The 288,358-nt window shown below is 31.0% G+C and overlaps 2 protein-coding genes across 2 annotated transcripts; both read left to right on the top strand.

Annotated features, from left to right (window-relative positions):
• Window positions 1-30,539: 30,539 nt before the first annotated feature.
• On the top strand, window positions 30,540-48,042 carry LOC129959027 (leucine-rich repeat-containing G-protein coupled receptor 4-like). The gene is made up of 4 exons (XM_056071798.1): window positions 30,540-30,648; window positions 35,494-36,116; window positions 36,949-37,117; window positions 47,786-48,042. The coding sequence occupies exons 1-4, from the start codon at window positions 30,645-30,647 to the stop codon at window positions 47,926-47,928; spliced, it is 939 nt and encodes a 312-aa protein (XP_055927773.1). The 5' UTR covers window positions 30,540-30,644; the 3' UTR covers window positions 47,929-48,042.
• A 55,811-nt stretch (window positions 48,043-103,853) lies between these two features.
• Window positions 103,854-254,273, top strand: LOC129959026 (nucleolar protein 4-like). The gene is made up of 10 exons (XM_056071795.1): window positions 103,854-104,532; window positions 196,217-196,360; window positions 220,779-221,072; window positions 234,037-234,133; window positions 243,076-243,263; window positions 243,447-243,599; window positions 244,483-244,686; window positions 246,873-246,989; window positions 249,514-249,700; window positions 253,819-254,273. Exons 1-10 carry the CDS (start codon window positions 104,119-104,121, stop codon window positions 253,998-254,000), a joined length of 1,980 nt encoding a protein of 659 aa, XP_055927770.1. The 5' UTR covers window positions 103,854-104,118; the 3' UTR covers window positions 254,001-254,273.
• Window positions 254,274-288,358: the final 34,085 nt, after the last annotated feature.

Genomic DNA, 288,358 nt, shown 5'->3' with positions numbered 1-288,358 from the left:
ACATGAAAAATAGCCTTTAAGAATGTGCTTTCACTTAAAAAAATTCATAGTTGAAACACCATTTGTTATTTTTTTATTTATTTTTTACAGTTTCCAATAGTTCTCCGACTCCCTGTATTTTTGCGATTTTCAGCCACTAAACATCTTTTGTAACCCCCTGTTGTATGGTGATTCTTTATCCTCTTGATGCCTACTATCACCCCTCTGAATTTGTCGGTCGAATTCGGCATATATATATACTGGGTGCGGCATAAATTCGTGCAAACTTCAAAAAATCATAATAAAAAAAAGTAATGCTCGAAAAAAATTGCGGTTTGCGGGAATATGTTCAGAGAGCCTTTGGATTTCGTTATTTCCATTAAAAAAATGTATTTAAAAATAATCGATAGATGGCGCTCACACGGTCACACCGAGACGGTTTATGCAAATCAGAAAAACAGAGCACAGTAACATTATAGTGCATTTTATTTTAAAGCAAAAGATGCTCAAAATGACCGACACCACAAGGAATTAAGCAAGTGAGGCGCGTAACTACGCCTATTACAGCTGCGTGTAACATGTCGGCAAAGATGTAACTAACGGCCAATTGAATGGCATCTTTCAGTTCGATCAAAGTGGCAGGAGAGCCCCGTTAGACACGAGACTTCAGATATCCCCACAACCAAAAGTCCGCTGGAGAAAGATCTTACGATCGTGAGGGCCACTCATTCTTACATCCTCTGCTTATCACTCTGTCCTCAATAAATGTGTCTAGGTGGAACGTCTTAACGGAACTAGCAACGTGGGGCGGGGCACCATCCTGCATAAAGATGACGGAAGATAACGCACGTCTTTGCTGCAAAGCAGCATAACGTGGTATATATAACGTGGTACATATAACGTGGTAAGCATAACAAAAGCCTAAGATAGAGTTCTGCAGTGATGGAACAGGTTTTTCAACCAGATACAGGACAACGCTCTTCAAAAAAGAAAGGGCCTAGAATGAAGGACGCAGTGAAACCGCACCAAACAGTCACATGTGGAGAATGTAGTTGTTTGGTCGTGTACGCACGAGGGTTTAATGCTGTCCAGACACGACTATTTTGCGTATTGACGTCACCATACAATGAAAAGTAGGCTTCATCTGTCCACATGTGTTCAGTAACCATTGTGAGTCACATTCCATTTGCGCGAGCACCCATGTTGCAAAGGCTTGTCTTTTCCCACAATCTGCTGGCAACAACTAGTGAAATGCCTCTATCTTGTACGGATGCAGCTTCAAGATTTCGGGCAGAATGCCTCGGATCGACCTTTCCGGAATTCCTGTTATTTTACCTTCTTCACGTGCACTGGAACTCCCCGTCGAAGTCTCGGCTGCCACATTTCTCATGACCCTTTGGACAACAGGGACGCGGTCAGCGCTGATGGATGGTCTGCCACTTTGTGGATGATCCTCTAATCTTCCCGTTTCCTCAAAACGGTGAACTTAATTCAATATCCCATTCTATGAAATTGGGGTTTTCTTCACCTTAATTCCTTTCACGTCCGTAACTGTCGCAATGTTTTAGTCGCGGATTCACCGTTCTTATAGAACAGTTTCACAACTAATGCTCGATCCGGTAGCGATAGCATGCTACTGACGTCGAATGACAGATCCATTTCCAGCCTTGTGTTTTATAGCTATATTGATTTGCATAAACAGTCCCGGTATGACGTGTGAGCGCCATCTATCGGTCATTTTTAAATACATTTTTTTAATGGAAATAACAAAATTCAAAGGCTCTCTGAACATATTCCAGCAAACCGCAATTTTTTTGGATTATTACTTTTTTGATTATGATTTTTTGAAGTTTGCACGAATTTATGCCGCACCCGGTATATATATATATATATATATATATATATATATATATATATATATATATATATATATATATATATATATATATATATATATATATATATATATATATATATATAAACAAAGGGTCATCAGTGAAGTCCTTTTTAAGCATTTTAAATTAAAAAAGGCGTATAGCCGAAGATGTAACGTGTGCCTATAGTAAGGTGATAATGCTGAATTTATTGGACAAGTTACAACAACCCAAGTAGCGAAATAAAGAAGTTATAAAAATAACTCAAAAAATAAAGAAAACTCTTTAAAAGGTCCGATTATAAAAAATTTGCGCTATATCATAATGAATACACTGGAAAAAGTTTCATTGAGTTATCTGTAAAATTAGCAAAAATATTTGCAATTAAAATTATGAAATTTCCATCACTTGAAGTAGGGTTCATCTTAAAACCACAAACTGCATAATCCACGATACTCCCCCCTACCCCATCCCAAATGTGTTTTTGAGATTTTTTTAATTATTATTTTTGTTTACTTTTTCGTTGCTTAGATTTCACTTTTCCGCTGTTAAGACGAAAAACTATATGATAATACAGATAATTTGACTGGTATCATTAACGTTCTTATTTTGATAATCCAGAATATGTTTCAGTTGTTTTTAATTTATTTTTCTTTTATTTTATACTGACCGCCTTTGGCGACCAGCCGGTTCACCAATCTTATTTCTTGTTAAAATTTTAATAATTAAATATTTTATAGAACCATTTTAATTGCTTCTTCATTGAAATATTTCAAAACTTCAAATTTTGATAGTCATATAATTCACTCATAATATTATAAAGGCCTTCAGTCATAACGTAATATGTATCTCTCTAATTCTCTGTTAGGTTCCATAGAATTTATGCTTTAAATTAAAGTGGAAATGATTAATCTGCAATTAATATAATAACATTTTTCACTGAAACAAAGAATTTTTTTAATAATATGATTACTGAAAACAGAGTCACTGAGTATTTAAACCTTATGGGCAATAAAGAATATTTTTCTTAATTTATATAATATCTCAAGAAGTTTTCAGCAAAATTTTCTCAGATTCATCCTGAACAGATCGATTAATTAGCAATGTTTAGTTTTAAATGCATCAAACACTAAAAAATTAAACAAAATCGTTTGAAATAATCTGTCGAAAACATATTAAGCCTGCAAAACCAAGTCCGTATGCGTTGAAAATACTTGTCAACAATCAGAACACAATGTGCATGCGTGACTTTTCAACGCCAATTATGGTAACGCAAATGCGTGAATTTTCTACTCCAGTTGGGGTAACGCTATGCAGATTAGAAATTTTTAATTTCTTTTATTCTTTTATATTTTAATTCAAAAGTACTTCAGAAGGAATCTGAAAGATCAATTAATTAACAATGTTTAATTTTAAATGCATCAAACATTAAGAAAATAAACAGAATCCTTTAAAATAATATGCCGAAAATTTCTTAAGCCTATCCTCTTTAGCGTGGGGAAAAAAAAACTGAAGCCTTACTCATTTAGAGGTGAGGAAATGAAAAGATTTTTCTGGCGGGAAAGTTAGTTTTTAATTAATAATTAAAATTCTAATTAAAAATTCAAAAAAAGGGACCCCAGGTGCACATTCCCGATCTCCAAGGTATTCATGTGCCAAATTTGGTAGCTGTAGGTCGAACAATCTGGCCTGTAGAGCGCCAACACACACACACACGCACATGCACACACATTGAGCTTTATATAAGTATAGATAATCGATATCAATGATAATTTTTGGTGCAAATGTATTAAATATAAAATTAATTTCTTAGGTATCAGTTTTGCAATTTTTAAATCATAATATATTTGGAGGAAGTAAATAAATTTATTAATTATGATGTCAAATTATTGTATCCGTCTGGCAACACTTTTCTTTTTATATGTGTTTTTTTGGCAACTATATTCTGTCAAATTGTATAGCTCTATCGCGAACTTTGTAAACGTTTCGTTTTACGATAGTCGCGGCTCTCTATCCAGTTCACTTCGTAGTTCTGGAACCACGGAACCGTTTTGCTATCCGGATCCGAGATTCAAGTATAATTACTGCTTATAATAACGTTTCTAATATTAAAATTTTAATAATTATTGGATGAATAATTTCCATCAGATTAATTATATTAACATTTCTGTTAATCAGTTCCATTTGTTTATTTTAAATAAAAATTTATAAAAACAATATTAATTAAAAAATTTTTAAAAAATTGACATTCTGTTCTTCCTGTATTTGTTACTTATAAATATATGTTACTTGATACAGCTTTCAGTGTTTTGATGAAGACATGCGACACTTTTACAAGATTGGTCTTCTCAAGAGGTACGAAGTCTAATAATTTTCGATCGCAACTGCTTCCCAATTAACTTTTGTCCAAATATAAAATAAATTTGATAAAAAAATAATTGAAAAAAGCATATTCATTAGTGAACAAAGAAATCCATTTTTTTTTTTTTTTTTTACTTTTATGTTATTAACTATTATTATAAACGTTATGGAAACAGTTTGAATTTTTTTCTCAAATTCATTGTCAATTGATAATACTAAAATGGAATTAAAATCTAAGTAAAATGAAAGATCAATTTATGTGTAAATTCCTAAAAATAAAATTGTACGTAGTCATAAAGAATATAAAAGCGTGTACAATTTCAAAGTTTTACCACATTAAGAAATGAGTGAAAAATCTCATTACATTAAACGGTGTCAATTTTAAATTTTCAAGCGAAAAATTTTTTAATGCCATTTCCAGGAAATTGAAATTACTAATTAATATGACATTTTTTTCTTTATTCAAAATTTGAGAATTCTTAGTTCCTTTTTGTAGCATTTTTTTCAGTTTTTTATGGTTTTGAAAAGGTAATAATTAATAATTTAATAAAAGAAATGACCAGTCAAATCAGCTGCGCTCTTATTTTGCTCCTGCGTTTTTCATCAAAATCAAATGAATATATATATATATATATATATATATATATATATATATATTATATGGAACGAAACGTGAATCACTGCATAAAATATTTGCAATGGAAACTTGCAAATTGTTTTTTTCCCCCATTTGATATCGTATTTACAGTGTTGACGAAGAACCTGTATCAAATGAACATGACAAAGTAAATGATATGTTATACTAATTTTAGTTAATTGTCAAAAAAGTAAGATGTTTTGGGTTGAAGGGGGGACGGCCAGATTTCTCGCAAGATATGGTAATTTTGCAACACTGAAAGAAAAAAAAAGTATACATAACAAGAGCTATTGGATGGTGACATGTTTATTCAAGAAAATTTATTTGAAAGAAAGGTGTTTCAATGACTCACTGTTCTTTTAATTCGATTTAGTGAGCGTTATTAACCTCGGATATCAACGAGGTAGAGTTTTCAGTTCAACAAAGATGACTTCGTAACACACTATTAAGCTTTTTCTCTCCCATAGTGAGCTGCTTCACTATACGTAACAATACACTGTTTTGGAATTCTCGACAGATTTCAAATTTTATAAAAAACACGGAATATCAAAACGCTTCCAATTAGTTTCAAAGCATTAACTCAATTCTCAGTTGAAGTCTTTGAAGCTGTAAATCAAGTCATTATGTTTTCATACATATAACAACACAAATATAATTATTTTTTAGAGTATAAAATTCTGTGTAAAGGAATGCGAGTACTAATTGCTTAAGTTTTCCTCGGCAAATAAAAAAATTGGTGAAAGGAGAAATTTAATTCGGAAATTTCTATGAATTGTAATATACAGAGAATCTGAACTAAAGGCGTTCAGGAATAGTGTTTGATGCAATGAATCACGCAGGAGTATTTAGTGCAAGTTTTGCGTCGTTAAAAGATTTCTCCATATCTTCTACAAAGCTCAAGCATGCATTCTATCAACAGTTATTTATGGCCCTTTTCTCAGAGCTGACTGCTTGTAAAGGAGTTAATGCTATTGATTAACATCCTACATGTCTTTTGTATATTGCAATTATAGTAGTGCATGCTTCACCATATCTTTGGCCAATAGAATACAATGCTATAAAGGGAATGATGTTGGACTTTTTGCTTTCACTAAAATGATTGTATACTATCAAAAAGATATATTTGAATGAGTTGAAACAGTGCATCTCTACAGTAACTGTTTAACACAGAAATGATACTAAACAACTGAGAAAGGTCGAATGCTATTGCGAAAACCAAGAGTCATTAATTGTGTCACATTGGAGACTCACACTGAATATAGAAATAATTATTGGTTCACACTGAATATATTAAATGTAAAGCAATTTGGAGACGTTTTTTTTTTCTTCTTATTGCAATTGAAATTCGCAGCTAATTATGTATTATTCTCTCATTATTGACTTTTACTTCGGATTAATTTTACCTCAGCCCCCCTGTAAACAATGAACGTAACGCTTTATTTATTACTTAATTTTTTTTTTTTAAAAAAAAGGTAAACTGTGCAAATACTTATGATAGAAATTAGGAAGGAAATAAGAATTATAGCTGATAGACAAGTGCAATTTTTGCATTTTTTTTCCTCCTGTTGAATTTCCATGTTTATTTCAAAATGTTAAATTTTTGAGTGTCATTGCTATTAATTTTGTCGACAATAAAAGAAACAATAATCAATAGACAAGTGCAAAGAGATAGCATAAATGAAAATCGGATTATTTTTGGGGAAATTGAACAACATGCGTATGAATAAAATATAATGCCAATTTATGTATCTTTATTTTCAGATAGATTTCCAATTAAGAGAAGTCCGTTATTATAAAATGGAGTTTTTAAATAGCAGAGCATTCAGACCGGAAATAAAGTATTATCGTAGTGCTTAAAGGCATATTATTTCTGAATCCTTTGCTATCCATTGTACTCGCTAGTCAATTAGATTTAATTTTAAAACTATTATTCATTTTTCAATCGTTGAGTTTTCTTGTTTCTAAATGTCATTTTTTTTATTCGCTTTTACTTGCTACCTTAACTTGAATTTTTGATAACATAAATAGAAATGGAAAGAAGGCGCAGAAATAATTATCCTGTTAATTTGATTCTATGACTTAGTTTCAATTCGGGATTCTTTTCTGACGAACAAATAACTTCATTAAAGTGATTTATATATTATAAAAGAGCGCCCTACAGATAAAATTCCAATTACGAGATGCACAAAAATCATAGCTAAGAACATTATAAAACATGTTAGGTATTTAATATGAGTGTAAAAATCTAAAACCTTTAAAAAACACTCTGAAGACAACTGATCTGATAGCACACCGAAGTCTAAACCCTAAAAACATTAAAAGAAGCACAGGAGATTTAAAAGATACATCCATTCATTTTCAGAATCATTGAATTTAAAAATTGGAGTCAATCCTTCTTAAAATCATAAGAACACAAGGAATTCAACAGCCTCATATAACTAATCATACAAAAATTAAAAAGAACTTTCAATTTGAAAATCTATTTAAAAACTATTTATTAGTTTAAAAATTGTAGTTGATATTTAAGAATCAAAATAATAATAATACAAATCAAAATTTACCGATGATTTTAAAAACATCAAAAGGCATGACAAAAATAACATGTTTTTCAGAAAATTTGAATATTTTATAAAATTTATATAATGATTTAGGTTGCACTGCAAGACCTCTTTTTCGTGCTGCCATCTAGTATGTAAATGGAATAACTTTATTTTATCTATTTTTGATCGAGTATTGATAAATTTGTCGATAAAAAAAATCGAATACTTACAATTAAACTTTAAAAATTTTAATTAAATTATTGGAATATTTTTTGAAAAGCACATAGTCATGCAAAAGTCATTACTGACTTTTAATTTTCCATTTTTTTTTTAAATGAAAGCATTCTGATTTTTTTTTACTTGTTATGGAAGTTTGACACTTCGTGAAACATTAGAAGGAAGCAAATTGTGGTAAAAGTAATGAATCTTCTATAAACAAAAAGCAGTAAGTATTTCATGAATCTTTTAATAATATTCTTTGAGATAGTTTTAATAAAACTTGGATGTTCGTTTGATGTTACATTGCAATTTTTATTTTATGTCTATAATACATTTTAGCAGATCAAATTACTGCAAAATAAAAAAAAAATAAATAGAAAAATAAAAAATAAATAAAAAATCAAAACATTTACTCAATAGTCTACTTTACTAGTAAATTCTGCGCTATCCTTGATACATATTTAAACGTACATAACTCGAATATAAAAATAGTGCTTCAACTTTTCTATATATTGTGGTACTTTTCTAGAAGAAACCAGAAAACCATTTTTCAAGATGTTTTATCAATCCTAAGTCATAGGCAGTGGTAAGTTTGATATACCTAAAATTCAAAATTTTTACAGCTATCTAGCAGAATCGTGTTTATGTCTACCTATAAATCCTTACCGGCTGTTCAGTGAAATTAGGCAAAGTTCCAAACGAGAAAGGCATCGTTTTTATATTAAAAGCGAGATCTGCGATTTGAATATCAAGAGGAAGCTCAAGACAGGCGATGTTCTCAACAATTCTTATAATTTCTGTTTTTAAAATAAGAGTTTCTAGATGCAAAGGGACATCTTGTTAGTTTTAGAATTCATTTGCAAACACGGTGTCCGAATTGTGAACTAAATACAAGTCTAAATTCATTATTCTGGCATCATTACAATGTCCTGATAAATAATGGTGCTAATTTAGAAATTTCTTTTCAAAATATAACTCGAATATAAAACACTTTTAACTAAATATGGCTACGAAATTTGAAATCTAGCAGCAATTTGGGCATACATTTGAGGCGATCGATATAAACAGATTGCTCAACCCCAAAGCTGTTTCGATTTCACAAGAGAGAAATCTTTATGTTGCATAGAGGTTTTTAATGTCTTCTGAAATTTCAACTGGGATATTAACTTTATATTTTGATAAGGTTAGAGAGAATATATCATATTTTTAAGCTTTAGTCAGAGAATGTCAAAATCGCTCTCCTGAAATTTCCAAGCCGCATGAATGTAATGGTTTTGAATCGAGGGGACAGTCGGAATAAACCAGGTTCATTGGCAAGGAGGTCTTTTGTAGAATTGGATATCGAACTTGCGGTTCTCCAGTCCTGTGATTCTTCTTCCACTAGGGCACTGCTGCAATATGATAAACTGGAAAAATAAAATACATCAAGGAAATATTGAAAGGAAACATGATAAGATAAGTATCTATAAAAAGAGCTTGTTATTGTTTGATACCACAAGGATGTCGAGTATTTTATGCAATTGAAAATATCCTGCATTTCAAATCATAACAATAGAAAAAGAAATAAGGAATAATCATCGAAGTCTCATTTCTATGAATCCATAACATTATTTTCCCTTTTGATGAATAAAAATTTTATATATATTTGGTATTTTTATAAAGAATTCATTAATGATACTATATGAACAGCCGTTAAATTTTAGAAATTAATTTGAAAAATAAGACGGAAAAAAAATACGAATAAAAGAAAGCAATTGCCAGAAATATGTTGCACAATGCTTTTACATTATGTTCAATCTTTACGATATTGTAGAATACCCGCGTAGCAAATAAATCAGATGGTAACGATCCTAATGATGGTAACGAGGGCATATTAAGGTTTTTGCCTCTCCAAATTTCTCTTACGTGATCACATTTGGAATTATTATTTGTTAGGAAATTTGAATGTAAGTTTTATAAATAATTTGCAATATGATGCAGTACATGTTACTGCATTTAGCAATTTCAGAGTTACGGAGTTTTAAATTATGAATGAATGCTAAAAGAATTACTTTCGTAAGTTAGAACATTTTCGTGTAAAACTTTTTCGAATATGAATTCTTTTAATAAACTGCACATAATATTTAAATGTTCTTTAAAAAATTTCAAAGCATGCCAAATGCTAAACAAAAATAATGAAACATTTTAGAATAGGGTACAAAATAGAGAGATAAAATCACTGGCCTCAAGAATGCATTCTTTGAAAATTTCTTAGTATACCGTTAGATCGCATATCAAAATTTATTTTTTCTTTAAGTAGCATTTTTAAGCACTAATAATGCTTTTATCTAAGTAACTGATTTATAAAATTTGCTGATTGAACATTTAGGATCTCAACTTCCTTCAGTTTAAGTTGGAATGATTTGGTCATTATACAAACGTATCCCAACTTCCTACCTGCATCATTTCTAAACAATTGGGATTCCTGCAGAATAAAGCGTGTGACGCACCTTCAGCACGGGTGAAGTAATACCACTCTAAGGTGCAAAACACTGCGACCGGCCCTCCAAAAGACTGGCTCTCTGAGGGCGGGCCTGCATATCAAAGTGGGTCGATAACAAGAGACAAGCAGGGAGGAATATGATTTCCCTCTGCTTCAACTCTGAGGTATGAAAGCATAAAATTTAAAAAAGTATCTGATGATAAAATAACTTTGTTAATTTGAACTTACAAATTTTCCTAATTAGTTCGAAAATCTGAATTCAATCACTAATGAAGCGAATAATGTACTGTAATTCATGAAAACCAAGAAAAAAAGGAACACTTTTTAAAAAGTAAATATGCAATATTCACATACACACTACCCCGTTCGAATCAGATTATTAAAGAAACATCACTTTATATATATATATTCATTGTAAGTTGAATTATTATCTTTTCATTAGATTATGAGTAGGGATTGCAATATCGGACAAAAATTTCAATACCGGTATTCGGTATTTCTTAGATCTTAATACCGGGATACAGGTTTTAATACCGGTATTAGAAATTTTAGAAAAAGAAAGAAAACGCATATGTTTCTTTGTTTTATTTGCCAGTTTTATTAGAGAGTGTAAATATATCAAAAAATAATTTGTAGCCTATAAATTATAACAGTATATAAATGAATCATAAAAAAGTAAAAGAACATATTATTTATTTAAATCACAAAAAAGTGTAAATATCACTATTCAGTTTGTGGTACTATTACACATTTTTGAAATGTGATCTTAAAAAAACATAATGCATCCATTGTACTGTCATTAAGCCTGAAAAGTAATTTTGTGTAAAAATTACCAGCTGTCGAAAACGCTCTTTCGGCATCTACGATAGTTGGTGGTACTGTTAGCAATGCGCGATGTACTTTTTCCGAGTATTTACCTCTAAATCCCTCATCTTCAATGAATGGTTCGTCGGATGGTTTTGGATATAGCTAATTTCTGTATTGTATTTTAGTTCCTTGACATTTTTTTTATTTATCGCTAATTCTAATTTTTGTTCAAGAGACAATTCCTTTTCACTATCGACATTAGTATCATCATAATTTTTCGATAATTGAACCGAATTCTTCTGATTGTGGATAGATTTGTGGGTAAAAAAATTTAAGAAAATTTACTATAAACTTAATCAGAATTGAATTGGTTATTTTCTTTTCCTCTTTTTCATTTTCATTTTTAAAATCATTATTATTATGTAAATACTATAAGACATTTTCTATTTCGGTATGCCTTTCTTCTGTGCAATTTTCAATGTAATATATAATTCTTCAGTGATGTGTGCTGTTCTTTTAGTGACTGCAACATGAAATTTATAGTTGCATTAGCTGTTAATAAATTAGAATCTCTGTGATATAATGCCTCAATAGTCAGTTTTATTGGAAGTAGAACTGATACAGTTCTGGATATTAAGTCGAATTCACTATCTGAAAAATTAATTTATAGGTTTAAGTCGATTATTGCTATTTGGATTGGATTTCTCAGTTTCAAAAATCGTTCCATCATTAGGCGTAAACTGTTCCAACGTGTTTTAGAATATAATATTAACATATATTCTGTTTTATTTTCAGTTAGTATATATTTTAGTAATATATCATTTTTTATAGGCTAACGTTTAAATATACCTTAACAATTTTTCGAACTTTATAAATTATAGGGAGCATATTTTAGAATATAATATTAACATATATTCTGTTTTATTTTCAGTTAGTATATATTTTAGTAATATATCGTTTTTTATAGGGGAACGTTTAAATATACCTTAACAATTTTTCGAACTTTATAAATTATAAGGAGCAATTCTTGATGTATTAATATTTCATCCTCATTAGCAATATCTTTTTCAACAATTACATTGTCATTATCTTCATTGTCAATATTACTCATACTCTTACGCTCTTCAAAGTTGGAATCCGAAGTTTCTATATCCACAGTATTTGAATTCTTCTGTTCTTTATTTTTTTAGTATAATACATCTATTACTCCTTACTGAATTCCATCAGCATAGCACAATTGCTGATTTGCACCAATCAACTTTCCAACTTTTTTCATAACTGTTGCTCCATCAGTCGTTATAGATACAATATCTTCTTTCAGGGATAATCCATGTTTTGCTAATTTATATTTAAGCAATTAATTAGTTAATTTATTTCGCTCGTTAGGGAGACATAAAAACAAAAACGTATACTATTTTGCTATGTTGGCGATCCCTGAACATATAATTGAGACAATTTTAAAAATTTCTAATAAATACTGAAAAACCGGTATTTAAACTTGTGAATACCGGTATTACAAAATTGTACAAATGGCTCAAAATACCGGTATTCGGTATACCGGTATTGCATTCCCTAATTATGCGTATTAATATCTTTTCATTCGAGTTTTACATCAAATTCAGTTTTATGGTGTAAAAAAAACACAGATTTTAATTTTCTTAAATTTTTGCTCTTAAATATTGTTTTCTTTCAATTTTAGATAAGTGCTCATTAAAATCATAATTGTGCATAACTAATAAAATATATTTGAATAAATAATGTTGTGTCAATCACAAATTAAAAAAAAATGTGCATCAATTATTTTACTTCAGAAAATCACTCTTTTTCAGATTTAATGCAGAGTGATTATAATTAAAGTTGCGCTTTCAAAAGCTTTTAAAAAGGAACCACTGATCAGAATGACCTGATATTTAATCTGAGAATTACTTGAAGTAATCGGAATTTGTTTTGCGATTTAAAAAAATGTTGAAAAACTGATCGATAGATGGTGCTGTCATAAGATGCTAAAAACGATTGCTTTAAAAGATATGTTAATTTTAAAATGCTAATTAAACTTGACATGCGCATCGCTCATTGCGAAAGAAGGGGGGGGGGCGTAGTTCCTGTTATCCTGCGTTAGAGAAGATAGCCATGATTCTATGAATTGTGATTGGCTGTACTTATGAAGCTCTTTTACAAGAACATTGATTGTACCACAGTTGTATCGAAGAATTGTATTATAGATAAGAAACGACCCCTGTCCGATGACTGCAAATAGTCTGAAGAAGATGATTCCTAAATTCGGAAAGACAGCTTCATTTGACGTGGAATGTGACAGACAGAAAGGAAAGCAATTGCTTCAGTGTTATCGGAGGATGTAGCTACAGCATTGCAGGAAGCAAGAAGCAATGCTTTGGGAACGTCCAGTACAGGGAAATTTCTCGAACTTTAGAAATACCTGTCAGCGCGGTACGTAAAATTGTATGAGACACGCTGCAATGCTATCTTTTCAAAATTAGGCATGTTCAGGAATTACTTCCTGCTGGCCTGTCAGAGCGAAAAACTTTCACCCTGCAATTTCTTGCTTGAATGGAAGTGAAAAATGCATGGCCATGGAGAATTTTGTGGACAGAGGAAGCTTATTTCTATCTCCAAGGAATGAAGAAGGCATCTGAAGCTCATTTCCATTGCATTTATCGTTCGCTTTGGTCCTTCGAGTCCTGTAACCTACACACAGTAACCTATAATAGCGCATGTTATGAATCTCCTTTGTGCAACCAGCCCATTCCAGCATTGCAACTGCAAGGATATGTGGATAACAAAATTTTAATGCAAGATGGTGCTTCTACGCACATTGCAATATAAGTGAAGCAGCTGTTGAATCTGCATTTTGGAAATGATAAAATTAATAGTCACCATTTCCCAACAGCCTGGCCACCATGATCCCCTGATATGAACACTTGCGACTTCTGGATGGGGGGGGGGCACTTAAAAGATGTGTACAGAGGTTTAATTGCGAATTTAGGCTAAATGAAAACAGGTAAGACACACACAATATCATCATTGAGACACACCAACCTGTTGAGGAACATGTTGCTTTGTTCTTTCAGCTCATAGGAGAAAACAATGGACAGCATATTGAACATTTCTTATGTAAGTCGTCGCCGATATTCTTTCCTAGATGGTTACTTCAGTTTTTTGCCTTTTCTACGGTTTCTGGCCTAGGAACAGTTAAAGACAGATCTAATTTTTGCTTTTTCTATGGTTCTTGGTCTAAGAACAATTATAATCCAATTTAAATTCTTGTTTTTACATAATTTTTAGCCTAGGGACAATCAAAAACAAATTTTTCCTATCCATTGTGACACCACCTTGTCTTGCTGGATGGGCTTTGAACTAAAAATGTCGCTAAATCTCAAGTGTTTTACGAGGAAAAGTCAAAAAGTAAAGGGACTTTTGCAATTTATCTTTCCAGGGTATAGTAACACTGCCAAGTGCTGAATTAGTGTGGTTGGCAACACTTCTATGCAACGTGTCACTCTTATTCCCGAGTTAGTCATTGGAGTGTAGCAGATCGTTAAACTCCATTGTCGATCAGCACCAAGGAGGAAATGAGAGCAGATTTGCTTTTTATTTGTGGAAGGTGTTATGGTGTGATAATTAAGGAAAAGGGGATGCAGCGTGTTCAACTGAGAGAAAAGCCAAACTTTTAAGAAGTTTGTTAATAAAACCTTAAAAATCCACCTTAATAAAAACAAGAATGCTCTAGGAGCCTGACGCTGCGGAGGGCCGTGAAAATGTTGGTGCGAGCTTTTACAATAGCAAAAGGTGATGTTACCAGAAGTTTAACAAATGCGTTAAAACAATAAAACAAATAACCACCCTGTGGCACCACAGTGTTAAACCTGCTGAAATTATTCGTCGAATACAAGCGCAGTATGGTGACAACTGTTTATCGCGAAGCAAGATCTATGAATGGATAGAGCGCTTTAAATAGGGAAGAACTTCTTTATATACGAAAAATCGGGCAGACGTCAACCACTGAGAACAATTTCAAAGTCGTTGATGGTATGGTGATGGAAAACAGACCAATCAATACGTCGTGGAAAACTGCGAAAAGTTGTCATCCTGAAGTAAGTCACATTCTGTCAACGACACATTCTGCCCAACGACAGGCTGAAACAATAAAGGAGTTGGGATTCGAAGTGCTGTAACATCCGCCATACAGTCCAGATCTGGTTCCAAGCGTTTTTCATTTGTTTGGGCTACTGAAGAAAGAGCCAAGGGTAAGAAGATTTGCAACCGTTGAAAAAGTCATTGCTGCGGAGCAAAATTGGTTACAGATAAAACCGAAACACTTTTTTTCTACGGAATCAAAATGCTTGTGAAGCGTTGGAAAAAGCGCTTTGAAGTCCAGGGTGATATGTAGAAAAGTAATGTATGTTTCATCTTTATATTATTAAAATAAATGCACCTTTTCTTAAATGTCCATTTACTTTTTGACTTTCCCTCGTAATTAGCATCTTATAACGGATACAACGTTATCTATCTATCACATTTTGTACCATATTTTTTTCTCAAAAGAAATTCCCACTGCTTCACGTATACTGAGAGGAAATATTAGGTTATTCTGACTAGTTGTTTTTTTATAACCTTTTGAAAGCGCGGATTTAATTATAATTAATCTGCATACTCTTAAATATGTGCATCTTTTCACACTTACTCAGTGAAAATGATTTCAATAACTACTTTCATACACAACAGATTACCAATACCGCATGTGTATACATTACTCTGATTACTGTCTTATTTTCGTTTTGACTTGTTTAATATTCCTTTTTATATGATATATTAAGCCAATATTTTTTCCCTACACATAGTTTTAACATAGGATTATGTCTCTTTAGCTATGGACAGCTTTTGAAACTCTTTTTAAAGTTTTTTCAAGGCATTTTGGCTATATGAGATTTCGTACTAGTATCTAGACATGGTATTTTACTTTACGACAGGTACATAGTCAGCATTATTGAAAATACTTCTATGTAATTCCGGATGCAATATTTTTCCTTTTCGTATTACTCCATGATAATCCCACAAAAATTTATTTTATCATTTTATTTTGAGGCAAGTGTACACATTTGCTATTTTCTTTCCCTTGTATATCTGACATTCCTTGTTTTCTTGGAATTATTTGATAATAAATCAGGTCTAATAATTTTATTAATTTTTTTACTTGATAAATTACTTTTTAGCCTGAGTATTGTTAAGTGGAGTTAAGTTTGTCTCCTGTCGGGAAATTTCTGCCGTCGCCTCTGATTGTTTGTATTCATTCTTCTTATGTGATACTACACTTAACGTCATAGAAATGTACTGCGATGTATTCATCTTTTATATTATGAGACGTTACTGTTCAAAAATATTTAATATGGAAAATTGCAGTCATTTTGTCTTGTGAGGTTATGATGAATGTTGCAGTAAAGGAAAAATATTTATTTACTATATCATATGTTGTTCACAACAATGACCTTTTTCTGTTTATGGAATAACAAAAAAGTCCCAGTGCTAGAAGATTGGAAATGAATAATAAATCTACAGTTTGCAAACATAGTGATGAAATGAAAGAATATTTTCCAAAATCAGTTCAATAATGCAAAATATTTGCAAATCTTTAAGTATAGGCCTAAATAAATGTTCTTTTGCTTCCTATTCCTTTGTTCAGCATATCACTTTCCGTTTTGTGCACGATAAACTCTTCACAACGGAATGTCATCTGAATCAGAAGCTGCAATAATGTGCAGACGTAGAGATAAACGGGATTCTTTATCTATGGTGATAAGGCGAGCATTTTCTTTGCACTTTGATTTGAATTTGTTTTCTTTTATAACCTTCTAGAAAATTAAAAATACAAAATGTTTCTAATGATTCATTATCGATCAATATAAGATGTATGAGAACGTTACACAAACATATGACTGTTTAAATTAAATAGAAGGAAATTAGCATATGATTATGTTTTAACGGCAAATCAGTTTTTACTAATATAAGATTTTGAATCTGAACTAGAATTTCAGAATATGTATCTATAATGAGAAACCTTTGATTATACGATGAAGGTGAAATATCATTTATGCAAAGTGGCAAGGTTCCAAAAGTAAGAGCATTTACTAAGAGAGCGGCACATGATTGATTGCATTGCTCAAAGAAAAAAAATTAGTTGCCATTTAAATTTTAACAACCATTGGGGATCTGGCTTCAAAACTCGTTACTTTTATCAAATTAAGTTTCTAGTGTTTTAGTTTTTGAGATAAAATATTTTCTCAACAGTTCAATAGTATCTTCAGCTAGTAAGCTGCAGATTTTAATTTATATATATTTTTATGCACCTATTTCATTTATTTTATTAATCTGAAATACAAAATTTCTTCTTTGAAGTAAAGCTCGATGATTTGATAAGAGAATTAGAAATGTTTAAGTTAAGAAATTTTCAGCATCTAGATGAACTCCTTGACTGGTTATTTTTATTATTTAATTTGACAACACTTTCTGTTTTGAGAATATGCTGCCTTACTGATTCAACAAACGCTCTATAAAGTAGTTGAGGCATTTGTGACTGATGTGTAATTTTGTTTTGAATTATGACGTCTTAGAATGATTTAATTTCAGCTTATATTTGAGAAGCGGTAATTCAAAGTTCGTATTACGCACGTTGCGACGATTAAAGAGTTAACGGAAGAAAAAATTGTCTAAAGCCTGATATTGAAATAACAGTTGACAGAATTATGGAGAAGAAAATTCTACCTTTATTTAGCCATGTTCGAGAATTTGTTTATTGCAATAATATTCTTAGCTTTCTTTTCACTTGGGAATTGAGAACGGAATTGAGAAATTTTAAGTTTTGAAGACTTTTTAAAGACTTTTGAATTAGACCAAAAATTTGAAATATGTTATTGTTTAAGGGCAAAGACTATCCTTCCCTTCAGAATGCAATTTTTATAAAGAGTTTGTAAATGTTAAAATTTCCTTCAGAAGATCTGCTATCAGGAATATCTGTGGTCTGTTGATGTTGATTTTAAGATGGTCGGTTTCCAACTAGAACAGCAAAGCGGATATACGAAGAATCCCTGCTGCATTTGCTCTTAGGATAATTGGGCCAATGGAGATCATTGAAAAGAAAAAGAGAAATGCTGATTGTGGGTATTGTGAGTTTTAACTGGGAATCATTGTTTGATAGAAATAAGAAGATTCTCTCATTACATATGATACGAAACGCAATGAAATAATTCAATAGGGCATCTAATAAATGCGACGATTGCTTGCTATTTATAAAATGGTTTTTGGACTGAGCAATAAAGAGCACGGAATTATATGGACTATAAGCATAAAATTTTGATGGCATTCAAATTTAAATCCTCTTTGAAGAATCGAGATTTTCAATATTTATGATTGATATTAATTATTCTGCTTGGTTATGTTACATCTTAGTTATTATGGAATTTTTGAGCAACCACAAAGAAGGAAGCTATGAATAATCGGTGTAAAATATGATTAAAAGTTTTTAAAAGTGAAAGTTAGCATGAGTAGAAAGTTGTATTTTCTGTATAAACAAATTTTCAGATAATCTGAATCCTTTTAATAATAAAAGAGAGAAGTTTCAACAGGTTATCAAAATAAAGGAGCAAATGTTTCAAGGCAGGTGGCACATATCAATGAATACAATTCAGTGATATATTCCCCAACGTGGAATTTCCACTGCATATAAAATGAATTATATAAGAATATTTTCCCATAAATTAATTCAACCATCTTATTTCATTTTAATTTCTTTGGACCTGATTCAACATTCACCGTGCATTTTTAACATAATATTACTATTCACAAATTCTTTTGATCTATTTTGATTTATGGAATATATTTCTTTATTTCATTCATTAATAATGCTTTAAATTTTATTCTTTAATTTCGATAAAAAATTTATGTGATTTTTCACTGAATTATCTCCTGATTTATACAGGGTGACCATAAAATAACTTTCAATGTTTGGCGGCATCTACAGCTAAAACGAATGAACGAAATGAAACCAAATTTCATATGCAGAATTTGGAAAACATGGGAAAATAAATTCCGTAGAAAAAAAAAATCGCACCAAAAGTTGCCGATAGGGGAAATACTGGCTCTGCTGGAGCAAAATTATCGATGAATTCATGAAGCTCACAGATAATAATCTTTTATTCATCAATATTAAGGTCCCTGTACTTTGTGCAACATTTTCAATATTCTGACTTTCTCTGTGTACCACCTATTGCATACGGTGTATGACATTTTCCACAGCTGCGTGTAAGCTGTCGGTTTCGATGTTCATAACAGCCCGTCTCATTTTCTGTTTCCAGATATGCAGGTTTGCTTACGAGTACCACGACATTACACTCTCTAGTGTAGAACAGTTTTTACCAGTAAAGCATGCTGTGGTAAGGTAGGACCCATATTAAGCACACATCAACAGTCAATCACGAACACCAGTCAAGAACACATCAATAGTCAAGAATGAATTGCTAACAGGTCGTTTTCTCTTCTCTTTTTACAAGGAATGCACGCGCTACTGTCACGTATGCACTAGGAATTTTACATAATCCATTTCGATACGTAAATTTCCTCATTCCTACGGAACAGCAGCGCCAATATTTCTCCTATCGATAACTACTGGTACTAATTTTTTTTTCTGCGGAATTTATGTTCTGATGCTTTCCACAATCTGTATATGAATGTAATTTCATTTCGTTCATTCGTTTTAGCTGTAGAAGCCACCTAACAGGGAAAGTTATTTTATGGTCACCCTGTACATTGATTACTCCTTAAGATTAAGCTGATTTTTTTGCATTGATCTAAGCTGATTATTTTTGCATAGATCTAAGCTGATTTCTTTTTCATTTTTAAAAAAAAAAGTTAAAAAAATCTCAAAAAATAAGGTTAATATTTCAAAAACAATGTCAGATTAGGAATCAGCATCACGAAATTACCCTAAATTCATTGGATATCATAGCAATAAAATTAGTGTTGAGTAGTGGTATTAATTTCAGTTTTAGTAAAGTTGGCAACTTTTTGTTTATTGACAGTTCAATGGAGTTAAATACACTCATGTCCATAAATTAAGGATAATTCAGAGTCACGGGGAAATCGAACTAAAATAAATATATCACCCTTAAAATGACTTCGTACTTCTTCAAAAATCATATGCAAATTGCAGGAAGCCACTAAATGACACCGATAGTATGTCACAATGACGAGAGTATAAGAGAGTGATGTATAAGGAATACAGCCAAGAAGTAAAATTGTTCGCAAGCGATTTATAAGCCTTTCAGTGTAATAACCGCATAGTTATGACACAAAGGACGCATTTGGATGAATTTTTACGTGGTAGAATTATCGGCCCTCTGGAATGTGGGCGTACCCAGCTGAAAGTATCCGAGGAACTTGGAATCGCCCAGATTGTCATCTCCAGGCTTTGGCAACGATTCTAAGATGATGGTAATGTGAGTAGACGTTACAGCAGGTCGCCCCTAAGTTATAACGCCGAATGAGGACCGGTATTTGGCAGTTACTGCCAAAAGAAACAGACGGAGCACAGCATCAGACCTGTATCGTCAGCCACTGGTACGACAGTTTCAAGGCAGACCGTGTACAGACGCTTAGGGCATATAGGTCTATATGCTCGTAAGCCTGTCAGATGTGTTCCACTTACTGCAACTCACTGTCGCCTACGGTTAGCCTGGAATAGAGAGAATGCATTGTGGACACCGCAACAGTGGGCTTGTGTGATGTTTTCCGACGAGTCCAGGTTTAGCTTGCAGTCTGATTCTCGACGGACTTTCATATGGAGAGAGCCAGGTACCCGTTACCACCAAGAGAACATCACTGAACGATACCGTTACGGTGGTGCAGGATTGCTGCTTTGGGGAGAATTATTATGGGTTCCAGTACTGACCTGCATGTTCAAATTGGAATCATGACAGGCCAAATCAATCGAGACGTCATTCTGGAACAACATGTGCGTTTGTTTCGGGGCGCCTTGGGAGTCGGAAATGCTTACCAGACATGGCAGATGGGATTTCGCTTGCTCGGGATTCTCGAATGTTTGCCAAGAAAATCTTCATTTCAACATCGCATAGCAAGATTCAATGATCATAACAAATGGCATAATAGTTGCCTATATTGAACAGAGAGGGATCATTGCAGATGACAATGCAATGATGTCAGCAGAACGGAAATACATAATTCATGTCGAAATTGTGGAAAATGCTTTTACAGTTGACTTAACACAGCGATTCTCAACCTGTGGGGAGCGCCCCCTAGGGGGGCGCGAGCACACTAGAGGGGGGCGCGAGAATATCCAAGAGAAAATATTATTTTAAAAAATTTATTAACTGACTGAAAGGAAAGCACACATACACATAGAAAGCGAAATACATTTCGACACATTTAATAACTTATTAAAGTAAAACAACTTACTAAATCAAAACTTACTTAATCAAAACATAATAAATTAAAACAAACTTAATAATTATAAGTGATATTGCCTGTCTTGCAGAGCAAAGTTTTTCGAAGGAAAGCTTAATATTAGAAATAGCCACTTTCAGTTCTGCCGAGATCTGTATTTTGTCTTCAAAGAAGCCACAGCAGAAAATCCAGTTTCAAACAGGTGGGATGTTGAAAATGGTAATAGAATGCGAAATGCCGTTGTTTTCAGTGTAGAAAAATCATCCTCTATTCCTGCCCAAAATTCAAATAGTGAATTATTGCTAAATTGTCTTTTAGTTTCGCCACTTGTCGTGAAGTCTATGAATTTTTTCTTCCTCATCAATTGAGAGTCCTTCAGGAGTCTTATGAAATGGATCCCTAACTCACTCGTAACTAGCTATCACTTTGTCGTCAGCAAGAAAATACTTTTTAAAATTCTTTGCTAGCATGGCTAAATGATTTTCAGTGGTTACAAAAACAACTTTTGCATGTTCTTCTTCAGTCTTGTATGTTTTAGTACAATCATCCACATTTGCAAACATTGTTAGATTTCTTTGCTTTAAATTTCTGCTCCACAATTCCAATTTTCTACAAAAAGCATTAACTTTATCACTCATATCCAACATATGTGCATTTGCTCCTTGAAGATTCAAGTTATTTAATTTCTCGAATATGTAGACCAAGTAGCACAATTTCATCACAAATAAACCATCGCGAAAATTCTCGGCCTCCGGTCTTTTTTCTTCTTCTAGGAAAATGCGATTTCTTCTCTTAATTCATAAGCACGTTGCAAAAATTTCTCACGTGATAACCATCTTGCCCCGCAATAAAATAGTAACGCTGAATGTACTGAACCCATGTCTTTACAAAGTTCGGAAAAGAAAAGCACCATGTCTTTTCAAAGTGCGGAAAAGAAAAGCACCATGTCTTTACAAAGTGCGGAAAAGAAAAGCACCATGTCTTTACAAAGTGCGATTTCAGGGGTCTCATTTTTATATAATTTACTACGGTTACTTCCAGACATTGAACGAGCACCATTGAAGCAATTTTTCCATTCTAAGTTTGCCTCGTTCATAAAATCATTTAAAACAGCAAATAATGCGAATGTCGTTGTTTTGAGTTCTATTGCTGTGCAGAAAAGTAGTTCTTCTGCTACTGATATATCATCACAAAATCGAACATAGGAATTAAATGAGCATCTTTATTACTATCTGTTGCTTCATCAAGCTGTATTGAAAACAATTTGTCACGCAACTTCGAGAAAAGCTGACACTGTACATCTTCAGCTATATCACCAATTCGACGAGCAACAGTATCATTTGAAACAGGTACGGACTGCAATTGTTTTGAAAAATTATCTCAAAACATAGTTTCTACAATCTCAATTGCTGTTGGCAAAATAAGCTCTTCCCCAATGGTGCGAGGTTTTTTACATCTGGCTATTTTATGTGAAACTTTGTACGATGCAATTAAAGCCTTTTTATTCACAGACAAAGTTTCTTTAAAAAATGATTTTTGCTTTTTATATGATTTTAATTTTATTACGAAGGATTCTCTGGGTTTGTTGACGTACTCACTATGAAGCGTTTCCAAATGTCGTTTAAGTTTATTAGGTTTCATGCTGCCTGCGGCCAACATTTTTGAGCAAATGATACACAGAGGCCTTTCTTCTTCATTTTCTTCAGTACTGGTAAACCCAAAATTTAAGTACTCGTGAAAATATTTTCTTAATTTTATTTTGCGGATCCACGCTCGTCTGTGAACTTGTTGATGCTTTACATGTTGCCAAATGCTCGTTTACATCCGCTTAAAAATTTATTCATGAGTCTGCATAAATCTGCTGCCTGCTTAATATGGTGAATTGCAATTAACACGAAAACATATATAACATACACATTCACGATATATTCGATAGTGACAGAAAGCTCGACTCGAATGAGACTGGTTGGAATTGAAACTTGTGTTATCGAACATTTTTCTTCTTCCCTATGAGAAAATATTGCGCATGCTCGAGACGGCATCGGTCTTGTGGATTCTCTTCTACAAACATTACTTATTTTTTTTCTCTTTTGTTTAGTCATTTAGTTAGGTTTATTGCTTTTATTATTCGAAAAAATGTATTTCCAGTTTATAAATTTAGCTCACCCCGTCTAGGTTAACTTTCATATTCTTTTAACGTTATCTCCCTGTTTGGCTTTCATTTCAAATATAATATTTAAATTTTCCCGCTTTCATTCGCTTCATCTGTTCACCGTCCGCTTAACAAAATGACAGATGTGGTTTCTCGCCAATAATGGATCGCTTTTACTCTTTTTTTGGCAGTTAAATAAAAATAATTTAAAAACAGAATACAAAATACTCAATATATATTATTGTTGTATACATTTTATTGTAAGCGGCGGAGGGGGGGGGGCGAGATGAAAATTATGATTGAAAACTGGGCCGCGAATACTGCAAGGTTGAGAAACGCTGACTTAACACGTAACACATACTTTGGGACGACAGTGAAAATCCTGCATGGACAGATTCACTCAACACATAATTTTCCCGCAATCAATCAATAATAATAAAAAAAAAGAACAAGCAAGTGAATGTCAAAGAAATCAATTTTTTCTTTTAATTTAGAAAAATTCTAATAAATAAAAAAAGGAAAATAAAAAATTTCTTGATGACGTTATCAATTGAAATACTGATATAAAAATGCAGGAGAGTTAAAAGGTTTTCTCAACAGATGAACTATGCATAATGGCAGATCAAAGGATCGAGAAATTCTTTCACCATTTGAACTAAGTCAGAAATTACTATTATATTGCATATAAATTAAATAATTATAATATAAGAAATAAATAAGTATAGGGTGCGGATGAAAAACCCGGACAAACAATTTTTAATATAATTTATTACAAATAAATAAATTAACAAAATAAAACAAATAATAATAAGAGTAGACTTTTACTTATAAAGAAATTTAATTGGTTTCAAAGTGGTCGCCTTTTGCATCCATGCAGAGGCGCAAACACTTATTGAAATTCTTAACAATAAGCCCAAGTCTTCTGCCTTTAATTCCATTTCCGCCGAGGCGATTGCTTTAGAGATCCAAACTTCTGTGTGGTTTAGTTCAAGCCCTAGACTCCAAAACTGACCATAAACCGTAATCTATGGGATTGAGATTCGGCTAGTATTGTGTCCAATTTCCACATGATATCACGTGCAGAAAATGTGCCTTGCATCACTCTTGTGTCTTTTTAACCTTGTGAGGTGGTGCGGGGTCTTGTTGAGACTTCCAGTTTACATTGTCGAAGTACTTTTTGGCCCATAGAAGTACAACAACTTCTAAACTGTATCTCTGGTTCATTTTTTTTTTATTTTAACGCCCCCATTCACAAAAACCAGAGGTGTTTTGCCGCTTCCGCAAATTCCGCTCCAGACCATGATCGACTTTGGATAGTGCCAATGTTCTACAATTGCTGAAGTACTTGGAGCGTCTACAGACCAGATACTATCACTCTGGGCTTGTTGGACGGTACATAGCTTCTCATTAGTGAAAAAGAATCTCTTCCAGTTCTGACTTGCGGCCAGTCTCAAAAGTTTTCGGCATCTTTGGAGCCGAACGAGTTCGTTTTCTTCACTGAGAAGCTGAACTTTCTGAAACTAGTAATGCTTTAATTTAAACTCCGTGTTTGCCGCCCTGATCGTCCACTTATTCCCCCTTCACGAGCGATCTTTCTCATGGAAACCCTGGAATTTCTTTGAACTCAATTTTTGATGGTATTACGGTTATTGAAAGTGTTCACTGTGCGTTTTCGTTCACTTCCTGGACTTTAATCGTCATTGCCAAGTTCCTTGAAACGACAGAATGCGTCAGACACCATTTGCCTAGAACGATTTCACACTGTCGTTTCCCTTACTCAACAACTCTAAAATGGCACATCTTTTGTTTGGCATTGTAAAAAAGCGAAGAAAAAACAATAAGTAAACTAAAAGATGCACTTTAAATTATTTTATAATTGAAGTAGTAGGCAAAAAGAAATGAACACAAATTAAAAACGAAATTAGTTAACTTCTGTAATGTGATGCAATAACTTTGTCCGAGTTTTTTTGCCGCACCCTGTAATTATCAACAAGAAATAATTGTTTTTAAACTTTCTCATAAAATTATGAAAAATCATTACTAAGAAATTGTATATTTTTTTAGTCTCCTAACGAATTAAAAAAATTTCCATAAAAATTCATTATTGGAGTGAGAAAAGTTATTGAATGAATTTATCATTTCTTTCTCATCAGACACTGTATTAACAAATTAAAAGAGAAAACCGATTTCCAAAGACGCTAATAGCTCTTATCTATCGCTATCGGGATAAATATAAAAACACGAGGTGCTTCCACTCTTAAAAAATCCAAACTGCATGCGAAATGAGTCCAGTTGTATAGTACAGAAACATTTGTACAAAAGGTATATGTACATTTACACAAAACATTTGTACAAAAGGCAAAATATTCATTTTGTGGATGAAGAACAGCTAACATTTTAATAGCTTCTTTTGTATCAAAAATTAGCTGACACGGAATTCCCATTATTTTATTTTCTATAAGAAATTTTTTAAATCATATATCCTCTCTTGGTGTTTTTTCGAGTAAATTGTATATGCACGAATGAAGCACATTCATTTCCCCCTTTTTCTCACTTCAAATCTTAAAAAAATACCTTCATTTTTTTTTTTACTTCAACAACTGTAAAATCCGTTCTACTACATTTTCTTCATAATTTTATTTTTGAAGTGTGAATCCCAAGAAGATATATTTTTCTTCAGCTTTTTATGGAATGGGAATAATTACAAATGCAAAATGACTCTTTAAAATTTCCTCGACTTCATTTTTTTTGTAATTCTGACTATTACATTCCTATAAAAGTAATATATACTTATTCTCAGCTTGAAAATATTATTATCGGTTTTAAATTTTTGAAGACACAAAACTCTTAAACTAAATGAACTCTAACATTTTTGTTTTTCCATGATCTCACCTTAGCATTAAACTTCGTGAGATCTGCAATTCCATTAAGAATCTAATAGGGATTAAGTTGATCAGTTCTGATGTAGAAAGAAAGTTGTAGAGAAAAAGAAATGCCAATAGGGATATGTATTCATGAATAAGACGGATAATTTGTACAAGCTCACTCTCTATCCAAATTAATGTATAACCCTTTTTTACTCTCTTTCAATTGACTCTCTTTCATTTTGACTCTCTTTCAATTGATTTCCTTCAAAGTTCTGAGCAGATTTCTGAGCAGAAGGAATGAAAAAAAAAGCCAGACGAATTTCCATCATTCTGTTTTGCATTCTTGTTTTGACCTTCTTTGCGGGCATTTAATTTTGCAGCGAATTCATCAAATGAAAAGAAAGGGATTACTTAAGAAAGATAAAAGCATAAACAGAAAGATTTGCGAGTTACAAAAGAAACAATCAAAATATATCTTCATGCCGAAAAAATAAAATTCGATTGCTTCTGAACGAGAAAGAGAGTTGAATTCGTCTTTCCTTCATTAAATTTTAAGCACATTCATAACAAATAATGATGCTAATGTAATTGAAGGAAATGTACAAGAAGTAAATAAATACTTCTCATATTAATATTTTGATAACAGAACATTAATGCATCTAAAAGTTATTTAATTATATTAAAATAAGACGAATTTATTTAATACTAGCTAATACCCAGAGCGTTGCTGCCACAGAAGAAATAATTTTGGAAACATCGTTTGAAATTTGACATAGCTATCTTGTTTAATTAGGAATGATAAAAAGAATGATATTATTTTCTTGTCGACAATGAATACATTCATTGAAATTGAATGATATATAATGGAGAAGTAAAAATAATATTTATTTTACTTTTTTTCACTTTATTATTCAAGTATACTTTAGGGTAGATAATATTTTTTGTTTATCCGTCTTCAGCAAAAACAAATCAATTTCTTGGCTGTTCGACTCATGAGCATCCAACATAGAACTAACCATGTGAAAAGCATGGATGTTCTAGGTTCAAAACAATAAGTTGGCAAAGTTTTATCGATATCGGATGAACAGTACGGTAGTGCATAAAATACGAAAAAAAAAAAAACAAAAAAAAAACAACTTTATGTATTAGAAATAATTATTGTTCTGTACCTACAACCTTTGCCCAAGTGTAAGCAATAATTTGGCAAAGTTTTATCGCAATCGGATGAACGGTACGGCAGCACTTAAAATACGAACAATTAAAAATTCATTTTTATATATTAGATTTTAAAACGTCTCTGTTGATAATTAGAGCTAAAAATATAATATTAGCAGCTTCATAAGCATGCAAGACAATGTGTTTCTATATATTTATTAAATAATTATGAAGAATTTAAGTACTGATGAATTAATAGACTAATCATTATCAGGAACTGAAGTGTTAATAGCATTATACATCCAATTCACAAGAGATTTAATGGCCCATGCGTTAGTTATAATGTATTTTAAGTAATATAAAAAGGCTTTCCTATGTCCATTTCATTTAATTGCAAGGACTATAAATAAACGGAGATAAGGAAATTCTGATAATATTACAAACCTCAAAATTATAACGTACCATTTTTTCTACATTTTAAGTTGAAGGCATATGCATTCGACTCTAATGAACTGTATGTATCTGAAATGATGGCATTACTTTAAACATTTCTGAAAGTATCTCTAAGGTGACAATTTTAGAAAGGGAATAGACCAAAGCCGCATACGACCTAGTTTTCTAAAAGAGGTTAAAATTAAGGCAGGATTTGAAATCAACATCTCGAATTGCAGGCATCTCTACCTAAAAAATCTATCTTAAATTTATATATTAAATTTTGACATTTTAGTTAGAGAGCAGGGTTAATAAAGTAGAAAAAACACTTGAAATAAGATTTTTTGGCAAATGTTATTATATATTAAGTAGAAAATGAGTTCAAGACGAATTTAACATAGTAACAGATCTGAAGAATGCTTACTATTTTTTCCTGACATTATGATTAATAAGCAATGTTACCCGATGAATTGGATGCGTATTTCTCGCGCCTCCATGAATGTATTAATAGCAGAATAAACTCATTGCACTTATGGTAAGAACTTTAAGAGTTGCAAACTATCTTATTATTCCAGCTTAATTGATTAAAATATTCACGCTGCTTCACTCTGTGGTGTATGAGCTTTTGGAGGAGGAGGGTAGAATGCTAATTGACGAATGAGAAGCATACAGCAGTGGAAAACTAGAAATGTCCCTCTCTGCTTTTTATTGTGTCAAGGAGCGAGCACACTTGTTTTTTTTAAAATAAGAATTGGTACATTTGGAAAATACGCAAATGTGACATAAGCTGATCACCAGTTACTGTACATGTCTGACATCGTCAGCAGGTTCGGAAGATTCTTGGTAGTTATTGCATGGTCGTGGGTCTGAATATTGTCCATGGGAATGCCAAAACATCAAAGCATTCGAAAGAAAATATTTAAGGCTTGTCAAACTCAGTAATAGTGTAGAATATCCACTGTTGTCAGATGTCAAAAAGTACATAATTTGCTGGATCTGTTGTTCATCGTAAAGTTGCGACTGTACTCCATTAATATTTAATGACCCCATATGCCAATGCATTCAAGCATAAATTGGCTCATAAGGTGATCCTGCAAAAAATATTTACAACAAATATTCTTGTAGAATAAGGATTTCTTTTACTGTGGATTTCATAGTCTTAGGTAAAAAAACTCAGCAATTTTTCAGATTTAAACGTTGCCCTTCGATGGATCCATTTTATTGCATTGATGCAGTTGATACAAAGGATTGTCTAAGTGATACAGTTCTTGATGTTGTGCAGTATGCAGGGGTATAAGACACTTGTCAAATTTGCGCGATTTCATATCTTTAAATATCTTTTTTCAAATTAATTCAACGCAAATTCTGAATATGTACTATCATGCTCAAATTAAAAATAATAAAAGTTTCCCATAAAAAACATTTGATTTCCTTCATTTTTTGTTTTTATGCATTAAAGGGAATTCTTTGTTTTATAGCTGTGGTCGATTTTTTTAGTAACAAAAACAACAGGAAATGTAATTTTTTTATTGAGCCTATTTAGACGAAGCATTAAATTATGAATGCACTAAATTTTACAACGGTCACTTTTTTGAAAAAGAAAAGTCCGAAATTATTGTATATTTAAGGCTGTCAACAGTATACTGAATAACCTACATACGTAACTATTACAACAGATAAAACAGAAACGTAAAAAAGGTTTAATATTATATAAACTAGAAATATATTTTGCAGGATATACCGAGAGAAAAATGTTGATTACTTATTATATTTTATTCTTGGTTTTTCAGAAAAGAACTGTGCATATAATCTATTGAGAATTATATGCCTTTAAATTAAGAAAAAAAATCTATTAACATTTAAATAACTCCAAGCATTTATTTCTCCACCTCAGTTTCCCTCCATATATTTGCATGGGAATGAAATCTCCATGAAAAAGGTTTAAATGTAAGATTTGCATTATCAATTTTTATGATGAAATAGTTCTGCATGAAGGCTCAATCTATTTTCTCAGCTGTCAACAGACTTAGATAAAATATCATCGAATTGAACTATTTTCACCATATAAGTATTCATAAATAATTATTTAATTGCTTAGAAACATAAAAAAGACTTTTGGAATTTTCTAAAAGAATTCCTTAAAAGATTGAGTTTTGCAAATATTTATAGTTAATTATTTAATTATTCTGAAAAATATCAAAATATATCTAGAACATTCTAAAAGGCTTCATAGTCTTTTCGAAGTACTTCTAAGTTTCCTTCAAGTTTGAAATACGCTCTGAATGTGATAGATTAAATTTATTTTAAACAGCTTTCTTCCATCAGAATTTTTTTTCTTTTATAAAAAATGTGAATGACTTGCTGTTTATTTGGAAAATTAAGTTCATTTGATTCCCAGTGTTAATCAGAGTTATTGTTTTTTATTACTCGAAGAGTTGAAAATGAGAGAAAAGAACAAAACTTTTTATGTAAAAACATCATCTGTATGCGTAAATAGTTTTGTCCCATCCGTGAATCTGGACTATCAGACGCTTCTTTTCAGCGCAGTTTGTTGTTTCCCACATCCCGGTGTGAGTTTTCCCACCTTATCAGACGAATGCTATTAAATGAAGAAAGTATTTAAAAAAAGATGACAACGAATCGTAATCGAGAATCCAAAGTAGGCAGTCATGGGTAAGTACATTCATCCATCAAGCGTTCAAATAAAATACCTTAGGAAGCAAATTCGAATAAATGAGCCATAATAAAATGACATGGATATATACCTAAAGTGAATTTTACTCATTTTTCACATTTGCTTTAAATAGCTTCCTGAATAACATAAAGGAGTAGTTTTATTATATTAAGTATTATTACTCAGTTCCTGAATTGGTCGACCTGGCCAGAAGACATTGTTAAAGATTCTCAGAACTCTGATTTTAGCGCAATATCTTATCAAAATTCGTGTCATAGGATATTGTAAAAATTTTAATTTTAAAAATTAATTTCAAATAACATAAGAGATGTAATTTAACTCAATAAAGATTGGAAGTTGACCTATTTTTTCGTTAAAATTATTTAAAAAATTAAACATTGGAAAATTGATGATAGTAGTATCATTATGAAAGCATTGTAATGATTTCAAGTAACATTTTTTAAAAATGGTAGTTGGGTTTAATGCCACAAGAGGCAAATTTTCCAAAGCTGCATCATACATTTTTTAAGAAGACGAATGTATCATTATCTAAATATTATTTTATTGCAAAAGTGAATTATAAAAAAACAATAATTAATGTTTAGACAACTTTTCATTTTTTCTTTGTCGATTCGAATGAATATGCTCATAATAGTTTCAGTCTGTTGTGATATTTTACTTTGAGATTATCTGCTATTAGGAGAGCGATATAATAGATTTACAGTCTATTTAAAATTTTCGAAGGATTCAAATAATTGCAAGCTATTAAGATAGATTTCTAATAAGCTGAAATTATTCCAAGAAGAAAGAGCCCGGAGATTATAAAAGTGAATCTATCGAAGTTTAAAGCTCATTCCTCGTGACCCCAAAACTCGTTTTCTTTCTTTCTTTCTTTTTTTTGACTTTCCTTTTGATTCAGTTACATCATTTTAATGAGACAAAAAATTAGCTAACTATAAACCTGTCAAATTTATTAATTAAATTTTATGAATTAATTTAAAGCATCAGCGCTTTCACTTTTTTATAGCAAAGTCATTTTTTTAAATTGAAATTTTAGTTCATTATTATGTAATGCTGAGATGATGCGCAATACCTCTCTGCGACGTTTAAAAGTTTTTCTTAGTGATTTAAAAAAAACGCATTCATACTTAAAATTATTTTTCGTCTAAAAATTAAATTATAATCCAAGAAATGGGAGAATAAATATTTATTTTTTATTAAAAATAAAAAACATGTTAATTAAATCTTTTTTTGTAACTTTTAAAATTAATTTGAAATAATTAAAAAAGACAAAAAGCAAATTTATATAAGCAAAGGACCGTACACGGGTCTCGCGAATGCTATGCCAGCTCTTTATCCACTCAGGTCTCGGCAACGGTGATATTTTATTAGTATATAAACTATGCTGAAAACTTGAGGACCATTTCCTCAAAATTGGTTAGCTATTGTGCTTTAATATTTTGTTGATTGAACATTCTACATGTATACTAAATGTCATTCCGAACTCAATATTCAACCTCGTGCCCTCCCCTTGTTAGACAAAAAGATACAAAAAATGCTCCCATTGAGATAAGATTGCTTCCAGCTTTTGAAAGCAAGTATGCCCGTTTAATGTTGATTCTGGTATAACCATTTGATGGGAATTTATATGTAACGAAAAAGAGATAAAAATATTTTTTGATTGTGCGCGAAGGGTTTGATTCTCTTTTCATCGGTGCCTTTTTATTTAAATTCTGATTTCTTACAAGAAATTGATTTAAGTACTTCAACTTTTGATGAAGATTTAAAACAAGTAGCGATGTCAGAAAACTGTCCCTTCTTCAAGCACCTTTTAAAATAATAGTTTGAATCAGTAGAGGAAAAAGGTAATCGGATCATTACATCGGGAGTAAATGCAAACTTAATTGAGTCGTTACAATGAAAGGGTCTTATTTGCGTCATTTGAGGAGTCTGCCGATTGAATGAAAAAAAATCTCTATAGTTGATGTCGATCCATTCACAAAATTAATAATATGTTTAGTTAACAGGATCTGCTTTTAAAGTTGGATTCTCAGGCAAAATGAAATCTAATTGTTTAGTAAAAGAGAGGTGCTTTACATTTTTTCTTCCTAGACTGAATTATTGAGCTTTGTTCTATTGAACATTCAATGTAATCAGAAAGATAGTGTTGCTAATTCATTTTTTGCTCTAATTATATCATTCATAATAATCAACTGGTTTATTTTATCTGATTTAATTGAACGACATCTTCTATTTAGAAATTTTTTGTGGATTTATTTTAGAATGTATAGAATATTTGAAATATTAATAGTGAACGTTTTAGCTTTTTCGACCAGATTCCTTTTGAACCTTCCAAAGTATTTTTACTCTTATTTCTACATTTCAAATCTGGTTTTAAGTTATTTCATTTATAATTCATGCCTAGCTGCTATACACTACCAATATTTTGATACTGCTTCAAAATGCATTGTGGAATTTACACATTATTAATATGTTTAAAAATGAAAAGTTCCTTGAAATTTTTTAAGGCAAGAAACAGTTGAATTTATTAGTGAGAAATTTCTTTTACTTAAAATTATGAAAATTCTTCAGAAAAGTTACTTTTCCTTAATAGTCTCATAAAGAGTATTGTGTAATTATGTTTGTAGAAATCGCAGAATTTTGTGTTTCTTTCACTAACACAAACTTTAAAATGAATTCAATGCTGTACCTTAAAACTAAATTCAAAATATTGATATTCAAACTTTAATAGTTTTAATTTGAAACTTTCATTTCGTTTGCCTGAATTACTAAATTATGAAATTCATCAAAATCACCTTTGCTAGCTAAGCAAGTGACTAGAATTTAAAGCCTTGTATGTACAGAATTGAGATAAATTTATCGAAACGTTGCATACATCAGTCCAGAATTTCAATATTTTATGCTTAGAGAAGACGTAATATTATTTGCCTCGAAAGGATTTTGAATCTACATTCTCCAATATATTATTGAAAAAAGGGGTGTTTGATATAAATAAGTCTTTATGCCTTTGATAATCTTTTTTTAAATAACTTTTAAATCGGAGTCTCAGGGTGTAGTCACAGAGAGTTGAATATATACGAAAGAAAGTTATATCATCCGGATAATTTGGATAGGAAATATAGAAAGTGAGTCATCAATATGCAAAATCAGGTTCGTGTATGGATTGGTTATACACACGACACAAATGGAAGAAATAAAATACACAGCAAACATTTATTTTCTTTAGTAATTTGAACGAAGCTAAAGATGAAAGAGGAACTTATTCTGTGGAACGTATTTCAATTAAGAAAAAGAAACGCCCTCACTTTTTTCATATGATTATCTTATATAAAAGCAATTTCAAACAAAAAAGATTTGACCATTTATTAAATTTAATTAACTTTTTAATTAAATTTGTTCGCCAGTGCTCTTTATTCCATAAAAACCACTTTTCACGCTTTTGCAGCAAAATCTAACAATCTCTCGTTGGTCGCCGGCTAATCATTATAAATTCAGTCTTGAAATGAGTATGGTTATGTTTTATGATTATTCTCAATACTATCATGGATTGCGGTGGCCTTTTGACATAATTTCATTTCGTGATTGGAGCGACGCGAGTTCATTTCCCTATCCCTTGCACACATTACCATGTAGACGAACCTGGTTCACACTAATTCTTTGAGAGTCGAATTTCCTATCACTGGGGTAGAGCGGAAGTTTAGAGAGAGAGAGGGTGGGGTGGGGTGGGGTGGGGTAAGTGTTGTCCTCGTCATCTGGCCACAGATCAAGCTGATGAGGTCCTTCCCAAAATAGCCTACAAGTTGATTTAAAACGAAACATTAATACTATTGACAGCGACACTTCACTGGTGCATTGAAACGACTATTGGAGAACGGTCACTTGGGTCACGGTACCTTTAGTTTTAATATTACTAAATTAAATTAAATTATTTGATGCATTGTAGCTCTTTTGTAATTGCACACAAATGGATGCCAATCATCTTATTCCTTTTTCGTTCAAAATTGATTTCCATTCTCTTTTCGGCTTTTTGCTCCAAGATTTCTGGCTTAGTCACCATTCCTTGAAGACTCATGTCACGATTTCACAAGGAAAAAAAAAGTGTTTTCAGAAATAATTGGAACTACTTCTTCTGGCTTTCGCAGTTATATCGTGTTTTCCAATTCAATTAAAATCTTTCCTATAAACAGGCGAATGCAACTTTCACTGGCGTTTACACTACTACTATAACACCCGGATCACAGTTTTTACAGTCGACTAACTCCCATCCGGTTTGAAGGATGGAGGTGAATTTTATTTTTTTAAATTAAAAATAGGAAACAAACATAAACAAGTTAAAATACATCAAAGATAAAAACAAACAAACAAAAAAAAAAAGACAGGAAAGCTTCCATGGGCTTAAGCTAAATTTATATGTCAATTCGAAGAGATTCATATTCAATGATGTTTCTCTACTAGGAAATTGTACTCATCACAAATGAAACGTATAAAAATGTCGAAATCTGGTTCTTAACAATTATTTGTGAGGGTAATTTTTGATCATTGTAGTTTATACTGTAATGTTTGTTGGAGCTTGGAAATACCAAGAAATTGGCGCTTCTAACTTGAAGAAAGCGCTTGAATTATAAATACTGTTTAAATATTTCATTAGCGAATATTGTTTAAAACCTTTTCCACAAGGACAAGCCAAAATTTGAGTGAAGAGTTTTTCTAATATTATGGTCTTTCATTGTATACTTGATTAATATATTTTATTCACTCATAAATATAAGCCATTTCCGATATTAAATGCTTTATGTTACAAAGAATATCCTTTTTTCCTATAGCACTCCATTGGATCTGTGTGATCGCCCTTCTTGGCGTAGTAGTGTCTGGAGACGATAGTTGTCCAACTCCAGCAGAGCTTGCTCCTTGCACTTGCGATGGCGAAGGACTCAACTGCATGGGGGCTCGTACTTTGGATGAAATTAAAAAGGCATTCCAAGCCAAATTCAAATATGGCGGTGTCCGATCCGTTTGGGTTCAGGGTACACCCATAACCAATTTGCCAGCTAACCTTTTCGGTAATGTCAAGAGTCAACAATTCTATGTTGAAGTGAACAGCATCACTACAGTGGATGTCAGAGCTTTCAGTGCATCGAACAAGACTCTCCACACTCTGAGTCTTTTTGGAAACAAAATCAAGGATTTCGATTTCAGTGGTCTTAGCATGTACGAAAACCTAGGTACCCTGAATCTTGGCAGAAACGAGATAGAAACCATTCCTGATAATGCTTTCAACAGCAGAAGTTTGTACGCTATCATCTTGGCACAAAACAAGATTTCTCACATCGGCATGAATGCCTTTAGCAATCTGCCTAGCCTGGGAAGACTTGAAATGGCTTTAAATCAAATTACTACACTTGGACCCATGTCACTGGCTTTCAAGTCCCATTCTTCAGGATTGCAGGTAAAGTACGAAGTCATTTGATGACTTCTAAAAATTCCCTACTCTTAACCTGTTAATATCAAGAAAGGTTTACAATCTTCCCATTTTTGATCCATATATAATTTTTAAAATTCCTTCTCATGAATATAATTTATATATTAAAAGAAGATTTTTTTTTCCATCAGGGAGGGAGCGAGATTTGCTTATTTCTACTTATAAATTTAAAATCTTGCCTTTCTATTGGGTAATAGGTTTGCAAGAAAAATGCATTTTTAAAGTTGATTGCTATATCGTTTTTTTAATTATCAAAGATCAAGATAGAACTCCCACTATTATTCTGTATAATTTTCTGATACGAACTGAAAAAAAAGTTATCGAAACTTACCGAATGTTTTCAAACTTTATTTGATTCTCTTTTGAAATTCCAACTAATAGTTTCAAAAGCTTAAAGTTTTGGTGTAACCTTAGCTTAAGGATTCATTATGCATTAGTATAATGATAACTCGAACAGGAAAGAATTAAAAGAACAATTAAGAATCTAGAAAAATCTATTCCTCCCTATGTTTGAATGCTGTGACATTAATTAGGAAATTTCGGCCTCATTTTTAGACTTTTTCATTTATCGGATCTTTCTTTGGCAGCTGCAAATTGTCATTTATAAATATTTATATTATGCATTATTGTCATTTATATGTATCATTTATAAAATTTGTATATTATTTTATAAAACATATAATATTTGTATATAACAGTGAAATGAAGATAATGATCTGTGAAATAATGTTAAAATAAAGCATATTTTTAATTTGTGGAATTAAACAAACACTATAATAAGAATAATTTTCTTTTGTAGATAAATCTTTCAGCTAACAGAATTTCTGACGTCTCCAGCTCCGCCTTCACTGGTTTGGATCCATACGCTATCTTCTTTTCCCAGAATCAACTGAGCTCTCTGAAGAAGGATGCTTTTGCTAATTTGGTTACTAAAGTCGCTCAGAAAGGCGGATTTCTTGAAGTTTCTGGTTTGTAAATTTGCCCTCATTTGTAGATCATTAAATATCAGACTGCGTTTTTACTTCAGGAGATGGGCCGCGGTGGCTTGGTTGTAAGGTCTCGTCTTCGGAGCTGGAGGGTTTCAGGTTCGAGACCCAATTTCACCTAAGAACCGTCGTGTAAGGTGGCCTGTTGCACGTTAAATCCATCAGAGCTGAACGTCCTCCCACTGGTGTGGTGTGGAGAGGGGGCACCAGCTCAGGAATCATCTTCGTCATCTGAAGGCGGTTCAAAATAACGAGTTCCATCCCAAAATAGCCTTAGTGTTACTTTAAAACGGGACATTAATGTAACTAATCTAAACTGCTTTTGGAGAAAAGAAATCTATGAATCCACGCCAGAAGGGTTCGGTTTCAATATAAAGGAATAGAAAGTGTACAAATCCTTGTATAGTAATTTCTCAAAGTACACTTTTGAATTATTTGCTTTTTTAAAGGAACATGCACATTCCAGTAAATGTGGTAAGGACTCAAGGATTTTAAAAATTAGTTTCTTCGAATTGCCTTAGTTATAAAATTACGTACCTCTCCCCTCCCCAGTATAAAATTGGTATTACTCTAAAATTTCTTACAAAAGAATGGGCCATTACGGTAGCAATATGCAACCGGTAATCACCTAACAAAATTCATTTCGAGTTAATACACTTACTGGCATTCTTACTAGCCTCAATAGCCCAAATCATAATTTTCTATTGATATGATCATTACAACAACATTTTCTAAATAATAATGCAATAACTTTAATAATCTTTCAAAAATTTGCATTATAAATTCTTGCTTCAAAGAAATTTTGACATAATGGGGAGGAGGGTCTCCTCTGAACAGATATCTCCTAGTTTTACATAGATATGTTTCACGTTTGTAATTAGTTAAATACGATTGTGAAAAAAATATTTAAAAATTTTGAAATATACATTTTCTTAGAGTTTCCTGTCATAATATCATGCTATATTCATAAAAAGGTGAAAAGTATCCCAATGAATTTCATGATCATTAAGAAATGAACCTCGCCCTGCCTTGGTAACCTAGGTGAACTAAACGCGAATAATAATTTTGGGTATTATGGGTGATGCATAATAACCCTCCGTTACGAGCTGCAAATGTGACAGAGGTAGGACCGTTATCGTTGGGTATATTACCTAGGCAAACCACCATTGGTATACCCTCCAAGGAGGCCTGCATTATTTGAATATTAATGGAATAGTTCTACAACCAAGTGAAAGCCTCCAAGAATGTCTATTATGCGGAAACTTCTCATCTCTTGTTTAAGGCGCTCTCAGGAGGGATCAGTGAGACTCATGATTTGGAGAACTACTTAATATTATGACAAGAGCTGAACTTTAATACATAGAGAATTCATAGATTATGAATAAGATGAATATTCTTAAAGAGATGGAAATGTATTAAACCATAACAATAAAGTTAGATTATTGTTATTAACATTTTAATTGCATTTTAAACATGCGTCCAATCCAACAGAATCATCAAAAATATTGCCTTTGAAATTCTTATAAAATATTTTCATATGATACTTTTCTCAGCATGAATTTATTGTAACTCACTCTAACATACATCATTTTGAAAGTGTACGAAATGAGATGATTTGCAACTAAATAAATATCCATGACAATCATTATCCATTATGATATTTCCCAAATCCCTAAAAAGAGATCCGAAATCTCGAACAATTTTTTTTTCTTCTAAAAGAACCATGAAATGATAACTTTTTAGAACAATTTACTTTTCAGAAAATAAGGTATTTACAGTATACAGAAAGTGATTTCGTGAATCGCGACGAAGAATGCAACAGTTCTTTTCAAAATGGATGAATATGGTTTCATGAGAGATCTTGAGAAATTGACAGTGATTTATTTTTGATGGAACAACTTTAACTAATCATCAAATGACGTGAAGAGATTGATTAAACATTTAAAGAAATGGCATGATTTTGATTTTAAAATTATTTTTGTATCTTTTTACTTTACTCATTGTTAGTAGGAAGTTTTTTGATTTGTATTATATTTGAAACAGTGGTTAAAAAATAGCAATCCAACAAAAAATAATGAGTTAAATTCCTTATAGCTATATATTAAAAAATGTTGTAGATTAGAAGGTCGGATTACCTTTGAAAAAAATTGTATTTTTTTTTTCTGAAAAAGAATAATGATATAATAATAGCTTTTATAAAATCCCAATCATTGTGTTTGAAATGATATTTTTTAATTACATAGTATGAATATAACTCGTTCATTTGCTATTCACAAATTACTCAAATTCACTGTGCGAGTAGTAAGATGAAAGCAATAGTTTTGTGGAAAAAAGTTGATTCTTCATTTAATGAAACTTATGGAATAATGAGCTTCAAGTAGCTTCCGGAACAATAGCACATCAAATACGTTTCTAAAATAAAACGGAAAGTTCAAAATTTTACTATCATTGGTAACCAACATAACTAAAAGGGCCAAAAATAGTTAACACTTTTAGTTTCAGATTTTTAAATAAGACAATTACTTTCGTTTGTTTTGGAGGTATGATGCCCTAAAAGTAAATTAGACTGTTTTCCAAAAATTGTCAAAATTTGAAGTCAAGGTTTAATATATCTTATTTATATCATTTTAAATGATATCTCAAAAGTCCCCGACATTCTGCTGTACGCGTTTTTACTGGGATTTATATCTTAGCTATGTGGGCGTCGTCGAATGAAATTTTAAATCAGGACAAAGCTATGGTTAAAATGCTTTATCATTTCAGTAAAGGTTTAGTATGACTGTCCCAAGTTTCCTCCCTACTGACAGATGAACTTTGGCTGCTAAGTAGAAAAAGTGAAATGAAATGAGGTGATTTTTCACTTTTACACTAGTCATGGACAAAAGTTTTTCTTACATTGAAAATAATGATGACTATCAATTAATCCTTTTTGAATTGTAAAAATGTAATTGATGATTTCGATATACAGCCTAATCAAAAAACTATTAGGAGTACGGTTACATACAGTGATTGTTAACAAAGTAATATATTCACCCTTCTTTGCTTTCGGGGGACAAGATATAAGGTTCTAGCCAAATCATGGTACAAAAATAAAAGATTTGATTCTGAAAAAGAGTAGCACAGAAAACAGCTGAAATTATTCGTCAAGATATATGTTCTGTAATTTACAAGGTGGAAAATTATTCTTCCAATACTCAACTGTTCTCCAATTTCAACACCAGTTTGTCCGATTCGTTTGCTTCTCTACTAGACGAAATCATCTCGAAAAACAGAAAGGGTTCGGTGTAGCTATTAAAGATAATGTCAATTACGCTTTGTCATCCCATCATGTCATCAGTTAGTATGTGATCCTTTATATTACTATTACTCCTCGGAATATCCATTACTTTTCATAGATATTTTTGCTCCAGGTGTTTAATGTATATTTTATTTTCCTTGGGATTGCCTGCTTATAACGAAGCGGTTTTAAAAAGAAACTTCGAATGGATGTTATCAGCAACTTTCAGTTTCCTGTCCTGATTATAGTTGTTTCGTTCAGTATGTTGGAGACAATGTAGATTCAAAAATAGATATTCTCCATGAATATACTCCATTCAATGTGAATATTCAGAATTGATGCACCTCAAGATAAAGTAAATGACATAATGTACCAATGATCTAACCAAAAACATGCAAATATTGATCAAAATTTACCACAATCGGGCTTCAAGGACAGAAACAGTTCGATTGTAACCCAACACTAGTTTGCAATCTCTGGTCTGCAAAATTCAGATGTTATGGATTTGTGCCAAGACATACTCCGATGAAACGGATTCGAGGAGCTATTTACATGTAATATTTAGCGCAGCAAAATATCTTGTATGGAAACTTCACATACTGCCTTTTTTTTGTTCAAACTAAAGAACAATAGAAATAAAAAGTGTTACGGGTTTAGGATAGTTAAAGTCCCATTTAGAAGCTGTTTCGGTATGAGTTTCATAATTTCTAATAGTGGTTAATTAAACTGGGCGCAAATTAACAGGAACTCCTTCTCTAAATTTCTACACCAAGCATATCGCACTAGTTTTATTAAACCGATATATTTTTAAATGCATATAAAATACATATGTTTATGTAGAATCCGACTTTATTGACTGTATGGGATTTCTTTCGGAAGAATAATGATTTTTTTTTTTGAAAACTGGAAGAATCAATCAGAATTTTAATAAGAGCAAGTACTCATACTTCTGTAGCAAAATATATAATGTTGGTTTTCTATTTGCGTAGATTTTTATGTTCAACAGCTTTAAGATTGATTGTGTAATTTTGGATTAATTTAGGGAAAAGATAAACTTATTTCACGTCATTTTTTCCCTCCTTCTTGCCAAGGTTCACCTCTCAGCAGGGTAAAACTTGAAACAGTCATTCTGGACCCTGCCTGAAGTGATTGAAGTAATAAAAGCTTTACTGTAGTTTTTCTCCGATTTAAAATCCTAGTTTCTACCTAAATTGTTAGGATACAAATTTCTTGCCCTCCCAAAACGGAAGAAGGATGATGACTTTAAAGATATTATTTAAAATAACATATACAAGATCTCTTTGAAAAAACTCTTGTCATAAAATTTTTCAGAAGAAACACTCATTTTTTGTTTGAAGGTACTGGGCTTAATAGCTCAAGAGATTTGATCACAATGCAGTAACAGGACTATCAGGTGACTTGTTTGAGAAAATTGTGAGAAGCATGAGAACTTTTTCCGTTTAATAGCTTTTTAAAACTTAGAAATCAATCTTAGTGTTTCTAATTAATATCGGAAAAAAGAATAATTTCATACAATGAAAGAACATAAAAAATGGTATTTTACAAAATCCAATTAGGAAAAGTCCTAATGCGACTTACATATAGATGCCAATATCTTTAAATTAATGTAATTGTGATGCAAATATCTTCTATAATTTATGTATTTCAAAGCTGGAGAATAAGTAAATACTTTTTGACTGAAACTAAATGAAGCATTTAAGATGTTATTTTAATCTTGTTCTTCTCTTAGAGCTTAGGTTAAGTAGTTTAATTTTACATATTGAATTGTTATTTATTTTAATTGTTTTATACAAAAAATGAAAATAAAAGTTTTATCAGCAAGTTTTTATAAATTTCGAACAAAAGAAAGGGACGATATTCAATTTTGAAGCCATCTGAAGATTCTTGCTTTCTAACATTATTTTATCTAAATCAAATGAAAGTAAAAAAACTTTTAAAATTCAGTCTTTGATGCTGTTAATTCTTTTTTACGAAAAAATATGTCAATCGGATTTTTTTTCACTAAACTGACCACATAACAATGACTTGCAATTAAAAAAAGAGTGATTGTTAAACATTCTCTAACGCCCTGATCATGGATCCCTTCCATCAACATAACACTGGCTTTAAATTTCAAGTTGGAAAATAATACAGAGCAATTAAAAGACTCTTTTGCTTTACATTCTTTACTGAGCCATAAATTGCTTACAATAATCAATATTTGTTAGAGCAGATATCAGTGCTTGAATTTTCAAAAGGAATTAAATAATTTTCTACAAAGTAGATATTTTCAGAAAATTTTTTTTCCGAGTCATTCAGTTTTATTGAAGTTCCACTGAATTTTTGTGCATTTACACCATAGAAATCTTAAGAAATCATCATCTGGAAAACAACACACAGTTGTTGTAGACCTCTTCTATTGAACCGCAATACCTCCCCCACTCAATTCTTTTGCAGGCACCTCTGGGGAGGGATGGCCTCCCCTTTATCGATCGGAAAGTAGGGCCCCAAAGCGTCCCCCTCCCACGTCACTTTATTGAAGCAGCAGGCCTTAGGAGCCTGCGGGGCCTTCATTGCAGATGACACGGACTATGCCAAAGAGCCCCAAATCGAGACTCGCAGCCCCTCCCAGGCCAAGGAGGAAACGGGATCAATTTCGTTTCAGAGAGGGGCGCTCCCCAATCTCGCTTTTCCCCCCTTCTTTCGAAGGGGTTGATCAGGAAGGTATTAGAATAAAAGCCGCCGATGCAGAAGCATTCATTTGGGGCCGAAGCATGCTTTTGAAATTTTTTATGAGAGTTTAGGAATATTTTTTCGTTGAATTTCTTTTAAAAAAATATTTTCTTCTAAGAAACAAGACCTTTTTTGGTAACTTCTAACTTTATTGATAGAAATTTGTTTTAAATACGATTCTCGGCAAAAGCGTCTGAATACGTTTTGATATTTCCCCGACAAATACCAAAATAAGTAACTTCGGTGGCATGTGAAAAAGCTAGGTAAAAGTGCGATTTTCTTAAAAAAAAATGACTCAACTGTTAGTATTTTCGAACTGTAAAATTTTTTCTGAAGCGCCTTCGAAGCATCATGGATCACATTAGTCTCCAAAATAGTATATTTTGTATACCATGGTTTTTAAATCTTAGAGTTATTGATAAAATGCAGTTAAGAAATTTTAAAATGTTTTCTGAAAATGTATGAAACTTAAAATTATTCGATGGGAAGAAGGGCCTAGTTATCACACTTTTTTTAAAGAATCAAGTGCTTTTACGAAACACTCTTTAAAACTTATTCTTATTATTGAAAATCCATAAAATATTTTTTGGACGATAGAAAATGATAATTTAGTAGTATTAATAGTTATATAAGCATATGTTTATCCTAACTTGTTGTTATAATTGATAGGGTTATTTGTTTTATATAATATGTTAGCAAACAAATATAATATCATTGCTTTTATTATTTTATGAAATAATAATAATTCTATACATTTTATTTATAATTCATTTGATTTCATTAGATATTCTGACAACCATCATAACTGTTGTCTGAATTGCAGTTTTGACAAATATGAGATTTGTGTAGCTTAGCATTATGATTGTGAGTCCATTCCAAATTACGATATTGAAACCAGCTTATATCTGACAAAGATTCAGAAAACTTTATGTAGTAAGAGTCGTCGTCTTCTTCATCCAAAGATACATTTTTCTCCTTTTATTTGCTTGAGTTGATGCTTGTTTTCGTACAGTATATGGTAGTTTTTCTCCCCTTCATTTGTCATTTTCGGTTTCTTTCGGTTTGAAAAGTCTTTTTTACCAGTGAAGTTAAAAGGAAACGCACAGTTTGATTCCGCTTTGACAACTTTCCTATCGTAAGCCTCTTTAAAAGACTTTATTTCTTGTAGGTTAACATGAACCTATCCTCACTTTTTTTGTTGGAGTGGATGAAGCTATTTCTATTGAAAGATTTGTTAATGATTAGGAAGGTTTTTTTTTCTGATATGAAAAGAGTGCTTCCTGTTTTTGCACCACTGATTCGTTTAGCCCATCAGAGCGCTCATCCATGGTCGATGGCAAGGGGTTTTCATCACCAAAATGGACCTCCTCAAATGGTCATATTCTAGTGAGGAGGAATAACATTCTTCGGCATTATAGCATTTGGTAGAGTCTATTTCACTTTAGAAGAAAAGTCATACGCAACCATAGTTTTTCAAGTGATATTTATTATCCCTGAATCAATGATACAACTGACGCATTTTTTGAAAGGCTCCAATCAGATTTATCTAATAGTTGCAAATTCTGTCATATGTGGAGTGACGAAGACGAAAAAATCCCTTCGTATTTTTCAACAAAATTCAATGTTGGTCACAGATGATTTTCCTGAAAAAGTTGGTCACGTATCTCAAGAAGCTTTAAATATCTTATTTCTATCATCTACACAAATTTATTTTCTGAGCCTTCATTTCTTTTGGGTTGGGAAGTAATGGCAAAAACTTTCCTTAGGAAAAGAGGAGGAATTGCGTTGCTATTAGCCATAACAGCAAGAACCATTCTTAACACCAGTATTGTAACAAAGTATTAAGGGTTTGAGCCTTTTAGGGAAATGATCCTTCTTTGCTTCTGAATCTTTGTCAACCCAGTCTCTTCAACGTTATAAATATCTTGACATTGGAATTTAAATCTACCAAAGACATTTGAAGGATTGCAGTCTATAGTGTTCCTATTAAAATTCATAGTTCTATTCAAACTAGCTATCTGCAAAGTATGTAAAAGGATTTAACCCATTAGAAAAGCTGACAGTTCAGTCACTTGAAGAATTGTCGCATTCAGTTCAAGGCACTGAGCTTTTTATTTGGTAATGATGTGCCAACGTTTATTACTTCTTTATTAGAAAGGCCATAACTTATTTTTGAAGTACTGACTATGTATTGTTGAAACTGCTATTTATCCTTGAAAATCAGAGGAGGTATTTTATTATAGACGAAGTTAATAACAATAGATTCTGGATGTGAAATAAAAAACAATTCATAAATGTAATTTATATGCATTATCCTCCCCAAAATATGTTTACAAATTAATAAAACATCATTATTGTTTACTTATTTAATTAACTAAATTTGATTATCTTTAGAGCAGTTAAATTAGAAAATGATATTGATTAGAATTACGGCCTACCATTATAGCAGTATTCGTTTTACTGCAGAATTTTTGGAATACCATGAAATGAATTCTACATTAACTCGCCGCCTTTCGCAATAGGCAGTAGTGATTTCTAACGCTGCCTCCAGAAATATTTCTTATGTGCATGTATACACTCATGCATCCTTCTTTTATAATTTCTATTATAAACTTTAAAATAAATTGTAAAATTATAATAATTAAACTATAAAAATATTTCAATATATACATAAAATTAAAACTTACTCGTATAAGTTGTTAACAATTAGCCCCTCGTGGAGCCATTTTATATCTTGATATGTGTGAGTGGAATGATATTGCTGTACAGAACTTTTAAATGGGAATCACTTAACTAACGCTTTGTCGTGGTATAGACCTTACACATATATCTTCAAGAGTTCCGACCCCCGAAAAAAGTAAAATTTAAAAAAATTAGAAATAACTACATAATTAATGTCTTCTCAAGCACCCTTTTTGCTATTAACTGCAGGCCAAGAATCGTCGAAAAGGCCGCATGAAGAAAAGTTACCAACTATCAAGAGAAAAGTGTATGTCAACCGCGATTAATGTAAAATTCGAATATAACAACTTACCACGCGAAACAAATAGCGCACGTGTCCCCTATTCAATTTTTTCAATTTTCATAGAAATTAATATAAGTCTTCTGAAAGGGAAGCTCCATTCATTCGCTTATAAAAGTTCTTATAATATGAATATTTAATGCATTTCTTATTAGTGTTGCCGCTGCATACACAAAACTTGCTTTGAGATTTAACTGTTACTTATATTAATCTCTTTTTCTGCCTTTTGAGTATTAAGAAATACATCCACAAGCCAAAGACACGGGAATGAGAAGATCACATTCTTAAAGAGCATTCATAATTATATCATCATTCTGAGAAATCCGTCCCTTCGATTGTTGCTAAGAGTTTGCTGTTTCAACGCATTAAATTTTGCAGTCGTTCTGACATAACTACGATCGAAACCTCTGTTACTGCTGCTGAATAAAATAATAAGTACTACTCAGAATGGTTGCAACAAACATCAAAAGATTCGCTGCATAACAAAACAAATATTTAAAAATTAACTGGTTTTTGGGAAATATTTTTATCTTTGATTTATTTACTTTTTAAACACGAATATAATTTTTTAAACATGCAAAAATGAAAAAAAAATGTTAAATTTACTAGTTTATTTCGTGCAAAAATAAATTAAGGAAAGCTATTTTATTCACCTACAGTAAAAACTCTTTCCAGTTCTTTAGAAAAATGATGTCTTGAATAAAAAAAGGTTAGCTCAGTGCATAGACTGCGTAACATTTATTTGAAAATTAAGGCCTTGTAATAAAATTGCGGTGAAGCTGCTGTAACAAATTAATAATAATTTTATAAGAAAATGTTTTCAGTTGAGGTGTGAATAACTTTTCTACTTAGTAAATATTTTCTAATAGCCATTTTAATGTTAATTTTTTTTTTTGAAATAGCTTTTCTTTTGCTGAAAATGAAAGGTTTTGTTTCTTTGCAGATGTATCCTTTAAATCTTATCCTCTGTGGCAAATCTTTTCAAATCAGCAATGGAATTTTTCTTTCCAAAATGAATAAAAACCTCTCTCTTTATTTCGCATTCTAAGCAAACAAATGTGCATTCTTTTCTACCATGTCTATATTTAATTTTGTTTCATACCCTAAATCTTAAAATTTTATTTAGGGAAAAAAAATGCCAGATAATGTTCGAAAAAATTACTCCCTCATCCCACACCCTTAAATATTGTATAAATTGTTTATTAAATCAAAATGCCGTATGTCAAAAATCAGAGACACAGATTACTCTCTGAGACAATGACAAAGCATTTGCATCTTTTGTTGTACAAAAATGCTACTTTTATGATGCCGCAATTTATCATGATTCTATATTACAAGATACGGTTTCGATAACATATGTTACGATTCGCCGCCATTTTGTCCCCAATTCATTATTTGAACCCTTTACATATGCTGAATTTTTCTTGCTTGTTTTCTATTTTTCATATTATATCAATCAAATCTCGAATTTTCCCAATGGTACATTATTTTACCTCATTGAATTAAATATATTTTTTTTTCGAATTTTCTCTTTTTCATTCCGTTCTATTTATTTATCCTAAGTTCATTCGCCGAATGCCTAATCTGTCTATCACTCAATTATATTCCATTTTTCCAGCTAATCCTTTCAGTTGCCGAGGCTGCGATTTCTCCTGGATAGTGGCGAACAAGGACATTCTAGCCAGCAGGCTCATTGGATTCTCTTGCACTGACCGCAGAGCTATTACCGATCTCACCACATCGAACATTGGATGCAACTGAGAATGTATTGTCGGAATATGCTGTCGAACAGAATGTAAATAAAATATCTGGAAAATATCGTGTATGAAAAATATTTTTTTGAATTTATTCTGTTATAAAAATGATTTTAACTTATTCAGTATTCATGGAACATATTTATTCCACTTCACTTTCAAGGTGTTGAATCAAATCTATGGCAACAAGCATATAACATATCTCGATTGAAGAATAGGCCTTTAGTGTGAGAAGATAATAAACTAACTGGTTTACCAAGATGTGTATCTCTTAATGATGTGAAAGCATCTGTGTCCCTTCCCCGAAAAAAAAAACCCTTATCGCAAATGACTTTTAAGTACAGTAGAAAGAATATATTCAAAGAAAGTTCATTTAACTTACTTCAAGCATTTCATGAAGTATCACTGTAGAAAGCGAAGCAAATTTGCTTGCGAATCCAGTTACAATTCAAATAGTTTGGTAATTTTCAATGGAACTGTCGGAAGTTGAAGGCATCACTACTTTCACGAATTAAGAAAATTAGCATTAAAAATTGCTTTTATTTGCCATATTTTAATTTTTCTGTGAGATAGCTTTAGTGAATTCAACTAAATGTACGAAAATTAGATTCAGAGGGACAAGTTTTATATCCTGAGCAAGAAAAGTATGAAATAGTAATCGTATATAAATTGCAAATAGAAGCTTAATCTTTTAACACAATATCTATATGTGATGCTTTACTTAAATAATTATAGACATATATAGAAGGCTAGAATGTTGAAAGAAAAATTTGCCTACAATAATGTAATTTGAAACTCAATTTAAGGCTCGTGTTGGCTAATTCTGAAGTAAAAAATTTTATTTCAAAACTATATTTGATAGCAAAAGAATTCTGTTACAAAAGTGGTAAGAATTACCGATTTAGAAAAAAAAGCAGTTCTGCATACAGCTGTAGCCTGAAAATCTTAAATGCTTATACTTCGATAATTGTAAAGGATCGTGAGGTCTCGTTTCAAAACTAGATATGAAAAAGCCGAGCATACCAAAAGATACGCCATGTATATGGGCCAAGTACACTTTTAATATGACACCAAGGATATAAAGATTTCCCGCTACTATGGTGTGGATTTTACAAACCAAACTGATACAACTAAAGCAGTCTTGGATTTCTATCGAAATCTGATTGCTGCTGTCTGATCTAGAAGAGGCTGATAGGAGAATTTCCAGACTGACATAATCACTAATAAATTGCGCTGGGAGATGACCGAACTTCATCATCGCAATATAAATCAATATTTCTCAATATATCGCGATTTTATTATTTATTTGCTGCAATGATAAATTATAAACAGCTCTTCTTAACATATTAAATTATCAAAACTTTTCTAAAAAAGAAAAAAAAAATCAGTTATCTTGCTCATTCTCATTTATATGATAAAAATATTCGTGTTTTTTTTGTCGAATAAAATAATTAATTTATAATTATAATATAATGAGTTCAATAGAGAATACTGTAATAGCATTTCGTTTTAGCTATATCTATATTACTCAATATTTTATTTCTTCAATATTGGGTTAATCTAGTGTATTTCTAACTTGTTATACGCTGCGATGCAAAAGCACAGACAATGAATAAATTCAAAAAGATTTTTATTCGGTTTTCCTAAGTGACTTCAGTCTAATTTGCACCAGACAGATATAAAATATCGCAATGTAAGTTCACCTGAACACATTGTAGGTTGTTAAGAAATTAAAAAACACATTGTCTTAAAGGTCTATATTTAGGTTACGTTAGTTATATTAACGTCCCGTTTTAAAGCAAAACTAGGGCTATTTCGGGGCAGACTTCCTAGTTTTGAATCCCGATCAGATAACGACGACGGCACCTGAGCTGGCACCCCCTCTTCAAGTTTCCACACAAACAGGAGGAAGTTTGGCCCCGACTGATTTAGCATGCACCAGGCCCGCTTAAACGACGGTTCTTCAGTGGAATCGGGTTTCGAGCTAGTGCCCTCCGGTTCCTTATCTTATCACCAGGTCATCGCGGCCCTTAAGAAGTTAGGAAAAAAAAAAAAAAAAAACGAAATGGAATTAAAGTAAACAGGATTTTAAAACCTGATTGTTTATCCATTCTTGTTCATAAATATGAGTTTCCATTGAAGTAACTAAAACTAGCATGATTTGGGACCTGATTTCGAACCTTACAACTTGATATGAGTTCATTTACAGGAAAATATTACCTATCATTACAATAAACTTTGCGGTATATGATTCCCAAAGATTCTCTATTTAGTTAAGATTTGAGAATAATCTGAGACTTAAATCAGATTGTGGGTTAGATTGCAGTGTGAATTGAAGCATTATCCCTGTGAGGGCCCCTAAGCCAGCAACAAGTTATCTCCTTTGTATAACGTTGTGATGTACAGTGACACTGGTTTATCGTAGCAAAAGGCCATCACCTTCAACTAAAAATAGAGCTCTATTACATATAATTAAACACAATTAAGAAATATTGTTTAATCCAGAGCAACAAAATCTGACACCTCTTAAATAGTTTAGTTTAGTTATATTAACGTCCCGTTTTAAAGCAACACTGGGACTATTTCGGGACGGACCTCGCACTTTTTAACCGCGGTCAGGTGACAAGAACGACATCTGAGATTGAACTCCCCTCGCCAAGATTCCACACCACACCAGTGGGCCATTTGGCCCCGACGGATTAAAAGTGCACCAGATCCACTTACACGATGGTTCTTCGGTGGAATCGGGTCACGAACCTGAAACCCTCTGGTACCGAAGCCGAGACCTTACCACCAGGACACCTAGACCCAATGCACCTTTTAAGTAATAAGTGCTTCTTAAGAAAGATTTTTTCAAAATTTTTATTAGATTTCTAATTAATAATTAATCGAAATTTTAACATTTTTCTTCAATAATTTTGGAGAATATTATAATACAAAAATATTTTGACACCATCTTAGATTTCAAAAGAAATTAGCTTTTCAGTAACACCAATTTCATATCCTTACAATTTCTTTCTAAAATTTTGTGGAATTTTCCAAAATCAATTTTTTACGCAATTTGTAACGATCCTTTTTATATTTTGTAATGAAACTTCAACTAATTTCATTCTTTCATCATATCTTTCCCTCGCTTGTTAAATGTATGTAAAAGAAATTGCTGACATTAAAAGAATAATTTTCGTTTCTAACTTGATAATGATATATTAAAACATACATTTTTTTTTTCTGCAAATTGTTTTATATAAAAGTATTCATGCACAGAATGTAAAGGATGATACAATCAAATCAAATGTAGACAAGAAATACAAATAAATCTTAAATATTATCATGCTATGGTTTTTCGAACTGGAAGTTCGAAATTCAAATAATTCTTTTTGTTTCGATAGCTGTAGTTTTTTTGATTATTACATCTGATCACAAATCTTTACCGATATTTCAGTCATCTTGTGAAATTAGGGATAAAAATGATTTTTATAATATCTGAAGAGTTATGAGAAACATATAGCCCGTACTGAAACCTCTAATCAAGTCAAAAGAATGTTCAGAAGAACATTTCAGCCGCAGCTGAAAATAGCTAGAAAATTCAGCTAGTTCGAGTAGCCAAATAAAGTATAAATGAGAAAACGAAAGGAAAGAATGATGTTATTGGAGTTACAAAAGTACACATCCTTCCGCAATCATAAAGAAATTAAAAAATTTATGGTCCTTCAATACCTGTCTTTTTGTTTTTCCTCCTTTTTTATACATAGTTCTTTGTTTGCATTTGCTCTCAAACATTTTACCTTAATATTCGTGCTAATTTCCATTTACCAGGTATCATTTCCTTATTATAAACACAATTATAGATATGGATGATAGTTCTCCAGAGTGAAAAATAAGTCTACTTATGGGTATACTTTTAAACTGATCCTTGTGAGGGTAATTGGGTACTGAAAAACAGGTATGAAAACATGTTCATTTAATACTGATGAAATGAAAAAAAAAAAAAAAATTAAGTCTGAAAAATATGAAAATGCTGAGAAAGTAGAAGACATTTTTTAAAATATTGAGGCGCCACTATACGTTATTTCTGCATCTAAATTTCAAAATTTCCTTTTGATTCATTTATAAAAGCGACTAATGCACAAAAATAATTTTTAGTAAGAAAAAGGAAAGTTTTGCTTGATTATTTCTCTATGTGACTTTCCTTAGTTACACAAGCAACATTCTGTGCATTTTCATTGTGAAGCAGCCATTAATGTCTGCCATCAAAATCTTCTAAAATGACTTTTTGCGATTTTTTTTCACTAGGATATGTCATGTTTTAGCACCTGTTTAGAATGCAGTAGTGTAGTGAACGGCGAAAAGAGTAGTGAAATGGATAGTCTTTGTGTAAGCAAGAACAGTCACAACGAGCAATTATTATTGACGTCATGAAGATTTTGTTTTCGGTTCTATAAGGTTCACTTGTTTCTTTCTATCGTTGGTTAGAATCAAGTGACAGTCATTTGTAATCGATGCAATTATTTTGAAAAACTCTGAATATCAAGCATTTTAAAGAATGGAATTTAATCTGCTTTTCCTGTTAGAGATACAGAGAGGCATTGTGTATTTTTGCTCGTAATTCACCTTTTGTACTGAGATAAAGAACATACTACCGTATTGAGACATTTATACATATTTAGTACTGCTTGATCTAAGAGAAAAAAAATACATACTTTTATGTATTTGTGCTTTAACTTCATGCTAAAAGAGCAATTTTAATTGTAAGCCACCGTTTGTTTTTTAAAATGCTCCTTCATTAAAACGGCTGAAAATATTTTCACAACAGTTTTATTCCAAACACATATATAATGCATTTGTATTTTTATTAATTTATGTTGAATTCCACATTATATTTATGGTAATTTTTTCTGTCATTTCCTTTTCTAGGAAAATAACAAGCTGTTAAATTTTTTTCTTTATTTATTTAACCTTTTGATTTTCTTCTTCGTAACTTTCTTATATTAATGAGCTTATGTTTAACTGGATGTTGTTGAAAAGTTTTGGTGCTTTTGTTTTTGTATTTTTTACTTGTTTAATAATATTTCACGCATTTGAAAAGTCGCATTCCGTTATCCCGGCGAAATCAAATATCGCGTTATTCGCTATGCCCGAGGAGTAGGATGACGTCAGAGATGGGCTTTACGCTCTAAGGCAACGATGGATCACTGTTAAGTCTCGGAGCACTAGTAGGGAGAGATGGTTGGATCATTTTCCTACCACATGACAGAAAATTAACAATTTATATTTTCTTTTTAGATATTCATAATAAAATAAAGATAATAAATAAAAAGGAATAACTAAAAACATAAAAAAAATATTGTAGGCAAAGTGATCTACGTATGGTAAAAGGTAATTCTGTTCCTTGGAGTATATACCTTATGCGCTATCTGTGCTTCAACCTGATTAAAGATGTGATGAAGTGGAAAAGGGCCTTATTTCAGATGTGTTTAAAAATTGGTAAGGTTGAAAGCTGTCGCATTTGATAAACTTGTCTTTTCAAGCTTTCTTTCAGATAATTTAAATGCTTAAAAGTCTCATTTATTCTTCTTCGGCTACTTTCCTCTCCTTCCACTTGACAGGTAGAATTCGATTATTAATCAGTGCAAACTTATAAGCCAGATATCCTTTTCATCGTCCATTCATACTTTATCACTTTATTTGCATATTTTTCTAAAAACAGCTCTTCTTTTTTAGGAAATGATTTTCTATTGTCATAGCGGACATCAGGTTTGAATTTCTTTTCCACAGAATTCCTAGAAGTGGTCAAACGCAAAATGACTTCATGCTGCTTCAAAATGACTGCCAAACACTTCATATGTATCCTTAATTGATATTTTTTTCTTCTACAACACGCTTAGAAACAATTACATATTTTAAAGCTTCAGAAACAATCATTTCAGATATTTCTCAGTGGTATGACCTGAAAAGGGTCGTGATAATTAAGATCATATATATTCAATGAGTAGTTCAGGCTACAGGATGCGTTAGGTGAAGTTTTACATTTCGAATATATGGTCATGTAATAACTTTATATTCAAATTTATAAATGATATATAATTTTACATACCAAATTATACTGTAGAAATTGGAATATACAAGACTGAAATTTGAAAATAAAGAAACATAATTCTTCCCAATTTTTACATAAAAAAGAAAACAATTTCATTGCTGCACTCATAAACAAGAGCTGAATGGTAAACTACAACATGCTTCTATTAATTTGCTAATGAGTATTATTTGAGTTAGCACAACTGCTTGCTAGAAAATGGCAGCCCATACCGAGATAAGGTCAGGTGACCAAAGAATACTATGACAGTCTCTCCATGTCTTAAAATATAACGAAATCATTATACGAAGTATTTCAGCTTGGTTATAGGGACTGCCTAACGAGGATACCCCAATGCCTAATTAGCATTCATTAATTCTGATTACTTATTATATGGCATTGTTACATTGTTACGGAATTAAAGAAACGAATTTGTGATTGAGTTGATTATTACTGAGATAAAGTTACATTAGTTTTGTTCAAATAAAATGCACAATAATTGATATTGGCTTTTCTGAATGAATTGTTTCTTTTTTTTTTCACTATGTATCGGATGTTTAAACAGATCTTTAAAGCAGTGAACTGATGATTCAGCAGATATCTACTGCGATCCTCTGCATCGAGTTGAAATAGTTATTGATAAGTTGTTTACATTTCATTAGAATAAAAAAAGGGACGATTTTTATTCATCTTTTTGAAAAAAATCATATTTTACGATATGATGAGCGTGGCATGGTTTCGATTTGAGTTTTAGATCCAATGATACTGCAGATCCTTAATTCTGTAGTCCTGGATTCAATCGATGTTGTATGAAAGATTGGACAGAGGAAGAAGTCGCCACTTTTCAAAATTACGACCAAAAACAGCATGCGCATAGCTTCGAAATGGGACGATAATCTAAGTAAAAATTCTGCTTCAATTTCGAGCCCCCGTCCAAGACCTTGTACCGTGATAATGTTTTGTCTTCGCCTAAGTTCATTGTACTAGTCGTTGCATTAACAATGGTTACATCAGAAAATTTACAGAAAGAATGCCAGCCTAGATACACTATCATGTTGATAAAAATGAAATTTCTGCTTCAGGATGAAAACTGTTGTTTTTATCATGCGAAAGAAATAATGGATGAAACGATACATTTTATTGGAATGACATTACACGAACAAAAAACATTCTTTAAACATTGTTAAAAATTGCGTTAAAAGTAACTTGGGGGAAAAACATTTATTTCAGTTAAAGAAAAATTTTCCAAAATAAAATCGGTATCAATAAAAATATAATATTTTTAAAAATTTTTAAGTGATGTCAAAGTGACTTTTGGGCAGTGCTATGCTTCGAAGTTTATGAGGAAAATCTTTAAAGTTTCAATTAACTTCGAATTTATTAAAAATCTAGATAAAATTTTGAGAAATATTTTTAGTGAGTCTTTACTAACCCGAAAATAATTACTTGCTCCAGGAAAACGTTGCATATCACAACACGCCATTCACAAATCAGCTAAAAATGGCTGTCATGTTCAAATTCTATGTCGTGTTATGAGTTTGAACTATCAGAAAAAGTTAAGGTACTAAAACGAAAATGTAAGTCAAATAGGGTGGGAAAAGAAGACTGTAAAATTCAGCCAGTGTACAATTCCCGATGAATAAAATCAATACAAACATTTTCCACTTTTAAAATTTTTACTTTTAAATAAAAAATAAAACAGTTATTTCAATTATCAAAAATAACAAAACTAGTAACTTGCTTTTAAAGAAAAAAGTTGTTTGATGGGAATAGTTTTTTTAAAACTCCATTACGGAGATGACTTTTAAGGATTTATAAAAATGATTGTGTTGTTTTAATAAAGCTTTGATATGAAATGGATGACGGAAATGTTATTCTAACTAAACCATGTAAACCAAAAGGCGTTATTCGTAAAATTGCATTTAACAAAGAATACCTTATCATTTTTATATATTATCAGATATATATATGCAATAAAAGGGAAAAAAAATGACGTGAACTTGTCAAACGATTAATACATTTCAAAGGAAATAAATGACTACGATGAAATAATATTCATGGATTTGGAATGCTCTCCATTTCTTCAGGCATTTCTTTCAGTCTATTTAATTGAATGGAGTCTAGTTGCAGCTCATTTTTTTTGTCTGAATTAGGCATTCTTTTTCTTTACTTTTCCTCCCAATATTTGATATATTTGGAGATTTTGATTTGCAGCTCAAAGGGTATCAAAATGTGCAGAGTGATGTTGACTCAGGGGACAACAGCTCCAGCTGAAATCTAAAGTGAAAGTTCCAACCGAGAAGATAATAGAAAAAAATAAGATATATTTAGTATACACCTAAAAAATTTCTTCCAGTAGTTTCTAATATGTAGTAAAAACTGACTTCGAATGTAAGCCTTTGTATTATTACAATTGTTAATTCTTTGCATTATTTAAAACTATCCCATATTGAGAGAAAAATACTTTGCAATTTTTGCTTTAAAAGTTTTTATAATTTATTCCAATGACCATGATATGGAATATTCATCATGTAAAATGTGAAGCTAATAATTAAAAATTTTGTAGGTAAAGAAAATATTATGTATCCCACGAGAGGTTTGATGTAAAACTGTTAAGGTAGATAATATGACCTATGAAACATTTTTCTCGTTATGTCATTTTCGGTGACTCATTTAATAGTATTCCATTTTTTAAATACTATTTATTACACTGTACAAATGTATGTACTATTTTAGATTCAAAGGAAACAATGCAAGATTAAATTTAGAATAGAGGGAAAATAATCTAATTTTTAAAAATCATATTTATATATGTATATATAATATAGTCATTAAAATGTGATAAAATTTGTTAAATATCAACAGATATTTTTTAAGAAACTGAGTGTATGTCTGATTGTTGATTGAGAAGGACTATTGGATAAATCAATTTTTATTAAATAATTAATAAACTATATTTATGCGAATTTAACTCCAATATCCCCTTTAGAAATTCATTATGTGCTTTGAAAAATGTGCTGGACACAACTTACACATATGTTATTAAATCTACTATTGATGGTAAAGGATTAACACTTGTCACTCTATCGTAAATAATTGATGATTAATAAAAAAATCAAATCAATAAACAGGAATTTAACTGAGCTCTCTAACTGAAAAGCTCTTAATCTCCAGCCATTATTTTTACTAAAAGGTAAGTGACATTACTATTAGAAATTTTATATCTTGTATCGTTCCAGAATATTTTCTAAGTAAATAATCAGTATAAAACTTAAAGACACATTATTATTAATCACTATCATGTCCATCAGAAGAGTCCAATGACTTCAGCCTTTGTCACGCCAAGTTTTTTTTTTTTTTTTTTGTTACGTAGACTTTATTTTTGTCAATTGAACTGATATCTCAGAAATCCCCTATATTTACACGTCCCCGTTGTTTACTTTTTTTGGTGGAGGGGGGGAGAGGTGTAAAAACATGATATCTAAGCAATCTGAGGATATTGATAGGACCGGGGATTTTAAACCGGGAAAAAAACTGTGGCTAAAGTTTTATTGCTTTAATTATTTTAGCAAGGGTTGAGTATGATTGTCTTAAGTTTTCCTTCTGCTGCTGAGAGGTAAAAATTGGCTACTAAGTGGAAAAAATTGCGGTGAAATGATTGTATTTTTCATTTTTTTGTTTGTTACTTGAAAATGACACATTTATTCCAGGAAATACCCTACAAAAAGGAGCATAAAAATCTATTTAAAATGAATATCAGCATTATAAATTTTGATGCTAAGTTCCGATATAAATTTGTTTGGATATATTCATTATACATTTTGCTTTAATCAGTTCTGATTGGCGTTTCCAAATTTCAAAAAAAAAAAAAAAAAAAAAAAAAAAAAAAAAAAAAAAAAAACGTTTATTTTATTTTATTTTTTTTTCAACAAAAATGTTTTTATTTTTTGGTTGTTTTTTCCCCCCAAAAAACGTTGTATATGATCAAATGAGTTGTCTAAAAATTTTCTACACAAAAATATTTACTTGTGTATGCTTATGTATGTTATTGCACCAAAATCAGAGCGCTAGTGAGGTATGGAAGTTTGAAGAAGCAATTCCATCTAGTTTACGTCCCATTCAATTGCACCAGCAAAATGAATGGACACTCCCAGGAGAAAGGAAAATATAAAAGATCGAAGACGAACAGCAGACATAATGGCATAACAAAATCGCTGTTGACTCTCCTTTTTAACGATTATACCGAGTCCTTTCTGCTTCAAGATTATTTCTTCCATCAGAAAATTCAATGAATCGGCCAATATATTAAATTTCTCTCTAATATTGACATTAGAGAGAAATTTAATATAATTATCCATCTTATAAAATACGGAACGTATATCCTGATTATTAATTTCAACTGCCTCTTCTTTCATTCTTAATCTGGATCAGATCTTTTATTTTCATACAATGATTTGGCTAAACATTATAGCTTGTGTCTCGAAAGCAGAGCAAATTTAATCTTTTTATTTACTGCTATTTGATTTTCGTAATATTTAAGCCACATGCCCTCTGAAATAGGCAAAATCCAGATTCGCTTAAGCTCTTTTCGTTAAAATTAAAACAAAACTACAATCAGTGATAGAACTCAACAATTAAAAAAAATTAAAATGCTTATGAATGCGTTATAGTTCGTATCCCGCATATTTTGTTCTATTTAATAGTTAGAATGTTTTATTAATAAATGAAGAAATGAAAAATATACTTCGAATTAAAATAAAGTGAGATAATCATTATTTCTATAATGTTAACTACTAGCAATAAAGGAAGTGCAGTAAGTAATTCAGTAAGCAAATACCTGTAATTGCTTGCTGAATTAAAAAAAAAAGAAAAAAAAAACTCTTTGCTTACCTTTTATGAATGTTGAGCTAGAAATAAAAAGCAAAGGATATTCAGAAAAGCATCATTATATTTTCTGACGAAAGAAATTTCCTTTAAAAAGAGTGAAAATTCAAAGAATCCGGTCTGTTCAATTTTTTGATTCAATTTGTTATCTTTCAACAGATACTTACAAGAATTGAAAGTTATTCTTAATGGTTGTCTCTTTCATAGATTTGTGAGACACATGGTAAAAATAAATTAGATCACAATTTTCAAAAGAAATCTATTGAATTAGGATGGATTTATCACGTCATATTTCAAAATGTAGTTAAAATTTTTGTTTTAACAAAGAGAGAAGTATCAACTGCATGCAGAAGTTTCATTTGGAAACTTCTTTTGCTGACAAATCGTATTTTTAACAGAAATATCATTCATTAATACAAAGAGTGAAGAGAAAACATTTATCAAATTACAAAAGCTTTGATTTTTAATAACAATTGAGCAATGCGAATGAAAATGAATCATCATATAATTGATAATAAAAATTGTCAATTTTAATAATTTGTTAGATGAAAAGCTAACATAAATGGCAGGGATGATACTGATTCTCACTAAGAGAACGAACTCAATTTGGCAGGTGAGTCACGAATATATGCTTCTAAGAAGCGTTCTGAGATGGAACTCACAATTGAACTTTTGCTGTATGTTTTAAGACCAATGAATGTGAATTCTTTTTTGCTGAGATGGTCAATCGAATATTTTGATAATTTTATGAAATGGTATTTTCCGATTTTTCTCTCAAATGTCTAATATTTCAACTGCTCAAGCCCATTGACGATGGAGCGAATCACATTTACATGAGAAATCTAACATCAATGACGAGAGTCATCCAGAGAACATGTTATTGACTATGATGGGGGATACATATGGGATTTGGATACTAAAGGAAATACTGTAAGACTCCATTCAAAACATTTGATACCATTGACTACATTTTGCTGAGTGATGGTATAAAATAAAGCTGTCATGCTTTTGAACGATGAAAAATTTTCGGGAGCTCTGCAAGCTAAATTTTTGCTGAATTCAACCTTTAAAATTTTCATATCTTAGCCATTTAAAAAGGCATCAAACTATTCGAAGAGTTCTGAAGAAAAGAGATTACGGACAAGAAAATAGAGATGTTACATTAGATTAAATATGCTACCAAGGTCTACAATGTAAAATTTACTAAAATTATTGAATTTAATACAGCAACTTTGACTAAATGTACGTAATTTAAAGCGCCCTAATTGCTAGGATAGGCTGCAAATAGAACTTGATTACAATTTCTTCTCAGGGTGAGTTCTGGATCATTTTATTAAAAAAAATTATGAAATCTGTCAACAGCTACAAAATGATGCACTTTTATATCAAAATCACATATTAGAGAATCCTCCAGAATGATGAGAGTTTATAATTTCGAATACTATAGTGCATCTGTTTGTAAAATAATTTTTTTATCTCAATTCTTCAACTTTAGGCCTTTTGTGCAAATTCAAAACATAGTGCATAATTTATAAATTTAATTTTTCTGTTATTATACAACTAAAACGAGTCCTTAGAAGCTCTAATGAGCAAGAAAAAAAAATCTGCATAATTTTAGGGTAAATTTTGTCACATTTTCTAAACTTAAGGCCCTTTAAGCGAACTGAAGATATAATTTTTTATATATTTTTCCTCTGATTAGCATGCCAAGACATGATTTTTCAGAATCTCTTTCAATTCCTTGTTTTTTCCTCCACCCAACTGGGCAGCCTTAACATACCTCAACTATTTTTACTATGCATTTATTCTCCTAAGACCGCGAACTTCAGCTGAACAATGCCAATATTCATCTATTATTATTATTATCCATACAGACTTTAGAAATGCGATTGAGAATGGAACAGTTATTATAAATGGGTTTTTTATATGTAAAATGTGCAAGAGAATTATGTTTCGAATGCATTTTGCCTGTATATATTTATGTGAATAATTGTTGTTGCTTTTCTTTCTCTCTTAATCTAAATATTTTTTCATTATGTTTTTTTGTTAATACTTTTTCCTTATTATTCTTTTCTTTTTATCTTTATATTTTTTCTTTACTTTTTAATTTGTTGTTTTATTTTCAATGCAAAGATTCCCATGCTTTTGGAGGCTTCTTCACTCTTTCTAATAATTTCACAAACCTTCGATTTAAGTCCTCTCCATTCTAACTTTTAGTTAGATTTATGCTCTCTGGTATAAGAAAACAGCCATGTCGAATCTCTTTCGTTTTCAAAGAATTGTCACTTGTGGTTCCGTTTGTTAATTTACAATTTTGTATGTTTCGATGAGTATGACTTTTGAAATAAGACATTTAGATTTGAGAAAGTATCCTATTTTTCCCTTCTGTTACAGAGAAAATACTCTTAATTTATAACCAGTGAAGTTGTAAATAATTATATTATATTTAAAGGAGACTCAAACTCAAAATCTAAACACCACCATACAAAGGAAAAATGTATACAGAATACGAAATCATATATAATATTGAGAGTTGAGACCTTTTCATATTCTAAACTTCAACGAAACTACTGATTTTCTTAAAATATTTTTTGTATTACCGCTAAATTCAGAGCATTTAATATGTCAAGCATCACAATTCTATCTGTTTAAGGGTTTCAAAGGGTGATAAATGAAATGATCAAAATAGAAATATATATCATAAACGAATGGAATTGAAACTGACTGGCATTCTTAGAAACAGTAATGCTAAAAATGAATGATCTCTTTTATTGTAGTTTCCACATATTTTTAAAAATATACCCATTGAATTAAATATTTTAGATTCATTTAAATTGATTTTAGTTCGACGAACACTTAGGAAATAGTTATACTCATATAATGTGCTGTAGAATAACTTGAATTCGTATAAAAAGCAGATGTCTACATAGACTTACTGGTGTTTCTACATGTATACTTTCTACATGTACATGTATACTGAATTGCTTAATAAAAGTAGCATCTGCAGGTATAAACAAACGCGATTCATTTATTATACAACACGCATTCTCTGCGAAGGCTCACTGAACTAGATGCAACATTATATGTTCTACTTATAAATGTGATATCATAGAAAAAGCCTGTATATATATATATATATATATATATATATATATATATATATATATATATATATATATATATATATATATATATATATATATATATATATATATATATATATATATACAGGGTTTTGCCGAATTCGACAATTTCAGAGGAGTGAGAGTTGGCATCTAGAGGATAAAGAATCATCATACAACAAGGGGTCCCAAATGACGTTTAGTAGGTGAAAATCGCAAAAATATAGGGAGTCGTAGAACTTTTGGGAACTGTAAAAAAATAACAAATGCTGTTGCACTATGAATTTTTTAAGTGAAAATACATTCTTAAAAGTTTTTTTCATGCTGGCAAGATATGGATTTGATGATTTAGGGGGTCGTAAATGACTGAAACCGAAAAAGTACTTTAGAACCCATATTTGCAAAAATATTAAAACTTGAAGAAAAATAAAAACTAGAAAATGTAAGGAATTTTACATTCTATAATTTGATATAAGCGTGTAGTGTGAGAACAGGGGAGCTTTAAAGATATTCAAGAAAAACTAAAATGGGAACCAGAAAACATCGCTGCAATATCAGTACCGCTGTTCCCATAGAGCGTTGTCAAATTCGAAAGACAAATTCAGACCAAGGATAATAGGCCTAAATAGATAAAAAATTACCAAAAAACATAGGGTCGCAGTTAACGTTTAACAATAAAAATCGCAAATTGAATGGAGTTCTCACGCTGGATGCTTGATGTCACACAAGAAGATGCACATTTTTCTGCTAGAGTTTTATTCTCAGATGAAGCCTGCTTTGCGAGAGAAGGTGTCTTCAACACGCACAATTCGAATATTTGGTGATTCGAAAATCCTCACATTATTATCTCATTGAATGTACAGCACAAGTTTGATAGCAAAATCAGGGCAGTCATCTATTTGGACCGTATCTTCTGCACGGACACCTCAGCGGCACAAAGTACCTTGTTTTCTCCCACCACGTTCCTCTGGATTTGCTGCAGAGAACACCGACAATTGTACGCCAGAACATTTTTTTAATGCATGATGGAAGACCAGCAGATTTTAGTTGCATTCATGAAATCTGACTTGTTGTTTGCGAATGAAGTTTAACGACCATCCATTCTGCAAATGCTCATTAATGAATATTTGCTCGCTGCTTTTATTTTTTTTCGAACGCATGAAAAATTTATATACGAGAAGGCTTCTTCTCGATTACCTTGTTCCTAATCCTCGCATTCATAGATCCATTCTCTTTGCCAGTCTCATTGTCTTTTCGACATCTGTTTTTGCTATTTTCACTGAATAAACGTTGCCTAAGACCCTAGGTTTTCTGGTAATTTTTCATCTACTTAACGCTCATTATCCTTGCTCTGAATTTGTCTTTCGAATTTGACAACGCCCTCTGCGAACATCGGTACTGATGTTGCAGCGATGTTTTCTGGTTCCCATTTTAGTTTTTCTAGAGTATGTTTAAGACTCCCCTGTTCTCACCCTACCCGCTTATATCAAATTATAGAATATAAAATTCCTTACATTTTCTAGCTTTTAGTTTTCTTCAAGTTTTAATGTTTTTGAAATATAATTTCTAGAGAACTTTTTCGGTTTCAGTTATTTACGACCCCCTAAATCATCAAATCCGGATTTACCAGCATGAAAAGAAACTTTTAAAAATGTACTTTCACTTAAAAAAAATTCTTAGTTGAAACAGCATTTACTATTTTTTTATTAATTTTTTACAGTTTCCAAAAGTTCTCCGACTCCCTATATTTTGCGATTTTCACCTACTAAATGTCGTTTGGGACCCCATGTTGTATGATGATTCTTTATCCTCTAGACGCCTACTATCACCCCTCTGAATTTGTCGGTCGAATTCGGCAACACCCTGTATATATATATATACATAAAGCATGATGAATAAAGTCTTTTTAAGTTCTTTAAATTAAAAACGGCGTCTCGTATAGCCTGGAAGATTAGAGCGTCCTTAACAGCGAGAAAAGAAATTTTCAAAAAATTACACAAAAAATAAAGGTGACTGGTCAAGAAGTCCTATAAGAAAAATGTACGTATGTACGTTATACCGTAATAAAAAACAAAACAGGGAAAAATTTCATAAAGTTATTTATTTGTAAAATTGGCGGATTGAATGAATTTTCCACGACTTGATAAATGGCTCGTTCTAAAGTTGAAAAATATATTCTCCGGTATTATCATACAGTGTTTCCGAATCAAGCAATGGTTTCCGAGTCAAGCAAGTGGAATTTAAGCAATGAAGAAAATAAATAAAAATAATAAGAAAATATCTGAAAAACGCACCCGGGGGGTTATTTGAGTTGAAAAATTCACTATCTACGTGCACCAATCAAAATACCTAATTAAAACCTTGCGACCATACAGCCACCAAAGGCGATTCACAATTTCAACACTTCATCCTGATATATTTTGTGCAGACTGGAAAAAGCAAAAGCAAAGGGGCATTATTCAATACACATTGTAGTCGATCGAGTACGCCGGCACTTTTGAGTCGATTTCTTTATTTTTTAAAAATTAATTTTCATAATTTCTTTATTTCGCCACTGGGAGCATTGTAACCTGTTTCTATAAATTCAGAATAGTCACTTTATTATAGGTATACGTTATTCCCTGTCTGTGCGAGTCGTCGTTTTGGATTGAAAGTTCTTAGAAGGACCTTATCGATTACTGTGTAAATACAGTGTGATTATAATTAAAGATGCACTGCGCAATGTTTCGTAGAGTTAGTAATCTGGAAAATTTGCTGAGATATTTGCTTATTATACAATTGGTTTCATAGTATATATTGCGTCTTCCCCAAGTCCAGATTCGATTCCTGGTTCGGACATGGTTTTTCTTTACCCTATGTACGATCTGTGAGGAGTATGAAAGAGCTCCCCTGTAAAAAAGGGGCAAGCGAGTGTGTGAGTGCCATCATCATATGAGCTGAAGTCAGACTTGTACCCTCGGGTGCTCAGGGGTCTTTATCCTCACAAGATCTCTTGGACTTGGTTTGAATTGGTGTTCAATCCAAGGGAGATAAGCAATAACATTATATGTATAGTATAAAATGGGGGATTCGGAAAAGAACCTGATTCCATAGAATATATAAACGAATGGTTGCTATAAGACCTCGTCAATATCACATAGTCTCTTATTTTGTGTTCAAAACAAAATTGTCCAACTGTGATTGTATTATATCCTTATTTACAATTTTCTGTTTACTATAAGATATTGCACAAAAACTTCATTTTATTTGACATTTATTAGAATAACTCATTTATAAAATATACTCGTAATAAGCAATATTTTGTCTGTTTCTTCAGCCTAAATTCCTAAACGTCTTTTAACATGTACTTTACATCAATTTGATTTTCTTACGATAGCACATGGAATAGACCCATAAAAATAATATCTGTAAACTTCTGAAAAGGTTTTGCTCTCTTGTGTAAGAAGTATGAAATGTGAAAGTATTGGAATCGTCACAAAATTCAACCTCGCAATCTTGACGAATCGCCGTGTTTAAAAGTCAGAAGAAACTGTTTATGGTATTACATCTGTTTGTCTTACTAGACGCAGCTATCACGAAATTCCGTCTTCCTACAAAAGACTCATTTTTTTCGAAATCCACCTATCCTCGTGCATGGGAACAAAACGTAAAGAAGTAAGTGAATGGAATCGGGATGTAGTTTTATGGTAAGAACAAATCTATCCAACTTTTGGCTAAATACATCAAAGAATCGACTGTTTTTTTGTTGATATGAAAGCGCAACGATACAAAAACTCAATAGACAAGGAAAATGAAATTTGGCACGTAGTCACGAAATCAAAATTATTAATTTGTATCAGATATTGGAGGTCAAAGGAAAGTGTTCTTCCCACAAAACTTAACACCAAACGTTTTGAATACGAGAAAGTCGAAGAGAGAAGATTTACCAATTTCTGAGACAAGTTTCCGATTTCTGAGAGCTATTGAAGTGTTTTTGATATCAAATCTGCCACTTTAGAAGTTCAATAATTACACTGAGTCGAAACAGAATTTCATTCTATAAAAGGAAATATGGTCGGAATGCATTAACAATGCTTTCTTTCAGAGGAAAAAAATGAATGCGTCGAGTAATTCTGAAATTTAATTACTGGACAAGTTCAATTTCACGAATGGAAACTATTTTCTTCCTTTATTATGCAGGACTGCAAAAAGGCGTTTCTTCAAATGCTTTAAGTTGCAAGAAGGTTTAATATTCTTGGTTGAGAGGTAGTTAAATCTTGGTTAATAGATAATGATACCACTTTTAGGCGCAAATTTCTATTAAGAACTGGCAGAGACAAATGTTATAAACTCCAAAAAAAGCAGATGAATATTATCTTGAGTTTTCAATCAATTTCTTAAATATTTTTTATTTGAATGTCAATGATTATAATCTGTGATTGTAGAGCAAAATAAGTTAAAAGTTGCAATGTTAAAATAAAGCACGGAGTTGAAAGGAATGAATTGAACATTTAAGATATCTTAGAGAAGTAGTGAAATACCGAACAAGAAAATGAAATTATTTGCTTACATTTCTATGCTTAATATTAAACTTTCCCCCAACAATGACATAAGAGACATTTTGAAAGGCTGTAAGTGATCATAATGAGTCCAGTTGCATATGAAAACAAACGCTGGCTTCTGAATGTCCGCTATCCTACTGAGAAGTGTAATTATAGAACAGTTTACAAAGTTGATACACAAATTTACATTTGAATCAGTTTTTCAAGTTATTCTCCGTCTAATCCGTATATATATACAGGTATATCAAGTTATTCTCCGTCTAGTTTATATACAGGTATGAGAAGCTTCCGTTGTGATGTTAGTTTTCCACACCTTGATAGATATAAAAACAATGTTGTGTTTAGCTATCGATGACAAGACGTGCCACTTACAGGAGAGATGGTACCGTGGCCAATGATGGCTTAGAACTCAACCATCGTTCCTACCAATGATGCTGCTGCGTCCCGATCGTTCAGTGTTACCATACATCTAAGAGCAGGCGAAAATAACCAGTTTATGGAATGCTGTAATAAGATAATATAATAATGCTGTAATAGATAACAGAATTAAGAGCACAATATTGCAAAACGACAGTGCAGAAAGCACTTCAGTGTATGAACTGACATTCATATAGCATTCGTTGACTCCATGAATAGCTATAATCAAATCATGACCGACGTTTAGAATTTTGCATTCGATCCTAATTTCAGATAGTATCAAATCTTTATTTCCTGAGAAATAATTGGATAATTGAATGAATAATTTGGATAGTCAAATGACGCAGTAATCTAGAACGGAAGTATCGATTGCCAAAATGATTCTTTTTGAAACCATGGAAGCCTATTTACTAGAAGAGAATAATCATGAATGGCAATAATGTGTGACGTAACATATTCAGAAATTTCATATTTTATGCAGCAGTTTGCTGAACGGTGTTAAATAAAATTCGGTTAATTTTGAATAATTTACATTCTCCTATGCATGATACATTTTTTCAAACTTCACAGATCTTTGTTGATGACATCAAGAAGACCGTCATCATGTTTCTTGTGATGAACTGAATCACATGTATGCAGTATTATTAAAAGTAAGTAACTTTGTTTTGGAGTCGAAGGTATTCATTTTGTTTAAACACTTCAATTAACTTATTATCGTATCAAGTGTAAATAAATACATTATTTTCTCATTCCGTTGTTTTAATAACTTTCTGTAATTTGTGTACTATCGCTGAAATGTACAATGAAAGGTACTTTGCATGCACTAAACCTTAGTCTAAGGCATGAAAAAGTGGTTGTAATCAATAAATTTGTCTTTTAACATCGTAGCAAATTTTGTAAATAGGAATATTAAATTATGTGCACTTATAGAGGACTATAAGAAAATTATCTTACTGAATGACATTTTTTTCTCTATGGGGGCTTATAAGAATGTAATTTTTGTAATGTTTTTACTATCAGCCTCTGTGGAAGTCGAAGTGTTTGCAAATAGTTGCCTACCTTAATTAACAAATCTTTATTATTTAAATTATGTATCTAATTGTATAATTATGCATCTAATTTAAGAAAATAAAAGCTTGTTTCACTTTTTGGACACACTCTGTATGTAACGGTGAATAAATTTAATGAAAACCATTTAAAACATTTTTGTTATTGTGTTAAAATCTGATTTTCTTATTTCATTTATATTCTATGTCCTATAAATTTTAAAATCAATATTATAAACCATATAGTATCTAAAGCATAAAACCTCACATGTTCACTTCGAGAGAACAACAGTCGTTTCGAGTATTATTATTTTCATTTTTCATAACTGATATATGATATTAGACATGGATTGGTTTTCATGTACAAACCAGACACCCATTCTGTTACCATTTTTTCATTCCATCTTCATTTACATCATAATTCAAAGAATTTCATTGAAAAAATCCAATGCCATAATTCGACCATTTGTAAAATTTTGTTACTCTTAGCGAAAGTCTCTTTTTTTTAATCCTTTAATCCAAGTTTTTTTTTCACTCTATTTATTGAGAATTATCCATGGGCAAACATTTTTTTATAAATTTTCTAATTAGTCATTTAGTAAGAATTTTTTAAAGTAGTTATTCAATAAAATCGTTTCTATTTAAATAATGTAAAGCTCCAAGTATACAAACTGACAACCATGATACGTTAATACGTTAATACTTTTCTTTTAATAATCAGTTAGAAGCAAAAATCTTTGGTTGTTATTATTTTTAAAAAAAATAGCCATACTTTAGCATTCATTAAAATCCATAATCTTTCATATAAGCTTTAAAAATTGTCATCTACTTGTTTCCCAGATTTAAAAAAATAATTCTCTCCTGTCTTTTCAGGTAAAAATAAAAAAATAGTTTGAAGTAACGAAAAAGTTGACAGAACCATGAACAGAATGACGAAATATATAGGCAGAACAATGAAACCCATGATGCATGATTTGGTGTCAAACAGTTTTTTTCATATTAAATCAGTGATTGAAGCATTTTTCTGTAAATCTGTACAAACAATTAGTATTCTTGGCACGTAAAACATTGAATGAATAATTATCGTTATGAAATGTTGCAATAACTGAACTATAAACAAAACATATTTTTTAACTAAATTTCTTTCAGAAGCACTTTTTTATCACCACATGGTTGATGTAATGTGCATTTACAACCATGATGTGCATTTATATTCCCGTTTTCGGGAGCTTTGATATAAAATAATGAGGTGTATTTTGCATACTTCTGTAATAACGCCTTATTTATTTTTTTTTCCGTTAATACAGATTCATAAATACAGATTCTTCAACATAAGGTACATTGAAAATCTTTGAGAATGCACACTTTTAAGTACTGCGAATAATAGAAACCATAAGAATAGCTCTTCTTTATTTAGAAAATGCTGGTATCTCTTGAAATAAAAGCACAGTTTTCGGGAAACGCTTTCTTCGTATTTTTATTTAAAAGGCCATCACTTGTGCTGAAAATCAATACACCAATATTCTGTTGCCTTTCATATCAATGGAAAATTGTGCTATAACTCATTTAGCTTGCAAAAGCAAAATGTTGCTTTAGTAATTATTTTGATGAACATTTATTCTAGTAAATATTAAATATTAAAATTTTAATTGCGTTTCATTTTATTTTTTGCTGAACTTTGGCGAGTAAACAGAATCAATCAATAATTAAAATCGTTTTGATTTAACACCATTATTTTCTATTTCAGAATAAAGGTAAAATTTTATCTAAATCCATAATTTTCAATTCTGAAAACTTTTTTATGACAAAATACGCACATCTGAATTGAAAATATAATCTACTTATAATATGGATAAAAATAAATCCCGCTTTAGGTGATTCATCTAAACTGAGCGAAGCTTCATGAAGTTGGTGTTATTAACGGCTATTTTTGGCATATAGTAAGTATATATTTCACAACAAAATTATATTGAAATAAAAATATCTATTATATAAAAAATGTAGGATAATGAAGTATATGATTATTACGTTTATGAGAGGGAGAACAAAGTAGTGATCGGATTATTAATGCGACATCGATGCATATAAATTCTTTTAAAATAAATAAAATTATTATAGAATTAACTCTTTTAATTTACACCAGTTGTGAAAATCTTTTGTGAGTTTCATATTTAGCCAGCGCGTTTTTGAAAGCACTTTCAAATATAATGTTATTTGCTTGCGGAAATATTATAAATTATATTTTACAGTCCAGTTATTTGGAGTTTTTAACTAACAGAATGTTTAATTTTAACTTCTATATAATGCTCTACACGTTTATATAATATAATATTATGAAATTCGTGAACAAAACAAGATTTTTATATTTAAACAAAAATCATTTGACTTTATTTACTACTTATATAAACAATAATAATAATTACATTTAATTACTAACAGTTATTAATAGATAAATAATAATTACATAAATAATCAGTGATTATTTAAGGAAACAAATTTTATATCTCTCGTACCACAGCATGAAATTATAACAAAACGATTTCAAAATACTGATCCTCAAGCAGCTCATCTCCATATTAATTAAATAGCGGTGACAATGAGAGAAAAACCTTCTTTTGCATTAATAAAATTATTGTTAGCAGATTAATCAGACAAATCAAACAGTTCTCCTAGCATTCGGGTGCTTTTTCAGTTGAAAAATCGTGCATTTCTATCACAAATGTTTCATAAATTTCTTTGGTATGTGACAAAAAATAATAAATTAAAAGCTGAGTTTTATAAAACTAATGAAAAAAAAACTTTCTTCACTGATAAATGTTCCATACCATTGCTTATCAATTAATCAAAAAGTAGTTCCCATATGGACCGCTGAATGAGTTGTTTAAAATGATTATGCATTAACAAGATTTTGTTTATTTCTATGAGCTGTTTTTTTATTCTTCCCAAGGTAAAAAAAGTGATTATCTCAAGTGTGAATATTACATCTCTTGCCTATTTGGCTAAAAAAGAATTTTAATATAATGAAACATCACTTTCATTGAGGTTTAGGGGATTTTTAAATATCTATAGTTGCATGTTCCAGAAGAGATCTAAATTTTATTTCAGGTCTCTTCTTTTACCTTTATATATTTAAAAGCTTATTGTTTACTAATCTTAAAATTATTTTCAGTCATAGGATTATCATTTCGAACTGAATATGAACATCAATCTACTAGGATTATCATTACGATTTCCTATTTAATTTTGTAAAGAGCTGTTAAAATATTTATCAATCACTTAAAAACACTAATTTTTTTAAAACTTTTGTAACAATTATAGTTTTCACTAGTGATTTTTGAGAAACAAAATTTGATGATTTCCTTTAATAATACAAAGAAGTTCGAAATTCTTTCATTTCATTGCGCTTATTAGATCATCACCAATCAATTTTTATTAACTTTTACTGTTCTGTAAATGATACTACATTGATCAAAACAAATCTATAATTTCTGATTTCAACAACTTCAAATTTGGTTTTCTCTCTTTTTATAGTTATAGATTGTTATAAACGTTTCTTAGAGGTTAGATTTGACACTTTTAAAAAATACTTCCGAAAACACTTCTTACAACTAATAAGTTTGAAAAGTTATGAAATGCAAAATTCCGATACTTTCCTATGGAGGTTATTTGGGGTGTGACAAAGTTTTATTATAATCGCATTAGGAGTTACAAGACATTTTTGTTGCAGTGCATATTGCTCAGAGAACAAAAATGCTGGGATGTTAGGATGAAACTATTCCTCAGGGAAAACAATTCCTTCAAAAGTAAGCTGCTGAAATACAGTTAGGAACTGATCCGTGTTTTAAGAAAGAAAGCAGTTTTTAGCGCATGAGTATTCGGTTATTTAATAAGATTAGCAACCAAATAGCCATATTTGACTTTTTTTATTCCGGAATGAAAGATAAAAAATAAAATAAAAAACAAGACATCATACATTATCTATTTCCTCTAATTTAATAGCTGGAAAATTTTGTACAGTTTTAAGTAAAATGTATTTCTTTACTTAGTGTTTCTGGAATAATATTTTTATAGAAAAAAAATGAAGCAGATTCATGAAGTATTTCTACTTCTATCTGTCAAAGACTGGGGTGGGAGAAATAAAAGCGTAATAGTAAAACTAATCATTACAGATAAGATTATGGAGTCCATTGGGACCTGAATTAACTAGTTAAGATGGTTCATTTCGAAATAGTTTTATTTTTTCAGCAATGGATTCTCTATGAAGAAGGCTAATACTTAATGTCATCAATTGTCATCGAGCTGAGCATTCTGAGTGATACAAAAAGAGCGTCACTCCAAGCTGCTTATTTATTAATTCCGCTGAAATATTCATTAAGTGGTTTTAAAAACAGAATTTAATATTATTTAGGCTAAATGGACAAATTAATCTAATGATTTATAATCCAATTAAGATTAATCATAGAATGAATGATATACGGTTTCGACTGAATAACGAGTGGAATTTCCATTTGACTGTTTAAAAAAATCCAATGCACAAAACTATATTAAAAGCTACATTTTCAAAACAAAAAATATACAGTTTCAGTGACATAGCTTTTAAAAGTTAACAGAATATTTAAAAAATCATGAATAAAAATGAATTCATTTGATTACTTTTAAATATAAATGTGGAGTGGATAGTTTGTTAATATGTTAGAAAATACAAAATAGAGGAAGAATCCATTATTATCAAGACTTCTTTTCAAAAAGGACGACAGTTCTAATATATGTATTGCGGTTGTGATCACGATAAATTGTTTAAAATTTAAATAATCTTTTGAAATCTTTTTACTCTTCATATTTTCATTTATTTATTCATTAGCACGATGAATGAGAACCAATTGCCTTGAGCAATTACACAGCGCAACAGATCTAGAATGGAATCAGGATTTGGATTTTTATGGCGCAAATGCCGAAATGAGCCGTGTTAGGCCAAGGTCTAGTATTAAATTGAGCACGAAAGGTGAAAATGCGTTACTGAAAGCCAAAGCTCTACTATCTGTTGAATAAGTTCAAATTGCTGTTTCTTTAGGTTTATAGGGGATTTTTTTTCACAGAAGATGAACAATTAATGCATTACATTAATGTGGCCTTTTCAGAAGGTGAAAGCAGCATGCCATCCAAATAAACAAACTCGAATATCTTCCCGGTAATACAGATGTAACACCTTTGAACCACCTTTGTTTGGGTCTCTTAAAGAAGCGTTAGACTGAGAAAGATAATAAGTCAGATGAAGAAGTAGAAGAATTCATGGGCATTTGGCTTTGCACACGTCCGACTCCTTTTTATCATTCAAAAATAAAAATATCCCAAGGCGTTGGAAAAGGTGTGTATATGTTAAAGGAAATTATTTAGAAAAAATAGCCTTGGGGACAATTTGGGAGGAAATATATCAGAAAAGATCTTTTAAAAAGTGACTTTTATATTATTTAATCTACCGTCGTGGTATTTAGAATGCAACTGAATTTATCAGCTTATCACTAAGAATGAAATGAGGCTGTTAATTATCTGTTAGACTTTTTTTAGTATCTCTAGATCTTTTACAATAATATATATTAGATTATTAAAGTCAAATTCTAATTTATTTATTTAAAAAATACAGAATATTAACTAACTTAATTTCAAAGTAATATTTTTGAATTTAAAAATATTTATTTTCAGTTAAATTTTGTATAGAAATAATCAATATCCTGTTCATATTTTTTTATATTTTCAATGGTTGTCACATCGATTGCCGAGTTATTTTCTTATAATTAGTTTTATGAAAAACATGTTTCTGGACATTTGAGGAATATTTTCTTTAAAAATAATGCATCTCAAAGTCTCTTTTGAAAGTTTGGTCAGAATAATAATTTCAGAAGTTATCGCTAAAACTAGGGAAATTTTGTTTCAGTTTCGATGAACTAAAATTATCTTGAAATGTACATTCCTATCCTCCAAAATATATCTGTGTTCAGTTTGATAGCATTAATTATAATAGTTTGATCTTTAATGCGCCAACGGACAGGCAAATAAGAGACACATTCCTGCTATTAGTTTCAATAGATATAACTGCATAATGAACATTAAATACAAAAGGTTCTTTCATATAAAAGACATCATAATGATAAATCACAAAAAAGTTTCTATAAAAATTTAGAATCCTTTCGAAAGTTTTTGATAAAATTTTCCAACTCTTGTTCAGAAAATATTTGTTATATAAATAGCTTAAACTTAATAAAAAAAGGAAGAAGATTTAAATAAGAAATTCGCACAGTTATTTGTGTGAAAATTTTGATATATTAGAAAATCAAAACACATAGCATTGATTTCATCAAGACAGGTGACCCTCAGCACTGATGTTCTTGGAGGTGGGGGGGGGACTACATTTCGATCTGTCAGTCATTACATTAAAAATATAATTTCAATTGCTTTTACACATTTGAGCTACATTTTTGTAAATAATTGCTTTTATAGTTACTATATTACATATTTTCCATAAACAGATTAATTAATCTATTTGAATTATTAAGATGTTTTGACCAGCTATTAGGACATATTACCTTAAAATTTTTTTATATGTAATTATTAATTTTTATATATATTATTTCAGCTTCCATTACGTCACAATAATTTTCTGGTGGGAGATATGAGAATTGCAGTAAAAAAGTGGGACGAAGAGCGGTTTTGGTATTTTCCCTGGGTGCCAATTTATGTAAGTACGTCTCTGTTTAGAAGTATCAGAACCGAAAGATTCCAAATCAACTGATTTTCTTTATGGCTGCAATGCTGAAATACCAATTAAGACAGTATTTATAATTTATCAATGCAATGAGTGCAGAATCCCATCACTTATTGCATTGTAATTTTTTCTTTTTCCTTTCATAAAACTCAAGGGAAACTTATTAATCTTTATTAATGGCGGAAGTGCACATTTACAGAAACTTTCATTCCTTTTTAGAAGAGAGATATAAATAAATTAAAAGAATCTATTTTTAAAATTGGGACCTTAATTTGTATTAGATAAAGAGGAAAAAGAAGATCGGTAGGGAAGTTACATTTTTCTAATGAACGCAGTTTATTTTATAAAGAGATAAAGATTTTATGACTTATAATTTATCAATATCAATTACCTTCCTCTAATACATTGATGTGCATCTGTTTACTTTACAGATTACCTTTACATAAAGAAATCTCGTAAATTTCCGCAGACTTATAGATGGTTTTCTTAAAGTTTATATTTTCAAACTTTTTGTCCAATTCTAAATTGGGAAAAAATTTCTCTTTCTTTTAGAATTTTAAAACTTTAATGTTTTTTAAAATCAGAAGTAGTCCTTTCTTCGGGTTAGCTCTCTGTTTTTAAGCTGCAAAAGTTGATTATAATCCTTAAAACGAGTCAAGAAAACTATCTAAAGTTTTTATGGAATTTTGCTAAAAAAAGGGATATTGCCATGCTTTTTAATTGCACTAATTTCTTTAATATATATTAATTATCAAGTAAAGGAATTATAAAAGTGTAAAGCACTTTTCGTAGAGAGTGGAGCTTAATTTAATTGTTTATTTGACTAATGTAATTACCATTAGGGAACAAAAACTTTTGTTACGGGCAGTTTTCTTGAATGAATACTTGAAATTCAAATGAATTTATTTAGATTGTACGATTAGGATTGGAAAAAGTCTCTTCCTGACTTGCGGTAAAAATAAATTACTTGTAAAATTCTCTTTATTGAAATCGGATTTGCATTACTGAGAAAATATCATTTATAAGGATAATCTGAAAATTGTTTTCGCGTTTTAACCACTAGACAGGGCATATTCTAACAGTATGCACATTATATATATATATATATATATATATATATATATATATATATATATATATATATATATATATATGCTGTTTAAATATAAGAAGATATAATTAATGGACACGTTTCGAACCAAGATGTGCTTTACCTTTCTTGCCAGAGCTTTTAATTACGGTCGTATTCTTTCAGAACGACAATCATATAAAAATATTTTATACTTAAATACTTTTGCAAAAAAGAGCATGTCGTATAAAATCCAATCTTTCGAACAAGAGCAAAGAAATGACCGTATTTACCAAATGGGCGGTTACAAGGATAAGATATGCTGTGAAGAAAGAACTCGATATCGATTATAAAAGTTACAAATGGAAAAAAAAATTCTTTTATTCGAAATGAATCGGAACGCTGAATTTTTTTTGTGCACTGTCCTTTCGAGAAATGTGTTCGTTAATATAATATCTTTACTGAACAAAGTAATGCGTGTTACCTAGGATCTATTTCTTAAAAAAATATTGAAAATTAAAATACGATACTCTCTAGCAGCAAAATTGCCTTGATTTTCAACGCCTGGCATACATACTTTACTGAAGAGGGTTTCAGATAACTAATCGTTTTAAGCATGAATGCTAGGAAACTTTTGTCGTCTCCCAGTATATATACATCAAGTATACACTGGATGTGGTGTATTTTCTGTACATCAAAGTCGTTTCTTTGGCAAAATTTCGACTGTTAGTGTGGCACCGAAGAAGGTTTCATAAATTATGTGATCAGAGTCTGTGCACTACGGCGAGAACTCAGATTCAGATGTCCAAGAAATTGGATGTCTCTTGACGTAGAGAAACTCATAAAAATCTTTTATTAGGGACAAAAACTTGTCAAAACTCTTGTCTTTAGTTCTCTCCTAATGTAAAAAGTTAACGTACATTTAATATATTTTATGCATTTTTAATTTTCACAATTTAATATGTAATGTAAAATGTAATGTTTTTTTCTATTTTTTTTTTCTGTATTTATATGTGTTTTCTCTAGAGGATTCTTTGTTGTTTTCGAGTGTCCAATTCCATCAAGTTCGTTTGTTCCTTCGTGCTAGGTGGGGTTGCCCTTCGGCGGCCCCATCAAGTTTCCCGTATGGCCCCTGGTTAGGTCGGGGTATTGCTTACATTTCCACCTCGCAGTAAAATGGATTTCAATTTTCTTGTGGTTTAAGATTGCTTATTTGTAATAATATATTTAATGTTATTTTCAAATTCTATAGGATTATCCTGCTTATTTGTAATCAAACTATTGTATTAATATATAAAGACCATGTAATCAAAATCTTGCCATTATAATTGAAATAAATAATGAAATCAATTTTGCTTACTTCTGCTATTTTATTTCTTTCGTAAAGCCGAATTTGAATTAAAATGAATATTTTATAGAAGAAGGGAAATTAAGTAAGAGAGGGTCATACACCTCTCTACTGATCACCTGGCGTATGTTTCTTTGAGATGTGAAACTACAAACCATCACTTGTACTGCGTAATATATCCGTAAGTTTGACGTCAACGTTTGCAGCTCTTCGAACGACCACTTGACCACATTATGGAACCTGACGTCAAGTATTTGCAAATCAACCAGAAACTTAATCTGTACTACCTAATGCACCTAAACCTGACATCGTCCACTGCAACTCGACGTACTAAATGGATCATGGTCAAGGCATCATTTATTATGCCAGGGATAAACAGAACTGTCATTTAACTCCAACAGATTTTGGCACTAAATTTTGATAACAACCAGGTTCTAAAATATTTCCTTAAATAAAAGGCATTTATTGATACGGCAACACATTCATGCGTTAATGGTATCCCGAATCCAAGAAATTGTCCATAGTACCTTGTAGAACACGTGAGCTAAGTGGTGTAAGGATGATGGCTGGTATCTTTGCATTTTACTGGCATGTATTAATAGACCGAAGAGGTAGTCATTTCACGGACTGTAGCGGACAATGGCGAGTCTACGTCTGTCTCATCTATCTATCTCATCTAGCGTCTGTGTCTATCTGTCTGTTTTGAAGATTTTATCTCAACCTTTCTTTCCTGGTAAGGATGGCTTTTCTGTAAGAGACTTGATTTTAGCTCAAAAATTGCTCTCTTGTGACTCGAAAATTTCATGAAATTGTGAGGTTCTGGAGAAACAAGAATTAAACATTAATTACAAAGATTCAGGTTCAATAAAAACATATACAAGCAAGTTCTTATTCAAAAGATAACAAAAGCTTTAGTTATAAGTTTATACCAATACACCAAATAAACACAAAACAGATAGATTCATGACCTCAGACAACAAAGTAAATACGCTAAATGGCAAAAAACTTTCCTCAAAGTAAATAAAATATTTTGAAATTTCCACTCATGACACTTAACAAAAGCACATAATCACTTATTCTTACACCTTCGGTCCTTCTATGGAAAAAAGTATGTACAATCCAGAAAAATAGTAATAAATAAGTAAATAATAAAACGATGGCTCTTTCTCAGAAAGGAAAATAGCATGTAAAAAGACAGATAAACACTGCCTTATTTTTCCCTTTCTATTATAATAGTATTAGGAGACTGTTTTATATATAAGTTTTTAAGAAGATTATGTATCTCCTCAACATAAGAAACTTAGTTATTACAAGTTTTTTCAGTCTTGTGTAATTGCGAAAAATCCTTTCTTAAATTTTTTAAATTTAAATTTGAATGGAAATTGTTAAATTTATTAATGTCGAAATGAAATTTTCTCTTTTTTCGTAAATACCATCGAAAATGACTCCAATATGTCTCTATTCTGACAACCAAGTAGGCTTCCTTACACTCATTTAATTTCCTCTTTTTCAATGGAAAATAGTTGATTATAAAATCCTGGTTATCTATGCTTAATAAAATTATGTATCTGAACTCGTTTATTATATTATATTATTTTACTTAATAATGTAAAAGATACTAGCCATAGCACTAAAAAAAATTTGCTTCGAAGGGAATCCCTTCACTTGGTCATAGAAATTAATCCCATTACAAAGGTACTTTTTCAAAATGTCAAATTCATCCTAAAGTTTTTCAATAATATCCATTTACATATGTTGTTGTTTCTAATGGCACTAGTCATTAACAAGCTTGCTGACGAAGTCAGCGATTTTAAGTCGAGGGTGCGTCTCTTGTTTTTTAGTAGCGCCAACTAGGGTCAAGAGTACGTCTTAGCTACTCAGGCAACACATTCGCTTGCACAGCCCCTTTTTACAGGGAGGCACATTCACACATCTCACAGATAGAACATATGAAGAGCAACCATGTCCGAACCGGGACTTGAACCCAGGACGCTCAGATTACGGGGAAGACGCTCTACTCCTATACCAGGACGCCGGCTCCATTTTCACATACAGGTGGTTATCAAAATAATGGAAACAGCTTAGCTTTATAAAGAATCCTTTATTAGTATGGTGTAGGACCGCCTTTAGCATGTAATACAGCTTGGATTCGTCTAGGAATCGATTCATACAAGAGTTGAATAGTGTTAAGAGGAATATTGTACCATTCTTCCTGGAGATATTGTGAAAGTTCTGGGAGAGATGTCGGTGGAGGATATCGATTCCGTATTGAACGCTCAGGTGAATAGACCGGTAACCATAACCTGACCATAACGGTTCAATTATATTGAGGTCAGGTAACTGTGCGGGCCAAGGCAGATGTTTAACTTCATCCTAGTGTTCATCAAACCATGACTGGACAAGTATCACTGCATGGATAGATGCATTATCATCCTGGAAATTTCCATCTCTGGAAGGAAACAAAATTTGCATCATAGGATGCACTTGATCAGCTAAAATTTCTCTATATTTCTCTCCAGTGATCCTTCCTTTCAGGATTACGATTGGTTCAGCAGAAAACCACGCCATGGCTATCCATATCATGACAGATCCACCTCCATGTTTGACAGTTGGAAGGAGACAATCACGATCATACGCTTATGCAGGTGCTCTCCAAACGTGCACCCGTCCTGTTGCAGGGAAAAATGTGAAATACGATTCGTCAGTCCATATTACTTCTTCCTCTTATCAATTGACCAGATTTTGCGAGTGTGACACCACTATAGACGACGTTTATCATTAACATCTGTGACAATTGGCTTGGGAATTGCTGCTTTGCCATAAATGCTCTATTTATGAAGGTGCCACCTAACTGTAATCACCGACACTGGAGAATCCAGATGGTATTGAGCTCTGCGGTCACTTTTGCTGCAGTTGTTCGCTTTTTAGACATTACAATCTGCTTCAATACCCGTCGGTCTCTTTCACTGAACTTCTCTTTCCGTCCACTGTTTTGCTTTACCTAGCTTGTCTTGCCGTGCTGTGTGTATGTTGTCATGACTTTAGCTACCGTACCTCTAGAAACACCTAAAAGTTGGGATAATTCGGTCACACTTGCTCCAGCTAGACGGGCTCCTACAATCTGGCTTCATAAAAAATCTGAGAGTCCGACATGTTACGCTCTTGAAAAAAAAATCCAAGAATTACATAACTTCAATAAAGCTAATACATTGTTATTTATAAAAAAAAAACTGGTAACTATTGTTATATTTTAATGCTTACGAAGAGCATTCAAAAATGTCACTTTTATTCACAGATGTTTCCATTATTTTGATAACCACCTGGATTTGTCATGTGTAAACAAACTTAATTTTTCGCGTTGTAAATTAGTACATGAATTCTGAAAATCAAGTGTAATAAAATGATTTATATTGTTATTGTTTAGAAATTTCTTTGTTACTGATATAGATGAAATTACCTTTTTTTTGTGAAATTTAACGGTTGAGAACAAATGTGAATTATTAAAAGAACAAATCTGTACAGTAACATTTACAGCTCTCTTTTGTCCAGTTTCTTTTTTCACAATTATTTAAAATTTACGTTGCATTAAAATTACATTCATTCATTAATATTTTTATAGCAATATTTAAAGATTAAACACAAATTATTTACTGCTTTGTCAGTAAAGTGACAAAGAAACTTCTGTTTTAAATTTTCAATTTCTTTCATTAATAATTTGTTAACAAAATATCAATTTTCTTAAATCCTTTTCCCTATTGTTTATCCTCAGCTCAATCTTTTCAATATTTCTCAGCTTCCACTCTCCGAGTGCCTCCATTGGTCAATGGCGTTCTTGCCATTTTTGAAACAAAATTATCCGATTCTCGACCATTAGAAATTTTTTCACACTTAATTTTACCCTAAATCTAAATTTTATTCCCCTTTCTACTAATTGTCTTAAAACATCTCATTCAATAATTTTTAAATTAACTGCAATAATATGTCCCTTTTGAATATCTTTACATTTCTTAATACTTTTCGTCATTATAATAACTATGTGTTTTATTTATATTATTTAAATATTTAATTTCGAACTCTAATTAGAATTCGTTCTTTAAGGTATTAGAATAACTAAAATCATCTAAATGTCTGAACTATGCTTTCAGAAACTTCATTTGAGTTGTGTATTTTTTTGGCATCTTAAGCATTTCAAAGATAATATCCAAAACATTAATTATAGAAAAAAAACCTAATTCAATTATTTCGAATCTTGAAAAGTAACTCTTTATCTCCTATGCTGATTTTTAATCCAAAATTACAAATCAAGAAAAAGATCTTTTAATCTTTAAACTTTTAATTTTTTATTAGTAAATCATTCAACTGTATTATTTCTCAACCTCTAAAGACATTTTTAATTTTAATAATGTTTTTCTTTCCGAATGCAGGATTTCTGATACTTTTGGGATACAATATCATAATTTCTTCTCCTTACCTTACGTTTCTCAAATCTTCTCTTGGATTCTTCTTTCTCTAAAAAATCTTGAAAAATGCTATTTTTATTTTAAATCCCAGTTTCAATATACTTCGTAGTTTAATTGTTATTAAATCTGTTTGAAAACAGTCTTTAAGTAGCATATATAAATGTTCACCAAATCTAATCTGCCATTTCAATCCAAAATGCATATATTTATACTATCAAAGTCATGAAATTAAAAATGCAGAAGTTCATAATCATTTCATTCATTTTTTTAAAAAGTTTTTTTATAGAGGACTATCTATTTTTTTTTACTAAATGCTAGTTTGATCAATATATATTCTATGCTAGTTTGATCAATATGATTTGCTTTCTCTACATTGCATTGTATCTGCTTTTACAGCGAAATTCGTATTTTTTTATCGGTCTCTGCAAGCACAAGGATCTAATAATCTTACGAGTTAATATGAAATTTTTAAATTTAAAATTCTGATTTTAAATTTGCATGATTCCGCATTTTATTACAAAAATTAAGTAAAGCAAATACGGATCAAAATATGGAAATGATGGTTAACGAACTGGTTGAAGCTCATCTGTAGTTTTTACAGTTTAGTTATATCAAGGTTCCGTTTGAAAGCAACACTAGGGCTATTTTGGGACGGACCTCGTGATTTTGAATCGCCGTCACATGACGAGGACGGCACCAGGGATGGCAGCCCCCATCCAAACTTTCTCACCAGCGGTAGAACGTTTGACTCCGACAGATTTGACGTGCACGGGACCCGCTTACACGACTGTTCTTCGATGGAATCCGCTCTCGAACTTGAAGCCCTCCGGATCCGAAGCCGGGACCTTACTGTTGGGTCACCGCGGCCCAATTTTAACAGTGAACTTTCTATTATTTATACTAAACGAGATGAAATTTTTTTTAACCACATCTTTTTGTTTCCAAATTTTTAAGAGACTTTAAATGACGTTACAAGAAAATTGGACAAATTCATTTTTGGGCCATTCTTCTTTGAGGAAATAACTGCATGTGGTCCTGTCATATGTTCCGTTACAGGCCATCAGTACCATGACATGCTGCAGACGTTTGTTGCGCCGCAACTACAGCAAAAACAGGTCTTTACATCCACCATTTTCATGCTGGATGGCACCCCCCCCCATATTCATGAGTCCGTGAAGGCGCTATTGCTGACAGTAACACAGACGAATGTGTTATTAGTAGCTTCTTTCGTAATCGATAGCTACCACGTTTGTTGGATCTAAACCCACGCAATTTCTGGTTGTGGGGTCACTTAAAAAGTCTGGTGAATTGTGGAGGTGTTGTTCATTGAATGACTTAAAGAACTCCATAACGCTTCATGTTCGAAGCATCACAACTAGGGATTGCAATACCGGACCAAAATTTCAATACCGGTATTCTTTAAATCTTAATACCGGGTTTGGTTTGGTTATATTAACGTTTGAAGCAATACTAGGGCTATTTTGGGACGGACCTCGTAATTTTGAACCGCGGTCAGGTGACGAGGACGACACCTCAGCTGGCAACCCCCTCTTCACACCACACCAGCGGGAGGACGTTTGGTCATGACGGATTTAACGTGCAACAGACCCCCTTACACGACGGTTCTTCGGTGGAATCGGGTCACGAACCTGAAACCCACCGGTTCCGAAACTGAGATCTTACAACCAGGCCACCGCGGCCCTTAATACCGGGAGACCGGTTTTAATACCGGTATTAGAAATTTTAGAAAAAGAAAGAAAACGCAGATGTTTCTTTGTTTTATTTGCCAGTTTTATTAGAAAGTGTAAATATATCAAAAAATAATTTGTAGCCTATAAATTATAACAGTATATAAATGAATCATAAAAAAGTAAAAGAACATATTATTTATTTAAATCACAAAAAAGTGTAAATATCACTATTCAGTTTGTGGTACTATTACACATTTTTGAAATGTGATCTTAAAGAAACATAATGCATCCATTGTACTGTCATTAAGCCTGAAAATTAATTTTGTGTAAAAATTACCAGCTGTCGAAAACGCTCTTTCGGCATCTACGATAGTTGGTGGTACTGTTAGCAATGCGCGATGTACTTTTTCCAAGTATTTACCTCTAAATCCCTCATCTTCAATGGATGGTTCGTCGGATGGTTTTGGATATAGCTAATTTCTGTATTGTATTTTAGTTCCTTGACATTTTTTTTATTTATCGCTAATTCTAATTTTTGTTCAAGAGACAATTCCTTTTCACTATCGACATTAGTATCATCATAATCTTCGATAATTGAACCGAATTCTTCTGATTGTGGATAGATTTGTGGGTAAAAAAATTTAAGAAAATTTACTATAAACTTAATCAGAATTGAATTGGTTATTTTCTTTTCCTCTTTTTCATTTTCATTTTTAAAATCATTATTATTATGTAAATACTATAAGACATTTTCTATTTCGGTATACCTTTCTTCTGTGCGATTTTCAATGTAATATATAATTCTTCAGTGATGTGTGCTGTTCTTTTAGTGACTGCAACATGAAATTTATAGTTGCATTAGCTGTTAATAAATTAGAATCTCTGTGATATAATGCCTCATTAGTCAGTTTTATTGGAAGTAGAACTGATACAGTTCTGGATATTAAGTCGAATTCACTATCTGAAAAATTAATTTACAGGTTTAAGTCGATTATTGATTTTTGGATTGGATTTCTCAGTTTCAAAAATCGTTCCATCATTAGGAGTAAACTGTTTAAACATGTTTTAGAATCTAATATTAACATATATTCTGTCTTATTTTCAGTTAGTATATATTTTAGTAATATGCCATTTTTTATAGGGGAGCGTTTAAATATCTTCACAATTTTTCGAACTTTATAAATTATAGGAAGCAATTCTTGATGGGTTAATATTTCATCCTCATTAGCAATATCTTCTTCAACAATTACATTCTCATTATCATCATTGTCATTATCACTCTCACTCTTACTCTCTTCAAAGTTGAAATCCGAAGTTTCTATATCCATAGTATTTAAATTCTTCTGTTCTTTATTTTTTTGGTATAATACTCCTATAATCTCCAATAATCTATTACTCCTAATTGAATTCCATGAGCATAGCACAATTGCTGATTTGCACCAATCAACTGTTGCTCCATCAGTCGTTATGGATACAATATCTTCTTTCAGGGATAATCCATGTTTCGCTCATTTAGATTTAAGCAATTAATTAGGCCATTAATTATCTAATTAATTTCGCCCGTTAAGGAGACGTAAAAACAAAAACGTATACTATTTTGCTATTTGGCAATCCCTGAACATAGAGTGGAGACAATTTTAAAAATTTCTAGTAAATACCGAAAAAACGGTATTTAAACTTGTGAATACCGGTTACAAAATTGTACATATGGCTCAAAATACCGGTATTCGGTATCCCGGTATACCGATATTGCAATCCCTAATCACAACTGATCAGTTACGATCTGCTGTTGAACACACTGTCCATCGACTTGAAATTTTGCTGGTGAATAAGGATGGTCACATGGAGCACCTTTCCCTACATCGTCCTGGACACGATTATCAACTGCTCTTCTTGTGCAGTTTTGTCCTAATCTGTTCTTGTTTCTGCAAACTGAACTGTCCCCCCCCCCTCAAACAGCGTTGATAATGTTATTTTTTCCTTAGTTTTACTTAATGTGGTTCGATCATAAGATGATAAGAAACTAGACATCTAATGTTAATAATGTTTCATATTCTGTTTTGGTCATTTAATTTAATATTTTTCCGGAAAAGGCGTCCTCTGGTGGACATTTTGAAACTATCTTTTTTTTTTTTTTTTTTTTCGAAATTCTGTGAGCGCATTTCGTGCATAGTCTACATACTAACTTTCGATGCAAACCCTTCAGCCGTTTGCTTTGTAGGATGCTGTTTATAGGGGAAGTTTAATTATAACCACCCTGTACGTATGAAGCAGCTATTACGCTAAGCCTATTTTTGAAAAGGTGCGTTCAATTAAAATTGTTTCTGTGCAACTTTGGAAATTTGAAACTTTTTCATTCTAATTCATCGGCGATTTGAATTCCTCTCTGCTTTCTTGAATTTTTTATTAATATAATATTAAAATATTCTCTGTGAAACGAAATAAGAACTTGAAGTAAATAGTTTGGTATTCTAGAATTTGGATAGCTGCTAAGAAACAGTACAGCGAAGGAAAAGTCTGTGCAGATGATTCTTAATAAAAAACCATAAATGAGGAATTAGTCTGAAAGTTTGGCTGCAATTAAAGACGATTAAATGGGACGTCTCGTTTAACCGTCTGGAATCAATTTTTAATCTGTCTTTCGCTATACATATACAGTGGCTCAAAAAATTGAGAGTACACCTTACTTTTACTTGATAAATTCGACTTTCAATATAAATAACACATTACTCGGAAGTGCAAACATGTTTTTATTTTTGCACATAACAAATGATTTAATTTTGAATAAAAATAAAGAAAAATCAACGAAAAACTTCTAAATAGAAAAGTTTCATACGCAGAATTTTGCCTCAAAAAATTGAAAATACACGAATGAAATTTTTGTAATATCTCGTATAGAAATTAAGTATCACTATTAAGGTGCATGTATTTTGGCTCTTATAATGGCCTCTAAACATTATGGTACCGATTCGACTCATTTTTGGTGGTATCTGAAAATATTTTACCCCATTCTTCTTGAAACAACTGTTTTAAATGGGTTTTGTTTCTAATTTTGTATTTTTGAATCACTTTTTCAGGTATGGCCCATGAATATTCAATGGAATTGATGTTGGGGTACTATGGTGGTGTGTGTAACTGCTGTTTACAATGAAAAAGACACCATATTTTGACGTTACGTGCATTCTGTTTAGGGTCGTTGCCCTGCTGGAAAATGGAATTTCCATCTGAACCCAAATTTTTAACACTTTCCTTTAGATTGCTGTGACCATATGGTTCATCCAACTTGTTGCAGAAACTTTTCAAATGATAGGCAGAAGTGTAAGTGTTGAAACTGTACGAAATGCCATTTGACAAGCTGTATATAAAAGTCGCATTGTTAGAGAAAAACCGTTCATCAGCTTGCAAATTCAGAAAAAGCATTTGAAGTTCTTAAAAACTCATCAATTGAAGACCAATAACCTTTGGACGAAAGCCATATTTAGTAATGAAAGAAAACTCAACATTTTTGCCAGTGACAGCCATCGTACTATATGGAGAAAGCCTAATATTGCCTTGGATCCAAAAAATTTACGTCCTACAGTTAAACATGATGGTGACTCCTTCATGATTTGAGGTTGCATGGCTTCATCCGGGGTAGGAAATTTAATTTTTATAGATGTCATTATAAACAATATGGTTTACTTGGATATACTTCGCAGCAATCTAAAGGAAAGTGCTAAAAATTTGGGTTTAGAAGGAAATTTCCTTTTCCAGTAGGATAATGACCTCAAACAGAATGCACATAACGTCAAAATATGGTGTCTTTTTCATTGTAAACAGCAGTTACACACACCCTCACAGTACCCCGACATCAATACCATTTAATATCTGTGGGCCACACTCGAAGCAGTGGTCCAAAAACACAAAATTAGAAACAAAACCCATTTAAAACAAGTGATGCAAGAAGAATGGGTTAAAATATCTTTAGATACTAGCGAAAATTGGTCGAATCGGTACCACAACGTTTAGAGGCCCTTATAAAAGCCAAAAGACATGCGACAAAATACTGACACGTTCTTTCTATGCGAGATATTACAAGAATGTCATTGGTGTATTCTCAATTTTTTGAGGCAAAATTCTACTTATGTTTATTTAAAATGCTTCTGAAACTTTTCAATTTAGAAGTTTTTCGTTGATTTTTCTTTATTTTTACTCTAAATTAAACCATTTGTTATGTGTAAAAATAGAAACATGTTTGCACTTCCCGGTAATGTGTTATTTATATTGAAAGTCGGATTTATTAAGTAAAAGTAAGGTGTACTCTCAATTTTTTGAGTCACTGTCTATCCCAAAGTCTACAATTTTGGGCAGCGAAAACGTTGCAAGCATATATTTTCCACCATTAAATTCATTTCAACATATAAAAACAAGCTAGAAAAGTTACAGTTTTGCGCATCATAGGCCATACCAGAAGGACCTTTTAAAATTATATCTAAAGGACTTTTTAAAATTATATCTAAAGGAAATTAGATCTAAAGGAATATCAGAAACAAAAATTGTCGAATTCTTTAACACAGCGGAGTGTAAGAAAATGATACCTGAGAATGTAATTCCAACAATTAAGTTTCTGCTTGTCATATAAAAACACTTAAATATGTACAACATCGTAACTCAAAATCTCATTCCTGTGGTAATGATGACAATCCTGTCATTGAAGTTTCCAGAGATGATTGGCCTATTCAATTTAAACCCAAAAAGTGTTGATTTAAACGTCATGGATCTTGAATTCTTGTATTCAAAAATATGTTTGCAACGTAACACCTTTAAATACGATTGATAAGCTAATTGAATGGGTTCAAAATGCTTATAACGAATTAGACAAAAACATAACTTTTTGTAACATTTCAAACATGTATGGAATCAATTCTGTTGGCTCAAGGAGGCAAATTCTCATATCTGTTATCTCATATTAATAAGGCAAAACTCCGTCGAGAAGGGTGGTTATTAACAAATTCTGGGGTTGTTCAAAATAATGGAAAAGCCTCGATGAAAATAGCGACTTCCATATGTGATATTAAAAGACTAAATTAAATACTTAAGTACCTTTTTTTTGTACTGCATTGCTGCTTATAGTCTCAAGGGTGCGTGCGAGTGTATTGTACATCATTGCCTGCTTAATTTCGTTTCAGGTGAAGCTAAAATGAGAGACATGTCTGAGTTCCAAAGAGGGCAAAGAGTGGGAATCCATTTGGTTGGTGCGTCGGTAACCACAGAGGGGCACAGCTGTTGGGGGTATCAGTAGGTACCCCCAACATGTCAAAAGTCATGACAGCATACAACGATCATGGAAAAACAACATCTTCTAGAATGAACTCTGGAAGAAAGGCCAAACTCACTGTGAAAGATAGTGGGACATTAAGGAGGATTGTGACCACCAAAATGAAGACAGAGTAGCAAAAGCTTAAGTTCAGCAATCAGCTAAAAGTTCATTATCTGACTGCTGAGCTAAATGAACATCTACAGAACTCAGTGTCGATCTATATAGTTCGAAGTGAATTACGTAAACAAAATATTTGAAACAGAGTTGCGTTGCAAAACCCCTTGTGACTGATGTAAATAGGAAACGCTGCGTACGGTGGTGTAAGGACCATACAACTTATTTTCGATGAATCCAGTTGCTCTCTACGGAATGGACTTACGTGTGGCCACCCCAGTAGAAACCTACAACCCAGACTGCCTTATTCCTACAATGAAGCACGAGGGTGCTTCTGTAATGATTTGGGACCTTATCTCGTGTTTTGGAGTAGATCCCTTTGCCACCTTACATGGATAGGTCACTAAAATGACTATGTCTCTTTTTTGGCAAATCAACTGCATTCTAAAGAGCAGACATTGTTTCCTTCTGGAGATAGCGCCTATCAAAATGTTTATTCCCCGATTCACAGAAGTCGAACTGTTCGGTCATGTTTTCAAAAACCTAAAGACTCAGTAACACACTTCGGTGGCTTGCCCAATCGCCGAAATCGAACATCATAGAGCCCCTGGATTTGTTTTGGTAGAAAGAGTGAAATCTCCTTATTCTCCTCTTGCATCTCTCCGACAGTTATAGCAGTTTCTGTTTGAAGAATGGTACATCTCACTTACCTTTATACAGAGCTTATATTTGTCCGTTTCAAGGAGGATTCAAGAGCTTTTAACTGCCAAAGGTGCTCCCACACCATATTAGGAGCAAAAAGCTTCTTTTTGTATGGGTTTTCTCATTATTTCAAATATTTCCTGTATATTGTGTTCATAGGATGCCTTGGAAAATGCTAGATCCACATCAATTCAAATAATTTTGTAATTTGAATTTTCTGAATATATATACAGTCAATAAATTTAACCTGACTAACTGAAATTACAATTTCTTCTAACTATATACCATATATTCGGACAATTCAATGTATATATACCATATTTCCCAATGGAAGAAATATTCAATAGAAAATGTCAAGAGACAATCTGCAATAAAGTATAAACATTCGATGTTTCATAGTTAGTCATTTGACCAGTGATGGTATGTTTAATGTAACGATAAATGTAGTTTAATGTTACATTAATGTTATAAAATACTTTATTGGAACTAATAATAGCGACTTCTTAGTAACGTGATGCATCCACAACCAGTTGATCGAAGTTATGTCACAGCCTTATTATTTGCTGGTAATAATCTCATATTCAAGAAAATTCCGCTGAGAAGGGGCGGGTTACATGGATACTATACGGATAATGTTTTCGCGAGTAGAAAGTGCCTACGTTGATCATTTTTCTTCTGGTATTTGAATGGGCTAATGAGTCTTTTGAGGTTACATAGATGTCGTTTTTCCTTCCCTTCCACAGGCTTACGATTGTTTTACCAGGCAGCTTTTGTTTTTGTATACTCTTGAAGCATAAGGATTTCAGTATATCCTGGACTTGGTTGTTGAATTTAGATTGTAAAGAGTTATTCCACAATTCCATTTTTTTTCGTTTAAAAAGAAGGAAACTAATTGTATTTTCATACCTACATAACTTTTGCTATGGTAATATATGGTATTTTAAGCCTTCCACGAGTTCAGCATTTGTCCATGTCGTTAGCTGTGACACTTGTCCAAAATTGTTGACAGATTTTTGTCTATTTTCAGATTCAAATATTGAAGGAATCATTGGAATGCTTCTGTCATTACATCCCTCTTTAACTTTATATTACACTTGAAACCTCTTAGACAAGATATATCGGGCGATGCGATTTTAAAAGCACGGGAAAAGCTTTATGGGTAGATAGTTATTTTGGGAACAGAAATTACTCTATTGATTGACCCCCAATGCTGTATAAAGTTCACTTTTTCCCTTCTAAATCTAATCGTTTCGCACACGTATTTTCTACGACTAAATGTCATTTAGAATTCCATGTTCCATTGCTATTTTTGTTCATCTTAACATCTACTTACCTTCGAATTCTTTCATCAAAGTACACGAAAGCTCGATATACATATGCTGGTAAAAACAATCAACTTTTTTTATTTCAGTTTCTTCTTCCATGAAGATGTAACTGACAGTTTAGAAAGGCCTTCCAGACTTAAAAGAACAAAATGAGAGATTTTCTAGACAAAAAATGTATCAGATATTTAGAAGATAAATTAAGTGAAGAGTTTATGGGAACTTTGTTTTAATAATAAATGATAATATGGGCTTTGCAACGATATATCTGAATATTTGGAGACTGAAATAGATGAAGATTGGGCTAACTTTGGAAGTTTCCAGAGCATGGTTCCATTGCGTTAAAAAATTTAGTTAAGGAAAATGGAATCACCTTATTATTGGATAAACGCTGTACTAAATGACGTTAATTAAGGAAAATGAATTCGCATTAATATTTCCTTTTACGAAAAGCTAATGTTTGTTTCAATCTATAGAGATAAATGAGTTCAGTTGTATTATATTAACATCCCGTTTTGAAACAATACGAGGGCTCTTCTGGATCATAACTTGAAATTTTTAACCGCTGTAAAATGACGAGGATGACACCTGAGCTCGCACTCTCCTCTTCAAGCTTCTGGATCACAACGGGAGGAGATTTGTAGAATTTTGCGCGTACCAGACTCGTTTAAACTGCACTTCTTTGGCAAAATTTGTTTTCGAAGATGATACTTGACCAGCAGGCCTACAATGATGCTATGGGTTATTTTCACATAGAGTGATTAATGATGTAGGTGGAAATAAATATTTATACGATTGCTCAAAGGTTCATGCTATTGAAGTAACTCCTCAGAATGATATCACAGAAGAAGATATTTTTTTTTAATGCTTCTATTTAGTCGGGCTTGTTTCATGTTTGTAAATCTGGAATTTTGTGATATATTTTTGCTCATTTCCTAATGTATTAGAATTTTGAAATTTTGTACTTTTGTGTATTCTGTATGACATAGCACTATTTTTATATTTTCAGAACCTAATTTTTTTTAATTGAGTAAATAAATAAAATTTTCATAATACGCCAGTGTCATCCATTATAAATGAATACGAGAAAAATTGTTTCAAGAAATTTGCAATAATGAATTATAAATGAAGCACTAAAAAGTAAAAAAATAATTAAAATAAAAAACCTTTTTCTTTAAATACTAAAAAAAGTATGTTTTTCAAAACTGTTTTATTAAATATATAATTTTTTAAATAATATTTATATATATTATTTCTGTTGATTCATTTTACTTATAAGACTCCTAATATAGAACTGCATGTATGATTATTTGAAATTCCATATATCTTCATCGAACTGGTTCAATTTTAAGAGTTCATGCCGTTACTTGTGTAAGTAACGAGGATTGTCTTAAAACGTTGAAATAAAAGGTATAGTAAACTTTTGGTTCTCTACGACTGTTCATTTCAAATTTTGCTAAGATAGGATCTTTACCAATAAAAAAGAAATATTCGACAAAAATGTCCGATATCTTTGTCAAAAAGTAAACTAATAAAGATAACTACAGGTATCTATTGTTTTTGAAATCATAATTGAATATGTAGGCCCTCTACAGCGAATAAAAACTGTTCAAAAATATTTTATATTCTTTTTCCGCCATTTTGTAGATTGTTTGCTAGCTTATTGAGCGGATAATATTCTTTCTCTTTCTCTGTGTGTGTACGCAGGAATTGCTCAATATTGATTTCTAAACCTGCAGTTATAAGTATTTATTGTAAATGCTGACGATTCTACCTAAACTAGAGTTATATATTTTAAAAGCAGCAGCCTTTTAAAATTTAAACATATTTTCAGTAATATATTTTCTTCTTTACTTGCAGATCATTTGATTTCCCTTTTGCTGAATACTATTTTAAGGGGGCAGTGGACTTTGAAATAAGCAAAAATGGACGAAAACGTGCAATTTATTTTTATCGTTTCATCATCAAAATATATGTTTATATTCAACCGAAATAGTGTTCTAAAATTTATTTCTCAATCAAATAAATATTTGATGGGTTAAGAGGGAAAAAAGTAAATAACTTTTCTCAAAATTGTATTGTAATTAGATTTAAATATCTTTGAAATGTTCTTCATTTGTGAATAAATTAATTGAAATTGATAATAGCATTCAAAGAAAATGGGAGGGGCGTTTCGAGTGTTTTTAGATCTGGAAAAGTCAATTTGAGTTCCGAAAGATTCCCAAAGGAAAAGTATGCATAAAAATATTTCGAAAATATTAGCATTGAATTGAAATTGCAAAATCATACGTACTTTTGTTCCAAATAAATTGACATTGGGTAGTAAAAAATAATATAAAAAAATTAAAAATTAAGGCGCCTGAAATATTTAAAAATTTTTAAAAATTACATATGTTTTTAATTTTTTTTAAAATAATATATTTCGTTTTAAAATGTTTTTTAAAGAAATTTGACGTATTTATATTTGAATACATATGCATAAAGAATTTCACAACCCTGACTGAATTACTCCCAAAAATGTCTAAGAGTCCACCGTCCCCTGAAAAAACAAAACAGCTAATAAATAAAGAAAAAAAAATATTCGATTATTTTCAAAGTTGCATTTAATTAAGATCAATGCAAATATCGGAAGGTTCCAAACAGCTATTCTCATTCCTTGTTTAAAATAGCTTGATGAAAAATAGAATTTTTATGTTAAATCTTTCTTAACCGAATAAATTCCTTAATTTTATTAACAATGATACGAAAAAATGTCGAATGAAATACTTCGCCAAGTAATTGATTCGAGATAACACATTTTTATCAGAAAATGGTGCTTAGCAAATAACTTGGTAGAATTTTTGTTCTTCTAGAAATACACTCGATATTTATATCTTATCTGAATTTAATCAACTTTACTTCTGGGAAGAGGAGTAACTTGGACCGTTCAAAGGAAGAAAAAACAGCAACGATGTTATAAAATTTAAAGTTGTGCCAGAATTTAACTGTTACTTTGAGACGAAGAAATTTCTTTGAAAAGGCATTAATATAATTATTTTTCCTGTTTCTTTAAAATGTATTGAAGCCATTATTGAGGAATACTTTTAGAAGATAACATTTAAGTCTCTTTAATTAATTGCTGAATCAATGAATCGACTTTATTCACATGAAAGGATTGTATAGAAGGATTCAATGCTCCAGGTTGAGATTAAATAAATGAACTAATTCATTCCTTCACCAATATTAAATTATAAACATGTAAAATTGATCAATTAGTAATTTGAAGGCTTAAGGCAAAATAGCTATGCTCTGTTTTATTTTATTTATTTATTATCATTATTTATTTTTTTTATGAATAGGAATTAAGGTGAATTTTTTCTAAAAATACTTTCAGAGGGATAAAATCTAAAATTACCGTCCGAAGTAACAATGAGACAATAAGAATTATGTACCTGTATGGTGCATATTCTCAAAAGTCTTAATTATATTAAATTACCTTTAAAATGAGACTGAATTACATTAGGGTATATTGTGTAACATTTTCGTTAAGTCATAATAAATTTCTATGGCTGATCTAAAGAAATACAATTTACAACAAAGCCCCACAATATTTTCCCCAGATATATCTCATATACATACGCAATGTTGATATCCTTCTGAGTGTGTCAGAATATTGACTCAGTGCGTCAGCAAATGGCTGAAATTTTGCAGAGAGATGCTCAATCAATTGGATTCAAAATTTATGTGTGTTTTTGTTCATAAATTTTTAAGATGAGACTTTATTAATAAAAAAAAAATATAAGACATTTTCTAGTATTTGAAAAAAAAATGTGCAACTTCCGTTTTGGTTGTTCGGATTATTATATCTGCAAATCTATTAAAATATTCCATGTCACATCACACAATTAGTATTATCAATTCGAGATAATCAACTTTTCTATGCATTTGATTTGAAGAATTTAAATTTGTGTATGAAATTAGGTAAACATTTCTAAAAAACAATCATTTGGCACATATTTTTGAATGAAGAAAACTTTTTGCACGAAAAAAGTGATTTATTGCATTGAAAATATTTTAGTAAGTTGATGGATTTTTTTTAAATGTATATTTAGTTTTTTTAATAATAAAATGGATTAACATAATTTTTCTCTAATTTAGTTAGCAGAAAATATATATTTAAACTCTAATCTGCTCACAGATTAGAGCTTCTCTCTCTGCTAATAAAAATGAAAAGGACCTTGCTTGAAAAATTTGAAGCATGAAGATGAGACATTAAAATACTTAGAAGTGGTAGAGTACATCTCATATACAAATTTCATTCGGATAACAAAAGCCTTCTTTTTTAAGAATCGTAATTAGTGGAGAGATATGACATTGACAGGTACTTTTCTCTTTTTACACGGAACTTCAAGGATTTACATTTTATACTAGTATTTAGTCTCGAAAAATTTTATCTTTGAAAGCATTGATATTTTTCTTTTTGCTTAGTCTGACACAGCACTGATTTGTTTAATGATAGTCAGAACATACAATAAAGGTATTAACATTAAGCCGCTAGAAATACCAAACATCCCAAATTTAGAGAAAGTAGAAATGAAATTTTTTGAAATAATTAAAAAGAATACTAATAGATTCAAAGTAAATCTGATTTCATTAATAGTATTTTCGTAAACAGAAGTTTGAGTGAATATCTAAAATATATATATCATAGCCATATCTGATATTTTTTTGGGAAAGAACATTTATTTTTGTGTTTAAAAAATCATTGTAACCCTTAGAGGAGCATTCTCATCAATGAAAAAAATCTATGTTCCGAGTTAAACCGCATAAAATAACAATGAGAAATCCGAGAAACAGAAATTGTGGCAATATTAGTTCAGATTCACCCAATGTGGTTTACAGCAAAATATATTTATGAAGTGTTTATATAGGGGCAATATATAAAAGAGAAAAGCATTCAGAAATGACCTTTTTTATATTTTGTCTTTTTCGAATACACTGAGTCGAGATAGATAGAATTTTTAGAATAGGGTCTTTTAAAACTGTGAGCTGCTTCCCTTTCCAATTTTGAAAAAAAAAAAAAAAAAAAAAAAAAAAAAAAAACATCATATTTTTTATTCAATTATTAAATATATGGAACTGAAACGAGACATACTTTTCAGGTATTAATTTTTAATTTTTTACAGGTGTGAAAGCATTTAACTTTGTCGTCAATATACTTTCCCAAATTATCTAGGGCGGCATTTGAACTATACTAAAACATTGCCATTAGAATACTCCACTAAATTCAAAGTTCATTTTTTCATAATCGCTATTTGAAAAATCATCCACCTCGTTTTCGCTTTCGCACTTAATCGCTGTTTCTTGAACACTATCTGAACGTAATTATCCTTGCTTTAAGGAGCAGCCATACATACAATCGCGCAAAACACGTGTCCTGTCCAACACGTGTCCTGTCCAATTTCAACATTCTCTAGCAAAATTTGTCTAGCAACTCTCCAATCCAAATGGAATATTTTCTTTCTTTTATTTTAAGCTTCAAGTCGAGTAGAAACGTGATATAACAAACGTATTGACAAATTCTGCTAGGATCCAATTTTCCGGGATAATAATTAATTGCATATACGAACTCGAGATAACTTGGGATAATCAGGGAGGCTGCAGACAAAAGTATGATTTATTAGACGAATGTAAAACATACATTTATTCAATAAATCATATAATAAATATAAAATGCTGAATCAAATACTTAACGTCATTTATTGAATAAATGATGTTAAGTATTTGATTCAGCATGTCGTCATCAAAATATTTCACATACGAGCAACTTAGTAAAGTCATTGAAATTTGTCATATTATGGCTTTTATCAAGCTTTATTTTTTAATCCACTTATAAATAATTTGGATTTGTTCTTCTGATTAAGAATGGGGACACTTTGCGGATAAGTTTCTCGATAGTGTAATAATTACGAATCAGAGAATGTTTTCATAAATAATTTTAGCAGTCAAGAAAACATTATCTTTACTATAGATTCCTTATAAAATTAAAATGACGATGCATTTAACGACTCAATTATTACCAGACACCTTAACACCAACGATCAGAGACAAACCTTTAAGCTATTCCCCACAAGCGATAAGAGACATCACCTAGGCAATTTGCTGGGTGGAAAGGTTTGGACACAATTTAAAAATTATTTATTAAATTTAAATGACTTTTTCTGGATTATCTAATGAACTTAATGTAAAATCAGGTAGTTATTCAATTTTATTTATAAATTTATTTTTTTAAAGAAGATAATGAACTAAAAGTTGCTATTTCTGTTCTCTAGAATTTCCTTCTTTACAGCATTTTATTACTAAACAGAAATTTCACACTATTAAAGTATTAGTTATATTAAGTTTCATGAACTTCAATTAAATTTTTAATGAATTTTAATTTTGATTTGTGTTGGGAGACATAATATTTGAAAAATGAGTTCATAATAATTTCATGAGTTTGGAGAGGAGGGTGACATCTGAGCTGACACCCTCGTCATCTGACCGCGGTTCAAAATTAAGAGGTCTATCCCAAAATAGCCCTAGTGTTGATTTAAAACGGGACGTTAATATAACAAAACTAAATCCTTCTTCAAAATCGCGTGCGTAGAATGAAAAAAAAAATAATAACAATGAAATGAAAGGAAGAACACACAATAAATGAAATTGATACAGATGAAAAGTTAAAATTTTCAATTTTAGAATACCTTCATTTTTTAGAATAATTTTCTACGAAAAAAGGCAAAATATTTGTTAATTTATCATACCCAGAACCTGCTTCTTTTGTCGAACACTTTTGCTCCATTCGCACGCAAAAATTTTATTTTTCGAACCTTTGTTTGAGTTTGAGCGATTGACCTATGCTTGCTTAGAGGCATTATTGAATCTCTACTGTTAAGGCAATAAAAACATTATCAAAAGATATGTACTAAAATAAAAATGGAATTGAAAAGAATAATGTAGGATAGTTCAAAATATAATCGTTACCTAACAACAGAGTAAGTATATATTTCCTTATTTCAAAGCAGCCATTTTGCGTTAAAAAAATCTAATAATATTTGAAAGAAAAATTGCGCAGAAAAGAAACTGGTATCTTTGAAAGAGTAAATTTTTTAGCTTGAAGATGATGTAAATTTTTTTTTCTAGAGGAATTTCTCACAAAGTTACTACAGGCGGAGAGCAAAAATTTGGTAATTTTCTAATAAATAGAATATTTAATTAATTCGTGCACTTTGAAAAGTTGACAGTATTCTTTCTCTCGTCTTAAATATTAAGTGTGTAAAATTTGGTTGATTTTGTCCAAGTTGTTTAGGAAGAGATATGGAAAATACAGAGATACATAAATTTCCACAAAAACATTTTTTTATATTAATATTGAAGTTTCTTAACAGGATTTTGACACTGAAACCAGCGCATAATCGAATGTTTACAGTATTATAAACATCTAAAACTCACACTTGTAAGTTTTAAAGAAATTTTTTACTGTTTTCAAAAGTTTAAGAAAAGATTTTTTAAAAATAAGTTTCTAAAATAAACAAATGTTTTAAAAACACAAGTCTATTAATGTACTAAAATATAGACGTTATTTTAGTTATATTCTACTGTTTTAGTACTTAAATTATAATTTTATATTATTAATATTATGAAATCATGATTCTAATTTTGCTTAAATTCACTAGAAGATGGCGCCACATGAATGAAAGCAAAATTTAATTACCTTAATCGATTTATTAATAATAATTTTCTGAAAAGATTACATTATTGAATTATCAATGAGAATATGCGAGAAACTCTTGCTTATCAAAAAGTGAATGAGAAATAAATTCCATTTTACAAACAAGAAAAAATTCTAATTCAATAAGTTTAATTCAAATTATTTATAAGACTAACTTACATTAAGGCTTTAAAGAGCAGCCATTTCTTTTATTTTAATTATTTTCTTCTTTTTAATTTTGAGATACAATGTTTCTTCACCAAGTGTGCCAGAGAGACGGAATCAATGCTTTAATTTAATTTAATGATTGATTGAAAATTCCTCATTCCAAAAATATTACATCGAAAGTACATATGTATATATAAAATTTCAATCCTCCAGCACACCAAGAAATGAGTGAAAAATTGATTACAGAATTTCATTTTTACGAATACGAAGTAAATCATATTTAATAAGTATTTAAAAAATTCGGCGATGAGTCAATTATCAATGTCCTTAAACTAAATAACAATCCATTTTCATATTTTCAAATATTCCTTGCATCTATGTAAGGTAAAGCTATAAGTAGATAAAGAAAACTTTGGATTTTGCTTCAGAATTTCGTTACAATTTTTGTTTCAAATTGATTGTGAATAGCTTTATAACAGGTCGTATTTTTTTTTTTTTTTTTTTTTTTTTTTTTTTTTTTGGAATTCAAAATTTTAACTCGATAAAAAGTTTTCACTATGGTCGCATTTAGTAGAAAAAAAGCTTCAATTTGACTGAAAAGTGTTTAGATCTCCCGGAATGGGTTAAAGTTTGGATTAGTGGAAACCGTAGATTTTCAATTTTATAATATATATATATATATATATATATATATATATATATATATATATATATATATATATATATATATATATATATATATATAAACAAAAAGCAAATTTTTGTTTTTAAGTATAAAATAAATTAAAATTTAGATGGTTAATTAATAGAAAAATTATATTTGTTTCATATAAAATTTAGATTTTCCAAATGAGCAGTAAAATTATTGATTTTTTTTTTTTTTTTTTGCAAGATGAAGGTATATTGTTGACGATTTTATTTGCTTTTAGTCTACTTTTTAAATAAAAAATTTCCTGTAACAATTAAAAAAAAATTATTTTAAAATTGAAATGTGTTTACTAGAGTCATAAGACTTTTTATTTTTTTAAAATTAAGACTATTTTTGAAGTAAGAGAAATAAAACTAAATAAAACTAGAAAAAAAAAATGTTATTAAAAATTTTACATATCTGTGCCATGCATAATGATCCCATAATGAAACAGAGGGTGAATTTTTTTCTCTGGTACAAAAATGTAAATTTAAGAATGTTAATTTCCATCAAAAAAAATTTAATCTCTCATGCAAAAGCAAAATTTAGTAGGTCTCCCGAAATACGTAAAAAAAAGTGTTCATTTTTTTTCACCAATGCGTATATATTTAAATATTCCACCTATCATTTAGACTAACTTTTATTTATTGTCTATTCTGCAGTACAGCTTTTTTTCATGGCGAAAAATGTATTTTGCGAGATGCCGAATAATACGCTCACGTACATTTCCCCTCTGTCTTGGAGATTCCGCTTTTTCTTGAGGATGTGGCCGCATAGTTATTCCCATTGAAAGTACTCTTTCATCTAGAAAGTACTCTTTTGCAGTATTTAAATGTTCTAATGCCAGAAATTCAGCCAATGATACTAGATAAACCAGAGGCTTTTCTTGGAAGAGTGAAATACCATTAAGATATTTGTTCAACTCACATCTCAGAAATAATTACACTCGATTTTGATTGCTAAAAAGGTGAAACAATAAGTCAAGAAACTGTAAGTGGTAAAACTGTCAGGATATCCATGCAAGAAGAATACATATATTTATTTTATGAACAAGATTCACCATATTTCGAACACATATAACTCCAAAAAGTGGATCCTGAAAAACATGATTTCATCAACACTAAAACTTATGAAAGAACATTCATTCATGAGAAAGATATTAAAGGTCTTGATTTGGTGGTATCGTAACAAATATTGGAGCTTCTAATGGATCATTTCACTGCCCAAAAATGCTTTAAATTTCTTAAGACAAGCAGTGTTTTGTTTTATTTCAGTTAAGCGAATTTACTTTCAGGATAATTATGACCCTATTTAATAGTTCTGGTTTGCAATAAAAAAATGTTTTTGAAGTTGTGAGGATTTAGAAGTAACTGAGAAACATAAATTAAATAGTATTTATCAACGGATTGATTTCAATGAGTTGAGCACAGATCAAAAATACCTTTTGGATATATGTCGTACTGCACTAATAAGTGAATGCCCCCAAAAATCCAGTAAGCATAAACTCTTGAAAAATATCTCATGTAAGATGGTTGGCGGTGGAAAACCAAATGTTATGTTTATACATTATATCACTTGACCAAACCTAACAGTTCATAAAACTAACTAAATTTGTCATGAAAGTTTATGCTCCCTCTTGGCTTAACATAAAATGTTATTCAAGAATTATTTATATATCATGACACTTTTTTAAAATAGTAAAATGGTTCATGTACTTAACAGATGAAGTTAAGGCATTTGTTCAATGAACAATATAGAGAAAAGCTCTTATGGTACATTTAGAAATTTTCCTCTGGTGCATGTCGTTTAATTCAAGTATAACTACTGACAAACAAAAGGATACAATAAGCTCGACAAATAGATTTAAGAGCAAAGAGGGACTTCAAAACACCATTAGCTCCTTTTCAGATCGAGAAATACATAGTTATTACTAATTGACAACCTACAACAACAATGTCGTCATCTCTCATAAGTCATTAAAGTAAACTAGAGCTAGAGCTGATCTTTGTCCCTGGGACTAGCAATATAAAGTTCTTTCGCAGTAGAAAGAATTGGGAAAGAGGGTACAAAAACTTCTAACCATATCTGAAATGTATGGTATTTTTAAATAGTGCATAATATTTGTAATCTTCTTTTTTCTTCTTAATATAAATTCTTTTTAGTATAAATTTGTATTTAGTTTTATTTCTCTTACTCCAAAAATAAACTTAAATTCATAAGATGAAAAATAAGATGGGTCTAGTGAAAACATTTCAATATTGAAATAATTTTTATTTGTAAGGATGCAAGAAATTTGTTAATTAAAAGTAAACTATCAGTAAATGAAACCAACAACAGCAGATATTTATTTGGCCAAAAATTGATCATTTTATTGTTAACCCGAGATACCTAAATTTTAAGTGGCATAAATATTTTTTTATTGTTAATTAATATTCTAAAGTTTACATTTTTATACTTGAAAACTGTAGTTGTACTAAATATAAAAATTTATACTAAAAACGAAAGTTGCTTTCTATTTATTAAAAAAAAAAAAAAAAAAAAAAAAAAAACTGAAAATCTAATTTTTTTTCTCCCAAAAATTCAAAATTTTGACAAATTACGTTAGATCCAAATATTTTTCAATTTGATTAAAAATCTTTTGAGTCACTTTTTATCGAATTCAAATACTGAATTTCAAAAATATATTGTGGCGTTCGCTGCCATGACCCTCGTTTGATATTCGGGTTCTCTATCTAGTTAGATGACCCCTTCTTTGCTATCTCTTAACTATAGTAGAGATGGGGTCATCTAATAAGATAGATGGTTTGCTACAATGACGTATTATCTCTAAAGTACAGGCTCGTAATGCTGCAGTCAACGTGTTAAAAGCAGTTTGGGGCGCGATGACCTGGTGGTAAGGTCACGGCTTCCGAACGGGAAGGCTTTAGGTTCGAGACCCGATTCCATTGAAGAACCGTCGTGTAAGTGGGTCTGGTGCACGTTAAATCCGTCGGGATCAAACTTCCTCCGCCTGGTGTGGCGTGGAAGTTTGCAGAGGGGGTATAAGCTCAGGTGTCATCTTCATTATCTGACCATGGTTCAAAATTACCAGATCTGTCCTAAAGTAACCCCGGTGTTGCTTTAAAACGGGGCGTTAATATAATTGAACTAACCTAAAAGCAGTTCTGTTACAATGATTTTCCTTTATATTATGCAATACTTCCGCAACAATGCAACAAAGTTGTACGAATGTGAGTATCTCTTTTTTCATATATATAAGAATCTGATGACATCTTAAGATGTTTAAAGTATATCTTTTCTACTATTACGGCTGCCTAAATCAATCTTCAACCTGCGTGAAAAGATGAAAGCAAAAATTCTAAAAATAAGGTTTCGATTTATTTACTATACTTAGTTATTTAATTCTAGAATTGTTTTTAAAAAATGACATTTTTTATTGTTAGAGAATGGCTGTGAGTAACCTTGAAACATAATTAAAAATATTAATTAAGGAAAAATTCCTTTTTCAAATTTAAGTGGTACGCGACATCTTGCTAATATTAAAATTCTATTCTGTAATTGATATTAATCAAGAGTTCTCTTGACTATAGAAGAAAGAAATCAAAGTGAAGTAATCAAAAATGTATTATTAAATGATATTAAAAGTGAGAAAGCCCATGATTCAAAACTTGTTTTATTTGTCTAAGAAATATAGAAATTCAAGTAGTAATAAATTTAAATAATATACATTAAAGATAATATTCATATAAATAAATATAAATATTCTGGTAAAGTAACACGAAGCTGATGAAGGTAAAGTTTCACAAATATTTATTTCGCAATAATTTATCAAAGTATGAAACCTAAATTTATCCTGTGTAAGAAGAGACGCAATTTTATAAAATCAATATAAATTATGAGTATTAGAGCAACAAAATATTTGAAAAGTGAATGTGATAAATACACTATGAATGTAAAATTCAATTAAAGAACAAAAATAAATTGGAAAGCGTTATCGTTTTTATCATAAATCTATATTTTTGTTTAATATTCTACCCTCGCCATAGCTTATTACTTTATATCATTAATTGAATCATTTCCCTGCATAAGAACCCATCAGTCTTAGGACCCAAAGAAAAAAAAATTAAAATCGGTAAGTTTAATTTTGCAGAACAACAAAAGCAGTTTAACCAGCAGAAGAACAAACAACTTTCTTAATTCGTCCTCTTGCGATAACCGATCCCGATTAACAATAAATCCAAATATGGGACAAATTCCTCATTTTGATGAACGGAAAAAGCCGAGAGCACACGCTTTCTGGATTCAGCGCTGGCTAGAGCGCAAGAGGCGAAAATAAAAGCAAAAAGAGAGGAAAAAAAAATCGCAATAATTTTCTAGAGGAGTCCCTCTGTGTGGTGCTAGCGGCCGACGTTCAGATATTCCCCCTCCCCCCCCAAACGCCGTCTATCGTTCCTCTGAGCAATTGGGTCCTACTCCATTCTCCGGTCGGCGCGCGCACCATACGGGCCGACAAACAGCAGGCTGCGTTGATAGAAGGAGTGACTAAGGTCCCGAGCTTGAGTTTTCTTCGATCTTCCCTGTGTGTGGTTACCGAAAGTGCTTCCGACAATGCAACTGCTTCACGGATTAATTCACGACTGAGAATTACAATCCTTCCATTACACTTTTCATTTTTTCGACATCAACTTCATTAAAAATGCATGTCAAGAACCTCAACTCAGGTTCTTAATCGAATCCAGTCTCTGGGACAGTGTACTTTGCATGGAGCAAAGAAGACATAACACAAGACATGCAGCTGCATTAGCTGCAGCAGCTGTAAATTCTGCTGAATCTTTTGCCCTGTCCTCGCCTTCCCACTCATCTACCCCCTCGCCCACTGGACACAAGAGTCCGGCAAGTCCCCCGGACATGACTTCAAAGACAGAAATGTATGATTCTTTCCAGACATGGGCCTTGAAGACCTACGGAGACAGTGCCAAGACTAAGACAGTGACTAGGAGAAAGTACAATAGAATATTGAAGATCCTTAAGGGGGAAGAACAGACTAATGCTGAAAATTCGAAATTCCGATTTTGGGTAAAGGCCAAAGGATTTCGAGTCGGACCCCCTGCGGGTCACTCGGCGAGTGCCAAATCGTCGGACCAAGTACTCTACATTCCATGCTCGAAAATTCCAGTAAGTTTGAAAATAATTATATCTCCTTAAAATGCAATTATTTCTAAATTTTCAGGAAAAGATCAACTTCTGATTATTAATATTTAGTCCTGTTTTGTCCTATCCTTAACTAACCAAAGGCTGAATGCATCGCATTCTTTTACTTACTTTTTATATCCTGAGTTCTAACGTATCATGTTTTGTAGATAGCTTGGAACTATCCATTATTTCGGGGTTAAATTGACTGCATCCTTTTTAAATGATATTTCGGCAGATCTGTTTGATTTGAAATTAATTTTGATCAGCTCTGGCCGGTTGGAAAGAAACTGGTTTCTGCATCCCTTTGACGAAATGCAAATACTGAATGCTCTCCGATAAGCGAGTTTGTTGACCAAACGGATCCTTAGTTTCCTTCCGTCCATAGCTCAGAAGCATGAATGAGAGAGAGCACACGGTTCGGAGTTACTACCGCTAATAGTCACGGCATTCAACAAGTGTTCTGCTTCTCCGCGAGTTGGAGCTCTTCATTAACTATGAGGAATCGCTATGGGACTGGCATTTTTGAAAGGGTTATTGGAATTTCATTAGTGATAGAAGCTGGGGATCGTTTTGCAAATAAAAATTCGCTTTGTAAAATTGTCATGTTAAAAAGTTTTTTTTTTTTTTTTTTTTTGTGTGTGTGTGTGTGTGTGTCTGTGGTTATTTAAGAAAATGACTTATATCATAAGTTAGTTTCAATTACCAACACACTTTTCACTTTTCGTATTGATTGAAATAAAAAAAAAATGACGAAGAAATACAGCAGAAAACGTACCATTAATTATTAGAAGGATTTTTCATAGTTGAATTCTCTTGCACTGTATTAACAAGAACATAGTTAAAAATTTGTTTATTAAGAAATTGTAATTCTCTAAATTTTATCTTTATTTGAATGAATCTATTTAATGATATTAACTTGTATTATTTGGTTATGAAAAAAAGTGTTTTATACATTTCAAATATTTTAAATCATTAAAGAAGTTGTTTGGTCGTTTTGGAAGAAATCATGCTTCATATCTTTTAATTTCTTGCCATTTGTGTGCTAAATGAATTTTTTTAAACATATTTTTTTCCTATAGTTATCTAATATATTTATATTTTTAAGCATTGAAAACTATTATTTTTACTTTGCCTTATATTTTATTAAAGTGCGTACATTATACTGGAACTGCAGCAAACTGTTTTATTCCCTCATCTCTGTAGACAACTGAAAAAGAAATCTTGCTAAAAATCTATTCTATTTGGGACAGTTTCCCCTGCTATTTTTGAAGAAACATGTATTCGGAATCGTGAATCTGGCTGTCAATTGAGACATGAGGTGTTAATGAAAGGAAAGCATCAACATACTGATATTTTTCCGATTGTTTAGTAACCTTTTTGGGAACAAAGTGCCTCGTGCTTTAATTAGATTCAATGTGCAATCATCATTTGATAAGAAAAATAAAAGCAAATTCAAATTTTTCAACTCCTGCAGAATTTCTTTTCGTAATGGAAAAAAGAGCCTGAATTTCAAAATCTATTTTTAATCCGGAGCATTTTTTCAGACTGAATTCATTTGCACCAAATAAACTTATAGTTTGTGTTATTTATTTACGGTCAATTATTTCGGATATAGATCCTGAACTTAACTTTAGAACTAGGCTGCCTTTTCAAAATGTTCTAAGGTGAATCTTGACCTTACAACACTTTGCTCTTGCTTTGTATAAAGTAACGGAGAATTCTATTGATTTACCTATTAGTTTAAATTATGATGTTACTTTTTAAGCAACATAGAGTTTATTTACTTCAATATAAAGCATATCTAAAAACTCTTTAGATTCTGTTTTTGTATAGCAATTCAACTTATTGTTCTATTATTTCACATAAAATCGAATGTCCAATCAACGGACAATGAGATAAATATTACGCTATTGATCTTAGGAAAATAAGTTATAATTTATTCATTTGTTTCATTTCGATATACTCGAAATTTGTAAATTTTTTCTTTGTAATTTGTAATTTTATGAACGAAATGAATACATATTTTATAATTTATTGAGAATTTGCATCTTAATGCAAATAGCTTTGTGAAACGTATTCAAAATAGAATCTTAAAGTGATATTATTTATAACGAAAATCGGTAAATTCTAAGTTAGAGAAAGGTTGTAAATTGAGAAAGTTTCGATGCTGAGCAAATAAGGAACGAGATTTGTCCGATTTCTGAAACACATTTTAAATAAAAACATTATTCACTTACAATAGATATAATCTGGATTTCTTCATTTTTAAATATTAATCTGAAAATCGATACTTCTACAAGCAATCTTAATACCGATGTTGATAAATTTGCTAATTATAGAAAGCCTCTATTTACGAAGCCTTCATTTTCTGACTCATGCATAATGCTGCATCCTTTTATGCGTAAGAATGGAGATTTTTAGTACAACCAAAGCTGATTGCATAGTAAAATTTCCTTTAAAACGAAATTAAATTATTTTATTTTCTGATATTGCCTTAATATTGAGTGTTTCGTGTGTTTTTTTTCAAAAAAGTCAAATTAAGGTTCAGCGCTTCAGTGTTTATTCAGCCATTTTTAAAGCTTTAAAATAAATTTATCAATGAACTCAGTTTCTTCAAAGGCCAATGACACCAGAAATGAACTGAAAAAAAAAATATAAGTTTTATTCAGTCTGACGCAATTTCCAAATTTTTATTCATTATAGGTATTTTCAATATATATCTTCATCTACTTATATAAAAGAAAAAAATCAGAATTTCTAATATACTGCTATTTTCTATGAATTTCTTAACTTCTTAATTAGACGTATCATCTAAATTTGGATATTTAGTCATTTTAATTCCTAGAATAATACTTTGGGCTATTGAAGCTTATCTATGTTATTTTTACATTGTAAATGACTGAAAACTTTAAAACAATTCAGTAGTTCGGTGCGCGTCAGACATGTCAATGTATTCCAAGGAGTTAAATATGTAGCAAGAAAATATGGTATTTAATGCTAAATTTTAAAATTCAAAAGGCTACGTGTGATGAAATACCTAGAATAAAATTCAATTTTCAGAGGAAAAATATCCATTTCTATTGAATAATAATAGCTATTCGATTTTAAAAATGACACAAACTAATCTCTTTATTTTTATTCACACATCATCGTTTTGAAAACATGATTGGAAGTGAAATTTATATCTTGGTCTCATTGAATGAGTACTATTGATTTTTACATATTGGTATAAGACTTTTTTTTTTTAAATCAGTCGTAACAAAAAGAAAATAATAGCACTATAAGACGTATAAAAGAATGCTTTGCATTCTATAACTACATGATTTAAAACTTGCTCGTCAAATCGAACATTTTCATTAACTGGATGAATCACGCATATTTGGGTACCTCGAAATGAGAGAAAAAAACATTCCCATTTATTTCTCCGATCGAATGAAAAATCCCAGAAACAAAGCCTTATGCGATTCCAATGGTTTATCTGACGAATCCTCAAATGGACTAAGACGAAAAAAGTGTCCAATCCAAGCGCGCGCGGAATTTTCGCTCCTCATTTCAAGTTGCGCCCCCCTTTCCCCCAGTGTCCAAAGGAAGAGTTTCCGACTGTAGAGATATGAGGATAGCAAACGAAGTACAGGTAGCTGCTATGGTAGGTGCAGAAACCTTGTGTGTACTGTAGCACAGGTGAATTAAAGATGGCCTCGCAATGTTCTTTATGCCGTCGGACGCCAGTGCAGCGCAATCCGCCTAGTCCCACGTGTTGCAAAGGCGATGCGCATGGGCACTGCTTCCAATCGATCAGCCTGAATCCGAGTGTCCCGTTTACGAAAAGAGACAAAAGTTCTCTTCTCTTCAAGGTCTCGCTCTCGCATCAAAGTTTTCGATCATCTCTTGATTCAGCTGCCAGCCACTGGGATGTCCAATTTACAAATAACTGGCTTTTTAATGCGGATTTATTTGTTTGCTTCGTTTCCTTGTAGGACAAAAACTGCCAAAAAAAATTATTCCCAGGTGAGTCGTGTCAGTAAGGGAATTACGGCATTTTTCTTCAGCAGAATAAATAGTGTGTACTGACTTCGATGGGTTCTTGATTATAAAATACTTTGCCTCAGGCAATCAAATGAATAGAATTCCTTACTAGTCATTAAGATATATACTGCAATTTGGTAACAAAATATACGTTTCTTTTCATTTACCTACAAAATTGAACTTCGCAACATTTGATAGATTCTAAGGAAATGACGCATCTAAATATTATTTTTCGCGAACATAAATAATTTGAATGAGGCTGAAAACTGGAACGTTCTTGTATCTATCAGAAATAGTTTATGAAAAATTCAAATAAAAAGTTAATTTAATAATGCTAAGTTTATTTTTATATCGGAATAAATCAAATGGCTGTTTTCTATCATGGCGCAAAGGATTATATTTAAATACGCTTTAATGCTTCATCTAAATTATTTTAAACAAGTTTTTTTTCTTGGAAGGTTTATTATTTTAATATTTTAATTTTATAAATTTTTTTTAAATATTTCCATTCATTATATAATAAATACTTCCTTCAATAATTAAAGAATTTGTAATTTTTTTTTTAAAAAATAGACTTAAGGTGAAATGAAATAATCGCTGTGGGTTTTTCATTGCGTTCGCTGCCATGATTCACGCCTATGATTTAGATCTTCTATGTCATTAAATGAACTTTTATCTACTATAATTATAGTAGAGAAAGGGTCACTTAATTAAATATACGATATGAGTCAAATGGTGGCAACGACACCCATTGTGTTAGTTGCTCTGTAGCATCTCTCTCTAGAGTAGATGGAAAATTTCTGAGAGTTCTTTTTGAAAAAAAAAATCGCCCAATGCATTCTTGCAGCTAATAAATAACTTTGCTAGAAAAATGCCTTTTTAAAAATATACTGTAATTGTAAATCCAAAATATTTTACAGTAGAAATAAGCTTGCTTCTTTTTATTACATTAAGATATATTTCGTCAAAACGATTTTTGTCGTTCATTCCTAATATATAAATAATTCGGATCATAAGCTTGTCAAAATTACAGAATAATATCTTTAATCAAGCACTCATTCATTTGAATCTGAGTTATTAATTTTGTCAACATTTCACAAATATTGATTTTTGCAGGTTTCAATAGAATATTTATAAATAGCGTGCTTACGCTATATCGTAGTTTATCAAAAGATAAGTTAATACGATAAAGATAAGTTAATAAATTATTATTGACATATTTTAGTGGTTACGATTGCAAATTTATTTTTATCGATTCTTATTTTATCAAACTCCGAAGAAAATATTAAACTTTGCATACAAACCCTTGGTTAAAAACATTTCCACATATCTCAGCGATATTACCCCAAATGTTAACACATTCCGAATGCAATTTTAAAGCTAAACTGCTTGAGGAAATTCACGAATTTTCAAGTGTTTGTCATGTTCGTTATATTGAACAGAAACAGAAATTTTGCCAGTAAAAAAATAATTCAAAATGGCAACAGAGCTTTTCTTTGTTACCAGTAATCACATTTTTTAAAACTGCATCCTCAACTACTTTGTCACGATAACAAGTGAGCACAGAATTCATGCGTTTTTTTCATTCATAATATCTTTCTGCATATTATTATTCCAAATAATTTTTACAGTAGAAAATCTTTTTATCATTTTTTTTATCATTTCTGATATATTTGTAAATTCTGTACATAGTTATTTTTCATTACTGTAAATATTTTAGTATTTAATAAAATTCCTGTCGCATGCCTATCCAACTGTTTCGTGACCAGAATGGTTATGGATACGAAGTATAAGACGGAGTTCTGTTCTGTCCTTGGAACAAGAACACCAGGTTTCAAATCTCACATAGACTTGAAATCACTGAATGGGTAACGAAATAAATGAACAGTCAATAAAAATTCATTTTAGAAGCTGCCGGTCTAGGTTTCACACTTCGCTTTCGAATGTCTCCTCTCAGGCGCCATTCAAGACGGTGCATTATTTTGACGTTTTATCTACTTATTTTTTAATTTTGATTATTAAAAATACCTACAGAGTGGTAAAATTCATCTTAAAACCTATATATATTTTTTGGAGAAATGAACACGTCTTTGTATAAGGTGAATCATTTTGCATCGAATTACTTTTCTGAATGCAAAAGGTGAATATATCTTTGCAAACTCTTTGATATCTTCTGAATATGTTCGAAAATACAAATTCTTGTGAAAATAAATGGGCTTAAAAACTGTTATAACTTTTTATCGGATTCTAAACTAGAAACAGGAGTTTAGAAATACTGAAATAATTCTAAAAAGATTAAAAAACTTTTGTACCTCATTAAAACCAAACTCATAGTGAAGGGAAGTAATATTTCTCCAAAATTTGATTTATTAAATGCATGATTTTCTTAGGAAATATTTAAGTGTATTAAGAAATCGGCAAACCCATTTATTTTTGAAAAAATTATTTTGTTATGAGTAGAATAACTAACACTTTCACTTAAGGTGACCCTCATTCGGACGATGGTCGCTATTCGCCGAGAACATCAAAGGGGCCGCCTCGAGATGTCACTGGGATATTCGCATTAAATAAGAAAGTTTGCAAAATTGCATTTGGAGGCTGTTTGTTACATTTTGTCAAAAAAGGAGCGTACACAGAATTTTGTTTAACATGGAATTTTATTTTTAAGAGAAGTTTAATATAAAAATACAATGAAGCTAGAGTATATTTTAATATTGTTTCTTTCAATAAATAACCTGGTTAAATCATATTAGTTTACACTTACTATTTCATAAAAATATAGCTAAATTCTTTACGCTGTAATGGATTTTGTGCTTTGTCAGTTGTTGATTTGAATGCAAAATGTTTCAATGACAGAGATTTCTGTGCACATGGAAGTGATTTCGAGGGAATGCAGTTTGATTTTGGCTGCTAAGTGCCCCCACGACTAGAATGACTCACACAAGCCTTTTTTCGTGCCAGATTTCTAGCTTTGTTGCAGATCTCTTTGACTGTTGTTGAAGTAGGGTTGCGCTTTTAGTATTTTCAAGTGATGTGCTTCGGAAGGATTTCAGTGTCTTCTGCCGAGAGACAAAATTCATTGACTGTCATCTTTACCGACCATTTTTTATGCTCATCTTCGGTGATGAGATCTGAAGCATTTCTCTTCAGCCCCTGGTTTCATTTGTGTTGATTCCGCAGCATTCTTCCTGCTTCAAACTCCTCTTTCGAAATTCCCTTGAATGATCTCGTCTGTCCGCTTTCAATCGCATATATTTGATTAGTTTCCTTGGATTCTTCACCCCTTTCAGTAAGATTTAATAATGAAAAATGGTACCATTTAATTTTTATTTAAGAAATGTAGTTTATAATTCTTACGTATTTTTGATTAAAATTATATTATTGGTATGGATATCATTGTAATGCCTAAGTTCATATTCAACACTTTTTCAATAACTCTAATGACTTCGGATGGACCCCTAGTACGCCAGGCATGTCCATTTTTTTTTTATTTCAGGCACATAAAATATTTTCTTCCAATTCCATTCTTCTGATGATGTGTCCTTAATTCCAGAGCATTCACTGAAATCACTTATGAGTCGCTCAGCGCGTTTTCGTCTTCATGATAATATTTCACTATCATTAGTTTCATTATCGGTATCATGTAAATGTATGCTTATTTCTTCTGAATCCCTCCAATCGCTTGGATGTTCGCAGTCTAGACTACTCTTATTCCACAACATGTTTTTCCTTTAGTATGACCGATATTCACACTATCCATTGAATAACAAGCAATATGTGATAGTGATCTAAGATAACAATATAAATAATAAAAGTGATGACTAGAAATTTTAAACCTAATTTATTATCATACTCAGTAGTAACTTTAGTCTCGCGCCGAGTATAGTTTATCGTTATGCTACATGTCATGAAAAAAGAATGGCGAGATATACTTGTCATTTTACTGAAAGGGGTTAGTAATAAGCATTATTTCTACTTCCACATATAACGATAGAATGTGTTTAATCTTCAATCTGGAGATATATTTAATGACTCTACTAGAAGAGTGCTTACTAAATAGATCGCATAATATGGAAGGTTGATTGGAGGTGATAAGATGATATTCATTACGAGCTCCTGTAATGGTCAATAAGAACCTCTTAATGAATAGTTTTTGTTTTATCGGTAGGTTCACGCATTATGTATTAAAAGCAAGTCTTCTCCTAATTTATGCTTTGCATAAAAACATAATAGATTTCTGAGATTTGCTAGATTTGGTTTTAGATATCCTTTGCAAGATAGAATACAAATGCAGAACTTAATTTTTTTATATGTGTGTGTATTTTTAATCCAAACAGACAATTATTTCAGTGTATCATTTTACAACAGCCAAGAAATTGGATCTCTCTTTAATACTTCAAAGACGAGAATTTTACTTTTCTTCCAGATAAATTTTAAAACTATCCACTTCTATCTAAAAACACTAAGAGTTTTTACTGTAAGATTTCAAATTTCTTTCATTTTCTATTGCTAGTATAATAGTCAATGGCTTACCTAAATAATAGGGCGCCCAGGGCAAATACCAAAACTGTGTCCTTTAATATATATAATATAATATTAGTATAATCTTTGAAATGCAATTAGTATATTATTAGTATAATCTTGCAATTAGTATAATCTTTGAAATTCTGACCCTTTATACTAAGGAGGGCAAAGATTGAAAGTGCTTCTAAATTTAAATAATAATGTATAAAAATTTTGTAACTGATATGATTTAAAGAAATCACTTCACTATTATCGTTATATATGGAAAACCCTTTAATATAAAATATGTTTTCAAAAAGGGTTTGGAAAGCAAATTTTATAAAATCAGCTTGAAGTTTGATGCTAAACTGACATAAAACTTTCTCTATTCTAATCTTATTCACTTAAATAATGCCCATATAAATAATCAAATAAATGTTAGCGTTGAACTTTCCGTACATTAGAGAAATACAAATTAAAAATAGTTTCTATTTATATCATATTTAAAAAATATATAAAATTTATACAAAACACTTCATTTATCAAAAAAGAATGCATAAATATAAATAATAATAAAAAAGTGACTTATACTACATTTTTGCCTTTGGACATTCAATGAAAATTCTGAATATTGAAATAAATCACCATAAAATCATTCAAAATTCTTGGTCATTAAGTTAATATCTTTCATAATAGGCAGAGTTATTTTACATGGATTGTTAAATTTATGTATAAAAATTTAAAATTAGAAACATTTGAATATATTTCTAGCATCCTGTAACAAAGTTAAAATGCCTTGCATGAAATAAAAACATATTAAATGACACAAAAACTCAAATTCGAAGATGAAATGAAATGAACACATTATTAATCTGTCTGACATGCAAAATGGCACTTTTCTATAAGTTTATTGAAAATTATAACTATACATATGTCAAAAGAGACGTTACTTCTGAAATATTTTGAAGGCTTTAAGTATCGGAAATGTTATCTATTAGTCTTCCTCCTTTTTATCGACGCGAAACTGTTTCTAATTTCGTTCAAGTCAGTTGAAACACAAAAGAACTCATTCAATCTCTTTTTTTTTTATCGCACTGAAGCCCTGTGATATGAAATAATAAACTTGTTACTTAAAATATTCTTCCCAGCTTATACTTGATTCTGCTATCATCAGAAGTATCGGCAGAAGTGCCTCGCAGCATTTGAAAGTAAAGAAATAAATTTATGAATGCGTGTGTATATTAAAAATGTCCAATGAATGTTTGGATATTATATCTAGAACCTCCACAATCATAGAATAAATTTTTGTTGCTTGTCATTGCCATGATGGATCCTTTGACTTCAGTAAAAATGATTTCTGGTTTTTCGTATACAAAAGCAGTCATCCAAATTCCCAAAGATCTATCGCTAACAATATGGTTGATCTTTTTTTTTTCTGATTAATAGAGGTTTCATTGAATGAAAATAAATGGGATCTTTCTGACTGATTTATATCTAATGTGACGCCGCGGTTCCCCCTTTCTTTTCATTTGACCCTCCAAATAAAAATATTATTTAGTTTTAGTTTTATTACGAGTACTTTACATTTATTGTTTTGTGATATATGTCTTGGTTATATGAATCATGAATATACTTTCTAATATTCTTGATTCCATTTTCAGGAGCATAGTTTCCGATAATCTGTTTTACCGCCCACATATTACAAAAACAACTCAAATTTTAAACATAAATGATAAAAAAACACAGCTATTTTTTCTCATATAAACCCAAATGAAACAACGATCCGGACGATTAAACGATCGAAATAAAAAAAAACAGAGCCATTTCTTTTCATATAAATCCAAAAGATTCTCCTTATTTTTCATAAAAAAAAGAAGTTATTTGATATGAGTTTTTTTATGTATTCTATTTAATGTATAAAATAGCCATAAACTCTAAACAATAAGCTAATAGCTATAAGCATCTAATAAGTCCTTATTAGATGCTTATAGGGAAGACGATTGCCTTCGAAAGCTTTTAACTTCCTCTTACTTTGTTGAAATCTTTATAATTTTTGAAAATTTTTGAAATAAGAGCTTAGTTATAAAATTTTCTTTTAAATACAATGAATTGATTTGTTAATTTTGCGTAACTGCATCCGGGCACAGGCCCTGTCTGCCTCACCTTCATTATGCAATTGATAATGATGGAGTCTTCTACAAAAGTTTGTAGTTCTATTTTTGGGAATCGTCTCAGATTTTCTGAATAGGTGATTCCAGAACTTTCGGATTTTTAAGATTATTGGTAATTTCCAACTAGATTTTATGAGGTAAGCCCGTTTCGACATCATATTGCTTTGACAGATTTTCTTTATCAGCATAATAATTAACAATTCGGCAAAATGCTTTGCAGATTCATTTTATTTTTTTATAGATGGTTGGAACTTTCGGATTCTGCAACGTGCTGTAGAAACTTTTGCTTTGTGTATTCTTATATTTTTTCATTCGGAAATCCCACTAACGCATTATGCCTTGATTCACATTGGCTGATGGTAAATGTTTAGTGGCTTGTGAGGATAAAATGTCGATAAATGAATTATTATCTTGAGTAAACTATTTGAAAGATTAATTGAAGAGCTATGCATGTGTATATGGATAATTTGTCTTATTTTATGGAATAGGATAACTTCATAATAAGCTGAAAATTTGTCTCTTAATATTGTTAAATCTTCTAGTATGTAGTATTAAATTTTAAATAATGATGTTATAAACTCAGCTGTATTTTTAAAAGGAAATTTTCCGCTGAGCAGTTGTTTTTATACTTGCATATTCTAAGGCATTTGTTAGCGGTATTGTATTTGTGAAGTGTCCTTATTTAGATTGGAAAATCAGTTTCTCGAGACCTCTGAGAAACCCTGCTGGAGATCCACCATTTAAGTGAGCTTACTGCAAGTGAAATCAGCACTCAACAATCAACCCACCGTATATGGGAATGTAATGAATCTTCCTGGAGAGTGGGGCTCCAGCTTAGGGGTCCAAAATTACGAGAGTCGTCCCAAAATTGCATGTGTGGGCCTTGCATTGAATATATTTTGATATTCTCCTTAAGAGAGCTCTTTACTTTGCAGGCTTGATGACTATGGAAATGCTTCTTCAGATGCAGAACAGATGGCTTCTAAAATAACTAACAAATATGTCTTCTTGAATACTTTTCCGTGGCTCACAATAAATATGCTGTTTGATGTAAGTGAGCTAGGCTTATGTCTCCGCTTCGCTGTCAGATTTTTCTGCTTATGATTTTGACAAAAATGTCTTTTCCACTTTTGCATAGTTTGGCTGATAAACTCTGTCCTTTCTTTGTTCTCTTATGGTATATCTATTTATTTCACCAAAATGGTTGATTTTCTACATTCTATAAGTCTTCAGTCAGGTTTGCCATTTTCCTTGCAACTTCCTTGTTAGAGGCCATCCTTGCCATGTACAGTCGCTCAGACAATTGAGAGTACACCTTACTTTTATTTGATAAATCCGACTTTCGATATAAAAAACACATTATCGAGAAGTGTAAACATATTTTTATTTTTACATATAACAAATGGTTTGATTTAAACTAAAAATAAAGAAAAAACTACTAAACTGAAAGTTTCAAAAGCATTTTAAATAAAAAATATGCAGATTTTTTTACTCAAAAAATGGAGAATACTGAGGGTGTTCTCACATATTTTGGACGATTTTGATGGAGTGTACAGAAAAAATTCCATTCATATTTTGTGTATTAAATGTTCAGTTAGATAGCCCTTGTTCTTAAGTATCATAATTTCCATGATATGATATTCCACCATAGATTTTAGAGTGTTTCTGAATTACTGAATAAGAAGAATCCTCTTTGTAAAGAGCGTCCTTCTTTCGGTTAGCTTTTCATTTTCGATGGAAACAAAAATTTTAAATATCAGGCGATAACTAAAACTTTCAAGAATCAAACTGTGGTGAAAATAAAATTTGTCATGCAAACGTTTTTTTTTTTTTTTTTTTTTTTTCTTCTTACGGCGAAATAAAATCGTCTAAAAAATGTGCGAACTTTTGAAAAATATATATAACTCCCACTAATATTCTCTAATTTTGCGTCATCTTAAACCTTTTCAACGATCTTTTTTGTGTGATTACGTTTGTTAGATGAACTTAAAGCCAAACTTTTAATGGGAAATGACACATTTCTCTAGCTATTGTTGAGAATCGAATGATATCCGGCTATTCTATGAAGAAATATATTTGATCATGAATATTGTTTCATTCAGGTTTGAAATGAAATTATAAATTTTTCATGTTTCCTCGTTGAAAAATCTCATTTTCTTAAGGCCATTCATTTAGAGAAACATTTGCTATATGAAATCTTGTGTTTCTTTGCTTCGCTAAAGCTGCCTGTTTACTCTCGTAAGAATGCAGATTGGGATTAAAAGAACTTTCTAGAAGTAACTTTGGAGTCAGTAGGATTGACCTTTTTTTCACATCTCATCATGTATAACATGGTCAAATGGGTCGCAGTTTAGTCTTTTCTCTTTGTTGAATCAAAAATGAAGTGTCAGAAGCTGCTTGTGGACGCGGCACAAAATTCAAAACTAGGCCTTCATTTAACAGTTCAGTTTTTATCTAGTTAAAATTTCATGAAATCACTGATATATCTGTAAAGATGTCTATATTTATGACTGTGCATTTGTGTACTTGATAAATATTTCTGAATGCATAAATATATAAAAAAAATGACATATAAGAAAAGAAACCCCTTGAAAATCCAGTTTTATATATAAACCAAAACCAGATACGTTTCTACTTAGAGTATCTAAAATAACTTACTCTCCGATATACTTTGGAAATTGGAGTTTGCTAACATTTTCAGATCTCTTCTGAACTTGATCCACTGTATATATTGAGAATTCAACTGGGAAGGAGAGGAAACATTTTGTGAGAGCAAACTTGGAGGGTATTTTCGATATTCTGGAAACTGATGTTTGACAAGCTTTTAAAGGCACTCTGGAAAAAAATGTTAAGAATTTTTGCTACTCAAAATTATTTTTTAAAGAATGTTCTAATATTTAGAAAGCTTGAATTACAGCAAGCATTTTCAATGCGCTTTCTTGTCTGATGCATACAACTTTACTTATGTTCTCATAAATAAAATGATAAACTGGAAATTGATTCAAAGCAAATAAAATTGAGCTGCTCTTACAACATTTATTTAATAGACTACTCAAAACATCATTAAAATTTTCAAGTTAGACGTAAAAAAGTATTCTTTTCATGTGAAGATATGACAGAATTGTCAATTTTGTGATCAATAACGTGTAGAGATTGCCCATTAAACAAATTTGTATGTGGAAAAGTTGATGGAAGAATGAAAATGACCCGTCAACAGCAGCGAAAGTTGGATGGCCTGAGTTGTCATGTTATTAGACAGGTAAACAGACCTTAGCATTTCTGACAAAGGTCCTATTACTGCTGTTAGGATTTTGAGCTTTTTGTCCACCTATTCAAGGATACAATTTCCCCATATTTTATTTTTAAGGATTACAATGATCGGCCATATAGGACTCGTGTGGCGAATGACGAATTTCTAAAAAAAAGGGGGATATTAGAGTATGGATCGGCCATCCATATTTCTGTAGCATAATTCCATAAAAGATGTCTAAACGCTCTTGAGAGAACTGCTGCATTTCGCTTTTTCCTTTCCTGAGCTGTTTAGGATATGAAAACAGCGTTATGAATGTGGAATCATTTGTTAAATAGACTCATAAACGGCCAACTTTTCTGGTGCGATTTCATGTTGTGAAAGTTGCATAGTTGTAGGAGAAGAAAATACTCCCTATTAACTCTTTTTTTTCGTCTTGAAGGTTTCCTGAGCCACGGTGGTCTAGTGGTAAGGTCTCGGCTTCGGAGCCAGAGAGTTTCAGATTCGAAATCCGATTCCACCGAAGAACCGTCGTGTAAGCCGTCGTTAAATCATTTGGGGTCAAACGTCCTCCCACTGCTGTGGTGTGAAAGTTTGGACAGAGGGGTGCCAACTCAGGTGTCGTCCTCGTCGTTTGACTGCGTTTCAAAATAACGAGATCCGTCCCAAAATAGCCCTAGTGTTGCTTTAAAATGGGACGTTAATATAATTGAACTGAACTGAACTCATAGAAATAAATATATTGGAATTGTTTCGAGGTATGGAAATCTGAATGTTTCACCTTCTGCGTTGTTAATGCCTCAAAGGACTATCCACTCTCTGGGATACTTTAAAAATCAGGTATCCTTCTTTCTTGATGAACGCCTGTCATTAATAAAATATACAATATTCCGAATGGTTTTAAATTGTTCCGTGCTTTTATTTAGAGATATACGAAATTTCCCACCCTTTCAATTTTGAGAAGTAGGAATTTCCAGTCTGACATGTAAGCATGATATCTCATCTGGTTTTTCAATACTTTATACTGAGCTCAAAGGTAATATTCCCATTCTTATTTACTTACTGGTATGAACCCAGGGTTTTTCAACACTTTGAAGCTTTTAAAATATGCTTTATTAATTATTTTTTACATGCAGAACGTATTTACAAGAAAGTTCTGATATTTTTAGAAGAATATTCTGTCTGTATAATTGATGATGATTTGTGAAATAATAGAAGATATTTTGTGAATTCAAATCTTAGTGTTTAAGTGCAATCTTTTGTTTATGCAAATGTCTGTTGTCTCAGAAGGTAAAATTCACAATAACAGTTAAAAAAGTTATTCAAATTTTTGATACATGCTTTGATATTGAATTTATCTATTGTTATGAAGAGAAAAAAATTCATTAATATTTACTGAATACTAATTTTTGCATACCTAAATTCAAATTAGTAAAATGTGTTTCCGCCAGTGATGGATTTATTATTTCATTTAATATAGGGTCTAAAATTTATAAATATAAAAATTTACTTTTCGTCTGTATTTAAGTCATTTCGTAGTTCTTTCTAATCGACTGTTTAAATACAGTTAAAACAAAATTTATATAAAGAAAATGATGAGCATGTTGAGGATGAAGTAAGATTATTTGCATAGTTACGTCTGAATGCTTTGAGGATCTGGCCTTCTTGTGAATGGATAGTCTTCATCTTTTCGAATGTGACAAGTATCTTCGGCGGGGAGCGTCATTTGTTCACATTAAGATTGAATTTTCTCAAATATTTAAGACCGAAATTGTTTTATTTTGGCGTAATTCTAATCTTGTTGCCTAGGCAACTTGGAAGCAGAACATACACGGGTGGTGCACTAAACCCAGCAGGGCCTTCCGTTAGGCGTATATCATTGAGTTCTATGAGGTCACTACACTATCCGTGTTGCTATGGCAACTAAATAGAAAGCGCTCGCCATTCCTTTTTAAAACAATCACCTTCTGTTTAGCCACGCTCAAACTTCTATCGGGAATAAATAAAATAAAAATTCTTAGCCTTAAAATTGAAATCGCATTAAAACTGGAGACCGAATTCCATTTTGAAACTCTGGTACCTTCCGATATAACCAGAGTGCACTTTGAACTCGGTTTCTATAAAAGAAAATGTGGAGTCTATCTACTCCGTAACTTTGTAATTTTTGTCTGATTTGCACTTGCTCGAGATGAAGAATTGATAATCAAGAGCTGATCTCAACTTGATCAGTAGGTAAACTTTTCTTAATTGAGACGCTCTCTAATTCACCGCTTCTATAATTCTTCTGACTGCAAAAGTCGAAAATTACTTCGTATCATATTTTTTTTTTGAATATTTTTCACGTTGAGTTCTTTTTTAAAGTTGAATTATTATCGCATTTTTTTTAAGCTTATCTTTCAAAAAATGATGTATGTTTTATTCTTGTCTTGTTAACAACAGCGCGAGCAATCGAAATTTCTACAAATGTGAAAAATTCGTAGAAAACTCGTACGAATTATTTACTATTAATAATTATATTATTGCGCCTACGAAATGAAATTATCCAACGAATATATTTACGTTTTCGCAGCCTACCATTATGTTTATGGTATTCTCCAGATTAAAGAATAATGTTTAAATCTGCATATTAAAGTAGTCATTTAAAAGACTAAGATCGCTTGAACGCTCTTAAGTATCTGAGATATCCTTTAAGTTCTTATAGATTAAATATCAGTAAATGATATTTAATCAGATTAAATATAGATTAAAATATCAATAAATATCACAAATAGGACGTTATCAAATGAGGACAGGGAAGGAATGAATAGAATGTATATATCATATGAATATTTTTAAAAGTCTAAAATTTTATATTCCTATCACTTTTATGATCAATAAATTGCGATATTTCGGTGTCAAATTCTTAAACTGACAGAGAAGGATCACGATTTCTAGGTTTGATTTTGCCTAAGGTCCGTATGCAGGGAATGAGTTCGGGGATGTTAAGTTTGTCGTAAATTCATATATTGTCATTTCTACTTGAAATGAGATTTTGAACAACGTGAATACAATTCAAGTGTTCTCTGAAAATCCTTCCTCGCCCTCCCGTCTGTTGTTGAAAGTAAAAGCTTTTACTACAGAATTGCCTATGTTGTCATTTCAGACTTTGGCAACTCTGTTAAGGTACTGATGGATAAAAGTATCTTGGTTTGTAAACAAGTTGTCTCAGTGAGTTATCGCAAATGATATGAAGAAGCAACATTGGTTAAATTCACAGTAACTTGTGCGGAAACTTCCGTTTTGAAAATGAGTCATAAATTTATTTTGATAGTCTAACTCCAATTTTGAGGCTACATGAGCCCAATTAACATAGAATTTGTAATTTTCAACAACCATGACATCGGATTGAGGATGACCTCTGAGTTGGTAACCAGCCGAAACTCTTAAAACAGACTCTATTTATTTTCTTTAAAAATAACCGTTCACTTAATGTTATCATCGTATTCTATTTAAATGAACTGCTTTTATATTCAGCTACAGTGCATATGCATACCTTACTTAACCGTAATGGTTTAGCTTAAGCACAAAAGTAATCTGGTTGCAATCAGATCCGAATGCATGTCTTCCGATGCCCATAAGAGGAGAAGAATGATGGGTTCTAAAATACAGAATCAAATCTTAGATGTAGATACTATCTTTTCGTATTTTTAATTTTTCTCTCCAATAGATTTTTCTCCCTTTGTTGCATTATTGATCAAAGTGAAAAGAAGCCCTGATGAATGCCAAAGCAAGATTTCATATCTGAAGTAAAAACGAAAGAAATAAATGATTTTAAAATGCCTCTATTAAAGTCATTTTCGATGAAGGAATTTGCTAATAATGAACTTGCCTTTGATTGGGTTACCACAGAAGAAATACTTTCAATATCATTGGGATCTTGTCCTCAGTGTGGATGAAATAAATTTAGAGTTGAACAATGTCTTGAGGTGAATTTGCTTTTCAGGACGACACCCCCTAATGGGCCACTCTAATGGATCAAACGGTAATTTAATGCAAAAGCGACCCACTTGAGTTCGGCGGGAAATCTCAATGAAAGGGAGTCCTCTATTACTTGAAGAACAGGTTTTATTGTCTGGTTTCCTATTTTTTTGTTAAGATTAGGATCTTAATTTCCAAGAATGCCTAACCAGTACTCTTTATTGGATTGGAAACAGTACTCTTTATTTAATATAAAAAAATTCTAACTTTCAGGATAATGATTTATAATTACTAATAGCAATTAATAGAGATTGAAGTGGTGTTAGTTTAAAGATTTGAGTGACCAGGAAAATAGACTTCTAAGACATCATGGGCAAGATCACTGACTGGCTTTCTTTTACAAAGTAGCTATAGCTTTCAAATAAGAAAATAATTTCTTGCTAATGTGAACCTTTTCAGGTAATTATTCAGTAGAAAATAATGCAGTCAAGCAACCCGCTTCTGCTTCTCATGCAAGATGATGAAAACTGGTATCATGTAAGTTCGTAAAAATGGTTTGACATGTCTGTTTTATCATAACAGCAGAAAACAAAAACTTTGAGTATCTTTGTTCTACAAGGTAGTTGAAATCATCAATTAATTAAATCCATGCGTCAACATGTTAAAAAATATATATATACTGTAATTACAATATTTGTCGTTAATATTTAGCATCCGTCACATTTGTTTCTATCTCATCCAGCTTACGTTTTTACCGAGATGTCTGATTTTTCGGTTTAGGTAACAGATAAAGAATTCTTTCCTTCCTGTTCTTAAGACGACTGTAATGGTTATTTGCAAAATTCGTCGAACATCCTATACAAAGTACATTTTGTCCATTTATTTATGACCAATATAATATTTGAGGAGATACAATTGATTGGAATACAAATACAAAATCCAATTGCCATTTTACGGTTTAAAAAATAGCCATTTCCTTTTTCGAAAGAAAGAGAATGTCTCTCGACCATCCCCCGAATCTAGTCCGAAATTGAATGCCTTAAAAACTTGAAGCGTCCGTCTGGCTTAGATCAATATTCCGGATTTCGGCCTTGGTCGGTTCCTAATATCTCCCTGCACGAGGAGAGAGCAGCTACGGGAAAGGTGACCACGTATGTGCCAACAGAAGAGGAGGGAGGGGATAAAAATGCGATTTTGAATACTGATCAATAGCGGGGAGGGGGAAAGTCTGCGTAATCGCGAGAGGCAGAGATTGCATCGGATTTTGTTTAGTTCGTGTTGAATTAAATGAAGACTCATTCCTGTAGAGATGGCTGGAGGAGAATTTCAATAGAGCCGTGTGGCAGTTTGGCGCTGAATATCAGGTTTTAAAATGATTCAGTTCATTAAGATTTTAAAATAATTTAATTAGGAAAGTTTGATGTCTTTTTATTTAAAATATATTGAGATATACAGTACCGAAGCGCTATTTATTTATTTTTGTTTACAAACACATTAATACTGGCGTATAACGCGATTTGTGAATAGAAATATACTGAATTCTAGAATGCTACTTATAGATTATTAAACAATAGAATACATTACATTATATATAATATATAAACCAACATACTCATATATATATATACATACCAAGCATTTATATTTATAATACCTATTCATCGCATCATCTGCTCAGTGACCGTCAGATAAAGTTTTTAGATAAAAACTTTACTTCTCCAGAATAAATGCATAAAATATTGATTTAAGTAGAGAAATCTAATATATAAAAATGAATTTTTGTTTCTTCGTGTTTTGTGCGCTGCCGCATTATTCATCCGATTGCGATAAAGCATTACTAACTTATTGCTTGGACTTGCGCGAAGGATATAGGCATGGTACAGTAATTACATCTAATATATAAAAATCAATTTTTGTTTGTTCGTATTTTATTCGCTGCCTTACCATTCATCCGACACTTTGCCAATTCAATGCTTTGAAGCTAGAAAATATGTTCACATGGCCAGTTGTATGTTGGATGCTCACGGGGCGTATAGCCAAGAAATTTGTTTGTGCTGAAGACGGAAACAAATATAGATTGTCAACCCTAAAGTATACTTGAATAATAGAACAAAAAAATAGACTAAAATAATCCAATAACCTAATTAGACAACAGAATTCCCCTTCGAAATGACGCTTCTGCTATTTATATACGGATCTTAATGAAATACATTTAATAAATACGATTGTAAGAAAATCATCGTTCTAATTTCCGAAAGAAAAATTGTTTCATGTCATCGCGTATCTATTCGATTTTAAATTTGAAAAAAAAAATGGTTGAATAATAATTTTATGATCTTTCCGTTTCATAATATTTCTGTCAGTGTATTATTAGAAAGGCGTTCATGCAACTATTCTGGATGTATTTTCCCAAGAGAAATGTATTTGATCCTTCCTACTGAAATGACTAGATCTGGAAACTATAGCTTATTGAGTACTTCTGGAACTGGAATTTCAAAAAAATGTACATTTTAGTTTCAAAGTACTAAGTGTTCCAACTCGAATGTTCACTGAATTTTCTAATGATATCCAAATCTAGTCACTGATCATTTTTAGCAGTAAACATAGTGACGCATTGAAATGACCATTGGAAAACGGATGTTTGTCCGATCGTGATAGATTGAGTGCTAAGATGCATTTGGGTAAACAAACTTCTGAAAAGTCACGTGAGTGGCGCGATTCATGTTCGCAACTGCATCGTTATTTGAATTGCGTTGAATTGCTCACTTTATTATCAGCATCATTCCTTTCTACCGATTTAGAGTTTTTCTTTTTCGTGTCGCTATCGTTTTCGTTCTTGCCGCAGATTGCTTCCGGTGATGAAACCTGCTCTCCAAACTAGGTAGTTGGATGGAATCGCCTGGCAGAAAATCAATCCGTTTTAGACCCATTAAAAAGCGAATTTTATCAAATTCAATTGACTTAAAAGGCGAAAACTTCCGAATTTTTTTTACATAGCTAAAATAAATAAGTTTGATCTTACAAATAACTGGTCTTTTTTTTTTCTCTATCTCATATATATGAAGAATACTAAGAGAAAGTTCTCAAAAAATTCAACTTTGAGACTCTTCGCTCCCGAGTCCGAAAACCCATCTCTTTGGAATGATGAACTTAATAAAACTTCGCGTTTCGAATGGGGTTTTCATTTAAAAATGAAATCGTTAGCAAGCCCGCTTGTTCGTCTTTGGCCATCTTGGATCCGATTCGTCTAAGGGCCTATAGATGAAGAAGTGTGAACGTGATAAAAATGTAGACAAAGTTTGATCTGGTCACAATCTTTTTTAATTTATATCAAAATGTTGGCCTTCATCTGAGTGGAGGAAGACACTCAAAATAGGCACTCGGTACTTACATATATTATATACATGGGGTCCACTTCGATCTGGGTCTAGTAGCTAATATCAGTTATAAAAGATAGCTATCTCACTCCAGTTGGGAAAATGCTTTAAATGAAGCAAGAAATGATATGTTTTGTTGCTCGAGTCAATAAAGATAATGCCGAGAAAAGGACGAAATGTTTACACAATCCTCCCATCCTATCACTCATATTTAGAAAAATATTTTTGAAACATTTACGTCTTAATTTTTTTTAAAAAAAATTCACACTTATGTGACTAATTCTTCTCGAATTATGAAGCTCAGATATTAAAACTGTGAATTCGAAATCTATCTTGACACTTAAAAAAATAATTAAAAAAATGATATAGTTCATGTTCCATAATGAAAATATCATTTTGGTTTTCCTTTTGCAGTGCTTTATTGCACTATTTCAATGTGCTCACCATGAGTTAAACGCAACACGTCGATCCTATGAGGTGTCTCACCATGTTTTAGGTAGCACTGTAGAATCAATAGAATAGATGGCCGCTGTCATCTGACTTTCCAGTTCACCACTGTTACGAATGGAAGATGGGTGAACAACATTTTTTAAGTATACCCATGACAAGAAGTTCAAAGGTGTTATATCTCGTGACCTTGGCGACCATGGTATGGTACAGTAGACTTCCGATTATCCGCGCCTGTCGCATTAAGTTTTTTTGTTTTTTTTTGCTCCCAAGCAAAGAGAAAATGCTTCCAAAGCAAGAAGCGAACACAAATGACTGATTTCTTCAAAAAGGTGTAGTTTTACAGTATGCTTTTGTAATTACATAATACATTACAGTATTAAAACAGTACATATGTATTAATTTTTCTGTGTATCCTTGACGCCTCTCGTAAGTACAAAGCACTTTTCTGTTTTCATTAACAAAATGCATTTTAGGTTAGTTTTAAGTGATATTCTAAAATATTAAGCGTTGGTTAAACATTTCCTGCTGTTTATTTTACGTTTTATTGTACATAAAACGATTTTTCAAAGTTGGAATGACTGTTTTCTATTTTGCTATACCTATTTTTAGCTTTTTTCGGATTATCCGCGATTTTTGTTATCCGCGGCAGCAACGTCACCCAATTCCGCGGATAATCGGGAGTGTACTATACTTCCTATTCAAATCCAACACCTGAGGAATTTTTCATCTAAAACATTTCGCTCTTTCAAACTCCGATAGGGAGGAGACCCATCCTACTGGAAAAGGATATTGACTTACAAGTTTTCTGTTTGAGGTAAGGAGAGAATTTCAAGCATATCAAGGAAATTAATTGTAAGAGCGAACAGTTATTTTGAAAAAGAAAGTACTGTCATTGGATCATATAGTAAACCCCACTTTTACTTTAGTGATGTCTCTTGCTTGCTCAATGACGGCATGAGGATTTTTTAATCCCCACATTCCAATTTTGTGTCGGTTAGCAATACCTGATACGTAAAAGGTGACCTCATCTGAAAACATTGCACACTGTAGAAACCTCCTCTTCCAACATTTCTTCTACAAAAATGTCAAGGCTTATCATCGGACTTTATCTCGTACAATTGAACTTTAAACGCATAAAACCGCAAATATTTATGCACGTGCACAGCTGATCTCGGTATTTGTAATTGCTGGGCTGCGTCGTTGCTGTTGGATGATGTTAAACGAATTCAAGAAACTTTTCTTCATAGTTCTAGTAAATAACTTCAAAAATTAGTTTAAGAGAACTATGACGAAAAGTTTCTCGAATTCATTTCATATCATCCAGATTTTGGTTTTGGCAAAACGCTATTTCTCTTCATAAATTTTTTATGCCATTTATAAATCATGGATCTTGAAGGCGGACTTCGATTGCAGGTAGTTCGAAATTTACGCAGTACCTGTGTTGGAGATTTGAATTAGATACACCAAGTTGCGGTGACACCATTTGAAATGAAATGTTGCAAAACATTGGCGTTGCATTATCTAGTTTACACAATTAAAAAGAACTTTGAGACTTTCTTTATGGAACATAAAAGACCGTAAGTGAATACTATTGTTTATTTTTAATGCATTTTCTTAAAATGCAAATGTACATTACGGACCCTGTATTTGAGAATTTTTATACCCGAGTTCCACTGCCTCTAAAGCGCTTTTAAGGGGTCATATTCAAATTGAAACTATACATTAACGTATTATTAGCTTTAAATGAAGGAGGTATGATTACAGTTTTGAATATGCTTCTAATGTTAAATTATTTGCTTAGAAGAGATTTAAATTTTGTTAAGCTCAGAGACGTCTACAAAAAATTTTGGGGAGGATTTTGAATTTTTAGTATGGTCATTTTGCAGCATCAGACTTTTGTCTGTCATCTACTTAATTTATGAAATGAGAGATAATAAATGCACTTACCAATGATCGTTCAAGTCAAACTGAAAACCAAATATATAGCACTAAGTAATAAGGGTAAAAATATATTATACTCATAAGTAGGATTGGCACACAATAGTTTCTCAGAATTGAAAGAAATTTTTAATTCATTTGCATTTTGAACTCAATTTTGTATTTAATGGGACAGCCACACGACAAAAAAAGTTACAATTAGACAAAGACAAATTACAAAAAAGTTTCAAAAACTGTAAATTATCATTAGTTGATTAATAACATGTTGCCCATTTGTTTTGTTGCGAAAAAAATAGAAAACTACATGTATTAAGAATGCAATTTACTAAAAATGGAGATAATTAATGCATAAGATTAATCGGGAACTCACTTGTGTTCAATTCTTTTCGCACTGAAATATTTTGTCATACTTGATTAACAAGTTAATAGGAAGATCTCGAATGCGAAGAAATGCCTACCGCTTCAATAGAACATTTCAGAAATTAAAAATGAATTCGAATTAAGTATACCCCGTTCAAAATATTAAAAAATAGATGTAAGAATATATTTGATATAAGGAATCCAAAAATATTTAAGGATAAATTATTTTGGGTCACTTGAAAATCCTCGTACGACCCCATAGACACCCAATGCCTTAGACTAGAAATGTTTGTTACAGAATATGGAAGTGTATTTTAAATAGCCCTTTCTTTTTTGATGATGCTTTAACGTCTGTTAAATATATCGCTGCTTTACTGGGACCATTATCCGATTATTTGGAGATATCTATTTCTCTGTGGTATTTGTCAAGGATGGGATTTCATAATGCGAGACTCCAGCTTATAAATCTTTTCATCCGCTTACTTACTTAACTGATATATTTGGAAAATAGTATCATTGGAACGAAAGTCCTTGTAAGAGGCCTTGCATTCACCACATTTAAACCGTATTACTTTCTTTGGGTTTACTGAAAAAAGTCTAAAAAAGAGAATCCATAAGTATGATAAATTATAATATTACAGCATGGAAATCTGTTACATCAATAATATTGCATGTTTGTTTCATGAGGGTCACGGTGTTATAGTGATAAGGCATAGGCTTTGCGGCAGAAGGATTCCATATTTGAAACTCTATTCTACCAAAGAACCACCGTATCAGCAGATGTAGTACATGATAAATCCGACGTGCTATGCAGTTACTTGAAGAGAAGAGGTGCCGTCTGAGCATCCTTCTTTTCATCTGACCATTGTTCAAAATGATGAGATCCGTACTAAAGTCAATACCATTTTGCTTTTAACACTGGTCGTAAATAAACTAAACAGAATTTGTTTAGTGGAATTTATTTCAACTTTATTCTGAGTAAATGTTAAGGAAGAGTGACTTTTATTTCAAATTCAAAAAAATTATTTATTATAATTATTTCAAACAATATTTAATTTTGTAATAAAATTTAAACATAATTTCTTTTTATTATGTTATTTACTGCATAAGCTTTGTTAGTTTTTTTTATGCACAAGCTGAATATCTGTTTTACGACTTTTCTTTCGAATATTCGAACCAATCGAAAAGTTGCGATGGCAATTTGATATCATCTAAACATTTCATTTTTCTAAAAGGCTGATAATTATCCCCTGAGATAATTTTGAAGTAGACTTCCATTTACTTTAATCGACTATTGTTTGGTCGATTTCAGCTATAAGGTAGTAGAACTTCCCTTATTGTATACGTTAGGACATTAAGAATTTTTAAATAAATATCCACTTATAGGAATTTTTTAAAAATTACCTTTTTAGAAATTTTTTCTTAGCATTCCAATTATTGATTCAAACAAGGTAAAATATTTTTTGCATCATTTAAAAATTTTTCCAACTGGAAGTTTTTGGTTTTAAATTTAGATATTTGGTTTTAAATTTACATATTTACAGTGACGTTGCTTTAATTTCTGCCGCCCAATTTCTTGGCCAAACTCTCCTAAAAGCTCCTAAATTCTAAATAATATTTCAGAAAGATAAAATTTGTGATTGGTTATTGCACAGAATAGAAATAAAGAAGTCATGTATGCATGACTTATGTATGGGGGTGAGCTTGATCTAATCTGCCAAATGAAAAATGTATCGTAGAACATTCCATTTGGATCATAAAACACTATGGCAACCATATCCTAAATTTGATTGATTACATATTATAGCGATTAAAATGAATATTCTACCAGTCGGGAGAAACACTACTTTAAAACATTTTTGAACGACCTACAAGCAGTGGCGGACTGAGCAGTTTGCAAGTGGGACCCCTTACACAAATGACAATATGGGCCTCCAAAATGGTGTGTGAAAGAGGAAGAACATGTTCTAGAAGAGAATTTCTACGATTTCCTTTGTCTCTAGAAGCAAGTAAATAAAACAGCGAGAAATTACTTTTGGGTACAATCGCGCCACCTCTTCTGAGGCTCGGAAACCATGACCTCTTCAGTTTTGAAGGCTGTCGGTGTCATGCGGTGAGATGGAACGAATGCTACCCTTCTTTTCTAGAAGCACGTGGTTTTTGCTAGATGTGACTAAAAGATGCGCTTTTTCTATCATTTTTTTAAATTACATTTTATTGTCATATGATGGAGAAACTAACTGGTCTTTCGAAAGAAAAAAAAATCTTCGGATCTCTAAAATTCGTACAAGAGGACAGAAGAATGATGTATTTGATAGCCCAAGTTGGGAAAAAGAACCACACACGTCTTTTCTCAGATTTCTGTTTTATAGGGATTGAGTTGATATTGTTTATTGTGTTGTCGGAAAGACTAAAGAGCCTCAATCTTATTGAACAGTTTCTCGACATTCTTTCGGTTAGAGGGAGATGAAGTACTCCTGTTTTTAGTAAGCAGAGTAAGACATGGGAAAGAGCATGTATTCCAGGAGAAATATATATATATATATACTGTATAAAGGATATATATTTAAAATTTCTGAAATTTATATATAATATTGTTTTTGTTGTATTAAACACTGGCCCTTTTCAGCAATCGATTAAGTCGCGCATTTCTTTTATTTGCAGCAATTTAATTACATCAATTAACTTTAAATTTGCTAACTTAATGCGACCTAAGTTCAAAGAATTAATACAAAGAGTAAGAAATGAATGACATGCGCACACACAGACGATGATTCAACGAATGAAAAAGTCCATTGATATCTGAATTAATTTTTTTCATGCAGAGTAAAACATGCCAAAATTCATGATATCCAATTATTTTTCTTTTGGTTATGTATAAAACAAATTTAAATTTCGATTGCATAACTTATTTAGCTAAAGTGAACATTATATCTACTACTCATAAAGATGAATGTGTATGTGTGCGTAATGTCACTCCACAGAGTGCCCAACGGCGTCGTACCGCTGCCCATTCGACGCAGGAATCATCCACGGGGGCAGCAGCGGGTCCAGAGGTTACAACATTTGAATGGTTATGATCAATCATTATAGAAGAGGGTCGTTGAAATTTTTCTAGTTAAGGGGATGGTGGTCCAGGGAAAAGTTGGAAACCTCTGTGTTATATCAAGAGCTACCGAACTGAACTCTTTTTATACAATGGAAAGGGAAACTATAGACATTAGAAACATTTTTTTTTCAAATTTTAATTAATAAAAAATGAGATGAAATTTTGAGATTTCTCTCCGAAAATTTCTAAAAGTCTTTAAAAAACTTTCACTATCTTAAAATTCAAAATATTAGCTCTTCAACGAAACTAATTTAACTCTTTATTTACCGGTATTTATTTTAACGCTATAGTTCCAAAATATCTATATATTTATCAAAATATTTCCACTCTACCACTGCCTGCAAGTAAAAATGAACGCCCATTTTAGTAATGTATTGCAAACGAAAGATTAAATTTCTCCTGAACTGGCAGTGATTATTATATGCTCCTCCAAAAGCTGATGGAATTGACAAGGTTTTGTTACATTTGGTTTACAGGAGCTATTACACCACTAATACGATACGATATTCAGTATTTCAGATTTTGACGACAATTTTATTTTGCATTTCGCCAGGGTTCCGCACTTGTTGCACAGATTGAAATGCAAATGCACTAGATAAAAATGGCACCTTCTAGGAATTTCCCTGCTCTCTCGAAATGTGTTCTTATTTTATGTGTAGATTAGTCAAACTTTCCAAATCAAGATTTTTTTTCCAGATGGATAGCATATTCAATTTATTCGACATAACTTGCAAACGGGATGAGATAATATAGAATTGTAATAGTATTTTCTATCTCCATCTATCTATTGTTCTATCACCCTTTAAAGTTTGACAGAATAAGTTAAATTCAGCTTTCATAATAAGTACATTTGTTACAAAAGTTCTTACACTTATGCATCTTATTGATATATACTTAACATTTGTGATAAGCGTCGACAAAACAAAACTTAGTTATTATAAAACAAGTTCTTATAAAATTAAGAACAAATTACGAATAGCAGTGAACAGAATATTAAGCATAAATCAATTTCTAATTAGAAATGGAATGATAATGTTACGATATATAATTAAAACTTTATCCGTCTGTTTTTTCAAAGAGCAAAGTCTTTAAGATGCGTACTTTTTCACTTAATTCGTAGTTACTGAAATATATCTCTAATTTCTGCAATTATTCTAGTTCAGAATACAAGACAGTATTATTAATTTCAAAATTTTGTGGTCCTTTCCCCCACCACCTTGCACTACTGCGTATATACTATAAAGTACAAAACACGCCAAACGAAAAAGTACTTCTCTCTGATTATTGAAATAAACTAATTTGTAAAAATCGTCTTTGTTTGAAAAAACACATTGATTCAATGAATATTCTTTAAATAAATATTTCTACTCATTTATTGATTCAGCTAATACCTCTGCTGCAGAAATTTCTTTCAAAATTAAAAGCATCGAAAAAGATTAAGCACCTCTACGTTTTCAAATAAGCAAATAGGTTTCATTTCATTCAATAAATCTTAAGGATGCTAATTTTGCACATTTAATTATTTGAATAAAATGATGATGATAATAATAATAATACTTCAGCAAGTTTAAGATTTTCCAGGGCAAAACAAAATGAAAATATGTTCAGTGAACTTGTCGGCCATTACTTTAAACTGCACTGTTATTTTAAAAAAATTCGATCTGTATAAAATTGATCCCATTAGAAATTTGAATTTTATAGCATCTGTGACAGGAAATAAAAATAAGAACCATTCTATTCCCTGTTCAAAAGCAGAATTTTATTTGAAGAGTTGAAAGTGAATATTGTAAATTCGTGTGTAGATCATGAAAGAATTGAGCAAAACGAGATGCCTTTTGCCTGTACTCAGAGGCGGCGGCAGAAATTTTTCAGCGGGGAGCAGAATTTCTCTCATTCAACTTCAAAATAACACGCAATAGTTGATTTCGTATTTAAATAAAATTAAGTATTTAAAAGCTGATTTAATTATAATAAATAATTATTTGCAATATTAACTATTTATATGGCATAGGGAAATAAGAATTGTATGACTGAACAATGAAGAATAATAGAAAATTATGAAATAAAATAGTATCAAATAACATGTATCGTATTAATATAGGAAAAATTTTCCCATTATTATTTAAATTTATAGAAAAATAAAATAACAGCTGAAGCAAGATAATTATGGCAGCTGAAGCAAATCAACAGATGACGGAAAAATCATTACTATAATATCGAATGGACTTAATATTAGACTATTGAATGACATATCGCACTAAATGAATTCAATTTATGTTAATTTAATGGACACAATGTAAAGTGAAAGGAATCAAATAAAACGCCCAATGACTTTTCAAGATGAAATTTGCAATGTTCACCAACGAATATAAGTAATTCAACACTGCATAATGTTAACTTTTAAAAAAAATTGTTACCATTTGCTGTGCACAAAAATGAGAAAGTTAGAACTCGCCAAACAATAAGGGGAATGATTGACTATTTGACCCACTCATCACTTCTTAAAGTAGATCATCGATGAACATTTTCTAAGCCAGAGAAAAAAAAAATCTCAATGTATTTTTTAAGCAGATAATTAGCCCTTTGTCTTGGTTTTGTATTCTGTATTTTACATATAAGTTGATTCAAAATATTTTAAAATAAAATTGTTCAATTGGAAAATGTATAATTTAAATTATTTTAGTATTTAAAATGAGGAAATCGTCTGTCTTCATTTTTTAAATGTGGGTATTCATTTTTAAGAACGTTTTTCTTAGACCTATTATGAACTTAAACATTATTTTTACAAAACACATATATCCATATGCCGTTTGGAATAACGCAGTTTTTGCCGTTAAGTAGTTAACAGATGAGGAGAAAAGTATTATTATAATATTGAATATAGTATCTGAATAATTGTGGTATGAATTCCTTCAACAAGTTCAGTTTGTTCTTAGATAAATTCCTTAACTATGTTTGATAAGTTCCATATCATATACATTTATTTTTTGTTGCGAAACTGTATTCTATACTATTTTATGACTGAAATATTAATATTTTAAAGAATTAAATCACAAAAAAGATATTTTACAATATTCAATTGAATTTTATTTATATATTTTACTTACACTATTGATTTGCAATCGGATAGGATTTTAATATAACAAAAAAAGATCTTCACATCAAGCCTATATTGCAAAAAAGAACTGTCATGTTTTTAATAGATTGATCTTCACCATTAACCACACAAAGAATTATCTTACAAAAATAAATCATAACAAACTACTAAATCTTACAAATTTATTATTGCCAAAGAAATGATTGGATGAATAAAACATCGTCTTTTTGTCCTCTTTGAGAGTTAAGACGAAAAATTTGAATCGGGAAGAATAAGTCGAAAGGCGCTCATGCATACGCCTCATTATTCCAACGCACAGTTTTCATACAGTACTGATCCTCTCATTTTCCCGAACCATTCCACCGACAGTCGATGGAAGTAAAATGTATATGGATTTTCATTCGTCTTGCTGTTTTTTTGTTGACCGAACGAAAACAATTGGCAAAACGCGACATCTGATTGACTTGTTCTGTCGGCTATTCTGTCAAATGTACTGCAAACTAAAACTGAATGGACGAAAATAGAATCCGATATTCGGTATTCTACATACTTAATTGTTGCTTACCGGAGAGTCAAATTCGAACAAAATTCGCTTCTTTCGATTTTTTACTATAAGGTACCTTAACAACAGGATTCATATTATCAGAATCTTTGATATCCAGCTCACTTTGCCTCCCCGCCCCCTCCTCTAGTGTAGTCACATCTGCATATAGTACGCCAAAGAATTCAATCTCGTAATTGTGACGAATTTTCACATCTCAAACCTCCATGATCTCGAAAATACTTTTGCATCATGTCTGTCTGTGAACACGATAAAAAGTATTTTTAGCTGGATAGGTGAAATGTGGTATATGGAATCAAGAACAAATTTGCAGAAATGTATCAAATCTTGAGAGAAATCCGTTGAGAAAAATTGCTCTCAAGTGAACTGGATAACTAGAAAAAATCAAGAGCTACTTCGATAAAATTTCCTACACAAGTTTGGCATTGAAAATGTGGTTTCGTACCGAATGTTGAACCAAATCTGTCATTGAATTGTCGTGGGCATGTAAACGCGATAACTTAAAAACTCATTAACTTATAGATATATGAAATTTGGTATGTAGTTTTGTAACTACAATGGTCGGGAGAAAGATATCCAAAATAGATGTTCAGTTTTCTGGACTGGAATATGAACCACATCCCAGCGCCAAAAAAATAAAAAAATAAATTTTAATTAGACAAAAACCTCACATGAATAGGTTCTTTCACATAACTATTGTATGGCAAATAATACATTGCCATACAAATACACAAGTCCATGTAGTAGAGAAAATCCTGGGAAGACCACTCCCACTAGTTCTAATATGGGAGGTTCATTCGAAATTTATACGCAATGAAACACAAGATTTGTCAAATCATCGTTGTTCGATGTGGAATTTGTTTTAATCGTCACTTTCTTTCATCTTTAGATCCGTTTCAATCGATAAACGTTTTAAGTTTTTTCAATTTTGATCCTTATCATTTCGATAGCTTAATATCTAATGATAGCTCATCAAATTATTCTGAATTGCATTTTAATTACATTACTGAACTGAAATTTTCAGTTCGGAATAATAACAAATAAAAATAGTTTACTCTTCTGAATAGAAAAAAAAATATAAAGAAATAATAGACCTCATAAAACATTCTTTTTTTACTTATTTCTTGATCGCACCAGTACACTTTTATTTTCAATAATTTGATTTTTTGGAGACAATTTCCTGAAAACGAAGCATAATGAATATATAGGAAGAAAATGACGAAGATATAATTATTCGTCAATAATAAGTTGGCATTTAATAATTCTCTACCAGTTTCGTTTTTACAAAGAATTAATTGTGAGCTATTATCTTTTTAGAGAAATGAATTGTTCTGGATTGGGAGCCGAGATTTGATGCTATTTAATTTCGAAAGAAAATAAAGTTTTTAGTTAATTTTTAGGAGAGAAAGATTAGTATCAATTCTATTTTTTCCCTAGCGTAATAGAAAAATCCCATGTTTTAGTAAAGCACTGTAAAATGAAATTTGAAAATCCATCTCATGCAGGTAAAATTATACATACGCATTTGCAGACGTGTCGAAAGCTTTTTTTTTCTCATATACAATATCTCAAATATATAAAAATGTAATATTAAAGCAGTTTTGTCTCTAAATTTTGTATTTTTACAAAAATGAGTTCAATAGTGCTATTTTTCATATTATGCAATCCCACAATGTGAATGAAAACGCATGGCTCCCAGTCACTAAATTGTTGAATATATACAAAATTGACCTATGAAATCGAATTAATTCATAGTATTAGTTGTTGATGATCTCTCTACTTCACATAAATAATTTGAATTCAGTGGAGTATTCAGTTTACGCTTATGATAATGCTTTGTTAAATAATTGATTGATTAGAAAATAACTTACATTTTAAAATGAAATCTTTTTAGTAAAGTACATAAGTGAACATTTTGAATAAAAATTAAGTTATTTTAATTAAAATATGTTGTCAAATTTGGTCATTTATTTTTAAGTGTATTCTAAAGAAATTATACCACTAATTTAAAAGAAATGAATGAATTGATTCAAATAGAAGGCATTTGATAAATGTATAGCACAAGAATTCAATTACTTTTAAGCCTCCAGTTATTAAATCTCTTATCAAAGAACGTAATATATTCTGTAAACGATTTTCAACGCATAATTTGATTACTTTCCGAAGGTATGGAATGCAACTATCGCATTCATATACGTCGAATAATTCGAACTCTTCGATGTCTGTGAAACAAATTGAACGATTTGATAGAATTTGTAATATTATACCAAAAAATGATCCCTCCCTCGATTTGAAAGGACTGGCACATCTCCAAAGGAAATTTTATCTGGATGCGGAGTTTCTTGATCAGGCTGAGTAGCAGCAGTCTGTTTGATTGGACTGCATGAGTCATGTGCTTCCCTCCCCTCCTCTAAGGGGTGCAGGCAAGGGGAAATTGTGTGCTCCTTGCTACTAGATTAAAAGAGAGCCACCCCAAAATTCCAACGCTTCCGCTGAGAGGCACTAATGTTCCACATTTTCTGGTCAAGGCTATGGACTGGTTTGGGATCCATCCAACATTCGTAAATCCTGCGATTTGATTTTGAAACCATCTATCCATTTACACTGTTTTTATTTATTACACCCACAGAAAGAAAAATATGTGTTTTCTTCGATTTACAACTTCCAACTACAGAAAACAAAATCAAAATGAAACGTAATTTCAGACTACATTTTTGTTTACAACATGTACAATAAAATAAGTCAATTATTATAATTGGGAATGAATTCCATTTCATTTTGTCTACCTAAAATGATCCTATAAGATGGAAAAGGGGCTTATAATTTATGCGAATTCGTAATTGTGTTTCTAAAGCTTCTTAAAACAATGTCCTTGTCACAATTTATTAATCATTCTCAGTTACAGAAATATTTATAATTATTCTGCTGTATTCTTTATTATATTAAACTATATGAGGTAACTCTATTTCGACAAAAAAAATTCTCCCATGTTCTTCGAAATGTGTGGACACTTTTTGTAAAAAAATATACCTATGCAAAATTAATGCCTTATAATAAAAGGAGGGAATATAAATAATGCCGTTTCATGGAGTATTCGAAAACCCTAAACTTTTTTTTATGTGTCTCCCGCGAACGGTGACGTCAGCCTAAAACAGCTTTCTAATTTTAGTTATTTATCCCATGTCATGGGATGTCTATTCGTAGACTCTCACAACAAAACGATCTTCGGGCGTCCTGCCGCTTACTAGCAGGGTTTGAGTAGGCCAGTTCGTTGCTATGACAACGGCGGGAGGCACGTGCACAACCACTGCCGGTAACGGGGAGGGTAGCAGAAACTTGCCACCTGTAAGGGAAAAGGCGTCCGAACGCTCGGGTCGATTGCGGAATGCGTAGTGCGAAATTCCAAGAATCCAAAAAGTTGTCCTGTGGATGACATGATGATTATTAAATAGAAGGAATACCGATTACAAATCAAATATATTAAAATGAATGCTTGAATTTGCGAAGATTAATTCATGTACAATCATTTCGTTTCCTGTTTCAGTATAAATGCAGATTCAAACTTTTTTCCCCTTCTTTTCATCTCCAACAGATGACACTAAGAAGAATTCCGAGACATAAATAGCAATCATTGTAAGAATAACATGATGGATATTATTATGATTATTAACTCAAAGATATTTCTAATCTTTTAAATTCAAACATCTATTTTATACAGGTTTGAATTTGGCAGAGACCAATTGCTTTTTTTAATTTTCACTTTCATGGAAAACGTGTGCATGTGCAGGTCAGGTCAGATGTTACGCTGGCTTTATTCTTCTATAGATACTCGATTATGACGGGGAAAAAAATACCGTCATAAGTTTATGGCATTGCATGCAAGTTTAAGTAAGCAGATAATATTGTTTGATAGGATTAAAAGCTTTAATGTGTTTAAGATGCAAACTGGGATAAGTTCAAATGATATAATCTTTTGGACAGCAACTTACCATTGAATATTTTAGCTTTAATTTAAAAAAATAATACATAGGAAATGATAATACTGGTCATTATATTGACAAAAAATGTGTGCATAAGTAAAATTAATGTTTATGTAAGTGAAATTTAAACATTCGCTTCAGCAGTGTTTTTTTTTTAATTTTATTTTTTAAATTGAGTAACGCATTTACTCTTAATATCCTGTGATTTACCTTTATCACCCATTTAAGTTACGTTAGACGAAATATATTATTTATCTAAATTTTTCACCAAATAGTCATTCAGTGAACTAAAAAAAAGTTATACTCACCTGAAAGGGAATTTAAAATATTCGAATACAAAGTCCTCGCAAACCAAATGAAAGGTCAAAATTAAATATCGCTCAGTAAAAATTTTTAACACTCTTTCTTTAAAATACAAGTTTTATTTTAAAATGAAAGCAAAAATTCTGAAGCCTAAATGCATCATACTCGAATTTGATAGGGTAATAAATAAATATATTAATTTGAAGAATTTCATCAAACACCAAAATTCAATGTATCAGAATTTTAACTACCAAACATGACTGCTCAATAATACATTAGTTGGTCACTTAGTAGATTCAAATACAAACACTTAGTATAAATATATATTTCTTATTTCCTAATGCAGTAGTCTTAAAGTATCCGGATTTTCTAGTCTTTGCAAACAGATCCTCTTTTCCAAAGATTATGGCATTTTAAAAAATTAGTATCAAAATAATTTTTGTGTAACCTACATACATTAACCTATATTTAAGGTGTAGCTTATTTATGTTTTAGTTGAATAAATATATTTATACGTTGGATTTTTTTCATTAATTTTATATATTATTAATTTAGGTGTCACAAATTAAGGCAACAAGCGTTTATTTCCTTATTGGAAATAGATATCTACTGCCAATGGCAAATTTCCATGAAATAAGGTACATAAATATATGAAAATAATTTAGTTTTTGTAAAAAGGGACGATAAAAAAAATTATAAAAATGAAATTTTTATACGGAACCATGGTGAACCCCCTTCCCAAACTGTGAATGAGTAAAATGTTTTATTAACATTCCTTTATAAAGACATAAAATTTTATATTTCTATTTGTTAAACCTGTTGAAATATTAAAGACAAATTTATTCTCTTAAACCATTTATCCATACGTCTGACCGGTGCTTAAACAAAGACTTTGTAATTTTCAGGGATAATATGCAAAACGTATGAAAAGAAGGTTATAATTCTTCTTGATGTAAAAGAATACAAACGTTTTTATTTACTTTTATTAAATTTTAAATAATGGTAATAGATTGATAATAGATAATGGTAATAGTGCTTAAAAAAGGTGTTCAAAATTATATTCTTTTATCAATACTTGTGATTTGCGATCGAGTTCAACATTTGTGATTTAAGAACAGGCTTTCTAAATTCGTCAGCAACGATCGAAAGCCTATATTGCTAAAAACCTATTCATTCCCTAAATAAGACCAATCAAAATGAACTGAATCTATGTCACCATTCAGTGTAATGCTGTACAAAATGGACAGCCAACCAAAGAATTTCTATAAACGTTACACCGCACCGCTACAGAAAATTGCTTCTGATACCTCTTATAGGAAGAATGGATTTTTGCCGTTCTAAAGGCGAAGTTTTGAAAATTAACAATTCCATTTCAATTAAAGTTACATTCGTCTGTCCAAATTGAAATTTTCAGTAAAGAAGGATTTGAGTTTACCTAAGGTAAGACCCAGCTGTAAAATTCGATGTGTAGTTGTCCATGTAATTGTTGTAACAGTTCATGGACTCTACGAATACTATATGTATGCCGATTATTACAGTAAAAAAAAAACTCTGCACTCTAATTTTTGGAACGATGAGTTCTGGACTAACTATTAGTTGACTAGCTTAAATTGAAAAAGAACCGAAAAAGTCAATTTCCAAAGAAAATAAAGATCTTGTAGTTTATATTTGTAAAACCGTTCCGTAAACACATTTCCTAGAAGCATCCCGAGAGTTCGAAGGAAGACCTTTGTATCCGTCTGCCATGAGACCGGCACTATGATTAAAAACAGCATATCCAAACGTTCCTTATTGCTGAATATATCATTCTTTTAGAATAAATGCAGAAATGCGGATAAAGAATTTTATTTTTTGTTGAGGCATTCCATTTTTCAGCATAATCTCTTTGTAAGTCTATACATTTTTTTCCTGCGATGCCCCCACACTTTCAACCTGTCCAATAACATGTGGAATCTTTCTCTGCAAAATAGTTTATAACTTCCCCGTTTGACGAAAATATTCGTCCTCCGAAAGCTTCTTTTAGCTTGGGGAAAAAATATATTTGGGGCCAGGTCTGGAGAGTAGGGAGGGTGGTCAAGCAGTTCAAATTATAAATCATGGATTGTCGCCATCGCAACCACTGAAATATGAGGCGGAATATCGTCTTAATGAAATATTTTTTTTTCTTTTGCAAATGTGACTGTTTTTCCGCCGTTTCTGCTTTTATTTTGTTGAGTAACATTGCATAGTATGATTTGGTTTTACCCTTTTCAAGATAATATTTTAAGCCCATTCCATGGCTATCCCAAAAAACTGTTGTCATCACTTTACCTGCAGAAGTAACTGTTTTTGCCTTTATTGCAACCACTGTTTTGACTTTGTTTTTTCTGGGCTGTAATGATGAATACAGTTTTCATTTACAGCTATTAAATGTCGGAAAACGTCCGATGTATTAAGTCTAAATTGCCCCAATGTCTGCAAATGTTCATTCGGACACATTTTTGATCTAAAGTGAGCAAATGCGGCACACAGCATGCTGTTAGCCTAAGCATACCTAAATTTTGGTTCAATATTAGGCAAATACGTTCTTTCGATATGCTCAGAGCTTCTGCTATCTCTCTAACTTTGAATCGACGATTGCAAGCTTGTAGGGTCAGGTTTAAATCCAGTTGCTCAAAATTTCCCATTAGTAAATGATGGCTTCTCTTTAATCTGCTTAGCTTTAAACTTTTATCTGCTTCCTTACTTTTCATAAACAAGTACCTAATGACAGTTCGACACTCAATTTTTTCCATTTTTGCAAAACCAGTCACATTAACTCACAAAAATAATTATCATAGAAAAAAATTCTCTTTCAGAATAACTGAAGTGTTATATTGGAATTATCAAAGGATGCCCAAACAAGATCCCCCACTTTGCTGTATTCGTGGTGCCATTTTTATATCGAGTTCAGAAACGTTGTAGATAGAAACGGGAAACTGTGTGTGTCCATAAAAGAATACAAAAAAAAAAAAATTACTCACTGATACTTTTTTGCTATAAGGACTGTATAAAAATTTTATTTTGAAGTTTTACTACAGAAATTGAAGTATTTTCATGAAATTACCCACCTTATTTAATGAAACTTTGTAATCAGAAGTACATGCGTAAGTATAATATTTAACGAAATAAAAATTTATTTCACTTTTCGAGACACCTTCTATATGTATATACATTAGTATGAAACGAAAAGTTTTTAGTGTATGGAATCCTGATAGGTCTAAATGCTTCGTATTTTCATACAAAATCAACGGCAAAATATTGAAAAAAATATGCCTTAATTCTTCATATCGTGCAACGTTTCTAAATATTGGGAAAAAAATGACAAAAAAGTACCAAAATTTATCGTTCAGCTAAATTTACACAGGTTACGAATTTTGGTTACTAATGCCGTCCAAGTATGTCATTTTAATTTCCTGATAACAGAAATATATATATAAAAAAAAAAACTATGTGGTATATTCTGAGTTCATGTGAAAGGCAAAAGTTTTAGAATTTAATTGGAAATATGAGGCTTTTACTCTGTTACAAAATGTGGTATTTTAAGTTCTAAATGCCCTCGTTTTCACTATGTTGCTCTTTGGTATTTAAAACGAGAAAAGGCCATCTTTTTAAACAATTCGTAAATGTAAGTGATTTTACACATTTTACAAAGTGATCCAGATTAAACAGGTGTTTAGACCACTCTGTAAGAAAGACTATTTGGCCACTTTCAGCCAAATTTCGTACAAATTCTTTCCAAAGGTTTCGATTTCGGAAAGAAAAATAGTTTTTATTCTGACCGCTAGCGATGTAAATGGCCTCGGGGAACAAGCAATTTACATATTTATTGTCATGCCAAACAACGATCGTTAAGGAGCACTACCATTCAGAGATTCAAATATCAACAACAACAAAAGAGTTTTAATATGTCATAAATTTTATTGCAGTCACATGAAATTTACTACAAATAAAAGAGTGTAACTAAAAAAAACTGATTTATATAATAACTTTATTGCTTTCATAAATGGAACCACACTATCATCTCAGAAACGGCTCTATATGTCCTCCGTCTCTTCATTTTAGAATTTGCATTCGAGTCGCTGCACATACCGCTACAGAATGTAAGTCAGTTGCTTAGAAATGGAATACGTGTTACTATATTTTGTCTTTTAAGATAGCTAGGTTCGAGGCATTGCCTTTTAAACTCAAATCTTTAAATATTTCCTTAGTAAAAAAATCACAATAGTTTAGATCGTGTAACCAAGGCGACCAAGATATTGAAACTGACCTGCTAATCACTCTGTTTACCAAAAAGTATTGCAGTAATAAAGCTTGAACAGGCAACAATATTGGTGAAGGTGCACCATTTTAAATGTAGAATGTGGTATGGAAACAATATCTCTGTTAAAATAATAGAATAAAAAAAGTCAAGGAGCACCAATGCCTACCTAAAACTAGTACCAAGACATGACATTGGCCCCGAGGCAGTGTTTTTTCAAAGAAGTAAGGACCGAAATGAAAGATTATGTGAAATCACATCAGACTTTGAGAATACAAAGGAATTTATCGACGAACATGGGGATTTGTATGAGACAAAATCCGACAGTTCTATGTTCAGTACTGTTGCTCTTTACCAAAATCGGTTTTATGTATGATGCTCAATTATTTTATTTCTCACGGCGGTTGATTGTCAAATTTCATAGAGATGTCTTTCCATTCAGGCATTTATTTGTATATCTGGACGGAAGAAGTGAGATAAGCAAATGAGCTCTTGCAATGAGTGCTGGATGTCATATTCTATGTTATGGATACCACATTCTTCCATTCTAACTTTATAGCTGTGCCATCGAACCGATTATTTCCGGCTCATTAATATCAAAATCATTATCCTCCAACAATTTCATTTGTACGTGATCCTTTCACTACAGATTCTACTTCTCGGTGTGACTTGATTGACGAATCGCCCAGCAGGCTCGTGAATCATGCTAATGTGTGTTTTTCTACTTATTCTTCAGCACATTTTAGTTCCTCTGAAAGACAGCAATATTTTTTCTGCCACCAAAGTAAACTTCCCTCATCAGTGACGGATTTCCAAACAAATCATTATCTAAGGCCGTTGCGTTGAGAGTCGCAGCCAAATCGATTGAAAATATGTAACTAGATTAGATGCCATATAAATCTATAAAAATAGAATATGGTGAACAAAAATTATTAGGTTTATATTGACACTTTTTCAAGTTTAAAGGGTCCGATTCCAGTTTGTTTCATTGTTTTCTAAATTATTTCATATTTGTAAGTACCAAGTTTGCTTAAACATAATGTAATAAATCTGTACAAACATGAATGTCGCTCAATCCCAAGTCAAAATAAATAAACGACAATTATTTTCACAAAATGTTTGAAATAAAATTTATTCTAAAATGAATCCAACAAATTTGTTAAATTGAAAATATCTTGAAATCTGAAACTCATTTACTGAAAGAAGGCGTAACCACCAAAAGCCGCCTTTCGTTAATATATGCTGGTGGTTTGATAAAATACTGTGAAGAATGATCATTCAAGGAACTTAAAAATGTTGACCTCAACTCAAAACGGTTTTCAAATCATCAAATGAATAAAATTGAGTCTCTATTAGGAGCCCTAACCTGTCTCATTTTACTATAAAGGTAAATTTTGGTATTTTTTCCAAACTTTTGCGCGAGCTGAAGATTTAACTCATAATTTTTTCAATACTTTCTTGTTATTGGTTGGTTTCCTCTAAGGCGGTATTTTTGAGCCCATTTAGAATTCCACGTTTCAAAAATTGTATTCTTTTCGTACCTTTCTTATATGCGTACATATTATAATTTCGTGTCTTCTTGTTTCCTAAATGCCGATGCTTAGAAAGGGTACTGTCATCATCTGATCGATGTTCAAAATTTTGAAGACCGTTTTTAGTGTAAACACAGAAGGGGGCAATAATCAAACATCTTATTTTTTTCCTTGTCCACGATAATCAATTTTTTGCTCACAATTACATAATTGACAACTGAATAGAAAACAAAATTGTGCATTAATCCAAAATAACGGTCGGTCTAATATTTGCATTACCCTCAAGTCCAAACACATGACGCAGTCTAAAGAAGCATCTGAAACAATTTGCTTCCAAAAAAGCGCTGTCCAAACCTTCTTTGGGGGATAAAATCAAATCCTCATAATTTCTCCATCGTTCTAAAAACAAAACCGCCACACTTAATATTTGGAACAACGCCTCTGGTTGTTGTGCGGGTTCGAGGTCACTGGCCCCTTCCCGCATGCATGGCGTTCCAGGTAATAGTGCTGTTTCCAGACATCAGCATGTTTGAAGTATCACAGCAGTCGTTTCATATTTGCCTTGTCTCTGACCCAAACGGCTGCATCTGCTGGCCTGCAAACACACACTGCTGCTAGTCAGGGTACCAGGAGACAGAAACAAAATATTTCATTTTATTTACAGCGGGCGTTGCTGAGGTTTTCTTTCCCTTGGAAAAATGTCTTTTCAATCTTTTCTTTTCTTTCTTTCTTTCTTTTTTTTTTTTTTTTTTACTGTATACACATAAAATTTCGATTTCTTTTGACAGCTCAGAGTAAAATTTAATTCAATAATTTATGAAGAAAAAGATGAAATGTATGTAATAGAATTCACTGGTATATTTGTATAGAAACAAGGTATATATGTGATAAAATTTAAACCGTAGATAGTTGAAGTATAATTGTGATGGAAACAAATGATTCCCAGCTTTGGAAATCATTTTTTTCTTTATCAAAAGGAGAGATCGGTATTTTGGCATTTTGCCCCAGGAATCTACCATGGCTTTTGAATTAAAGAAAGAGCTCTTTTATAGTTTAATTTTTTCATTAGTATTATAAACAAGTTAACTTTAGGCCTATTTATTTATTGAAAATTTTGGCTGCCCGGTTTAATACCTTTCAGTATTTCATTAATATATTTATAATAATTTTGTATGCATTTTATTTATTTATTTAACATTATTTGCGGCAATATATTATGCGCGCTTACTAAATATGACCAACCTGGATGTGATAGTGCAGTTAGCATTCATTTCATTAGAATGCATAGTTTTGTTGTATAATCAAATATTTATAAAAATTCGCATTTAAAAAATTCAGTGAAAAGATATTTTTCAGTAATGGGCTGATAAACTGCCGCTACTAATTCTTCTATATTTTGGAAAAAAATTCTATTAAATTTTGCTTATTCGTTAAAAGTATTTAAAATATTTCATTTATAAATATTTGTACCGTTTTTTTGTGAAATAATTGACTTCAATCATTTAAAAACAAATCATTTTTCCATCCATTCCAGTTGTCTTTTTTTTTCTTTATTAAATGATGTGTTTACTTCCATTTTGGATCAATTCTGTGTTGAGAGGATTTAATGAAAAGCTTACGATAGATTAATATAATTGAGTCACATAAATTTCCCAATATAGATAATGGGCATTATTTGATATCACCTGGTACACTCAATGACTTCCCTCTTTTAGCCCCTTGCGACCAGAGCCTGACTCGACTAAATGAATGAAGTTTCGGTTAACACGAGTCTTTACGAAAAGGGCATGAGGCAGTAGTTTAAAAGAGGCCTATCTAAGACAAGGCGAAAGAGGCGTTTAGCCAAACTGCGATCGATTGCAAGTCATTGTGGAGCAGCCTTTCTCTGCTTTAGACCAAGCAGGGCCCGACCCTCTCGCATCAAAGGCAGATAGAACTCGGTAATGCCATCGATTTCGAAGAGTAAGCTGCAATCCTCCTATCCTACGAGAGAACTAATGGCGAATCCACTAGGTCCCTTTTCGTATTCGCTTTTCTTTCTGACTTTCCTCCGTATTAGAAATAGCAGTTTCTTTTTGGGTGATTAAGTTATTTAAATTATTAACTTATGCAGAGTGGAGAAATAAAGTGCACCAAATTGGAGTCATTTTCAACTTATCAACTAAAATGAAGCCATTCAGTTAAAATAATTGCACAGAATTCATATTATATCGCTAATGTTCCATACACTTTGAGTCGAATGAAAACGACAGAACCATTTCTGATTGTAAATGAAATGATTAGGCGGTTAATCATTATAAATTTAAAATTAGTTAATGTAACCAATTGTAAATGTGGATGCGAGTCATTGTTTTCAACCGCTTCACATACAATGATGTATTCGACGCGTAAATCGAATGACAGCATTATTGATATTTCATTCTGCTATCCGTCAAGGTAAATTTAGTTAATTTAATAGACAAAAATCATTTGGTCAAGTATCCTTCACCTTCTTATATTGACTGAAATGAATCCAAATGAGACATTTCATCTGATTAGACGTCAAGGGGAGAGTTGTATTTTTACTAGAGAATTTCATTGAAATATGTCAATTGACAAAAGAAAAATCGCTTGATGTAACTAACATGCAGTTAACAATATATATAAATCTCTTGAATTCCGAATGGGGCTTCCGAAAAATTGAGACCTTAACAATTTCTACTGTATTAACGCTTATATATTATGCATGAATAATTTTTATACTTTGAGTGATTTGAATATATTTAAGAACGGTTTTGTGCTTTACTTAGTGATTAAAATTTCAATATGCTTTCTAGTTAAAGAGTTTCCTTGCATTTCTTATTTAATAAGTGCTACTGAACAAGGTTTTTGCTGTTTTTCTGGAAACTGTATTAAGGTTCGTTCATAAATGGAAAATCCATACCGTCCCGAATATTTCAACCGTGATGATAATCGATAAATAAATGAATGGAACTATTGTTTTAATCAAACAATCCTTTAAAAATTATCTGCATAGATAAGCATGAATAAAGTTTTTTTTTAAACGTTTAGAGACTTTTATTGGTGTACTTTGTAATTTTTTTTTATTGTAATCATTTTTTTCTTTTTAATCGTCAAATCTTCTACTAGGTATTGCCAGGGCCCGACTTAACCTAATTGGGGCCCGGGGCAAAACTTTTTTTGGCGCCCCCTCTGCTAAAGCATTCTATTCGATTTGGAGGGCCCCTCTGATGTGGGGGCCCGGGACAACTGCTCCGTATGCCCCTGCCTTAGCCAGGCTCTGGGTATTGCCACGGATATATAATCAAAATTTAATTAATTAATAAGTGACTAATAATTAAGATGTGAAAGTATTCAATGAGTGCATTATCATCGAGAATGTAACTAGTACAAAGTCAACAAAAGTATATATTTTCAATATTTTCGCACATTAGGAAATGAAAGAAGAATCAGTAATAACATTCCTGTTTTACAAACATAAAATAAAACAATTTGTATCAAAATAATTAAAAATTTTGGATTTTCTTTAACCGCAGAAAACAATTTAAAAACTATTGAAGTATTTTATTTTCTTGAAAGTTATTTGATTTCCATTGCTTTAGTTTAAAAATTATTTTAATCCAAAAAATGAAATACAATTATTTAATTATTAAGTGAAATTAATTTTTGTAAAAAATGTTATATTTTTTATAAAATGTTAAATGTTTTTATGTTAAAAATATGTTATATGTTTATATAAAATATTTTTATAAAAAATATGTAATCAAAGACAAATTCCTTGTCTATAAGTAGCGCATAAATGACTGCAAGTTTTTTCCTATTAAAATGCTTTATTTTTTAAAATAATTATTTCAGAACCTGAGTTCTTGTGATGCTTAAACATTTTCAATTTCGAGGCGCGAATTCCAAAGATTAAAATGATTCTAACTCTTATCTTTAGATTGTCTCCTGGATGCTTCCCGAGAACATTTGCCACAACAAAGTTCTAATTTGTAAATTCTTGTGGAAGAAAGTGTTACATTTATAGCAAATCTTACCTATTTAAAAAAGCTGATCCAAAAAGTTTAATGATTTTTTAACCCTTATCGTGGCAAGATTGCTTTTTTGAAGAAAAGCAAAAAAATGTATATAGGTAGCTTCTTTATGCTATAAAAATATCAAAAAATAAATAATTTAATCGTGTAATAAAAATCGTTTAATAAAACTAAGTTAAAAATTATTTTATAGTGGTAGTATATTTTTATAAAGTTGTATGTATGGTATAATATACAAAATGAATATAAGGGTTAAAGAAAAGAGGACAAGAAAGCTGAATAGTTTCCAAATTGAAAAATAAGGCTTTGACATCCTTTTCCGTAATTTCAAATTGAGCTGTAACACTTATACGAATCTCAAATTCCCTTTCCTTTCATAAGGGTATTGTACTTTGAAACTCTGTTCAGTTTTTATTTCTTTTTGTTTTTTGTAAGTCAGTGCAAGATCCGATGGCATGCTCAATATGAACTAATTTCGATACTTTTAGTAACAACAACAACAAAAGAAAACCTACCTACGTAGTAAGCTGAAACGAAAAGGATTACATTGATTGCACTATCAAATTTCTATAATAGATTATCTAACATTCTCAAAGGCTTTATTCCAATCAGTATTATATCAATTATCATTAATCATGGAATATTTTAGTAATTTAAGAAAAAAGAAAGGAAAAACTCACTTTTTTCATTGCTTTTAATTCAAAATAGTTAATGAATTATAATTACGTATTTTTAATTAAATTTGCACGTTATGGATACTCAAAGAAATAATTTATGGAAATTATGTATTAAGTTCTAAACATCGATACATGCAAGTTTTGTTAAAATTGTGCTTTTTTTAAAAAACCATTTTTGAATATTCTGAAATAAATGAGAAATGGAAAAATAAATTCAAAATAAGGTTTTCTTCAAATTAAATATACAACAGATTTTATAAAATATTTTGGAAAAAATTTGGGATTTTCGTAAACATTTTTTAAAACTTGACTGGATTTGAGAAATAATTAGTTTTAAGTTTTCATAATATTTTAAAAACTAAAGAATAAAGCAAGGGTAATTAGAGAACAAAATGGTAGAAAAATTTAAAAATGCAGCTTTCTTGTACAAAAATTAGAATACTTAAAAAAATTTAATTTAATAAATTTATTTGTTATATTCCCGTTATTTTTTTCTGTATAGTTAATATTTAATTGAAAATGCAAGAGTAGTGCTGATTCCAAAAATTCAATGTTTTAATGACTCTCAAAAAATGTTCAGTTGCCTTATCCCTCCATTGCAACTAGGACTGAAAACAATTTTCAAATCGTATGGATTATTGTGCACCCATACTCTCGCATCTTCAGCTGTTACTTTTTCATTCAAAACAGCCTTCTTCTAAAACATAAAGCAAACATGTTGTTTCAACTCTGGGTACGTATCTAAATGAAACTAATCGAAAGAAATCCCCTTTAATTACTGAAAAAAAAATCTTTTCAATTGAAATAGCCCATTCCTATGTGGTCGATAATTTCCCCTATTTTTTCCGTCATTTTTGAAGAAAATCCATTCTTATCTGCAAACTGCGAGTTGATGGATTTTTTCTCTTTGCCGGCGAGAACAGAGTGAATGAATCCTTGGGTTTCCACAAAGGGCCCTCACAGAGAGGAACGCAAACAAAGTATCGATCGAACATGAGGAATCCGCCCTGCCTCACGTTTCGTCCCCTCTTTCCCCCTTTTTTTTCCTGCAGCTCTCGTCCCGATAAAGCAGTCGGGGCTTCCCCACTGGTGGGGGGGACCTATGATTTCCATTCGAAAACGTTGATGTAATTACGGGAAGGATGATTCTCTCCTGAGTTGAAATTTTAAAACTGAGGTATTTTTTGGCACTTTCAGGGCTTCTTCCTCTCCCACCTGCACTCCAACATTTCCTTTCCATTCATACTTTTTCATCTAAACGGACTATAGATTGAAAGTTTCTTTGAATCAGCAATGCTCATTTGGCCACTCGTACAATGCAGAATCCACCAGTTGTCGGGCTTCAATGTCATCTGTTGTTAATCCTTATTATTTGAATTTTTCAATGAATAATTTTTAACCTGTTCATGTTCTAGTTTAAAATGAAACAACGTAATTATCACTTTCAGATCTGTATTCAATTTATGGATACCCTAAAATGCACGAATGTATATGATCCAAATCCGTGTTATATGGAATGAATACTTTTTAATCTATTCGTGTTTAAGTTTAAAAAGATCTTTTCAGCTACAAATCTCATCAGGTCTTTCAGATGCGCATTGCAGAATTTTGCAAGTTACATACATAGGTAGTAAAAAATGTTACGTGAGACGATTCGCGAGATATGAAAACAAACCTTACATAAAAGGTTCCAAACTTGGAAAAAAATGTATATAAGAGAAATATCTCCATTAAAGTGATTTAAGACAGAAATATATCACGACGTAAGTTTGCTTTTTGACAAGATATCTTCTATTTGTCTGATTTTTTTTTTTTTGAATTTTTTTAAGTCCTAATGTTTCAAGTACTCAAAATGTTCAGAGTTATAATTACATTCTTTTGTTACTGTTTTTAAATTAAAACTGTGTGTATAAGAATTACTATTAATTGGACAATTAAACAATCGTTATGATTTCTTTTACATTACTTAAAACCTCATTCATGTCTTCAAATAATTTTTGGACGTTTTTCCTATCAAGTAATACACAACAGAGGAAATTATATCAACATTGCTATATTCAAATGCAGCGCGTTGATGCAAGTGCATGTTGACTACACTTGCTTTCAAATTGTTGTTGGTGATATGATTGTTACGAAATACCACATGTTGCCGGTGATTGCAGTTGCTCTGTTGTGTTTAATATATGACATTTTGATATAATAGAGACATCATGCAATTTGCAAATTTTCTTACTGTTTAAATATCTGCGTTATTTTAATTGATTACATTTTTTTCTTAGTAATTTTTAGTTAAGTAACTTTTTAAAGTAACATTGCAATATGAAATGGGGGTTTAATATGCCATATTATTAGCAATAAGTTTTCAAAATATAAAATACAGCTTTATTTTATTTCGTAAAAATTCACTTTAAATATATCTATGTGATACTGTCTTAATCATATATGTGAGTTCAATATTTTTTAATCAAAATATTTGTTAATCATAAAAAATCGAAGCGAGGGAATTTCAAAACTGGTTTTTAAATGAAACTTTCATTTTTCTGTAAAAATTCTTTCTAATTCTATTTATATAATTAAATGACTATTCATAAATTTTTTAATTCAATGCGAAATATCATCAGATATTGACCATTGCAAACTCGTAGAAATTTTCTGAATTAACTTTTTCTTTCTTAATGTATTCTTTTTTTTTAGTGAAATTCACTTGTCATTTAAAATACATATTTGCTTTTGGTCTAAGGTCCTTTAAGCAACTGAAAATCATCCAAAAACTTAAAAATGTGTTCCAAAAATTAAAATATCACTATTTATTGGTTCGATTTTCTTTCAAATGATTAAGGATTGGTTTTTCAAATCTCTATTAAAGTGATGGAAGGGAAAGACCCATTTTACTATTATAATTGGCTTCAGCAAGCGAGATTTTGATAAATTTAGCTTTGTTTTTCTTTATATTGGCTTAGCAAGAAGGTCCTAAAAAAAGATTTTTTTATGTTATAAATATTATATCTGTACCTTTCGTGAACATTTTTGAGATTCTTCCACAGCTGGCTTCAGGGAGCTTAAACTTTTGATGACTGATACATAAAATTGAAAATATCTTTTTAAGATAAAAATGTTGATTATTTTTTTACCATTTAAAAAAAAATGCAAGGCAAATTCTGCTTTGCTTTTTTCTCGCTCATGAGTTTACCAATTCTTGTCTGTGCTCATTAGCAATATAAATAGCCATTGTATGCGAGATGATACGGCTGAGTGGGATTAAAATGCTTTGCAATGTGATAAGCCATTCCACAGATGCCAAGAGAAATAAAATTTTAGTGACTTAGAATGAAAACGTATGAAATCCCTTACGCATCCGAAAGCTATTCAAATGGTTAAACATTTAGTCCCAGAATGCAGAATGTTTTATTCGAATGATTTTCTTTTTTCCAATCATCGCAGCTCTGAATTACAAATTGAACTTTAAGTTTACTCTATTTAAATGAAGGCAGAGAAATTTTGCTGAGGGGAAGGCCGTGGAATCTACCGGTAAAGTAAGTATCCTGAAAGATGAAGATTCGAACAGAAAAATCAAATCAACAAATTAGTTATTTTCTTCTGAAACTGTTAGAGGTAAACACACACACACACACACACACACACACACACACACACACACACACACACACACACACACACACACACACACACACACACACACACACACACATATTATGCTTCGATCATTATTTTCCAACAGCCTAATTAGACATCCGCCTTTTATCCAGCCGTATGAATATAATATGCCCTTTTAAGCCTGGACGGTTGTTGAAGATTTCGATGGACGAAGAATCATTATTCGAAACCTGACCGATTATGGATACATGACAACTTTAAAATAGCTTTCCCGGCGATGGGATAATGAGAGTAGAGAAAACTTCCGATAGGAAGCTTGATCGGATTCGATGGAAACTACTGAAATCGGGGGTGGATGTTCTTGAAAAAATTTTAGAGCATTTCACATCTTGTAAAATGAGATATTTTGCACAACATTTGAAATTATCTCACTATAGAGTATTAAATAAAAATAGGATAAAATAATATAATTGCAACTAACTTTTGAGTTGGAATTGCAACTAAATGTAACTATTAAAATTTGTATAGTTTCTTTGACAGTGAAGATAAGAAATATATGGCGAATATTGAGAAATTTAAAGAATAAATATGCTATACGAAATATTACAATCTTCTAAGAATATTTCATTTATTGAATAAAATTATGGATGACATATTGAGATACTTCTAGATTTTTCTTAGCATTCTTTCATTTCAGGGCCTTTCCTTTTTTTTACCAAAGAGCAGAGAATTTCGATCTTTAATCAATTATTTGCAGTCTTTCATTTTAAGGGTGTTAGTTTTTTATTTATTTTTGCCAAAACAATAGAAATTTTAGCTTTGATTGTTATATCAAAGCTAAAATCAATGTTGAACTGATTAATATAAAAATTAGAAGCACAATAAAAATAATTTTAATTAAAAGAAAAATTAACTCTAATTAAAAAAATTCAAAAAGCTTTCTTTTCATATTTTGCATGCATTATCATATTAACGTTTTTAAAGGGTGGCAGTAACAGGTCTGTATTTAAAAACTGAGAGGATTTAATTGATAATGAAATAATACTGATTTTATGGGTAAACAAAAAATAATGTTTCAGAAAGTAAAAACAAAGAATCGCCATTTTTTTTTTTTTTTTTTTTTTTTTGTTGATGAATGAATAATTTTTTTTCTATTGCTAGTTTGAATCTAACTTTCAATCTCTCTGTACAATCAAACGGTACATATTGCAATGTCGTTTGTGAAATTAAAATTCTGTGTATCAAAAACTAATTCATTGATACTTAATTAGAAAAAAATTGAAATTTTTCATGTTTTTCTCATTTATTCTTGATTCTCATTTATTCTTGAGAGAGATATTTTATGCATCCCTTTTGTCAAAATAATTTATAGAAAAGGTATTTTATTATAAATATACTCATTTTTACAAAGGAGATAGTTATAAAGAAATTCCTTCAGTGTCCCTATAAAATATGCTTGATTATTTGCGATTTTCTGAATATTTTTAATAATAAAAATGGGTTATATTTCCTTCGAGGGTTTTTCTAAAATCGTGTTAAAATTTTATGATAAAGCATTTAAGTGCATTCATAATCCTTGTTTTGAATTTCATAAATGGAAAATGATAGTGATGCTTTTGAAATGTCTGGAAGTTCTCTAAATCCAATTCTTATTGCTTAGTTAATATGATGATTCAAGAGCTTTTATTTCAACACTGTATGTTAATAAATTTTTTCAGAAATACAAAATTAATATTTTTAATAAAATGATGTGAATGCTAAATAGAAACACTGTATGTTAAATAGTCGAAATACTTGTATAGATTAGTTACATCTACATTTATGTAGTGCTACCCAACATTCACGGAGCCACATGGCAGCCAATGTAATAGTGGTTCGAGCTCTGATATCAAAGTTTTGTATATTTCACGGTGTGTTGCTTTTTTTTTCATGTTTTGGTATAAAAGTATAGGTATTTACAAGCAAATATTTATTAAATATTACTAAACAAATTTATAAACGTGCAAGTAATACAAAGAAGTATCTAAAAAATCAATTAAATTTTCCAAATGCTTTTTTTAGAAGTGTTTTCATGTGTTTGGCAATTCCTTAGAAAAATATATCTGCAATTATGAAAGTTATTTTGAGAAATTCTTATTGATAGAATAGATATTTGAATAATAATTCATTATTTAAATAATCTATAAACATAAACTGCTTTTCCTTGAAAAGAAATATGAAGCTATATTTCCTATTGCAAGGGTTTATAGGAAAGAAAATGTAGGCTCATTTTCAAATTTATAGCATATTAAATTTTGTGACAGACATTTTTTGTGTGTGTGTTGCTGTTTTCTAAGTATTTATTTAGAAAAATTTCTATCGAGTTTGTTTCATTGAAAATCGATTTCAGAAATTCTTCATTCCATTCGATGATGAAATAAACCTGAGATTGGGAGATGAATCCAGTTCTTTCACTTGGAAATCTTCTAAGTAATTTTAAATATACTGTAAGACAGGTAGGTATTCATAACAACTTCAGTGATATCTCGGATGGTTTACAGTGGGTTTCTATGGTATTTTGGAGAGAACCTTATTATAAAAACAATTTTATGTATATTATTATAAAAACATTACTCTCCTTATTATAAAAGTATTATTATAAATATCTAATTATATCGCTGTTTCTGAAAATACAAAAATTCTCTTCGCTTACATTTCTTAGTCTTCGTGATAATTTCAAATGTATAAAATGTAATTTCTGGTAGAATAATCTGATGAGATATTTATTTAAAAAGTATGTAATTAATTGTATAAAATACTTTAAATTAACTGTACCAAAAAAATAGAATGTAGTTTTAAATTATGTAAATATTTCAATTAATTACATTATACGAAATTATTCAGAAATAGTATTCACTTTTCTTATGTAGTTCTAGATTCTGATTATTATTTTTCTTAAAATATTTTTCACTCTGAACAGTCTCCTACTTCTTTATTCTTAACTCTAAATTTACAAAATAATTCGAAATCCTTTTCCTTATAAATACTTTTGGGAGTTTTAAAAACGGATGGAAATAATTCTATGCACATAGATAATTTCAAAAATAAAATGAAAGATAAATATATTTTTTTGTATTTATTACTTAACCGATGAATATGATATTATTCTGAAATGAAGTTTAAGTTATCATATGGATTTTCTGTGACGGAACTCCTCATGAAGACAATACAGTCTCTCTGAAATGATTGAAATTAAATTTTTCAAAAAGTTTTTTCATTCTCTTTATTTTAAGCTATCCTATATCATAACACAGTTTCAAAATAATTGTCTTTGAGTCAAGCAGATTACATCCAAAAGTTTTCTAAAAAGATATGCATAGATTTCTGGATAGGAAATAGAAACGCGTTGAGAAAGTGTTTTGAGAGAACGTTTCATGCATGTACGCCCATTATTTTTATTATTTTAAAAGTAATATTTTACCGATGAAAAATGTCGAATTTAAGATCCGATGAAATATAAACTTTTCCTCGTCCGAAAAATAAAACTACCCTGACACGGGGTAACATGATCTTTGGATCAATAGTTCACTCCCGAAGAGTTGTGGTCCTACCCAATCACGTGGAACCGGCATGAGCCAGGTGATGTGGTCCCACTTGGCACTGGGCCAGAAGTAACCCGGTAGTCGGCCTGTCCCAAACACAAAATAAAAAGATTTTTATTTCTAAAGGTAGGCGAGTCATTACGAAACTCTCTACCGTCAGCTCGCAACAGCTGAATCGGAGCACAAACTTTGTCTTTTCAATTACAGGTGGAACTCTTTTTCCAGGAAAAGAGAATGCACGAACAAGTGGCTATTTACCCCTACATCTGCCTCATAGCTTAACGGATCATTCTTTACGAAGTCTGGTTGCGCTCTCAGTAGCTTTTTTTCTAATTAAATATTCTTTTTTTTATTTTTTTAAATCAAAGCAAAGTTTCTGCTTCATACGACAAAATTCTTTTACAGCTGCAACGAAATTCTGTTAAAACAATTTCCCCAATAGCGTTTTTTTTTTTTTTTTTTTTTTTTTTTTTTTTTGCAACGCAGGCATGTGCAGAGAAATAACTAATACACTTGTAGAAATCCTTCTTTTTATCCAAAGAATAATGCTAATAGGCATGTGTTGTAACGTAAATGATGTTTCACATTTTCAATATATGCAAATTTCATTTATTTTATAGTGCCATCTATTGGTAAATTTTAGTACGAATTTTTTTTTATTTAATAAATGTGGATATCATCATTCGAATTATCGGTAGTTTCAATTTTATCTCATTTGGAGAAATTGAACGCATTCTAGAGACCTCTGAATTGGGAAATTGTATTAAAATAGTGTGACTATACATATGATGAGAAAGCGAGTGGAATGTCAGTTACAAAATTCCATCTTTACAAATATGAAACTGAATCAAAATATTTGAAGTTTAAATTTTTACAATTTTTTTAGTTAAAGACACTACAAAACAGAGGCGTTGTCTGATGGTAAAATTAGACTTCGAGATCTCATTCCTTAGCTGATTAATAATGTGATATCCTCTAGATGGTTCTCGTCTCCAATGAAATCTGATTTTGAATTCTTGAAGAAAAAAAAAGATTTTCATCTATTATTATGATATACAAAGGAGTGTTCTGTATCGTTTTTCTTTCAAGATGACCCTTTCTGTTGAATGAAATTGTTTAAAAAATCTTTATATTCGCAAGACAGAATATTACTGAATTTTACAAAAGTAAAAATCTCGCCCATTTTTTTTCCCTTAAAACACTTAGATATTATTTAAAGTTCGTAAATAAGTTATGCTTTAATGAAACCTTGAATATAAAAGAAAGTATTGAAAGTCTGTCATAATCACTTTTGCATGACAAAGCAGAAATTATATTAAAATGAATTATTAATTTGACAGAAACTGATTTTGTTTGAATTTATACAAAAACTGTTCTTAAATTTCTAGTTCATCCCTGGAAGTAATTCTTGATTCTGAATTTTTTTTTCCGAAAGTTCTAATATAAAAAAGCAGATAAATGACATTATACAGCCAAATATTTCTGCCTCCCATATTTCATTGTTTATTGTTAAAAGCACTCCAACAGCGGTTATTTATATGCAATGCTGAGTGTCCAAATTGCGGTTCCGAAATTCGAAGATCTTGAAAATTTGAAATGTTTATGAAAGGGAGCTTAAGTATAGCTATGAAATAAATGAAGAAATTTATACAGAAATATTATAAATAAAATTAAATAGAATTTTCGATTTTTTATTAATTTGTAACAATTGTCAGAAAATAGTGTTGAATCTCTCTGATCGAAAACGCAAGAACAATTCGCTTTTCCCATGGATGTAACATTTAGAGAACAGGGATCTTGTACCTATATTTTGCTTATTATTTATTAAATACGGTATTAAATTTATTTATAATTTTATTTGTAATTCATAAGATTTTGATTTAAGTAATAATAAACATAATTCTGCTTTAGATCTTCATTGAAATGTATCTTTTAATACCAATAGTTAGAATAGCTAATAATAAAACACGTCTAATTATGACTTAAAGAGTGATTCTTTATTTATTATTCACGAAAAATTTTCTACAAGAGCTTTTGACTAATTTATTTATTTTCGCAAGCAAAATCGACAAAATAAATTTGAAAAGACATAATTTATTTTTTTAAATAACAATATGAAATTATGTACATCTTATTTAAGAATGCTGCGATTTTACATTCCCGCCTTTGAAGTATAGGAAAAGAAAGTACTGGAGTTGTGAAGAAAAAAAAGTATTGTAATCGCTAAAATATTTGATTTAAAATCGATATATCTCCACAATTTAACCCGTGTCCGAAAATAAATTTTTGAATGTCTATCGATACGCGTGCGTGTGGACAATGATTTAAATGAATGAAATTTAGGATAGGTTTTATCACCAAAATTGTAGGTGCTTTTCGAATCGTGAAATAAATCGTTAAAAAGCTGACTTCTATTTATGTGTATTCAAAGACATGCCGAATACGATAATAAAAAAATTTACAGTTTAATGGATAAAAGAAAACCAAACCATGATCATGATGCCACTTAATGTTGTTATAAGAAAATTTGCTAAAATCAATACGAATGTCAGCTGAAAATGTTTATCAAAAATGGAGTTAATGTGTAAAAATGCTTTCATTTATATTTCTTTAATAAATAATTAATTGAAATTGCCTTTTTTCATAATTCCTCATACCGATTCTTGATTCAAACTGAGCCAATTAAGTACAAACAGGTAGATTACTCTACAGCTGTATATCTAGTGCTCAGCAGCATGGCTAAATATGGCGCGCTGCTAAAAATTCTAAATTTCATTAAGTTCAGTAGCAAAATAAAACAACATTAATCACTTTTTCTGCATTTCTTTCTGATGTTTAGGGATGTAATAGAAAAGGCTCTATTCATTTTTATATAAATTATTCATTGACATAAAGCACTAATCTATGTTATCTATAAATTCAACTATCAATTTCAGATCAGTCAGTTGAAGAAGAGAAATTAAATGAATGTAGCTTGTCTTCATCGATATATTTGACTTGAACAATTTTGAACGCACATGAGCTAGTTTTTCAAAATGGCTCATTTCGCTTAGTGATGACAAGTGGGAGAAAAAGACAGATTCTTCTTTAGTGCATCAATTCTTCATTTTATGGCCCCGGTTGAATTACGTAGCACATTTCCTTGGTTAATTGTTGTTCTTCCAAGAATGAGTGATTTCGATCAAAATAAAATACCTCACCATTAGTGTTACAAAAATTTTAAATTTTTCTTAATTTAGAATTGTATTAATGCAGCAGATAAATAATGATATTAATACTACTACATGCAGAAGTAAAATGTAAAAAATTGAGGTAATTTATAAGCTTTTGAAGCACCACTGTACTTTAAAAATATATATAATATTTTCATAACACATTTGGAACATCTAGAGAAATACGGCATTTGAATTTTGGTCTCTCATTTGAGTTCCATCAGCTGATTGCATACCACAATTTCATAGACGATGCAGTCGATCTATCTGAGTGTTTTGCCTCAATAAATATTTTCGGGGACAAATTTGACAATTGATATTCTGATATGACTGCTGGCATCGAGTCACATGCAGGGAAAACCGTCTTATCGATGATCATTGTTTGAATAGAAAGAAGAGGCTTAGAATGTTTGATAGCGTATAAAAGGAAACTCGTTGACTCTCCTACTAGTTATTCATATTATGTGATCGGTGAGGAGGAAAATTTTAAGATTCGCACCGACCTGTCGATGGGGTATTAAACTGTATGGGTAACGTCTGTAGGACAAGTTTGAGCTAGCTTGTATGGAATCCAATTTGTTTTAAAAATGTGATGTTTATTTAGTTTATTTTAATTAGATTAGCAGTTTGCATTTGTATGTGACCTATTTTTTGAAGGGACTTTGTAATTTTATCGTTTATTAGATGGCAAAGACGACAACCCAGGACATCAGCGTATCTCTCATATACGGAGAATATTTGAGTCAAATCCTTATCCTACGAAATCAAATCTTAAAAAAAATCTAAAACGATTAAATGTACCTTTTTACTCATTTAAATATTGATTGACCAGAGAGCAGAGTCGTAACTACTTTAAACAATTTGCAACATAATTCTGATTTAAACGCCTTTTTTAATATTTGTTAAGTGGGCCACTTAAAATGATACGTAAACGATTTCTGAGTCAGAAATATTTTTGGCGTCTTTTAAAAGATATTTTATTTGAATAAATAGCAGAAACGATTTTTATAACGAGCTTCAAAGAACGAATGAAAAAAAAAGCTTTTTCATAACATATTTTAATCACTATACCAAAATATAGATTTTTTTTATTTTTTATTTTAGGGCTTTTCTATTGTATAGTTTTTAATTTATAATTTATTATTACAAATGTTATGGAATCTGCAACTCAGTTTTTTTTCTCATTCAGTACCAAGTAGTACCACTGGTATAAAATAAAAAATTTATTTATTTAATCGGGTAGCGTATCATTAATTTATGAGAATATTAATACTGTACGATATCATTCAGAAAAATATAAGTGATCTTCATTTCATAGCTTTACCTCATCAAGAAGTGAATGATTTCATCTTTCCAATCTTAAAATAAGTCATTTTATTTCAAAGTGTTTAAAAATATGGTACAGATTCTTCAAAATAATATTTTGATTTCGCTGCATGTTTTTAAATAAAGATATTTTGCAGTTTTATGGTCGAAGGGCTTGAATAAGTTTTCCAATTCTAGGCACGAAAAAGATAATGTCAATATCTCGTGAAAGTATCGAATTTCTGAAATTCCCTTGAATAGTAGCAAAATTGTTTATTAAAAGAATTCAAATCAAACATGTATTTTGAGATTCTTAGGAATAATTTTCAACAAAACGCTCTCATTCTATTTGTGCACTTTTAGAACAACTGTCAAATTTACATTTAGCTTTTTCGGAAATACGATAGGAATTTCGCGTTTCGTAGTGGGTTTTAGAATATAATTAATAAACTTCGTAAAGTGTTGCCCTTTGCAACTTAAATTCTAGTCATATGCTCAATAATAAAACATGTTGAATTAAAATACCGTTTTCCTTAAGTGTTATAGGTTACTGATAATTTTATTGAATATTTTCTTATCCCCTCTTTGATTTTCTTATCTCTCGAGTTTTATAGAAGCATGTTTAATGCCAAATATAATATCGATGCTATGCTATCAAAATCTACTAATCGCCTACTAATGAGGTCACGATGATCTATTGCCAGCGTGAGGGCTGCTTGTTTAATTTCATTGTATGTGAGAATAGAGCAAATGAACCTGCCGTCGAGGTTCAAATATTCCGCCGTTGGTATGATGGAAAAATTTGGAAAGTTGAAGGTCTGGATGAAATAATTTATACGCATAAAATATTGTTGTATAAATTTCTTGCCTTATTTTATGTGTTCATGTATCATCCTCATTATCTGATAGCGATTTGAAAGGATCTCCTCTCCAAACGGAACATGTTAGAGGCCCTTTTAGTTGAAATCCAATTTTATATAGAAATGAATCGATAACTACTGTACTCAAGGGATTTAGTCTTCAATTAGGAAGAAACTGGAAATAAACTACCTGGATATAGTGAACGAAATTTCCAGTCTCGTTTGCTTTACGTTATATTAATGCTAATTTTATTTTCAGCCTGGGTAAGGTTCAAGAGAAACTATAATCCTGTTATTTTATAACAGTCCGGCTTGAAATATATCGGAAGACACAATAGTTACATCACTATTTCATGTTTACATATTGATTTTTATTTATGAATTTCTCTTAGTATTCTTAATTAGTATTTTCGTTAGTATTATAAGATATTTTTTTCAGAAGCTTAAAAGCAGCACTGTTGACCCAAAAATGAACCACAGAATAATACGTGAAAACTTCATGTCTCTACTCTTCACCATGTTGGAATTCTTATAGCATAAAGAGATATTCTTTTTTTGTGTTCTTGTACTAGAAATTATTCTTATCGGCTATTAAGTAAATGTATGAAAATAAGAAAATTGTGGATTATTCGACCCAAACTGCTTTTTCACATATCTACAGGTGTCTTAGTAGAAATTATCATGTCTATGAAGACACCATTACATCTTTTCAACATTTACTATTTAACTATTCTTAGACGTCTCTAACCACCATTCTGTAAGCATATTCTATATTAATTAATACTAGGAGAAAGGAAAAAAAGGTTTGATAGAAACATAGAACAGATAATCTATGAATATAAAAAGCAAGGTTTGTTTGTGCGTGTCCTCTATAGAATAAAAAATTACTGGACAGATTTCATTCATATTTTGCATACAGCTGTATTGAGGCACAAAGAAGATTCCTAGAAAGTTTCGAGACAGTTAATCGAATGGTAAATTTCTTAGAAACTAAAAATTATTTCTCGCGCCTCGAATCTTTCTACTACTTTTCCTACGCAGATGGGGAAAGGCTGCTGATTCTTTTCCCACGTCAATGAGGCAAAGATTCTTGATAACTTGGAAAGTTATTCGCGCACGCGCAGCTGTTTAACTATTTTTCCAGCTTGCAGAATTTTAGAGACTGCGCTGTTTTCTTTCTTTCTTTTTTTTTCTTTTTCTATCGTCAATGAGGCAAGGCTTAAAAAGTGTTTCATCTATTGTTTCAAAGGAAAATATTTCTTTTACTGTTTTATGCATTAAAAACTAAACATTGTTAATTAATTGATCATTCAGATTCTTTGTGATGTGTTTCCGAATTAAATTAAAAACGATTAAAGAAAATTTCAAACTTTTAACCGAATTTTCATGGTCTCTAAAGGGATGGAAAACTAAAATCTATTTTCACGCACGAGTTGGCTGCTATTTATATTTTGACTTACAAAGGGAACGTCAAATTTTATGAAGTTTTGCAATGTTAAGCTATATAATGTCTTGAAAGTTTCTTAATGATCAATACTATTTATGATGATTTTGCAGCCGCATCTCTTTCTGTTAAAAAGTTCTTAACTGATTGCGAGAGTGGTTTGAATTTTATTGTTCTTTTGACAATTTGATTTAATTACATTCTAACTTTTATAAAGTGAAAGGTTGAATTCTTGAAGTTACAAAATATTAAAAAATTGAACACTAGGGAAGTTTCTTAAATTTCACTATTATTATGATTTTCCGTATTATTAAATGACATTATGTAAAGATACAGAATACGATTTAATTGTGATGATTTTAAATTCTGATTGTTCGACTCTGCAATTGAGAATTTTGAAATATTAATAGTAATCCTTTACCATTTGCTCTTATATTGATTTCGGTGTTTATTGTGGTGTTAATCCGAATGATTTTGAGTCTTAAATCTATACTCTCATTTTAATAAAAAGCTCAAAAATTATGCATTTAAAAAAATGACATATTTAATATGTAATTTTTTTATTTCCCCCCGTGCAAAACCGATATATCGGTAGTTTTTTTAATAAAATGAAATTAAAAGTGTCCTTTGATATATCTTGCATCCTGACGATATATAGGCAGTCTCATTAACCCCCGTGCAGGTTTTTTTTTTTAAATGTAGAGTTCCATTATATGAGACATTCTGACATAAGTCGTCTCTCATATAAGGAAAATTGGCAATAAGTTCTTCATAATTTGATATAATAAAGAATTCATAGTTGTTTCAAAATACCCATTATGCTATGTCTACATTTTGAAGTACATAGCATATATCGTCACTATTATATTAAAATTCTGTATATTAAATTTGCCAAATGAATTGATTCAAAATCCTAATATTGATTAGCTATATCTGCTCTCAAATTAATGTCATAGGTCGCTAATATTTCCAGATGTTATATCAAGATTTTGTGTGCTTTCTGCATTCGACTTTTTGATGTAAGAACACTGTATGTGTTATTGCTTTTCATGATTACCGTATCTTGAAATAACTTTCTTTCTCTTTCGATACTGATACTAATCTGTAATATTGCTTTCCCGAAATGTTAGTGTCGTAACTGAAGAGAAAGATTTACAGAAATTATGAATGCACGCCAGACCAATGACCTCAACCTATGTGACAAATTAGGCGATTTTTGTGATAAAAGTGAAGGTTCTAGAAAATTCAAGAATTTTGAGGATGTTTTTTATAGGATTCGAGTTCCAAAGATTCCTTCTAAAAATTCTGTGTCCTGTCGCAAAGATTAGTGCTCGCACGAACAAGAATGATTTCTTTGGAGTGTTGATCGAGAAGCAAGTTCTATAGCTGCACTTTGAACACTGTTGTTGTTTTGTAGATAAATATTTTCTATCTGCTTGTATTGCAAATCCTTACAAATGCTGTTCTTTATATACGCCAAGGATTTCTTTTATCATATATCCGTGGAGGATTTCCATTATAATATTTTGAAAATTCAGCAACGAGCAATTATAATGTAGACTCCGAAATTAATAATAATAATAAAAAAAAACGTATTAAAACTGTGCGTGTTGTTCTTAAACTTATTCCAGATTAGAGACATTAAATAAATCGAATCCATTCCTAGAGAGACTATCTAGTTTCTTAATAAAGTGTAGAATGTTTTTCTCCAACTTTCATCTGAGTGGAAAAGCAGCAAGAGGAATTATGGATCGATTCTACAAGCGGTTGACGTTAATAATAATGTCTCATTCAATCTTCAATTCCGCCAGACATTTCGTTTATTTGGAACTCTTCAAATAAACGAACAAGTCATTGAATCGCCTTAAGTATGAAAATTGCATGAAAGAATACGAATTCATCTAAGCTTCACCGAAATATTAAACTATTTTAATGACAAAAATGTTCTTTTGCTGGCACTGAATATTTGAAATGAGTTTAATTCGGGAAATAATAGCAATCAAAATGTATTTTCAACAATAACATTTCGCAGTTTTTTAAATTTATTTTTTAGAATATATATTATTAAAAATGAGTCAGAAGATTGGATATATTTTCATTTTTTACGTTAAAGAGAAAGGAACTTCTATCAACAGATATGAAAAACAAATTGTGCTGTTTTTGCAATCCTATTTAATTAAATTAAAAATCGAAAATATTTTAGAAATAAATAATTTTAAATATAAATAGATGTGCAAAAATTGAAACGCAAATGAATCTTGAGGCTGAAAAATAAAACCTAAAGTCGTCAGTATTGATTTCATTTGATTATAATTATGACATAAGCGCCAGATTCATAGAACATATTAAATTATTATAAGACTTCAATGGAATCGGTTGAATTCATTATTGCTTATAATTATTTGTATTTATTATTTATATTTAATTCTTTGAAACCTGAATAGTTTTCATCAGTTTCAAAATCTCGAAACTAAGTCGAAAGTTATTTTTTCCACTATGAATTAAATAAATAAAAGTGGTCTCTTTCTTTTTAATAGTAATATTTTAAAATCCATTAAGAGTTAAAATATTAATTTTGTAAATTTAGTTTCAAGCAGGCTTTAACAAATCTGTCATTTTTTAAGAAACGGTATCATTGTATAATTAAAAAATGTAAATTGTTATAAATTTACATTTATAAAAATACTTTTCCGCCTGATATGATATTATTTACAAATCTTTCATTTAACATTCGCTTTAAAAAAAATAGGATCTCAGTCGGATAATTTCTTCTATCAACATCAGGATTAATCTTTTTCCTATATTTTATGATATAAATAAATAAGTGCAGTTATGAATTCTAATTTTTTTTTTTTTTGCTTTGTTCCAGCTGTGATAAAACCATCATTCCGAATTCCAAATTTTCTTTCCTTAAGACTTAGTTTTTAAAAACTGCTTCAAGCTGCAATCAATCTGTAAAACAGGAGTAAAGTGTCACAAATATAACTGATGACGGATCTGTCCTTTTCCGAAAATTTTCTCTTAGTGACATGATAGAGGGAAAAAAAATTGAAGAGAGGTTAAATATTCGAACAAAAATTTTCTTTGTAAAGTTAAGTTTACGATCACGGCCCTTTCTGGGCTTAGCTCCAACAGTGGATGCTTTGATTCCCTTACACCGGTGGTAGGCCTGTTCTCTTCTCTCTCCTCCTGTTACCATAGCAACGGGAAGCACAAGATGAGATGGGAGTGAGAGAGAAAGAGAGAGAGAGAGAAAAAAAGAAGAGGGAATCAGGATTAACAACATGGCTTGAGTTCCACAGCATGGCCTTCGGGTCTGAGTCTCACGGTTCCTATGGAAACACCACTAGATAACTTTTTCTTTCATTATTTTTGGGACGTCGGACGTTGCACTTGGACATCCTTTCGGTGGGGGTGGGGGGACTCATTATTATCGCATGGGAGAAGTACCGTCCTCTTTCTCCTGATGGAAGGGGATCTGATGCAGTCGGGGGCCCGCTTCCCCGGTTGGTGTCCTGCTCCAAATCCCTCATCACCGGCTTCTTCCGCTCCCTGGGAAAATGTGTCCCCAAGACGACTGGTGCGCCTCAACTTCAAATTAGAATATTCAAGTTGAGAAAAGTAAATGAAGCATCTGGAGAGCAGAGGAGATCTGTCGATGATGATCAAGTCGGAATGCTAAAAACTGCGACTCATCTTTTGAGAAACGGATTATACATTTTAAAGTCGATTGCGAATTTAGTATTTTATATGCGAAGCGTTGAGACCAGAGAAGACCTTGCTTTTTATGTGGAAAACATGACCCAAGAATTATGTATTGGGTGGCATATTCAGGTTTTTGTCAAAAATATGGTGGCTATATTTTCCATCGAGTTATTCAAAGTTTAAATTCACTCCGTTTTGATTTTCTTAGTTGCTTAAGTGTGTTTGTCTGGTTTAGTCTACATCGTAAACCCTTTAGAATTCTGAGTGGATTCAATATTGCATTTCATGTAAGCTTTTGAGCTATATATTAGTGGCTGCATGAATCTCTCTTCACAGCTGTTATAGATGATCTTGAAAGCAACTTATTATAAAATATTTCCTGATTAAAGAGATTACCAATTGGACATAAAATGAAGTTAATTTACTATTTTGGGTTCTTTTTCAAATGGGGAATTAGCATTTTTACATGAATTTGAAATTTCTACAGAGTGAACGCCAGAGTGCTTTCATATTATTGGCTGTCTCTCACTTGTCTCTAACTGTTCCTATTGTTTATAATTGAAGCATCATTTCCCTCCTATCGATTTTCAGCTATAGTTAGATAAGAAATAGCAGCTTGTCTATTTGTTGTTCTCCCGGAGGAGGTTCCATAAGTATGTGAATATCAAATTGCACAAAACTAAGTAGGATCCTGCTTTTTTTAGAGTACAGCGAGGGTGGTGTAGCTTCTTCTAGAGGCAAGTGGCAATTTGAGAAGATTGGTCCATACCTTCTTAGAGTGGTATTTATGCAAGTGTCGCTTTAATGGAGTACTATTATGGAGGCATATATAAAGTACTATATCAACTGCAGTGGTCTGGTTCTGCAAAAATATAGGACGATTTTGAATTGGGTGGGATGATTTTGATATGATTATTACAAAGCTTTGTTTTAGCAATTTAATTTATAATATTCTATTGACCTTTTAAAGGATGACCTAAAATTTTTAAACTGTGGATCAAAATCTAAGTAGATCGCGAGATTTTTTACTCTGGTCTTTGTTCAGGCTGGTTTCAGGTTTTGATGCTCTGAAAAAAAAAAGAATTAAAAGAATAGCTTTGGCTTAAACAATTTCATAGGAAAAAAATGTAATAATCATTCCCAATTGTGTATCATTTTAGTTATAAGTAATTAAGACTTCTTTTTTTAAATCGGTTTTCTAACACTGAGGCAACGACTAAATTTTTCTGACGGAAAGAAGACCGAAAAAGAATATTTTTTTCCTCCTAAAAGAGACCACGAATGTGAAAAGCATCAGATGGATTTTCTACTGTTATGGAATAAATTGAAATATGCCATGAAATACTGTTGTAAAAGAATCTTTCTTGTCATAAGAAGCTTCTCTTTTAGATTTTCTTTATTGTGTTGCACATTCTTGAGTGAAAAATTTAAACGGACTTAAAATACGATTATCAGTTTAATTTTCCTTTTCAATATTTGAGATGATAAATATATTTATAAACATTAGAAAAAAACTAAATTAGCCATTATCTCAGATCTGTACCGAATAGAAATTTCAAATAATTTAGTACAAGCAAGAAAATTTAAACCGAAGAAAGTATTCTATTTCTTTTTGTGAATTTAAAACTTTTTTCTAGTATTGTTCTGTATTTTTTAATATTAATCTAATTTTTTTTGTTTGAATGTGATTTATCTTACCGAATTCCAACACTGATATTTCTAAGTATAATTTTTCGGAAGACGTGTCCCGAAATATTTCGTTCTGCATATGTGCTCTCTAAAACTTATTTAACTATTCTGATATCATGTGTTTTAAATTTAGATAAATTTTCTTCTTTAGAAATGAGATAGCTGGGAAAAAAGATTCTTCAAGGGACTGGTAAATAAGTTATTTCCGCTGTTAATTTTGCATTAGTGCTTATATTGGGATCAGTTTTACAAACACAAAGTGGACGTTGAGTTAAGTGAAAGAAACATGAAGGAAAACATTGTTTCTTTTCAGCAATTCGATCCTTCAATGTTCCATTTTAAAAAACAAATAGTATGGATTCTTTCTTTGGTGTCACAGAATTTGGTTACAATGTGTTTTTTTTTCTTTCTTTTCTTTTTTTTTTTCTTTTTCTTTTTTTTTTCTTTTTTTTTTGTGTGTAAACTTTCAATAACGCGATTTAATATTTCTTGTTATATTAAGAAAATGCTTAAACCCACGTTTGTATATACAAAACTAAAATAATAAACAAGACCTTTTCATTCAATTGCGCGGAATAAATAACTTTGTTGTTACAAATGGCCATACTTTGTCATCGTTATTAACCTTAACATGATTCCAAATGATCGGTTCAAGGAAAATCGTTGCGGGCATATTTTGTGATGAATTTTATCGATCATCTTTTTAGCCTATTCTCTTGTTGAATGTTCATGGTTGTGAAGATCGCAAACAATAGATAAGGTAGGAGATTTAGACAGAACAAAAAAACCATCTCATACCCCTATATCCGTAGCCATTCTCGTTACTGAACGGTTTGATAGGCTTGTTACGGTTTTTTTTATTAAATACCAAACTATTGTGTGTTTTAAAGCTATTATCATATACAGATTAAAATTATTCGAGGAAGTTTCTTATATAGGGATTAAATATGATTGTAATTTAGTTAAATGCTTCATAATAATTCCTTGAGCTTATTTAAATTTGTAATTGAAATTTTATTCCGTTTTAAAGATCTTTACGATAAATTACTTCTCAATTAATGTTTCGCAGTATTCAGGTTATCCCAAATGCTTATTTCCTTAAGTATCGGAATTGCAAATATACTTCCGATTACAAAGTTTCATTAAGCCAATTGCATAAAAACGCTTTGACTTCTGCGAAGTTTGATTATAAAAAGTTTAAAAAAATCAATTTTTACACTCCCTTTGAATGAAAAAGTGTCAAAGAATAAAATACTTTTTTACACTCTTCTATAAGTATCCAATGTTTCATTCTCCTAAATCTAAATTTGCAAAGTATTAAAAAGCAAATTTATTTTCTTCGATCACTTTTTCATACCTCAGATTATTGTTTCAACGAGTCTTTCGTTGCATATTTCATGGATAATACATACACCACAATATGCTATTTTAAGGACGGAATCAAAAAAATAATACTGTGTTTATTAATCTGAGTAAATTTTAAAAAATGGAAAAATCCTGAATTGAAATCATTGAAATCCTTAAAAAATTGTTCAAAATGAATACCGTCGACATCTACGCAAAATTTCATTCTTCTAATAATGCTTGCGCACAGTGATTCAATTCATTACTGGTGACTTCTTGAATTTAGGCTAAAGATCTGTTGTGTTTACAAGAAACTTATTATTCACAGAAGCGGCACCAAAAATAAGAGTATGTCCATGTATCAATCAATTTCGCTTTCAATCACCGCCTTAAGTTGACGTACGATGAGGAGAATCACCATTTAATTGCAACTATAATTTTGTCAAAAACAATTCATCTATTTGTTCAGATACTATGCCATTAAAAACTAAATGAATATATCGGTCATCAATCAACATTCTGTTGTACAAAATGAGATCAACCAAACAGCTTTTGAAAATTCCATATCCCACATTTACTGAAAATAAACTGTTAGACTAAGAATGAATGTTATCGTTCTAAAATAGCTGTTTTAGCGATTGATACTTTCACCATGATTATTCCTTTGGGCACGGGTTACTTTTATGGAGTACTCGAATAAGGTTGGCTGTTTTATGCGTCATCTTATATTTTTCAACTCTACGCTTATTTCACAATACAGAACTGTATTTATATTCAACTTTGGATCGGGAGAGGATACACATGATAAGTAATGCTATTATTCTTAAAATGGCACACAACATTTAAAAGACGCAAAATGAGACTTAAATCTAAACGAATTTTCAATTTATCCTAAACGAAGTATGGAAAAAGTATTGCAGTAGTCAAAAAATTCAAATTTCAATTCATCAGATTGATTGAATATGTCGTTCACCATGCAGCATACTTTTCTATGAAACGGAACCAGCCAAAGAGTACACCACACCCTACATATATAGAAGATTGCCATTGATGAGGAATCTCTTCGACGAAGAATGGATTTTTATCGTTCCAAAAGTGATAGTTTGGAACTAGTACTCACCCGTCCAAATTGCATTTCGAAGAAGGATTAGATTTTAGATAGGGGCGGGTTCAATTGTAAAATTCTAAAAGGTGAACGCGAAGTTTTATACTGTATGGATGCTAGTTCTTACATAGAAATATACTCTACTCAGTATAGTCCTATGACATACTATACTCTATTGGAATGTTCCTAGCATGAGGATAAATTAGAAATGAAGACAAGGTGACAATGTCTGCTTCACATGTATAACGTCTCATCCTCGCTAGAAAAATCAAAAACCCGTAGTTTGACATCGCTAAAGCATTCTATAAACACAGAAGGATGAGTGACGTATATACACCTCATCATATAGGCCGGCATTATGATTACGTACAGTGTCAATCGTCAGTATATTCACCCGTTCCTTGTGACTGAAATCTGTCATTCTTTTGGAAAGTACACAAGTGTGAGCAAAGAATTTTATTTCCTTTGCTCAGAATCCCATTACTTCTCTAATATATTTTAAATAAGCAAGTTCTGAGATTTCTACTTTCTTCTTTGTTATGTCAATGTTTCAAATGCAGACCCATAAAATGGAATGTCATTATGCATGATCAGCCAATTTCTTTCAAGCCATGATTATGGGATGATGTACTACTAGATAAATATCTAAATATGATAGCTTTTCTGGAATATATTTACAGTTATGAAATGTTTGCATCTAAATGTGTGATGATTTCTTCAAAATTTAAAAGTGAACATATATCTATTAATTTTGGATACAGAAGTCTAAACCTTTGTATGTACGTAGATGAATGCGAAAGAAATATTTTCGTAACTGCCGCTTTTATTACAGGTAAAGGCGCACAGTAATTTTTTGTTGTTGTTGCCAAACTATATAGACACCAAAGAGTTTTCATGAAATTGTCTACAATATTTAATGAAATTTTGTGACTGATGAGAGTATATGCCCAGTTGCAATATTTATGGATATAATAGCTTGTTTCACTTTTTGATAACCTTTGTATGAATTTGATTGATGAATGAGACCAAATTGGTATACATATTTTTTTTATCTGAATTTTTATCATTTCTCATCTGTGTTCCGAGACGGGTTTTATAGTATTTCATGTGTTTTATAAGTAAATTGTTGGCACTCCGAACAAGTGATAGTAGAATAATTGTTTTCAATTTTGCTACAAAGAGAAGACCGTCTGCATGTTCTTTTTTTTCTAAAATTTTATTCCTTTGCTCAGAAGAGGCAACAATTTCCGAATGCAGGCATTGTTACGAAAATAATTTTTTTTGTTTACAGTTGTTGTTGATGTTGACAATTTATGAGTGTAATAAACAATTAAATAAATCAATAATAGTTGTGTTAATAAAAATAATCTATATTTATATAAAGCTCAATGTGTGTGTGTGTGTTGGCGCTCTACAGGCCAGACCGTCTGGCCTACAGCTACCAAATTTGGTACATGTATACCTTGGAGGTCGGGAATGTTCACCTGGGGTTCCTTTTTCGAATTTTGAATTAGAATTTTAACTATTAATTAAAAACTAACTTTCCCGCCAAAAAATCTTTCATTTTCCCCACCGCCAAATGAGAAAGGCTTCAGTTTTTTGTCCCAAGAGTAATGAGGCTAGGCTTAAAAATTTTTGACCGATTATTTCAAACGATTCTGTTTATTTTCTTAATGTTTGATGCATTTAAAATTAAAAATTGTTAATTAATTGATCTTTCAGATTCATTTTGAAGTACTTTTGAATTAAAATAAAACAGAATAAAGGAAATAAAAAATTTCTTATCTGCATAGCGTTACCCCAACTGGTGTAGAAAAATTCACGCATTTGCTTTACCATAACTGGCGTTGAGAATTCACGCATGCGCATTGTGTTCCGATTGTTGACAACGGATACGGACGTTTTGAAGGCTTAACCTGTTTTCGACCGATTATTTTAAACGATTGGGTTTATTTTCTTAAAGTTTCATGCATTTAAAATTAAACATTGTTAAGTAATTGATCTGTTCATGATGAATCTGAGAAAATTTTGTAGAAAACTTGTTGAGATATTACATAAATTAAGAAAGATATTCTTTAGTGCCCATAAGGTTTAGTTTAAATACTCAGCGACTCTGTTTTGAGTAGTCATATTTAAAAAAAATGCTTCGTTCCAATAAAAAACTTCCTTATATTAATTGCAATTTAACCATTTCCACTTTAATTTAAAGCATAAATTCTACGGGAGCTAAAAGAAAATTAGAGAGATACATATTACGTTATGACTGAAGGCGTTTATAATATTATGAATGAATTATATGACTATCAAAATTTGTAGCTTTAAAATATTTTGATGAAGAAGCTATTAAAATAGGAGTTACATAAAATATTTAATTATTAAAATTTTAACGAGCATTAAGATTGGTGAACCGGCTGGTTGCCAAAGCGTCTAGTAAAAAAATAAGAAAGAAAATACATGTAATTTGGAGAGAAATCTATTTCTTTGAATTCTGCTGAATTTGAGTATTTATATCTACAGTATTCTAAAGAACTTAAATATATCCCCATTATCCATCTGTATGTATTTCTAGCTATCGAACAACATTGTCTTCTGCTTTATTTCTATTGTAATCCAAAATGATGCTGGAATTTTGAACCTGTTATCGTGACCTGAGCTCAAGAGTATACTATAGTTGATTTTATGGATCATATAAGAAACTGATAACTAAATAAGCTAAAAAGATCACTTTCCTTAAATTAATCTCAATATTAAAAATATTTTTACTAGAATGAAATGGCCATTTAAAAGGTTAATTTTTCCAAAACAGCTATATATTTCTCTGGAGGCATTATTTTTTCGACTTTTCATGATTCTCAGGTTGGGCCATATATCATTTCATGATCGACCGAACTCGTTGTTTCAAGTTCAGTGGAGGAAATACTAATTAGAGTTTAGAAGGGTTTGGGATTTTCTACCTTCGCCCGCGTTCATTTGGATTAACAACACATACTCATTGGCGCATGATAGGCAACGTACCTGTGCACAAAAGATTAAAACACATTCTTCCTTTCAAATTAAATTTTGGGGGAAGACTAGATTTGATTCTACCTGAAGTAATACCTGAGTGTAAAACTTTAGGCGTTGAACATGATCTGACTGTAGCATTCCGTGGAGTCCAAGAAAGCTGCATGGATACCAGTTATTAAACCAGTTATGGCCAAGTATTCTCTGAACTGCCGTTTTCGAAACATTGATTTGTGAACTGATTGTTTGTACACTAGCAAATAAATAAATTGAAAAATAAGCCAAAATATCAAGTTCTGCATCACTTGCATTACGCCTCATCTTACCCACTCCTTCCCGAAAAAGGAAAGTTCTTGGAATTTGTAATCACTAAACCGTTTTGTAAATATACTTCCTAAAAGGATGTAAGAAATCTGGAAATGGACGATTTTATTCTTGTGAAACTAGGCTAGCATTACAATTACATACATCATAAATCATCAGTATTTCAAAACGTTCCTCGTTTCTGAAATATGTCATTCTTTTTCGAAAGCTTAATACTGTGTGCACAATTGCAAGAAAATAATTTTATTTTCTTGCTCGGAATTATACTATTTATCTCGGATATCTGAAATATTTAACGTCTCAAATTTCGATTTCTTTCCTTTCGATTCCAACTTCAATAATTTGGATATAAAGTCAAATTTACAACTGTCGATTAATCGAACATTAAACGGGATTAGCAAATTTCCTTTAAGTCATGATGATTGGATGATGTATTGATAGACAACATGGCTTGTGACAATTTTTCTATATTAACTAAATTTGCACTTTTAAATAAACATTTTTTTCGCAATTTGTTATAAACCCTTGTAAATTTAAAATTTAGTATCTCTGCAAATTTTGTAAAAAGCGTGAAATATAGGGTGTTCATTAATTATTGTCGGGGTTTCCGTACCTCATAACTTTCGAATAAAAAATATTACACAAAAACCGATTACGTATTCGTAAATTACAACTTAAAGAATTTTATTAATGATATTAAAGTGTAAAGCTTGCACAATTTGCACTTTGTAGGCATTCAGCTGAAGGCGATTATGTATTCGTAAATTCGCTGAACAAATTTTGACTTTTGATAATCGTGCGGGTTCTCCGAGCCCCATATTCTACAATTATGTTTATTCACTTTTTCTGACACATGAAAAGTGGATTCGTCACTGAAGAACCATTTCCGAAGGTAATTTTCATCATCCTCAATTCGAGTCAAAATTTGTTCAGCGAATTTACGAATACATAATCTCCTTCAGCTGAATGCCTACAAAGTGCAAATTGTGCAAGCTTTACACTTTAATATCATTAATACAGTTCTTTGAGTTGTAATTTACGAATAAGTAATCGGTTTTTGTGTAATATTTTTTATTCGAAAGTTATGAGGTACGGAAACCCCGACAATAATTAATGAACACCCTATATTGTATGTGGATAGACAAAGAGACATTTTACTAATTGACATTTTTAAATTAAGGGAGCCATATAAAATTTTTCATCATTATTAAAATTCACAGAAATCAGTGTTTTCGTAAAATTTTCCATTTTTCTTAATGAAACATTGTAATTGGAAGGATATGTTTTGGCGTAATATTTAGGGAAATAAATGCTTGTTCCCCTTTTTCAGGATAGCCTGTAAAATAGCAAGGGCAAATGTTTTCAATAAACGTTAGAAATTATGTTAATTTCATATACATCTTCAAATGTAAAATGATACTAACATATGTTTAAATTTTAAAAAATAATAATTTGTCTTTAACTATGGATTAACCCCCACTAATTTTAGGAGATAAACAAATGATGAAAAGAAATTTTTATATAGAAATAATAGTGGTACACTTAGTTAGAAACTCTGAGACGCACAATATGATGAAGTATGGCCATGTTTACGCCTTTAAACCTAAGTTAATAAACCAAATGAGCAATCAACCTGACAGATGCAATAATTAAATATATTCAAATATAAGCACATACAAAAGTACATAATTTTATACATTTTTAATGCGATCTATGTAACAGAAATAAACTACAGAATATTTGAAGTCTAATTTTTTTTTTTTTTTTTTTTTTTTTTTTTTTGAGAATAGAAGATTTGCCATTTATTAAAGGAAGAATCGTACTGATATTTTTATGTTATGATCTTTTATTCTGTCAGTTGCTTATCGGAATAGTTTCTATGTATAAATATCTTTAAATTGGATTTCTGTGAATTCGTCGCCATTTTATCCATAATTGTTTGGATGCTAGTGGTTTCATGCATTTTGGGACATCCCGAATTTGTTTAGATAGAAAAGAGACGCTTTGTGCTTGCTTGTCTCAGATTTTTTGCTTGTTTCTATTATTATTATTTACTTCTATTGTGATAATGGCTTTGATTTTTACTCTTAAATTTTGATTGTACCATTAAACCTCTAAACGTAATAAAAAAATTAAAATTAAAAATAAAATTATTTTTACTATAATTAATCAATTAATTCAGTTTTTAAAATTGCTTAACATTGTACTTTAAATTATTATATAAATGCGTTTTCGACATTATATTTTTTTTTAAAAAAATGAGCAAGTAATGGGCTCATGATACAGATATGTGCTGCGAAAAAGAAAAATTTCGATGATGGTGCTTATGCTTCTTGTTTTCGAATTCAGGTTAAAACGTGATAACATGTCCTTTTTCTTCTAAAAAGATTAAATGATATTTTGAAACTTTTGAAAAAGATTTCAGAGTAGCGTTTTTAAATCTGAACATTAATTATATTCTGCGAACAAAGAAAAAGAATTCTTCATTCCGCTAGCTTAAGGAAACTAATTTTATGGTAGCTTCTTAAGGAAAGGTTCCCTCATTTCGGCTGGAAAAACATTTTATGGTCTTTGAATGATCCCACAAATGCATATAAAAGAACAAAAAAAAACCTTTATCCCTGATAAAGAGAAATAAATTAGGTAAAAACAGTTATTTATAAAATTTTAGTTCCGAAGTAATGCAAGAAATAATTTTGAGATAAAATCACTCGCTTTTAGTGTTTTCAAGGACTCACAGAGCAAATTTGCAGAAGGCATAACGCACAGCTTTACCTTCTCCAGTAATTATTTGTTAACAAAAAATATTTAAGAAATACTTCATGCTTAAAAGGATTCATTTCATCCAGATTAATTAATTGAATTTATTCATCCAGGCCATGCTATTGCAAGCAAACGTCCATTATAAAAAAAATAATAAAAAAAAAGGATTCCTCCGGTGATGTGAAATAGAATCATCGGCCCGGAGGGAGTCAAGAAATTGATATCTTTCGAATTCAATGCTAAATGTTTAATTTTAATTAAAATTCTTCTACTTATTCTTCGCTGTTATTCGAGCTATTTCGTTCATGCTTTCATGCATGATTCAATTAAATAAAGCCAGAAATCTAATTAAAAATAAAACAACCGAGCAACCAGCAATATCAAGTTTATTACCGAGATTGAACGAAACTACTTCAGTTATTCAATCCGTTGGTGGTGATGATGATGATGTGTCCGCGTTACCACGGGAAGAGGGATGCAGCAGCTTCTGAGGGTAAAGACCCTTGAGCACCCGGGGGTAGAAGTCATTTAATTCATTTAGCGCTGCGAATCAAAATAAAAACAAGAGTTGTAACTTAATAAGCAACTTTTTTTCTTTTTTCAAATTCCAACAAGCCGGCACATAAATATTCGATTTTAAAACAATATAAATATTTCATAATATTTTTATGACCATTTTCAAATATTCACCACAAGAAAAAATATTTTAAAATTAGCCAGAATTTTGAAATGCGAATATGGATGAAAATCCAAAAAGTAATTATATCATCTTCAATATTTTCTAGTTATTCTTAATTTTCTCTCATAAATTTGCTCCAGCTTCTACTTTATTTCTCTTCTAACCAATTTTAGCAAACCATTTCCGAAACGAAGTATTTGTTTAAGGATAAAATTTAGCTCAAACTGCTGTCTATCTACTTCCACAAACTATGTGCTCTCTTTTAGTAAGCGAACTTAACTGAAACGTTCGCTAATTCTAACAAACGTGTTTGTTCTGCCATCTAGTGACGACTTGGGACAACAAAATCGAACTTTAATTTTGACTCGGAGTAAATACAGCACGAGGCGGTGCAATTTTAACTTCGCATGAATAAATATGCATGAATAAAATATGTAATTAAATACATTTTTTATAAACTCAATAATTGTATAGTTTAAACGTTTTTAAAGAATCCATCTTACATATTTACCCAAGCAAGTGTACATTTAATATCTAGTAAGAATAAATTAATGGTTAATCGTGCACTTTATAAGTAACCATCTAATGAGACTTTCACATATTTTGATGTTAAGTTAGTTTTATAGTTTAAGATAATGATTATGTGTCAGGATAATTATAAGTTTGGAAAGTATAATTTTTTTACAGAATCGTGTATTTGTTTGATGCCTACAACCTGAGATTTTGCATTGAAAATTTCGGAGAGTAAAAATATGCATGTTGAAATCTAGTAATGTATGGACGAAATGACTCCATAATTAATAAGTCAAATTTTCTGAGTAGTAAAATAATAAAACAGCTTTACTTATTCTTCAAATTCTCTTTATTGAAACTTCTAAACTAAAAGTAAAGCATCCATTAAGAATAGAATTCGATACCAAAATTAAGTGGAACATCTGAAGCGTCCCACAGACTTAGAAGGTGACAATAGAATCAAATTTTTTTATTAAAAATAAAATGACTTCAAAGGGGAAAATTAATTTGACGCTACATAACATTTAGGTTTAGATAAGAAATCCTTATATATATCCTCTAGATATTAATTTTTTTGGTGGGATAGACAATAATCATATGCTTGGAACGGCATTCGTTGTTTCGAGACTCAAAAAAATAATCACCCAGGTGTTGATTTTTTTTGTATCATATGTTATTAAACATTACTTGGAAAAGTTTGAATGCATTACTTTTCTAGAGAGGGTAAACAATTATTAACACAAATTCTGCAACATTTCGCCTATAATTCGAACCCATAAAAGTGGATTGGACTTTTATATGAGTAATTATTAAAATTATTATTCTGTTTCAATATTTGTTTCCGTAAGCCTTTCCAGAAATTTTGTAATGATAAAATGACTTTGTAATTATCTGATTTGTTAGCATAAATATTGATTAGCTTTTAATTATATTCAAAAAATATTAAAATAACAATTTTATTCAGAATACACAAATGTGCAAAATTTCAAACCTATAGCGCATTAGAAGATGAGTAAAAAATCAATTACAAAATTCTATCTATACCAACAGGAAACAACTCAAATCAAAGTGTTAAATGACTTCGAATTTTCTTTTATTTTTCCGGGTTAGAGACCCGAGTTTTATTAAGCATGTTAGCTGTTAGAAGCTAAGTGTTTTTCAACAGACCACACTGTCTCATCCTAACGCAGTTTAGTAATCTGATACTAAAATGTTGGCTTGGGGCTGTTATATTCAGACAATGATTCCAAATTGCATGATATATTTTGTGTAGCCACTATATACATACGAAACGGGCCGTAAATCAAAATATTCATATTTCTGATATTTGTTGCAATATAGTTTTATATTCAATTGCATTTTCTACATACTATAGTAAATTAAAATGAATTGTATGAAAAATATTTATTATTGTAAGGATTTTATTTATATTGTACTGTCTTAAATCTCGTTGCTTTCGAATATATATATATATATATATATTTCATTTTCACCTAATTCTTCTAAGGGAAATTTAAATTTTTAAACAAAGAGATTCGAGGCTTAAATCTTCTGGTCGGATTCTAACAATTAACATTCAGTGCCTAGCTCCATTTCTGATTGTAGATTGGAATCAATGATATGTTATACAATTACATTCAAAATAGTAGCTGTGGGAATCGGATCGAGCGATTGATCTTCAAAAGGCAAGTTATATATTTATATTAACGTCTCGCTTTAAAGCAACACTAGGGCTATTTTTGGACAGATCTCGTGATTTTGAACCGCAGTCGGATGACGAGGACGACACCTGAACTGGCACTCTTCATTCCAAGCTTCCACACCGAGCTAGTGGAAGGACATTTGACCCTGCCGGTTTTAACATGCATCAGACACGCTTACACGACGGTTCTTCGGTAGAATCGTGTCTCGAACTTGGAACCCTCCGGTTTCGAAGCCGAGACCTTACCACCAGCCCACTGCTGTCCGATATATTATTTTGAAGAGAAACGCCAAAGGAAATTGATGTTTGTTTGCATCGAAGGGAGATCGCCATTTTTTTGAATCTCGTAAGTTACCTGTTTTTCGTGTAATTACGAATCTCCTTTAATGCAATAATCTATTGAATCTGATAGAATTTTAATGCTTATCAATAATATGTGATGAATTTTATCAAACTATTTAAAGCTTTTGTATGAATAACAAGGGATTTTTAATTTTAACTGTAAAGAAATAGGACCACTATTAGCTGTAGTAACTTGTTGATATTATTATTTTAAAATTCAGAAACGTTTTGTTTAAATACTTACTAATCCTATCTTGTTGTGTTTTTTGTCCCTTTAATCATTTGAATTTTTAATAAAATTTAGGAATTTTTTTAATTTTTTGAATTCTTTGCATTTGCCTTCGAATTATTTGAAATAAAAATAAATAAGTCTTTTTCATAAAGATAGCGAAGTTCTACTTTGTTATTATTGCATTTTTACTGAAATGAGATAAATCTCAATAGAAATCGGTTTATTAAAAAAAGTAGGATAGGGGCCGAATTATCTTCACTGGTTATTTTATCTTCAATAAAAGTAATTCCGCGAAATTTTAAACATGAAAAAATGTGATATAAGAATGGCCTATTATCTTCAGATACCTTATACCTCTTTTAAATCGGGAAGAATATTAAAAGGGTTTTGCTCGCCAAATGATGTATCAATGTCCCAAAGTGTAAGAAATGTCCATGTATATCCCAACATAGCCAATGCATATTTTAATTTTACTCGCACTGTCCGATTATCACAATGCTGAACAGAATGCGAAATGAGCAGTTGAGACTTCCATTTCAGTCTAATAGCCTTTTGGCAGAGCAACAATTTCTGATCGTATTGTCAAATGGCGTAGATTTAGGGAAAACAGGTACAATCTCGAATGTAGGAAATATCCTGAGGATTCGTTTTGCTTTTTTTTAATGACCTAATATGCACTCTACCACAATGTTTAATAGTCGCTACTTTCGGTCAAACTGAAATTCGGCCTAAGCAATTTGAAAAATATTTCATGAAAAGCATTTTAAAATAGAAAAAAAATATTTCAGGAAAAGTTTTCTCCCTAAAGTCTATCAATTTTGCTTTCAGGTGAAGATAAAATAAAGTATCTACTTATTTAGTATCTGCTTAATATAGTATCTTAAGTACTCACTTAGTATCTAAAGTATCTACTTAATTATCTACTTAAAGTATCTAGTTACTTAATGGACGATCAAAATCTGTTCGTTATAGAAGCCATCATTCGTTTTGAAGATTTCAAAAGTAGCTTTACTCTTACCTTTCTTATTTTTCCTGAAAAATAAATATAAAATAACTCGGATTTAAAATCCTAAACAAATTTCATTACCAATCAAATTGGATAAATTGGATGCATTTGATTTTTTCTTATTCGAATGTGAATTTGCTTAAAACTGCTGCTGCAACTGAATTCCTCCGGTGAGTAAGAAGAAGTGAGTAGTTCAGATAATGTAAAACAACTCTTAATTCCACTGGAAAGCACATGTTTGGATGAAATATGTAACATGAAATGAATGTGTTTACATGAATGAAATATGTTGCAGAAATATGTAGAGGACAACAAATACTTAAAAAATAAGCAGAAAATCGCTAAATAGAAAACAGCAATAGCTCTCGGAGAGCACAGCTAGAACTCGTTCAGCGAACAAACTACAGAGAGAGAGAATTGATTATCTTGTGAAAACTTCATTTTTTTATAAACTTTCGAGGGAGTATGTCGTCACATAGAATTATCCTGATTTAACTGGTCTTGGATTCTAATAGAAATTCTTTAATAATTCTTTTATTTTCCAGAAAACTTTTTCTTAATTGTTAAAATCCTCTATTTCGTCGCCAAGTGACGTCAAATTGAGGGCAAAAATCGAAGTCATTATCCTACCATCCATTCAGCACGAAATAAGAGTCCCTGTCTCGCTCTCTTTCCAACGATGATTCTAATATGGTAAGGATGCGATATTACAGATTCGTAAGGCTGTTGTCCCTTTCCCGGCAGTCTTATTACATAGAACTATGATCAGTAATGTCTTGTCAATTAAAGTGGATAACCTTCGGCTTTGCAGTTGGTGACTTCTGAATTCTGTAGATAATATAATTCAGTTTTCTGAGAATAGTATGCGGTCTTTCCTGGTTCTGCTGCACCTTCAGGTTCAGAAACCTCAGCCGCTTCAACTCATTCATTCAAACTTGGTCACCCTCCTTAGAAACGTGATTTGTTGTTCTGGCGTCGTAACGAGACTTCATTCTTTAACTTCAAAATTAAATTCTCTCTATGTCAAATGCATATATTCTTTCTAAACATAACTCTAAATTATCCAAGTACTCATTTGGCGAAGAAGTCGTATCACTTGATCGCCCAAATAGGATATCACGGAACAATCGTGACGTTCGCTAAAAATGCGTCTCTGATGAAGTCTATCCAGTCATTTCATGAACAATATTCCGATAGGTCAGAAGAGAAAGTGGCAAATTTGTTTCACAATCAGTCTGATTTTTTAAAACAAATAAAGACGATTTGAAATAATTCGATTAAACCTCTTGAACCTACCGTAAGACTTCAGATGTAACGTTCTAGTTCGAGTTTACAGAATTCCGAAGACTTAGCAGAACTCAATACAAAGTGCGGGATAAAAATTTGTTTCTTGATCCAAATGAAATATCAAGGCATGCGATAGTGTAAAATCCAATTTTCGAAGAGCTTCTGCAGTCGAGGTTTCTTCTACTGTAGGCTGATAACTTCTTCAGGCAACTTCTTTAAAACAGTGTATCAGCACTAAAGCATATCGATTGCCCTTTGAAGGTACAGGGACTGTTAATAGAATATCCAAAATTATTCCTTCGAATTCTGTATTCATAATATAGCGCCTACAAGTGACCTTTAGTTTTTGTTTTGAATCCTTTTCCGGCTAGGAACTCGTGGCATTTTTTGTACGTCGTATTTATATTGATAAGGATATACAATTATTTTAGGGTTTTACTTAAATGTTTCACGACTTCAAAATGCCCTCCGCGTGCTGTTTCATGACTTTTTTAAAGTATTTCTTAAATTCTTTTCTTTGGGAGAATGAATCGCAATCTACAAAAGCTTACATCATCCCTCCCCCACTGACGGTATGAAAAACAATATTTAAGATAAGGAATCCTAAAGAACCAAGTATTATTTTGTGGAGGAGAATTACCTGCAGCAAATTCTTGCCCCGATGGTATATCCATCAAATTCAGTATCTCCTGTAGAAAGGGCCTAACATCTGTGTTTCCAGTTGCGCTTTCTGGAAATCACCTAAAGACTTTAGATCCACAGATGTCATTAAAAATTAACGCAAGATTTGAGTTTACCATCATTCATGCAATAAAACGTTCGCAACCCTATTAAAAGATCATTTGACAACTGATAGTTTAGGGTTAGTAAAAATGGAGCATTACACGATAGAACAACGTGTTAACTCAAAATTAGACTTTAAAAAAGCACACAATTGTTTCTTTATATTGTTATACTTTTATTCAATCGTAAATTACACAGGATAGGGTTATGTATGGAATAACACATGGAACAAATGGCCTCCATGGCTTTACTCGCACATACGCTCTCTTTTTTCGAAATTTTCCATGCCCATTTTGCATAAATGTGGCTGCTTTTCCTTCATGCAACGTTGGATTTTCATCTTCAATGCACGTGTGCTTGTGGGCTTGCTGGCATAGACCTTTAATCGAAAATAACTACATAAAAAGAAATCCAGTGGTGTTCAATCACACGATCTAGGGAGTCAGTTCACAAATTTTCGAACTGTGGCCGCGCCGACAGACTTTCATTGAAATATTATTCAACAATGAAAACATGTTGTGCTATTGTGTAACGCTCCATTTTTAATAACCCTAAAGTATCAGCTCTCAAATGATTTTTAATAGGGTTGGCAACACTGTACTGCACGAATGGTGGCAAATTCAAACCTTGCGTTCATTTTGGGACACCCTTTAAAAAATGAATCTTACGAGAAAATCTAGAATTAAATGCATAGAAATCTTTTTATTGAATGCAAATGAATTTTTTTTATAATTGGACACATTTTACCTTCTCCAATACAAATGCATGAATATATGACGCTGCTTATTTAAAAATCGCCTACAATTTGCATCATTTTTCTCTTCAAGTAAATAAAATCTATGTTTAGATCTATAACATGGGGTATATTTTTCTGGCAGTCTCTCCGACAATCTCATAAATGAAATAAAATGATTCGAAGCAAGGTGACCTTCTTACTAACAAAAATTAAAAAAAATACTAATTATGCAACTGCAGCTTTGCATAATAGTTTGAGTCTTCGATAAAAAGCCATCTTTTCACGCTTATTAGTCGAGCAAGAATTTTGGATAATGTACAGTGCGTCAAAAAGTAACCAGACACTGATCATTATTTCGAAACTAATTGTCGCAGAATAAAGTTGTAAATGTCTGTCTAGATAGAAATATATTCTCTATAAATGCATGAAATATTTTTCCTGCAAGGGGTCGTTTTCATACTTAGATTTACACAAATTCAATTTTTTCAAATGATAACAGCAGCTTTCGAATACATGTTCAAATTCACCAGATTAAAACAGCTGGCCTACATATAAAATCTTGTAATTTTGATTAACTTACTCATGAGTTAATAGTAATTGAAATTTTCAATTCCTACTGCTAAATTAGAATTTCGGGTTTTTTCTACAGATTCCAAGGAACCACAGATTTAAGGAACCATTGAGAGTAATTCTTATTTTGCATTAAAATATGCAATGAAAAGACAAAATGATGGTTTTAAAAAACAGAAAATGATATTTTAGATTCTTAATTAATTTTTTAAATTCTTAAGTTAAAACTTTTTGAATAGAAACTCATGAAACATCCACGAAATTTGGATGTCAGTTGAAAGTAGTAAGACCTGAAACATCACTGTTTTAAATTTTATCAGTTTCCACCAATAGTTTTTAAGATATAAATGAATAACCAAAAGCTTTCTGAACAACATCCTTTTCGCTTTCTTTGGGAAGCTTCTCAACTTTAGAAAAGAGTTGACAAAGAAAAATTGACAACAAAGAAAAATTGCTAAAATGGAGCAGAATACAAATTATGTCCTTCAATAATGATTCAGATATAGATTTCTTTTTGAATGAGATGTAAAAGTAAGTGGAAAGATTGATGCATGTAACAATATTACATTTCAAATGATTTTGTGTGAGGTTAATGAGAGCTGATTGCATTAATAGACATTATTTGTAAGGTTTTTAATTATAAAAAATCACAGAAGGCAAATTATACACAAAACACAAATTTATATAGTGTTAAATGTATGAATTATTGAATTAATACAAAAGGAGTTCCTTGTACGTAGATAAGGTAATTTATACATTTTTTTAAAAAAAAGGAAACAAAAACTTAAAAACATATATGTACAAATTAATTAATATTATTATTTAATATGTTTTCCAGTAAAAAGAGATTAATAATAAAAATAATTTAAAACGATTTAAAGTAACTTTTGGTGGAAATTTGACTATGTAAATCATCAGCAATGTGATATTTATGTTTAAAATAAAAAGAGGTGTTTCGGGAAATAAGTATATCTTTTACTATTGTGCTTCTTTCTTTCTTTTTTTTTTTTGACCTCAGCTTGTTATATCAATTATAAATGATAAATCAATTCAGAATTTTTGATTATTTTAAATGATAAGTTTCAAGAATAGTATTTAAGAATTATTTATACTTGCAAGTAAGAGCATTTTAATTGAATTCTTATTTAGTCTTCTTCGCTCTTAACGGCGAATCTGTTCCTTTGTAACATTGTTATAACAAAAATGTTGCAAAGTTAACTTGTGAAATAATACGAAAACCTGAATAAAGGAAAGTATAGTATTAATTTTTTGTTTAATATCGAGTCAGTAAGAATTACTCGACGAAACAAAGAGCAATAACGGAAAATTAAAGCAATAAGAATGAATATGAAATGATATACACCAAACTGATATTGAAAATAAATTTTCGTATAATCCATTTAAATAATAGGCGAAATAAATAAAAATAATTATTAATTTATTATTAGACTTGACTTTTGATAGTTTACACTAACTGATTGAAATGCATGCTAATTAAATGGACTCTATATGAAATGAAATCAAATGTTAAAGAGCATTTTATAAGGAAATTTGGATTGTTCTCCAAAGTATGAAAATTCAATTATTAATATTAATTTTGTAAAATAAATAAAATTTGAATAAAAGAAAAAGGATAATTGAGAGATAAATTTAATGACTTTAGATGACTCCGGCTGATTCCCCCCCCCCACCTCCTCAATCTTTTCGAAGATGAAGAACTGATTAGACATTTTCTTTTCGGAATTTGCAAATTTTTGGGGAATTCTCGGTGTTTAGGAACTATTTCGGAATAAAATTTTCCGCAAAGAATTTAGTTTTTTGTTTTAATCAACTAATTATTTTTTTAACAGTTAAAAATTTTTTGAAGGTTTTTAGATACTTAGGTCGATTTTGACTTTACACACTAGTGATAAAAATTCGCTAAATGAAGTTTGCCTTTCAATCTCATTTTATTTTATATGCTAATTGTTTTATTTACTATTTTTTGTTACCATACGCATTTTTAATCAGTTTATAGAAGATTTTATTAATTTTATGAAAAGCTTACGTTGATCATTTTCATAAAATGTGGTTATTTATATGAAATCAGTTTTTTTAGGATCTATATTTCTTCGTCTTCGATTTCATTCAACACTTTGATAAAAATTTCTCGAAATGGAGATAACTTTTTCAATAATTAAATTTCATTCATTTTTTTTTATTGTGACGCACTTTTAATATGTTTTAAGGAAAATGTTAAGATTTTATTCATTCTTTCTCTTTTTAAAGTTTACGTAGATTAATTCTCATCATCACTTTTATACGAAATCAGTTTTAGAAGAAACCTTTCTTTACATTTATTAGAATGGATTAATTTTTCTGACCTGATTCCAGTTCACTGTTTGTGCTGAACAGGATATTCCTTCAATAAAATAGAAGGGTGATCATATCAAAACATTTCTCCCATGCGAATTGATTTTTCTTAGTTAATGAAATTCATCGCAAATTTTCAATTATTCATCGCTTTCAGGAACAACAAAACGCGAGTTTAAAGATGAATGCATTATTCTAAGTTAAAAAAAAATAGACTTTATTTTAACGTTTCTAAAGATAAAATTTTATGTAAGAATTTGTTATTATTCAAATTTGCCAACTTTGAGTCCTTTTTCTTACATGATTTAAATTCGCTCAGTTATATAATCATTATCTCTCCGATGACAAAATTGATGACAGTATTTATCGTCAACAAAATATAAGAGCAATTGCATTGTAACTTCTAGAGTATGAATTTGTTTCCCTAGCATAACGAAATTTATGGAAATTAAACTTGGCATTTCGGTTTCCTATTAGTCAAGCATGGGGAAACATCATACTGTTTTAAATTTGGCTGCTTTAGATGAAAAAGTCTTTTAAATTAGAGACAAAATTAATTTTAACGTTTCAAGGTTGAATTATTTTCTTAAACTTAAAAACTTTAGCAAATGCTGAAAGTGAACCATTTACGTGGCCAGAAATTAACAGGTGTGTGCAAAGGAACTCTCAGCGAAACTCCACAAATTATTCGATAACTTAAAGAAATAAGGAAAAGATTGATATCATTTAAAAGAATTAATTTTCCCAACTAAGATTGTGTTCAGGCAAATAATCTCGGTCGACGAGTAGCAAACACCATTTTTACTTCTGATGACGTGTGTAGAACATCGTTGGCGATTCTGTGACAAAAGAATTTTGACGTGCATGGCGCCTCTTTCTTTCGTATCTTTCCATTTTTCTAATATTTTAATTCCTTAAGCATAGATTAAAATGATTGTCATTTTACTGCTTTGTAAGATTAACAATAAAAGAACTATATTTTAACTTGTGTCTATGCTTATTTGAGCATTTCTCTGAGTAACTGCTTGTTTTATCTTCAAAACTTCTAACAAAGACGCCAACATGTCTAATGGAACTCCGGTCTGAGCAATTTCGATCTCGATGTACATTGCATTAGATCATAACAACTTAAACATAAGTCGACAAAGTGTAATTTATAAGACATAAGATATCATTAGTGCTGAAATACGAAAGTAAGCAAGTTAGAAGTTGCATTTGTTTTACTTTGAATTTCAGAGTTTTTTTTATTTTTTTTTAAAGTTTTACTGTTTTTACTGTTAATTTTTTTTTCCAAGGCACAAAAATAATTGTTTCCGAAAAAGTTTTTATTTAATATTTTTTAATAAACTTTAGTATATGATTCAAGTAATAGAAGTTTTTTATTCGCTCTTTTTCCTCTTATTTTTAAAAAATCCTTTATTCTTATTTTGTAATAGGAATGAAATCGAATTTTTGATTTTTTTTTTTTTTTTTTTTTTTTTTTTTTTTTTTTTTTTTTTTGGTTTTCCTATGTTGTAAAATTTTGTTCTATAAAAGTTGAATCAATATGAAAAATCATTATTCTTGCTTTTAAGAAAAATCATACAGAAAAAAATTAGTTATGAATTTTGAATGGTAACTTCTTTTTTTGGAAAATCGATTATTTTGATGTATAACTAAATTCAATTCCACTTGCATGTATTCTCATCTATATACTTCAAGATACTTTCATTGATATTCGTTAACATTAACGATCATTTACTTAAACATACCCACACAATCAATTCTTCTAATCTTTAAGAGTTCAATTTCTTTTTTAGACCCTTAAGGTACGGTTACTTTCAATTGTATTTTAATAAACCAATGTATTCGCTGAATCTTATCTCTTCTCAAATTTTAATTCTATTAACGTAAATCAAATCGATGAAATTACTTTTAATTCATATCTGCCAGAAAAGAATATTTTATGTATAACGATTATTTTAATTCATTTAATATTAAAGAATCTGCATTATATTCATATGTTAAATATTTTTTCTGTATCCGCACAAAATTTTTCAAACCATCTGCTTCTTTCGGTTTTGAACGTTCAATGTCTTCATTACTGAATATTAGAAATTCACAGTTACAATCACTCATACATAGGCCAAAAACGTAAAGTTTGATTTGAATACAGTAGAAAATGCAATATATGTTACGACTCATGCTGATGCTTACCTGTTTCCTTTTGTGTGTCATTGAGTATTTTGATCGGAATAGAATATTCGATTACATATGCTAGTCATCGTGATATTTTCTATCGAACATTCTTTTACACCAATAATACTTTGAAAACTAGCATTCTTCCAGACATTCTAACTGAAAATGAGGAGGACAAGTTCCAGCGCGCACACACACACGCACGCACACACACACGCACGCACACACACACACACGCACGCACACGCACGCACACACACACGCACACGCACACGCACGCACACGCACACGCACACACACGCACACACACACACACACACACACACACACACACACACACACACACACACACACACACATATATATATATATAATATAATACGCACACAGGGTGATTCAAATTAAAGCCTTGGCAAGCTAACCAGTTGACGTAACGCCTTCATATTTGAAGGATATATACCGTCGTATAAATGGAAGAATTTTTAAAGAACAGATATTAATCATCGGGTACAGTCTCGTCAAAACTTTGTCGCAAACTCTTTAATAAATATATTTATTATTAATAGGGCTGTTCGATTTTCGGTTTGACGAAAAAAAATCAGTATTATTTATTGATTCAAAATTTTTATAGTTGGTGCATTTGAGTTGAAAAGGGAAATAGGATGGAATTTGAAAATCTGAATGTTTCTTTTTGTTGTCCATTTCTGTTTAATTACTACTTGATGGCTAGGAAAAAGGTTAAAAAAATGATATGAAGTGAAATTAAGTATTTATATGAGAAGTTAATTGTTATTTATAGCATAGGCGTTTTGTATCGTTTTTCTCTATTCTGGATTTTATATTAGGATTTCTATAAAGATACTGCTTTGTTTAATATGGTAAAATTCTTGCTTTAAGCATGTTATTTTGGAATGAATTGTTTCATGTTTTCTAAACTGAAACTGATTGCTATTTAAATATAATAAACGAGTTATACATCTTTTATTTTCAAATATATGAACAATATAAGCAGTTTCTTGATGTTCTATTAATTTTAAACAAACGAAATATTTTCTCAAAATAACGCAAAAAGTAAAATTTTACAATAATTTTTTAGAAATTTTTTTTTATAAATGAAGTTTAAAAGGCATTTAAATAAATGAATTCCAAATGTTTTTGTCTTTTAATAAAACCACTTATTTAAATTTGAGATTCAAGCAGATGTACTTAACAAAGTATTCGAACGTTGCCTTCATTTTTAAAGCACTTTTTTTGTATATTTGTGTCTTCTATACAAATTTGTATGCGTCTAAATATCGTAATTAATATTAAAAATTTGCATACGAAAATTTTTTGTCAAGTACTGAAACCAGATTTGTCATAAAAATTTTAAGAGAATCCTGTGTTTTCTTTCAATTTTGGTTCTAGTGATATTTTAAAATCTTCCAAAAATCTTAAACAATACAGCAACATAAATTATGATTTTTTCTCTCGCTAAAATAGGCATTTTCAACCTTTGTGTTGTTGCGTTAGGTAGTAAAGGAAATGAAAGTCGCAATCATTATAGAAATACTCTTGTTAAATAAGCTTCAAAGTGAAACTCCCTTTAATAAAATACAAATATTACATCTCACTGCAAGATTCTAGATTATTAACAACTAAATATAGTTGAAATTTGCAGAGTGATTATTCCACAAAAAAAAAAAAAAAAAAAAAAAAAAACGTTTTGCTCAAAAACAACATTATTGATACTTATCACATTCTGCATTCAAGATGCAAGCAAATGTAAAAGCAGTAACTCAAAACTAAAATTTTCAGTAGAGCATTTAAGCCACAAACTTAGTATTTGTATGATGCTTAATGTGATCTCATATTATTTGGAGTGAAAAATACAAGAACTTTCAAAATCTCTCATATCTCCAGATGGCAGTCACATTTTGTGCTCAATAGTTTATAAAATAAAACTATAGGTCCTTCGATGTACTTCAGGGAATTTTTAAAACTGAAAACGCATCACACTGTGAAAGTTTTATCGTTAACAATACAAATTTTTCTACCCCTGTGGTAAGTATGTTGTACACTTGTTCTAACACGTGATTTCTACGTAAATGAATAAAACCTTCGTCCAAACGGCTTTTCTGTGAACGGAAGTCCCCTCCCTTCCTCTCCAACTAGCACAGAAATACACAATGGAAAAAAAAGACTCTTGAAGCGTTGGCCGCTCTTAGAACTTTCAAAACTTGTTCAGTGCTGACTCCAAACTTTCGATGAGCGTCTTTCATTTGAACCGAATTTCATTTACTTAAGTTGTTACAGTTTTAAACTACCACGTTTACATTTATGCAAGACAGGCGATCCACCCTTTAACAGAATTTATTCTAAATTAGATACATATCTATACTTTACAAACTAAATTCCACCATATAACGCTTTTCGTTTTGTAGCTATCGCGTTCAATTATATTCAGGCAAGTGGACTGACACATTTCCTCCAAATGGATTTCGTTCAAAATTTGATAGAAATCTACTACACTGATGTAAGGACCCTATTTGATTCATAAAGATCAAAATGTTATTGAATTATCGTGTTAGGAGACATACCTAATTCCAAAAATGTGCTTTTCTGATTCAGGGAACTCTAAAACGTCAAAAGCTAGAATTCGCACTTTTTGGCGATCACAATGCTCTCTCTCTCTCTCTATGTTTACTTCCTGTACGAGAAACCAAAAATAGCATACTTGACATTTCTCTTCCAAAACAAGAGAGCATTTTATTTTGCTGACTGGTTGATATTAATAACACGAAAGAATTGATCAATTCAAAAGCAAATTTCTGGGAAAACTCCTTGAGTTGCTTATCATGTTTGACTCAATTCAAGATCTCAAATACAATATTTTAAATTTTATTAAATTCTGGCTGGCAGATATAGAAGTTTTACTTTTAGCAAATACCTACGTTTAATTTATAGAAGTTGCGAAAAGCCTTCCTCCTGGTTTAAACAAGAAAAGTCATAACCTTACCCTCATCACTTTTCGAAAGCTATTGCACTCTTATCATGCGATTATTATAAGATCAGATTGCAGAAGGAACTTTCATCTTTACCTCAAATTTACAGCACCTCTTTCTCTGATAAATGTTTAAAACCCACGAAAGCCACCTCTTTTAAATATTTCATTATGTGCAAGATCGGAAACGGAGGGGGATCATCACACAAGTCTTCTCTTCCGAAGGTAATAGTCTCGGAAACGGTGCATACATTGAAGGACCCCATTTTGTGATGTCTCCCCTTCCCACACCGAAAAAAAAAAAGAATGATCAAAACAAAGCCTGGATCCTTCGAATTTGCTTCAGGCAAAGTAAGTTTCTTTATCATCATTTGCTGGATCCAAGAATCGGAAATATTTCAAGCAGAAATGGGACTTATTATTTTCTTTTTTGTACACTAGATGCATCAGTAACTTTCTAAAAGCATCTTCAGCGGAAACTTTGAAAGCCGATAAAGAAACAACTATATATTTCTGATTAGAAAAATAGTGCTTGGCGTATAAATTGGTTAAAATAATCTTTAAATAAAGTTTTTAACTGGAAAATGTGCTCTTAAGACAATGGCTAAAAGGTGATGTAAAAATATTCATGTGAAAAATAAGCTATGTAGAAATCAAATTTCTCATGTTCAAGGTAGCAAGAAATAGGATCTCATATCAGAAGACTATAGAATACGTTCTATTAATCCAAACCATTGTTTTATAAAATGAAGATAAATAGATAAAGTTTCGACCAACAGAATCAGTGAATTACAGAAATAAATCTGCAGGGTATTATTAATAAAGAAAAGCATGCTAATTTTTCTAAAATACTAAAATAATTCTTATGCAACTTTATTTCTGTGGTTCACTTATTGATGCTAAGACAAATAATTTATTTGGTCATTTTTAAGAAGCTTATATTCCGAGAAAAATTAGCAACGCCTTTATTTGTTATGATAATACAGTAGAACATCGATTATCCAACTGTAATAACAATATGTCATCGAAAAGTTGATTAAAAAAAGACTAAATTTAAATGATGACTATTTTCTGGCATAGTTTGTCAAAATCGTTTGTCTGAAATTATATAAAAATTAATTAGCTCGTACTAGTTGACGTATTATCTGAGGAATTCTTTCTTGGAATAACGAGAAGTGAAGAAAAGACACATGGCCCATTAGAAAGACAGTTGACCCTTTGCAAAAGTAATTCGATGCATATTTATTCACTTAAAACAAGGACTTGTTCATTGCTCCTTGTTCATTATGTAATGATATTTTAAAATATAATTTAAACTTAATTAATTTCCTAATTTTTAGCTTAATTTGGCTCATATTAACTTCATTCGAATATATTCTCTTATTTCCTGATCCAGTTCCACCTTTTTTATTTAATTCATTCAACACGATTTCTAAAATTGCTGAAGTCGACAAGTTCCCACACTCCGTGTGGAGGGATAAAAATTGTCTAGCTAAGCGAATATTTTTTAAAAACCTAGATTCTCTCCCTATCAAAATCTCACAGTATATAATCAAGGGAATAAATCTTTCATGAATTTTTCCTCATTTCCCTCACGTGTCGTTCTCTGTTGATGCTCTCGTCGCTTCTGCTTGTACATAAATCATGCTTCCCGGGATGGAATAAAACGATTTTAAAATTTCAAAGTGTCTTTTCTGTCTTCGGCCACGATTCTGTTTAAAAAATTTATATATATATATAATATATATATAATATATATAATAATATGCTTTAATTTGTATTTTCACATCTTCTTACCATTTTGCAGGTATTTTTAACAGTAAAAAATAAATAAATAAAATGTCATAATGATGCACTGTCTTGAACGATGAGTTAGAGTCACCATCCGAGTGCAAAGGGTTAAAAGATCCATGAGTGAGATGAATAATTATCCCTAATAAGAATATTTGTAAATCTTACTGATTTTCTCAATGATTCTTTGAGCTTCGAGAGCACACTTACAGTTTCTAGTATACTTACAAAACTATTTTATCGTGAAAAGGGATGGAATTTGTCATTTCGATATTGAAAAATGAAACTGTGTTTTTATTTTCTCCTCTAAATAACTTCTTACGTTATCAAAGATTATTTGTCGATAATGACATTATAGAGGCCTTTGCATTGCAGAACCCGACTCCTGTACCAAGTTTGACAACCTTTTCTGAATAATTCCTGTTAACTTAATTAATATAAGAAAACGAGCGTTTCTCTAATATAGGATCGTTTAACAGACACTTTGGTTGCTAGTGGGCCGGTTTATCGTGTTCTTACGGTAACAAAATTTTAAAGGCGTGTATTGAAGTTTAAAAGCGGTAAGCTATGTAATAACAGAAAAGTATCCAACATCTTTTTCACATTAAAATGTCAAATGAACAATACTTTATAAAGTGAAACGTGTCGAAGTATTTTAAAAGGGAGTGTAGCTTGCGTGAACAATTTTCTTTTTCCGATTTACAACGTTTTCGCTTAGGGCACTTGCGATGTTTGTCATCTTTAGTCCTCAATAAACGCTTGGATATTTTCTACGGATGCTTGGTATATATTTTATCCATTTTCCTTCAAGTCATTGAATCATTTCAGAGCTCAAAAAGTACTTCATTTGAAACTGAAATGGCATCGAATATTGATATTTGAAAAGTTTCAATAGCCTAGTCTCGCTCAGTTTAAAGACTGTTTTAAAAATGGGATCTTTTTTTATTTATTTTTCAGAGCAATGGAAGTGACAGGAGTGAAAGTGTGGTTTACAAAAAAGTTGCAGTGGTGGAAAATTTCTACGACATCATCTATGGTGTTCATGTTGAAATGGATGGGCGAGGAGGAAAGCACGCTGGGCAAAAGAGGACATACAAAGCGGTGAGTGTTGAAATACACGAATGCTTTAGTGAAAATTTACAACGAGTTAGTAGAGATTTATTTTATTGAAATTTAATAAAGAGGATCACAATTTGAACAATACTCTCTGCCTTTCTCTGATATTGGTTCTTCATTTTTATGCCATTAAATGAGCTTAAAATCCTTTCTTGATGTAACTTAAATTGCAAATACAAGGATGCTCATGACCTACCTGCAGATATTGTAAATCAAATTAGAAAAAGCTGAATAGTGGAGTGGACCAAAAAAAAATGATACTTTTGTTTCATGTCACTATAACCGTAAAAAATCTGACAATTGGTGATAAATATAATGAGGAAAAAAATAATATGACTAATGGATGTCTGCCGTCCCCACGTGAGGCTTCAATGTCTTAAAAAGTTGTGAAAATCAACTGTATTTAATTAATGTTAAAAATTTAAGGCATGTTTTTTCTGCTTATTGTAATATTAGCTGTAAAGTACTAAACGTCGTAAAGAGTAATTAAATTTAATCACAATCGGTCCGTAGATTCTGATTATATATTCCTTGCAAAGTAAACAAGAAATGCATGGAATTACTTTAATATACAAATTCTAATTACTAATCATTACCATAATTTTCACGCTTTATTTTGTCGTTGAATTACAATGGTTCGATGTATTATAATTTATAAGTTACATATTATTTTTGTGATATTTACACTCTCTTATAAAACTGGCAAATAAAACAAAGAAACACCTGCGTTTTCTTTCTTTTTCTAAAATTTCTAATACCGGTATTAAAACCGGTATCCCGGTATTAAGATCTAAAAAATACCGAATACCGGTATTGAAATTTTGGTCCGGTATTGCAATCCCTATACACAACGAAAGGTTATTATTTAGATCTAAAAAACATCCACTTCATTTATTTTCTTTATTTTTTTATCCATATTAAAACTTTGCAAAACTAAGCTTCAGAATTTGGATATCATTTGTCAACAAAGAATGAATGGTAAGAATAAATAAAGTAACAAAAATTAGGAAATCTTTAAGAAATCACTAAAGCTGTTAAGATATCTTTGTGTTTTATATTTTTTGCATGCCATTTGACTCTTTTTTTCTGATCAGATGGTGTTAGAAAATTCGATTACTGGGCAATCGAAAGAAAATGTGAGCATTACTGACCTAACCCTGTGTGTTGATAAAGACACATTACATAAGGATCAAAAGTATTTTCTTAATATTTTGATTCCTTTAGAATAGGTAAAAGTATTGATCCGCTATCCTGGCAAATTGTTTCAATTTATAGAGTCAATAGTGACAAACAAAATATTCAGTTGGTACTCAAAAGAAAGAAAAACACTCTTCTTTGAAATATTCCATGTCAGTAGAGCTAAAATCAAAACCAAAAAATATTTCATAGAGCCCAATACCATTGGAGCAAACGTTACCTTTTTCAAGATTTATTTAAAAATATAAAATCCATTAACAAATACAACGCATCTTTTTACTCTCTTTACTGAAAATGAGATGGTAATTATAACACTGAATAATAGAAAACCCTTTAGACAGCTGATCATTAGACACATTTTTAAGGCGAGTCAATCGGTTTCAAAGAGAAAAATAATCCCAAATGACAGGGCATGGTCATTTGGAATATTATAACCACGAATAATACTGGATCATTTTTTATTACGAACCGTGAATGATATTGAACCATTTTTATCCTTTGACAATATACACAGGGTGTTGCCGAATTCGACCGACAAATTCAGAGGGGTGGAAGTAGGAATCAAGAGGATAAAGAATCGCCATACAACATAGGGTCCCAAACGACGTTTAGTGGGAGAAAATCGCAAAAATATAGGGAATCCAAGAATTGTTGGAAACTATAAAAAAATTTAAAAATAACAAATGATCTTTCAACTATGATTTTTTAAAGTGAAAATACATTCTTAAACGTTTTTTTTTTCTTCATGTAGTTAACATGCTGATTTAATGATCTAAGGGGTTGTAAATGACTGAAAACGAAAAAGTAGTCTAAAATATTGAAGAAAAATGCGTGAAAATGTGAGGAATTTTATATTCTTTAGTTTGATATAAGCGTGTAGTTTGAAAACGGAGGAGTTTTTAAGATGTTCCAGAAAAACTAAAGTAGGCAGAAGAAAACATCGCTGCAACATCAGTACCGATGTTCTCATAGAGCGTTGTCAAATTCGAAAGACAAATTCAGATCGGGTATAGTAAGTATTAAAGAGATGAAAAATTACCAGAAAAAATAGGGTCGCAGTCAACATTTTTTTAGTGAAAATCGGAAATCGGGTGGAGTTCGCACGCTGGATATTTGATGCCACACAGGAAGATACACACTTTCCGCTAGAGTTTCATTCTCAGATGAAGCCTGCTTTACGTGAGAAGACGTCTTCAACACGCACAATGCGCATATTTGGTCATTCGAAAATCTCCACACCTCTATCTCGTCGAACGTACAACACAGATTTAATATTAACACCTGGTCAGGGCCATGTATTGGGACCTTATCTTCTGCCGAACGCCTCAGAGGCGCAAAGTACCTTGTTTTCTTGCTGCACGTTCCTCCGGATTTAATGTGGGAAGAATCGACAATTGTAAGCCAGAACATTTGGTTAACGCATGATGATGCACCAGCACATTTTAGTTGCATTCGTGAAATCTGATATGTTGTTTGCGAATGACCATCAATTCTGCAATGCTCATTAATGATTATTTGCTCACTGCTTTTATTTTCCTTGAACTCAGAAAAATTTATATTCGAGAAGCCTTATTCTTCCCGATTACCTTGTTCCTAATCCTCGCATTCATAGGGCCATTCTCTTCGCTAGACTCAACGTCTATTCGATGTCTGTTTTTGCGATTTTCCCTGGGAAACGTTAACTACGACCATATGTTTTCTGTTAATTTTTTATCTCCTTAATGCCTACTATCCCCGCCCTGAATATGTCTTTCGAACTCGACTACACCCTCTGCAAAAATCGGTACCAATATTGCAGTGATGCTTTCTTGAGCTCATTTTAGTTTTTCTTGAATATCTTAAAAACTCCTCAGTTTTCAAACTATTTGCTTATATCAAATAAAAGAAAATAAAATTCCGTACATTTTCAACTTTTATTTTTCTTTTCTTTAAGTTTTAATATCTTTTGCAAATAAGGATTATAAACTACTTTTTCGTTTTCAGTAATTTACGACCCCCTAGATCATCAAATCGGTATGTCACCTACACGAAAAAAAAACTTTTAAGAATGTACTTTCTCTTAAAAAAATTCATAAATGAAATATCATTTGTTAATTTTTTATTATTCTTTTACATTTTCCAATAATTCTTGGACTCCCTATTTTTTGAGATTTTCACCTACTAAAAGTCGTTTGCGATCCTATATTGTATGGTGATTCTTAGCAAATAGCAAAAACAGATGTCGGAAAGAAAATGAGTCTGGCGAAGAGAATGGCCAAAGAGAGGATTAGGAACAAGGTAGTCGAGAAGAAGCCTTCTTGTGTGTAAATTTTTCATGCGTTCGGAGGGGGGGGGAAGAAAAAAAAACAGCAAGCAAGTTATCATTAATGAGCATTTGCAGAATTGGTGGTTGGTAAACTTCATTCGCAAACAACAAGTCAGATTTCACACATGCAACTAAAATGTGCTGGTGTTCCATCATGCATTAAAAAAATGTTCTGGCGTACAATTGTCGGTGTTCTCTGCAGCAAATCCAGAGGAACGTGGTGGGAGAAAACAAGGTACTTTGTGCTCTGAGGTGTCCGTGCAGAAGATACGGTCCAAATAGATGACTGCCCTGATTTTAATATCAAACTTGTGCTGTACATTCAATGAGATAGTGATTTAGGGATTTTCAAATCATCAAATATTCAAATTGTGCGTGTTGAAGACACCTTCTCTCTCAAAGAAGGTTTCATCTGAGAATAAAACTCTAGCAAAAAAATGGCCATCTGCTTGTGTGGCATCAAGCATCCAGCGTGCGAACTCCACCCAATTTGTGATTTTCATTGAAAAACGTTAGCTGCTACCCTATGTTTTCTGGTAATTTTTCATCTACTTAACGCTTACTACCCTTGCTCTAAATTTGTCTTTAGAATTTGACAACGCTCTATGGGAAAATCAGTACTGATGTTTTCTGGTTCCCTTTTTAGTTTTTTCTTGAATATCTTTAAAACTCCCTTGTTCTCATACTACATGCTTATATTAAATTATAGAATATAAAATTCCTTACATTTTCTAGCTTTTATTCTTCTTCTAGTTTTAATATTTTTGCAAATGTGGGTTCTAAAGTACTTTTTCGGTTTCAGAAATTTACGACCCCCTAAATCATCAAATCCATATCTTACCAGTATGAAAAGAAACTTTTAAGAATGTACTTTCACTTAAAAAAAATTCATAGTTGAAACAGCATTTATTATTTTTTATTAATTTTTTACAGTTTCCAAAAGTTTTCCGACTCCCTATATTTTGCGATTTTCACCTACTAAACGTCTTTTGGACCCTATGTTGTATGGTGATTCTTTATCCTCTAGATGCCTACTATCACCCTTCTGAATTTGTCGATCGAATTCGGCAGCACGCTGTATATATATATATATATATATATATAATGTGTGTATATTGACTTCGTCATTAACAGTAATGAGGTACTACAAAACATAAATGGCAATAATACATACGAATACATATATATAATACAACATGAAATATGTAATATAACAAATTACTATAATTATAAAGTTAATTATAGTTTTTATTAGTTAATTAAAAATTATTCCTAATTAAAATGTTATTCTAGGAAAATGAACATTTCTGCCCCTCTAGTATTTGTAGCAGAAGTTTTAACTTCGATTTGTGGTTTATTAAGAGGTAGTTCGAAATTTGAATTACCGTTTTCAGAATCAAAATCTTCTAAAAATTCATAATCTGGCTTTAAGCGATTAGTTCAATTAGTTATGCTTTTGCCATTTAGATCAATTACAAAATGTCTATCTGTGCGATTTAAAACCGATTGAATAGAACAGGGTAATGTGAGAAGAGATCAAATTGGGTCGTTTCTAAGAAAAATTTGAGTACATGTTTTCAATGATGGATATGCATAATTTTTCTTGTGACTATGAGAAACGTGAGCTATTGTACTAAGTTTTCTCATCATGGTAATTAAATTCGGCACGTATGTGGGTGTCACAGACGTTTGAAGAGAAACTACAGAATGATATCAGATGGTAAACGTAAAATAGTATCATAGATTAGTTGAGAGCTTGTTGCATTGAAGTCATTCTTCAGTGTTGAGCGTAGTTCCAACAATACTAAAGGCAAAATATCAGATGAACCAATGCCTTCATGGACAATAACACAATTGTTTGTATGTCTGTGGAATCGTTTTATTATTCTATTACTTTATGAAAGAGGAATGGATTCTATGAATACCCTTTCTAAATAAAAAAAACTCAAAATTTCCCCCTTGATATAGTGTAAAAGTAACAGGTGTTACAAAACGTAAAATACAACTTCTTAAAAATGCATGAACTGTCATTTCCAACAACATATCTACTGTAAGAATTACTTCAGGTCCTATTAACGATAGTAAGACAATACTTATGGTTATCGGATGCAGGAAATGATCCAATATAGTCAATATGATTATGTGCGAATTAAGCAACTGTGTTAAGTGAAGGCGTTGACATATTTCGATATTTAAGCTCACTGTCATTTGTCACAAGAGCGAACTCTGTTTCGATATATTTTCTCATTCCTGACTCATTAGAAATTATATCAGTAGTAACTGATAGTCCAAGATGAGAAAGGAAAAGCAAATTTTCAAATATTGTTTGCCTTAGGTCTTTTGGGATGGAAGGTCGAGGGATTTCTTGCTTTATTTTTTGAGGGGAATCACAATATAAAGAAGCATCTACAAAGGGAAAATATTGTAAACCTAATTCAGTAGATGAATCTGACTGAAAGAAAAATTGAAATTCAGCATCATGACGATGAGTTTTATCTAACATTTTGTAATATAATGGGAGTGGTTCATAATTGCATTGATTTCAATTCTAGATACTGCATCCGCAACTTTATTGTCTGCCCCAACTGCATAGGGAATATCTGTGGAAAGTTGAGAAATGTATTTAAATTTCTGAGTTGGCGTGAGGGAATTTTTGCTGGTTTCCACTTAAAAGCATAATTTAAAGTCTTTTGGTCAGTATATATTATAAATTCACAACCTTCACGCATGTGCCTCATTTTCTTAATTGAGCTATTTACAGCCAAAAGTTCCTTATCCAAAGCATACCAAATTTTCTGACTTTAAGAAAGTTTTTAAGTTGGAAATGCTATCAGCTGCAAGTTTCATTAGAAGGCTGCATCGATGAACTGCAAACGCAAAATGAGACGCATCGATCCAAACACTTAAAATAGCACCAGGAATTGGATATATAAGAAGGTTTGCATCAGCTAATGCTGTTTTAGTTGCAGTGAATGAAGTTTTAGCTCCTCCAGTCCATTCAAGAAGGGTTTCAGACATTTTAGATGAACGAGAGGATTTTTTGTGTGTGTTTGTGTGGCCTAAAAATTCCATTAGAGGGGTGCTAAAATATGTGCTGCTTTAGGGATAAATCTACGATAAAAACTATGCATTACTAAAATTTTCCACGAATAGGTCATGCTGTTGTTCTAGGAAAGTTTTAAATAGTCTCTACTCGATCAAGAAGAGGAGAAAGACTTTCACTGGAAATTTAAAATCCAAGAAAATTTAAATTATACACTTCGAAAGTACATTTAAAGGGTTTATTTGTTAAACAATAATTATCAAGTTTTTCAAAAAAATCAGGTAGATGAGCCAAATGTTCTTTAATATTATAAAACGCAATTAGATAATCATTTATAAGTGCAATACTCCTCTTAAATGACTTCGTCAATAAATTTGACAAGTGCCAGCCGCGTTGCACAAACCAAACTGCATTCGAGAGCTTTTGAAGAGACTAAACGGAATATAAAAGTTTATGAATATTGTCAAAAGCAACCGGAATTCAATAAAAAGCTTTCACAAGGCAAATGGGAGGAAAATTTTTTCCCATATAGTTCACTAGTGAAGTCAAGAATATTAAGAAACGGAATATTTATCCTTTTTAGTTCGAGCATTTTAAGCTTGAAAAGCGCCAAAATGTCACCAATCATCGATTCATTTTGTTTACTGCTCGCAATACTTACATGCACTTTCAGTACGGATATTCAAAAAAATACAAAAGATATTTAAATATCCCAAATTTTACTGTATCTTTTTCATCTTATGAAACTTGCATAACATGTAGCAATGTACAAATTATATATTACGTTAAAATTACAAGTAAATATTTTGAATATCACAGGAAATATAAATAGTTGTGGTAAATAATTTAATTCTTTTATGTTCGTAGAAATTATAAAGTAGCATAGTTGCAACTTTATAATTTCCAAGCCAGATATAAGGCAATTTCTATAAAAAATTTTGTTGAATACTTTCAAGATTCAGGACGATACTAGCATTGTAGAGCGTTAAACTTTAGTTGCTGTCTAAGGAGAGTTAAAAGATGAGGGATTTCCCATAAATTGCTCTTTTTCAATTTGAATCTTCGATAGTCGAATTGAATTTACTCACTGAATACCTCTTTATGCTTATGAATTAAACATCGAATTGAAATTCTAGTAGGTTAAGCATCATTAATAATGCTTAACCATTAATTATGCTCTTCACGATCTCTATACAAATTGACATTTGTGACTTGATATAGTTTTTATAATTAAAAGCACATTTAGGCAATGAGAAGCGGGGGCAAATTCAATGAGAACTTCAGTGATATTAAATGACTTGCTTCGACAACTTAGTTTTACTTATCATCAATTACTAATCTGAAGTGGAACCACCTGTTGTTAGAATATCTGCTTCTCTATCAGGAAGTCTATCTACTCATTTTTGGAAGTGTTCGGTTGGAACGGAATCACTTTCTTGTAAAAGAAAGTTCTGTTACTGAAATGTGGCGCACTTATTTTTCTCAAATCCGGCATTTTAATTCATTTTACAAGTATTTATGGTACTCATTTCATAACCGTAATTTCTTCTTCGTGTAAATAGTTGATGTGTGTGCAGGTAAGGCAAATATAAAAGTGTCCGGGTGCTTTTAGTTTTATAGAATATACCAAGTTGAAATTCTGTTAATTCAAATAATATGAACAACGCAATAAAATATATTATTTATTTACTATAACATAAATTAGATTCTTAATTTATATTATACATTGATATTTCTGAAAGTATACAATTCAGTCACTCAAATATTTAAATTTAAAAAATTATCAATTTTAAATTTAAAAAAATTATATTGTGTTTCTCTTAAACAGCAAATGAAAGTCAGTTCACTTCAATGTTAATATCTTTCTGAATCTTATCAGTATTCAACTGAAACTTTTATATAACCTCTTATATTTATCTGCCCTTGAAATTATGAAGGAAAATCTATGTTATATTTCCCATTTACACAGTTTTTTCGCAAAGTTATTTACTGTAAGCATTCACATGTCCTTTGATATTCTATTTATGTTTAATTTTCATATAAAGCATCAATAACACATTGTTACATATTCTGCTGTATTTGCAGTTTTGTATCATTTAGTTGAAAGTTCTACGTGTTATGAGCAAAATAAGCGCGAGATAAAATTTGGGATTTTTTTATAAAGCCTTTATATATTTTCAAGTATACGTGAAATATATATAGGCTATGCAAAGCACGTGCGCATTTTTTAAAAAAAAAATCATAAATATTTACTTTTTCTCAAATATTTATAGCATTTAAATTGCAATATAATGCTACGCTGGTATAAAATATTCTATAAGTGTATTATTTCTTTGAAGATTCTTAATACTATAAAAAAAAATCTAAAAAAAATTGCAATGTTTAAAATGGCCTTTATATCTTCCTGAATGTAGTGCTATTTTTATAAAATCGTATGTAAGAACTGTTTACTGTAAACAAAAGCATTGATGAAAGTTCAAAAACATAAGCTTTTTATAAAATTGATAAGTCCAAGTCATTTCCTCCTTCAACAATTTCTGCTAGTTATTCCAAATGCTCTTTTGACTCATCGTGTAAAACTTGAGTTTAAGTATATTCCTTACATGACAGAAATTCAAAGGCATTTTTAGGCAAAGGAGCCTTTCTGGAGGAATTCGAAAAAAATGTGTAAATCTGAAAATAAGTCGACATACTTTTGATCAGATAGTGATACGGCTTATTTTGCATTCAAAAGTTTTACACAATGAATTGCTTATAGAAATAGAAAGAAAATTATCGCTGAACGCGAATAAAGAATCGCTAAAGACGAAATCAAAGGAATTTATTTTTAAAAAATGATAAATTATACGTGCCTGAAGCGAAAAGGCCCCTGTCAGAAAAAAAGAAAAAAAAAACATGGGGATCAGCAATAAATGTTTGATATACCTACGACTAAAACCATTGGAACGATTATTAAATTACCTTTTTATATGAAATGAGGCGCAGTTCTAACATCATTTAAAGAACTAAAAAGCCCTTTATTTTTTCTGGCAAAAGATGGAAAATCAAAAACTTTTGAATGCGCTCTTTTATTTATGTTTTTTACTTTTTTTTCTGTAACCATTAAAATGTACATAATCAAGAACGGTAGTTAATTTACTTCAAATATGTTAATAATCCAGAGGTGGGGGAGTCGTTTTAAATAATTTTTCTGGTCCAAAATATTATCACTACAAATTGAGGTAATGGGTCTTTTGAAAAAATTTTATAATATCTTTTGGCTCCGATTAAAAGTATTTTCGACTCATTTAAGATGATTTTAAAATAATATGCAAATTATTTTATGAGGATTTTAAAATTCATTTTGCATACATTTAATCTGTCACAGTGGAATACTTTTACTTTTGTTATGGTAAAGGATAGGGAATCTCATTTTTTTTTGTTCAATGATTAATAATTGAATAATATTCGAAATTAGGAAGGTTACAAAGTCTTATATAATTCTTTCTTGGTTTTCTTTCTTATTTTATTTAAGACATTAGATGGCGCTGAGGGTTTTTGTTTTCAAGTTTTATTGCGTTGTCCTGTGTGATTGAACACATACTTTTTTCTTTTTTGCACATTACTAATTCCTTCTCCTATGCTCCAGATCTTCCCCTAGTGTTCTGATATTTTTGATGGATTGTTATTTTTAGACTGTTTGATGAATTTTCTAAACTGTGTATGTTTTTTTCTAGTTTTGTTATTTCACGTTTTATATCTCTTAAATGCTAGTGTTTTACCGTTTCTGTACTTAATTCTGGAATTTCCTAGTTTTTCAATTTTCGATGTTTTATTTTCTTAATTTTTGTTTTCATTCTTATTTTCGTGTTTTACGTAATTTTCCTGTTTTCTCGAAATTTCCATTTCTGGGTATTTTCAGGTCACAAGGGGTTAATTTTTGGATGATAGTCTGGCTTCTCACGGAATTATGCTACACACGGCTTCTCAAGGCTGGAATTATTTTCCTTTTTTATTCCCATTGATTTATTCCTTCTTCAGCTTTTTCCTGCTTTGGATAATCTGTGTGTAGCATTTGAATATTCGAATCGCAATGTCTTTTTCCTGAAAACTTTTTCTATTGATTTCAAATAGCTTTATTTTATTACTTTTAACTTTAGCTTCAATTATTTTTGGATTTTCAAAATTTTTAGGACTCATATCAGACTGCATCTTATCATGAGGGAAGCCTATCGAATTTGAGCCTCCTAATATTTTAATCATTTAATAATAATTTTAATAAAAAAAGTTGTAGAGTTTTTTGTAGTTTATTATCTTTAATTTATATTGTAATAAATTTAATTGCCTGCCATTTGAATTAGAAAATAACTCATTGCAGCTGTGCCATGAGTCCAGCTAAGGAATTCAGCTTTCCAAATTGAGTTGCCAATTTTTTTTAATGCCTGTTTTGAGAAAGCGTTTTGGTTTTTGTTTTCACACCAGCTACGTAGAGTACGAACACAAATATGGCATTTTTTTGCACTATACAACTTCTCTTTCATAGTTCCTCCGCCTATGATACAAACAGTGCAGTCTAAGTTTTGGTTCCTTTTGAACCAAAATGTAATGTTTTTAATGTTCCTTTATTATTTTTTTATTTAGTTTGTTCCAGCTCCAATTGATGTGGATTTCTAGTTATAATTACTTTTTACACTGTTAGACGATTGGATGATTGACTGGTTCAGTACAATTCAGAAAACTGTTTTTTTTTCCAATCTGACCAAATTTTAAAAAACAACACCAAAATCACCTAACCTTATTAAAAAAATATTTTGATAAAATGAATAGTGTCATTACCTATAGTCAAATTAATTTTCTCTCCGAAGATATATTTTGATACTTGGATAAAAATTGTGCAAAGACTTAAGATCTTTTGTCAAAATATTTAATGGATGACATCTAAATAAACACAAATTGTTTTCTAAATGCAGCCACATTCATATCATGGCAATGTAAGTTTCTCATTTCATGGCCTACTTATTGAATAGGGTTTAAATTTCCCTAAAGGTCCGATCGAGGTGACAGTCAAAATATCTCTCTTCCCTACCCTGAAATTACTAATTAAAAAGTAAAAATTTTAATTTGAAGAAATTTTCTTTGGAAATTTGGTACCAAAATATTAATAACTTATTTATGTCGTTTCTGTATTACTTCGTTTTAAATTATGATGGAAATTAAAAATAAACTTTTATAAGACTCAATGGCCCGATACAAACTATTCTAGTTACTTTCATAAATTTTCTGCTAAAAATGAAATTCGAGCATTTGGGAGTTATTTCATTCCATCCCAATTTCAGTAGATAATGTTTTACTACTTTGGCGTGGCATGAATGCATGCGAATTATCGAATTGAATTAAGTTCTCCAAAAGGTTGAGAGAGTTGTTGGTATAACAGTAACCATAGATTTGCATTAGGTGTGACTATCAGTTCAATGGAACAATCAACAATGAGATTTTGCTTCCTCTTATCGTTTTCATTACGATTGATATCTAAATGGATCCAATTACCAAAGCTTTTTAAATTTTATACTACAGAAAAAAATATAAAATTTATTTTAAAAGCATTTTTCGATCAATGCATCCTAAACAATAATAATTAAAGAGTAAAACAATTTAAATTTATGTTATCCTATTATATTCCTTAAATGAAACTTTAATATTATAATAAAATCTATGCACACTCTACATGGTAATAGATTGTGGGAAATAATGCCTGATAACAAACATTAAGATTGATTAAGATACTTGAAAAGACGGATTTAGCGAATGAGCGTGTTTCATCGTAACGATTTAGATATGTTCACTTATTTCATTAATGAGTAAGATGCAAATTTATTCGGGGAGAAGTCTTTTCATTATTAACTCCAGGGATGAATGGCCACCACCGTAGGTGCTAATTTGAAGGGGCCGCCAAAAGGAGAATAATAAAGACAAAATACTGAAAGAGACATCAATTTACATTCATTCTAAGCATTTGTTTAAGTATTTTACTATCAAAAATAATGTTATTCACTAAAGTTTCAGAACAATGTGAATTTCCTTATATTTCAGAATCACTGATGGTTGTTCAATGACGCTAAATGCGAATACATTTCCGCAAAATCATTCGAATTCACGGTGTTGCCTTTAATTATATAGCACTCAGGTTCTTAAATTTTTAGAGTATAGCTCATTTCAAGTTATTGAATGTTATCATAACATTTTAATTATCAAAGGGAGCTGATATGATTACTTTGTTTTCATCATTCAGTGTATTTTTGAATGTCAGGACTTTTAAGCCAACAGAATCTAAGCGAGACTCGGCTTACAATTTCAGAAAACTCAACATGGATTCATATTTTTTTCTCATTTCAAGGTTTCGTACCATTTTCAAAGCAGGTACAAAGAAAGAAGGAAATTAAGAAATAAAATTGCTTTTTAAATCATTTTTACTTTCTAGTGAAGGAGACATGCAATGAGAAAGTATTATAGTCGTCATATTATTCCTTCAAATTATATTATAATTCATATATATTATATTCAATTATATTTTTTATTCAATTATATTATAAGCGGTTCAATTATATTATAATTTGAACCGTTGAGATATTGATGAATTTCCACGTTTCCCATCTTTATGAATCCGAAAAACACAATTTTTGAAATTTTTCAGATCTCTAGCTAATTGTAGTTTAGATTTTTTGGGTCAAATGTGCATACATTTGGTATGTGGCCTTTTCAGCATAACTGCAGATGATGTAACATTTTCGACAAAATACTTCCGCTGAAAGTCTTTGCTCGATCCTCCATGCCCAGGGAATACGATCACCTCAAATGGCAAATAGTTCAAGTTAGCACATAACTTTAAAATGAAAATGAAAATTGTAGATGGGGATCAACTTTTTAACGAAATATTTCAAAATATTGCCGTTCTTCGATTTGTATATTTTTGAATGCAATAACTTTGACAAAGGACATTTGGCAGGCAGTTCTGTAACCCAAATGGTTGATCTGTATCAAATCTGGAGCCCAGTGGATGGGGAAATATGCACTCAAAATCTACACTCAGCTCCCCAATTATATTATGAAACACGAAACGCGTCGCATTGTATTGGTATGCAAGATACTCAAAGGAAGACTCTCCAACTAATTATCCAACCTTTAAAGATAACCCTTTGACCACAGATTAATTTTTCGTCCATGAATCTTCCTTCGAACTTTTAAGTTTGCATTTCGTCCTAGATTATTTCTAACATTTTTTAGCTATTACTTTTATAGTATTTTCTAATAATTTTCTCTTTATTTCTCAAGATTCAGCATATTTTTACCTGCCGCCTTCTTTGAATATAGGTTGTAAGTAAAATGACTAAAAGATATGGAAGTGTATCAAATCTGAAACTCCATGGGAAAAATTTTCGGTTCGTCCATGGGTTAAAATTTGGTCTTTATAACTTCTAACTAACATTGAGAATCGGTTTTTAGTTTTTAAAAATCTTATTTTTATTCTTCGATGAACGTAAAAAGTTATAATTAATCAACAAAACCTATTTAAATACTAGGCAATTTATACTGTCTTCGGAACCCACTTCAGAGTTATCAGTTCACCACCCATACATGGGAATCCAGTTCAAGTTAAATTTGTCCTTGTTGAATCTGAAATTTCAAAAATTGGCTACCGCGTCAAGTGTTTTTGACTGAAAATTATGAGGCTCGTTCCCTAAATAGTTCTCAGGTTGATTTAAAATATAACGTTAATCTAACAAGGCTATCCTAAACTATCTGATCAAATGAATTAGAATAATTTATCATTATAATGCCAACCTTTCTATTTGGAAGAATATTTTTTTCATTTTTCAGGTAGATTTAACAAATGCATTTTCTATATTATGAGTTTTCTACCATTTATTGCTTTACTACTGAATTTCCATTTCTATATTCTATATGTACAGGTAGTTATCAAAATAATGGAGACATCTGTGAATAAAAGTGGCATTTAAAAATGCATTTCGTAAGCTCTAAAATATAATCCTAGTTACCAGTTTTTGAAATATTAAACGTATTTATCATGGTAGTATGAGGCAGATTTTGTGAAGTTGTATACGTCTTGGAATTTTCTCAAAAGTATAAAATGTCAGATCTCAGACTCTCAACGAGGTTAGGATTATAATGTCTAAAAAGAAAACAATGGCAGTGACAGCAGAGGTGAATAAGTGTCTTGATTCTTCAATGTCAGTAATTACAATTAGAAGACACCTTCATAAACCGAACATTTACGTCAGAGCAGCAATTCTCAAACCACTGGTCACAGAAGTGAATGTCAGATATCATCTACAGTATCACTACAGATATCATCTACAGTGTAGTATCATCTACAGTACATACATAAAACCTAGTCGATTGATAATTAAAAGACATTTATATCGTCAGACGAGTCATATTTCACACTTTACGGAAGGGTATACGTTTGGAGGACACCTGAACAAGCATATGATAGCAGTTATCCCTTCCAACTGTCAGAGAAGTTTTAGCTGACCGTGACCAGGTCCACTCTATGATGCAAACTTAGTTTCCTGCGGGAGATGGAATTTTCCAGGATGATAACTTGTCCAGTCATGGTTTCATGAACACGAGGATGAAGTAACATCTACTTTGATCTGCACAGTCAACTGATCTCAATATAAGCGAACCATTTGGGTCTATTTTACAGCGTTCATTTCGGAATCTATATGCTCTAGTGCCATCTCTCCCGGAACTTCCATAATATCTTCATGAAGAATAGTGCAATATTCTTCTAAACACTGTTCAGCACTTGTATAACTCGCTTCTCTGGTGAATCTAGGCTGTATTACATGCCAAAGATGGCTCTACGTCTCATTAACAAAGATTCTTGAATTCGTTCGTGATTTTTTTTTCGTTTGTTAACAAACTGTGTACATTATGTTACTTTTTGTAGTTTAAAGCTAGTCAATTATAAAATTGTAAATATAAGTTACGTACAAGGAATTTGTCATTGCAGAATATTATACATTCTATAAATGTTTGTAGGAAGTATTATAAATTTTTTTCTGCTAATTGATACCTATTAGTCCTTCACCGCAATTTTTTTTCGACACTCTTTCATACATAGTAAGTCAGACTGATAATCGGAAAACAAATAGTGCCAATAAATACCGGGAAAGCAAAAATGAGGCTTTGATATCAAATCTCCATTGTATAGTAGATTTTTTTATTCATTTAAAAGATACATAGAAATGACATATACATAAGAAGTAACGTATTCAAGTTTTGATTGAAAACCTCATGGATGTTCAATATGCGTCTCTTTTGATACATAGCCTGCATCTATTCAACACTGCAGTTCTTGATTTCTCTTCTATAGTAGGTCTCCATCGATCCTGCAGTGGCAGCTGTGGTTCTGATTTCCAAATAAGTGAATGCCGTTAGTCATGGAAACATGACTTCAATAATATGCAACTACATTGAAGGATTGATCCCTCAACTGTCAGATATAGAGAAATGCATCCTTGGTTACCAAAATACACAATTTTCTCTTCTTGGGAGTTTGTGGATCGCTTATATATGTGCTCCCACTTTCAATGACCCCCATTTGTTAGAAATATCTGCTGTTGCCAGTACTGATAGAAATATGCTGCGGAAAGATTTGTCTTTAACTTGATGTACGCTGCATGATAATAGACATACTATATATTGAAAACTTGAGTATATTACCTTTTGAAGTATGCATCCTTTAAATAAAGTCGGTACTTTCTGTTACTCAGTAAATATTTGATACTTATTTTGATTTCTCTTGTATATCAAGTGCGCCAATATTTACAATTGAATAGACACATAGTTGAAATGAGTTTAGAATACGAGAATTAGAAATTAATTTGTTATTTTTTCACAAAATACAGTTGAAATTTTGTTGGGCAACATAAGATTTCGCAGAATTCAGTTAAAAATGAATCAAATATATAAAAGTTAACATTTTGTATTGTATTTTTAATGTTTTCAGGTAACTAGGGTTTATACAAAAACCGACTTTTTGAAAAACCGGTTTTCAAATTCGATATTTCCAAAAAAACCGGTTTTAGCCGGTTCTCGAATTTTTGTCAAAAAAAAAATTGAATAGGGAAAAATAAAATATTTTTCCCTGTTCTATTTTATTTTAATTTATATAAAATAACAAAAAACGAAATCAATATCAAAGTCAAAATATAAAAAGCAAAATTAAAGATTACATATACATATTACTTACACAAAATAACGAAAACTCAAACGAAAATTCCAAATAATATTTATATTATTTTCACGAATTTTAATTTCTCCTAAGAAAATAGGATTTTAAAAAAACATAAAATATCCACTGAACGGTGGCTAAGTCTCGTTCTTATTTTGGACACAATATTGCCTGAAATTGAAAATACTCGTTCACCAGTTACTGAGTTTGGCATCAAATTACAAATCTAAGTTTTTTTGTTCTTTTATTGTTCAAATAATGAAAATTCAACTTTCAGTGTCTTTGGATTTGTAAGTTTTTCTTCAGGGTCTTCAAGAAACTAAACAATTATATTATTTCCGACAATTATTTTATGAACTGCTTTCAAATGATTATGTAGAGTGCTTGTAGATGATCCTCTGCAGCTCAACATTTTATTACAATGATTTCAGATTGCCTTGTCTATCCCGAACTTTTTGAAACTATCCATAACTTCCGCCTTACTCATTATTATCTAAAAATGATGTTAAAGTTATTGAATAAATATTTTTGACGTTTATTTTACAATTTTACTATTTTAACTATTCATATTAATGCAATTTAAAATAATCTAATCTACACATTTTCTAGGGATTTTGAAAAAAAAAACACTTCTTAATCTAATTCCGATGTCTAGCTAAAGATATAATTTATATTGAAACATTACGAAAGAAAATATGGAATATTTTAACACCCTGTGTTTTATTTAAAATTCCATTAAACAGAAGCCTTATTTTACACTAATTTGTGATAGAAGAAATTTATATAATAAAATTTAAATTTTAAAATGTAAGATAGAAAATATAAACATATAAATTAAACATAATTAATACTTACGTTATTTTTACCAAATATAACAACTTTATATTTTAGTTTCCAGTTTTCACCTTCACAATATTAAGCAAACCTGTCGTGACTCGAAACGGATCGGATTCTGAGACCACATTTCGACAATTCCATTTCATTAAATGGTGAGACGCGGAACGATAAGCACATTCGACCTTGGATTTCTCGCATTAGATACTTTTTTAGTTCTATTTTTTTTCACGTGTATGTGAGTGTTATGTCATTTCTGACAGCATTTTATTTTAACTGAATATTTTGTATTGATATGGCTAGTTCAAGTAGTGTAAAAAAGCTTTCAGGAGTGGTGCGAAGAAAATTTTATATGATATCATTAAATACTGTGATCAAGAAGCAGAAAACGGGGAATTAATTATTCCTTTCACACGTTCTTCGAAACGAGCCAGTCAAATTGCTGACGTTTCTATTAGCACCGATTTCATACCAATAGACAAAACATCCGACGAGAAGAAAGGGATGAACTTTATCAAACTTTTGTTTCACCTAGAAAAAAAAGTGAAAAGGAATGTTCATAAAAAAACATAAATTGACGAATTCGAGGCGCAACTGTGCAGTGCACAAGCACTGGCCAATGCAACTTGCAACGTTGAAAAAATGTGTTTGCTGCCCGTTGCATAGAATGAATAGCAAATAAAATAAGTTCAAAATTAATTTTTACATAATAATATGAATTCTTAAAACCGGTTTTCTTAATTTAAAAATCGGTTTTCGAATGTGACAAATTTACTTTAAAAAACCAGTTTTTTAAAACCGGGTTTGAAAACCGTCAAACCCTACAGCTAACCTTAAAAATTAATAGACTATATGCTTACAATATTCCTAATAGATGTCGTTTGCTTCGTGAATGAATAAGACTTTTTGAAAATCATAACCAGTTTCAGAAAATGTCTGATTGTTAGGTTTGATGCAGTTAGAAAGAAATAAGTTTCCCACTTCAGATAGTTCTAGAATGTGTTCTTTTGGTGCAAATGAAATATACAATTTGAAATACAGATAATTCAAATGATGCGAATTTATAGAATAAAAAAATGTATACCAAAATTCGTCAATTCTATAAACAAATGGTATTTATTGGTATATATTAAAAATTTGAAATGTCACTTGGGTTACAGCGTTTGCCTATTAGCATTATTCGTTGGATTAAAAGAAGGCAGATTCTACTCGAGCATTCGTTACGATTCTGCACATCATGTCTATGTTGCTAGAAAAAAGCGCTCTTGCTAAAAGTATTCTACCTGAACCAGCAGAACTCCACTGCAGTCGTAAAAGACTTCCGTTATATGAAGCAAATACGGAGAGATCCAATGCTTCCATGTGCCTCATGCAAGATCATACATAGATTTGAAACAACTGGGCAACTTGGTATTCTTCCAAATAGAGGAAGCCTATGAAGCTTTCTTTATTTCTTCATCTAAATCCCATGAAGCTTTTTTTTTCTATATTAGCTTCATCGATTCGTATTTTGTCACAATTCGGTTGACCTAGTGAGTTTTCAATGCATTCAATCAAAATTGTCAGTTTTTAGCAACTAGTGATAATCAGTTTCATACCTCAGAACTAGTGTCCAAAAATGATGATTTTCCGATTTTTACAGAATCTAATTTTGTATCAAGCTATAATGGCATAATAATTCTATTTTATAATTAAAAGAAACTATTTACTTTTATAGGCAATTTATTTTTACTTTTTACGTTCTCCTTAAAGGACCCCCGTCAGATTTCAAAGGTACAGATTTGTTCTAGATAGGAGCGATTCAAATGTCATTTAATCCATTAGACACAGATTGCACACATGTGCGATGAATATTATTGCGATTCAAAATCTCCAAAAAAGGCACTGTTTCAAATGGGTTCATTTTTATTGCTCATTTTTTTGTATACTAAATTGATTGAAAATTAGTTTTTAATTTAATAAGAATTCATTACTGTATCTTTTAATAAACTAAGGGCTACTTAATCTCTCCGTCGTCCGTAACGCGTTTAGAGCTTTCATGTGAAACTTCTGTAGGGCTTGCCGTAAGGTGCTTCAAGTGTCCTTCTATATTTTAAGACTTTTAAACCGCTTTGTAAATATTTACTTGTGTGAGTTTTTTGTAATGCGGCGAAAACAGTGGAAAAACAGAAATTTTTGCGGATAGGAGAGGAAGGCGAAAGGGTCAATTTCCTTTTGTCAAATGACTATCAATATTCAAATACAAATAATTTTATAATGCTGCTGTTAATCATAAGGATTAAAATGAATAAACGCAATATTTATACTATGAAACTAACTTGAAAGTGGAGATAAAAAAGGATTTTACACGTGAAAGTTGTTATTATGAAGCAGAAGCAACACAAAAATTCGAACCATTGGAGAAAACATTCAAATCTTGATTTAATTCCCTTTTCTGCCCTAAACACCTACAGCATAGTTTAAGTCACAGGTTATTTCTTAAGTATATTCAAGTATGTTATGCAAAGGAATTCGTTTAGGATTACATCCATTTGTAGAATATTTTTGAGTAGATGCTTCTGTCAAAAAAAGACATTTCAATTTGCAATACGTCAAGGTCTTCAATCCGTTTTTATTTAATGAAAGCGGAAATTTTGATGCATCACTTCCTAAATCTAGACAAATAATTGTTGGGTGCTAAGAAAACCCAAAGAACGATTTCTACACTCGAACATTACAGCGAAAAGTGGTGCTTTGAATACGTCATTTGCATTCAATAAAAACATTTTGAATTATTCTGTCTCTCTGCTCCCATTCAACAAAACTGTACTTCCTCGTCTCCGAAGTCGAGAGAAAGTCTAGTCATCCGCGTTTTCGATCTCCCTGAGGTGAAAAACCTTCTGATTGTCATGATATCTCTCTGTGAACTTCGAGATAGACGACTGAAATGAAGCATATGGAATGGCGATCAAAGTTGGAACTTTTTGGACAAAATCCATTCACAGAAAGACTGTTCGATAACTAAAAAACGCGGAACGCTGCGTGGATAAAATTTGGTAAGCAGGTTTAGCATCTCAAATATACGTTTGTGTCAAATGTTGAACTAAATTCTTGAAACGTCTGCCGGCCTCTACTTTCACATGCATGGCAATGCAATACTCGATGGCTTAAATCAATGAAATTCGGTATTTTTTCTTGAGATGACAATTGTCACATTTTGGCTAGCAAAAAGGCGTCTAACACACAATAAAAATGCCAAATATCATTGTGTGGTAACTATCATTCACCAATGCTAGGTAAGTGATTCGCGGCTGTCTACAATTTGATGTGAAGGAAGGATCAGACCTTTATTCATTATCTTTTTACTATACAAACTAATTATGAAAATGAAAAAACGTTCCTTTATTCCGTTTGTTTATCAATCAATAATTATTTCAATCCTAAATAGATATTTTTGCCAACTGTTAAAGTGAAACAGAAAGTATATCCCTTAACAAGTAAAACTCCCCATCTAAACCCACCCCAAAAACAAGAGAAATTGAATTTTTTTCAACCAATAATAAACAATTCTGACATTTTTCACATCCACTCTGAACCATATATCCTTTTCTGATGTGACAAAAAAATCAAAAATATTTGTTAGTGGTTTCTAAAAAATCAGTTTTTTTCTTGCTCCTGGGCTATTGAGATAAGTAGACTTGTTTGCTAAAAACGGAACATGCCATTGAAAATATATTGTTATATATAATTAATTATGAATTAAACAATGCGTGGTTAATTCGTAACTGAAAAATTATTTCCTTGCTTAACTCCTGAATTTTTCTCTTTCTTAAATGAAGTTTGAATGCATTGTTTAATTACGAGTTCATGGAAGAATTGAAATTTTTATGGATTCATGTGCTCTGTGCATAGAATTACGAAGCCTAAAAATAATTAAGGTCATTATTTTTGGATACCCTCTGCAGTAATATCTCCGATTTCGTAATATAATTAAATATTAAAAATAGATCCTGAAGAAAGAATCAGAGCAGTGCCATAATGACAAACAAGACATTCATTCATATAATAAATTTATGTAAACAATTTTAAAAACCGAAGTTTTATCTTACTTATTTTCTATTAGTAATCTTTAATTTATTATTCAGTATCATATTATGGAATCTTGAAACCTTTCTCTTCTCAGATTTACCATCAAGTAACGTCACTTATAATGAAGTAAAGTCATTTAAATAAGTTCTAAAAATATTAAAATAGGGATTGCATCGAAAGTCTTTAACACTGCTTCATCAAGAAGTGAGTGGAATATATATATATATATATATATATATATATATATATATATATATAATACACTTTTACAAACATGAAACAGGCCAAGTTAAATGAACGTTCATAAAAACAACTATCGTTTTCTCATATTTACAGAAAACAAGTCTGTTTTGTAAAAATGTTCATAGTTTTTAATTCTGAATATTTTAAAATCTGAGCAGTCCTGTACACATTTAAATTCAAATATTCATTACATTTTTATACGATCTCCTGAAACTTATTAATTGTTCCATAATACAGCTGTTACGTATTAGAAAATTCAAAATGGTATACGTGACATAATTATTGGAAAAATAGTATACGGGGAAATGATTATTGTTGTACAAATCAACGTATAAGTGTTTTGGTCAATAACAAATGCGAAACGTATATATTTCTGGTGAATTTGTTCAGTACTTGTTATTCTAATTGAATATTCTAATGAATGTGAAGATGAACAAAGTTTTATATTCATAATGCATAAACAAAGAAATATGAATCATGGAAAGAAATACAACGCGAAAAATGTGTTATTTAGTGCATTTGTGTTAATCATCTCAAAATGCAACTCATAAATAAACTTCACCTAAGTGACAAAGCCATCCCAAATGACAAAATTAGATTTGCACAAAAAGAGTAGGCAGTATTAAATTTTTCCACTGTTTCAATTGTTAACAAAAGCAATGCCTCAAAAACCTGCATTACTTGTAGACATGGTCGAGGTAGGTGAAGCTTCGTCATCTTAGTGTGGTGTGGAAGTTTGGACAGGCAATGCCAGTTGGAGTGTTGTAAACTTGTGATTGTAAATTATGAGGTCAGTTCGAAAATAACATTAAGCTAACTAAACTAAGCCTTCAATAACGGTTTTTCAGGTTGAAATCTTTACGAGTTTTTATTGCGTAAAAATGAGTACTATTTTCTTTAGGTGATTATTTTCGTGGTTTTCGCAACGAAGCTCTGCATTAGTATTAAGTATGGCAAATATTTTCCACATTACTAACAAGTAAAACCATTAGAAGTTAACTTTAAATGATGTCATCTCTTATATAATCCTCATAGGAAAGCCCACTTCATTAGTGTATGTTATCTACCAAATTTTAGGTTTCATCCGTAGTTTCTAATAAAATGCATGTGAATTTATTTATGTGTAGAAAGATCTTCTTTATGTTTCCATTTTTATGAGGCAAATTTTATTCTGGAATTAAAATTATTTCCCGAAGTCGCTTATGCTTTTTTTTTTAATTTCTACACCTTTGGATTTCACTATCATTTCGCTTGATTTAATAATAATTTATATGATTCAATATTAGAAAATCATGAAATATAAGTTAAGATAAAATCTCCCCCATTGTTAAAAAAACTGCAACTTCCCCTGTCTGATTTATATTTAGAAGTGCTTAAGTCAGCAACTAATTGTGTATATTAAAAATGAGTCACTTAATGATGTCATTAAAGTTTTAATCCCTTCGAGAGATAATTAAGAGGTTGGTTGTATTTCTAATATGTAAACTATGAATTTACTTTTTTATTATATAATTTAAAAATTTTTTTATTTTGGTCAACATTAAAACACTAAAGTTCCAACTCGACTGGGTATGGTTAGTTAAGTTGCTACTGACTGGTGTACCGTCCAGAACCGACTTACACCGACCTTATGTAAGTCTTCTATTTGGGCTTATATACATTTAGCGCATATGTAGCAGATACAGCTATCACGTTAAATTACATACATCCATCTTTTGTTTCTTATATGTACTGTATAGTTAATTAACACTATCAGAAAACTGTTCACTTTCCTTAAAAGAAATTATATTGATTTTATTCAATATTCGTTCAGCCTTTTGCAAGATGCTCTTGAAAGTACAAGCAACATTTTGAACTTATAAGAATGCTTAGACATGTTAAATACGCTATAAAAAACTGGCCAGATACATACGGTCCAATATGAAATTGTATTGGAAGTAATACAAAAGTTCGTCTTTTTTCTTGCTTTGTTTGTTTTTTGTTTTTTGCCTACGCATAGTGTTGCCTCACTTCGTTCAAATTCTAGACTAACTCTTTCTCAACAATAGCCTTTCTTCTTAATTTCGAAAAATAAACTGATTTTAATTTAAAGCCATGAATAGCCAATGAATGGTCATTTTAAGCAATTACTTTCGTCAGTGCTGTGCCATATGTGGTGAGCAGCTGTTGTTTTTTATTCCATTTTTTGCATAGGGTATGATGTTTTTTCTCAAATTTTACGTCGCAGAGGTATGGCTCCTTGTCTTTTGGTATTCAAACACTAGACAAAGTGTTTGGGATTTCGATTCAAAATTATCTCTGATAAGTTCACAAGCCCTAGTAGAAATCCAACAGGTTGCTTTTTTCCGATTTGTGCTAGTGTTCCAACCAAATGTTTGTTATATCTATCAAACGCAATTTGTCAATATTAAATTTAATGGCCAAATTTCCGTATGCAAATCTGTGCATTTTTTTATTTATTTATTTTTATTTGCAGATTGCGGAGATGTATTCCTTCCTACCTCGCGAAGCAGTGACCCACTTCTTAATGTCATGTACCGACTGCCAGAAGAGAATGCATCTCGGGGCGGAGCCGCAGCAGAAGACACCGACGGGTAACCATGACAACGGACATCAGCTCGACGAGAGCATCAGCTCGCTCGACACAACTGCTGGGGACGACACTGACTCACTACACATTGACTACAGTCTGCCTATCACAACGACATACCTCAAACACATGCGAAGCCTCGGGTATTCTGAAGAAGATGCCCTTAATCCCGACAGAGAGGTAAGAACTTCTTCCTTTTCCTTTTGCACTCTTCCGCATCCTTTCGATTGGTGCTCCGAAGGGGAGCGCGCGCTCCTCTTAGACGCGTATGTGTGGAGGAGAGGGGGTCGAGAAAGATACTCACGGGTGGGATAAATTATACCCGAATTTTTGTGGGGAAGGGGTGCAAATGACATCTTAGGGTTAAAAGCTCCATCTGAGTATATTTATCAGTAAATGGAACTACTGTTTGAAATACACTCTGATAAACAGTAACTTATTAATATCCATGTCTTGCAATTATACTGGTTTCCAAAAATTAAGAAAAATCGCAAAAACTCTGATTACTCAAAGTTACAAGTAGAATTTATTGAAACTGATCCACAGTATATAACACATAGTAAAATACAAAATAACATAAAAAGAAATTACCAGAAAATTATGGTGTTATAAAAGTTAGTACATGTATAAAAGGAACAAATCAGACATGTATATCTGGTATAGGAAAAGTACCTTCAATATGGAATATTAAACCCTCAGAAACAGTATGCCCGTACAGCGATGTATGAAACTATCAATAAAGCGGTGCCGTAGGAAATGAGAGCCATTGTTCTTGCAAAGGAGTTACAAGCGTAGCAAGAAAGATTGAAAACCGCTATGCGTCTTCCTAAAACATCCCATTCGATAAAATTCAAGTTCGGTGATCGAGAAAGCTACTCCATGCGTTAAATTATTTCCAGCAGAAGATAATCATTCATAATGCTAGCTCTGTGAGGTTCAACGATGTCGTCTTGTAGCAGGAAATAATCACCTATTTCCCCGGCATACGGGAGCACATAAGCATCAAGGGTGATATCTCTATAGACCTGAGAATTCACGATTCCACGTGGAAAGACATAAAGTTGTGCGCGTCCACCCAAAGAGATACCATCCCAAATACAGACACTACCTCCTCTGTATCAGCTCCTTCAAGGATTTTTTATTTATGTTAAAGGCTTTCAGGTTCTTTTCAATCAAATAACGCTTACTATCACTTTGGAGGCTAAATTGGATTCATCCGTAAAGAGAACAGCCCTCCATTGATCAGTTGTCCAATAAACATATTGATGTGCCTTCTTTTCTATGACGTGACTTGATTTGCAGGCAAATGGCTGGTCGCCTCGCATACAGACCATCTTCGTGAAGCCTTCTACATACAGCTGACGTTTACACCAATCTTTCGCTGGCTGCAACAAGGAAGAATCTGAGTGGAGTTCTGTTCCTTCTTGCACATAACGTTAAATATCTGTCATAGGCGCTCGTCGTAGAGATTGGCCGTCCTTGGCTGAACCTCCTGGATCGAATCTGTGGAAGAAATTGTTCCCAAAGTCTACGAACCACAGAATTCATATATAGCCATCTGCCGCTTCTGTCCAATTTTGTCCTGCCTCTAGTCCCCCAATAGCAATCCATCGCAGTTCTTCGGCAAATGATGCCTGAAGGTAATTGATACGAATTTCCTATTCCTTATCTCTTATTTCAGTATCACAGCAAAATTTGCAGGTTTGCTCTCAAACACGTAATTCTATGCTCCTTGCAGATGACGTATTCTAATTGAAGCTGCACTAAGTTGCATATTGCAGTTTTATGCAGTAATATTTAGTGAACAGCATACTCAAATGTTATACGTCTTGGCTTACTTTTGAGTTAGTTATCGTGATTTTTGTGATTTTTCCTTAATTTTTGAAAACCAGAATATTTTATGAATGAATATATCAGATCCGTTCTTTATTATTATTGAAATGAATCATTTGATATTCTATGCGGCTTGTATTTTCGATAAGAATCAAAATTCAATCACTATCGGATAATCGATAAGCGTCGAAAATTCAATACGTGATAAAAATCGAAAGTTTGGTCAAGCTCGATGAGATTCCAAATTTGGATAGTGTTCGGCTGATATAAGAACCCATTTACTATCAAAAATAATCGTTGCCATAATTAAAAGAAGAACATAATATAATGAAAAAAATATTATAAAATAAAAATGGAGCAACATTTATAGTGCTAAAAAAATTCGAAAAATTATATGTTTTTGAAAATTAAAGAAAAAAAAAAAGACATAATGTAGAAAAGAAAATGATTTAATGAGGGAAAGTCTTAAGGTATAATAAAAATTAAAGATCAACTAAATTTAGTATACATGCATATAACATGAAAAAAAATAATGAAATTGACGACATATTTTACATTTATTCTATAATAAATATAATTATACGTATAAAATTTTAAATTAAATGTTACAATGAACAACAAATACTACAACCAAAAAAATGACCCAATAAACTTACATGAAAAAACATGAAATATTTATAAATATCAATTTAAATGTTTAATATATATTGGATGGAATTTTTCAACCAGCCAGAACTTTGTTCACTTCAACCAGCCTTCACTTTATTTTCATCACTGAAAAATCTGCGTCGGTGCAGCTTGCTGTGCTATTTGCTGCACAACAATTTTACATAAAATGAAATAGTTATATTTGAATGGATAAATAAAAAGTATATATAATTTATGGCCATTTATCGTCGGGTTCCTTTTTTTTCATATTTTCATTTCAAAATATATAACCTCAAATTGATTCCTTGGAGGAGAATTAAATCAAAATGAATTTTAGAAGGGTAATGCAACAATATAGCATATAATTGTAAAACTTTGCAAATTTCCTAATAATAAAAGCTCAAATAAGTACCTGTTAAACATCGAAAGTGAAAATGAATCGACTCATTGAATCGCGATTCATCGTCATAATATCGAAAAATCGATTTTTTTTTCAAAATTTAATGTGGAAAAGTCGATATTTCTGAAATATTGATAATTTTCTTATATCGAAAATCGGCACATACCTAAGGCTAAATATGATATGAAAATATGTACGATGTGATTTTAGTGTGAAGAAGAAGTCTTTTTGTGTATAATAAATGTTTGTCATGGAAGTTATAAATGCTGAGTATAGGAATGTAGAAAGATTTGAATGCTTTCGAAATTCCTTTTTTATGTGATGAATTCCATTAATTCTCTGTACTTAAATTGCGTGAAGAAGAATACAAAGATATGAGTAAAAGGATTTCAGAGGTCTGTCCATTTTGTCTGATTGAGGGTTTTAGTGGAGAAGATAAGTAATAATATTTTGAATGCCCCTTTACTTCAATAAAAATTATGTGTATTGCTATTGATTAAAAGTTTACAAAAAAGTTTTCAATTTAAAGTAGAATTATTATTTTTATAGAAAGAAAACCGATCTATTTAGTTTCAAACATATTTTCAAATATTTTTAATATCAATTCGGAGGTAAATTTTATTAAATTTTTATTGAAATATTTATTTACTAAAATTTAAAATTAAAAATCAGTCTTTATACTCAACATTTACAATTAGCTTGTTTTGATTTAGTATACGTATGTACAAGACTGATATTAAATGGAAAATTTTTATTGGCTTATAAATTTGAAGTATATTTCCAATAGAATTTGCGATTAAGGTTTCTTTCCCATTCTCTGTTAAAAGTTTAATAATTAAAAGGGATTTCAAATCACTCTGCAAATGCCTCAATGTACAACTATTGACAAATAGGGCCTTAACTGAAGTATACTGAACATAGGTCCTTAATAATAACCCATATTGACTACATGCCTTATTAGCACAACTATTGATAAATAGGGCATTAAATACTGTTTGATCAATATTTTTAATTGGTCAACTTTTTTATCATGACTTTCTAATTCTCAACATTTGTTTCCTGAAAGGAATGACATTTTAGCTCTAATATAAACAAAAAAGACCTGATATAAAATTTTTTGAACCAAAATATTCAATTTCTAAATGAATAAAGAGTTAGGATCTTGAATCGTACTTTGTTTATCCATTTGCAAAACTTGAAAAAATCTTAGATTCATAAGTATTTTCTAATTAGTATTTAAAATTTCTCCCACTTTGTCCATATCTATGAAAAAAAGTATAAATTTTGTATTTTGTCTTGAATTTTATATTGCTTCCCTTTTTAAAAATTAAAGCATAAAGATGTTCAAACGCAACTTTTAAGTTTAATTTAATTCCAATGGCAATAAAACGGTAGATTTCTAAACGCCCTCCGTTTGATCCTTTTGGTACGGATTGTCAAAAAATATTTTTAAAAAAATGTTTTTATTGTAAATTTAATTGCGTACATATTTGGAGGTTTTGATACATAATATTTTGTAAGCTTTTTTTTTTTTAATAAAAAAATCCCTCCTGTTATGATTTTCATGTAAAATACATTTATCTAAATAAAATACTAATTGTTTGGTTACCTATGTTGAAACGGCCTCGGATCAATTTTAATTTTGAAATCCAATTGCGAGATTGTGTTGATTAAGCTTTAAATAATAATTACTTTTTCAATTCAGTAGCCTTTTTATTACTGTCCTTCAAATGGGTGCTTAAATATTCTGAGTAAATGGCGATTCTCGCACGAGTGGAAAAGGAAAAAATTGTCTGAATAATTGTCCTTTTTAAATTATACACCAATGAAATATTGTATATCAATATTTCCTATTTCAATATCATTTTTATCTTTCAAAAAAGAGTAAAGAAATTTAATTTATTTTGAATAATACAGATCAAAAGTAGGATAATATCACTTAAAAGTGGCTCATCATTTAGTATACTATTCATCAATACTATTACTGATGAAAAGTATGCTTACATCATAAAATGCTGATGAATTGTATGCTTATACATCGACAGCTTATTCAAGCATATATTTTTGTGTATTACTGATGAATCGTATACTTACTGATGAATAGTATTCATCAGCAACTTATTATTGCATTCTTATTCGTGTTTATGAATAATATACTTATTCATAAGCAACACTTACACTTTTTAAGTATGCTATTATCTATGAACCTTACGTAATACAATTTTTGCTACATAATAAAATATTTAAAAAATTCGAGGCATTAGCCAATATATTTTTATGAAGAAAATAACATTTATCTCCAGATTTTTTCAGGAAACATACTTTTTTTTATGTTAAGTTTATTATAGAAAACATATTTTTAAAAAAACAATGGAAATAAAGCTTAAATTGTTTAGGTACGAAACGAGACTACTTTTTGAATTTAACTATGCAAATATTCAAATTCTTAATGATCAGTGTTCAAATGACATAATGATGAATTCAGAAGCCATATTTATTTCACTCGGGGAGCTTAATTTCTGGCTTATTTCCAATAGCATTGAACGTCCTCTCTGTTTTGGTTAGTTAGGAGTTCCGAAACGGATATGAATGATCCTTAGAAAAGAAGAAAATTTCTGGAGATTGAGTTAGATTTTTCTATAATTGTTGAAAATTTTCTTCTAGAAGACATTCAAGAAAAAAAAATTAACATCTTAAGTGTACCCAACACATACTAACATTAGAAATTCTTTTTTCTGTTTCTTGAATACATTTGAAATAAATTGAATTTTAATTAAATGAATCAAAACTATTTGTAATTCTACTAAAAATTTTACAAAAAATTGAAAATTTGAAAGTTATATTTAAAATTTGCGAAAAATTAGTCTTAATTAAAATGGAGCAGAATTTCATTATACTTATTAAAATTAAAAAGGAAGAGAAGTAATTTAAAAATAATTCTAAATAACTTTTATGATGATAAGTTAATAATGAATTAATTTCAGATTAAATTTAAATTGGGAAACGCTATTACGTGTAAGAGCAAAGGTAAGGCTTATATGTAATTAAATATTTGAAAAATATTCTCGAGCTCAGAAATCCGCTTTAATTAATTTGAAATTAGATACAAAGGAATGGCTCCATCTTTTGAAAACTAGGCGAATTCCTTGAGCAGAAATAATATTTATTTGAAGAAGATGTTTCAATTAAGTTCCAGCATACAACCTTTAAATTAATTTTAACGGTTGAGTAAGTCGGGAATAATTAAATGAAATGTTGTAGTGAGATCACTTTACTGATGAAACGCTTCCATTTTAGTAGTAATCAAGCTTAATTTTAGTCATATTGAAATGCAGAGTATTCTTAAGAATTTCTCGCTTAACTACAAAACGCTACTTACTGCCAAAAAGCATTTTTTTCTATCAAATTTGAATAACAAAAATGACTAAATTGGTACTTATCCATGTCGAATTTTTCTAGTTTTATGTGAAATTTTTTTGAAAGTTTAATAATAATTCATAAAAGCTTGACTAGAACCATTTTTCAAGATTGTTCATTCTAGTTTCTTTTAAATGTTTTAAGTCTTCGAAAAGAACTCAAAATTTAGGCCTTAATATTAAAAAAAACTTTCTTCTACTTGCCTATTTTCTGATATTTTCTTAAATGGTATAAATATTTATTTAAAATTACGTGATTTCCTAGTTGAAAGTATAACAATAAATAATTGTAGAATGTTTATCAAAATGAAGAAAATTAAGAATTATATTGTCTCTCTTCATTCAATAATTTTTTTTTAATATTTTTAACTTTTCTGTTTATTTATACACCACTGAAGAAACTTTAAGTCACGAAAATTAAAACTCTGCCGTATTCATATTGTTTCTAATTAAAGTCTACAGACCAATCGAGAAACAGTAAATCTTTCAGTATTTAAAAATTGTTCTCAGACAAATCTCTAATTTGATGGCAATGGATAATATAACTTATTTTAGTGTCAAATATGAACTCTTCTGCAAGAAAGTTTCTGAAATGAATGGGTTCTTAATTTTCTTCTTTCATCTAAAAATTAATTCCAAGTAATTATCTCGCGATTTAATTAGAAAGGGAAAAAACTTTGTTTGCAAATGAGATGATGAATGAAATTTTCCAGATTTCGAATCCTTTAAAATTAATGAATTACTTTGATGTTGTTAACAGTGAAAAATCAACAGGTTCCATGTCGTTGTCATAGAAACCACGGCTTGAGAGAAGAGACGAAAGAGGTACTTAATCAATTCCGCCACATATTTTCCGAATTGTTTCTCTCATCAATACTTGAAACTTAATGAGTCATTCAGAAGAAAAGCTCGGTTTTATGAAAAAAATTTTATTGTTTTAAATCAAATATTCAACAATGGAGAAAATTAAATTTCAAAACAAAGTATCATCTAATTCTGTTTGGTTGAGTTTTATTTTTATGTAATATATTTTGAAGGCTGCTTTATTTTTATTTTTTATTTTTATGACTCTTTAATATGACACAAAACAGTTGATATTATTCTCTTATTAGTGTTGAACTCGCAATATTAAAAGCCGAGGAAAAAAATTTAATAAAAGCTTGGGAACTTAAGAAAGGGTTTCAGAATTTCTAGTCTGAAACATCATAGCATGCTAATGTTTTAATTTTGATTCACTTATCTTTATAGAAATTTCTCTTAAATATAATAACGATAACACCCTTATTCTTTGTGCATGTTTGGGTGTCTCAAGAGATTATTGCAAGATTTCTCCTGCGAACTTCTTGGCGTCTCTCACGATTGCTTTTTCAAATTTACCGTTTGTCTTGGAATGCCTTTCCTTTATCAAAAAATAAGAAAATGTATTTCTAAATATATTGTTGAATTATTTAACCCTTAACTCGGGAGGTGAAATTTTAGGACTTAATTGGGGAGGTGCGGTCTACGAGACCGCATTCCATTTATACTCAAATTAAATTTTCTAATAAATACATAAGTATGAAAAACTGCCAATATATTTTGCAGACATTTTTCTTGATATATAGATATATTTTAGAAATGTTTCAAAATATATTATCATTGAAAAAAATAAATGCATTGGAACATATATTTTCTTCACAAATTACATGTTACAATAAATAATATTCTTGAAAAAACATATTATTTTTTACTTTTTAAATCATATTTAATTTTACAGTATATGAAGGTATATAGAAGACAGTATAATGTAAAATTCAACAATTATATGAAAAATAAAGAAAATGATAATGGGTAAAATTGACCCTTTTTTTATCGGCTTGTGTGATTTTCATAGCACGGTTTTCTTGGGCATTTTAAACATAGAGATTAAGAACTAGTATAAAAATCAACCTATAAATTCGGTATATATATATATATATATCTTGGTATATTAAAATATTTTATAAATTTTTCAAAATACATTATCACTAGAAATATTAATTATTTTTGAACATACATATCAAAATCAGTTGAATTTGAACTTTCATCGAAAAACTCTTCTGTACAATTATCCTTATCACTAAAACCCCTTTCTGCTTCATTTAAAAGTGTCTGGTGCACTGCTTCATAATAGGATCTGTAAACTGGATGATATTTCGGGGTCCAAGTTTTAGTGCCCTCTGCTAAGCCTTGTATATCACTGGGACACTAACAGGGAGGTGCGGTCTAAGAGACCACGCTTAAAGAAATAACTGAATTATTTAAAAAAGCATCCGCTGAAATCGGTTGAAAAAGTGCACGTGTATTGAAGTACACAAAACAGGACGCTACAGGGTGAATTCATTCAATTGAGCTAAAAATAGAATAAGGATGACCGAAAATCCATCGCTAGCGGTCTCACAGATCGCACGTCCCCAGTTAAGGGTTTTAAAAAGTATTTCAAAAATCAAAAGCTTTATCTTGAAATTACATAAAAAAATATTTTTAAGTCATATTTTGTCATAGATACTTCACGGTTTTCGGAAATAAAGCTTAAAAGGATTTATTTCATATCAAGGGGTCATTTATTTGGATCCAATAATCTCTTAAAAATAATTTTTTAAGGTAGACAAATAATCTTTTTGATAAATTTTAAATGTTAAGAATATTTAACGTGCGAAATTTTTTTAAAAACTGTACAAATAACTAAAAATAATCTGATTTTCAAATTGATGCGGAAAAAGGAAAGTTTGCTTCAGCCGCTGAGAAAGTTAATTACAAATCAAACTTTATTACTTCATATCGGAATCGAATCTAGAAGAAAAGTTAAAAAATTTTATTTAAATAAAAGATTACATCCTTTAGAAAAATTAAGAGAATCCAGTTTTTCTTGCCGTATTCACAATGGATTGGGCTCCTGACCAATGCAATTCAGTTAAAGAAAATTTCAGGCTTGTATGGAATAAAAAAAAATAATAATTTTTGAATTTTGCATGTTGGACATCCAAAATTAGCTTGTTGCATGTTTCAATTGGATATCATAAGAAGAAGTCACAGTTAAGGTGTCAAATTATCATTTACTTGATCAGTTATGCTGTGACTTTTGCTGTTAGTTATGTCTACTCATTATTTCATGCGAGCACAAGACTTTTTGGAATTTAACATAAAATAAGTTTATGAAATACTATAATTATAATCGTGATTATTATAATACTAACTTTTTAAAAGTAAATTTTGTTTCTTTTAAAAATGTGAAGAATTTAAAACGTTGTCAAAACTATTTGGAGCAGTTATCAGTGGATCTAGACATAGTCCACTGACTATATCATCATTTTTGCATCAAAATAAAGTCTGTCAAACACCACAGCCAAACGGTAGTTTGATGAAATAGCTGGAATTGCTAGATGGAATGTGACAACATACATTTATTTCATTTGACATACATTATTTTGAGAGTAGATGTAGATAACTAGACAAGTATTTTAAGATCGTAAAATGCTTTGATAAATTTACATACAGCATCTTGATATATCAATAACGATAAGTTAAATATAATCAGGTGGATATCGTTAGGTTTAGTGGATACTTCCCATTAACTTCAGAAAATCTGAAATGTATTAATTTTTTTTGAAAATCCTAATTTTTTTTATCATGATTCTTTTGTCAAAGAATTTTAGTAAATGTGGTCCATTTCATAATTTCATAATTCATCTTTTACTAGTCAGTTTACTTTTTTCTGGTAATAATTGTATTTAATTTATTGAATATATTACTTATTTTAAAATTTCCCTTTCTGTTCATGATATGCCTTAATTATTATATTTAATGAAATTCTTAAACTTCTGTAGTTTTGAACTATCATTCCCCAAATTCATATTTATTGATTTTAATTTCGTACTTTTTGTGTATTCTTAACTGGCAATTAATTTTTGTAAATCTTCTTTTAAATAAAATTGCATGAAATAATGAAATCCCAGGGGATATTTTGGTTCTATTCCTATATTTTCTGCATAATAAAATTTGATTTCATATAAATTATTTTTGACTACGCTTTTGGTCGCTAGAGATGTTGAACTTTTCAAGGTAAGGAATTTTTACCTAATTTTTTTTCCAAAAATATTGGTAAGTATGTAATATTGATTATGCAGAAAAATGCTCGTCAGTGAAGGATCGTATCAATCAGTTTATACGTATACATCTTAAAAAGCAAAAATATTTCTTTGTCAGTTTCAAAATGTATTTCAAAAAGATCTTTTCAACATTTTATTTTTACATTTTTTTATATATACTTTTGCATATTCAGCACAAAACAGTATTTTTAAAAACTGTTTGAATTAGACATTTAAAAACTCATTAAATGCGTTTTGACATTGCTATTTTCAGGTGTCATCTTGAAATCTGCTGTCAAATTTTTATGTCTAAAATATCTCTTATAAAATATTTTTGCTAAAAATGTTTTATATATAATTACTTGTATAAAACTCTAATACTCTAATATAAAACACTAATAATAATAATAATTGATATGAATTTCCTGTTTGTTAATTTAAAAGAAATGTCCTTTCATATAAAGATAAATGGCTAATTCTTTTAGCATAAAATCCTTAGATGCTATAAAAAGAACTTCTTTAGTCTCATTCCATGTTACCTTCAAGTAAGTAAAATTTTGAATTCTTCGAAAACATTCTGAAAATATCAGTAAACGATTCTTCGATTAAAAATAACGTAAACAAAATTTACTTTAAGAAAAGAACATAAAGGAGATACACTTCGAAGCTAATCTACTCATTTTGCATGATTTTACTCTCATTTCAGAATGTGCATGTTTCAATTTGAAATTTGAAGAATGTTCACTTTTATAAAATTTTATAAATTATTGACCTCTGTACGGAAGATGTGATTTTCAGTGATAGATTTAGTCCTAATGCATTGTAGTTGCGATAGGCAATGCTAAATATTTCATATATATATATATATAATATAACATAACATAATATATTATTTTAGTTCCCTTTTTAAAATTTTCTTTTATTTAAGAAATACTTACACTCACTTTAATCTAAATATTTTAAATGTGCACTTATTTCTTCTATAAAACGACCATCATTTGAATTTGCATCACTAGACAGGGCAATTTTCGTCAGCTTGCGATTCTTTTAGAAAACCTGTAAGTTATGTATGATAAAATTACATTTTAGAACAAATACTTATTAAAGTCAATAAAATATATATACAATAAAAATTTCTGTGTAAATAAGATTTTTAAGAAGATACAAGAATTAATCTCCTTTTGTAATTGTATTGCTGTATGAAATCAAATTCTTAGATATTTTTAAATGTTTTTCAATCATCTCTGCTAGTTAGAACGCTTATTGAAATTTCCCATTGGAAGATTAAAGGGGGAAATACATTCTTATATAGAAGCTTTTCATTTTGTATGAAAACTCCAATCAGTCAGCCAGTAGTTATCAAATTAAAATTAAATGTCGCTCCTAATTTTCTTTTGTTTCCGCCGTTTTAAGAAATTGGAAGGAATCATAGTACTAAATTTCAATAAAAGTTAGTAGGAAAATCATCTTAATGGTTATGAAGTGCTAAGTCCAATATCCAAATATAAATCGAGAACATATCTATCTAAAAAGAATTTACAATCTAATTTCAAATCATTTCTCTAATACTATGTAACAAATTTAACTATTTTGTCATAAATCTATTTCCTGAATTTTAGGTATCTCAAATTGTATATAAGTAACAAAGATTTCATATATAGATAACGTTTTAGCGCTCTAAACATTTATTCAAAATATTCAATTCCGAACAAATACAAAAAAGGTAAAGTTAATTGGAAAAAACCGAAACAATGTTTTCCTCTTTATGCGAAGTTATTTCAAAATGTTACAACATAATTTTCGAAGATTTGATACTACTATAGTTTCAATAATTCTTCGATTCTTATCATTTCCTCTTTCTCTTTTTATGTGGTGGCATTGAAAAACTAATATTTAACTTCTGCACAGATACTGGCATATGTGTGAGCTTTAATTCTCCTTTAAATCAAAATATTGTTTAAGTGAAAATAAATTTATTGTATGGTGGAATGAAGATCATTATGCTCTTCTTATTATCTTATGTGGAAGCAAGAGGACGTATGTTTTCGGGCACATTTCATACAAGAAAAAACATTAATGCGCGCACACATGTTTAATAAATAAACAATTCAACAAAGACTTTTTATACTATGAATTGTGTAATAAAAATCGGGGTAAAAACTAAAGAAATCTAATTAAATGAAAGTATTTAAATTATGAAATGACGTTACTAAATTTCACATCTTTCTCTTATCTTTCTACTAATACTTCTTTATGTTTTATTATCCAAATTTGAATGCATTGTGCCTTTGCAATCCAAAAGAATTCATGCAATGAAAATACAAAACCGATTATTTTAATGTTAGTGAAATAGATTCGCACTCCTTAACCGAGCACGACTTGATTCATGTTTATAAGCAAGAATGGAATTTTGCAAACGATTTTTTTCTCCTTTCTCAATCTACTAGAGATTTAAAATTTTCTATAGTTTTGTTTCTAGGTGTCCGTATACTTTTTAAATATTTTTAGTACTTAATTAACATTTAATCAAGATCTTAGTTAAATTTTGATTCCATACAAGTGCCGCTGCCTGGTAGGGAATGTGAGGAATGTTTTCTAATGAATAACAATGGATCGACAGAAATTCAGAAGGTTTCCATATTTTCGAAAATGATGTGTTTTTTACCTCTCGTAACAAATAGCATCGCTTTCTTCTGTCTTACTGCGTGCAGCTTTTGAGTTTGTGTTGCTTCTCTGCTTAGGACTCGGAGGACGTGGAAAGCGAGGTCAGTGAGGAACCCAACACGCCTCTGAATCCTTCAGCAGCTGGACATATGTATGATGGCATTGTCAAAGAAGGTAAGTCTTCCCTTGAATTCCTTTTCTTTTCACCTCTAAGGACCCCATAACTTTATCTCCTAAAAATATGAAATCCCTTAGTTCTTGCTTGATTTTTTTAAGAAAACTATGAAGGCTTGCGTAGTCAATTAAAAAAAAAAATTCTAATCGATTTATATTTCCTATTTCCGCTGTTAGTGACTTTTAATTTTCTTATATTTGTGGCATTGAATGAGTCTTGTTGCGATAATTATAGTAGTTTTAATAAATAGACTTTTTTATTTAAAGATTTTTAGAAGTAATAACTAATACTAAGTGAACTAGACTTGATGAGTGACGCATTTCAGAAAACTTGAATAGAAGAATCTTCAAGTTCCTATGCAAGGAAATGTAGAGCCATAAATGCACAATACAGCTCTTAAGTGTCCGAAAGTCAAATTTCTTGTGATTTTGTGGCATTTCTGGTATTATTTGACGCATCTAAAGGAAATCAAAACTGATTCATTAATAATTGATAATGTTCATTGCAAGAATAGTATCTTATTTATTTCCTTTTTAGTGTCCATAAAAGTTAAAAATATACTATCTAAATCCTTATAGGATGAAGAATATTTCTATCATTTGAATGATTAATGCATTCAAATAGATTTTAAATATATTAAACTCTCGTTAGAACTCTTTGAATAATATGAAATTCGTCAAATTCTTTCTTGCTCAATTTATAATCTTCTGAATAGTCTTTTATAAAATGAAATTCTACGAATTTCTTGGAAGCCATTATAAAAGTCATCGAAGTTCCCTGAATTTACATTTTTCAGTACTTAAATCAAGTTCAAATAAAACATAACAGCCTCTTCCACAATAATTCTGCATAAATTTTCGAAAACAACCACTCAAAATTCTACGGAGCTTTAAATGCACTTTATTTTATGGAATTAATTGTTAATCCATTATTGCTGTTCCAGGATTTCAAATCAAATGATTGTATATAGAAAATCTGAAAGGATTCGGCTGTGAGAAGCGATGGAAAATCAAATAATTATAAAACATTTTTGTCGAATGATTTTATCCGCTAATGGGTTTGAAGAGAAATGAAAGTTTCAATATTAATTAAATAAAAGGTTAAAACAGAATACTGAGTTCATCCCAAGATATTTCAAAATATATCACATGTTATTAATTCAGTTAGATACAGAAATAGAGATAATTGGAAATCCCTGTACTTGGCCACTTTGATCTCCGGACGTAAATTTCTTTATTTTTTATACCCATTTATTTTACTGAATTTTTTCCAATTTTATAATGATGGAATTTTGTAATCCATTTTTCATGAACATCCCAATATTCCAAAGTTTTGAAATTTTGCCCATTTATTTATTCTTGATGAAAATATACTGTTTTAATATTTTCAGATTTTAATTATCTGATCGATATTAATGTAACTAAATTTTGGTTACATATGAGTAGAGTCGCCTGTTGGTAAGGTCTCGGCTTTGGAACCGGAGGGTTTCAGGTTCGAAACCTGATCCCACCAAAGAACCGTCGTGTAAGAGAGTCTGATGTACGATAAATCCGTCCGAGCCCTCATGCTGGAGGAGTTTGGAGGAGGTTCCAGCTCAAGTGTTGTCTTCATCTTCTGACCGCGGTTCAAAATGACAAGGTCCGTCCAAAAATAACCCTAGAGTTACTTCAAACGGGACATTAATATAACTAAGCTGAACTCCATATGAGTGGTGCAACAGGCAACGAATATAAGAAAAAAAAATGTCTCTAGTATTTATAATAATAGATTATAAATGAATGTAGATTGATAACGATTAAATGTAGAAAAGGATTGCACTGTTTGAAAAACACTACTAAAAGGTATATTTTTGAAATTAAAAAAAAATTTGTAGGAGATTCGTTAAAATATGATAATATTCGATCATTTGGGAAAAAATATCAGTAGTTAATTTAAATACCAGCTACCTTGTGAACATATAGAGTGGCTCAAATTAAAGGATCTCTGTTTGAAAATGGATCACGTTCTTTTTCATGATTTACCTTCATACTTTATAAAATTCTCTGTTGAATATTCTCTTATCTGTATTTAAATTTGACTTTGGAATCTTGTTTTGCATTTAGTAATCAGTTTACTGACGACAACAACAACAAAAAAATGTAAACACATTTTATAGTATAAATGGGTTTTTTATCTAAGCATCAAAGTTCAACTGAAGGTCAATTTATACCTACAAATTTTCTACAAAATGATTTGCTTACATTCAAAACTTAAATTGTATAATAGCTAAATGCATAAAAATTTCTGATAAATAGAAAACTCGAATTCAGCTAAAACAGCAACAACAATAAAAGTCAAATAAAAACTCGCGAAAATACAAACGTCGAAAAAAAAAAAAAAACTAATCGCTTAAAAACCATTTAAAAGTTGCAATAGGATTGAAACACCTGGCCGTCTCCACTTCTGACATTCAAGGTCATAATGTATGAAGATTTCCTTTCTCTGGATAAAATCTTGTGCGCAAGGCCCTTTAATGCCTGTCAAAAATAAAATCCTCAATAATTCGCTTATCGATATTATACTAAACTTTATATTCAATTGCTTGTAATTTTACATTCAATAATAAATATTCTTTACCCGCTACTATATTTCGTCTAGACTCATTAAATATGTTGCATAGTCTTCATTATAGTGTAAATTGATATTGAATTTTTCGTGTTCTCTCTCAAATATAATGAGTATAACGTGAGACAATGGAAGAATTCAATTATGGTCTTGTTCTCTATACGATATGTTTATGGTATATCATATTTCATTCAATTATTAAATAGAAACTCGAGTAAAAAGAAGGCTGTTGATATATTTGGTTTAAAATGAATAAAATTTTATAAAATATGTCTGAGTCGAAATATGAAAAACTGTCATATAACCTCACGTTTCCCCACTTTAATTGTAGGTCGGATTATCGGGATTTTGGGATACTTTTGGGAAAGCAGATACCTAAACAGAGAAATTGAACTTCTAAAGATTATTACATATGCAACAAGAATTTTAGTCTAGTTAATATTCCGAAAAGCTCTTATAGTGTATAGCATACAGCATATTCAACGAAATTCAAGATATTTATTAGTAAGCATTGTACTAGTTAAATTCGGTTTTGCTTCTAATCGAAAAACTGATATTTATTCATCTGATATCATTCATTCATATCAAAAACTGATATAATTCATTTTATTAATGATGAGTAGAATTTCTAAATTCTCGATTAAAGTTTAAAAAAGTAATATCCTCTTTTGTTTGTTCAGTTAAATAATACTAATTTTCGATTCAATCGATAGTTCTTTGCATCTAGAAATAAGTACTTGCTTCTCTTATTCAAACTCATTAAAATTATAATATATCCTTCATTATTGTATAAATTTAAATCGAATTTCAGTAAAGCGTTTGCAATTCGATAAAATATAACAAAAATTTTTATATTCGATGAAATATAATATGGAAATTTCTTTTATCGTCTAGTGTAAAAAAGCAGTGAAGGTGTGTTTTTATTCGGTTGAGATAAACTTGTACTGTATTGGATTGAAGTCAACTTATTAGAAATCTAGAGTACATTGGAGTGTGAGAAATGATGATGAGAACTTAGGGCTCATTCCGCTCACCAACTTCCAAGAATCACGTGATCCCTGCTCGCTTCGCTCTCCCGCCATAGAGTTATGCATTTCTATTAGTAATAAGATAGTATCAATACATCCATTATTATTTATATTGCATGAACTTCTAACATGATTTTTTTTATCAGTAAATGGGAACTAAATCAGATTTTTTAATTAAAATTTCCCTGTAACATAGATATACATGTAAATGTTAGAAAACAAAAATATAATAATCCTTAGATATTTAGAAATCAAAATTCAATTTTCTTCTTTTCTTTGTTTTGATAAAATATATTTCACGAAAATCGGTCGACATAATCTTAATAACATCGAAGACGGCTAGTGGTAATAAGATTAATTTAGTCATTTCAATCACCTATGATGAATGACATCTTATCACAATAAGATACCATAGTATTTTTATCATATTATTTAAATTATACTTGAGCAAGAATGCTAAATCACTATGAGTGTTTAATTATACTATATTGAGGAAAAATTAATTGACGATGCTCCTGTAATTCGGAAATATCGTTACGAAACCAAAAACGCTTTACATTTTATTTTTTCATTCATGCCGAATGAATCTTCTTATGAATAATTCTTTGACACTTACATTTGTCCTGATTTATCGATTTTGAATCGAAAATGCTCACCTTAAACTTATTTTTTCTGATTATCGAATTCAAGGGGAAAAATGTGTTGTCTGAGATTTTCCACTGAACCAAGCATATAAAAATAGGTGCATGTTGTTATAAAATGACAACTAACAAATTCAGCTTAATTTTGCTTCCACGTGTGTGTTATATATACTATCTACCAATAAGTATTTGGACACCCATGCAAATGAAAGTATCTGTGGTCCTTATCTACGTCACGCTAACTGTATTTAAGTATCGTGTACGAAACAGCATTAGTATTAGTCGCATGCAAGATGCCACGAAATTCAGAACTGTCTGACTTCAAGAAAGGCGCAAATATTCGATATTATAAAAATGGCCTATTCTCAGTGATCTCATATCTAGTGAGTTAAACATTCTAAAATCGAGAGTGGCTTTTGTGATTAAGAAGTGTGTGGTCATTGTCGGAATGAGCTTCGACCCAGCAGACCCACGCAACTAAGGGATAGGTCCAAAGAAATTCGGAAAAACCGCACCAAACTGATGGACCACATACTCCCGGAGTTCCAAAAGCATCCGGGACTGTTGTTTCGATAAATACCATCCACCGCGTTGAAATTGGACTGTAGATGAATAGAAACAGGTTTTCTGTAGTGATGAATCAAGGTTCGTCACTCTCTCTACCATTCGGATGATAGAGTCTGTGTTTGCCGTATGCATGGAGAACGCTTTTTTCCAGATTGCATTGTGCCTACAGTAAAGTTTGGAGGAGGCGGAATTATACGGGGGCTGTTTCTCGTGGTATGGGTTGGGACCCTTGATCCCACTTCATGGCAACTCCGACTTCATTATTCTAGATAACAATGTGCTTTCTACGCTCTGGAAATTTTACGGGTTGGACGGGTTACGGGTTTTACGGGTCGGTCCTTCAATAGGGTGAACCGACTGGCCTGGCATACTCAGAGTCCAGACTTGAATCCTACTGCAAACCTCTGGGACGAGTTGTATCACTGAATGAAGAGGTGCAACAACCATCCAAAGTCGGTGAAAGAATTTGCATGTCTTCTCCAAGCCGAGTGGAAGAAACTACCACTGTCCATCATCCAAACACCTTTGGAAAGCATGCCCCAGAGGGTTAAGACTGTAATTGCCTCAGGTGGAGGATCCACTGACTATTTAATATGAATAGATGGTGTTTATCTCTTTTATAGCAGTTTTTCAATTACTTGTTGGTAGATAGTGTATATTTTTCTAGTTATCATTGAAGGAATAATGAAGCGTTCTTTATTCTGTTATTAAGCTGAAAATGTTTTTTACTTCCACCCAGTTAGCATGAATAAACTGAAATAAAATCTTTTTAAACGAAGCAGCATTAATGCTGAATCTACAAACGAGGTTTTGGATGTACTTCTTTTATTAACCAAAAGAATGTCCCATAACTTTTCACTAGACAAAGGAGAAACATTTTTCTGAAAAAAATAATTTAAACATACAAACACACAAACAAATAATTTTTTTTCAATTTGATTTTTATGGGGCTAGGATGAATTTCTGATGGTTTAATTTAGTCATATTAACGGACCATTATGAAGTTATTTAAGGCCTTTGGGAGGCGTATTTTGTAATTTTAAATCTAAGACAAAAGACGAGGATGACACCTGAGCCGATATCCTTTTCTTCTACTTTCTAAATCTCATCCACTTTTGTTTTTGACGGATTAACACACATCAGGTCTCCATACGTTTGTAATTCTTCAGTGAAGGCTGATCTTGAACAAAGAAATACTCTGACACGAAGTCACCACAGGGTCTAGAGGTAGTCTCAGCCTGGTGAGACCACAAATCCTTATTCTATTCATATATATGTGGTAGGATATATGTTCGGTAGGGATCTAAATTTATTACTGAGTCCTTGAGCTTCAGAAGCTGGATAAAGGTGATTGTCTAGAAAGTTTGATACTAGTTCGTATTTCATCTTCGTTGCCATATTATGACTAATAAAAACAAAATTCGTGTATAATAACTTTCCTATAGCTTCAAAACTACAGTCTATGCGATATCTCTATAAAATCGATGCATTCAATAAGAGGTTCTTTCTTTGCGTGAGAAATGAAGCAAAATTTTCTACAAACAAAATATTATTTCACTCTTATTCCCTTTAGGAGACCTGTTATTCTAGGTCTATTCCCGTTATTAATTAGTTAAGAAAAAGTGCATTTATTTAGACTTTTTTATAAGTTTTTTTTGGCAAGTTTCATTTGCTTATATATGATCAATAGGTGTTGAAATGATGCACAGATAAAGAATAATTCTTTAAATTATTTGGGGGAAAATAACCACTTTGCATATTTAAAGAAGGGCATTCTCTTTCATTCTTATGAAAGAAAATTATCAATTCTTCTGCAAGGCCTTTCATTTCGAATGTTGTTAATCATGCTTGTTCCTCTCGTGCATTTCTGTACAATATATTTGATGCATTTTTTGACTGAAAAGGAATGAACACGCACATAAAAAACAACATTTGATTGACGTTGTCATACATGAGTTTAAAACAATTTGCAATTGTTGATGCATAAAGAACCTTGAAAGGCCTTATGATCAAAAGTGGATAAGTTGCCCCATTTTGGATAATGTAAAAGGAGATTCTGCCGTAAGAGACAGTGATTCTAAATCGGACCTTTTCGATTTCCAACAACAAATTCTTTCCAAATAGGATCGCTTCTCTGTTATTCTAATATCTCTCCGTCTGAGATATTCTTGTATCTCTTTATGACTCGTCGTTCAAGAATATAAATTATAGAAATGTAAGCATTACGAATGGGATCCATTTCAGCTTGTAAAATAAGAATGGAATCTATTTCAAGCAAATCCATTTGAAATGCAGTTATAGTTGATTTCATAATGTGTTATTTCAAAAGAGTATTAGTCTTAAATAATGATCTCATATTGTGTTTTTACAATCTACAGTTTCAAATCTGAACTTAGCCTAAACATTCTAGTTTCCTTTAATGTGGATTTGAACTCTAGAGTAGAGTTCGGATCTCTTTCAAATGATCAAGTATATACATGTCATGTTGCTGAGACGTGTTTTGATGATGCATTTAATGCTTTAAGTAATCCTGCTTGCATAATAAAAACACATAATCGGACCTAGTTTAAAGATTTAGAAATTTGTAAACATCAAAGTCTTCCGTTCCAGTTTCTTTCTTTCATTCTCTGTTTTATATAATTAGAAAAGATTGTGCAATTGTTTCACAATGAACTTGGAAAATTCTCTGTGGTTGGGCAGTTTGTTCCATTGCAATGTTTTTTAAATAAACTTTTTTTTACTGATCGTTTCCTTATTTATTTTAAGTAATTAAAAATAGCATTTACTATCCAAAGTTCAATTCAAGTAGAATTTCTCAAAATGTCGTCCTTAACTTAGATGATGCGTAATTGAATATGAGATAGCGTTACTGTTTAAGTTGATGTAGGTTGCTTGCATAGCGAATTATATATTGAAAACATTTGTTACAAAAACTATCCAGCAGGGCGATGTAGCAATTGTATGAATTCCATATTTTAGAATCAGGCAGATTATAAATGTAGAAGATAATATTTTTTTTATAAATTTAAGAAATATTTTTTGTACAACATTTGATAATAATCATTTAAAAATGTTTTTAAAGGTAAGTAATAATCTAATGATCATGATATAACAGTTCTTAATGAGTTGTTATAAATCAATATCGTGATTTCAAATCTTGGACTTCATTTCTAAAGTAACAAGCTATGATTTCAATGAATTAGAATTCATCTCACAGATTTTGATAAATATTATCAGAGACACGAACTTCCAAATGGCACAGTTTTCAGACAAATGAATAAATACACCAGTATTTCACCGCACTTGTTCAAAATCTTTTAATTTATTTAAAATACTGTTTAAATAACCATATTTGAACTGTCACCACTGCATAATATAGCAACTTCATTTCAATATATTTCTAGAATCATTGCGAAAGATATCTTGGTATAATATTAATTTTAAAAGAAAAAGTTACTCAGTAGTTTGTGTATTCAATTTAAATTCATAGTAGGGAGTTCATATCGAAAAAAATTAAAGCATTTTTTAGTTAGCTTTTCTCAAAAATTAAAGTAAATCAATGGCTCTTATCATTTACGTGAATTGATCTGACCCAGGTTTCATCATCAATATGCCTAAAGAAATTTAACCTTTATTCTAATGAAACAGGTATATTTATTCAACGTTTTTTTAAAGTTCTCAATTTACCAACCAATGAGAAATTCTGAAAAAGAAATTTGAAAGTGAGGCGAATCCTTTATTCATCATTGCTTTTATAAATATCTTTTCAAAGAAGCAAAGTCTCTCTGTAACAAGATTCATAAACAACTGACGCTACTTTCACACAAAAAGCTCTTGGTACCTTAATAAAAATGGATGGATAATAAAACGGACATTTTTATGCGAATTTGACGCATATTCTTTTAAACTGAGCCCGTAACAAGAACGGCTTCTGAAAGAGAGTATAAAGTGGTTGAGTAGGAGTTCTGTAAAGGTTATATTGCCCATATGAGCACCTAGAAAATAATTTTTAAGCAATTTCTATTTATAACAGATGCCTTTTCATAATTTTAATAGACGGAGAAATAAAGCCTAACAGATAAGATAATCTTTTATTTACAGAAGGTGGAATCGAAAGTCCTGTAAACCAGGCCCCAGCAGGACCATCTGGACGAAGACGAGCAGTCGCAAGATATCGAAAACATGAGAATCAGATGCATTGGACGGAATCTATGAACGACGAACCAATCAATATGATTAAAGGAGATTATTCCAATAATAACCATGATCATTCATATGAAAGAGCTGGGGTAAATATATTTTTCTTCAATGATGTGACAAAACATTATGCGCCCTAATGTATTGAGCAATTATAATCTGTAATATTTGTTATGAATGTTAAATATCATGTAATAACTTTCATCTCCGGACGTGATCCTAATAATAATTTTCCGACTAAATGTGATAATATATTTGTTATGTTCTTTTTTCAGAGCCCATGCAATGGATGTGTGAAAAGAGAAGCTTCGAGCACGCCCGATAACCTTTCAGCAGGAACTAAAGACGAAGACGATGAAGATGATGACGATGATTCAGATAAAATAGATATCAACAAATATGATCCAGAACGACTAAAGGCTTTTAATGTAAGTTCCTAATTTGCATACACTCCAAACTGAAAACTGACTATCCCTTAATTAAGAAAACATATATAAGGGCTAACTTAAGGGATATACTAACTACAATTTTCCTTTTAAATGAATTGATTAAATTATCACGTGAAAATGTCCTGAATTATTTTAAGAAAAGAAAATAACAAGAGTATTTAAAAAGATTTCGCAGTCTCGTAAATTTCTGACATAACTCTAGGCTTTGCATTGTCAAGCTCTAGAAATAAAGTTTTGATCAACTACGAAGTATTATTTGAAATTCACATACTACGTCAGTACATGTTATTTCTAAATTTAATAAAAGCAGTTTTAAAAAGCGTACTTTTATACTCATATTTACTTTAGAATTCACAATACTCGCAAATTAACTACATGTCTGTGTCATGGTTATGAAATTTAAACTTAATTAAATTAACCTATTAACTAAAAATGAGTTCTCAAAATATTTCATAATTTCAAACCTCTAAAATATGAAGAAGTTAGTGAAAAGTCGATTCTAAAATTCCTTATTTATAATCATATAATAAGGCAAATTAAATAAAAGTGCATACAAACTACCCAGCTCTATAATCTTACCAGCATTCTATCAATATCGAATAATTTTTCTCTTTTGATCATAAAAATATTTTTAAAATGTCCCACGTGTATTACTTTAATAAACTTCACTTTTATTTTTCATTTCAGTAATATTTTTCATTTCAGTATTTTCATTTAAATATTAATTGCTAAATAATAATTTATTTTTCTTATAATCTATTCAAAAAATGTCCTACAAATTTTACTAGCATGTTTTAGCTTGGACGTTTTCGAATGTGTAATCACAAGCATGTTTCATACCATGGCATCATCTCTTTAACAGATGTTTGTTCGACTGTTCGTGGATGAAAATCTCGATCGAATGATTCCCATCTCGAGGCAACCCAAGGATAAAATTCAAGCAATTATCGATTCCTGCACGAGGCAATTTCCAGAATTTGGCGAACGAGCACGGAAAAGGATTCGAACTTACCTCAAATCCTGTCGCAGGAATAAAAGAACAAGAGAGAGTACAAATTGGGAACTTGTAAGTTTAATCATTTTATTCTCTTGCCTAGTTATAAATTTAATCTATTCTAATTGAATAAATTACTGTTAAACTGGAGTGAGTTTGAAAAAGGATGCAGTTACATAAGCATTCTTCCACACTTTGTGAATTCTGCAATAAAATACATCTTTAATATGCAATCGAATCTTATTAAAGCGAGTAAGAGCTATTATTCTTCGTCTTGTATGATCGTGAGCGTATAAATGGAAAATAGAAAAGTGAAGTTCATAATTCGCGATAAAGGTGGTACTCCACACCGTTCTGTTTCTCCGATTATCCATTGAATAAGGACAGCGACGGCTGCTCCACGTCTGTTTCATTACAACTCTCTTGCTCAGTACTCTGCAAGTGTAAGGATTCATATCTAAGTAATTAAGCAAGTCTGAAATGAAACTATCCAAACTTCCAGTTTATATTAAGTGATTAAACCACAATGGGTGAAAATGCCATTGCGTTGTACTTGTCAAACATTTGCAAAGAAATTTGCACTGGTGTTCAATACTAAACCAAATTCAAATCCCAAGATCCAGAAAAAAGCTAGGTCCGATGCAAGTATAAAATAATGACAAAGCCATATTTTTAGACAGCAAGCAAGAGAGATATCCATGAGAAGCTTTTGCCAATCTGTTTGCTTCTCATAAAAAGCACAAAATATCATGAATTGACCGTGCATGGCCACCCCTTTGACTGTTTGGATATTTCGGTATTCGATGTATTAATCGACCAGTACTTCAGGCAAAGTGTATCAAGCGAATCGAGTATCCTCTTGAACTTGTCGTAGAAGAGTGGTTATTATCTTCTGAGTGACTCTGAACGTAAAGTTTCCGATTAAAATTAAGATAAGCGTCGAGGTTGGGGATATCCAGAGCCGGTGGCTGCCTTCCCTCTTTGGGCTCTATGGTGGACGGTTCTGTCGGATCTGAATGGTACATATGTACTATGGGCAAACGGAAACCTTGTCCCATTGGTGGATGGGACAAATCGTATCGAATAAATCGCACTCATCGATAAAGTTAAAAGCATGAAAAAGCTTCGATCTGCCGATTTGATTGTCGAGGTCCAGATCCGAAAATAATCGCAACAGATCGTAAAGCAAAGCCCTTTCAAATATTCCCGTCACTGTAACTCCACATACATATCCGAATTCCTCGAAAGAAAAGTAACATCTGAGAAGAATGTTTAAATGCTTCATTAGAAGAAATTCTTGAAAAATTACAAAATCAGGGGGTGAACCATGCACGGTATTTTTACGGAGGGATGGCTATCTCTTAAATACTAAGCATCTGATTTCAGTTTGCTAAATCAACTTCCTACATTAAATTGGGAAATATGAGTCTTTCTGTTCGACCTTACGAATCGAACCCCCTTCTCTACTTCAAATGTCAACATTCTGGACAGCAAAACATTGACCTGCACTCACTGTGCATAAATCAACCCTAATAGTGCTCAATTCTGCAGAAAAGTATGCAGATTGTAAAGGCTTACACATATTTCACTCTCGTAGCTCTTCACTTTGACAATTAAAAAATAAATAATAACATGAACAAAAAAACATATATCTAATCCATCCTGGGAATTAATCAGATCACAAACCCATGTACACTTTGGCTACGCTTCCACAGCTCAGGTCAAGGGTAAACAGATAAAGCCTCCCGACGTTTACTGATTACTTAAGTTTCTTCAAATTTATTTTATTGTATTCTACCCGTTGCTTTCAGTTTCTAAAAATAATGTGTAAATTTCTAGTAAATATGATTGTTGTGAGAACTTCTGTAATACTCAAAAACTCATTGTTTGCCAATCAGCACAACCTATCTTAATTTTTCAAATTCAAGTAGTGTAAGGAAACTAGGAAAAGTAAATGAATTTGCCAGTGTGAGTATGGCAGGGTTTTTTCCTATACCTAAAACAGATATACAATCTGATATTTATGTCAGATGTGCAAAATAGATCAGCCTTATTCATTTTCAGTTGCGAAAAACTCGATTTTTTCCCCGCTTTTTTAACATTTGGAGAATTGAGATAAATGGCGTGGTTTGTGATGTAACAATTATTACACCTTACAAAAGTTACAAAATCAATAAGAAAATATCAATGAAATAAATGCATTTGGAAATTCTTTCGCTAATGCGATATTTTACAGTCTGTTTCATTTATTCTTTCAGGGAAGAAATACGCAACCACATTTAACATCTGCCCTTGCAGAGCAAATATTAGCCAATGCTTGCGAAAACGAAAGCCAAAACGCAAAGAGGATGCGGTTGGGACTTAAACCTATAGCTGTAAGTTCTGTATATATCTATACTTATATAAAGCTCAATGTGTGTGTGTGTGTGTGTATGTGTGTGTGTGTTGGCGCTCTACAGACTAGACCGTTCGACCTACAGCTACCAAATTTGGCACATGCATACCTTGGAGATTGGGAATGTGCAGATGGGGTCCCTTTTTTTGAATTTTTAATTAGAATTTTAATTATTAATTCAAAACTAACTTTCCCGTTAAAAAAAAACTTTTCATTTCCACACCACCAAATGAGTAAGACTTCAGTTTTTTTTCCCCACGCTAAAGAGGATAGGCTTAACAAATTTTCGGCTACTTATTTCAAACGATTCTGTTTATTTTCTTAATGTTTGATACATTTAAAATTAGACATTGTTAATTAATCGATCTTTCAGATTCATTCTGAAGTACTTTTAAATAAAAATAAAACAGAATAAAGAAAATAAAAAATTTCTAATCTGCATAGCGTTAACTGGAGTAGAAAATTCACGTATTTGCGTTGCCATAATTGGCGGTGAAAATTCACGCATGCGCATTGTGTTCTGATAGTTGACAACTATTTTCAACGGATACGGACTTGGTTTTGATGGTTTAATATGTTTTCGACGGATTATTTCAAACGATGCTGTTTATTTTTTAAGTGTTTGATGCATTTAAGACTAAACATTGTTAATTAATCTATCTGCTCATGATGAATCTAAAAAAATTTTATTGAAAACTTCTTGATATATTATATAAATTAAGAAAAATATTCTTTAGTGCCCATTAGGTTTAAATACTCAGCGACTCTGTTTTCATTACTCATATTTAAAAAAAATGCTTCGTTTCAGTAAAACAATTTTATTACATTAATTGCAGTTTAATCATTTCCACTTTTATTTAAAGCATAAAATCTACGGGAGCTAACAGAAAATTAGAGAGGTACATATTACATTATGGCTGAAGACATTTATAATATTATGAGTGAATTATATGACTATTAAAATTTGAAGTTTTAAAATATTTTAATGAAGAAGTAATTAAAATGGGAGTTCCATAAAATATTTAATTATTAAAATTTTAACGTGCATTAAGATTGGCGAACCGGCTGGTCGCTAAAGGCTGCTAGTATATGCATATTGAACAATTTCATTTTGACACTCTTTACATGAAGATCGTATTTATTGGAATACTTTTCTGTCATATTAAATGATTTCACTTAAATTCCGAAATTTTTATACTAAAATATCTATTTCATCTTCAGTTACTTAACTAATTTGGATCTACATTTATTAACATACTAGCTGATGAAACTGGGCTTTGCCTGGGACAGTACTATTGAATATGTAAATTTTGAATACGTATAATCTTTTAACTTTTTATTAAAATAAGAATATCGAATGAAAAATCAAAATTACTGAACATTATGAATCTTCATAAAATTAAATCCCATTTTAATTCAAATAATTCAGTTCTCATGCTTGAGAAATATATTTTAATTTTCCACCCCTTAAAAGGCCATGAAAATTAGGTTGAAAGTTTTCAATTTTCTTTAATATTTTATTATTTAATTCGGAAGAACATCAGAAAAAATCGGATTGATCGATTGTTTAACATTATTTAATTTTCAATACATAAAACATTAAAAAAAGATATTTTCCTTTGTAACAATAGGTGAAATACTTTTTAAGCCTTGACTCAGACAGGAAAAATAGTTAAACGCATGCGCGAATATTTTTCACGTCATCAAAATCTTTGCCTCATTGACGTGGGAAAAGAATCAGTAGCCTTAACCGAATCAGTCGCCGTACGAAAAAAAGTAGAATGATGCGGGGCGCAAAAACTAATTTTTAATTAATAAAAAAATGAGCCATTCTATTAATTATCACGAAACTCTCTAGGAATCTTCCATGTGCCTCAATATATCTGTATACAAAATTTGAATAAAATCTATCCTTAAGTTTTTAGTCTATAAAGGACACACACAAACTAACATTGTCTTCTCGTAAGTTATATGAGCGTCTCTTAAGACTCTCCTTATTTCTTTTAATTTTACGATTTAAAAACTGGCATTAAATGTGCGCGGTAGATCTGCTAGTTTTTCAATACAATAGACATAATATATCTGTACAGTAAGTTGGATCAAAATGCATTGCATACAAGTAAAAATCTAGGCAAAAAAGAAGATTCTATAAACTTTTGGAACATTACATTATTATTGCACATCAATACAATCCAAATTATAAAATGAAGTAAAATGCAACAAATTCGTATTTACTAATTAATTATCAAAGAAGAAGCTTTCAAACAAGATTTTTTAATAAAGTTATTAAAGTTATAAAATACTTGGAATTAGAAGAAATATGTTCTTGATTGGATTAATTTTTAAAAATTTGGATTTGTTTTATAATTTTATATTTGCATAATATTTCTCACAAAATAACGTATTGTTTGATTACAATATAATATACCAAAAAGTGTTTCGAAACTTATTCATTTATAGATTCTTTTGTGCTAAAGGCATTTTCTAATGTCTTTCTATTTCAGGCTGAAATAGAAAGAACGTCTCGCAGTCCACCTAATGAAAACATTCTTCAATCCACTCTGCGTCATGGCAAATCCCAAGTTTCTAGTCTTCTGAATGGGAGTTCTCCAACTTATACTTCAGCTTACCGTTTAGTGCCAAATACGACCACTAATGGTCACACGAGTTCCATAACTAGTGTTAGTAATGGTAAGTATCAAAGCCCAAACCTGGTAGCGTAAAATATTTTGTAACAACAAGCGAACATGAAAATGTATAAAACTATGTTTTAGTATGGTGTCTTTCTTTATTCTTTAACATACACTGTATGATAAAAAAGTATCCAGATTTATACATCTTTTCAGATTTCTCCAGAAAGACTATATAAAGATGTAAAAAATATACTTGAACTCATACTTTTCACTAAATATTCGGTCACGAGACACTTAAGATCAACAAGAAATTTATAAACATGAAAAGGATTTGGACTTACCCAATTTCATAGAAAGCTGATAATGCACTGGAATCAGAGGTATATTGAATGCTAGCAAGGAGCTAGAGTGCCTTCATTGAAACCTTATGAATATGCAATACATATCATGAAGACTACTTCCATTTGTGGCCCTATTTACTATTTATTCAATTTTAAGCTGGCAAGCCATTAGCAGAAAAATTGTAGCGAAGCGACTATTAGCGTAAAGTACATTGATAATACTTGGGTACTGTACACAAACCATCTGTATGCAAACGTGCGTGAAAAAAGTGAATCGTATCTTTTTGAAAAAAGTATTAGATTAGAGAAATCTAATACTTTTAGTCTTTCTGAGAAAGTAGAAAATATTAGATTTACAATTGAAAACAAATAACATAGAAAAACACAGCAAGGTAGAGCCTTGCAAAGAAAAAAAATTACACTGCTAAAGGGCAAGTCTTGGTTATAGAAAGAGATTAAATGCAAAATTAAAACTAAAATACTTATAAAAAATTTTTAAAAAAAGACAAAAGCAAAACAAAAAAAAATCAGCAAAAAACAAAAAACAAATCAGCAAAAAACAAAAACAAAAAATCAACAAAAAACAAAAAAAATAATCAGCATAAATGAAAAATAGTGTTAAAAATATTTCATAAATTTGAATCCAGAAAAATTCGTAGAAAAGTCCATATACAGATTTAAAATGTCCAGGATAAGGCTAAGAAAAAATATCTCATTATGAAAATACATACATAAAAAACAGTATCATAAAAGAGAAGATCCTGAAAGTGTTACTCAGTCTCTAATGAAGAGATCAGATGGCCTTTTAAGATTCACTTTTAAAGAAAGTGGTCGTTCCAGTTGGAGATCCAGTGGTATCAGATATTGTAATAACTACGATGGGGCATTTCATGTTCGCAAAAGAGCTTCATGAGTAATCGGATCCTAGAGAGTCTATTAGCGAAAACTCTTTTCCCATCAGCCTTCTTAAATAGTTTCCAAGTTCGTAATTGGTTTTTCTTTAGAAGAAGAGCAGATTTTTTTTTTTCTTTTTTCACCTGAATCCCATCCCATTCGTCTCTCATTGATGAAAAGTTACATTAGTTCCCTCTCAGTCCTTTCGATTGGAACCTACGCTGTAGCGACGTTTTCATATTGTGGTAGAAGTTAGCATATCTTAAAATCTTTGTTCTGAAAGAAATAAAAAACAAACAGTGAAACTTAAGAAATAAACAGGGTGTTTCCCAAAAGTGGATCACTTATTTCTTAAATTTGAACATAAATGTTATGACATACTGATTTCTACAACAACTTGAAAACGCCGCTACTGCAGAATCACCGATCGCAAAGAGTTAAAGAAACTGCGTGGGACAGGAAGGTAGATTCGGATACTTTTTCTGGTAGTGTGTCTAAGTAAATTATCAGCAATTTCATTATCTTGATAACAATCATGCGCCTTTATTAAATTATTATTTTAACAATCATGCCAACAATCATGAATATTTTAATGTCTTTCGAATAAAATTTGTGTAGATTTCGAAATTAAGTCGGAGATCTTGCAGTATTTCAAGGCATGCAAACTTGATTCACTGTCGTTCCAAATATAGATTGGACTTGTCAGGTGGCTTGCTCTTTCAACTACATGATACAATTCTAAGAGTTCTTCCAAGAAGACTGTGTTCTTGTTGCTAGATTATGAATTATATGTGAATTCGTGGCATGTTTTCAAAAATACAGAAAGCATTGCATACACTCTAGTTTATTCTAGAGCCATTCATAAAAGTGATTAAATCAGTATACGGTTCAATATTGTTGCTTATTGTGATTCTATTCTTCAGGTCAAATTCAGTTGAAGGGATTCGCTGGATTTATTGTATTGTTCTGTGTTTCCTAGTCGAAATGTTTGTTAAGAAATTTATTGGCCTTTCCATGTCTGGCCATTCTGACAAAAGTCGTCTTTTGTGTGCTTCGATTTGATGAAGTCCAATGACTTAAAGAGCTGCTGTGCGAGTTGCACGATAACTTCTCGGGATGTTAAATAAAACTTTCTTCTGGAATGAGTTGAGAAGCCATTTTTGCCTCGATGTGAGATAATGCGCTGAGATTTCTGATCCATGAAAAACCATTCTTTCGAAGTCAGTAGAATAAAGTTAATACTAGAAATCTTTATTTAGTCTCAAAGGGGATCCAGCCTCTTAATTAAATTTTGATATGTGAGGGATATTACAATTTTTAAATTCTGGAGATACACAGCCCGGATTAATTTTTCGTCATTTTGAGATATCCTAGATATTTAAAAGAATTTTCTCTCTTTGTTATTTATTCTTCTCGTTTTATTATAGGACCTCTCCTTAATTTATTCAAGAGAACATGTGACAATATTTCGATAGCTACTGTTACATTATGCAATTCTTGAAAATCAAAAAGATTTACCGAGCTTCAGTTTTGTGGTTTTCCCTCATGAGAATGGTGATTATGAAGTCGTCCGCAAGAGCCTGTACGCATACTTATGATGGTCATTCTTCAGACAGGATTCGTCCATGAAAAGATTCTAAAATTCTGGGATTTTGTAAGAACTTTGTGCAAACCTTGTCATTGTTGCCAGGAAACGGCTCCTTGAACTGTTTCCATGATGATTTGCCGTGCTGTCTTTTAGAACGTCCGTAGTGTTTGTGTTAAAATTTATGTTGCCGAAGCATTTTCCGATTGACGCATATTGAAGGTGATCGAAGGCATTTTGGATGTCCAAAGAAAGGGGGGCGGGGGTTGTAGATTTTGTTATTTCTTAAATTACCGGTATGTATTGAAGACGTAAACGCGCTACGGTTTTGTTCCTGTTTTCTGGGGGTAATGCTCAGCTAAATGGCTAGTTATTACTGTTCCAGCACCGCCAGCGATCTGTCTGTGTACACAACTACTATCAATGTATTTCCTGCTATTGATCCCTTCAACTGCATTTTGGCACTAATGGCTTGCCTTTTTAATATAAGATACGCCCATCGGGCCTACATAGATGCAAAATCCTAATTCAAATACATTCCAGATGACTAGGTATTCTCTGCCCTAATCTTGAAAAATAGATCCAATGAAGAAAAAAAATCTCCTAAAACTGTCGTTTCATTGATTAAAGTCAGTGATTCATTGTTTTCGTTTAATATCAGTAGTCAATAGTAGTATGGATTATTTCAAGATCCTTGCTTCTTTCAGAAGTTGAAAAATCCTTCATCCCCAATATCCTTCTGTTTCCTATTCGCACTTAAATCTGCATTTATTTGCGCATATTCATCACTTTTGTAAACCACAATTTTATTACCACTATAAGGGAGCGTGAACAGAAGAAGTCACATTAAAGTTTGAAATATTCCAATGCTTTTGCATTGCATTAACTTGCAGAATTTTACTGTTTACAAGAGATATAAAGCATTTCCGACCAAATTCGATCTAAAGCTAATCATACAGTTAGAAAACGGAAAAACTTATGGTTTTTAGAAATATTCAAATATACAAATGACATTTTAAAAATTGCTTTCGCATGCATTGATCAAGAGGTTCTCTGTCAAATCTGAGTCAAAATCTTTAATATTTTTTTCCAAAATCCATAAGAAGAATCATATGTGTCAATATAAAATTTCATATTTTACAAAAGCGTTTATTATATTTATTAAGGAAACATTATTTCCAAATTCTAATCATACATCCATATGCGAGTTTTCTTAGATTTTTTCCTGTAGATTTAATTCTAGGCTCATGCCGATAAGCCTGCATATAGCTCTAGAGCGATAATGTTCGTATAAATATTACTGTTTGCAAACAAAGGTTTGTCTCTGTCATGGATTTATTGTTATTTTTCTTCTAGGACCAACTGACCTCAGTATGAAGAAAAGTACAAGCAACCAGTTGGGCAGCCCAGTGAAACATTCCCTAAATCCAAGTGAAGTTATTGCAGTTAAACAATTAATCGCTGGTTACAGGGAATCAGCTGCATTTTTGCTGCGCTCTGCCGATGAGCTAGAGCAGCTTTTGTTGCAACAAAACTGAACATTCCAATCAGCAATTCTGCACTTTTCAAGGCAACGGTGGCCTTCAAGTACTATTTTTGTTCATGTGGTAGATAAGCTGAATTTGTATCTTTTGAAGTGGAACTCAGTGGCTGAATTACAATCTCATGCCTTCAAGGAATTTTAAAGATCAAATCATATTCTTTCCATAATCAATCGTATTTTCTAAATCCACATTTTGAAGTCTAGATCTGTTCTTAATTTTGAGCGCAGTCAAATGTTTGCTCTAGACACATTTTAAAGATATTTTCATTTGAAAATTCAAAACATTTCAATCATCGAAAGAAGATTGTATTCTTTTTAACTTATTTTTGTTATGCAAAAATTGAGTTGAATAATAATAATTTTCTAAATAGAAAAAAAATAATAATGTGGATTTCCTAAAAAATTATATAAATATTTTTAATAGATTATAACATGGATTAATAACGGACTTTTTGTATTTTTTACCTTCATTTTATTAGATTTATAATATAGTTGTCTGTAAGATCTCGAAATTCGTGTTATTGAAAGATGCGACACAACTTTGAGTAAAGACTGATAAATCAAATGCCGTGGTCTATGGATAAGAAATATCATTTGTACTATTTTAAGTCAACAAGCAGAACGACTGCATAAAAAATACTTTCATGATATATTTCCTTAAGTAAGTAATTAAAGAAAATTACCAACTAGTAAAAAAATTGAAATGTATTGTTTATATTCTTTTTTACTAAGGTAATTTTCAAATTCCTGGATTTGGTCATAGCGTCTTGTCTTTTGATCAAATATACATTTTGCATCGCAGTAATAGATACTTCAATTCGCTTGAACTGTTATTTGCTTTATTTATTTTTATTACGAAAAAGTTCTCTTTCTGAGAAGGATTTTCATATCATTTTGTATATTTAAGAATTATTGTGGTGTTAATTTGGTCAGAAAAATGGATGATTTTTGACTTGCTCATCTGATGAAGCATCTCATTACTATTTATTTCTCTTGTATCATGTGTGAAGACATTCCATTGAGCTATTAAATATGAAATCTGCCACTGAGATTGAAATGAAATCCACTAATAAATGATACATCGAGGTTGTAAATTTGAGATTCATGTCGCTTCTGACCAAATCTCCTGCTATTTTTGGCCATTAATTTTTCGGCCATCGTTTTTGTATTTAATTATTGGTGTCCAGTGGTTTAACCAAGTATTACTTTTCTATGCCTTTATTGAGACTCTATTTTATTAAAAGGGTTCATAAATGAAGGTCCCACAGCCATACATTGTCGGCAAATATCCTTCTTTATAGACGTGTTTGTAGTGTTTAGCTTTCATCGTTTCACGACCATTCTGTCACAAAACCACACCTTTCATAAACCATTACCCTTTTCCAGAATATATCACTTTAACACTTTTGAAATTTGGCACCAATACTCACAATTTTATACATATTTTGCTATAAGGAGGGGTGAAAATTGTATTAGAACTTACAGCACTCAGAACAAAGTTTTTAACTATAAATACATAGTATTCCTGAAATATAGTTAAGTGCTTTTAATCTAATTAGAAATAACACCAGATTACTATTGTGGCTAAACAAAGAAAAGATTAGCGGAGAATCAACTATCCTTCTTACAAATCAGTAAACAAGTAATTTTTATAACGTATTTGATAACTAACTTTGAGAAACTTTTTTCTTCACTACTGAAAACCAACTCATCACATCGTAGTTGTTAGTTATTTCGTGAGCTTCCTGAAGGCTATAAATTAAATATACAACAACTTTCAAGATTTTTAAAAACAAATTCAAGTATGCGATATGTTTTATTTAGATTAATAGCATTCAATGATATTCGAAATATTTTTCTATTTTGAATAAATCCTCTAGTTTAAAAATACAGCGAAATCTAGAATTTGACAAACTTTGCATAATTATGCAATTCACCTTGAGGTACTAAAACGTATGAAATATACTGATAACTATCTTCAAAATTATACTGTTTACTTAGTAATTTTGGACCTATACGCAGAATTTAGATTCTTAAAAATAATGGGAGGAAACGAATATCATTGTACATAATTTATTTAAATTTAAAAATATTGATAATTGCTGCCTAACTGCTAAAAAGTAGTATTTCTAATAAGTGCTAATTTTTATTTAAAAAAAAAGAAGAAACAGCAATCCACAATTCTGTGATATTCCTTGAAACGAAGTTAGTACTTACTGACTCTGCCTTGTTTGGACAGGAAACCGTAAATCCATATGCTATATTTAAGAATGTTTACAAGGGAAATAGAAACACTGAAATTGCATTAATTAAACGGCCTCAACAATTTCATAACTACCGTATTTAGTTCAAAACTAATATAAATATATCGATTTAAAAAATGAAATAAATGAAGTTTGGCAGTTTATTTCTTGGGCAATGAATATTCATTTTGTTCTTACAGTCAAACCATTTTTTAAATAAATTCTTTTTCATTGTTTTTTGGAATGAAAAATGAATGTAATGAATTTTTGTTTGAAAACGACTGTTAAATGAAGTATGTTAAAAACAGATTTCCTATTTTCTGCTGTTCTCTCCATTGTATGATTTTCATATTTCATCTTTGAGCCAAGCCACTGAGGCGTTTCGATTGAGTATTTTCACATTCATGTCCAGTAAATGTTGCCAGCTAATGAGTGTTTCATATTCAACTTCCGTTTTTAAATGTTGTTATTAATATTGTATATACAAAGTTAAACAAGGGAATATGCGCCTTTCGATGTCGTGGTTGGATTTAAATAGCATTTGCACTTTTTTAAAATATTGCTCGCGAATCGTTTTAAAATATTGACACAATATTATTTGGTCAAAAAGAAAATGGAATAACGTTTCTGTACCTTTTGATGATTACACATTTCTGCTCTAGTCTTCACTTAAAATGAATCTTTTATGAAATGCACCTTCTTTATCATCGCTTATCTGTACATAAATAAGGAAACTGATGTGCTCTAGTTGATTATTGGATATGTGCAATTTGTAATTCTTATTTTTTGTTTTCAAGATTCACCTGTGCTATTTATTCCCATTCACAAGAAATGGGATCCATTTTATTTGAAGTCGAGCTTGTATTTTATATAAAATGTGGATTTGAATTAATGAAATATATTCATTCTCTAGTGCAGAACTCTAAACAGGCAGAAATTTTCTGAGCTTCACAAACTAGCTAGCGCCGAATGAAAAAAAAAAAAAGTTTTATTTGTTTCTTTTTAACAGGACAAAAATATCACGTGGTTCTGACGAGTTGGCAAGTGTGACGAATCTGTTTTGGTAAGTTAGGAGACGGGCTTGAATCAAAGCTTTTCATGTCTAGCTACATTTTGATACATCATAATACGCAACTGAAGACATATTATTAACGAGAAGCGAGAAAAAATGCGCTGGTTTTATCACAGTCGTATTTATTGCAATTCTTTTATTTGCTCCCGACCCGATCTCATCTTCTTTTCTTTCCCTTCAATGTGTGAAATCGAAGGCCAGATGTCAACTCGTTAGAACTTCGCAATAATCATTTTTGAGAATCTAGAAAATAAAGTGCGTAAACTGCGTGTGAGATTCGCTTTCAATTTTATCGTGAATTCTTAAGAAGGCAATGGTGTATTCTTAATGTCTTAGGAAGTGCTTAAGAAGTTAAAAGTACACCATGTTTTTCGTATGCACTAAAACTGGTTTATTTTTATTTGATGTCATCAATTTCACAAATGCATTAGATATTACTTAATGGATTTATTTATTATTTTTTATAAACAAAAAACTAAACTTTCATTTAAAAAATCAGTTAAAGTGATTCTTTATTTTTAATGGGCTAACGGTTGCAACACTTTTTATGAAGTTTCACTCAAACCTTTCAACAAAGGCTGTAAATTAATTTAGATTTTGTAAATTTTTACAAATCAAAATAATTTCTATATTTCTAAAATAATAATCCTTTTGAATTACTTAGATTTAGGGATATATATTCTAGTTCAGTTAAAATGCGTTAAATTTATACTCTAAGTATTGTAATTATTGAATGGAAAAGAGCCCAAAGGTTAAAACGAAGATCGTAAGTTCTGCGCACATATTGTCTTTGCACGTTTACTAGAACTGCTCTCATGTAGTTCCAAATCTAACTTTTTTCACTTTGAGATAGAAATCTCGCATGCCTTTCAAACTGGTCAATTTAACTATTCCTAATCTTTATATTGTTATTCTCATACTTTATTATGTTCTTAAAAGCCAGATGATTCCTTTGTAGGAATCTCTTTGTTGAGTGTATGTGTTACCATCTTCTTCATTTAAGACGATGGCATGTTTGTTATTCTGAAAATTTGCTTCGAAAATGGAAATTATTTGGATGTTTGGTGTCAGGAGCCAAGATGCTTTCTGGCCAAGGCAAGAAATAGATATTTAAGACGGAAAGAAGATATTTATGGTAGTTCTGGGGGGGAGAGAACAATTTTCTGATTTTCTTTCTGTATAACAATCAAAAATCATTTCATTTCGTACTTTTAATAATTAAACAACAAAAAAATGCAATCATTTTCAAGAAAATGTTACGGACGTACCTTGTGTTGTGAGAAGACACAAACTAGCCTAAAGATGAAAGGGCTGCAAGAAGAATATTTCGAAGTACAACGAAAAGCACCTTTCATCGAAAAATATAATTGATTGCTTTTGCAATAAGCAAAGCTTGTGTTCAGTGCTGAGAAGCATAATTTTCCATTATAGTTTAGTGAATTCATAATTGCTAACATTGCTTATACTTTTTAACTTTTCTACGGGACCATGTTCTTTATTTTTCAATACTATCTCAATCAGATGGTAACATATTCACTAAGTATATCTTGTAGGTGTTGTCATTGCAAATGTTTTGTTAGTTAATTTATATCTAAGTTGTATTTATTTGGATTGTTTTTGAAAGTGTATTATCATATATATGTGCTTTTTTTGTTTAAATTTTTTTTTGTATCGGCCATTAATTTACTAGCAATCTGTAAGAATTTGTGAATATAAAACCTTAACTCCTGGTTTTAAACCTAAAATTGCTTAAAAAATGAACTTATTTTGTATTTCGATGGTGAAGTATCAGTTGAATGCTTCTTTTCCATTTTTTAAATATTTTTCCAGCGAATTATTCCTGTGATGGTGTGTAAAAACTGTTATGTTATATATCAGAAGAGGCAGTGCCACGAGTATCCAAGTCTTAAGACGAAGCTATAAAATTATTAATTTGCTATTGTAATGACTCAGATTTTAAGAGGTAAATGTTTATATTACGATTATTATTTATGGTTTTAAAAGGTAAAACTGGTTTTCTTTCAATGGTATTAGATTAACAAATCGCGCGCCATATCAGGCCTGTATATTTAATAGCTGACATTTGACTTAGCGTTTTTGTGGTGCTACCTCTCTGATTTACATTTTCATTCCATTTTTTAACAGTAATGACTTTTGATGTTTCTTTTTGCTTAATAAAGGAAATGAATGTTGAAATCAATGTTTTCAAATTTATTTAAAACTAAAAATAGTTAAGATAATGACTACTCTGAAATCTAACTTCCTGTAATAATCAAAATAAAGCTATGCGGAGAAGCATTTACTCAAGATAAAGAATAAAAGTAGCTTACAGTTAGGGATTGCAAAATCGAATCAAAATTTCAATACCGGTATTCGGTATTTTTTTAGATCTTGGTACCGGTTTTAATACCGGTAGTAGAAATTTTATAAAAAGAACGAAAACACAGGTGTTTCTTTGTTTTATTTGCCAGTTTTATTAGACAGTGTAAATATCACAAAAAATAATTTGTAACTTATAAATTATAACAGTATATAAAGAATCACAAAAAAGTAAAGGAACATCTTATTTATTTAAATCACAAAAAAGTGTCAATATCACTATTCAGTCTGTGGTACTATTACAAATTTTTAAATGTGATCTTAAAAAACATAAGGCATCCATTGTACTGTCATTAAGCCTGAAAAGTAATTTTGTGTAAAAATGACCAGCTGTCGAAACCGCTGTTTCAGCATCTACGCTAGTTGATAGTACTGCTAGCAATGCGTGATATACTTTTTCCAAGTATTTACTTCTAAATCCCTCGTCTTCAAATAAATCGATTTTCCGTCGGATGGGTTTGGATATAGCTGATTTCTGTATTTTATTTTGGTTAGTTGAATTTTTTTTTTATTTATCGCTAATTCTAATTTTTGTTCAAGAGACAATTCCTTTTAACTATCGACATCAGTGTCATCATAATCTTCGATAACTGAACCGAATTCTTCTGAATGTGGATAGGTTTGTGGGTAAAAAATTTTAAGAAAATTTACTATAAACTTAATCAGAATTGAATTGGTTATTTTCTTTTCCTCTTTTTCATTTTCATTTTTAAAATCATTATTATTATGTAAATACTATAAGACATTTTCTATTTCGGTATGCCTTTCTTCTGTGCGATTTTTCAATGCAATATAAAATGTTTCAGATAGTGATGTGTGCTGTTCTTTCAGTGATTGCACCATGAAATTTATTGTTGCATTAGCTGTTAATAAATTAGAATCTCTCCGACATATTGCCTCCATAGTCAGTTTTATTGGAAGTAGAGTTGATACAGTTCTGGATATTAAGTCGAATTCACTATCTGAAAAATTAATTTACAGGTTTAAGTCGATTATTGATTTCTCAGTTTCAAAAATCTTTCCATCATTTGGAGTAAACTGTTTAAACATGTTTTAGAATCTAATATTAACATATATTCTGTCTTATTTTCAGTTAGTATATATATTAGTAATATGTCTTTTTTTATAGGGGAACGTTTAAATATCTTCACAATTTTTCGAACTTTATAAATTATAGGAAGCAATTCTTGATGGGTTAATATTTCATCCTCATTAGCAATATCTTCTTCAACAATTACATTCTCATTATCATCATTGTCATTATCACTCTCACTCTTACTCTCTTCAAAGTTGAAATCCGAAGTTTCTATATCCATAGTATTTAAATTCTTCTGTTCTTTATTTTTTTGGTATAATACTCCTATAATCTCCAATAATCTATTACTCCTAATTGAATTCCATGAGCATAGCACAATTGCTGATTTGCACCAATCAACTGTTGCTCCATCAGTCGTTATGGATACAATATCTTCTTTCAGGGATAATCCATGTTTCGCTCATTTAGATTTAAGCAATTAATTAGGCCATTAATTATCTAATTAATTTCGCCCGTTAGGGAGACGTAAAAACAAAAACGTATACTATTTTGCTATTTGGCGATCCCTGAACATAGAGTGGAGACAATTTTAAAAATTTCTAGTAAATACCGAAAAAACGGTATTTAAACTTGTAAATACCGGTATTACAAAATTGTACATATGGCTCAAAATACCGGTGTTCGGTATACCAGCATTGCAATCCATACTTCCAGTATATAGTGCAGGAATTGAGATTAGATTCTTCACAGCTATAGCTCTGCATTTCTTTACGTGGAATTAGAAAATCGAATGGTATCTCGGGCATTTCTGTATGCTGATTCTGATAAGAATACATCTGACTCCTTCTTAGTATTTAAAAATAGTCAATATTTCGCAGAAATATTGCAGAATGCACAACATTTGGAGTAAATTTTAATATATTCAATTTGACCATCTACAAATGAAAAAAAGGGCGATTGCTATGATTATGAAAAATCCTAAATTTAGATATAATTTATCTTCGTCTTAAGAATCTTAAACTTCTGTAAAAGAATATTGACGATTAAAATTTTAATTTATTGTAATGATGCCATATTGTTTACTTGAAACAATAAAAATATTCCGAGTGTTGAGTTAAAAGATTTAGATTAATAAAATTGCAATTTTAGTTTGTTTTTAAACGAATCATGATGTCTGATAAATGAATACGCAAGGAATCCAAACTATAATACTCAATTATGCTTGGGCGTACTACCTGTTGATAATATTCCTGTGTTAATAGAGTTTCCTTATTTTCAAAGTCAGAGAATAAATTTGTAAGAAAGGATGAAAATGTATCCGCTTTATACCTGAAATTTTTCCTGTGGCATTATAAAGTTCCAGAAATGATAGTTCGAAATGTGATTTCATGGAATAAAAACACGCTACCCAACAATGACAGACTTCCGATGAGCATATGCCTAGGGACGCTAGGCTGAAAGTGGACCAAAATAAGTTAAAGAAAACTATATTTCCCTTTTTGCTGAATAAATAAGTTTGCAAAAAATACAAATGAAGGAATTATAAAATATTTGGATAATATTAATAATTAATCAAATATAATTGGGCAGGTTCCTACTAGTTTCATTACGTTCACTTTTTTATTAGAATATTTATAAACACCGAATATTTGCTTCATGAACATTGGTGTACAAACGTAGAGGCCAAACAGTCTGAAGTAATAATAAATAAAAACAGATACATTCTCACAGAGTTAATAAGATAAAAATATTAACCTCAAATAATAGCATTAAAAATGCGTTAAATTATGAAACTGAATTCACCTTTTTATTAAAATAAAGGCCCACATAATGTGCATTGCTTATGGTCTTAAAATAAAGAGGGATTATCATTAAAGTCCCACTTTGAAATGGTCATAAAAGGCAAACTACTGGACCAAATGTTATCAAACTTGGCAATAGTTTAAAGGGGGTCATGGGAATTTCTTTTCTGCCAAAAAAAGTTCAAAAACTCCCCGCCAGGGGGTAAAATGTCGCTGCATGAAATATGTTTAATTATTGTGGGGTGCGCTATTTGAATAAGCCTACTTAAAGCACTGCGTAGTAGAAAAGTCAGAAACTCATGCGGCAGTTTCGAAAGTTATACAATACGAAAAAATTGTCAGCCGCAACACTGTAAATCGACAGCAATTTAATGAAGCATGCATGTGTGAATGTTATGTAAACTATACAATATGGAAAATGTCAGTCGTCAAACTGCATATCAACAACGATTTAGAAAGAAATGTATGTATGAATGTTACGAAAAGATCTCACTCACTCTCATTTATTCCTTCGCGATTCCCATAAATGTTGTGTTTCGAAATATGTCCGAAATCCGTAATTAATTGTCATTATTTTCAGTCTCGAAACTTAATTTGAACATCTTGTGGACCAACTTCCTAAACCTTTTATTGTACTTGCCAATTTCAACGAATATAATACTTTGCGGGGTTCGGATAATACTCTTGGGCGACAGATCGAGCAATTTATAACTGATTCTGTCTGCTCAATGACAATGAGAAAACATACTTCCATGAACTCACGCGTAGCTTCCACGGTCTTGATCTGGTTATATGTTGACCTGAATGACGGCCGTTGATAAACTTTGACATTTGTGATAACCTTTGTAAGAGCGATCATTTCCCTATTATTGTCTCCGAGACTGATAGTGACGGTGCGACTCGCTGTCCTTCACATTTCCTATTCCGGAGGGCAGACTTCACTACTTTTTCGTAGGTGGCGGATATCACTAAAAGTATGTGATTAACACATTGCATACATTTCGGAAGCGGTACGATATGTGATTAATACAGTAATAAAAGCCGCTAATGACATAATTTCGAAGACTTCCCCATATCTAAAAAAATGATAGACGGTGGTGGAATAAAGCCTGTTGTGACTGTCTTAAGAACCAAAAACGGAACATATTTCGAAAATATCATTACGACAGAGAACTTGGTCGCTTTTAAAAGAACCCAAACTGCTAGTTCATCGTAGTCGGAGGGTTCGGATATTCTCTGTTCCATCCATTATATCCTCTACTTATAGTAAACTTTAGTGGACAAAGGTAAAGGCTGCTAATCGGATTTATCGTGAAGTTTCCATTCATGTTTTAAAAATAGTAAACTTCATACATTCCATCCAATAGATATATTCTCGGAAGATATATAGCTAATACTCTCGGACTAGAATTCTCACAACTTTCCACAACTAATTCGTATAGTTCTGCATTTTGGCAATTAATAATCCTGCGGAACTGTTGCCTTGGTGTTTTAATGCCCGAAGTACCATTTCATATAACTGTAAATTTAGGATGTTTGAACTGGAAATGGCCTTGTCTCAGTCCCATGATACCTGAAATGTTATTAGCCCTGGGCCAGATGGAATCACATATAACATGCTTCCTCATTTGAATAACACTTTCCTTTCCAATCTGTTACTACTAAACAACAGAATCTGGACTGAGCAAAAGTACCTTTCAAAATAGCTTCGAGCTATTGTGATTCCAGGTTTAAAATTCGGTAAAGAACCATCTATTCCTCTGAACTACAGATCGATTGTTCCTATAAATTGCCTTTGCAAAACCTTAGATGGCATTTTCAATGCTCGTCTAATATTCAAATTAGAGAAACATGGAAGCATCTCCTCGTTGCAGAGTGGTTACCGTAGAAGTCTGTGTATTCTTGATAACCCTTAACTTGGGAGCTGGAACTTTAGGACTTAACTGGGGAGGTGCGGTCTATGAGACCACATTTCATTTGCACTCATATTAAATTTTCTAATGAATGTATTAGTATGAAAAACTGCCAATATATTTTGCAGATATTTTTCTTCGTATATAGATATATTTTAGAAATTTTTCAAAATATATTATCATTGAAAAAAGTAAATGCATTGGAACATACATTTTCTTCTCAAATTACATGTTACAATAAATAATATTCTTGAAGAAACATATTACATTTTACGTTTTAAATCATATTTATTTTTACAGTATATGAAGGTATATAGAAGACAATGTAATGTAAAATTCAACAATTATATATATAAAAAAATGACAATGGGTAAAATTGGTCCTTTTTTTTATCGGTTTGTAAGACATGCATAGCACGGTTTTCTAGGGCATTTTAAACATACAAGTTAAGAATTAGTATAAAAATCAACCTATAAATTCTGTATATATTTCTCTTGGTATATTAACATATTTTATAAATTTTTCAAAATACATTATGACTAGAAAATTAATTATGTTTGAACATACATATCAGAATCAGTTGAATGCGAACTTTCATCGAAAAACTCTTCTGTACAATTATCCTTATCACTAAAATCACTTTCTGCTTCTTTTAAAAGTGTCTGGAGCACTGCTTCATAATAGGATCAGTAATTTGGATGATATTTCGGGACTCAAGTTCTGCGCCATCTGCTAAGCCTTGTTTATCGCTGGGACACTAACAGAGAGGTGCGGTCTTAGAGACCACTCTCAAAAAAATAACTGAATTATTTTAAAAAGCATCCGCTGAAATCAGTTGAAAAATTGCACGCGTATTGAAGGTCACAAAACAGGAAGCTAAGGGTCAATCTCTTCAATTGAGCTAAAAATAGAATAGGGGTGACCGAAAATCCATCACTAGCGGTCTCACAGACTGCACGTACCCAGTTAAGGGATAACCCTGTTTTATTGGAAATTCAAATACGCAACGCATTTGTTAAGAGGAACCATCTTGTCTCCATATTGTTTGACATAGAAAAAGAGTATATCGTTCTTGAAGCTATGACGTACTTTAAACACTTTTTAAATTTGGTTTTAGGGGATATTTGCTCATATTTTTACTAAACTTTTTATTACATCGCACTTTTAGAATTTGTGTAGAAATTTTATTATTCTGAATCTTTTATTCATGCTAAGGAAGTTCTCCAAGAAAGTGTCACTTTTTTATTGTTCATCACAGCCAAATTTGAATCATTTACCTTCATCTGTTATCCAATGCTGTATGTTGGCGATCTTCAGAATTCATGCCAAGGTACTAATATGCACTTAATAAAGCGAAACTGCAATAAACAAATTGGCAGCAGGATAGGATAACAATGGACACGTTATCTCGCCGGATAATAGCGCGCTGTGTGCGCTTCTGTCGGAAAAGAAACCTTCGTCAGGGTCTAGCACTTGGATTAGAAATTTTCCTATTCCTTTGGTGAATTAAATATGGTTTTGAAAAGTGATTCTCAATCGAAAACTCACTTTTCTTCTGTAAATTTACATCTTCCAAATGTTTAAGATGTGTGAGAAGTCCTTAAACATTTTTAAGGTGCTCTTTAAAACATCTCGGAATGCCGATCGAGCTTTACTACTCCTTATTTATAATGCCGGTCCTTCTCATATCCACCCATTTTGTGAGAGAGCCAAAATGCTTCTGCATGACTCAGAACTTAATGATATTTATATTAAAGTTGTTTGTGGTTTCAGTTTCATACCCTGAGATATCTTACAATTTTTTTAATCCCTTCACAGAATTTAATAAATCTTCAACAGCTCTTGTTTTTTCCAACAACATTTTCTACATCCTCGTTATCGATATTCTACTTTTTACCCATTTTCACGAATGGCTCGAAATAAGATGGACAGGTTTGTAGTAGCTCAGTGTATCCCATTCGATACACTGAGCCACTGTCTACACCAGCGTTTCTTAACCTTTCAGTATTCGTGGCCCAGTTTTCAATCATAATTTTCATCGCGCTCCCCGCTTACAATAAAATGTATACAACAATAATGTATAATGAGTATTTTGGATTCTGTTTTTAAATTATTTTTAACTAACTGCCAACCAAGAGCAAAAGCGCGCCAACGTTGACGAAAAGCCACATATGGCATTTTGTCAAGCGGGCGGTAAACAGATGAAGCGAATGAAAGTGGGAAAAATTTAAATATTATATTTGAAATCGAAGCCAAACACGGAGATAACGTTAAAAGAATATGAAAGTAGAAAATTCGTTAATTAAAGTTAACCTAGATGAGGTGAGCTAAATTTAGAAATTGGGAATGCATTTTTTCGAATAATAAAATAAATAAAACAGAAACATGACTAAACAAAAGAGAAAAAAATAAGTAATGTTTGTGGAATGGAATCCACACGATCGATGATGTCTCCAGCAAATGTTTACTCATAGGAAGAATGAAAATGTTCGATAACGCAATTTTCAATTCCAGCCAGTCTCATTCGAGTCGATCCTTCTATCACTATCGATTCTATCGTGAATGTGTATGTATTATATATGTTTTCTTCTTAATTGTAATTCACCATATTAAATATTCACGGCTGCAGATTTATGCAGACTCATGGATAAATTTTTAAGCGAAATAAACGAGCTATAGACGATAGTCAAGCATCAACAAGTACACAGACGAGAGTGGTTCCGAAAATAAAATCAAGAAAATATTCTCAAGAATACCTAAATTTTGGGTTTACCAGTACTGAAGTAAATGAAGAAGAAAGGCCTCTGTGTATAATTTGCTCAAAAATGTTGGACGCAGACAGCATGAAACCTAATAAACTTAAACGACCTTTGGAAACGCTTCATAGTGAGTACGTCAACAAACCCAGAGAATTCTTCGAATTAAAATTAAAATCATATAAAAAGCAAAAATCCTTTTTTAAAAAAACTTTGTCTGTGAATAAAAAAGCTTTAATTGTATCTTACAAAGTTTCATATAAAATAGCCGGGTGTAAAAAAAACCTCACACCATTGGTGAAGAGCTTATTTTGCCAGCAGCAATTGAGATTGTAGAAACTATATTTGGAGATAATTTTTCAAAACTATTGCAGTCCATACCTCTTTCAAATGATACTGTTGCTCGTGAATTGGTGATACAGCTGAAGATGTACAGTGTCAGCTTTTCTCGAAGTTGCGTTGCAAATTTTTTTCAATACAGCTTGATGAAGCAACAGATATAATAAAGATGCTCATTTAATTGCCTACGTTCGATTTTGTGATAATAGTCAGTAGTAGAATAATACTTTTCTGCAATCCAATAGAACTTAAAACAACAGCGCTTAATTATTTGCTGTTTTAAATGATTTTATGAACGAGGCAAACATAGAATGGAAAAATTGCGTCAGAATAGGCACCGATGGTGCTCGTCCGGAAGATTCTAAGGTATACAAGCACTTGTAAAAAAAAACTCGCCCCAGTGCGTCTGGACACATTGCAGGATCCACAGAGAAGCTTTGGCTTCGAAAGAAATGAGCCCTGGTCTGAATACTGTGTTAACTACGGGTATAACCGTAGTAAATTATATAAAAATGAGACCCCCTGAAATCGAGAATCTTTTCCGCACTTTGTAAAGACATTGGTTTAGTACATTCAGCGTTACTATTTTATTGCGAGGCAAGATAGATATCACGTGGGATATTTTTGCAACGTGTTTATGAATTAAGAGAAGAAATCTTCATTCTCCTAGAAGAAGAAAACAGACCGGATGCCGAAAATTTTTGCGATGGTTTATTTGTGATGAAATTGAACTACTTGGTCGACATATTCGAGAAATTAAATAACTTGAATCTTCAACTCCAAGGAGCAAATACACTTATGTTGGATACGAATGATAAAGGTAATGCTTTTTGTAGAAAATAGGAATTGTAGAAATTGTGGAGCAGGAATTTAGAAATTTAAAGTAAAAAAACCTAACAATGTTTGCAAATGAGGATGATTGTATTAAAATTTACAAGGCTGATGAAGAACATGTAAAAGTTGTTTTTGTAACCATTGAAAATCATTTAGCCATGCTGGCAAAGAATTTTAAAAAGTATTTTCTTGCTGACGACAAACTGATAGCAAGTGGATTAGGGATCTATTTCATAAGACTCCCGAAGGACTCTCAATTGATGAGGAAGAAAAATTCATAGACTTCACGACAAGTGGCGAAACTAAAAGACAATTTAGTAATAAATCCCTATTTGAATTTCGGGCAGGAGTAGAGGATGATTTTTCTGCACAAAAAACAAGTGCATTTCCCATTCTATTACCATTTCAACATCCTACCTTTGTGAAACTGGATTTTTTGGTGTGGCTTCTTGGAAGACAAAATACAGATTTCGGCTAAATATAGAAAAAGAGCTGAGAGTGACTATTTCTAACATTAAGTCTTCCTTTGAAAAACTTTGCTCTGCAAGACAGGCCCAAGGAAGTTCACTAATAGTTATTAAATTTGTTTTTAATTGAGTATATTTTGATTAAGTAAGTTTTGATTTATTAAATTGTTTTACTTTAATGAGTTATTAAATATGTCGAAATGTATTTTGTTTTTTATGTGTATGTGTGCTTTCCTTCCATTGATTAAGTCAGTTAATCAATTTTTTTAAATAATATTTTTTGTTGGATATTCTCGCCCCCCCCTTCTAGTGTGCTCGCGCCCCCCTATGGGGGGGCGCCCCACAGGTTGAGAATCGTTGGTCTACACAATAGCTGTTCTATATTTAATGCTGAGTTGGTAGCAATTTTCTATGCTCTTCAGAAACTTTCACCTTCTACTCAGTTTAAATGTATTATTTATACCCATAGCATGAGTGCTTTGGGTATAAGACACTTTCGTACAACCACACTTTCATACACGCATGAGACACTTTCGTACTACCACAATCAGATGCATCCGATTTCTTTTAGTCTTTTGTCCACTTTGTGTCTCCTACAAAATATTGGCTTTCTGGTCCTTTTTAGTTGGGTTTCAAATCATGTGGGCATTTCTAGGAATGAAAAGGCATATGCAGCTGCAAAATCTATGACAAACTTTTTAAGAGTAGGTCTTCTGTTTTGCTGCATTAAGAGGTACTTTGACAATCATATTTTTTCACCTGGCACCTGGCAAAAGACATGGTATCTTTAGATCCATAATAAATTATATTCTGTTAAAAAATGACATTGGTTTCTGGCCTGCTTTTTGTGTATGTGACATGGATGTCAAATTGACTCACCTCCGTTTAGGACATACACGTTTAACGCTCAAAAATCTTACATATGGCAAAAATGCGCCTGTATGCAATAGATGCCAATTTGACTTTAATATGTGTGATATTTTCATTGAATGTTCTTCTTTTAATCCATATTGTGTTCTTTTTTTATCTCATATTCCTTAACATTACAAACCTGGTGGAGAAAAATATCACCCAAATATTTTTTTAAAGCCATTGACTTTTTCATTTCCATTTAACACCGTTCTTCTTCTGTTTGTGCTAAATGTTTCTGTTAAGTTTTCCTACTTAACATCACTGTTTCTCATTTTCTTGAATGATTATCTTGCTTTAAAATCCCCAAATAATTTATTATTTGCGTCACAATATTTTATATGATTTTAACTGTTTACCTTTACTTTTATAAACGGGCTTTTATACATAACCTTTTAGAATTTAGCCATGTACTTGAAACAGTTTAGCCTATTAAAGTTTTGGCGCCTGTAAACCACACATCATCATCATCGACGGCAACAAAACTCAATTTGTTTGCCATCCACTTCAATACATAACTGAATCCTAGATTGAATCTCGCATTGAATGTTCATTTTGAAGCTTTTCAGATGATATGAGGGTCCATTCATTTTATTAGACGAAGATACTGTAACGTTTCTTCATATTATTAGTATGCACATCCGACCACCCCGCCACTACTGAACGAAGCAGTATCGATAGGATTTGTTGTGGCCGAATGCTGTCTTTATCATAACCCATCCATAACACCGGCCGATTCATCGAATAGACATCCTCTTTGAGGCGGTTGTCTCCCAGCCGCAAATTGGTCAGTGTCTGACTTTTCTCCTCATCTTCCCGTACACCTATCATCCTGTTAAACGAGGAGCAGGCCACCACTTTAAGAAAATCTCCACAAAATTTTCAATATTCCTTCATATTCTCGTCTCACAACAAAAGAAAGGCAAACACTTTAAAACTTTCAAATATTTAGTAAAAACTATCGATTTTTATCACCATGTCTTTCAGTGTTTTGATATTTTCTGGCGCCATCAATACTGTACTTAAGTCATTACTTTCAACTTTAAGATTCTTTCTTAGTTTCGAGACTTCTATGCATTAAATAATGATTAACAGTTCCATTTTCTCCACAGATGCATTTATTTTCCCGCATGCTTCTAAATCTTTGGAAGTATGCGGGAAATCTCAAATGCTCTGATATAACTTCTTACTTTTATTTCTGGGTTAGAAATAAAGTCATAATTTACTCTCCCTTTTTTTGGACATATACCAATTGTCAAACCATTCTAGCTTTATTTATTTATGTTTTCTTAATTCACAATTTAAGACACCATTTGATTTAGGAACAACTATATCAACACTTTTTATGCCACCAACTTTGCATATTGATCTGCCTTTTCATTATCAAATATTTCAATATGGCTCTTTACCCAAATTAACTCTATCCAGTTGTTAATTTATTCTGTAATGCGTTCGTATAAATCTCATCCGCCAGTTATTTGCGCGTATATTGTTCAAACAAATTTCTGCCACCTCAAATTTTTACGGAATGTAATTAAGCAAATCATAAAGCAATAAATATCAGAACTTGACATTTTAGAGGGTCTATATTCCTTCTATTTGTGAGCGAAATGCCCTTTTCTGAAATAAAAAAAAATATTCAGAATTTGTTGAAAGAATTAAGTACTTCTTCTTCTCTTCTTGCGTACAGCCGACCACCCCGCCACCACTGAACGTAGCAGTATCGACAGGATTTGTTGTGGCCGACTGCTATCTTGAGTATTGTCCATCCTTCCATTGACCGATTTGTCAAACTGACATTCTCCTCTAGGTAATTGGCCACAAAGTGGTCAATTATTGTCCTTCTGCCTTATCTACAAACTCTCAAATAGTTGGTAAAAAACTGACAATTTTTGACATCATGTCCTTCAGAGTTTTAAGATTACCTGGTACCATCAGTACTGTACTTAAGTCATTATTTATAATTTTCAGATTTTTTCTTAACTCCGAAATTTCAATACATTCCTTTAAATAGTGGTAAACAGTACCGATTCCTCCACAAATGCATTTATTGTCCTGCATTCTTCCAAATCTTTGGAAATATGCAGGAAATCTCCCATGTCCTGATATAATTTGAATTATCAGTGGATGGTATCTTCTTATTTTTATTTCTGGATTAGGAATAAAATCGAAAGTTACTCTTCCGTTCTTGGACATATACCATCTGTCAAACCATTGCAGCTTTATTTCTTCTCTTATTTCCCATTTTAAGACGCCATTTGATTTGGGGACAACCATATCAACACCCTCTTTCTGTGCCGCCAACTTTGCATATTGATCCGCCTTTTCATTACCATAGATCCCAATATGGGCCTTAACCCAATTCAACTCTATCCACTTGTTAGTTTTTACACTTTTTATCTTTTCTTTTATCGTCCATATTTCCTTATTACAATTGTGAGAAGATTGTATGGCTTGTAGGACTGAGAGAGAATCTGAAAAAATTGAGCACTTCTGTCCGTCCTCCACCCTTTCACAATATTCAATGGCCATCTTTAAAGCTTGCACTTCTGCCTGGAAACTTGTGGCATGGTTCGATAATTTCACAAGACTTTTATCGATCTCTTTCCCATAGTAGTATACTACTATTGCAGCTCCTACTTTATTTTCATCTTTTGAACCATCTGTAAAAATTTCTATTCCATCCATATCTGGGATTTTAACTTGAAAACCGTGACTAAACCATTCTGTAGGATGTTGTTCGAATTTGTCAAAATACATCTCATAATCATTTTTGCTGAAGCATTTGTTTCCTATTTTAACTTTATTACTAGAAGTTCTTATTTGAAATTTAGTGAAAATTTCCGTTGCTCTGAGGTCCATTGGCAAAATTCCCGTTATCACTTGAAGCGCTTCTGTAGAAATAGTTCTATAAGCCCCAGACATAATGATGAGAGGGCGCCGTTGGATTGAATTTAATGTTTCTCTGATTTTCTTTAGATTTAGCCGATGTCCCCATGCTCCGTGCCCGAAAAGAACAAATGGCTCAATGGCCCCAGTGTAGATTCTTCTTAGATGGTATTTCCTTTTTCCATAAAATTTATCCGCAACTGTCACTAGTTTATATGTTAATACATCCACTTTTTTCTTGACCTTATTAAAATGTGACGTAAATGTTAATTTACTGTCCCATGTAACTCCCAAGTACTTAATTTGATTTGACACATTTATGTTGTTATTGCCTATTTTTATGTTAGGCGGATCTGTTAATTTTAAACGTTCTCCAAATGTAATAGGCATTTGAATTGTTTTCCTTTCATTAAACTCAAGTTTATGAATTTTGCCCCATTTTACTAGCCTATGAATTATTTGTTTTCCTTTAATTTCCATTTCATCTTTTGTTCTTCCCGAGATTATTAGTAGCACATCATCGGCATACGCCTGCATAAAGCAGTTCACTGGAAGATTGATTTTAAATGCAGAATTCATAACCAAGTTCCAGAATAACGGTCCGCTGCACGAGCCCTGTGGCACTCCTCTATCCATTATAAATTCCCAATTATTCTCTCCATCTTGGTAAATACATTTCCTTTCATTTAAGTAATCTTTAATCAATTCAAAAAGATTGCTCGGGCAATTCATTTTTATAAGGGCATATAAAATGCTTTTCCTCCATACGGAATCAAATGCTCCAGCTACATCCAAAGATATAACTGTTGTTTTTAGTTTTTGATTCATCGCACCTTTTATTTTACTCCATAGTGCATTTTGTGCTGTTTCACAAGAGTGGTTATATCTAAAACCATATTGATCATGATGCAGTCTATTTTGTGCCGTTAATAAGTGCTGTACTCTTTGAGTTATCAGTTTATCCAAGATTTTACTTGCTGTGGTTAGCAAACAAATTGGTCTATAGGATTTAGGATCCTCTAAGTCTCTATTAGTTTTAGGAATTAAAATCAGTTTTGCTACCTTCCACTGATTAGGGAACGCACCTAATTCTAGGCACTTGTTGTATAACTCTAAAAGTATGAATGGATTCTTTCTGTTAATTTCAGCAAGCATCTCCATTGGGATGTTGTCTAATCCAGGTGTTTTCTTTTTGGCCATTTTATTAATCGTTGTTCTTATTTCATTTATTGTAAATATTTTATCTTTTTCTTTTGTTTTATATAACTCAATACTTTTCCTCATTTTCTTCTGCTTTTTACTTTCTTGTTGGGATTGTTCCTCTTTGAAAAGGCATCCCACAATAGTTTCTATAGTTTCTTTTGTATTATTGGTTTTTGTACCATCCTGTTTTTTGACACCGTGCAAAACTGTTTTCCTTTTCATTTTATCTGCCGCTAATTTATAAGGTAGCTCAAAAGGGTTCATTCTCGTTATTTCGCTACATAACTTTTCAAAGCATTCAATACTTTTCTTTCTTAACATCCCTCTGTATATTGATTCATTCTTTTTATAAATTTGTCTTCTCTTCATTCTCTCTTCAGTGTTTTTACATCGTTGGTATCTATGCCGCAAGGCTCTTGTCAGTTTTCTTTGTTTCTCCAGTTCAGTGTCCCACCAGGGGACCCTGAGATGATTTGTCTCTTTACTGTTCGATCTTTGGCTAATTCCTTGAATGAATTCTGTAAATTCTTCTACCCATACTTCTAAATCTTTTTTAGTCTTTATCCTTTGCATTGTTTCTCTTATATCAGCATATTTTTCAGCCACTTGAAAACTAATTTTTCGAATTTTCCACTTGCTTAATTTAAATCTTTCTGCTGAAACAACTTTGTCACCCATATTAATTTGAAAATCCAAAAAGCCATGGTCACTCAAAGTACTTTGGATTACCTTCCAGCCCATCACTTTGTTATGCAGGTCTTTAGTTGATAAGGTGACATCAATCCAGCTTCTTCCACGTGCAGATTGGAACGTTGGCAATGAGTTTGGATCATTCCAAATAACAAGGTTCTTCTTAAAAATGAATTCTATAAACGAGCCGGCTTCATCTTGTGGTCTATGATCGGGAATTTCATTTCCCCACAGTCGACTATGAAGATTGAAATCTCCTCCAATAAGTATGGATGATGTCCCCAACTGTTCAAACAGATTTCCAAGTTCTCTGCAGATTTCTTCTTTATTGTGAGTCGGTGGGAAGTATGCCGATACCATAGTAATTTCACTATTTCCCACTGATAAATTGGCTGCTACTATGTTTTCGCTAGTAAATCTTGTCAAAACAGAAATATCTTGGTTTCTTACTGCTATAATCGCCTTCCCGTAAGGGTGAGAAATTATTCTCCATCCTAGGGGAAGTCCTATTATTTTTCCTTTCATTGTATATGGTTCTTGTAACAAGTAAACATCTGGAATATTGTCCCCAAACAAATTTGGGAGTTCTTTTGTTGCATATTTACCCCGACCTATATTATGTTGAATAACACGCCAAGAGTAATCATTGAAAGGCTTATTATACATAGTTCGTCTGTTTAATCAACTGATCTCTCTCCCTGATAAATACAGGGCAATGCTCCGATGTTGCAATATGATCCGTTCGAATCATAATTTTTGTTCTTTTGCGATATTCTTTACAGTTTCTGCATTCTGGATTTTGCTTTGTGCAATTTTTATAGTTATGCATTTCCAAGCACTTGGAGCAGCTATCTTCTTTTTGCATACATTTAGATCGAACATGCCCAAATTTGAGACATTTGAAACATCTAAGGGGTTCCACAAATTCTCTAAATCTATACGATCCGAAACCACACTGTAATCTTGCTTTATCTTTAATTATTCGGAACGCTTTGGGGTCCAAACTTATAACCCAGTGAGACGAGCTGCCTCTTCCTTTTTTCCTAAATAGAACCCGCATATTCCCTACTATGTCATTGCTTAGCTTGATTTGATTGAGAAAATCCAATTCCTCCTCCTCCCTGGGTCTCTCACTCTTTTCCACATCATATATAATGATTTGAGGCATTCTTATCTGTGGAGTAGTAGCCTTGCATACATTTTGCAAATTTGTATGACTGTTAATAGCATCTTTTAACTTTGTTACCATTTCCGGTGTTTCAACTTGAATCAGAACTCCATTTCCCATTGCTGGCTTCAAACCCATAATTTTAATTTCCATCCCCTTTGGGCTGATATTCGCTTCTAACGTCTTTCTCATTTTAATCGATGTGTCAATTTCCTCTGTAATTGGTCTAACCACCAGTGTAGGCAGGTTTGCTTTAGGTCTTAGCAATGGTGATGTTTTATTATCGTTTTCATTCGCGTTAATTATTTTTTGTTGAATTTGATTCCTTTCTTCCCCCAACAGCTTTTTAGAGGCTTGGATCCTTCTAATAAACGTTAAACCTGGTTTTAATGGAATTTTTTTCCCCGCGATACCATCACTGTTAAGATTTTTCACCACATTTGCGAATGTTGGTCCATGATTATCATCTGTTGAATTCATTTTGGTTGCTGAAGAATTTGACAAAACTTTCAAAAATAAGTCTCTCAATTCTTCAGCCGCGTTACCTTCAATCCTATATTTACTGATAATATTTTCAAATGTTTCCAATATTCCCAGTGGGCCAAAGGGTTGCTTATTTTCCTCTGGTATTTCGTTTTCACTTGCATCTACATTCTTTGCTTTTTTAGCATTTGCAATACCATCATTTCTTTCTTTCTCTTTGGCTTTAAGAGGAATGCACGGTCTTTTATCTTTAGGGAGATTTTCCCCTGTTTTCATTTTTACATTTTTCTTTTTCCGTTTTGTGGCCATTTGCATTTTGCTGTCCGTCTGCATTGACGGTTCAATTATCTCATTTGAATCAGAATCCGATGATTTTTTAAAGTCTTTATATGTCAATCCTTTAAATCCTTTAATTGGAGTTGGTGTATCGGGGATTATCATTCCCGCTCCTTTTGGCGAGTAAAATAAATTCTCATCATCAGTTAGAATATCGCTATCATCAGCAAAGTGTTCCCTATCCGTCTTGTTTATGTCTGATTCCATTTTTTTCCCCACAAAGTCTAAATTTCTAGTGCAACAGAGAGTAAAGCTTAAGCAAGCTTTTAACGAAATGTTTGGAAAGCTTTCCCAATTTTAAATTTGAATTATTAGAAAAGAATGTAAAAAAACTGTCCAAATAAAATCAATAATTTTTTTTTGCACCAAAAAACCATCAAAAGTGTAACAAGAATTTCTTCTAATTAGATGCACTAAAGAGAACTGATATTTTCCAAACAATTTTGTTGTCAACTAATAATCAACACATTTATGGACACTTTCCATAAATTGGAATTTAAAATGGGTAAAAAATCACAAAATAAGAGTCTGCACAATAAAGAAATCTTTCGATACAGAAGAACAATATCCGAGTCCTGCAAATAGTTCATGCACTGAACGCAGATATCGATAGCAGTTTCTAAAATGGTAAACAAACAACAAAATGGCTACCCAAACAAGTGGGCGTTTCTGCCACAACTACACTTCAGAAAGTCAAAAGCTTCTAAGATGCTAAAGAATTTTGGAATAAAATTCAAAAACCTGTTACTCCAGGGTTTCAGCTACACTTGATCATCACATTCAACAGAAATTATCCATCATTTTTCATTTTATAGCCATATTTTGAAGAGCACAAGAAAATATCAACCACGCCGATCACTCAGAATTAAGTACTAAAAAATTTTCAAATTCCGTTTTAAAGGATTTGTAGGTTACCTATTGGTTGCAATTACAATTCTTCTGAAATTATGGTTAGAGAATTAGGAGCAAACATTTAAACTTGTTTCTTAAACTTTAAGCAATAGTGACCGCTTTTACGAGTAGAAAAATATTTCCTGGCTGCATTTTCATGGTAAAAAATTCATAGCGACCCAAAACAGAAAAATATTTTTTTTAAATCAAGCATTAATTAAGATAAACTAAACGGCTTTAATCAAAAACCTTTACAGCAGTAAATTTTAATTTATTTCATTTTAAGCCAAGAGATGTTTTAAGGAATTTTGCTGACAGACTTTGAAAAAAAGCAATATAAACCCCCAGGTTTTCAATAACATTTTGTACGATCTTTTGAAATTTTAATCCCCAGTTTAAAAAATATTTCATGAACTAAGCAAGTTCCCACATTTCTTCGGACTGAACTTCACTAAACATAGTAAGTGAGTGTTGGTGTATTTGGACTGTAAAATATATTACAAAAATGTAAATGTGCAGAGGAGATTAAAAAGTTACATTTTCGTTTTTTTTTTTTGTTTTTTTTTTTTTCTTAATTTTTTATTCTGGGACTTTTTCCTTGCTTTTCCATTTTGTTCGATGTTCAAAGAAAATGAGAAAAAAATATAATAAAAACATAATATGAATCAGCAAGCAAGAGAAACCCATGAAAGCCCACTGCGCACACAATTTGTACACAGACTTTTGAATTTAGAGGCACTAGAGCTGCAGAAATGTCAAGACTATTCTTGGATCGCGTCCAATTGATCCCCTTTTTCCACACTCGTTAAGTTCTTTCTTTCTTATTGTATTTTTTCCACAATTTTTTTCGGTTGCAATTTGTTTTTATTTCGAAAGAAACAGTTCTAGTTTGTTGAATATTCATTTTTCACTTGTTAAAGGTTATTCTCTAAAAAACGGTGCTTGAGTAATTTTCTAAAATGTTATTCAGATGACAGTTTTTATGAAGGATCAGTTTATATTAATTATTACATGTAGAAACGATGAACGTAGCAGATCAATGATTGCACATTTTATTTGCTATTCGTTTTCGTATAAGCATTATCGAGCTGATTGAGTGAAGATGGAAGTTTGTGTTTGGGAAGCAAGAAGGCTTTGTTAATTTTATCTGCTGAATTCTCACTTCAACACTCATATAATTTCTATTGAAAAAACTACAAGGAATTTACATAATATACTAATTACTAATTATGCTTGAAGTGCAACAAATATCACACTTGACTTTTAAATTAAAAATTTTGGACTATTTATATGTACAGTTATTTCTTTAAAAAATTGCTATTTGTCGATAAACATCTTTTGCAGATCTGCTAATTTATAACTGACGAACTGCCATTCGGTAGGTATTCAGTTTCCATTGATATAACAATCCACTGACATGAATTGTTAGGACACATTAGGAAGGATTTTATGGCTGTTTACGAAAAGAGATTTTTTTCCACTAATGTGCTCTCTTTACGCTGAATGACATACAGCTTAAAAATACATATACAGCTCAAAAAATTGAGAGTACACCTTACTTTTACTTGATAAATCCGACTTTCAATATAAATAACACATTACCGGGAAGTGCAAACATGTTTTTATTTTTACACTTAACAAATGGTTTAATTTACAGTAAAAATAAAGAAAAATCAACGAAAAACTTTTAAATTGAAAAGTTTTAGAAGCATTTTAAATAAACATACGCAGAATTTTGCCTCAAAAAATTGAGAATACACCAATGTAATTCTTGCAATATCTCGCATAGAAAGAACGTATCAGTATTTAGTTGCATATCTTTTGGCTTTTATAATGGCTTCTAAACATCGTGGTACCGATTCGACCCATTTTTGGTGATATCTGAGGATATTTTACCCCATTATTCTTGCACCATTTGTTTTAAAAGGGTTTTGTTTCTAATTTTGTGTTTTTGGATCACTGCTTCGAGTGTGGCCCACAAATATACAATGGTATTGATGTCGGGGTACTGTGGTGGTGTGTGTAACTGCTGTTTACAATGAAAAAGACACCACACTTTGACGTTACGTGCATTTTTTTTTGGGGGGGGGGGTCGTTGTCCTACTGGAAAATGAAATTTCCATCTAAACATAAATTTTTAGCACATTCCTTTAGATTGTTGCGAAGTATATGCAAGTAAACCATGTAGTTAATAATGCCATCTATAAAATCAAATTTCCTACCTCGGATGAAGCCATGCAACTTCAAATCACGACGGAGTCACCATCATGTTTAATTGTAGGACGTAAACTTTTTGGATCCAAAGCAGTATTAGGTTTTTTCTTACAGTACGATGGCTGTCACTGCCAAAAATGTTGTGTTTTCTTTCATTACTAAATATAGCTTTCTTCCAAAGGCTATTGTCTTCAATTAATAAGTTTTTGCAAAATTCAAATGTTTTTTTCTGAATTTGCAGGCTGGCGAATGGTTTCTCTCTAACAATGTGACTTTTATATACAGCTTGTCTAGAGGCATTTCGCACAGTTTCAGCACTTACACTTCTGCCTATGATTTGAAAAGTGTCTGCAACAAGTTGGATGAACCATATGGTCGCAGCAATCGAAAGGAAAGTGTTAAAAATTTGAGTTTAGTTGAAAATTCCGTTTTCCAGCAGGACAACGACCCCAAACAGAATGATCATAACGTTAAAATATGGTGTCTTTTTCATTGTAAACAGCAATCACACACACCACCACAGTACTCCGATATCATTACCATTGAATATCTGTGGGCCACACTCGAAGCAGTGATCCAAAAACACAAAATTAGAAACCAAACCCATTTAAAACAAGTGGTGCAAGGAGAATGGGGTAAAATATCTTCAGATATCACCAAAAATGGGTCGAATCGGTACCACGACGTTTAGAGGCCATTATAAGAGCCAAAAGACATGCAATTTAATAGTGACACTTTGTTTCTATGCGTGATATTGCAAATATTTTATTGGTGTATTCTCAATTTTTTGAGGCAAAATGCTGCGTATATTTATTTAAAATGCTTCTAAAACTTTTCAATTTAGAAGGTTTTTGTTGATTTTTCTTTATTTTTACTCTAAATTATACCATTTGTTATATGTAAAAATAAAAACATGTTTGCACTTCCCAGTAATGTGTTATTTATATTGAAAGTCGGATTTATCAAGTAAAAATAAGGTGTACTCTCAATTTTTTGAGCCACTGTATATACATGCCTCCCTCCGTTAAATATCAGATACTTTTTTTCAATATTTGGGATATTGTCAGAATATAAAAGTCAAACTATGACATTATCATTGCGACCTATTCACATGGCAATTTTATCACGAAATATACAGGGGATCTTGTTATTGAAGAAGGAAGTCAGTTTGGATTCCCAACTTCTTATTCTGTCATCAAAGGAATGATGGATTATTTGATGCTGAATAGAAACTATCATCTTCAAATAGTATTGAAGGCCCAAAAAACATCAGACTGCAGCGCCTTCGTTCTTCATAGAATGAGATAAACCATATAAAACTGCGTTGTTTGTTCAAGTACAATTCTGAAGTACAGCTATATATTGTTACATTTTACTTTACATATTTCAAATCAGTTTTTGCATTATCAGTGTCATTTATATATTAAATAACTTATTATTTCTTCATTGTGACAGGAGTAATGAATTAAGCAATAGTGAATCATGACTAAATTTTTGAAAACTTAATATAAAAATTTCTTTAAAAAATTATTTTGTCTTAATAGTATTTCAAACTTGAAATAATATCTTAAAATCAGAAATGAATCCTTAAAATGCAATGTGCAAAACGAATTATACTGGGGAAAAAAACAGTTCTCGAACAGTTTTAGCTTACACCTAAAGAAGTTTTTTTTTTTTTTTTCGTAATATATTTCGATGATTATTCATTTTAAGAATTTTTTTTAACAAATCGTCGAATTTCAATATTAAATGGAGCTTTAAAAGCATATTATTTCGTTTATTGAATAATTTCTATGAAAATAAAATTTTTAAAAGTAATATATGATGTCTAATCTATATTTGACAAAAATTTTTATTTATATTTTAAGGCTTGGTAAAAAAAAAGTGTTTTGAAGATGGATATTTAGCCCGACTTATCTTTCAATGATTTAGTACACAACAAGAAAGCGAAACTTTTTGTAAATATAATGTGGAAACTTCTTTAAAATTTTAACTGTATTTTCAGATAATTGCTCTTAATATTAGAGTCGAAAACTCCAAACAAGGTTTTATAATTAAAAATTGATTTTAGGAACATAATGATTTATAAATTATATATAAAAAGTTACACTGAATATAATTAAAGTAAAATTTGTAGTTCAATATTGAAAGAAAATATTATTTTAGAAATTTGTTTCAAAAAGTGTTGTTTTCCCGACTTTTTTATTTAATAAATGTTATTTCTGTATTAAATGAAGATTTAAAATACTATATTACATATTACTAAATTAAAAAAAATAGTAAAATAATATATGAAGCATTATTTAGGTTTGAAAAAAAATTTTATTAAAATTTTAAAATTTGAGGAAAAATGAGGATATTTCTGAATTGGATATTTAGACTAAGTTCTAATTTATAACCAAGCCTATATATATGGAAACATAATATGGGACTTTCTTTCTTTCTCCCTGACTCTTTTTTTTATTTTATTTTTTTAATCCATCATTCTGTAAGTTATATGATTAATAGTTTTATTTATTTATTTTGTAATCACAAAAACTATCTCAAAAATTGGTTTTGCAAGACACTTTCACTCTAAAAAATGTGAATATACCAGAATAAAAATCTCAGGCTGAAAGGAAAGACAAGCTCTTTGTTGAAATCTCACGAGGAAATGACTCAAAGTAGAACTGGAAGGTTTGGAACTAAAAATCTTCTTTTTGTCAAATTAGAGCAAATCAAGTTATATATATATATATATATATATAACTTTAAGTATTGTATAAACAAAATTTAATTCCCACATATAACTAATGTATGTATGGCATTGCTATGTATTAGAAAGAGAAATTTTGAATAAAAAATAATTAAATAAATTTTATTTTTCCTGTGTTCTCTTAAATAATTGTTTGTTTGTTATGGCACTTGCCACTGACAAGCCCACTGTTACGAAGACAGCGATTTAAGCCTGAGGGGGAACGTCTCTTATTTTTTATAGCAGCGCCAACTAGGGCCAAGAGTACGACTTTGCCACTCACGCATCACTCATTCGCTTGCACAACCACTTTTTAAAGGAGGGCACATTCACACATCTCACAGATAGAACAACAGAAGAACAACCATGCCCAAACCGGGACTCGAACCCGGGACGCCCAGATCACGGGGAAGACGCGCTACCCCTATGCCAGGACGCCGGCTTAAATAATTGTAAAAGACTGAATATAATTAAAAAAATTGTAATATGAAAGCTTGTTGAATTTACTGAAATTTATTGAATGAAAAAAGTGTGCACATGGAGAATGTGGAAAGACACTTCATATGTCGATCCACTCATGAAGGGTTGGACCTGGGCTGTTTTGAAAGACGGGCCAACCAACGAGATGATATCACCAATGCCAGCCATTTAAGCTCAGGCAGGGGAGAACAAAACAAAATAACACATTTATCTGCTTATATGCTGAAGACATGCAATACTGGCTTGAAACAAAAACCCAAGATACATATCACGTTAAATAGCCACCTAAAAATTATTGAAGTCTGGTTCATAAAATGGAATAAATGTTTCTAAAATCGAAGTTGTTATGTTTCATAAAGCCTCTAAGCCCCTCCCCCAATTACCCCATATTAAAATGCATGACTAAATTATATCCTGGTTTCAGAAATATGAATATTTTCTCGTAATTTTAGATCGTAAGATAAAGCCATTCCATTTATTTTATATTAGACTCTATTATTTTAAATTATTTTCTATTAGACTATTTTATATTATAACTCCATTTATTTTATATTAGAGAAAATTTCCGTGCATTAAATAGAAAACTTTTAGCCATCATTTGCCGGGATTCGAAAATGAACAGGGGCCTAAAAATTCATAATATCTACATGCGTCCAGTATTTTGTTATCCTGTCCGGTATGGGAAAATGCTGCAAAAACTAACTAAAAAATTTTAGAAGTATTGCAAAATAAAGTAGTTAGACAAGCAGTTAGCACCACATGGTAAATAACTAATTCAGACATATAAAGAGCAATAATTTACCCCCTCTCAAAACCGTCATTAAAAATTTAGCCACTGACTTCTTTGAAAACTGGATCAAAATGAAAATGAAGCAGAAAAACAGTTCATCGCTTACTCCCCCAACCTTCAAATTAAAAGACCACAAAATGTTTTATTGATGTAAATTACTTTTTGCTCAGTTCATCTGTTGGTGCTAAAGAGAATAAATTAAAATTGAGGAGATAATTGCCGAAGGATGGAGTCCTGATTAGATATTTTTCCATTGAATGAAGTACAATAATTTTCGAGTTTCTATTAGTTGTGTATTTTTTTGTTGTAAATATTTCTAGGTAAATTCAGAATGTTTGTAAAATGTGATAGAGCTTTGGAGAAAAAGACTCAATTTTACACATTTTTAACTTGAGCTAGGCAATACGAATATTTGCTTTCTTTTGTTATTGTAAAAAAAGAAGAAAGCTATAAAACTTTTATTTAAGTGTATAATTAAATTAATATGGGTGACTGTATCTATAAAAGAATTAATTTCATTAGATGTTTCTTCAATGGAAAAATAATTTGTTTTTTCTTACACAAGAGGGCGCTATGTGTGAAGAATTCTGAAGCAGGCGAAGAAGTGTTTTGACCAATATTTTGGAAAAACGGTTTTAGAAACCGGAATTTCAGGATTTCTGGCTTTGAATCAGGGACGGACTGGGCATGAAAATATTGGTCCAGGTTTAAGGGCCGCACCGAAATGATCATGCTTTTTTGGCAGAATTGTCATAATTGATCCCTCTCTACTAAATGCTACATTTTTGTTAATCCCCTTTGCGGCAAATCTTTTTGGAAAAAAAGCAGACTGTTTGCAACTTTTTACTTCTGAAATTTCGCCAATTTCATAATTTTGCAAGTAGATTTAATAAAAATGATAAATTTTTGGAAAATAATACTCTAATTAGTCACATTACTAAAAAAATATTGTACACAAAAAATTAAATTTACAATTGGAACAGATATGATACTGATTGTTAATATTTTATAAAAGAATGAAATAAAAACGGAATCTCTCTGTATTATTTATGACAATTACTGAATACTGAAATTCGTGTGATTTACAATACACGACATCTATTTCACTATCATATGAACTTTTATTAGCTATCGGATTATTGGTGATAGCTTCAAAATTGTTAAAATTGAATTGAATTTACTTTAGAACAAAATCCTGTTTCTGAAAAGAAAGTCTAAAAGTGAAAATGGAATTTCACTCATAATTATTACATCTTTCAAATCAGGGTCGGTCATCTGGGGGATGCGACGGATGCTCTACACCGAGCCCTACTATTGAGGGGCCTCAACATGATCAAGAACTAAAATGATGTTCTGAACGATAATAGAGGGATGAAAAGAAAAGAGGAGAAATCGACGGATTTAGAAATAATGAATTTTACAGATATATTTCATTCTAGTGCAAGTGTGCGTTAGAATGTAATACATCAATAATCGATTATAAACATAAGGTAAGTAGATTTACTGTCATTTACCTCGTCTCCTAAGTTAGAATATAAATAATATTTTGAAAACTCAGACTGTCAAACATTTAGTATTGTTAGATCTACTCATGTCCAAGTCAAGGAAATATCCCTCTACGGGTTAAAAAAGAAAATGAGCTAGAAAAAACTTTCAAGACGTCACATATAGGTCTATTCTCTTGTCTACAAAGTAATTTTGTCAATGAAATTGCTTCTAAATTAGAAGCTAGAATTCAAACTTTAACTTCCAGAAGAAAGTTCCACACAAATTACATAATCTTGCAATGAAAATTCAGGAATTTGTTGAAGAACAGAATGTTTATACAAATATGATCGAATCAGAAAATAAAGAAGAGAGTGACATTAGCAAATATGATCCATTGAATAGAAGTAATCCAGGTTTATGGCAACTGAGAAGTTTAGTGTTAAAATCGGACCTCTACAACACAGAGAATTTTTTGCTAAGAATGCTGTAGGTAGAGGATTTTCCACTGCGTATTACTTTAAAAAAAATTCCAAATGGTGAAACCCAGCTTCGTAGCTGATTAATGTATTCAAAACCGCAAGACTCGGTATTTTGTTTTTATTTTGTACTATTTTCCAAAAGAAAAGGAAATGAACAATCTATAGGATATATAGATGCTATAATAACTGGAAAAAAACTGTCAACTGTCATTTAAGATCATGAGCGTTCTATTTGCTACTTTAAATCGTTTATTGCTTGGAATAAATTACTAAAGCGTCTAAATTTATATTATACTATAGATAAAACAAATGAAGCTACTATAAATAAGAAAATAGAGCGATTTAAATTACTATATCAAAGAATTATAGATATGATTCTATTTTTAGCATGTAATAATCTTCCACTTCGAGGGACCCATGAAATTATAGGAACGCTTAATATATTAAATTTATTATATTAAGTTAATTATATTAAGAAATATTTTAAGTTTATTCGAATTTGTAAGTATATACGAATCTGTACTAATGGACCAAATAAACAGAATAAAAAATTCGAAAAATAGAATTGTGCATCATTTAGCACACAGATCACAAGAACAAATTATTTCTTCATTAGGAAATTGTCTTAACAAAATTAAAGACAATATAAAAGCAGCCACATTTTATAGTATCCAAATGGATTGTACTCTTGATATTTCCCATAAGAAACAAACTTTATAATCTTTATAGGGTATGCAAATTTTTAAGAGAAAATATTAAATATAAATGAGTCAATTATAGGGTTTAGTGAAGTAACTGGAGAAGAATTAGCAAAAACTATTGAAAAGATTAAGTGAGCTTGATTTAGATATTACGAATTGTAGCGAACAGGAATACGACAACATGAAAGGTGTTTTCCTTTTCTTTTTTTTTTTGGGGGGGGGGGAGGATTGCAGCACTTATATTATTTATTTTCTGCTCCACCAAAAAGATGGGAAATTCTACAAAAACATTACTCTTAAACCATTATGAGGGCCGCGGTGGCCTGGTGGTAGGAACCGGAAGGCTTCAGGCTCGAGACCAGATTCCACCCAAGAACCGCTGTGTAAGCGGGTCTGGTGCACACTAAATCCGTCAGGACCAAATTCCTCCAGCTGGTGTGATATGGAAGCTTGGAGAGGGTGTGCCAGCTCAGGTTTCGTCCTCAACATCTGACAGCGGCTCAAAAGTACGAGATCGATCCCAAAATAGCCCTGGTGTTGCTTTAAAACAGGACGTTAATATAACTAAACTAAACTAAAACCATTATGCGACACTCGTTGGAAAGCCAAAATAGATTCGGTTAAAGCAGCATATACACAGTTTGAACAAACTTGTAATGCGCTTGAAGGATTTATTGGTGCAAATAACGATAATACAGCGGTATACGAAGCTAAAAATGTATTGAATTCACCACAAGAAATGTTATTTATTTTATGTTTAATAGTCGATTTGCAATATTGTGCAAAATTAACACTATTAATAAACTATTTCAGGCCAAAAAAATTGTTCTTGATTGATTTAATATAATTTAGTAAATAAAACTAAAACTAAAATCCGAAATTTAAGAACAAAATTTATTGCATTTTTAGACAAAGAAAAAATGACAACACGCAATTTGAATGTTTTAGAGCATTCTCCTGAAAAAATAATTCGAAAAAGAAAAATATTATATTTCCTAAATAGAAGAAGATGAAGTAATAGAAAACTCGATACAGAAATTTAAATGTTATTTTTTAAAACTGCAATTCATACTGTTATTGCACATATAGAAGATAGATCCATAAGTAATTCAAATTAATCACTGAAATAAAAATTTCAGAAAAACATAAATTAGAAAAAAGTTCCAAAACCTTTGTAAAGTTTTACAACAAAAGCTTAATCCTCAAAATTGGTTTTCTAAGGGATTTGATTTTGAATAAAAGGGTTGTAAATAACGCACGCTATACTGCAATATATATTAAATAATAATTATAATGAATAATTTCTAAATGTATTAACTGAGTTAAAACTTTTCTTTCGGTTACCAGCAGGGATTGCAATATCGGACCAAAAGTTCAATACCGGTATTCGGTATTTTTTAAATCTTAATACCGGGATACCGGTTTTAATACAGGTAGTAAAAATTTTAGAAAAAGAAAGAAAACACAGGTGTTTCTTTGTTTTATTTGAAAATTTTATTAGAGAGTGTAAATATCACAAAAAATAATTTGTAACTTATAAATTATAACAGTATATAAAGAATCACAAAAAAGTAAAGGAATAACATACTTATTTAAATCACAAAAAAGTGTCAATATCACTATTCAGTCTGTAGTACTATAACAAATTTTTGAAATGTAATCTTAAAAAACATAATCCATCAATTGTACTGTCATTAAGCCTGAAACATAATTTTGTGCAAAAATTACCAGCTGCCGAAAACGCTCTTTCGGCATCTACGCTAGTTGGTGGTACTGTTAGCAAAGCGCGATATACTTTTTCCAAGTATTTACCTCTAAATCCCTCATCTTCAAATAAATCGATTTCCCGTCGGATGGGTTTGGATATAGCTGATTTCTGTATTGTATTTTGGTTTGTTGAATTTTTTTTTTTTTTTATTTATCGCTAATTCTAATTTTTGTTCAAGAGACAATTCCTTTTCACTATCGACATTAGTGTCAACATAATCTTCAATAACTGTAACGAATTCTTCTGAATGTGGATAGGTTTGTGGGTAAGAAAAATTAAGAAAGCTTAT

Source organism: Argiope bruennichi, chromosome X1 (assembly GCF_947563725.1).
Source record: "Argiope bruennichi chromosome X1, qqArgBrue1.1, whole genome shotgun sequence".
In the NCBI taxonomy this organism is placed as follows: domain Eukaryota; kingdom Metazoa; phylum Arthropoda; class Arachnida; order Araneae; family Araneidae; genus Argiope; species Argiope bruennichi.
This window is presented reverse-complemented; position numbering and strand designations above follow the sequence as displayed.

Bases quoted from the DNA above. Each gene is read 5' to 3' on its own strand.
- LOC129959027 (XM_056071798.1), top strand. The intron at 36,117-36,948 runs GTAAAGTACGAA...TTTCTTTTGTAG, and splicing joins CCCATTCTTCAGGATTGCAG to ATAAATCTTTCAGCTAACAG. The intron at 37,118-47,785 runs GTTTGTAAATTT...CCATTTTTCCAG, and splicing joins CGGATTTCTTGAAGTTTCTG to CTAATCCTTTCAGTTGCCGA.
- LOC129959026 (XM_056071795.1), top strand. From the start codon at position 104,119: ATGGAGCAAAGAAGACATAACACAAGACATGCAGCTGCATTAGCTGCA. The intron at 234,134-243,075 runs GTAAGTCTTCCC...TTTTATTTACAG, and splicing joins TGATGGCATTGTCAAAGAAG to AAGGTGGAATCGAAAGTCCT. The intron at 243,264-243,446 runs GTAAATATATTT...TTCTTTTTTCAG, and splicing joins ATTCATATGAAAGAGCTGGG to AGCCCATGCAATGGATGTGT.